This window comes from Rattus norvegicus, chromosome 2 (genome assembly GCF_036323735.1).
Source record: "Rattus norvegicus strain BN/NHsdMcwi chromosome 2, GRCr8, whole genome shotgun sequence".
Classification (NCBI taxonomy): Eukaryota; Metazoa; Chordata; class Mammalia; order Rodentia; family Muridae; genus Rattus; species Rattus norvegicus.
In genome coordinates this window covers 33,805,990-34,094,347 of record NC_086020.1, presented here as the reverse complement: position 1 = coordinate 34,094,347, position 288,358 = coordinate 33,805,990, and the positions used below count along the sequence as shown (strand labels likewise).

General features: G+C 41.7%; 1 long non-coding RNA gene across 3 annotated transcripts; it reads right to left on the bottom strand.

The window, feature by feature from the left end:
* Positions 1–144,087: 144,087 nt before the first annotated feature.
* Positions 144,088–261,724, bottom strand: LOC102555263 (uncharacterized). Of its 3 annotated transcripts, none has more exons than XR_010063720.1 (9): positions 261,658–261,724; positions 251,107–251,243; positions 250,820–250,948; positions 243,982–244,056; positions 175,030–175,135; positions 165,376–165,673; positions 164,625–164,781; positions 164,215–164,272; positions 144,088–145,650 (listed from the first exon to the last, which is right to left on the bottom strand). It is a non-coding gene; the product is annotated as an uncharacterized LOC102555263 (long non-coding RNA). The 3 variants fall into 3 exon arrangements; XR_010063719.1 differs by lacking the exon at positions 261,658–261,724 and adding an exon at positions 254,604–254,707; XR_351343.5 differs by lacking the exon at positions 261,658–261,724 and adding an exon at positions 254,608–254,703.
* Between the last annotated feature and the right edge of the window lie 26,634 nt (positions 261,725–288,358).

Genomic DNA, 288,358 nt, shown 5'->3' with positions numbered 1-288,358 from the left:
GCAACACACAAGGAAACAAGCTGGCCAGCCACGATGTAGCCAATCCCAATGACTCTACTACTAACAAACGCATTCACATAAATTAGAAATTGGTGGTTCTTGCCTGGTATTAAAAGGATTATAAAACCATTATTCAACTACAGAAGATGAGGAGAAAGGATTGTGGGAGCCAGAGGGATCAAGAATGCCACAAGAGAATGGCCCACAGAATCAACTCACTAGGGCTCATAGAGGCTCACAGAGACTGAAGTGACCGCCGAGGAGACTTATATGGGTGGGATTTAGGCACGCTGCTGCCTCTTACTCTTTGCCTGCTTTTGGGACCCTTTTCTTCCTATTGGGTTGCCTCACCTAGCCTTTATTTGAGTGGATGTGCCTAACATTATTGCAACATGATATGCCGTGTTTGGCTGATATGCTTGGAGGCCTGCCTTTTTCTGAAAGGGAGGAGGAAGAGTGAATCTGAGTAAAAGAGGAAGTGGGAGAGACTTAGAGGAGGATGCAGGGGAAACCTCAGTTGTATATAATATATGAGAGAAGAATGAATTTTTAAAAAGTATTCAACAATTAATATTAGTAATAATAAAATGGATGTTCTGTTCTTCAAAGGAGAAAGGAAGGAAGAAAAGAAAAGGGAAGAAAAGAAAAGATATTGGTGGTTCAATGTCTCCTTCAGGAATCAAAATCTAAAAAAGTAAGCTCCCCAAAGGAAAAGTTTTGTAACAGCAACAAGAAATTCAGGTTCCCTGGGTGGGTATGGAAATGTGTCTCTGTGAACCCAGCATTTGGGACATTGAAGCAGTAAGACCACAATTTTGAGACCAGTAAAAACAGATGAAAACTTATCAACATCTCAGGCATTAAAGAATCACAAATCAAAACAGACCAGGATTCTACCTCACCCCTGTCAGAATTATCAATGCCAAGAAACAACAACAAATGCTGACAAGGTTATGGGGAACATGGTGCTCAGTTGGGAAGAAAGCAAATCAGTGAAACCAGTATGGGAATCCCTAAACTTTTTGATCTCTCTCTACCATTCCTGTGTAGACACCCACAGAATCGAAGTCAGCAGGCAGTAGAGGTAGGTGCACAGTTCTATTTAACAGATGAATAGAACGAGAATGTAGAATGCAGCGTGCATACAAAATGTAGATTTACCCAAATCTAAGCAAAACAAAATTGTTGCCATGTTCAAGAAAATTGATGAAACCAGAAATCATCATGTTATGCAAGAGAAGTGTGACTTAAAAGAAACAACACCTTTTTAAACAAAAGACATGAAAAACATACCATTGTGAAAAGGAAGAGGGCCAGTGAGAGGAAGAAGGAAGGGACAAAAGAAGATAATATGGATAAATATGATAGATGTATGTGATATGCATCATTAATAGGTCATAATGAAACCCATTAATTGATATAAAGAATATATGCCAAAAAAAGGAAAGGTAATTTTTATAAGTTAGCATTCTATGTTTGTATCATTTCCACTTCTCCTCCTCTTCCTTCTCCTCTTCCTCCTCCTTCTCCCTCTTTTTCTGCTTGCCCCATTTCTTCCTTCCCCTTTCTATTCACCTCACCCTCCAAAACAAGGCTTGATAGTATGCCATGGAACATAACTAAGGAAAATATATGTTCAAAAGCTCGACTCAAATAAAGTCAGTGGAGTCATAGGGAGGCTCTAAGAGTTCAAAGCGTCGGGAGGGCCTGTATTTTCTGGAGTTTTGGTGCCAACAGCCTTAGGTATGCATATACGGGCAAGAGATGAGGGAATGTGAGATAGCCAGAGCAGAGGAGGTGGAAGCTGTCCTCTCGAAGCACCCCTATCACCAACTAGCTTCACAAAGAAAGGGACTGCTCGGTGCTTAACCAGCTTACAGATGATTCTCTTACATCCAGCTTTTAAGCTTGCTTAACCCATCAGGGCACCATTTGGAAGTATTAATCAACTGAAAGTACACACAGCAGTTGGCATGGTCATTCTACCATAAGTATACAGATATTACTGTATCTATTTAATCCCCAATACTAAAGAAAGACACACACAAGTACATGCACAAACACACACACACACACACACACACACACACATACACACACACACACACAAGCACACACACACACACACACACAGCGAGAGAGAAAATAGTCTGTGTACAACATGGCATGTTGTGTCTTATGTAAAAAGGATATCTACACATATATTTTTGTCTACTCACAGAATATTTCTAAAAATGTATACAATATTATGGAGAAACATCAAAGGAAGGATGGGGAGATACCGCTCAGAGGAAAAAGGCTTTCTTTAAAGGAAACTTAAAATGCTGATTCGATTTATTTTTAGAATGTACATATATGCATTCAAGAGAAAACAAAACCAAGAATGTTTGCCAGAACAAAATCTGTTAACTTGGTATGACTTTCAATAAACCACTGTGCACTCTAAAAGTTCAAGTGTCAGCCAACTGTTATGGGGATGTGTGGTAAGAAGGGGAGTCTGGCTTTGTCATTTAGAGTCCCACAGAAAGCCAGTCTGACAAAAGCATCCAGGGAGAAAGGTGTGTAGATGAATTATCCTTCAAAGGTGTCCTCAGGAAAGACCTGGTTGCTAGTGGTATTCCCCACCACCACCACCATAAGCAAGTCACATGACAAGTCATATGCTATTCTCTCTTGCCTCTTTCTTCATCCGTAGCTAACTGTGCCAGCTGGGTGGTCTTTAAGCCTCCTCTCCTGCAAGACATGCTGTGCCTGGCATGTCATGGTAGTAATCCTGAGCACTGGAGTTCTAATTCTAGCCCTGCCAACCTGCTACTCACTAGAACTGGGCAACAGACTCAGTCTTCTAAACTTAAATTTCCTTATTTGGAAAACACAGACCCCCCCCAGCCCATCTGTTTCATGGGGTCTGTGGAAAGCGAGCAGAATACTGGCCTAAGTCACCTTTTCAGTGGTAACCTGACCCCATATGGCCCCAACATTCCAAAGTTCAGTCCCACCTTCTCTGCCCACCATGGTTACTTTCTGTCCTATCACCTTCTTTGTTCCTTCACATCATGAATCACAGAGGTTAATAAACATGCATGGAAGTTGGTCTCTCTCACTTAGACTAGAAGTCTTATGACATGGAGGAGTCTGCACTTTTCATGCTCAATCATTGCATCTCTAGGCCCTAGCAGAGTAGTTAGCAGACAGCACTGCACTGGATGAATAAAGAAATGAAAGCGCTAGCTGCCGTGATCCTCACAATAACTCTAAGCCGTGGGTGAATGATGCTATTCTCATTGAACATCTACAAGAATGCTAATCAGAAGTACAGAGCGGTTCATTAATATGCCCAAGTTAGACAGACAGTAGCAGAGCCAAATTATTTTTATTCTCTTCCGATTTTTATTCTCTCAAACACTAGACTTTTCTAAAAATTCCCTTGACTAGAGTTACATACTTACAATTCCTGCCCAGCTCCTAATTGTGTGCCTCAAACAACAATCATGTTCAACCTTCCAGTCTACAGTGCCCAAATTGTTGCTAATGGGAAATCCTATAATGAACGGGAAATCTCACTAATCTGTGCCACAGCACATTTGTCCCCCGCAGTCCCCTCCTGCTGACCCTTTAAAGTCTTCGCTGGAGGCAGAAAACAGAAGACATTCTTGCTCCATGCAACATTTTGAAAGATCCCAGTTGAAACCCAGAATTATTTATAATTACCACATAGCAAAAGTGACCAATTGTCATTTAAATTTCACCAGTGTCATTAAAATAATAGTCAGGAGGAAAGTCATCATGCACAGGGAGAAGAAAACAGAAGCAAATGCAAAAGGAACATTAAACTCATCGAGGCCAATTAATGGCTCACTGTGTTGTCAAGTTCGAGGTTATGTAAAGTTTATGACTATTGCTTGCCTCGATGCTGTTATTATAATGAAGCTATTGAGCACATGTAAATTTCTTGACTGTATAGCCCACAAAAATACAATAAGTCATAAATAATTCCTTTTTTTTTTGTATGTACACTCTACCTCTGGCAAAGAGAAATATGTTTTAGACCATGAGCTTTGAAAAGGAGAAGACTTAAATACGACCTTGGCCAGGGTACCAGTGATAGGTGGCATTGCCTCAGAAGCACAAAACACAGAATAAGACAAGCAACCAGTACTAATAAACTAATCACTCATTTATTCTAAGAAAAACGACTTTGCCTGAGATTGAAAACATTTAGGTAGAAAAAGCTCCCACGTTTCTGGTTTGATATTTTATAATGAAATTGTAAGACAAAAATCCCTTGCTCTCAGGGGCTGGGGATTTAGCTCAGTGGTAGAGCGCTTGCCTAGGAAGTGCAAGGCCCTGGGTTCAGTCCCCAGCTCCGGAAAAAAAAGAACCAAAAAAAGTAAATAAAAAAATCCCTTGCTCTCATAACCCAAACAGCATATCCAGTCATTAAAAACAACTCCATTTTCCCAGTGAATAAGATATGTGGATTTGTCTTCATTCAAAGTCTGTATTTAATTTCTATCCAAAGTGGCCTATAAGAAAAATGAAGTGTAGCTCATGGATGCTGCTCCATGGGTAAATAGTTGCCAGCAAATTCACATCCACAAGTCTCACGGGCGAAAACTTCAGGATACACTGCATGTTGACTGGGTGGGTTTCTCAGGAATGGAGATGACTACTAGCTAAAGACAAAGGCAAAAAGCAGCCAGTGTCTCTAACACACCACAGCAGTGCTTTTCAAAGAATGCTGTGTGAACCATTTTATTATAAATACCTAGAAGTTTCTGAAGCCCTCATCTCTAAGACATCCCTTTGTGCTAGAATCTCACAGGTAGAATCTCACCAGCACTGCAGCACAGGAGCAAACATTAACTCTCTCCAGGCGGACACTTCCTCAAGTTTGAGAAGCAGTGAATTATGCACATATAGACACCAGCTTTGGCCTTGGAAGCTAGGCTTCTCACACACTCACAACATAGAGCAAGAAGAGAGAATTAATCCCATTTAGTCAAAATTATGCCATCCAGGTCTGGAATAATGGCTCAGTCAGTAAAGCACATGCCCTATAAGCCCAAGGTGAACCATTGGTCTAGTGACCTCAGTTCAAGTCCCAAAACTCTTGTGAGCAGATCAGACATGGTGGCAAATGCTTTTAACTCACTTGTAAGCATTGAGTAGGTAGATAGCACTCCTGAGGATGATGCTGGGGTTGGCCTCTGACCTCCATTTAAATGAACAATCTCCCTAAAATAGATTCTGTACCATCTAACCATTCCTACTTCCTTTCCTCCTCCTCCTCTTCTTCTTTTGATAAAAGAAAAGTGACTCTCAAATGCAAAAGAGCTCACTTCCTCATGCTCCAGGGAAGCCATTATCATTTCATGTAGAGGAAAACTAAAACAGGAAGAGAAGCAGATCAGAACCAACAGAAATGATGTGCTGAGCTCTAGGCATTGACCTATACAAGAGTTATTTTCTGTATCATTGTCAACTTGAGCAGCAGAGAGTTATCAAATGGTTTTCCATGGTGGGCAGCTAGATATCCTAGTCTCCAGGTTAAGGAGAGCTCTGAAGCTGACAACACATGATGAGACTAGAAACCTCACATACAGATGGTATCAAATGAGCAAACACTAGACCTTTGGAAGCATCATCAGAGAGAAAATTAACAGTAGGTCACTGCTCAGGAAGAATAAGAAGTGGCAGGGTGACATGAAACCACGGAAAGCATGTCCACATAAAAGAATAACCAACAGCATCAGCTAGAAGAGAAAATAATATAGATGCAAGCATAGACCTCCTGAAAAATCTAAATTCAAGAGAATCAAACAAAAAGATGTTTTGATATTAAAATTTTGTTTTGAGATTTATTTATTACAGAATGTATAGCTTTGGTGAAGCTCACCATCAGAATGTTGAACTGGCCTGCTTGGATTCCTGAACTCAAGACTTTCAGCCAGGTCTGGTCAAGACAGACATCAGATTACAACAATTGTTCCCCCATTTTCCTTACCCCCTCAAAGATATCTCAATGCCCACATACAGCTTGAAGAAGTTATTGAAGACTCATCGCCCAGGTTCCCTAAACTTTGGGAGGCTTAAAGTGGTTATTCTAAGGTTGTCTTTCTAGAGAATTCAGAAATGGTCATGATTTAACAAGGAGGAATTAGCTAGAATTGATTGTACAGCCATAATCTCATTTGGTAGAAATCCCTATATTTGTTACTAAGTTGAAGTTATCATTTTTTTACATTGGTACAGAATTTATTTGATATAAGTTTAGATTTTCTTTGATATGATTTTCTTATTGATTTAAAATTAAAATTAATAGTTACTCTCATATATGAGCATTGTACCTATACAACACATTTAAGCATACAAGGCTTATTATACCCAGTCCTTTACAGCTATTAAAAATCTAATCTGAGATGATTAAGGAACAAATAGCAAATTCATGGCTCATAATTTACTGTTAGGGTGTTTTCAAAGTATTCTCATCAGAAATAGCTGAGAGTAACAGACAACAGTCCAAATTACTTTACATAGATAGATGGTTTTCAAAAACATCAGAAATCCACAAAATATGACATTCAATGTTATTTATCTTTTGTTGAGACATATCTGCTCCTAACACTTCCCCTTTGGTGGATTCAAAGAAGAAATTGAACATCTTTACCTCAGGTGAGGTAATACACTGGCTAGGTAGCCACTGGGCAGAAATTGCCTGTTTCTTCTGGAGACAAATACTGTCTAGACACTTTGCAGAATAGTTGACTGATAATTTCTGCTGAGCCACAATGATCAACCCTTCAAAATTCTGCCTTTCAAACGTCTGTCAGACGATCCAAAGCCATAAGGCTGAAGACTTGCTCTCAGGCATTGCTAACAGGGGGACTGTGCAAGTGAAAATAGTCTCGACAACCTGCCTCAGTTCAGGAAGCTGTGTTAGGCTTCCTATATTTACAGACATATTTGGTCATTCTCAGATTTCTGACAGGGTTGAAACTAGATATAATCTTATAGTCTACCCATGCTGTTTAACTTTGAGGTGACATATTTAATTAGATAGTAATCAGATAGCATACAAGCTAGCTAGGGCATAACATAGATTTTAAGCCTTTTTTAAGCTGAAATACATTAGATAACTAAATGTTCTATTTAAATTATAAAATGTTGGACAGGCTGCTAGGTATATTTTATGCTTTTAAACTACAAAGTGATAATAGTTGTGCTCAGCTTACATTTGAGAGAAAAAAATTTTAATTAGACAGAAAGAGTAAAATATATGTTGATGTCATCATGCAGGTGAAGGCAGAAAGATAAAATGAGGCCTGTCATTGGACGAGAAGGAATAGAGGTAGGAATAGAGGTTTTAGAAGGAGAGGGAGAAGCGGGAGAGGAGCTGGGAGAAAATGGTGGCCGATGTTAAGATTCTTCTCTGCACATAGATACAGGTTATAATGAATATTTCTAAGGGATGGGTGTGTTCAGGATTTTGTGTTGTCTGGATGGGAAATGATATCTTATCAATTGGATCAGAGGTTATTGCGTGGTGTGTTCTTTCATGTGGCGACTTTATTGAGTTCAAAAGAAGGTGTGGTGTCGGGACGCACCAAGCCCGCCACAGAATTGGGATGTGTGTGCCTGGTGTGGTAACAACCCGCCAAGGGAACTGTGAGTGAAAGCAAAGCAGGGCGGCAAGGTGTCACACTGGAACGACTTGCAGGCCACCTCTGTTAGACAGTACCATGGGGGCAGCATGGAGTCGCTGAGATAAATTAGTGCTAGTTCCTATGGTCCGCTGGCGCTGGAACTAGCAAGGGAGCAACCTCCTGTGTACAAGCAGTAACCGATCATGCCATCTTATGTTTTTACCGCAACAACATCAACACGAACAGAATGTCTGGGGTTCCTGACAGAGAAAACAGGGAATAGAGATTGGGAAATAAACCGAAAAGCTAAGTCACAGCCAGACAATTTCAAATGAATACCAGCGCAATAACAATAATGAAAGAAAAATACAAATGTCCCTCCCCTCAAAAATAATAGTCAGCTATATTAACAACCAAAAGAATACAAAGTATAACAAGAAGACATTACTTTTATGTAGGCAATTGGCAGAGAGTTTTAAGTTATGTTGATAAAAAAAAAAGGAAGAAAGTCAGTGAACAGTGTTCTTAAACTGGGAAGAGGGGAGGTCAGGCTACCATCTTCATTTTAGAAAGCAAACTAACAGAATGCATAAAAATATTGAAATATATCATAGTAACTAATAATAACATCCATGAGAATAAGTGATATGGGGAAGCATGACATATTGATGAATGAGAAGGGTCTACAAAATGTCAAGCAATGACAAAAGTGTGCTTACAGACATTTATATACATATATATAAATACACAGTATTGTATACAAATGTTTAAAGGGGGTAGAATGATATGAAAGAAAGTATTGGTATGAATTATACCTGGGCCATGGAGTTAAAGAGAATAGTTTACTCCCTGGTGAGTTTGTCTTCAAATGTTTCTCATTGGAGAATTAATATTTATGTTCTAAGGAGAAAATAGTTCTCAAGTTGATTTCTCTTTTTTAAGAAAAAGGGAAAAAATAGAGATCCCTCCAGAGGACAATCTGGATACAAAGGGGCCTTGGTAATACACTCAGGCCTTTCAAAAGAATTCAAAAGAGGAAGAGAAGAGGACACAGCTGAAGAGAGATATAATGCTGGCCTTGCAAGGTCAGGAAGTTGAAGGCCAGTGCTGCTCGAGACTTACACTGACTAGAATGGAAACAGAAAGAACCATTTTACTTATGTTCTGCCAGACAAAGACAAGATTGATGTATGCACTATTTGGGGCAAGTGGGTTAGCACTAATATGGCAGGAATTCTTAGGCATGCAAGCCAGGAATACAATGGGAAAATAATAATGGACTCAAAATCATCTCTGGCTTCAACCCCAGTTATTTTGAAGGAGCTCTAATACAGTCACAAGTGTCACTTACCACACACCACAGGAAGTTCTTTTCTGAGCCTTTGGGAATCTCTGGGAGTAATAAGTCCCAAACTATCTAATTTTGTCGCTACCATGGTCATTCTGTTCTTTTCTATACCAACTCTCCTTGTAGAAGAGTCAAGTCAAAGTCATCATTGAAGGTAATGCCAAGGTTGTTGGTTACAATATTCCAAGGCCAGTGACGACCCTTGTTTATAGCTAGTGCTTTCCCTGCCCACTGTTTGCCACCTTGGCGTCCTGCAGACCTAATATGAAGCAGCCTGTCAGCACATACCCCCTTCTGTGACAGCCTCTGCTGGGAACTGTGCTCATCCAATTTCATTAGACATCGCACAGAGGGCAGTTTAATGATACTTGCTGAGCAACGCAAGTCTCTATTTTTTTTTTTGTTTGTTTTCAAATTACTGGTCAAATCTCCTTGGACCAAGTTCCTGGCCCCCTCCCTCATTCCCACTATCCTGTATGGGTTTCTGTTCCTGGAGGGTCTACAGACATTGGGATGTAGAGGCATTATTGAGCTGACCCACAGTACTCTGGGCATGCGGTCTCACAGCAAATTATAGGACGACTGCTGTTCAGAGTAAAGCTCAAAGCGGGGCTATAGTGGTACATACCTTTAATCCCAGCACCCAGGGGGCAGAAACAGAAGATTCTCTGTGAGTTCGAGGCCGGCCTTTTCTTCAAAGCAAGTTCCAGACAGCCAGGCCCAAAAAGACTGTTTCAAAAAGAAAAGAGAAGAAGGAAGGAAGGAGGGAGGGAGGGAAGGAGGGAGGGAGCAAGAAAGTGAGGGAGGGAAGGAGGGAAGGAAGGAATGAAGGAAGGGATAAAAATGAAAAGAAAAGAAAAAATAATGTAGAATATTGAGACTTTTGCTGCACTATTAAAAAGTATTGAAAAGCCTTAACTCTTTGATTCTGATTTTTTCCAGTTCCTTTTTTTTTTTTAAATCACTTTTGTTCAAAATAAAGCAGGGCTATGGAGACGGTTCTATGGTTAAGTGCAATGGCTGCTCTTCCAGAGGAACAGGGATTCAATTTCTGGCACCCACATAATGAATCACAGCCGTCTCTAACTCCAGTTCCAAGGAATCCAGTGCCATATTCTGGGCTCTGCAGGTATCAGATATGCCCAGACATGCAGGCAAATAACCCACACACATCAAACAAGGAAATAATAATTTTATGAGAGAGAGAGAGAGAGAGAGAGAGAGAGAGAGAGAGAGAAGAGGGAAGAGGGGGGAGAGGGGAGAAGGGGGAGGAGAGAGAGAGAGAGAGAGAGAGAGAGAGAGAGATCTCGTCTGGAAGTGGTGGCATAATTTTTACTGAGAAGATTTAACTTAAAACTCAATCTAAATGAAGAGGCCATGTTTATAGCTGTATAATCCAGTAACCACACATTCCATACTATGCTTATGGATATCTTCAGATGAAATAAATGGTCAGTTGATCACTGGGGAAACACAGAAAGCAAGTGAGGTACTAATCAAGGAAACAAAATCAAGCAAGAAAATGATGAACTTGGCTACCTCACAGGCAATAGTGCACATGTGCTTATGTAATTCAGTGGCCCCTCATAACAGGCTACAGCTGAGGAGCACAAGAAGGATGGCATTACTTAATTTTTCAATCTGAGCTCCCAATTCTGGTGGACAAACTTAACCACAGTCCTTCCTGAGATAGCCCCGTGTCTCTAGACTTCTCTATAGCAAGATGTGAGAGACGGGTGGCATAAGGCATGTGTAAAGTGGGAAATTCTAGCACCCTCATTTCCTCTGATAAATCTAATCCCTATTCTTGTGGTCATCTTAGGTTTCCAATTTAAAGGAGAAGGAAAATATCGTAATCACTGATAATCCTGAAGTAGCAGTTTTATTTCATGTTTTCAAGTAGCGTTCTAATAATACTGCTGTCTGGCATATCAAGGTTTTGGTACTTTAAAAGATGTTTGTGGGGTTTTTTTTTTGACAAAACTGATAAATGTCACCAGGACATCAGCATCTTCAATATATTCAATATGTAGCTAATAAAAATGAAAGAGGAGAGGCAATATAGTGACGTTCTTACAAGTGCCTATTCTGTAGGCTGACTTTACCCTTAAATTAGATCTTTCTCACTACCAAATGAGCCCAAGATAATGAGAATTAAGCTTTTTCAACCTGAGTTTTCTTCTATATAAAATGAAATGGAGCTGAAGAGATGGGTCAGTAAGAAGGTGTGTGTTGTACAGGCCTGAGGACCAGAGTTCAAATCCACTAAGCATATGTAAAACATCAGCCTGTAATCACAGTGGATCAATGGCAACACAGGAAGAGAAGGCAGGAAAACCCCATGAAGCTCATAGATGGGCCACGCCAGTCTGCAAAACACACACACAAAAGAGATTCTATCTAAGACAATGAGGAAAGCAAGGACCAGCACGGCAATCTATCTTTTTTACTCCATACGTGCATTGTAGCACAGGCATGTCCACACTCACAAACATGAACACAAACATTCACACACATGCACACCTTACATACAAAAAAAGAGATAATGACACTTTTAAGGTAGTGAAAGGAGTGGTTGGTGCTCAATGACTGCCTTCTGCTCTATTGCGTCTAATAACTCTATGCATCTATGTGGGGCTAGAAAAGGCCAGTGGGATGCAAGTAGAGGAAAGTGAACCAATTCCTATGTTATTGCTTAAAAACGTTTACTTCATGAAACAGAGAGAGAGAGAGAGAGAGAGAGAGAGAGAGAGAGACCCGTTGCAATGGCAGGTCACAGAGACCAGATGTTCTGGTTACAAGATGGGACCAGCCTTGACACCCATTAGAAGAAAGCAGTGCCTTGGAGACTTTCCCAGACCACGCTGGAATATGATGTGGTTGAGAAATAGACTTTTGTTGTGTTAAGCCACTGAGATCTTGAAGCTTATCTGAAGAAGCAGGGAATTGCTGTGACCCACAGGACACTGAGTTACTCACACAGTGTCTGTCGTGTAAAGATCACAGTATTTGTGATCTTTGTCACTGACATCACCGCCATCATCATTAGCAAGAACATCTTGGCTTCAAAAGATTTGAAATTGAGATTTCACTTGTCACTCACTAGCAATACCAAGACAAGTCATCACTTAGAACATCGTTTGATAAACAGGGAGAGCAACCCTTGTCTCTTGGTTGTACTAAGTAAGGATTATCAAAGAAAGATGGAAAAACTTTTGGAAACTGAGAAATGATTGATCGGCTGTTTCTCATTCCGCCCTGTCATTTGTTGTCAATACTTCTAGAGCGGTAGTTTTCAACCTTCCCAATGCTTCCACCCTTTAATACAGTTCCTTACGTTGTGGTGACCCCCAACCATAAAATTATTTCAACGCTGTAGAAGTTAGTTCTAGTTCTTCCTCCAAGCCGCATGCTCCCAGAAACAAGACTCAGACTCAAAATATATTTGCAAATACCTTGGCTATATAGCTAGGCTCTCTGACTAGGTCATAACTTAGAATAACCCATTTATTCTAATCGACATTCTGTCACATGACTGGGTTACGTGTGCTCAGGTACCATGTATCTCATCACATCTCCCCCCATCTTCTTGGGTGAATCTCTCATGCCCGGCACTATCCCAGAATCCTTTCTGCCTAGTGGCTGTTCCACCTCCTATTTCCTGATGAAGCTATAGGCCATGAAATTTATTATTGACAGGTGCCACATCCACAGAAAACAAGATATTTTCTCTACACATTGCTACTTCATAACTGTAATTTTGATAGATATAAATTATAATATATTTACATATGTGATCCCCAAAGGGATCATGACCACAGATTGGGAACCTCTGTTCTAGAGCATTTCCTCAAGAGCATGATCTTATTGATGGGATGATTAGCCACGTGACTTGCTTTAGTCAATAGTGTGTGAGGGAATAGATAGGGCACATTTAAATTTGAGCAGCATCTCGGAGAATGATGGCTTGTGAGTTAGCAGTATCTTTTTTCCTCCCTTTGACATGGAAAAGGCATATCCCAAACTGACATTTCTCTTTCCTCCTGGCCTTGCAGTTACAATGTTGGAGATTATCAGCTGGAGAGGTGGCTCAGCAGTTAAGAGCACTGGATGGTCTTCTAGAGGACCCAGGTTTAATTTCCTGCACCCACATACTAGCTCACAACTATCTATAACTCCAGTTCCAGGGGATCCAATGCCCTCTTCTGCCCTCTGACAGTACCAGGCTCATGCATGGTACACAGATATACATTGAGGCAAAACGCCTACACCCATAAAAATAAATGAAATAATTCGAGATGTTGGAGTTCAGAAAACAATACTCCAAAGTGAAGGCCTAAAGAATGGCCTCAGATTTGAAGGTTCCCTCTGACCTACAGTGATCTGTTCCCTGTTTGACTTTATTCCCTTGAGGCAGAGTATAGATGAGAGGATCTGTCTTCCCAGCAAATCATAGAAACTACAATCTCTTTTCCCTCAAATCCAGGCATGGAGCCTAAACATACTATTCCAGTTCCCCCTCACACACACAAACACACTTTTCTGTCTTAAGTATGACCATAAATAAATTATTTGGCCTATCTTGTCTGCAGCAAATCATAAGACCACCTGCCATAGTGAAAAGGTGCCATCCCTACCCCTAGGAGGAGGGGATGCCACAGTCTTCCTGGAGTCTTTTGTCAACAGTTGAGGTCCATATTGGCACCCTTGTTAAATTCTTGTTTAGACAGCTGTCTAGGTGATATTTCATGGGTGTAGCCTCCCTAACATTTCTAGGAGATGCAGTCTCACGGTATTCTACCTCTTCTTCTGAGATGTCCCCTGAGCCTTGATGTAACAGTCATGTTGTAGATGTATCAGTTGGGGCTTGCCACCACAGAACCATTTGTTCTCTGTATTTTATTCAGTTGTGGTTTTCTGGAAGTGTCTCCATTCAATCAGATGTCTACAGGATTATGCATGTGTCATCAAACCCGTGCAGAAAATGCAGAATTCATTCCCCGTGAGTTTCTCTTCCTCCCCAAACTTCAAAAGTAATAGAAAACTAACACCAAATAAATGTGTTGCATTTTCTATTGCTAAGATGGTTTTTGTTGCAGAAAGAGTCCATTCTGAACATTTACAATGGGAAGGAAAAGGATCACCAGCGTCTCACCACCACCAACCCCTTCTCCTAACAAACTCTGAAGTAGCCAAAGTGGAATTACAATCCACACAAATTATAAGTTTATTGCTCACTACCGATAGTGACTAAAATTTAGTAATTATCTGTCGCTACAATATAAAATTAATTTTCACTAAGTTGCATATTAACCAAGCTTAATAACAAATAGTGTTATACGAGTGCCACTAATGATGCTCCAGAGATTAATTTGTAGAGGTTTTCCTCCTCCATCTTTGACCAACTTTTCTTTTAATGGGTTCTTTGAGGGAGGAAATAGTTCAAGAGTACACATGAAAAGTCTTCAGATCAATAAATAAGGTTTGCATGAAGAACCAAGACTAGAAAAGAAAAGGTACATTTACCCGGAAGAAATTGAGTGCCTCGCACCATTGTAGACTATGGGAAATAACAAGTCTAATGAAAATAGCATCCAGGTTTATTATATACTAATAGAATGCAGGGCAAAAGCGTGAAATGTTTGTCAAAAATCTGGCCCGTAGACTAATTTTTATAGAAACATGACTCTCCAAATAGTCAGCTTCTATGTCTTCTTTATAACTTCAAGTGATTTCTACTTATTAAATTTTGGGCTAAAGAATAAATTCTAAATTAAAAAGACCCGAATTTGATTTAACTCCAAAAGAGTGATTAACTTACATGACACACATAATATCTTGTAGGGAGAACAGGAGGAAACTTTAGACAGACAGAAAAAGAGAAAATTAGGAGGTTACCACTGTAGGAACATTTAAGTATTTGGATTTAAATATTTGAAGGCTTGTCTTCCAGAATAAACCCTAGATTTATTCTGCATAATTTTAAGACGCAAAGTAAAGAGATTAGGAGTAGAAAAAATGAGATTTTAAATGAAGAAATTCCCCCTAAAATTGAATGCGCTCCATAGAACTTGGGGTTGAAGATTCATAAAGGGGTATAAATAAGAATTAGTCAGGATGCAAAGGTTTTTCTATATTGGAAGAAACAAAATTAATTTGCAGAGGACAAGACTGAATTCTACTAGCAAAATGCCCTGGATAGGCTATTAATATTCACAATCTACAGTAATATTGGAAAATGAAATTTATTTACCAAAGAGAAGCATGAAACTAGAATTCCTGGTATGATTATATTCCCACAATAGTATTCATCATTGTTTCACCATAGTCAGAGCAGCCAATGTTCAATTAGGTTTTAAAAGAGGCTGTTCTTGGAAGAGCTTGAAGGGGCTCGAGACCCCAAAAGTACAACAATGCCAAGCAACCAGAGCTTCCAGGGACTAAGCCACTACCTAAAGACTATACATGGACTGACCCTGGACTCTGACCCCATAGGTAGCAATGAATATCCTAGTAAGAGCACCAGTGGAAGGGGAAGCCCTGGGTCCTGCTAAGACTGAACCCCCAGTGAACTAGTCTATGGGGGGAGGGCGGCAATGGGGGGAGGGTTGGGAGGGGAACACCCATAAGGAAGGGGAGGGGGGAGGGGGATGTTTGCCCAGAAACCGGGAAAGGGAATAACACTTGAAATGTATATAAGAAATACTCAAGTTAATTAAAAAAAAAAAAAAAGAGGCTGTTCTATTACAAGTGGATTTACTTTTTTTTTGTCACCAAAAGAAAGTCACATCCTTGGGAAACTCTATTTTAGTCCTGACATTTCTGGCTTTTTTATTTCTCTAACAGAAGGGGTCAAATGACTACAGAAATATAGCTCTTCCCAACCAGTGAAGGAAAGGACAGTGGCCAACACAAATATTATAGCACAAGGCTGGACGGGTGGAGAAATAATAAAAAAAATCAGTCCCTCCTAAAGGTTCTCTGAAAATAAATGGTCATGCCAACCACAGCCACAGGTGTAACACCACAGCCCAAAGGAGAGCTTTTATCAGCAGATGCTGGCCTCAGGCACACACACGTGCAGCTTCCTATACATCTTTAGCATACATTTCCTGAAACTTAAGAACAAGACGGTCATTCATTGCCAAATGAAAAAGCAACACATGCTTTCAAGGGCAGTCTGGTAGGGTTCACATTTTTACAGAAATTCTCCTCTTTCACAAATACCACTGTGTATTCTCTCCTGAGCATCTCCTCCCTATCCATGAGGGCATGTTACCATGCCTTCTCTTGTGAGGGTCTCTTGTGCCTCACTACATGGTAGCCATGGTTCAAGATGGTAATGGTAATGTCAACCCAACTATACTACCAAAGAACATAAGACCCTTGCACTTTAGTAAGTATGTCTCTCTGTACTATCCTCTTGTTAGTCACTGCAAGTTACTGAATTATCATTTATCTCTGAACTTTTGTGCATTATATCCTTTTAATCTGAAAATTTCACTCTTTTGCAGCCACTTGTACCCAGTTAATTAGCTCTCAAACTTCAGCCAACTGGTAACCTTGTCAATGCTCCTAATGTCATGGCCCCCTGGTTCTTTATAGGCTGCCATTCATGTATACAAGCAGCTGCCTGTATTTCACTAACTAAAGGCAAGTTAGTCGGGAGCTGGGTTTTGGCTGAGTTATCAGCAAGTCAACATCCGGGAATAATTCTCAAACAGTGAGGGCCAGGCATTGCTGGATAATGTCCACATCCAGCTTGCCTGTCCCTTAGTTGGACAGTCCCAAGTTCAAGTTCTGTGGTACATGGGTCCTTAGAGGACCTCCAGAGGACTGAGTACTATTTGCCACAGCAAAAACCTACACATGAACTCACCTGCTATAGTTTCTCTCTCTCTCTCTCTCTCTCTCTCTCTCTCTCTCTCTCTCTCTCTCTCTCCCTCTCTCCCTCCTTTATACTCACAAAGCTTCCTGGAATCTGATCCTAAATAAACTTATTTTTTTCCAAAGTCATCATGGGGGGAAACTCAGATCCAAAGAGTTCTTTCATTGCTGTAAGGTCATGAGTCCCATTGTGCTCCCCAGCCTATCAGCACCATTTGCTTACCTACATCTCTCTTTAAACAGAAAATGTCTTGAAGTCTTACCTGCCTTTGTTTTCCCAGCACCAAGGCTTTTGTACAACCAACACGTATTGTTTAATGAAATGGTAAGTAAGGCTCACCTGGCCTCTTCAATTTTCATTACTATTGCTCCCCAAATCTCTAGAAAGTGATATGTAAATTAATAAATGAATAGCACTGTTTTCTGAGTCAGAAAACCTATATTCTAATGTCATCTATATTACTCCCAATATGTTCCCTGATAACTTCATGCTATACCTAGCTTGACTACTCTGTCTATAGCTCATCTATTTCAGTTCCCTTCTGTTTCGTATGCTCAGTGTCATAGAAGACGTGGAAGTATATTCAAAACTGACAGAAGCTCATTGATATACCCCCAATGATCATTAAAATATAAAATAGCAAAAGGTATTAAAAAAAGAAAAGCTTACACTAACTTAGAATAAGTGTATAAATAGTAAATAAGCCGACAGGGGGAGGAGGCAGAGACATAGAAAGGGTAACTAAAAAAATAAGAATGTATAGGGGTCTCATGAAGGGAGGAGGAGGCAAAAACCAAGAGGTTAGAATGGGGAGAAAAATAAAGACTTGCAAATAATACAAATGCTTAAATACAAATTTAGATAAAATTAAGAAGAACAATTTTTAGAATATGGCAAAACCCAAATATTCCTAAGTACTATAGAGATAAATAAAACACAGGAAGGATGAAGAGCAGTAGGAAGAGGAGGAAAGGGAGGAGGAAGAGGAGGAAAGGAAGGAGGAAGAGGAGGAAAGGAAGGAGGAAGAGGAGGAAAGGAAGGAGGAAGAGGAGGAAAGGAAGGAGGAAGAGGAGGAAAGGAAGGAGGAAGAGGAATGTTGGCAGCAACTAAGTCAGGAGAAAAGGTTCACGGACAATGAGAATAATATATAGACAAAACTTGAGGAACTGGGAAGGGAAATAAAACAAAAAAATATTTTTAATAATAATGCAATAATCTGTAATAAGATGTAGCAAGTGGTGGGGAAAGGGATCTCACAAGGCAGAACAAAGGTGGAGAGACAGACAGGATAAAGTGTTAGAGCAGTTTTCTAGGTCCTAAAATTTTAAAGGCTACCAGTTATGCTCTCTGGGGTCATGGTAGATGCCAACTGAACGTGTGGATCTTAACATTCCTGTGGTTTATGCTGTTGCTGAGTCTTGGACAAGTGTTTGAAGTCTGTCAGAGCTGTCTTTGTTTTAGAAATGTCCCTTTGCTGACCAGAGGCCTCTGCTGACCATACATAGCTTTGCAGGGTTCTCCTGCCCTTCCACCGCCCCCCGCCCCTGAGATACCCCAGATCCAAATACTCTGGATTTGGTTAAGAGGCCAGAGGTTCTTTCCAACTGTGTTGTGACTATGAGGAAACACCCAGGCTCAGAGATCTGTACAATGTATATGGCCTGCCTTTGTACTCTCAAGACTCCCTCAGTATTAATCACCTTGCTGAGGGATATAGCTATGGGTATCATGTACATCATGGGACTCTGAGTCCTACGGCAGATACGTGGTTCAACAGGTTGATCCACCCATTGTCCTCAGATATATCAAACCCTAGTGTTATTTATTCTGTTGTGATCTTCTCCTGGCCATGAAGAACAAGGCTCCCTTTCCTCATAGTGCAGCTTGCTGCTTAGATGAAGCCTCCTCAATTCGTTCTGTCAGCATCTGACCCATCTCTTCTCCGTGGGTGCCTCCTTAAACCTTACCTCCCCAAGGTAAGGCCTCAGCAGGCCAAGCTGAGGTTCTATGACCTGTGATTGTTTCCTATTCTCAGACTGCTGTCTACGTGGGTCATTTCTTTCTTTTCTCTTTTTTTCTTTTGTCAGTTTATTTTATCATAACATCAGGAGAATAAACCAAGGTGGAGCCACTGTTATTTTAACACAGTTCTCCAGTGTGAGGCTTAGAGCTCTTAGAGGAAATTGCTGGCATAGGAATGCCACAAGAAACATAAAATGATAGTGGAACATTTTCTTGTGCTATGATGTACGAGGTTAAGATAGGAATAATGATAATGAAAGCAATGACGGACAAGCCACAGGAACCAAATCTATTTTAAGAACAAAATCTACAACTATTCAAGTAGCAGAATTAACTGTAATAGTATGTAATGCTGAGTCAAGATAAAAAATGAATACTTACACATTTATATTTATATAAATATTTTATATCTAAATAAAATAGATAAGTCTTTCGCAGAAGATTTCTTTTCCTTATGAAGGAAATCATTTAATTGGGGCTTGTTTACAGTTTCAGAGGTTTGGTCCATTATCATCATGGTGGGGAGCATGGGAGCCTGCAGGCAGACACAGTGCTATGGGAACAAGTTCAGAGTTCTACATCTGGATTCAGACTGTAGGCAGGAAGTGACTGAGCTTGAAATGGGATTTTGAAAGCCCACCCAGACATACTTCCTATAACAAGGCCATAGTAGGTCATTTCTGAAAACAAATTATCTTTCAAGATGGTACCTGGAGAGCCAGATATATGGTTCAGTGGCTAAGAGCACTTGTTACTATTAGAGGACCCAAGTTACATTCCCAGTACCCAGGTTAAATAGCTTATATGCAACCATAACTCCAGTTCTGGGGAATCCAATACCTTCTCTATGGGCAACTTTGCACGCAAGGTATAGACACACAAACATGAACACACAAACACAAACACACTCATGTATGCTCACAAAAATAAAATAAAAAATAGAACTAAATCTTTTAATTAAAAAACACTATTTTTTTAATAGCCACTGTTCTCTATGTGCATAGGGTGATAAGACAGGATTCCCTCTATGGCTGAGTCACCATCTATAAGAGGGATCACTGTCTCAACAAAACCCACAACTGGATCTGAGCCTTTGGAGGTTTCTGAGTATGTCCTGAGGCACAACTGCCTGCTTCTCAGCTGGTTCATCTTTCTGAAGCACTTTCTCCTTTCCCTCACCTCACAAGGGAGTCACGTGGCTAGCACTGTGTTCGGCTTCTTTCCCTCTCTCCCTCTCTCTCTCCCTCTCTCTCTCTCTCTCTCTCTCTCTCTCTCTCTCTCTCTCTCTCTCTCTCTCTCTCACACACACACACACACACACACACACCTTCCCTGAGCAGTTCCCTTGTCTCCTGTCACTGGTTTTGTGGATGTCCAAAGCACCAAAGCACTTCCTGTCTTTGGAATAATATCTGGTTTTCTCTTTTTCTTTTTTCTTATTTTTCTTCTTCTGATTCTCTCCCTCACCAAGTTACACAGAGGTAGTGTCTAAGTTGTCATTCTACCCCACAGTCTCTAGATTATACATTACTTAGTGCTGACTGGGATATTCTACTATATTCTCTACCATATATCTACTATAAATACTTTTTCTCAGTTTGCCTTATCTATTCGTTTTTCTCTCTTTTGGGAGGTTTAAAAATAACATTGTATTTTTATCAAGACTCCAAGATTTCTTTTAATTTAGGGATTATATTTAAAACATACTAGGGGGCGGGAGAGGGCTCAGTCAGTAAAGTGCTTGCTATGCAAGTGTAAGGTCCTGATTTTAAATCCCCAGTACCCAGTAAAAAGTCAGGTATGAATGCCCATAATCCCCACTGCAGAAGCAGAGATAGATGATCCATGGGGCTTGCAGGCCAGACAGCCTAGTGAAACAAGCAAGTTTCTGCACACACACACACGCACATGCACACACATGAACACACATGCACAAACGAATACAGAATAAATCTTTAGAAATTAGAATAAGTAAGGTAGAGAACAATCGAGGAAGACACCCAACATCGCCTCTGGCTTCCACACACATGCACATGCACCCAGCACAGACACATGCACATAAGACCCTTTAGCCTTTTAAATATGTTTTTTTTAAATTAGGCCCCGCTAATCCCTTTCCTACTTCTGACAACTCCATTTGTCCTATCCCCTTCTTATGGTCATGATTTATTTTACTTTATTTCTATCATTGGGGAGAGTGAATGTTATGGTGCACATGTAGAGGTCAAAGAACAACTTGGTGGCATGTGTACACTCCTTCCACATTTACATGGATTCCAGGGATTGCACAACAATCACCTTCACCTGCTGAGCCATCCTGCTCATTTTCCCTTCTATGTTTGTGTTGAGTGTGTGTGTGTGTGTGTGTGTGTGTGTGTGTGTGTGCCCGCCCGCGCGCATGAGCGTGCATGCAAGTGCATGCATTCACTTGTGCACTTCTGTCTGTTCATGATTGCAATGGCCATGTCATATTAAGAATTAAAGAGAATGACAGCTTCTCATAGCATCCCTCTCCAGACTCTGGTTCTTAGAATCTTGCCACTCCATCTACCATGATTTTCCCTGGGCCATGAAGGGCTCGATATAACTGTTTCTTTTGTCTATTTTTTAAATGATCAATCTGAAGCTATGAATTTGGGAAAGAACTTCCTTCAAGTTCAGGAGGGTTGAGGGGAGGCCATGTCTAGTCACGTGAGGAACTGCAGACATTTCAGCAGTTGAGGCAAGGAAACTGCTCTGGGTCTATTTTTAATAATAGAACCAGTGGGCATACATGCTACTATAATTCTGGAACTCAAAGTGATTATTTGGGGTTTTAATTATTTTTTATATTGCAACAAGTTTAGATAAATAGAAGATTGCAGACAAAATTTCCTGTAGGCTTTTACCTAGCTTCCTGTAAGTGTAACATCTTACATAATCCAGGTACGGTTAACAAAACTAAGAATTAATAATGTGGCAGAAACATTAACTAAATTAAGAGCCCTATAAAGATTTTAATAGTAGTAACTGTTCTTTCCCTGTTCCAGAATCCAGTCCAGGATGCCAACATGTTGCTCTTTCTGTCTTCTTATTCTTTTCTAACTTCTGATAGCTCTTTCACAACCTTGTCTTGTATCACAACCTTGAGGGTTTTGAATACCCTTAATTCGTGTTTCCCTGTGGTTAATTTGATGTTGCAGATTGGGGAGAAGAATACAGTAGATGTAAATGCCTGTCACCACACTGAATGAAGAGGTGCGTGACATCACCATGTCTGATAATGTCCACAAGGGTAAGCTGCTATCTGCAAACTTGTTCTATCGCACTCATCTTTTTCCATGCCTGATGTGTTAAAAGTTAAATTCATCCCATACCCAAGAACAGAAAAGTTAAACTATACCTTCTTAGTGGAGGAAATATGATAAAGACACTACAATCACTAAGTATTTGTATGGACATCATCATGCTGTATGGACAACCTGTGCTTTTAAAGCTTGTGCCCCAACTTGACCATTCATATTGAATCTTACCATCAGTTGTTATTATTTCTGTTTTTTAATGGTGGTTATTCAATTTCCTTTATCCATCTATATTTTATTATTACAAATATTTTGTGTAGCGGAATTAATCCTGCATATATTAATTTATTACTAACAGCCTATATCCACAGGTATTAACTTTATTCTTTAATGTCATGCCCATAATATCTTTGGAAAATTCCATATTTCCTTCTGAAAGTTTCTAGGATAAATTGTGTATTTTCATGTTAAACTGAGCTATATAAAACAAGTTGGTATTTTTTTTTTTGCTTTGTTCTGCATTTGGGCATTCAATTGTTCTTTGATTGCTTACTGAAAAGACTATCTGTTCTTCAGTGATTGAAACTACGTCTCAAAAATAATTGGTTACATTCGTGTGGGTCTATTAGAGCTCCCAATCCTGTTCTGTTGCCTTAAACAGCCATTGTTTTACTAAGTTCACAATGTTTTCATGGCTATAACCTCATAGTTTGCCATGAATCATGTAAATCCTCTTAGTCTGCTCTTCTTTTCCAGAATTTTTATAAACATGTATATATATATTTAATTTAATATGTAATTTTTATATAATTACACCATTTCCCACTCTCCCTTTCCTCCCTCCGACCCTTTCCATGTATCCTGACTGCATTCTCTCAAATTCGGGGTCTCTTCTACTTTAACTGCTGCTAGATATGCATATGTGTATGTATAAATACATATGCATTTCTAAATATAAAAATACAACCTGATTTGTCCATATAATATTAACTGTATTTGTCTGCTAAAGGCTAATCATTTGATATAGAATACTCAGTTGATATGCCCTTGCTTGGGAAAGACTTTATTTCCTGTTCTCAATATTCCTTAATCATCTGTCAATGTTTGTCTAGCTGAAGCCTGGCAAGCTCTCTGCCTTCCACGATAGCGTGTCTATTGGTATTGTCCCTGTTCAGGTTTTGTTTAGGTAGCCATGTTGGTGAGACTTCCTTCTCTGACATTACTAGAAGACCTAATGTCAAAGCAAACATCTGTTTCCCTGGCTCTTATAATCTTTCCATTCCATTGTTACACAATGATTCCTAAGCCTTAGGAACAGGAGTTGTATTGTATCCATTGAGATGTATTCATTATGAATGGGCTTCATTACTCTACATTTTGATTAGTTGTGGTTTTCTGTAATGGTCTCCAGATTGACAAGAAAAGTTTCTTCGATGAGGGATGAAGACTATACTTATCTGTACATATAAGGTTAAATACTTACAATGGAGTCAAAAATTATTCTGGCTTAGTAAAATGGCAGGTTAAGGTTTTCCTATAAGATCTAGGATGTCACCATGATTTCCTCCTTGTTGAGGAGATCTTAAGTTCAACTAGAGAGCTATTGGTTACTGCCAAGGTATATGTGCCACTACTGCACCCATAGGGCTTTCATGCAATGATGGTCATTGTCCCTTACAACTTTTAGAACCAGTTTACAACATCAATTAGAAGTTTTGATTAGGGTTGTGTTAAATATATTCAATAATCTTCTAAGTCATGAACATGGCAGATCTCCCTGCTTATTGGGTCCTAGGAATTTTTTTCCTTTTACTTTTCTTTTCAGTTTTCAAAATATATATTGCATGCATTTTGCCAAATATATATATATGTGTGTGTGTGTGTGTGTATTCAAAAGCATCTTTTAATTCTTAAATTCCAAATTTTACTGTTGGCCTATAGAACACAATTGACTTTCAGTCATTGACCTTGCATCCCATGACATTTCTGAGAACACTAAGAGTTTTGAAATCTTTTTAGGTGATTCTCAGGGATTTCCTGAAAATCACATAATCTTCAAACAGAAGCACTTTTATTTCTTCTCTTATAAACTGAATGCTTTCATTTCTTGCCTTATTTCACTGGTTAGCACAAGTGATGTAATCATAAATAAAAGTAATGAGAAAAATCGGGCATTTTTCTGCTAATCTCATAGAAGGAAATCATAGTTTTACATGTGTTGTAACTTCATAATCATATGCTACTAAGACAAAATCATTTGGTTAGTTAAAGGAGAACCTACAAAGTCATCATTACAGTATGAAACATTAACACATTTTCTTTGTCTCTAGCAGATAAATTTGGAAAGACATTTTAGAGAATCTGAGTATCATAATCCAAATCATATTCATCTCTGTGTGCAGACATATTTCAAAGGTGTAACTATACAAATACAATGGCCAAATATATGTCATGGAGTCTGAAAGGCTCTCTCTACTGAACCCCAAACTTCCTCCTGATGATGTCCATAAACCCAGTACTTTGATTTCCTCAGGCTTCTCTTGTTTACTGAAATTCATACTCGGCTTCATAAGTTAAGGTCAAGTGCACTCTCAAAACAGTTTAAAGAGAAAGACTACTACATAGAAAAGAAAATAAATACCTTCTTCCTTTTGCACTCAGTTCTTTCATCAAGAAATTCCTGGATCCATCACCTATCAGTAAATACTTAACAAAAACGCACACGTATGTTCACCATAGGACATACCCACAAATGCTTATAGCATCACTGTTCATAAATGACCTTAGTTCAGGGTTTTTTTGCTGCCCAGGGATGGCACCACCCATAATAGGCTGGGTCCTCTCACATCAATCATTAATCTGGAAAATGTCCCATAAGTTTGCCCATAGGCCAACCTGGTGAGATCATTTTCTAAGTTCCTTCTTCCAAAATGACTCTAACTTCTGTCAAGTTGACCAAAAAAAAAAAAAAAATCAGGACATGGCCCAAAAGAAACTATAAAAAAAATCTAAATGTAGCTCCCATCACTAGTTATGGAAGACTCAGAGAAAAAGTTGAAGCAGGGACTTAAACATTTATCCAAGATAAATAATACTTTAATGAAATACTTTTAAAATAAAATTAATACTAAGAGTACATGAATAGGACTTTTATCAGTTTTCAAAAGTAATGGTAGAGTAGGCATTACTTTCTTCCTGGCCCAATGGCTCAGTATGGAACTGATAGGATAGCTTTATCGATGATCATATACCATGGAATGCTCTACATCATGAGAATGAATTACAACACACAATTACATGGACAAGTCACATAAAGCTAAGTTCAAGGGGCCAAACTCAAAGTGCTAGTAATTCTATTTACTTCAAGTTCCAAGACAGCCAATGCTAATATAGATTATCAGAATTTAAAATACCATCTCAAGCAGCATGAGATGGGTCTCAGAATCTCAGAATATTGCATTTCTTAATCTAGCTATCACATGGGTTTATAGATTCCATCCATCTGCTCTTCATTATTCATACACTTATACAGTGCAACATTTTTTAATTTTTTTAAAAAAAATGTTGTCTTACTCAAAAGCTAAGATTTACAGAAGAAACTTTTTGTGTAAATCACCTAGAGGACGAGGAGGAGCAGGAGGAGCAGGTGGAGGAGAAAGAGGAGGGGGAGGAAGAGGAGGAGGAGGAATGAGAGAAAGAGAGAAAGAGGAGGAAGAAGAGGAGAAAGAGGAGGAGGGAGAGAAGGAGGAAAGGGGAGGAGAGAAGGAAGAGGAGGATGGGGAGGAGGAAGAAGAGGAAAAGGAGGGGGATGAAGAGGAAGAGGAGGAGGAAGATGAGGAAGAGGAAGAGGAGGAGGAAGAAGAGGGAGAGGAAGAGGAGGAGGGAGAGGAGGAAGAGGAAGAAGAGGAGGGAGAGGAGGAGGGAGAGGAGGAGGAAGAAGAAAGAAAGAAATTCGATCAGAGCTTTGAGCTATATGGGATAATTTAGGACATTATTTTATTTCAGGGCTTCTGTTCTTGACTAATCCTAAGGCCAAACTAAGTCAAGTGAACTCTCTATTGGTAAACATAGCTAGCAACCAGCCAACACCATGTGTTGCACCCATTTACATTAGGCTGTCAGGAGCAAACCCTCCACTGGGCATGACTTGCCAAGTGTTGATTACAGCTGCTGCTTGCTCCAATATTTCTGGAAATAGGACAGTGCAGGCCAGATTCATCCAAATCCCAAAAATCCTTTTCTCTCGAAACCAGACCATGCCCTATCAAATATGACAAGGCTTCCAAGAAGTATGTAAGGCAAGCATCCAGAAAAAAAGAAGTCACTGACCAGCCATGCCAACATTTATACAGTTGTCTGTATGTCCAGCCCAATACCACTTAAAGCCCATAACCAGAGCCACACATCATTTGATGGGACAGGAACCAATGGGAGTGGGAAAGGCTATCTCAGAATGTAAATTGGGACCAAACTTGGCACACTGTGTCCTTGTTACTACATGGGAGCAGAATAATTCCTGGCTTCCAACAGACCTATGTTTACAGAGACCTTCAGTAGGAAGTACCTTTGGGTTTTAGTGGACCCTAAGAGGGGAAAAGCAATAGGAATAGAGAAGAGGCAGCATGTGTCTTTATTTTCCCCTTGGGTATCAGGGAACACTAACAATACTATCATCAGGCTTCTTAGGTAAATGACCAAGCACCCATTTTCCAAATTAGCAGGCTATCAGGCAACCTGCTGATGGTGCTACTTCCAACACACTTTCTTGAAGCAGGTAAAGGCTATAATTGATCCTTGGAGATGCTAAGTGGAACGAGCCAGTGAAGAGAGCAATACTGTAAAAGTCCATCTTCATGACTTATCTAGATTGGTCAAATATAGAGACAGATGGTGGTTACAAAGACTAAGTATTATGGTGGATGGAACGGAGAGTTTTTAATTAATGGGGTTTGGGAGAGAAATCCCAGAGATAGATGGCTGATGCTATATAACCAGTGTGAATATACTTAATGCCATTGAGCTTTATGCCTAAAAATGGTTAGAAGGTATGTATACTGTATTTTTTAAGTAGTTATGGGAAGTGGCATTCCCAACCGTTCATCATCTCCAGGGTGTAAAATTACCTTGTCCTCCAGCAATTTCACTGTGTTGTGACCTGGGTCTACCAGTTGGTTAACTTGAGTTTCTTCGAAATGAACATTTGGGTCAAATGGGCCTCTCTCTAGCCTTCCAACATAACTCTTCTTCCCCATACACCTATCTGAAGAGTGACTATTAGGCTTCCATTAAAACGTTGTGTAAACCAAAAGTGTAAAATAAATGTTAGGAAGAGCAATCCTGAACAATATGAAAGGGGGCTGGGTGGCCAATCCCAAATGGAGTATCAATGGACTTTCTTCACCCCACTCCCTTTCTTCAATCTTTCCCTTACCAAATGCCTCTTCCTCAGGTCTCCTGATAAGGGAAAACATATTTTAAGAGAAAAGTCTAAATCACACCCCCACAGAGGTACAAAGTGAAATTTCTAACTTGTCAGCTCTAGCAAGGATGTTAACCCACAGATTTTATCTACAGCATGACATGAGAGGAAATCTGCATGTGGATAAGGAGGTAACAGAGCAAGAGGTGAAACTCCAGAATGAGGCTTTGATAGTTTTGACCTCCTCATCTCTCACAGCTTCGGGCTTCCCTTCTGTCAAGATTCATCTTTCCTGGAGCCCATTTATAGTTGCCAGGAAACAAATAGAATGGCAGCTATTTGGCATTTGCAATATAGAATATAAATTCTCATCTAATCCCTATAACTGACCAATGAAGAATATTGCTCACACCTGGAAAGTATAGAAACATGTACAAAGAGAAAACAAGTGTAGTTTTCAATGTATTTATAAATTCATGATAATCTTGGCCCTGTTGGTTCTCATTTTTATTTTTAGGGTAATTTTGGTAGATTTTAGTTTTTTCACATTTTTCTCTCTACATTTCTAATTTTCCCTTTTGAATCCAAAATATCAGAATCCACAGATGCCCCAAAAAGAGTATAAAAGTTAGGAGCCTAGTATAGAGTCAGAAAACAGAGTGTTAGAAAGTACCACTTAGAGTTCAGTAGTGCATACGTGTAAATGTGTGTGCACATGTGTGTATGTTTGCAACTTCAAGTCTTACATTTGTGTGACAACAAATATTATCTATTAAGTACACATTATACAACAAAATTAATTATCTTTAGCATAAAAATTTTAAAGATGTCCAAAAATAATAAATCTGCACTAAGAACTGTGAGTGTATGCGGCTAGGTCTGAAACAAAATATTTTTGTGATCCTAACTGTATGTATCCTCCCAATATTTATGATTCAGTAAACACTCATTCAACAATAAATATATGTTAGGCATTGCAATGAGTTTGGAGATACAAAAGTTAATAGGATTCAGCCTTCATGCTTAAGCAGTGCACAGTCCTGGAAAGGTTATGGTCCAATAGACAAGTATATAGGTAACATGTTCAGTAACAGAGCAGAGATGGATGGACACAATACAATGAGGTCACAAGGAAGGGCGTGCCTCATACCAAGAGACATTCCAAGCAGAAAGGAAGAAAATGTTCAAGGACACCGAGGCCTGAGTAAACATTTCACTCCAGGGTACAGCCAGTGGTTCTCAGCGGCGAACTAGCGAAGGCATGGCTAGTAAAAAGCCAAGAGTCCTTGTCACTGTCTAAAGACTGCATTTCACCTTCTGGGCAATAGGAATTCAGTGAAGAATTTTTACAACTAGTAGCATGGCACTTGCCCAAAATGTCCTAATGACAATATAGATCAATGTTGTGTAGAAAGTGAATAGAACGATGTACAAACAAAAGACTTATCCAAGTTTCTGCAGTTGCTCAAATGAGAGATTGGTGTTTGTACAACAGACATTGGATGCTTTGTTGAAGATGCTGGCAGTGTTAGGAGCAGGAGGAACAAAAGAGGAAGGTACTTAAAATGATCTCAGCATCTTGGGCTTACATATTAGATAACTGCCCACAAGTTCCTCTTGAAAACAAAAGAGCACAGCCTGGTAACACGCAGGGATCTAGGTCAGGAAACCACAGGCAATCAACTCAGAGGCCCTGCAGTCTTCTCCCTCTACTGCCTCTCACCTCCCATTCACAAGTCCTCAGCACACAGAAAGTCTTTCTATACAATACACTGTAGTCTTCATCTGTCCTCAATGCACCAAGGCAGGCTGCGCCTGATGGCTGGATAGATATGTGCTTGTGTGGGACCTTTATTGGTTGCTCGAATGTAATTTCAAGCAGCTTGTGCTCACAGAGCCTCACTCCATTATTTTTAAAACACAATGAGAGCAGCTGAGCCTCTAAAGATTCTTGAAACCCATAAATGTCCCTAACTGAGCTGAAGGTCAAGTGCTGCCAAGAATCTACCTGGGTCATCTGAAACACCCATGGCTTGCCTGCTCTGACCCAAGTAACCCAGTCCACCAAGGCCATCATGGATACCCTCTTGTCTCAAGTGTCTTTGGGACTAATTGCCTGCAGGTCACAAACAAAGAGAGCCCATTAATTCTCCTTACTTTAGTAAATTCTTCATTTCCTAAGGTTTTCTTTTTATTATAGCCTTTGTCTCTAATTGTACAAGAACATTATTTTCTGACTGTACATCAAACCATTTTGATAACAAAAAGTTGCAGCAGATCTGAATGCCCAGCAATAGGACAATTAAATGCCATCTATATCATGGAGGAAGAGAAGACACCAAAAATTGTGTTTCATATATAGATCTGTAAATGGAAATATATTGACAATAGACTCTTAACAGAACATAGTCACATGAGGACAAAGGCCCTGCTTTATCCACCAGAACAACCCTAGCGTCAGAACAAGACCAGGCACACAGGAGGTGTTCACTAGACATCTGTTTATTGATTTCAGATAAAAAGCAGGAAACGCATATGACAAAGAATTATAGCACCATATTTCAAGAGGAAAAGCTAGTTCTAAAAAGGCATTAATCAATATTCTATCAGTGGTTTTCTCTGAGTGGGTGGCCATAGTATTTTTTTATATTTATGTTGATGCACTCTTACTCTATGTCTCTCCCTCGCCCTTTCTCTGTCTTTCTTTTTTATGTTCTTTTCCTTTTTCTGTGAAGAGCATAAAATGTTATAACAAGGACCAAAACACAGAGGAAATTATTTCAGATAAGATTACCCTATTGTAAGCTGACTGGCTGCTTTCCAGGGTCACCTGTAAATTTCTACCCTTGTGTGCTATGTTAACATGAAATGATCTGTCTCTGATCCGGCATGTACCTCAAAACACTATTTTGTGCCAGCATAGTACAGAGTCCCTCTGGCCCGACTCTGTATTGACCTCTGGCTTTGACCTTATGACTAGCCTGGGTTCCATCCCAGAGCTCATTACTGAGTTTTACAAAAAACATCCAATCCCCACTCCCAGAGAGGAAAGGGAGCTTTCACTAGTCTCCCCACAGAAACAAAGTGTCCAAGTTTGCAATTGGATCCCTTGCCTTACTTCACCAAGCATGACAGTGTGGATACTTTTCACCCAGTTTCTTCATGGGCAATTGAAAAGCACCAAAGACATCACCTGCAGGAGCCTTGCCCTGGTTAAGCTGTGCCTGCCCAGGAGGAGGGAAGTGGGGTATGCAGGAACAGAGAAACTTGGGAAATCAATTTGCATGAATTGCCTGAGACCAAAGTTGGGGCACATAATCCTTTCCTGGCTGAGTGGATTGGCTTAGCTCACTCAGGATTTTATAGACACAGAAGCCATTCTCTGATTGCAAGAACAGAATTGCCAAATGATCTTAACCCACAGCCCAGACAGGCAAGTGCCATCAGAAGAGTATGTGGGGACTGCGCTATTTTAAACAAGTGTTGCTGTGAGCATAGGATCCTTTTTCTGTCTAGACTCCTGGTAACACCTGTTGCTCACTCTCTGTGCCCCAGTCTATTTCTCCCTCAACAGCAGTGAAGCCTAAAGAAACCATGGCCACCTGACAGGGCCTGGAGATGTGGCCATGGGAACAGTGGATTCAGGCTTCGCCTACTCTGGTACAGCCTGAGGGGCCCCTGAAGGCTCCCATGCCAGGTGTCAAGGAGCCATGGGCAAGGCAGCATATTGAACTTGAAGTGTGGTAAGGAAAGGGAGACATTTACATGAGTATACCATGGCTTTGATTCTTCCAGTTTAAAGCAAATATGAAAGAAAATATGGAAGCAACCAAACCCTTCAGATATAACTGAGTCCCCTCTGCCACATCCACAGTGTATGGTTTCCTAGCCTTCTACTGAGTCCTTCAAGTAGACATGCATCTCGCTAGCTCCTAAACATCTCAATTTTATTTGGAAGGAGTGTTTCTGAGACAAAGCTAAATCCCTTGCCTTTTCACTGAGAAAGTTATAGAGAATAAATCTCACGTTTTTCTTCTACAGTTCAGCTCAACATATGTTTCTGTCCTCGGCAAACAAAAGATTCAAGTGGTAAACAAGCACCTTTCTTCATCTATTCACCCCTTAATCCCCACATCCCTGAATCTCTAACATTGACCTTTACCATGTCTGTGATTTTACCTTTCCAGAAGGTTATAAAATCTGACTGAGAAATGTCACTTTTTCAGGCTTATTTTTTTCTTTTAGAAATGTATGTTTAAGCTTCATAGACGAAGCCAAGGGGTAGCACTCGCCTGTACATGCCTGTAATACATATGTATTACATACATCACACATTCCTTTAATCCTATCTAAAACAGTGGTTGTCACCCTCCTGCTGCTGCAACCCTTTAACATAGTTCCTCATGCTGTTGTATTATGAATTGTAAATGTCTGATATGCAAGATATCTGATATGTGACCTCTGTGAACATGTCATTCAACCTGCAAAGGGGTTGTGAAAGGAAAGGCAGGAGGATTGGGAATTCAAGGCCAGTTTTGGTTACATAATAAGTTTGAGGCTAGCCCGGGTTACAAGCGACCCTGTCTTGAAAAAAAGAAAACAAAGACTCATGCTGACTTTCTGCCTTTGTAGCGCTTTTCTTTTTAATCCATGAATAGCACTCCACTGGATGGATTATCGGACTGCATGCTTAGCCATCTACCAAGTTAAGTCCATCATGGCCCTGGCCAGTTCAGGGTAATGTAAGTATAGGAAGTCAAAACTCACACAGGTTCTCCTATTTTCCAACTACTCAGGCAAATACCTAGAAGCATTCTTATTGGTTGTGTTGATGGGAATATGGATAAACTCGTATTTTTCGGTCTTCCAAAGTATCTGCTTCATTTCATGTCATTTGTCTTTTCAAAGTGATCATATCAAATGATATTTAAGAATTCATCTTCTTGTGCGTCCTTGGCAGCAATTGATGACATCACGGATTTTAGACGTTGTGTCTCCTAACAACATCTACTGTTTTAACTTAGATTTGCTAATGGCCAATGATGTCTGAACCTCTCGGGCTTGTTTGATGATCTGAATAACATTTCAGGAGATATTTCTTCAAAACTCTCTGTGCATTCTAACTGATTGCTTTCTTACTATGGAGTCTTAAAACTTTTGTACATTTTGGACATAAGTCTTTTATCTGACATTCACTCTTCAAGATGTTTTCACCAAATATGTATTCTTCCCACCTTTGGTTTCTCTTGTCCTCATAATAGCATATTTTATCGATAAGAAGTCTTTGCTTTTCAAAAGCTCAATTGATCCAGTTTTCTTTCATGGATCATATTTTTGGTTAGGTAGATAAAGGTTCATTGTCAAACGCAAGGACATCTGAAATACCTTGTATTTTTCTTTGAGAAATTTCAGAGTTTTGCACTTTGAAATTGAATGTATAATCCATTCTGAATTAATCTTGTGAAAGACCTAAGGCCTCTTTCTATGTTTTTGTTTTTACATAGAGGTATCCAAAGATCCCAGCAGCACTTATTTAAAGTCGATGCATTCCTCATTAAATTCCCTTTGCTTCTTTGTCAAGGATTGGTTGACTATATGACTATAGTTTTGTTCATCTGTTTCTGTACTTTAATTAGTACCACTGACCCTTGCATCTATTCATATCCTGTTATCCATTCCATATAAACTTCACCAGCAAGTTGCCAATAGCCACAAAACAGCTTTCTGAGATTTTAAATAATGTGCTTTTTGAGTCCACAGGTCAGCCTGAAGAAAACAGAAACATCACTGAGTATTCTAATCTACGAATCCAGAATAACTCTCCATTTGCTTAAGTATGGTGTTTTTTAATCAGCGTTTTGTAGCTTTCTGAATATGTGTTTCTGTCTTTATTTTAATAAATGCTAGAAACTAGAAACATTGCAACAGATTTAAAGAATGCCCTTGGTGGCGTATCCTTGGAGTGGACATCACCAAGTATAGATTCCTTGACTTTGAAGACAGATCAATAAAAACTTCCTATGCTGCAATGCTAAGTAAAACAAGGATGGATTACCCATCTTCCTAGTCAAGAACTGATCACCCACACCCTGTAGATACCACACACCAGAAGGTGTATCACATGTGTGATTGGAGTACCAGAAGAAGAAAACCAGAGCTGAATAAGTGATAATGGCCAAGGATTTTCTGATTAATATTTTCTGTGATTCTTCCTTAGATTCACCAATGTCTTCCTGGACATCTGTTTCTGTGCACTACTGTTCCCATCACAGTACTTAATTCGAAGAGCATTCTTTAAACCCTACAGTTGATAAACCCAGCATCTGCTCATACCTAGCAAAGTACCAATGCTTACTTCTCTCTTTAGGCTCTTTTATCCTTGCCTTTCGCAAGCCTTAAGATTTTATTTTCTTTTGTGTTGTTCTGTTTACAGGCATGCATATTGGGTAACAGGATGCTACAGTGAGGAACCCTCCTAACATAGACTGAGACTGGAGCTTAATGTTTTCCATAGCTGTAAGAGCCTCAGGCTTCAGATTCTTCCAGGGATCTTGCTCTTGTCTCCACTCTGGGCCTGGAGCTTCCTATGTATTTACTCAGAAAGGACCTGGATTTGCAACTGTTTCAGTTGTAACCACTAGGTTACTAGGTCCCTGAAAGTGTGGTGGTGAGTTGGGAAAGAAGCTAATTATTTAACTAAATCTGTTTTTGCTCTACCTGTATTAATGTTGCGGTTTCTATATACACCTCCATAGTGATGCAATTTCCCTGCCTCTTAAGTAAGAACACAAGGCTAAAAGAGACTAGGACAGATAGAGCTCTCTCTTTGATGAGGTAAGTTCTGGGCTATACTTTCCCTAGACAGTATGGCTTTGTTGGGAAGACTGCTCCAAGCACAAGTCACCTTTGAGGTTTAGCCCTTCTCTCTGCCTGTAAGAGGCCTTTGGAGGGTCTTAGATATTCACTTGAGAAAAGGATGTGATGAAATATAAAGGGATGTGAAGGTTCCACTCTAAGACTCTAGTGGACCAGACTTTCTCCTTCTCTGTCCAGCCCACACTTCACCTGCATGGACTCATCAGCGTTACCATCTAATTGCCGTGCTATCAGTGGTTTCTCTGCTAACAGCAGTCTCTCTGAGTAGCAGATCTCCAGGACAACTCTTTGGGTTTGTACATCCCTCCATGTTTCAGAGTAGTGATCCTCTCTGCAAGTTTCTTGAAGAAGTCTGAGAAAAATCCTTAATTGATTTTCAGGGGATTTTCAAATTATTTTTAGTTGTTTCTTGTTGCGTTGTTGTCTTTTTTTTTTTTTAATGGCAGCTTTTGGCTGTCTCTTTAAACTTTCTTTTTTTTTTTTTTTTTTTTTGGTTCTTTTTTTTCCGGAGCTGGGGACCGAACCCAGGGCCTTGCGCTTCCTAGGCAAGCGCTCTGCCACTGAGCCAAATCCCCAACCGTTGCGTTGTTGTCTTAACCCCTGCTGTCTCTGTATGGAGGAGGCTCACTATGGCATTCCCATACAACATGTAACGTACTATGATCACATTGACCCCGCTCTTGCCTGTTATTATCCCCGATACCACCCTTTATTTTTTTTCCTCACTTAAGAATGTGAATGATCAAAAGAAAACTAAACAAAAAGAAAACAAACAAACCAACTAAAAATGGGCCAAGAAACCAAACAGAGCACTCTCTGAAGACAAAACTACAAATGGCTACAAAATAGTTTTAGGCATTCAGCATCCTTTAGCCATCAGGGAAATGCAAATTAAAACAACTTTGTGACTTTGTTTTACCCTATTCAGAACAGCTAAGACTGAGGAAACAAAGGGCAGCAAAAGCCAGTAAAGGGGTAGGGGACCTTTACCCACTGTTGGTGGGAATACAACGTGATACAGTCATTATGTGTGCCAGTTCCTCAGAAAAACAGGACTCATCTGCCATGTGACTCAGCCACACCACTTCAAGCCATACACTCAAAGGACTCCATTCCCTACTATAGACACATGCTTGCCATGTTCATAGCTGTTCTATTCACAGTGGCTAGGACATGGAAGCCGCATGAATGTCCATGACTGCTGAGTGGATAATGAAAATGTCGTCCCTGTATACAATGGGTTCTACTTAGCTGTAAAGAAATTGTGAAAATCTCAGAGAAATAGAACAGAAAATAATCATTCTGAGTGGGATAATCTAAGCCCAGAAGAACGAATGTCGCAAGTTCTTACTCATAAATGGATCATGATATCAAATCTTTAGATCTGTGTTTCTAACTCGGGCACTGGAGGATGCAGGAGGCTAGAAGGGGCCATTGGCAAGCAGAGGAAGGAATAGGAGTAATGAAGTGTAGACGGCAACACATGCGATGTGAAAGGGAAAGGGAGAGTCATGCAGAAGGAGATTTAAGTGGGGAGAGGAATGGAAGTGTGGGCAGAGGAGGGTGTAGAGAGGATAACTAACACTAATGGGGCTGTATGGAAACATCGTATAAGCTTCCTAAATACATGTTTCCTTATGAAAGTGTTTAATTGGAATTATCTGACACAGGGGAAAATGCTCACCTCAACAGAAGCCATTGACTGCCAAATAAAAAACCAGTGCCAGATGCGGGTTCCTGCCCCTTGAGGTGTTCTTCAGGAGTATCCCAAAGGTCACTAAAACAATACAGGCTATTGTCATTGCTAGGGTTGGCCACAAGAACCTGATGTTAAGACCCTAATGCTGGAAACACCAGACTTCTGTGAAAGGCCACGGAGAAGTCAAATTGGTGCTGAACAGGAAGCTTCTAGTTAATGGCTGGCTAACTTTCATATGCTGTAAGGTGTGATGCAGGTCCATGAGGATGGGTATACATCATCAACAATCTTACCAGCTGTTAATCTTGTAAGCTAAAATAACAGTCAGCCTGCCGAGATATGTTCTGGATGCAAGAGTGGCACAGGGTTAGAGTGGTAACCAATGAGTCTCTAGTTGGATTTAAGGTTCATAACAGTAAATTTTCTCTAAATTTGAGTGTTTCTAACTCATAGATTAACACAGTTCTTACCCCACTCAGAGACATTTCTTTGGGCAGTGCATGCTGGTTAACTGTTCAGAGTGCAGAGAACGGGTGCCAGTGGCATGCTCATACACAAGTGGGACATCCATATCACACAAGACAGGCTATTACCACTGCTCCTGGTCACCCAAGGTTCAGAGCCCATCATGGTAGAGCAGGGCAGAATGATTATAAGAGCCAGAGGTGATGGGAGATTAGGCTACAACAGTATCTTCTAGACATCACCAGCCCGTTACACTCATAAAAATCACAGCGGCTGTGGCTTCCTGCTCAAGACCTACACAACATCAAGACAGTCAACATTCCAGCATGGAGGAGGAACAGGCTCTTGAGACCCAACCCCTAGATGAGAAGTTATTGACAGTTGATTGACAGCATCTGGGGTAGAGAGTCAGTTTTCTTTAACAGTATGGTCACTGGGACAGGGTGACCATTCTACAGCGGCTGGTCCCACAGCAGGGAGTATATCAGTAGTGCAGCTGTTGAGATGTTAGGGGGTAAAAAGGAAAATAAAAAATTGTGAGGGGTTGGGCTTGGAATGATCTGGGAAGAGTAAAAAGAAAGAGTGTGAGGCAAATAAGCTAAAAGTACACTGTGTGCATGTCTGAAACTCTAAACATGTCTGAAACTCTAAACAGACTAATAAAAATATAAATATAAAGGTATTCTTTTAAAAAATATGAGTGGTGATTTCTAATCTAAGAAGGCTTGAAGACTGAAAACCCAGGTCCAAAAGTCATTTCTAGTCAAGAAAAAAAAATTTAGGCAACACTGACAAAATATGATGATTTTTAAAACTAAGTGATTCAATCCATTTAGCAATTTCTCAGAAAATTGGGACTAGTTCTACTTCAAGATCCAGCTATTCCAACCCTGGGCATATCCAAAAGATGTGCCACTATACCTCAGGGAGACTTGCTCTACTATGTTCATAGCAACTTTATTTGTAATAGCAAGAAACTGGAGACAATCTAGATGGCCTGTAACTGAGGAATAGACAAAGAAAATGAGGTACTTCTACACAATGGAATATTACTCAGTTATTAAAAACAAAGACATCGACACACCCGCGGATCCCGGCCCGCAGCAGCTCTCTGCCCCCAGACCCTGTGAGAGAGAGACCCAACCGCCTGGTCAGGTGGGCACTCCTGAGGCTGCAGAGCGGAAAAGACCACCAACACTGCTCACCCCTGCCCACATCCCTGGCCCAAGAGGAAACTGTATAAGGCCTCTGGGCTCCCGTGGGGGAGGGCCCAGGAGCGGCAGGACCCTTGCCTGAGACACCGCCGGAACCTGAGGGAAACAGACCGGATAAACAGTTCTCTGCACCCAAATCCCGTGGGAGGGAGAGCTGAACCTTCAGAGAGGCAGACAAGCCTGGGAAACCAGAAGAGACTGCTCTCTGCACACACATCTCTGACACCAGAGGAAAAAGCCAAAGACCATCTGGAACCCTGGTGCACTGAAGCTCCCGGAAACGGCGGCACAGGTCTTCCTGGTTGCTGCCGCTGCAGAGAGCCCGTGGGCAGCACCCCACGAGCGAACTTGAGCCTCGGGACGACAGGTAAGGCCAACTTTTCTGCTGCAAGAAAGCTGCCTGGTGAACTCAAGACACAGGCCCACAGGAACAGCTGAAGACCTGTAGAGAGGAAAAACTACACGCCGGAAAGCAGAACACTCTGTCCCCATAACTGACTGAAAGAGAGGAAAACAGGTCTACAGCACTCCTGACACACAGGCTTATAGGACAGTCTAGCCACTGTCAGAAATAGCAGAACAAAGTAACACTAGAGATAATCTGATGGTGAGAGGCAAGTGCAGGAACCCAAGCAACAGAAACCAAGACTACATGGCACCATCGGAGCCCAATTCTCCCATCAAAACAAACATGGAATATCCAAACACACCAGAAAAGCAAGATCTAGTTTCAAAATCATTTTTGATCATGATGCTGGAGGACTTCAAGAAAGACGTGAAGAACTCCCCTAGAGAACAAGTAGAAGCCTACAGAGAGGAATCGCAAAAATGCCTGAAAGAATCGAAAAAATCCCTGAAAGAATTCCAGGAAAACATAAATAAACAAGTAGAAGCCCATAGAGAGGAGACACAAAAATCCCTGAAAGAATTCCAGGAAAACACAATCAAACAGTTGAAGGAATTAAAAATGGAAATAGAAGCAATCAAGAAAGAACACATGGAAACAACCCTGGATATAGAAAACCAAAAGAAGAGACAAGGAGCTGTAGATACAAGCTTCACCAACAGAATACAAGAGATGGAAGAGAGAATCTCAGGAGAAGATTCCATAGAAATCATTGACTCAACTGTCAAAAATAATGTAAAGCGGAAAAAGCTACTGGTCCAAAACATACAGGAAATCCAGGACTCAATGAGAAGATCAAACCTAAGGATAATAGGTATAGAAGAGAGTGAAGACTCCCAGCTCAAAGGACCACTAAATATCTTCAACAAAATCATAGAAGAAAACTTCCCTAACCTAAAAAAAGAGATACCCATAGACATACAAGAAGCCTACAGAACTCCAAATAGATTGGACCAGAAAAGAAACACCTCCCGTCACATAATTGTCAAAACACCAAACGCACAAAATAAAGAAAGAATATTAAAAGCAGTAAGGGAAAAAGGTCAAGTAACATATAAAGGGAGACCTATCAGAATCACACCAGTCTTCTCGCCAGAAACTATGAAGGCCAGAAGATCCTGGACTGATGTCATACAGACCCTAAGAGAACACAAATGCCAGCCCAGGTTACTGTATCCAGCAAAACTCTCAATTAACATTGATGGAGAAACCAAGATATTCCATGACAAAACCAAATTTACACAATATCTTTCTACAAATCCAGCACTACCAAGGATAATAAATGGTAAAGCCCAACATAAGGAGTCAAGCTATACCCTAGAAGAAGCAAGAAACTAATCATCTTGGCAACAAAACAAAGAGAATGAAAGCACACAAACATAACCTCACATCCAAATATGAATATAAATGGAAACAATAATCACTATTCCTTAATATCTCTCAATATCAATGGCCTCAACTCCCCAATAAAAAGACATAGATTAACAAACTGGATACGCAACGAGGACCCTGCATTCTGCTGCCTACAGGAAACACACCTCAGAGACAAAGACAGACACTACCTCAGAGTGAAAGGCTGGAAAACAACTTTCCAAGCAAATGGTCAGAAGAAGCAAGCTGGAGTAGCCATTCTAATATCAAATAAAATCAATTTCCAACTAAAAGTCATCAAAAAAGATAAGGAAGGACACTTCATATTCATCAAAGGAAAAATCCACCAAGATGAATTCTCAATCTTAAATATCTATGCCCCAAATACAAGGACACCTACATACGTAAAAGAAACCTTACTAAAGCTCAAAACACACATTGCACCTCACACAATAATAGTGGGAGATTTCAACACCCCACTCTCATCAATGGACAGATCATGGAAACGGAAATTAAACAGTGATGTCAACAGACTAAGAGAAGTCATGAGCCAAATGGACTTAACGGATATTTATAGAACATTCTATCCTAAAGCAAAAGGATATACCTTCTTCTCAGCTCCTCATGGTACTTTCTCCAAAATTGACCATATAATTGGTCAAAAAACGGGCCTCAACAGGTACAGAAAGATAGAAATAATCCCATGCGTGCTATCGGACCACCACGGCCTAAAACTGGTCTTCAATAACAATAAGGGAAGAATGCCCACATATACGTGGAAATTGAACAATGCTCTACTCAATGATAACCTGGTCAAGGAAGAAATAAAGAAAGAAATTAAAAACTTTTTAGAATTTAATGAAAATGAAGATACAACATACCCAAACTTATGGGACACAATGAAAGCTGTGCTAAGAGGAAAACTCATAGCGCTGAGTGCCTGCAGAAAGAAACAGGAAAGAGCATATGTCAGCAGCTTGACAGTACACCTAAAAGCTCTAGAACAAAAAGAAGCAAATACACCCAGGAGGAGTAGAAGGCAGGAAATAATCAAACTCAGAGCTGAAATCAACCAAGTAGAAACAAAAAGGACCATAGAAAGAATCAACAGAACCAAAAGTTGGTTCTTTGAGAAAATCAACAAGATAGATAAACCCTTAGCCAGACTAACGAGAGGACACAGAGAGTGCGTCCAAATTAACAAAATCAGAAATGAAAAGGGAGACATAACTACAGATTCAGAGGAAATTCAAAAAATCATCAGATCTTACTATAAAAACCTATATTCAACAAAACTTGAAAATCTTCAGGAAATGGACAATTTCCTAGACAGATACCAGGTATCGAAGTTAAATCAGGAACAGATAAACCAGTTAAACAACCCCATAACTCCTAAGGAAATAGAAGCAGTCATTAAAGGTCTCCCAACCAAAAAGAGCCCAGGTCCAGACGGGTTTAGTGCAGAATTCTATCAAACCTTCATAGAAGACCTCATACCAATATTATCCAAACTATTCCACAAAATTGAAACAGATGGAGCACTACCGAATTCCTTCTACAAAGCCACAATTACTCTTATACCTAAACCACACAAAGACCCAACAAAGAAAGAGAACTTCAGACCAATTTTCCTTATGAGTATCGACGCAAAAATACCCAATAAAATTCTGGAAAACAGAATTCAAGAGCACATCAAAACAATCATACACCATGATCAAGTAGGCTTCATCCCAGGCATGCAGGGATGGTTTAATATACGGAAAACCATCAACGTGATCCATTATATAAACAAACTGAAAGAACAAAACCACATGATCATTTCATTAGATGCTGAGAAAGCATTTGACAAAATTCAACACCCCTTCATGATAAAAGTCCTGGAAAGAATAGGAATTCAAGGCCCATACCTAAACATAGTAAAAGCCATATACAGCAAACCAGTTGCTAACATTAAACTAAATGGAGAGAAACTTGAAGCAATCCCACTAAAATCAGGGACTAGACAAGGCTGCCCACTCTCTCCCTACTTATTCAATATAGTTCTTGAAGTTCTAGCCAGAGCAATCATACAACAAAAGGAGATCAAGGGGATACAGATCAGAAAAGAAGAGGTCAAAATATCACTATTTGCAGATGACATGATAGTATATTTAAGTGATCCCAAAAGTTCCACCAGAGAACTACTAAAGCTGATAAACAACTTCAGCAAAGTGGCTGGGTATAAAATTAACTCAAATAAATCAGTTGCCTTCCTCTATACAAAAGAGAAACAAGCCGAGAGAGAAATTAGGGAAACGACACCCTTCATAATAGACCCAAATAATATAAAGTACCTCGGTGTGACTTTAACCAAGCAAGTAAAAGATCTGTACAATAAGAACTTCAAGACACTGAGGAAAGAAATTGAAGAAGACCTCAGAAGGTGGAAAGAACTCCCATGCTCATGGATTGGCAGGATTAATATAGTAAAAATGGCCATTTTACCAAAAGCAATCTACAGATTCAATGCAATCCCCATCAAAATACCAATCCATTTCTTCAAAGAGTTAGACAGAACAATTTGCAAATTCATCTGGAATAACAAAAAACCCAGGATAGCTAAAGCTATCCTCAACAATAAAAGGACTTCAGGGGGAATCACTATCCCTGAACTCAAGCAGTATTACAGAGCAATAGTGATAAAAACTGCATGGTATTGGTACAGAGACAGACAGATAGACCAATGGAATAGAATTGAAGACCCAGAAATGAACCCACACACCTATGGTCACTTGATTTTTGACAAAGGAGCCAAAACCATCCAATGGAAAAAAGATAGCATTTTCAGCAAATGGTGCTGGTTCAACTGGAGGGCAACATGTAGAAGAATGCAGATCGATCCATCCTTATCACCCTGTACAAAGCTTAAGTCCAAGTGGATCAAGGACCTCCACCTCAAACCAGACACACTCAAATTAATAGAAGAAAAACTAGGGAAACATCTGGAACACATGGGCACTGGAAAATATTTCCTGAACAAAACACCAATGGCTTATGCTCTAAGATCAAGAATCGACAAATGGGATCTCATAAAACTGCAAAGCTTCTGTAAGGCAAAGGACACGGTGGTTAGGACAAAACGGCAACCAACAGATTGGGAAAAGATCTTTACCAATCCTACAACAGATAGAGGCCTTATATCCAAAATATACAAAGAACTCAAGAAGTTAGACCGCAGGGAAACAAATAACCCTATGAAAAAATGGGGTTCAGAGCTAAACAAAAAATTCACAGCTGAGGAATGCCGAATGGCTGAGAAACACCTAAAGAAATGTTCAACATCTTTAGTCATAAGGGAAATGCAAATCAAAACAACCCTGAGATTTCACCTCACACCAGTGCGATTGGCTAAGATCAAAAACTCAGGGGACAGCAGATGCTGGCGAGGATGTGGAGAAAGAGGAACACTCCTCCATTGTTGGTGGAATTGCAGACTGGTACAACCATTCTGGAAATCAGTCTGGAGGTTCCTCAGAAAATTGGACATTGAACTGCCTGAGGATCCAGCTATACCTCTCTTGGGCATATACCCAAAAGATGCCTCAACATATAAAAGAGACACATGCTCCACTATGTTCATCGCAGCCTTATTTATAATAGCCAGAAAATGGAAAGAACCCAGATGCCCTTCAACAGAGGAATGGATACAGAAAATGTGGTACATCTACACAATGGAATATTACTCAGCTATCAAAAACAACGAGTTTATGAAATTCGTAGGCAAATGGTTGGAACTGGAAAATATCATCCTGAGTGAGCTAACCCAATCACAGAAAGACATACATGGTATGCACTCATTGATAAGTGGCTATTAGCCCAAATGCTTGAATTACCCTAGATCCCTAGAACAAAGGAAACTCAAGACGGTTGATCAAAATGTGAATGCTTCACTCCTTCTTTAAATGAGGAAAAAGAATACCCTTGGCAGGGAAGGGAGAGGCAAAGATTAAAACAGAGACTGAAGGAACACCCATTCAGAGCCTGCCCCACATGTGGCCCATACATATACAGTCACCCAATTAGACAAGATGGATGAAGCAAAGAAGTGCAGACCGACAGGAGCCGGATGTAGATCGCTCCTGAGAGACACAGCCAGAATACAGCAAATACAGAGGCGAATGCCAGCAGCAAACAACTGAACTGAGAATAGGTCCCCCGTTGAAGGAATCAGAGAAAGAACTGGAAGAGCTTGAAGGGGCTCGAGACCCCAAAAGTACAACAATGCCAAGCAACCAGAGCTTCCAGGGACTAAGCCACTACCTAAATACTATACATGGACTGACCCTGGACTCTGACCCCATAGGTAGCAATGAATATCCTAGTAAGAGCACCAGTGGAAGGGGAAGCCCTGGGTCCTGCTAAGACTGAACCCCCAGTGAACTAGACTATGGGGGGAGGGCGGAAATGGGGGGAGGGTTGGGAGGGGAACACCCATAAGGAAGGGGAGGGGGGAGGGGGATGTTTGCCCGGAAACCGGGAAAGGGAATAACACTTGAAATGTATATAAGAAATACTCAAGTTAATAAAAAAAAAATTAATCTCCAAAAAAAAAAAAACAAAGACATCATGAAATTTACAGACAAATGAATGGAACTTGAAAACATCATTCTGAGTGAGGTAACCCAGACCTATAAAAACATGCATGATTGAGAGCTAAACCTTCAGAGAGGCAGACAAGCCTGGGAAACCAGAAGTGACTGCTCCCTGCACACACATCTCGGACGCCAGAGGAAAAAGCCAAAGACCATCTGGAACCCTGGTGCACTGAAGTTCCCGGAAGGGGCGGCACAGGTCTTCCTGGTTGCTGCCGCTGCAGAGAACCCGTGGGCAGCACCCCACGAGCGAACCTGAGCATCGGGACCACAGGTAAGACCAAATTTTCTGCTGCAAGAAAGCTGCCTGGTGAACTCAAGACACAGGCCCACAGGAACAGCTGAAGACCTGTAGAGAGGAAAAACTACACGCCAGAAAGCAGAACACTCTGTCCCCATAACTGACTGAAAGAGAGGAAAACAGGTCTACAGCACTCCTGTCACACAGGCTTATAGGACAGTCTAGCCACTGTCAGAAATAGCAGAACAAAGTAACACTAGAGATAATCTGATGGCGAGAGGCAAGCGCAGGAACCCAAGCAACAGAAACCAAGACTACATGCCATCATCGGAGCCCAATTCTCCCACCAAAACAAACATGGAATATCCAAACACACCAGAAAAGCAAGATCTAGTTACAAAATCATATTTGATCATGATGCTGGAGGACTTCAAGAAAGACATGAACACACTTAGGGAAGCACAGGAAAACATTAATAAACAAGTAAAAGCCTACAGAGAGGAATCGCAAAAATCCCTGAAAGAATTCCAGGAAAACACAATCAAACAGTTGAAGGAATTAAAAATGGAAATAGAAGCAATCAAGAAAGAACACATGGAAACAACCCTGGATATAGAAAACCAAAAGAAGAGACAAGGAGCTGTAGATACAAGCCTCACCAACAGAATTCAAGAGATGGAAGAGAGAATCTCAGGAGCAGAAGATTCCATAGAAATCATTGACTCAACTGTCAAAGATAATGTAAAGCGGAAAAAGCTACTGGTCCAAAACATACAGGAAATCCAGGACTCAATGAGAAGATCAAACCTAAGGATAATAGGTATAGAAGAGAGTGAAGACTCCCAGCTCAAAGGACCACTAAATATCTTCAACCAAATCATAGAAGAAAACTTCCCTAACCTAAAAAAAGAGATACCCATAGACATACAAGAAGCCTACAGAACTCCAAATAGATTGGACCAGAAAAGAAACACCTCCCGTCACATAATTGTCAAAACACCAAACGCACAAAATAAAGAAAGAATATTAAAAGCAGTAAGGGAAAAAGGTCAAGTAACATATAAAGGGAGACCTATCAGAATCACACCAGACTTCTCGCCAGAAACTATGAAGGCCAGAAGATCCTGGACTGATGTCATACAGACCCTAAGAGAACACAAATGCCAGCCCAGGTTACTGTATCCAGCAAAACTCTCAATTAACATTGATGGAGAAACCAAGATATTCCATGACAAAACCAAATTTACACAATATCTTTCTACAAATCCAGCACTACAAAGGATAATAAATGGTAAAGCCCAACATAAGGAGGCAAGCTATACCCTAGAAGAAGCAAGAAACTAATCGTCTTGGCAACAAAACAAAGAGAATGAAAGCACACAAACATAACCTCACATCCAAATATGAATATAAAGGGAAGCAATAATCACTATTCCTTAATATCTCTCAATATCAATGGCCTCAACTCCCCAATAAAAAGACATAGATTAACAAACTGGATACGCAATGAGGACCCTGCATTCTGCTGCCTACAGGAAACACACCTCAGAGACAAAGACAGACACTACCTCAGAGTGAAAGGCTGGAAAACAACTTTCCAAGCAAATGGTCAGAAGAAGCAAGCTGGAGTAGCCATTCTAATATCAAATAAAATCAATTTCCAACTAAAAGTCATCAAAAAAGATAAGGAAGGACACTTCATATTCATCAAAGGAAAAATCCACCAAGATGAACTCTCAATCCTAAATATCTATGCCCCAAATACAAGGGCACCTACATACGTAAAAGAAACCTTACTAAAGCTCAAAACACACATTGCACCTCACACAATAATAGTGGGAGACTTCAACACCCCACTCTCATCAATGGACAGATCATGGAAACAGAAATTAAACAGTGATGTCGACAGACTAAGAGAAGTCATGAGCCAAATGGACTTAATGGATATTTATAGAACATTCTATCCTAAAGCAAAAGGATATACCTTCTTCTCAGCTCCTCATGGTACTTTCTCCAAAATTGACCATATAATTGGTCAAAAAACGGGCCTCAACAGGTACAGAAAGATAGAGATAATCCCATGCATGCTATCGGACCACCACGGCCTAAAACTGGTCTTCAATAACAATAAGGGAAGAATGCCCACATATACGTGGAAATTGAACAATGCTCTACTCAATGATAACCTGGTCAAGGAAGAAATAAAGAAAGAAATTAAAAACTTTTTAGAATTTAATGAAAATGAAGATACAACATACCCAAACTTATGGGACACAATGAAAGCTGTGCTAAGAGGAAAACTCATAGCGCTGAGTGCCTACAGAAAGAAACAGGAAAGAGCATATGTCAGCAGCTTGACAGCACACCTAAAAGCTCTAGAACAAAAAGAAGCAAATACACCCAGGAGGAGTAGAAGGCAGGAAATAATCAAACTCAGAGCTGAAATCAACCAAGTAGAAACAAAAAGGACCATAGAAAGAATCAACAGAACCAAAAGTTGGTTCTTTGAGAAAATCAACAAGATAGATAAACCCTTAGCCAGACTAACGAGAGGACACAGAGAGTGCGTCCAAATTAACAAAATTAGAAATGAAAAGGGAGACATAACTACAGATTCAGAGGAAATTCAAAAAATCATCAGATCTTACTATAAAAACCTATATTCAACAAAACTTAAAAATCTTCAGGAAATGGACAATTTCCTAGACAGATACCAGGTATCGAAGTTAAATCAGGAACAGATAAACCAGTTAAACAACCCCATAACTCCTAAGGAAATAGAAGCAGTCATTAAAGGTCTCCCAACCAAAAAGAGCCCAGGTCCAGACGGGTTTAGTGCAGAATTCTATCAAACCTTCATAGAAGACCTCATACCAATATTATCCAAACTATTCCACAAAATTGAAACAGATGGAGCACTACCGAATTCCTTCTACGAAGCCACAATTACTCTTATACCTAAACCACACAAAGACACAACAAAGAAAGAGAACTTCAGACCAATTTCCCTTATGAATATCGACGCAAAAATACTCAATAAAATTCTGGCAAACCGAATTCAAGAGCACATCAAAACAATCATCCACCATGATCAAGTAGGCTTCATCCCAGGCATGCAGGGATGGTTTAATATACGGAAAACCATCAACGTGATCCATCATATAAACAAACTGAAAGAACAAAACCACATGATCATTTCATTAGATGCTGAGAAAGCATTTGACAAAATTCAACACCCCTTCATGATAAAAGTCCTGGAAAGAATAGGAATTCAAGGCCCATACCTAAACATAGTAAAAGCCATATACAGCAAACCAGTTGCTAACATTAAACTAAATGGAGAGAAACTCGAAGCAATCCCACTAAAATCAGGGACTAGACAAGGCTGCCCACTCTCTCCCTACGTATTCAATACAGTTCTTGAAGTTCTAGCCAGAGCAATCATACAACAAAAGGAGATCAAGGGGATACAGATCGGAAAAGAAGAAGTCAAAATATCACTATTTGCAGATGACATGATAGTATATTTAAGTGATCCCAAAAGTTCCACCAGAGAACTACTAAAGCTGATAAACAACTTCAGCAAAGTGGCTGGGTATAAAATTAACTCAAATAAATCAGTTGCCTTCCTCTATACAAAAGAGAAACAAGCCGAGAAAGAAATTAGGGAAACGACACCCTTCATAACAGACCCAAATAATATAAAGTACCTCGGTGTGACTTTAACCAAGCAAGTAATAGATCTGTACAATAAGAACTTCAAGACACTGAGGAAAGAAATTGAAGAAGACCTCAGAAGATGGAAAGATCTCCCATGCTCATGGATTGGCAGGATTAATATAGTAAAAATGGCCATTTTACCAAAAGCAATCTACAGATTCAATGCAATCCCCATCAAAATACCAACCCAATTCTTCAAAGAGTTAGACAGAACAATTTGCAAATTCATCTGGAATAACAAAAAACCCAGGATAGCTAAAGCTATCCTCAACAATAAAAGGACTTCAGGGGGAATCACTATCCCTGAACTCAAGCAGTATTACAGAGCAATAGTGATAAAAACTGCATGGTATTGGTACAGAGACAGACAGATAGACCAATGGAATAGAATTGAAGACCCAGAAATGAACCCACACACCTATGGTCACTTGATTTTTGACAAAGGAGCCAAAACCATCCAATGGAAAAAAGATAGCATTTTCAGCAAATGGTGCTGGTTCAACTGGAGGGCAACATGTAGAAGAATGCAGATCGATCCATGCTTATCACCCTGTACAAAGCTTAAGTCCAAGTGGATCAAGGACCTCCACATCAAACCAGACACACTCAAACTAATAGAAGAAAAACTAGGGAAGCATCTGGAACACATGGGCACTGGAAAAAATTTCCTGAACAAAACACCAATGGCTTATGCTCTAAGATCAAGAATCGACAAATGGGATCTCATAAAACTGCAAAGCTTCTGTAAGGCAAAGGACACGGTGGTTAGGACAAAACGGCAACCAACAGATTGGGAAAAGATCTTTACCAATCCTACAACAGATAGAGGCCTTATATCCAAAATATACAAAGAACTCAAGAAGTTAGACCGCAGGGAAACAAATAACCCTATTAAAAAATGGGGTTCAGAGCTAAACAAAGAATTCACAGCTGAGGAATGCCGAATGGCTGAGAAACACCTAAAGAAATGTTCAACATCTTTAGTCATAAGGGAAATGCAAATCAAAACAACCCTGAGATTTCACCTCACACCAGTGAGAATGGCTAAGATCAAAAACTCAGGTGACAGCAGATGCTGGCGAGGATGTGGAGAAAGAGGAACACTCCTCCATTGTTGGTGGGATTGCAGACTGGTAAAACCATTCTGGAAATCAGTCTGGAGGTTCCTCAGAAAATTGGACATTGAACTGCCTGAGGATCCAGCTATACCTCTCTTGGGCATATACCCAAAAGATGCCTCAACATATAAAAGAGACACGTGCTCCACTATGTTCATCGCAGCCTTATTTATAATAGCCAGAAGCTGGAAAGAACCCAGATGCCCTTCAACAGAGGAATGGATACAGAAAATGTGGTACATCTACACAATGGAATATTACTCAGCTATCAAAAACAACGAGTCTATGAAATTCGTAGGCAAATGGTTGGAACTGGAAAATATCATCCTGAGTGAGCTAACCCAATCACAGAAAGACATACATGGTATGCACTCATTGATAAGTGGCTATTAGCCCAAATGCTTGAATTACCCTAGATCCCTAGAACAAACGAAACTCAAGACGGATGATCAAAATGTGAATGCTTCACTCCTTCTTTAAATGAGGAAAAAGAAAACCCTTGGCTGGGAAGGGAGAGGCAAAGATTAAAACAGAGACTGAAGGAACACCTATTCAGAGCCTGCCCCACAGGTGGCCCATACATATACAGCCACCCAATTGGACAAGATGGATGAAGCAAAGAAGTGCAGACCGACAGGAGCCGGATGTAGATCGCTCCTGAGAGACACAGCCAGAATACAGCAAATACAGAGGCGAATGCCAGCAGCAAACCACTGAGCTGAGAATAGGTCCCCCGTTGAAGGAATCAGAGAAAGAACTGGAAGAGCTTGAAGGGGCTCGAGACCCAAAAGTACAACAATGTCAAGCAACCAGAGCTTCCAGGGACTAAGCCACTACCTAAAGACTATATATGGACTGACCCTGGACTCTGACCCCATAGGTAGCAATGAATATCCTAGTAAGAGCACCAGTGCAAGGGGAAGCCCTGGGTCCTGCTAAGACTGAACCCCCAGTGAACTAGACTATGGGGGGAGGGCGGCAATGGGGGGAGGGTTGGGAGGGGAACACCCATAAGGAAGGGGAGGGGGGAGGGGGATTTTGCCCGGAAACCGGGAAAGGGAATAACACTTGAAATGTATATAAGAAATACTCAAGTTAATAAAAAAAAAAAATATCCAATAGAAAAAAAAAACATGCATGATATGTACTCATAAGGACATCAGCCAAAAAGTGAAGGATAGTCATGCTACAATCCACAGACCCAAAAGCCTGGGTAATAAGAGGGCTTAAGGGAGGATATGTGAATCTCACACAGAAGAGGACACTGAATAGTCATCAGAGATGGATGGAGGGAGGAAATTGGATGGGATAGAATGTAAGGAGGAGTATGGAGATGGTGGCCAAGTGTGGGAAGAGGAGGGTGAGAGAGGCCTGGGAGTGAGAATGGAAACTGTTGGGGAGTATCTCTGGGACTAGCTGGAGGCATGGGATGGGGGAGGTTACAGGGAATCTATGGGGGTGACCCTACCCACAAAACCTTCAACCCAAAATTTTCCCTACCTACAAGATGTGCAGGAATAAAAATGGAGCAGAGACTGAGGAAACAGCCAACCAATGACTGTTCCAACTTGAGATCCATCCCATGGGAGAGGCCAACACTATTTATTAATGATACTCTGCTATGCTTGCAGACAGGAATCTAGCTTGACTTGAGAGGCCTCATCTTGCAGCAGATGGAAACCGAGGCAGACCCACAGCCAAACATGAGGTGGAGCTCAGGAGTCTTATAGAAGAGAGGGGGATAGAATTGAACAAGCAGGAGGGGTTGAGGACACCACAAGAAGACACAAAGTCAACTAACCTAGGTCCATGGAGGCTCACAGAGACTGAACCACCAACCAAAGAGCATACAGGGACTGGACCTAGGACCCCCACACATTTGTAGCAGATGTGCAGCTTGGTCTTCATGTGGGTCCCCTAGCAATTGGAGCAGGGATCTCTCTGACTCTGTTGCCTGCCACTGGGTCCCCTTCACCTACCTGGACTACCAGGTTAGGCTTCAGTAGGAGAGGAGGTGCTTAGTCCTGCTATGGCTAGATGTCCCAGGGTGGGGTGGTACCAAGGGAGGTGTCGCCTTTATTGAGGAGGAAAGAATGGGGTAGTAGGAGTGGGATTTGCAAGGGCGGGACTATGAGAAGAGGAGGGAAGGGGGCTGTGATTGGGATATAATGTGAATTTTAAAATGAGAAAAATAAACTAAGTGATTCATAGGAGCTTTTTATAAGATCTGTACTCGGGGGGTATATTTGAAATTTTCTGTAACAAAAAAGTTTGTTTTGATTTTTTTATTATTAAGGATATGATCTGGGGAAATTTCAAATAATAAGTCAGAAAGAGAAAAATGTTCAACCCTATCTATTTTCTAATACAAATGGAGGGGGTGCACGCATCATTGGACATAAGGCTGAGTACCACTATTTCCTGCCCTGCGGGGAAGGACTTACACTTTAAAAATAAAATTTACTTAATTGCTTATGGTAAGAACAACAGTGGTACTCTTGGAACAGGTAACAACAACAAAAATAAAACCAGACTCTTGTCAGGTGGTTGGGATGGGGCTGAAGGGGTCATCTCAGAGGCACTTAGAAGAAAAAGAACCCAGGAGATCCATGGCAGAGGCTAATAACCTGAACATAGTCAGTCTGCACCCAGGGGCTGACTCCAAAGCTGCACTGTGTAATCCTGCTATTGCAGGTAATAAGAATGAGGTTGTTTCATAAGAAAGGGTGAGCTCTCCAGTCACCTCATAAGGGACAGCTGAATTTAGATTTGACATCAAATGCAATTTTCCTCATGCATTCACACCTGCTATAATACTCACCTTTACCATCCACCCATATCCCTTATCCATTCAAATTCTTCCCCATAGCAGTAACCTCTGGACTAAATTATACTTTGTTTTTTCATACCATAGAAAGGGATCCCTCACTGGACAGAGTTAAAAAAGCAGGAGCTGGGCAGAAAGGAAGAAGTTGGGATTTTGATATTCCATACCCAGATATGTCAGAATTTTAACATACAAACTTATAAAAGTTGAATGGCCCTGTATGCAATCCTTTTCCCATTGGGAAAATAAAAATTGTACTATTTACTACCTCTGGTATAGACCATGATTAAACAGGTTGAATAATTATGCACTCTTATTGATTCACCACATAACTAATGCTAATTAATGATGGTTGTTATAAAAATATAGATTAATATCAGCATTTAGAGCAACATCCAAACTTACCAAATTATGACGATCAATCTAAAACTTTAAAAATAATAGCAGTTAATCATTGTTATTATTGTGGCTAAATGATAATGATTTGTAATAGAGTATCACATGTTTTCTCCAACTCAGAGAAGCTCTAATCTATTACGGTGAGGATAATGGCACTAATAATGGAAGAATAATGACTGCTAATCATTTCCCATTATCAGTATTTAAACATCCAAATCAGTTAAAAGTGGGCCCAATGAAACCTAGAAAAGTCAGACAGCAAAATAAGCAACCAATAGCCAGTGTATCACGTGAGGCTCTGGGGTCAGTGGGTCCCTACACGATTCACAGGGAGTATCAAAAGTAGAAATGACTGGAGGTATTTTGTCTCCCTTTGTTTTCTCTTGGCTTTTTTTTTCAGGCATTAGACAAGTATGGTAGCTCAAATCTCAGTACTTGGGAGTCTGAGGTAAGAGGGTCACAAATTCACAACCAAAGCAAGATGCTAGCTCAAATCATTAAACCAAAGACAAACAAAGAGCTCAGTCCCCACCTCCAAAGAATCTGACTTCACTGACCTGTGGTGTGGCTGAGTTTTTACAAGTCCCCTGAGTGTGTCTAATATGTACCCCATATTGAGAACCCCTGATGCAGAAGCTTGACTTTTATGCTGGAAAATATGGATGTATTGGCTCCTAGGGGCAAAACTGAATTCAGACACCTATTTGCCGAGCCTCTGTCAATCAGAGCTGTGCAGCAGAGGAATGAGCTGTTAGTTTTAGTTGTCAGGGAATTTTCTTCATGGAAAAGAAGTACATTAAAATACCAAATTACAGTATTTACATATGTCGTGGTTTTTTCCCAACTGCGTTCCCATAGCAACTCAATCCATTTGCTTCCTACTTTCCTCTGAGTAATTTTCCATCATGAGCCATGCTTTATTGGTGAGGCAAATAGTTGGCCCCCTGAAATAACTGGTTTGCTATTTACTATTTCTTTGCCAGAGAATTCAACTCTAGCAGCCTCTGCCTCATGCCTGTCCTCTGTGAATTTCATCAGGGTAGTGTCTGCTTTGGGAAAATTATCTTTGATCATTTTTTTAATCTGACCAATGCCTGGGGTGTGTGTATGTGTGTGTGTGTGTGTGTGTGTTTATTTGTTTGCTTTTTGTTTTTTGTTTTTCCCTAATGAACTTGATAAGAAAAGCCAAATGAAGGTTTCCTATAGGGAACAATTGGACAGAACTTCAAATTTCAAACTATGGGCAGTTCACCTAAATCAATACCAGACGAGTAGCTAACAAATTCCTAGCATCTCACCAGGCGGGACCAGCAACATCCCTATTTAGAAAGAAATCACAGCTTTGGAGATGGGTAATGACAAGCAATCAGAAAGGAAGCAAGTCCTACTCTAACCATGAAGAGATCCCTGTGTCTCCAGAAGGAAGGCCAAAAGGAGACACAGGACACTGAGTTTTCTTTGTGAGTTCACCCAGATGACTTGGCCACATAGTACAGGTTGGTTTGAAAAACAGGACATTTCACTTGCGGATGGAACTATACTTTGCGAGGAGAATGTCAGAGAAGACTGCAGGAGGCACCAGGCTGGAAGCTTCAGGACAGCTCTCCTTGGTGCAGCCTGATGCCAAGATGGCTCTGAGCTCCCAGTGCTAGAGGAGAGATGAATGTCACTGGAGAGGATCTGTCTGCACTCATCTGCTGACTCAGAAGCCTCTTTCTGGGCCAGCAGTTTTTATGAAGAAGACTTATTTTTCTCCTCTCTTCCAGGTTCCAAATAAAAGCCAGCGCTGTAGAGCAAGCACTGGCCATGGGCTAGTGACCCAGAGGGCATCTCAAAAATGCAGCAACATAAGCCACACATAGCCAGAGCTTTGCTTCTCATCCCATGACCTAGATGCAACTTATATAACATCCGTTGAACTGCCTACACTGGAGGTCACCACAAAAGCCCTTGGGCACTATTCTAACCCTTCATTTACTCAAGAATAACACCCCATCAGTTAGGGGTCCAACAAGAAGCGTGATACTCTCAAGCCTGGTGACTGAGTGAGTTTAAGATATCCTTGACAAACATATAAGCATAGTTCAGTATATTTTTTTCAGAACTAGTAATGTCAGAAAACTGCTCCCAGTCTAGGCCTGAGAGGCAGAAATCAGAAACAAAGTTTTGGGGAGCTGATAAGAGCTAGACCTCTAGGTAAAGAAGATAGCAAACACACCAAGGAAAGAAAGGAAAGGAAATAAATACCCAGACACCACTGTCCTTTGTGCTTTCTATCTGTAGACAGTGTGCCCCACCATCAAATACAAACAGATATGCAGGGATGGGAGCCCACTGCTATATCCATTGATACAAAGTAAGATAGTCATCGAGGGGAGGAAGGGATGCCCTCAAACACTGGAGATAGATGAGTCAGGACCAACAGGAGGAAGGGATGCCCTCAAACACTGGAGATAGATGACTCAGGACCAACAGGAGGAAGGAATGCCCTCAAACACTGGAGATGACTCAGGACCAGTGATGTGTTTGCTCTCCCATTGCCAGAGCTACCCTACACTTCCTACTTTGCACTTTTTTCTTCAGTAGATTCAATTTTTCCTGTTTGCTTTAATAAGGCAGTCCATGGGCTGGTCATTTGAGATTCTCCTCCACAGCTATGGTGACTGTGTAAATATTGTCTAAAGTAAATATCAAATGTTTTCCTAAATAAACATTAAAGTTTACCACCTTGACCCATGCTAACCTGGAAAATATATGGTCACCATGGCTATGATACATACAGAGGCAAACTAGGGGTAACAGCATCAAAATATAGTCAAAAATAGCCTCTGTAAAGCCTTTATTTCACCCATGAACCTGTTCTCCAGGAAACTTGATTCTTGTGATTATGGTGGTTTAGAGTCAGTTCAGACAAATGGAGGCATCTGTCACTCCCTTTGCACTTTTGCTCTTTGTCCTCCCTATGCTAACCACCACCCTCTCCCATACCCAAACAACACAGCAAAGCTGATGACCCATGAGCCACTCCACTCCATTCTGCTCAGGTCACTGAACTCAAACAACAGTATTGTTTTCAAGTGGTAATTAACACTTCACTCAGACAGCTGATAGCACAATTGTTCAGAAAGCACAGCCCTCCCCCCAGTCATCTGTTCTCCAATACAGCTGAGGAGATGTCTCCAAAGCCAGAGCTACGGTGTTCTTCAAAGGCCCAAGTTAGCATAGTAAGCGCTTGAAGAGCCCTCCCTTGTCTCCTTAGGCTGTTGAGTAGGTTTTAGAAAGGCAAAATAAGACCAGTCCTGTTAGGAAGGAGTGAATTGAATTGAGCATCCTCTGTCCCCTGGATACAGAATGACTGGATATGGCTTGCTTAGCTATTTTAAGATGGCATATGTACTAATCAAAGATACTGTTGACAATGATGCAATGGGGAGGGGTTAGAAGATAGAGCTGAAGATAGGGAGATCTGTTGACAGGAATCTCACTCCGGAATCTCATTCAGGTCTATGTCAAGCAGTGGAAATGGGAGCAAGAAGAAAATGGGATTTCTACAGTCTTTCAACATGGTCAGTACTGTGGAGACATTAAGGAGAAGAAGGATGACTAAGATTCCTTCGTTTTTGGTGATTTAGCTTTGTGGTTGGTGTTACAAAGGCTACAGGGGCATAACTTTTCTCAGGAAACTTTAATCCTAATTGAGGAGACCAAAGTATTACTGAAGGGATCTCGTTTGTAGCCACATACAATGCACTTGTCCCAGTGACCTTAGAGTGTACATGCATGCCTGCATGCTCCTGTGTATGGTATGTGCATGTACATGTACGTGTGTGTGTGTGTGTGTGTGTGTGTGTGTACCTATTCTGAAATGTGAGATGTTGTTTTCAACAACCAGAAAATGCACATGAAATGTCTGCTTCTCTTCTTGCCTCCTGCATATCTTCATTTTTTAGTGGAATTTTTTTAAACATAGAATGTAATAAAACCCACTACTTACCATGGTAAGAGGGTGAAAACTAAACCAAAGAGAAAGGAATGCCTGTAAATTGGGGCTCATACATTAAAAATACAGATTTTCTTTTTGAGCTTAGTCATTTAGGAAACAAAAAGAGATCTCTAGAAGATAATAAAGAATTTTGAGAGCTGCAGTTGTAGCTCCATAATAAAATACCTGCCTACCATACTCTGTGTTCAATCTCCAGTATGATAGGTGGGAAGGAGGGAGGGAAACAGAGAGGGAGGACAAGAGGGAGAGAAGGAAGGAAAGAGGGAGGAGAGAGAAGAATAGGGAGGGGAGGAAAAAGAAAGAAGACACGGTGGGAATCCTGGAGAGATTAGGGATACAAGGGACATACCTAAACTTAATGAAGGTGGTTTAGAGCAAACTCATAGCCAGCACCATCCTAAGTGGACAGAAATTTAAAGCAATTCTACTAAAGTCAGGAACAAGATAAGGATGTTCTCTCTCTCCATACCTATCCAATATAGTGCCTAAATCTTTTCTATAGCAATGAGACAACTGAAGGATATTAATGGGGTACAAATAGGAATAGAAGAAGTCAAAGTATCTTTTTTTGCTAATGACATGATAGCATTCATCAGTGACCCTAAACATCCATCAGGAAATCCTTACTGCTCTTAAACATTTTCAGCACAGTAGAAGGATACAAAATAAACATAAAAAATCAGAGCCTTGCTATATACAAATGACAAATGGACTAAGAAATCAGGGATGCAACACCTTTTATAATGGCCTCAAAAATACCATAAAATATGAGGTAACTCTAAGCAAGCAGGTACAAAACTTTTATGATAAAATCTTTAAGATAGTGTGGAAGATATAAGAAGATGGAAAAATCCCCCATGCTTGTGGATAGGTAGGATTAACACAGTAAAAATGATCATTCTTCCAAAAGCAAACCACAGATGCAATGCAATACCCATCAAAATTCTAACACAATTCTTTGCAGAACTTGAAAAAATAATGTTCAGCCTTGTTATGGAAACAGAAAACTCAGAACAGGTAAAAACAACCCTGAATAGTAAAAGAACTTCTGGAGGTATCACCATTCCCAATCTCAAATTGTACTACAGAGTTATAGTAGTAAATACAACATGGTGTTGTCATAAGATCGGATATGTTGATCAATAGATGAACTGGAGAACCAGACATAAATCCATACATCAATGGACACAAGATTTTTTTAAGAAACAAGAAATACACCCTGAGAAAAAGACAATATCTTCAACAAATGGTATTGGTCAAACTGGATGCCTGCATGGAGAAGAATGGAAATAGATCCATACTTATCACTCTGTACCAAACTCAAGGACAAATGGATCAAATACCTCAACAAAAGGTCAAATACACTAGATCTGACAGAAGAGAAAGTGAGAAATAGTCCTGAACTCATAACCACAGGAAAAAAACTTCCTGGTTAGAACACCAATAGCACATGCTCTAAGATTAACAATTAATACATGGGATCTCATAAAACTGAAAAGCTTCTATGTGGCAAAGGACATCATCATTTGGACAAGGTGGCAGCCTACATAATGGAAAAGATTTCTACCAATTATGCATCCAACAGATGGCTAATATTCAGAATACAAAGAATTCAAAAAGAGTAATGTCTTCAAGAAAACAAGTAACCCAATATAAAAATGGAATACAGATATAAACAGAGAATTCAAAAGAGAAAATTCAAATGTCTGAGAAACACTTAAAGAAATGCTCAGATCTGCACCCAAATCTGAGGGCATCCTACAGCCCTCTAGGCCCAAAACCTACCCAGAGAGCTGGAACCCCAGAAGCATACTCACTCTTAAGCCCACAGGTGAGAACCCACTTTCACTCTACTGACTATCCAAAGAGGGACCTGTCAGTAGCGCACAGGGCACAGGAACCATAGAGCAGTCCAGGACAGGATCCTTCCAGTCTCCATGTGGGCCAAGAGCTAAGGCTGTCCAACAGCCCTCCAGACCCAAAGCCTGCCAGAAGAGAGCTGGCCTCCCAGGAGTGTTCTCACTCCTAAGATCACAGGCTCACAAGCCCATAGGAGTGACAAGCTCTAGTCAGAAACAGCAAGACCAACTAATATCAGAGATAACCAAATGGCCAGAGGCAAGTACAAGAACCTAAGCAACAGAAATGAAGACTATTGGCATCATCATAACCCAGTTCTCCCACCACAGCAAGTACAAGATATGCCAAAATACCGGAAAAGCAAGATTGGGATTTAAAGTCACATCTCATGATGTTTATTGAAAACTTTAAGATGAAAATAAATAACTACTTGAAAGAAATACAGGAGAACACAGGTAAAAAAAATAGAAGCCCTTAAAGACAAAACACAAAAATTGCTTAAAGAGTTATAGGAAACCATCCAGGATCTAAGAATTGAAATAGAAACAATAAAGAAATCATAAAGAGAGACAACCCTGGAGATAGAAAACCTAAGAAAGAGATCAGGAGTCATAAACAGAATACACAAGATTGAAGAGAGGATCTTAGTGATAGAAGATACTATAAAAAACATTGATACAATAGTCAAAGAAAATGAAAAAAGCAAAAAGCTAGTAAGCCAAAACATCCATGAAGTCCAGGACACAAGAAAAAGACCAAATCTAAGGACAATAGGAATAGAAGAGAGTGAAGATTCCCAACTTAAAGTGCCAGTAAATATCTTCAACAAAAATTATAGAAGAAAATTTCCCTAACCCAAAAAAAGAGATACCCATGAACAGAGAAGAAGCCTATAGAACTTCAAATAGATTGGACCAGAAATTCTTCAAGTCACATAATAGTTAAAATACCAAATGCAGAAAACAAAGAAAGAATATTAAAAGCAGTAAGGGGAAAGGGGAAAGTAAAATATAAAGGCAGACTTATCAGAATTACACCAGATCTTTCAACATAGACTAAGAAAGCTAGAAGATTCTAGGCATACAGACCCTAAGAGAACACAAATGCAAGCACAGGCTACTATATCCAGCAAAACTCTCCATTAACATAGAGGGAGAAACCAAGATATTCCATAACAAAGCCAAATTTACAAAATACCTTCCCACAAATCCAGCTCTACACAGGATAATAGATGGAAAACTCCAACACAAGGAGAAAAACTATACCCCAGAAAAAGCAAGAAAGTAATCTCCTTGCAACAAACCCAAAAGAAGATAGCCACATAAATATAATTCTATCTCTAACAACAAAAATAAAGGAAACAACAATCACTATTCCTTAATACCTCTTAACACGGACTCAATTCCCCAATAAAAAGACATAGACTAACAGACTGGATAAGTAAACAGGACCCAGCATTTTGCTGCATACAGGAAACACACCTCAGTGACAAAGACAGACACTTCCTCAGAGTAAAAGGCTGGAAAAAATTTTCCAAACAAATGGTCTCAAGAAATGAGCTGGAGTTGACTTTCAACCAAAAGTTACCCAAAAAGATAAGGAAGGAAACTTCATACTCACCAAAGAAAAAATTTACCAAGATAAACTCTCAATTCTGAACATCTATTCTCCAAATGCAAGGATACCCACATTCACAAAAGAAACTTTACTAAAGCTGAAGGAACACATTGTACCACACACAATAATAGTGGGAGACTTCAACATCCCACTCTCATCAATGGACAGATCAAAGAAACAGAAACTAAACAGAGACAGAATGAAACTAATGGAAGTTATGAAGCAAATGGATTTAACAGATATCTATAGAACATTTCATCATAAAACAAAAGAATATACCTTCTTGTCAGCAACTCATGATACCTTCCCCAAAATTGACTCCAAATTTGGTCACAAAACAGGCCTCAACAGATACAAGAAGATTGAAATAATCCCATGCATCTTATCAAATCACCATGAAGGCACAACATACACTAACTTATCAGATACAATGAAAGCAGTGCTAAGAGGAAAACGCATAGCTCTGAGTGTCTCTAAAAAGAAACTGGAAAGAGGATACACTAGCAACTTGACAGCATAACTGAAAGCTCTAGAAAAAAGAAGCAAATACACCCAAGAGGAATAAATGGCAGGAAATAATCAAACTCAGATCTGAAATCAACCAAGTTGAAACAAAAAACCTATACAAAGAATCAACAAAACCAGGAGGAGCTGGTTCTTTGAGAAAATCAACAAGATAGATAAACCCCTTAGCCAGACTAACCAGAAGGCGGAGAGACAGTATCCAAACTAACAAAATCAGAAATGAAAACAGAAAACAACAGAAAATGAGGAAATTCTAAAAAATTATCAGGTCCTACTACAAAAACATATACTCAATAAAACTGGAAAATCTGAATGAAATGAACAATTTTCTAGACAAACACCATGTGCAAAATTAAATCAGGATCAGATAAACCATCTAAACAGTCCTATAACCCCTGTAGAAATTGAAGCAATCACTAAAAGTCTCCCAACCAAAAAAAACCCAGGACGAGATGGGTTTAGTGCAGAATTCTATCAGACCATCAAAGAAGATCTAATACCAATACTCTTCAAACTATTGCACTAACAAAATAGAAACACTACCTAATTCATTCTTTGAAACCACAATTTCAGTTACATCTAAACCACACAAAGACCCTACAAAGAGAACTTTAGACCAATTTCCCTCATGAATATCCATGCCAAAATACTTCATAAAATTCTTGCAAACAGAATCCAAGAACACATCGAAATGATCATTCACCATGATCAAGTAGGCTTCATCCCAGAGATGCAGGGAAGGATCAATATACAGAAATCCAACAATGTAATCCACTATATAAACAAACTCTAAGAAAAAAACATGATCATCTCATTAGATATTGACAAATATCTTATTTGAAAAAATTCAACACCCTTTCATGATAAAAGTCTTAGAAAAATCAGGAATTCAAGGCCCATACCTAAACATAGTAAAAACAATATACAGCAAACCAGTAGCCAACATCAAACTAAATAGAGAGAAACTTGAAGCAATATCACTAAAATCAGAGACTAGACAAGGCTGCACACTCTATATATACGTATTCTATAGAGTACTTGAAGTCCTAGCCAGAGCAATTAGACAACAAAAAGAGGTCAAAGGGATACAAATTGGGAAGGAAGAAGTCAAAATGTCACTATTTGCAGATAATATGATAGTATACTTAAGTGACCCCAAAAATTCCACCAGAAACCTCCTAAACCTGATAAACAACGTCAGCAAAGTGGCTAGATATAATTAACTCAAATAAATCAGTAGCCTTCCTCTACTCAAAGGATAAAGAATCTGAGAAGGAAATTAGGAAAACCACACCCTTCACAATAGTCACAAATAATATAAAAATACCTCGGTGTGACTCTAACCAAGCCAAGTGAAAGGTCTGTATGACAAGAACTTCAAGTCCCTGAAGAAAGAAATTGAAGATGATCTCAGAAGCTAAAAAGATCTCCCATGCTCATAGACTGCCAGGATTAACATAGCAAAAACATCCATTTTGCCAAAAGCAGTCTACAGATTCAATGCAATCCCTATCAAAATTCCAACTCAATTCTTCATAGAGTTAGAAAGAGCAATTTACAAATTCATTTGAAATAACAAAAAACCCAGGACAGCAAAAGTTAGAAAAAGGACTGAAGGGTCTGAAGTGGTTTGAATCCCCATAGGAAGACAACAGTATCAGCCATCCAGACTCCCTAGAGCTCCCAGGGACAAAACCACCAACGAATGGAGAAACTCGTGGCTCCAACTGCATATGCAGCAGAGGATGGCATTGTCTGGCATCAATAGAGATGAAGCCCTTGGTCCTGTGAAGTCTTGTTTCCTTAGTATATGGGAGTTCCAGGGCAGTAGGGAGGACGTGGTTGGGTTGAAGTGAGAGCATCCTCATAGAAGCGGGGGGGGAGGGGGATAGAAGATGGGGAAAGGAAATAACATTTGAAAAATAAATACATAAAATATCCAATTTAAAAAAGAACTGTTCAACATCCTTAGTCATCAGGGAAATGCAAATCAAAACTACTTCAAATTTTCATCTTACACCAGTCAATGGCCAAGATCAATAAAACACATGGCGGCTCAGGCTGGCAAGAATGTGGAATTATGGGAGCACTTTTCCACTGCTGGAGGGCATGCAAACTTCTACAACTATAGAAATCAGTATCGCAGTTCCTCAGGAATTGAGGACTTGATCTACCTCAAGTTCTAGCTGTACCACTCTTAGGCATATACCCAAAAGATATTTTATCCAACCAAAGAGACACTTGCTCAACCATGTTCTTTGTTGCTCTATTCGTAATAGCCCCAAACTGGAAACAACCTCGATGTCCCTCTAACAAAGAACTGATAAAGAAAACGTGGCACATTTGCACAATGGGATAGTCCTCACCTGTTAAAAATGAAATCATAAAATTCTCAAAATGGGTAGAGCTGGGGGAAAAATATTGTATTCACTCACTTATATGTAGATGTCAGCTGTTAAATCACTCATGTATAAATGACAATCCATATAACCACAGGGATAAAGTAAGGGACTGAGGGCAGGAATGAATCTCTCTAGAAATGGGAATAGAACAGAGAGAGTTATAAATGTGTGACAGTAGCAGGGATGGAGCTGAAAGGGAAGCAAAGATAAGAGAGGGCAAGGAAGATTGTACAGAGAAAGAGAACTAAAGCTAAGAGCCATTTGAGGGGTCATATGGAAACCTAGTACAGTAGAAATTTCTTAAAATAGATACATTAAAGAAATCAGTCTAAATGAAATCACCAGATAATGGTGAGACAGAGCTTTAACCGGACATGTGTTATCACCAAATGAAGATTTCCCATACTAGACCTGGGTTGCATCCCATTGGAACCCCCAAACCAAACAACCCAGGCTATTGCCAATGCTCTTGGTTGCTTCCCACAAGCTGACAGTACTGCTGAAGACAGCACCCGTGCAACTCACTCAACATGGTGCCTGCCTAGAGCCTTCATCCCCGTGGACTAATGGTCATGGTACTAGAAGGTACTCTGCATGTTACCAGAGGAGAAACATAGATGTCCGCCCAGCTACAAATCCTTCGATCCACCATGGTGGCCTGTCTGTAAGTTGTACTGGTGCAAATAAAGGCATAAGACTTGTGGAAGCAACCAAACCATATCTGATCTAAGAGCCATTCCATGAGATGTAACCCATACCCAACACTGCTTCAGTAGCCAGGAACCTGAGACCACATAGGCCAGGGACCTACAGAGAAACCAAACACTAAACGAACACAGCAATAAAATGAGTCCTAATTACATTCTGCCATATTCCTAGACAAAGGCCTTGCTCAGCCATCGCCAGAGAAGCTTCCTCCTATAGCAGATGGGCTTAAAGAGACACAATAGCTGATTCATAATATAAGGACGGGTTTATTTTGTTTATTTGGGAACCTGGCTTCCATTGGTTCTTTCAATTGTTCCATTTTGCTCTGTAGAAATCAGTCTTCTGGCTAGATAATATCACACCTTGGGCAGCTCTGAACTATTATTACTGTTACTGATATATTTATTGTTGTTGTTGTTATAATGATTTTATATTACTATCACTATCATTATTGTCATTAATTATTATTATTATTATTATTATTGGCAGACATATGCCTCTGCATGTGTATAGAGGTCAGAAGACAGTTTTGTGGAATCGGTTTTCTCCTTCCACCTTTATGTGGGCTCTAGAAATCATATTCGTGTTATCAGGCTTTGTGTCAAGCGCAAAACTCACTGAGCCATCTTGCAAGCTTCGTCCTCTGGATTCTCAGTTTAACTTCAAATGATTTCAATTATATGTTGATAGAGCTCTACTGTCACTTCCCACAGACACCTAGGACAATCCCTGCAGGCCTGTACCACTCTAAGAAAGAAACTGATCACATCTTGATCCATTTGAAATGTGTCACCATTAAAAGTTGAATTTCAAAAATGAGGGAATTATTGATATTTTATGATCCAATCAACAGTAAGAACAAAAGTCGTTAAGGCCATATATAGACAGGATCTACCATCAAAACTATCATACATACTCTTCCCAAATGAACTCACTTACTCAGTAAAAATTGGAGACAATCCTACAAACATGCCAATATAGGTAAGTAACATACAAGGAGAAAAGACATCATTTTTCATCTAACTTCTGAGTAGGGTCAGAAATAGAAAATGAAGTAACAGTTATAGAGTCTTGAAGGTAACTTAAATGTCCAAATCCTAATACTACAGAAGTGGGTAGATAAACAAATACATATGGACTCAAAAAGAAAATGAAATCCTGTGCTCTTCCTGAAAAAGATGTGTAGGACCACTCCAGTATGCTAAGAATTCATAAATGTTTAAACTCAAAAAGAAAACTCACATGTAAATATGTCCCAGTAAAAACCTGTGATCGCTAATATGAAACCAAGTTCTGATCACTTATCTTTAAAACCTGTATAATCTATTTGCAAAAGACTCTGAAACAATATTGTGAGGGTCTGAATGGGAAGCAACCCCCACCCACAGGCTCATGGACTTACTCACCCTATTGGCAGTGCTGTTTGGGAAGGTTATGGAACCTTCAGGAGGTGCTAGCTTTCTGGAGGAAGTATGTCCCTGGGGCAGGGCTTTGAGAGTTTATAGCTTCCACCTACTTCCAGGTCACTCTGTCTGCTTCCTGTGTGGTTGAGACTTTATCTCTCAGCTTCCTGGCCCATGGCCTGTTGCCATGTCTCCCCCACCATTGTGGCCTCTTCCCCCGCCTGGAACCAAAAGTCAAAAGAAACATTTTCTCCCATGAGCCACATTTGGTCATGGCATTTACCACAGCAACAGAAAAGTAATTAACATATACAAATGTCCAAAATGGCTTTTAAAAAGTATTTTCCAATGTAGAAAATAATTTTAAGTCATACTCTTTTTTCTCATTTCTGTGGTAAAATATCCTGACGAGAGTGACTTAAAGGAGAAATGGTTTCTTTCAGCTTATAGTTCAAGGGGATACAGTCCATGAGGGCAGAGAAGTCTTCTTGGCTCCTTCCCTTGGTGATTCCAGAGTCTATCAAGTTGAAAACCAATATAACCCATCACATAAGCATAACGTTGATTTTTAAGAATTCACTGGAAAACTTGAAACAACGGAAAGCAACATGAAGAACCAGTGGATCGTTTGGTAAGAAGGTACTTTAAACAGGAAAATAATTTAAAAGGCAGTAGTTTTCTTATATACACTAAATGAGCAGAATAATGAAGGAAAACCATATATCATAAGAGTAGAAGACACAGATGCTTATGCTGAGATGCTGATGCTGAGATGCTGGTGATGATGATGATGGTGATGATGATGGTGGTGGTGGTGGTAGTGGTGGTGATGATGATGGTGATGACGATGGTGGTGGTGGTGGTGATGATGGTGGTGATGATGATGGTGATGATGATGGTGGTGGTGGTGGTGGTGGTAGTGTTGGTGATGATGATGGTGATGATGATGATGCTGAGATGATGATGGTGGTTTTGGTGGTGGTGGTGGTGGTGGTGGTGGTGGTGGTGGTGGTGGTGGTGGTGGTGGTGGTGGTGATGATGGTGGTGATGGTGATGATATGTTGATGCTATAGACCTGGGAGTCAAGCTCTGGCACAACTATTCAGAAAACAGCCCAGTTTTACTGAAGTAAAAAGGTAAGGATAGAGCTGGAGAGATGGCTCAGTGGTTAAGAACAGAGGTCCTGAGTTCAATTCCCAGCAACCACATGGTGGTCCACAACCATCTGTAATGGGATCTGATGCCCTCTTCTGGGGTGTCTGAAGAGAGCAACAGTGTACTCATATATAAAATAAATAAATAAATTTTTAAAAAAGATATGGATAAATGAAAATCTATATCTTTTCAAGATAATATTGCTACTTTTATAAATCTATCCTCAAAATTAATATGTAAAATTAGTACAGTTACATTTAAAATCCCATGAGATATTTTTAAGTTGATAACATCAGTGACCTAAAAGACAAGTGGGACAGAATCGAGAGTAGCAGTATGGAAATAGAAAGCAACACTTCACCATCATTAGTGGTGTGTATACAGCTCTAAGTTACATGGAAAGATGATCACAAAGTATTAATTTTAAAAATTGAAATACTATGTTTATAAGTTGTATAGCTTTATAACTTAATAATTTGGGTAGCTTAAATATATAAATAGAAAATTTTAAATTATATACTAAATATCAAAATTTCTCTAAAATATTGGAGATTTGATTTTTTTAGGTGTTGCTTATCTTATTTTTGTCTAGTTTTTCTACAAAAATCAGGTGTTATTTTGTGATTTAAACAAAAGCTTGGGTGTATTTCCTAACCATGGGCACCATGAACTTAACTCCCTTGTCTTTGTAAGTCTGAAGCCATCACACTTTGATCTAGCTCCCGGAATAACAATAGTCATGATTTGTTATCAATGCGTAACAACATACTTTTATTTATCTTGAAACTACACATTATATGCCTTCCTTGCTCTTATTTTTCTGAGTTGCTACTCACTTAATTGACAACCTGTGTGGTAAGTTTTTAGCACACCCCATTCTGCCTTTATCATCCCAGGTTGAAACACTGAGTTGTCAGCCAATCTTCATAAAGAAACACTTCTTTGCCCCATCTCTGCTTTTTACAGTGTCATTAAAATGACCACATAGCCAGAATAGAATGGCGTACTCCCAAATTATTTTCCCCTCACTTGTAGTGTATAAGAAGTATTCCCTCAAATGTACAATACCATTCTCAGTGTTAGTTATAGACATAATTACTGAGCCAACTATGTCTATACATTACTTCTATGATGTCCACTGGGAAAGCAGAGTCCCCCCCCCCCCGCCATGAGGTCAAGTTCGATGACAATATCTACAAAGCTACACATTTTACCTCCCAAAGAGACATAGATTTGTCTAGAATGTACAGATGGATCTGTATCCAAATCCACAAACAAGGCCTTTTTCCGAATCGATAAATGTTATTCTTATGTCATTTTTCTTGCTGTCAAAACGTCATAATAAAGGGAAGAAAGTCCCCAGCCCATATTACTCTCTGACAACACACACGCACTACTAAAATACACTCCTCACATGCACACACACACACACACACACACACACACACACACAGACACACACACATCTTCAGTGATCTGATAGGACATGCAGCCCTACCAGGAAGAAATGGGAAATCCGCTGTTTGTATCTAGGTAAAGGAGCCCGGAATGAGGAAGAAAGAAGACAGATATGTGGGAGGATGGATAACAGACTGAAAGGAAACTCACAAGCTGAACAGGTAGTGGGGACAGCTCCTGCCCAGAGATGCTGAGCTGTGTATCTGTGGCTGTCGTTCTGATGCTACACACCCAGGCCACTTATGTGTTCGTCTGGCACATGCCGCTTACTGTCACATAAGGAAAGAATACTGATATCTCACTCCTGCCTCCCTTTCTTCTTATCTCAAACTGCCATAGTCTCTTAAAACAGGTGCCCTCCTCGCCACTGCATCTTTCGCGCCAGTGCCAGAATAAGATGCTCCAGGAAGCTTTTAGTGTCACTTTTCTGTTTCTAAAATATGTACCGGCTTTGGAAATACAGGGTAGCTCCCATCCTAGGGAATGTGAGTGCCTTCCAGACTGCCTAACTTCATATGTAAGCTACGCATCACAGCCGAGCTCTCCCCACCTCCAAGACCATATTCTGACTTTGATGGACATCTCTCTAGTGCAGCCTTTGGCTTCCCACCTTCACCTGTCTAAGTAGCAACCGCCCTTTCCAGCCCTCCTCAGATGCCCAGCTAGGAACCAAATGCTTAAGCTCTCTTTCTTTTCTTGTCTTTTATATGACTTTGAATCGAAATCCCTTAGCACAGCAATAAAATACAAATATTTATAGAGTACTGCTAAATGTTAGGTAGAGTACCAAGTGCTTGTTTTAATTAGAGATTCTTTAGTTGTGGGAAACAGAAACTTTCTGGGATGCAATAAGAGGGATTTATTATTGCAACTCAAGGAGCCCAGGGAAAAACACATCAGGCTTTAAGGAAAAGTAATTAGAAAGCCTTCCTTTGCCCTCCCTTACTTCCCTCTTTGCCCTTCTTTAATCTCCCCTGCTCTTCAATCTCAGTTCTTTCACAAAACTTCTTCCTGATGATTGGATGGTAGATTGGATGGCGATGTAGATTTCCCCAACCCCACACCCACCAGCCACTAACAAAACCACAAGACTCAACTTCTATTCCATAGTGTCAAGTAAATGTTGCTTAGATGTGCTGATTATCTCATTTTAATAATCATTGACCAAGATGAAAAGTAGATCGATCATTCATTGATAACATATCAGTAGACCCTATTTAAGCAAGGCTAAAACTCTGTTGATCATGGGAAAGTAATACCAATTCTATTAGGTCATCAAAAAATCAAAAAAGACAATGGAATATTACTCAGCTATCAAAAACAATGACTTTATGAAATTCATAGGCAAATGGATGGAACTAGAAAATATCATCCTGAGTGAGGTAACCCAAATACAGAAATACACACATGGTATGCACTCATTGATAAGTGGATATTAGCCCAAATGCTCGAATTACCCTAGATGCACAGAGCACAGGAAACTCAAGAAGGATGACCAAAATGCAAAAGCTTCACTCCTTCTTTAAAAGGGGAGCAAGAATACCCTTAGGAGGGGATAGGGAGGCAAAGTTTAGAACAGAGGCAGAAGGAACACCCATTCAGAGCCTGCCCCACATGTGGCCCATACATATACAGCCACCAAACTAGATAAAATGGATGAAGCAAAGAAGTGCAGGCCGACAGGAACCAGATGTAGATCTCTCCTGAGAGACACAGCCAGAATAAAGCAAATTCATAGGCGAATGCCAGCATTAAACCACTGAACTGAGAACGGGACCCCCGTTGAAGGAATCAGAAAAAGGACTAGAAGAGCTTGAAGGAACTTGAGACCCCATATGAACAACAATGCCAAGCAACCAGAGCTTCCAGGGACTATGCCACTACCCAAAGACTATACATGGACTGACCCTGGGCTCTGACCTCATAGGTAGCAATGAATAGCCTAGTAAGAGCACCAGTGAAAGGGGAAGCCCTTGGTCCTGCCAAGACTGAACCCCCAGTGAACGGGATTGTTGGGGGGAGGGTGGTAATGGGGGGAGGATGGGGAAGGGAACACCAATAGAGAAAGGAAGGGGGTTAGGGGGATGTTGGCCCAGAAACCGGGAAAGGGAATAACAATTGAAATGTAAATAAGAAATACCCAAGTTACTAAAGATGAAAAAAAGTTAAAAAAAATCAAAAAAGAACAAAGTCTTTCACTTGATTATTGTTAGGGCTATTTCAATTATAAGATATATATTTATGTATTAGAGGTAATAAAATATAAATACAATATAATTCTTGATAAGGTATCATATAAAGAAAATAAATTATGAACTTACCTATGTACAACACCTAAGATCTAAAAGAAAAAAAATCAGTTATTTAAATAGCTTTCCAATGCACCAGTAAAAAAAATACCCAGAAATAATTTGAGATTTCCAAAACTTCTTAATTTTTGCCCTTAAACTTCTTAATTTTAATCTCATGAGAGGAAAAGAACATATAGTTAATTATTTTTAAGTTTGAAGAAACACTCAAAAGTTTTTTGTGTTTATACATATATATTTATAGACTATGTGATTTCAGATAATAATGTGTTTCATTGCCTTACTCTCTTCCACAGTACTGAAACATTGGCCTGATGAATTCCTGAGTCCATCCCTGAACCAGTTGTTGTGACTACAGATAATAAACACAATGTTTAGTCTATTTGTGGCTAGCTCTGTGGCCAGGGGGAAAGAATCTGTTTCTATATAGCATGGATGCTATCAATGGGTATGATAAGACAAGATGGCAAAATCCAGGGGAGCATTAATGTCCCTGGAAATAAGAAGTGGTGGGCCTGAGATTCAAACCCAGATCTACAATATCCCAAAGACTGGCCACTAACCACTTCAAGTCTCGCTCCAACTGGATCAACATATTGTGTTTTATCTCTTAATGATTATGTCATGATTTCCTTGAACACTAGGAGCCTACTATATTTATCTGTATTCTTCTAGCTCTTAGAAATACTACCTGGCATCTTTGACATATTTTGTATTATTAGGTCTCCATTTATAGACTGCATATTTGGAAATATTCTTACACCAACATGTCTGTGACCATGTCTGAGACCAGCGATGTAGGTCTTGTGCTCACAAGAGAACAGATGGAGATCTTCAAGTAAGATGCAGAAAGAGAGAGAGAGAGAGAGCACTAGGAATACCATGAGTCTTTTGAAACTTCAAAGCCTTCCCCCAACATTATACCTCCTCCAACAAGGCCACACCTCATAATCCTTCCCCAACAGTTCTACCAACTGGGGACCAAGCTTTAGAATATATGAGGCTAAGGGGAGCCAGTCTCATTCAAACCACTAATATACATAGGTTTTCCTCTAGGGCTTATGGCCTTTCCATCTAGACTCTTGGCTAGGTTTACAGTTCAAGGCATGAGTTCGCTCCTACTGAGTGGTGTTAAGTTCAATCAGACAGCTGTGATTACCCCCAAGATGTTAGTGACAGTGTTGCCCCACGAGAGAAATCTTGCCTGGCTGGTCATTACTGTAGTTTGCAGCTACTTATAGTTTATTGATAACTGTGTTTGCATGGCAACTTACATAGCATCGCTACGAGAGCTAGTTCTCAGGCAGGAAGCTTCCAGGTCAGTACCAGTTTGATTTCCCCCTGTGATAAAACTATATTGTACCTTCAGCAATGAGATCCTGCTGCCTCAAACTCTGCCAGGCCAATGAAGGCAATGACAATACCCTGAAACACTAGAAATTTTATGCTCAAGGGAAAGTTGTTTGGTGATCAGTAAGCCTAAGAATGGGGAGCAATACCTGGTACAGACTTCTTAACTGAGGAAATGATGCCCACTGAAATTTATTATTTCTATCATAACTTTCTGATAAATTCTGTGGACAGAAAGCTAGAGTGCAGTTGGACCAAAGGAGACCTCTTCTTTAAAATGATACAGATAGTTTTAACTGTCTTAAAAAGAAAAATGTACCCATGGGATCGTTATAAATTGTAAAGTAAATTATCACTGCCCAAGTGCATGTTTTTGTCTCTCTTTGCAGGTTCCCAGGGATATATGAAGATACTCTTCAAAAAGTGTTCTGTATCTTAATTTGTTTTCTTCTTGGGTCATGTTGCTTCCAGAACCACGTTTTTTTCCTAGAATGTGTCTCTTAATGTTCTTTTGTGATTCTTAAAATGTTCAAAACAGAAAAACATTTCTGTATGAAAGACAATCTTCTCATTCCTCACTCACTGCTCACTTGGTCTTATTTTGGAATGTGTCCTGTCTCCTCCAGGCACTTGATACACATACTTAAGTGTTTTTGTGTTCATTTTAGTATTCCAGCCTTTTGTTCTCCTTTCTTTGCTACAGACACACACACACACACACACACACACACACACACACACACACACATTTTTTAAATGGTTCATTATTGTATTGCTGCCTGGCTTGATTAGATGTCAAGATGAACACAGCCTGTTAATTTAGAATTGTATTCTGTGTTTGGTAAGGCTGCTTCTAATTTGGCAGAAGGGTCTCTGTGCACTGTAATTACTTTATTTTAAAACATGGCTTTTTTTTCTTGCCCTATGTCCATTTCTCCGTATTGGTCAATGTGATACCCAGTAAATCATTGTACTCAGATCCAAATTATGCCTTACTCCACAATTAGCCTGTTATTTTGTTCCTCTCTGTTATCCTCACAAACCCAGTTATGTACCCACGGACCTTTTCATTCAAGACTGTAACACTAGTGTTTATCCAGGTAATTTTAAAGAGAACTTTATCCTGAATTTATTCAAAAAAACAGAAAACAAAGGGTCTAGAGAAATTGAAAATAGTCATTGTTTTAGTCTTGGAACCTAATACTCTTCACCGGCTACATACAGATATATACAGAGCCAGGCTCTCTGGTCCCTTGTGGTACAGCATTGCTTTGCCTGGTTTGACTTGCTCATGCCATAGGCTCAAATAGGCACAGAGAACCCTGATAGGAAACCTGACTCAAGGTTTCTGATCTCACTCTAAGCCTTCCTCTTCTACTTTCATTCAGCAAACATGAACTCTAAATGTAATCTTTTAGGAGTGGCAAAAATAAATAAATAAATAAATAAATAAATAAGCCCCTCATTTTCTTCTTCCATAGTCTAATTGATACACACACATATGTATATGTGTGTGTGTGTGTGTGTGTATAAAACACTGGACCGTTAATATACATACATATTTTAAATAACATGACTAGTCATGTTAACATATCAGGACATATTTAATTCATAAAATAAATGGTGCAGAGAACAAAGAAAATGTGTTTGGGAGGAATTATTTAATCTCTAAGTGAGAGAGTTCCTATTTGAACATCCTCTTGTCAGCGTGGAGATGAGTGTGTTTGGTACCAGCCTTAGGTTCTATCCGCAAAGAGAGTGGATGAGTCCTGGAATGTCATGAGGGACGGATGTTATGACCTTGCCCACCATGGTTCTCTCTAGGCCACACCCAAATGTGATGCTCAAATGACTAGAGTCCTGGTGAAATAAGACGTGTGCCTCAGTTTTAAGGACAGAAGTGACATAGCTGAAGTGTGAACACAATACAATATATCATTCTCCATTTCATCAATCAGACTAATAGCAAACTTGGGATGAAAATTCCCAAAAAAATCCTCCCTTATGTATTATAAAAGCACATGAAGGTTACTGGGAGAAGCGAAACTTGACATTGAAGAGAAGTTGTGTCCTGACTAAAGAACTCCTGTGATGTGTGCCTGACAGAAACCTGATTGGAAAAATGTGTCTTCCCGTCTACGTGGGCACCAGACATTAGTAACGATTGGATTAAATTGTTGCATACGACCTGTCTCCTACTCACATCATCCCTCCCATGATTCACTGGCCCAAGCCTGGAAACCCCAGGTATAGAACTAAATCTCAGAGAAAACCATGAACAGGTCTCTTCCAAGCAAAGCTCAAACTTCCTGTTGGTTACAGCAGATGCCAGGAAGGCCAAGCCTTGAGCAGTTCATGAGACAGTTTCCCACAGGGGAAAATCCTACCCCATAATTAGAGGCTAAACCTGTAAGCCTAGCCAGACATTTTGTAACTGGGAACATGTGAAGCCAGCTAATTTTTTCTGTTTCATTTCCTCCTACTTTAGAGAGGGTACTGTCACTTGAAAGCTTGTGTCAGAAGCAGTCTTGAAAGGAGTCAGTTTCTAGAACAAAGTAGTCAGGGGCCTCAGATCAGGAACAAGATGGAAAGTCAGTCCCTCTGAGAAAGCATAAAAATTACAAACAGAATCAGAAAGAAAAAGAAGAACCTTACGATTAAGGCAATATGGAATAAAATATAGTCAAATCACTGTCCTCTAGGTATAAAGGAAAATGGGTGCACTTGTAGCTTCTAAATTTAGGGGTGAGAAATTAATGGAACCAAAGGTAAACACTAGCCAGAGAAGTCAGACCCCATCCACCCCACTGAGAACATCACCTGTGCAATAAGTTCAGGACCCGCTCACATGGATAAGAAATGGAAACCCTAGGAATTGAAACTCAGATGAGGAGAGAACAGTCTAACAGAAAAGCATCTCACTTGGTCCTGGTGAGACTGAAAATTGGTACATTTCCAGAAAGCAAGATGACAATCTACTGATGAAAATCCTTCAAAATATACATTACCTTTGGTGTTCTGTCTGCCTGTTGGGGGACATCGAAACCAAGAAAGTAAGAAAAGTGGTGAGTTTGTGCGTGTCACAACATTTATCTATAAAGATGAAAATAGTCATCTGGATAAATAGAGAAGATCCTTGATAGAGAGATATAAGGGGTTATTTCACCTCCTACCTTTAAGACCTGTCTTAAATGTAAGAGCATGCTCACATTGTGTTGATTAAAAAGAATACAAGTCAAGTTATTCTGAAGGAAATCAGATACTAATGACAAATGTTATTGTTAGGTAGTACAATGAGTTTATGCTACCAAATTCATTAAAGAGAATCAGAACTACTTTTATAATCATTGAAATGTTACTTTGTAAAGAAAGTTTAAATTTAAAACATCACACACACACACACACACACACACACACACACACACATACAAGAGAAGGGGGGGCTCGACTGTTAAAGGCACCTGTTGCTTTTGCAGAAAGCCTGGGATTTGGTTCCCAGCAACTCAGAACCTGTAACTCCAATTCCAGGCCCTCTGACACCTGCCCTTCTGGCCTCCCCTGGTATGGCACATGCATGGTACTCTTCTAGAGCATGCTTTCTATTGGCTGCCCTCAGACCAACAATCTACAGTAGCCTAAAGATAACGAAGGCTATTCCAAATACAGCTGCTGTGAGCATAATGGAGCATGCGTCCTTGGGATGGTGGAGCATCTTTTGGGTATATGCCCAGGAGTGGTATAGCTGGATCTTCAGGTAGAACTAGTTCCAGTTTTCTGAGGAAACTCCATATTGATTTCCAGAGTGGTTGTACCAGTTTGCAATCCCACCAACAATGGAGGAGTGTTCCACATCCTTGCCAACATCTGCTGTCACCTGAGTTTTTGATCTTGGCCATTCAAGATTACTATGGAGAATTCTCTGGTTAGCTCTGTGCGCCATTTTTAATTGGGCTATTTAGGAGTTTTTGTTGTTTGTTTGGATTCTAACTTCTTGAGTTCTTTATATATTTTGGATATTAGCCCTCTATAACTTGGACTCTAAGGAGCTCCCAGAGACTGAGCCACCAACCAAAGAGCCTACACAGGCTGGTCCGAGGCTCCCAGCACATATGTAGCAGAGGGCTGCCTTGTCTGGCCTTAGTAGGAAAGGATAGCCTAATCCTGTACAGACTTGATTCCACATAGTAGGGAGATTCCAGGAATACCCACCCTATCAGAGGCGAAAGGGGGGGCAACATTTAGAATGTAAATAAATAAAATAATTAATAAAAAGCATTAAAACGACAATAATAATAAAGGATAACGAAGGCTTATTCCTGATAGCCTTAGCATAACTTTCTTAGAACTACACAGTATGCCAACACTGCCCTTCTATTTATCCCTAGACCTTTGATTTGGGGTTACAGTATCATGGTGTCTACCAACACCCCTCCCTTTTCTTTACAAGCATCCCCACCCCCACTAATAAATACCTTGCATATCAACTCTCATTTGGCATCTTTTTTTCTGAAAACAGATCTATTCCTGTCATCAAACAATTCAACCATTGTGTGACAGCAATTTTTCCTGGTGAAATACATGTCTAGTCACCCCAGATAAAGATCCCACCACAGACCTATGTATGGATACTACTGGAGTCTAACTTGGTAAACCAATGAGTTTCACTGGGGTCACCTAGGGGAGTCTGAGTGAAGGGTTACTTTACAGGAACAGAAATAACTCACTGAAAGCTGCACTAGTGAGGTGCACACCAGCATGGGCAGGGCAGTAATTCTTAAAAGCTGGGAGCCTACTGCACAGCCTGCACACAGCTCAATGGGTTAGAGAATGTCCTTTCAAAGGATTCATTGGTCTAAACCCCTTCCAGGCAGTTCAGAAGATGACTTCTGCTTCTTGCACGAAGCTGGCCTGGTCTCAGAATCCATTTTGCAGCTTGATTTGTCTGTGGATGACCCTCAGCAATCTTTATTGCTTATCTGGGAAGGAAGGCCTTAGTGAATCTTGTCAGTTTCAGGGACTTCTGTAAGCCATTTGAGTTGTTTGCCTTCTGTCTTAAGGAGCTTATGTTCTGATAAGGCTGTCAGGAATAAGCCTTCATTAGTGTTGAGGCTGCTCCAGGTGCTTGGCCTGGAATGTTTGAATTTCAGAGGAAACTGCTATGTAACTTTAATTTCTCGATGCGTTATTTTTAATGATAGTTCTTAAGTGCTTTAACCTCCCTTGTAGCCCATAATCCACCATAGGTAGGGGAAAAGAAAGGATACAGGGGTCACAGGAGTGGGAGTGGACCTGTCTAGAAAGGTTCTTTGGAGCAACTCCCATCTGTGTTGTCTGGAAATTGACAGTTCAGTTCACAGGTTAGCAGGCGGCAGCAGCTTGATCCACTCACAAACACTCCACAGATACACCAGCAGTCCAGTTCGGTAGAGTCCAGTTAGCAACAGCGGTGACATGCCCGAGTAGAGATAGCCAGACCTCAGCCTTGCCTCACATCAGCAGGAGGGACTCAGAGGGACGCCAGGACTCGGTTGCGCCTCTCTCAGGGAAGACTCAAGGCTACACAGCTAGCTGAACCAACAAGCTGAGCTCTGTCTATGTCGCTCTGTGAAGTCCTATTTATACCCTCCAAACACCACGTGTCCCCCACGTGCTTTGCCTCAGCACGTGCATCCAATCCACCTGAGTCCTCAGAGTCCTGACAAATGGAGATCAACTACGCAATGTAAGGCAGACTGACACATGCGTGTTGTTAGCAAAGAATCTTTCATCAAGTGTTTGTTTAGCAGAATATTCTCTCTCCTTTGTCTGCTTCAGTGTAAACTTCCTTCATGAGCAGGAAAACACTCCTTCACGTGGTTGATCCAGCAAAATACCATCCAATGCAACTGACTCTCCAAAGAACCCTTAAGTTTCCACTTCACGGCTACATAACAGAACCCAGAAAGATCAGGGTGAATGCATAGTTAGCTGACTCCTTGACCCTGAGAGATGTTTTAAGGGATAGTCTAGTGCCAGGCTACCCTCCTGACCTAACACCATTGTGACATAGCAAAATGCTGCTCTGTCTTTAGGTTTCTTTATGTCATTCTTTAAGGATGAGCGTTCTGCCTACACATATGTATGTATACCACATGAATTCTTATGCCCGCAGAAATCGAAATAGGGCGTCAGATTCCCTAGAATTGCAGTTACAGATGTTTGTAACCCGGTGTGTGGGTCTCAGGAATCAAAGCTGGGTCCTCCACTAAAACAACAAGTACTCTTACTTGCTGAGCCATCGCTCTTGCACACAAAGATGTGCTTTTTAAGCCAGTAAGTGCGTAGAGATCGGCAAAGCCGCACCAGGGAACTAATCAGAGGATATTTAGCAGTACGCTTATTCGCTTATTTGCAGTAACGGAGAAAAGTAAACTATTTTCACCCTCATCAACTTCAGAATGCCTAATAAACTAAAGCTTTCTTATCGACTTGTCTTGTACCACTAGATGAATACATTCAAGAGTTTCATAAATCACATCAATTATTATGCAAAGCAATCACTTACAATTCACAATAACCTCTCTCCCTAAATCACAACTGTTTATGGACAACCTGGTAATTTCCTATGGTGTTCTTTCTAAACTACCATACAGGGGCTGGTGCCTGGATTAGCCGCATAATTCTTAAACAACTATCTTCACACCATTAAATCTAAACTCTGTATCGGTATCGCAGCGTGACTAGGAATGCTATAAATATTATAGCATTATATTATATTATTATTATAATATTATAAAGCTCTCTTGAGGTATGCCTGCTCCCACAAATGAGAAAACAAGATGAGCCGACTCCCCCACACCCTTGGAAGCAGAAGCAGGAAGATTATAATTTCAAGGCCAGTTTTAACTACACAGGGAGACCCTGCCTCAAAAAAAAAAAGAAGTAACAAAGCAAATCAAAATTAAAACAGAAATAATGGCTCCACGGTGAGCTACACATTAGCCCAGGTTTGCTAGAAGACAGACTGCTAGTGTAAAACTGTATTTCAACGTTTAATTGAAATGAGCAGTCTCAGGACAGCGAGAATGAGGGAGAGGTAAGAGTGTGAAGAATATGATAGCAATGCAAGGGAAAGCATTGAGGAGCTATCCGCAGACGTTGTGGAAACACACCTGTGTTTGTCCTTACAAGACATCTGGGCAAGCCACGTGGGACACCTGCACCTTGGAAGAGCCCACTGGGAGAAGAGGGGGAAGAGAATTTACCTGCCAGGTCTTTGTGATCTCCTTTGCCTCTGAATGGTTGATGCCCTACAGTTGTGTTGGTTTGGGGAAGTAGATCCCATGCTGTTTCCCCCACATCGGAGCCTAGACATACCAGAAGGAGCAAAGGGTGGGACTGTTGTAGTTCCCACATAGTGTAACCACGCTAAAGCACAGGTATCTCCCTGAAGGAGCTGGGGGAGCTGGCCCTGTAAAGAAGTGCAGGCTGACAGATCCCTAGAACAAAGGAAACTCAAGACGGATGATCAAAATGTGAATGCTTCACTCCTTCTTTAAATGAGGAAAAAGAATACCCTTGCCAGGGAAGGGAGAGGCAAAGATTAAAACAGAGACTGAAGGAACACCCATTCAGAGCCTGCCCCACAGGTGGCCCATACATATACAGCCACCCAATTAGACAAGATGGATGAAGCAAAGAAGTGCAGACCGACAGGAGCCGGATGTAGATCGCTCCTGAGAGACACAGCCAGAATACAGCAAATACAGAGGCGAATGCCAGCAGCAAACCACTGAACTGAGAATAGGTCCCCCGTTGAAGGAATCAGAGAAAGAACTGGAAGAGCTTGAAGGTGCTCGAGACCCCAAAAGTACAACAATGTCAAGCAACCAGAGCTTCCAGGGACTAAGCCACTACCTAAAGACTATACATGGACTGACCCTGGACTCTGTCCCCATAGGTAGCAATGAATATCCTAGTAAGAGCACCAGTGGAAGGGGAAGCCCTGGGTCCTGCTAAGACTGAACCCCCAGTGAACTAGACTATGCGGGGAGGGTGGCAATGGGGGGAGGTTTGGGAGGGGAACACCCACAAGGAAGGGGAGGGGGGAGGGTGATGTCTGTCCGGAAACCGGGAAAGGGAATAACACTTGAAATGTATATAAGAAATACTCAAGTTAATAAAAAAAAATAAAATAAAATAAAAAAAAAGATGCCTACTCTCTGACAGAGAGAGAGTGCCTGAAAAAAAAAAAAAAAAAAAAAGTGCAGACTGACAGGAACCAGATGTAGATCACTCCTGAGAGACACAGCCAGAATACAGCAAATACATAGGCGAATGCCAGCAGCAAACCACTGAACTGAGAATGGGACCCCCGTTGAAGGAACCAGAGAAAGGACTGGAAGAGCTTGAAGGGGCTCAAGACCCCATATGTACAACAATGCCAACCAACCAGAGCTTCCAGGGACTAAGCCACTACCCAAAGACTATATATGGACTGACCCTGGGCTCCAACCTCATAGGTAGCAATGAATAGCCTAGTAAGAGCATCAGTGGAAGGGGAAGCCCTTGGTCCTGCTAAGACTGAACCCCCAGTGAATGTGATTGTTGGAGGCAGGGTGGTAATGGGGGGAGGATGGGGAGGGGAACCCCCATATAGAAGGGGAGGGGGAGGGTTTAGGGGGATGTTGGCCTGGAAACCAGGAAAGGGAATAACAATTGAAATGTAAATAAGAAATTTAATAAAGATGGAGAAAAAAAAGAGTTGAGGGAAAGGATGACCAAGGGTTCTCCATCAACCATGTGGCCAGGACACAGAGGCAGATGGAGTTGGGCAGTCTACAGAAGCACATCTCTAAAAGCGTCTGCACCTTACTTCCCTCAGTGTTCTTAACGTGACAATAGGTAATGAGGAGTTCACCCAGCCCCTACTGTCTCCCACACACAGCAGCTACCTCTTTCCTTCCATCCTCCTCCTTAATTCTGGGCTCCTCCATCTGTTTTGTATTTGGTCCCAAACTTTTCTGTACACAGAGCTATTTTTTTCTTGCTAATTTTTGTAACCTGTTCTGGAAAATATACCCAATGCCTGTGGGCTTCTGACCACTCTGCTTCTCATAACTGCAATTGCAGCATAGTTAAGCCAATAATGCCAAAAGTGTGGGGGTGGGGAAATGCAAAAGAGAGAGAAAGAGAGGTGGGGGTCTGGGGTATGTGTGTTTGGTGTGTGTCCCAAAGTATGTGTATAGGGCGGAGGGTGGGGGTGAGCGTGTGTGTATGTGTGGTGTGTGTGTGAATGTGAGTGTGTGTGTGTGTGTGTATGTGTGTGTGTGTGTGGTATGTGTTACAGAGAATGTGTATGTGGGGTGTATGTGAAATATGTATGTGGCATGTGTGTGTGTGTGTGAATATGAGTGTATAATATATGTGGTATATGTGGTTGTATGTGTGTATAAGTATGAGTGAGGGTGAGTGTATGTATGGTATGTGGTATGATGTGTGTGTGAATGTGTGCATGTATGAGGTATGTGCATGGTCTGTGTGTGTCTGTGTGTGCAGTCTCATATAGAGGTTGGTAAGATGAGGTTTAAAGCACACTTCACTTACTTGTGCCGTGTTTGAGCATCTCTTAGAAACAGAGAGATAAAGACCTCAGCCTGACTTCTAAGCCTTTCGTTTCAAAATGGAAAATATTTCTAAAATGGCTATACTAAACCTTTATCTGCAGGGGACTAATCTCATGAGAAGCATGAAAAAGTTTTAAATAGGCCACTAATAAATAAAAACATTTTCCCCAGGATGAATTGGTCGGACTTCTTTTGAGTTTCTTGGATTCCCATTTATATTCAAACTCATCCAAAAAAAATTGTCCCAAAGCAACCACACAATCACTTCTGCAACTTTTCTCTTCCTCCCCCGTGATGAGTTTTCTTCATATCTTTGGCTGACTTGCTACTGTTAGGACAACCAAAGTTTGAACCCACGTTAAAAGTAGCAATGGTACTAATGCCAAGTTCTCCCTGTTTTCACGCAGAGCAAGAAAGAGCTGTTTACAGATTGATCCCCTCATCGAGAATCATGTCACCCAATCTCTCTGCTCTACAACTTGCCACAAGATTGATGGTAAATATAATATATATGAAAATGAAGGAGGAAAATATATGCAAGGTTCCAACGACGGTTTGGGGGCAGGAGACGAGGCTGAGCAGTTCATCATTTGGGTGAAATTTCTCATTTTCAGGACATTGACTCGAAAATCACTGCCGTCACTGTTTAATGCCCCTGTGCTGGGAATCTAGGCTTTTTTTAAAAAAAATGATTTGAAGCCAGAAAAGGCAAAGCTGACTTATCTAGACCCATGCTACAGTGTGACAAAAAAATAAACTTGCAAGAAATAAGAAATGTGGAGGGGGGATGGGCATAGGGAGCTGACTTACATACGCTGAGCTTTATACTCTGTCCAACGGAATAGCAAGTAGTTGCTAAGAAAAGAGAGAATATGGTCTAACAATCAACTCATGAAGCCAAAGGTTGGAAGCCCCGGAAAGGACCTAGAAAAAAAAAGTCTAAGCACTTTGATTGCAAGGGGCTTTAATAAAATTGTAAAAGAAAGCATACTCCAATTTCCCTTCATGTCGAGTGGCACTAAACAGGCCATCTATATTTGGGGTACCTGGCTAGGAAGAAGTTGAGCTGAGGATAGATATCACTTGCTGTCTGTAGGAAAGTAGCAAATGTGCCCTCTGCCATTCTGGGTCTTTCTCAGTGTTGCTAGCAGCCAGTGGAACAATGGCTTCTGGAGCACTCCCAGGGCTCCTCAGTAGCAGAGAGAGCCACGACAAGGCCTCTTGCTTTGCATGACCTTGAACTTGGTGCACGGCACCAGTGGAAACCAAAGAACAGGCTCGGAGGTAGAAAGCCAGTGACTAATCTGTAAAGAAGTCTACTAGTCAAGAGATCGACTAAAACAAGGGATTTCATACGGTGATGCTCCAACAAAGCGAAAGTTTTCTCCCAAGTAGAAGTTTTCCAAACTTTGAAAATTCTTAAAATATTGTAACACAAAGCAAGCATGTCGTTAAAATAATTTTTCTGATAAAAATAATAAATATCATAGAGCAACAATTGTCTATTTTCTGTAGGAAGGAAATGATACATTTTCTACTCTATAGGGTTGTGCTTATACATTATGGTTTCTGTTATGTTATTATGGGATTTCTGTGTGAGTGAATATGTGTGTCCCTGCTTTCGTATGTTTCTTGTGACCTTTCTTTGGCTTTTGATTGGCTGGTTGATTGGTTGGTTGATCGTATTCTGGGTTTTTGTTGTTGTTGATATTACCTGCTTGTTTTCTAGTGAGAGAAAGAGAGAGAGAGAGAGAGAGAGAGAGAGAGAGAGAGAGAGAGGAGGGGAGAGGGAGAAGGAGAGGGAGAGGGGGGATTTGGGTGGGTGCGAAGGTAAAGAAGATCTGAGAAGGAAAACCAATATCAGAAAATACTGTACGGAAAAGATCTGTTTTCAGTTTTTAAGAGTGATAATGATAACATTATTGTTATATGAAAAGTCAGAACTGGCAGGATGGCTCATTGGATAAAGGTGCTTGCTGAGCAAGCCTGATGATCTGAGTTTATCAGGAGGAAGGAGAGGGCTATGTGCATACCTTTACATGCACTCAAACACACACGTACACACATGCACACACAGCACAACAAAAATAAATAATTTTGAAGAGACGGTCGTGAAGCCTGGTTTCGCAAGTCTGCAATCCGAGCTCTTTGGGAAGCTGGGTCCTCTGTCTGAGCTGCATTTATCATCCACACTGACCCACGTGGGAGCCACTCTGTCTCCAAGACCACCAGTTCCAAAGACTGCCGCTATCAAACACACCTTTCTTTCTTCTTTCCCCTTCTTTTATTTTTCTTCTGTGGCTGCTGCTGCTGCTGCTGTTGTTGTAATTATTGTTGTTATTAAGACATAGTCTCATGTTTCATTGTATATCCAAGGATAACCTAAAATATACATTTCAACCCTCCTGTTTTAGCTTCTATAGTTTGGTATGGTAGGCATGCATCACAATGCCCAGCCCAATGTCTTTTACACACACACACACACACACACACACACACACACACACACACGCACACACACACACACACACACCTGCCTCTTAACCATCCCCACTGCTATCACCATCCCTAACGTTCACTTCAAAGTCCCCTTATTCTGTCTATGAATCTTGATTCTCTTCTGCCAAACTTCATGCCAGTCCCGCCCCCAAGACAGTTTAGTACAAATATTTTAACTATGGCATACTATTGGTAAAAGAGGCATTTCAATATAAAACCAATCACTTGCCTTTTGGTCCCTATCCAACTGTTTCCTGTTTTATTGTTTTCTTTGTTGCAATATAAACAACATTGTAGCAAGCCTTCCCTCATCTATTTCCTTCTGCTTTGGAGCTGCTAGGTTTCTAGTATTTGGGCTAGCAGTTTAAAGGGTGGCGGTTTAATTTTACGTGAGCTTTTTAAGTTGATTTTTTTGAGTTTAAACATAAGTACTAGATTTGCATCATGTATACCCTTTCCCCTCCTTCTCTCAGACACTCTACCAGCAACATGTCTGATACAGGGTTAATGTGCAGAATACACAAAGAACCCATTAAAAAATGGGTTATGGCCTGAACTGAGAGTTCTCAAGAGAAGAAATGAAAATAGCTGGAAAACATCTCAAAAAACAATGTCCAGCATCCTTAGCAATTGGATAATTGCAAATTAAAAGTATCATGAGATTTCATCTTACCCAAGTCAGATGAAGACAACTGACAAGTGCTGGTGAGGACGGGGAGAGAGGGGATCTTCATTCACTGCTGCTGGGATTGTAAGCTAGTGCAGCCCCTGTGGAGATCAGTGTGGAAGAGTCTCTCAAGGAGCTAAAAGTAGGGCCACCATATGATCCGGCTGCAGCACGCCTGGACACATGCCCAGAGCCACGATGTCTCAGCCGTGTTCACTGCTGCTTGACTCACAGTAGCTAGGACATAGGAACAAGGGAGATGCCCTTCATCTGATGAATGGTCGTGAAACTGTGGTGCACACATTATGGAATGCTATTCATCTCTTCTTTAAAAAATGAAATCAAGAACTTCGGAGAAAGATGGATGAAACCGGAAAGTATTCTGAGGGAGGTAACCCAGACCCAGAAAGACAAATGACAAATGCCACATGTTCATGCTTATTTGTGGCTCCCAGGTCTGAATCTTTAGACTTGAATATATGACCTGAGGTGATCACAGACGCCAGGAAAGTAGGAGGGAAACATGGAATGGAAAGGACCATTTGTCTAATTTTTATAAATAATGCCAAGAGACTTTCAAAAAGACTGACACTGGGGGTACAGTTCAGTGGCAAAGCATTTGCCTAGCATATGCAATGCCTTGCCTTCAAACCACAAACATACATACACACACACACACACACACACACAAAACATAACACACACATATATACACACCACACACACATACACACACCACACACCACAACATACACAACACTCACACACACACACACACAAAACACACACATACCACACACATAAACAATACACACACACACACCACATCACACACATAGAACACACATGCACCCCAATTCATATTTCTACCAATAAAGTGAGCTGGGAAACCTTTCCTCATGCCTGCTCTACTGGAATAGATGTTATTACACTTTTTAGTAACTTCAAGTTAACACCTATGACACCTCGCTTTACCTTATGTTACCTTAGTTTTCATTTTTCTAACTTCTTAGATTTTTGTTCTGCCGTATGTTAGCTATTCCTGACCACGTGTTGGGGGAGGCCATTTCATTCTCTTTGAGTCTCATTCCTGCTTGTGTATTCTAAATAGTCACCCCTCGTCACACTGTGAAAATTCCTACACACCCTAACTTATGTGCTTGTCATAATTATATTAGCTATAATTTATAGTGCTTTCAGGCTTTCTTGAACTGGTTATAGTGCTGGTCTCTCCCAATCTTTGGTTACTTATGCAGGTTTTCTTCTATAATATTTATTACCTCGCTGCTGACTTTTAAGTCTTCAAGCCACTCATCTTTAATATTGTCATACTTTTCATGAAATATTTCAACTTTTGCAGAAGGCTATTTACACCAGCTTATTAAGCACTTCACTCATTTCCTACTGCACTGAAGTACCATTTCCATTTTACAATAATTGTTCATATATGCTGACGTAGCTCCTAGATTCTATGTTCAACTGATTTGTTTTTTTCTGGGTCAATACCATGTTGTGATCTTTTTAAATAGTGGCTTTATCGAGAATATTTGTATCTAATAAGAAGAGTACCTGATATTCTTTCTCAATGCCTCTTTATCTTTGTACCATCTCAAAAAGACATTTACTTTTGTGTGAATTTTACATGATTTTTATCCCAAGTAAGAATAGTTGGGATCTATTGGCACTATAATGAACTTATAAAATAATTTTGGGCAGTTTCGAGTGTTGGTACAGCTCTCTGGCTAGAATTGTGGCACATGCGTCTGGTTGGATTATCACTTACTCCTCATAAGCGTAACCTTCCTTGATTCCGTGTACAACTACTTCACGGTGTTTTAAATGATGTAGAACTGTGTATCTCATGGTTACATGGAACAAAGCACTGCTCTCCGCTTCTAGCTCTAGTTCAATTTTCAGTATAGAATGAAAAAACTTCTCACTTTAAATTGTTATTGATCCAGCCATCTTAAAAAAAAAACACCTAACTAACTCTAATGAATTTGTATTTGTGTCTCCGTGGGTTTCTGGCTGTGCTACTCTATCATCAGCCAAAACAGGTAGTGTCATTCATCACAATTTTCTAGTACTATGTCGCAGACACTTCGTAAATGCTATAAGAATAAGTGAACAGCAGGACTGATGAATCAATGAATGAGGTGGGTCAGCGATAGTTCACAGGAAGCAACAGGGCTTTGTTACAAACTGAAAGAGAATGCCCCTCTCTTCAGGCTCACGTATGTGACACTTGGTCTGCAGTGGGTGGTGCAGTTTGAGGAGGTTATAGAACCTTCAAAGGTGCAGCCTTGCTGAAGAAGTCCTTTCCTGGGGGTGGGACTAGGGGTTTATGTGCTTACATCACTTCCTGCTTGCTCTCTCTGCTTCCTGTATGCTGCTAATATGTGATCTGCCAGCTTTGCACATCCACCTGCTTGTAGTCCCTATCATTAATAGACTCTAGTCCTCTGGAGCTGTGAACTAAAATAAACCCTTTCTTCCTTAAGAAGCTTTTGGCTGAAGTGTTTAATCACTACAGCCAAAACATGCCTAGTACGGCCCTTCCTACCATGGCATCCATCACTCCAAGCAGCTCCTTGGTTTGTTAGCAGGAGCACTTCAATGAAGGGTTCAGAAGCTCAGACCAAAAGAAAAAAGTCTAACAATGAAAAAAAGTCTAGCAATGAAAGTGGAGAAGGGAAAGTAGGTGGCAGTGGGGACAGTACAGGTGGCAGTGGGGACAGCACAGGTGGCTGTGGGGACAGTACATGTGACAGTGGGGACAGTATAGGTAGCAGTGGGGACAGTATGGGTGGCAGTGGGAACAGTATGGGTGGCAGTGGGAACAGTACATGTGGCAGTGGGGACTTGGCGGTGGGGACAGTTTAGGTGGCAGTGGGGACTGTACAGGTGGTGACGGAGTTCCTTTCAGTCTCGGCTCATACTTTACCTCGTATTTGGTAAGACCTAACAAATCCTGCAACACTGAACTGAGTTCATGTGCCCTTTGATCTAACCCCTCCAAGATAATCATTCTTAAGACTGGCCTGTGATCTCAACCACAGCCTTTCCCCTGTGGCAGCCGTAAGACGCGGAGGCGTAATTCATCTGTGACGGAATCGGCCATTGTCTCTGCTCCGTACACAAAAGTCTGGCTCAGTGAGGTGTCACTCTGAGTCATTAAGTAATAAATAAACCCAAAATGCTATAACTGGAATCATAAGAACACCGCTTAATCCTAGAGGAGGTTTCTCAAAAAAAAAAAGAAAAGAAAAGAAAAAGGAAAAGGGGGGGGGGGAGTACCTCCCTGTTCTTTCGCAAAGTAAAAATATACGTGCACACATTTATGGATGTGCATTAAAGAGGCAACCGCTTTGAGAAACACCTTTGTTTTCAATACCAGTATGGTCACCAGGTTAGAGGGCATGAAAGTGCTCTCCATAAATCGCCAGTAGGAACACCCTGTACTAGAACAGCAAGGAAGAAAGGGCTTGTCCAGGCTGTAGAAATCAATCCAAACTCTGGCACAGACTACAAAAGGTGGTTACCCAAAGGCTGACCAAACTGTTCTTCCAGGGAAAACAAAATGTTTCCATGAGCATCTGAAGGGAAATCCCTGGAGGGGCAGACAGAGTATCAGCTCGGTAATTGGCTTGCTAATCCGAAGCTCGAAGCTCGGCATCCAAGCCAAAAGCTCGGAGCCAAGGGAGGAGGAGCCGCTTCCTCGCACAGCCCCGGCTGCCAGGGTGGCCCGGTGCTTTGAAACATCTCTTCACATTTTCAGCTGATGAAAGGTTTATAAAGAAAATGTATCACACTAAGTAAATCCAGTTCTTCAAACACACGTACGCACTGGGCGATGTGGCGAAAGCCTTTAATTTGCTTCGAGGAGCAGCTGGTGCCCTGATGGGCCCATGGCCTTTGGTCGGGAGGCTAGTCGGAAGCTTCCTTGCCTTTTCTCACTAAGGATCTGTATCCCTACCATCCACTCTGAGTTTGTTAGAACTTCCCGGAGCTGAGACATGGTTTGATTCTTTCATGGCAATGAGAGGATCTGAAGGCACTAAGAGACTGTCTTTGCAAGGACTTTCCTGTGATTCTAATTCCTAACCAAAGGCAACGCTAGGCATAACCCAAGTGCTACCCACATTGCCACCCAGCCTGGCACTTAATAGAGACATCAGTAAGGCTTGTCCCTACAGCCTAAGGCAGGGCCCTCAAAAAGGACCAAAAAGGTAGATCTAGCAGACAGAAGGAAGCTCATCATCCTCTGTGGCAGAATTACAACCTCAAATTGATGGAAAAAATTATATGCAGGCTTTATATCCTCGGATCAATCAAACTTGGGTCAAAATTAATCAGAAAATAAAATAGACATGGAAATGTGTGCCTATCCCAGCTCTTAGGAGACTGAGGCTGACAGATCATGAGTTCAAGGCCAGTCCGAGCTGTGTTTTAAGACAAGCAAAACTGCTTAAATGCAGCTTAAATGCAGAATGCATCTGTACTGAGCTTGTATTTGTAAATCCCCAAATAATGCAGCATAACAGCTTATGATGTATATTATGTGTTATAAATAACTGGTGGGTGAGTTGAAATTTATTGGGGGGTACATATGTTATATGCAAATACCAGACCATTTGATGTCAGTAATTTGAACATCTGCACACTTTGGTATTCATGGCAGGAGAAGAAGGATTCCTGGAGCCATTCCCTACAGAGAGTGAGAGACCAGTGGATAGCATCCCCTTACGTCATCCGTGTAACATCTCTGTAACGGCACTAGCTCATGTTCACCTCCCACAATCTTAGCTTATACAAATTGTCCATGAACCAATTAGTCACAGTGTACTATTGCACTCTCAGAAATGTCCAAATTTGGGAATTACACTATAATGTCAACTGACTTATCTAGGACACTAAAGACAAGCATGCGCCAACAAAGATGGGAAAGCAAGACTCCAAGTGTTTTAGTTAGGATTTCCACTGCCGTGAAGAAACACCATGACCAAGATAACTATTTGTTAAATTTACTTATATTTTATTTTTTTATTTTTATTCACTTTACATCCTACTCACTGCCCCACTCCCAGTTACCCCTCCCACATTCCTTCCCCTACGCCCCCCTTCTCCTCTGGGCAGGTCCCCCCTCCTGATACTCCCCATTCTGGCACATCAAGTCTCTATGAGGCTAGGCACATCCTCTCCCACTGCGGCCAGACAAGGCAGCCCAGCGAGAAGAACATATCCCACTGACGGGCAAGTTTTTAGTATAGCCCTCACTCCATTTGCCCAGGATCCACATGAAGACCAAGCTGCACATCTGCTACATATATACAGGGAGGCCTAGGTCCAGTCTGTATATGATCTTTGGTTAGTGGTTCAGTCGCTGCGAACCCTAAGGGTACAGGTTAGTTGACTCTGTTGGTCTTCCTATGGAGTTCCTATCCTCTTAGGGATCACAATCCTTCCTCCTCTTATTCTATAAGAGTCCCCAAGCTCCAACCACTGTTAGCTGTGGGTACCTACATTTTTCTGAGTTATGTGCTGGGTGGAGCCTCTCAAAAGATAGCCATGCTAGACTCTTGTCTACAAACATAATAGATTATCATTAATGGTGTCAGGGATTGATACTTGCCCATGGACGGGTCTCAAGTTAGGCTGGTTTTTGGTTGGCCTTTCCCTCAAACTGTGCTCTATCCCCTGTCCCTGAATTTCTTGTAGACAGGATAAAATTTGGGTTGAAATTGTTATGGTGGGTTGGTGTCCCTCTCACTCCATTGGGGATCCTGCTTGGCTATAGGAGGGTGCCTCTTCAGGTACCGTATCCCCAATTCTATGAGTCACAGTTAAGGACATCCCATTGACTCTTGGGCACCTTACTCATCCCATGTCTGTCTCTTCCTGTAAATGCCCCCTACCTCCCCACCCCTGTCAGCTGCAGAGAACATTCATTCTCATGGCCATCTGGCCATCCCTGCTGTCCTTCTCCACACCTGGTCCTGAACTCTCCCCATTCCCATCCTCATCCCCTCTCCCACCCAGTTCCCTCCCTCCACCTGCCTCTTAAGACTATTTTATTTCCCTTTCTAGGTGAGATTCAAGCATCTTTGCTTGGGCCTTCCTTCCTGTTTAGTCTCTTTGGGTCTGTGGAGTGTAGCATGGGTACCTTGTATTTTATGGCTAATATCCACTTATCAGTGATATTCTTGTTCTTTTGAGACTAAGCAGGATGATATTCTCAAGATCCATCCATTTCCCTGCAAAATTCATCGTGTTTTTGTTTTTAATAGCTGATTTGTATTCCATCGTGTAGATGTCCCATTTTCTTTATCCATTCTTCAGTTGAGGGACATCTACATTGTTTCCAGTTTCTGGCTATAACAAATAAAGATGCTATGAACATGGCAGAGCAAGTGTCTTTGTGGGCTCGTGGAGCATCTTTTGGGTATGCCCAGGGATGGTACAGCTGGGTCTTGAGGTAGAACTATTCTCAGTTTTCTGAGAAAATCAAGGGTCCCTAGGCATGTGAGTTAATTTCTAGGTCTTCATTTCAATTCCATTGATCAACATGTCTGTTTCTGTACCAAAACCATGCAGTTTTTATCACTATTACTCTGAAGTACAGCTTGAGGCCAGGGATTCCTCCTGAAGTTCTTTTATTGTTCAGGATTGTTTTGGCTAGCCTGAATTTGTTTTTCCCTATGAAGTTGAGAATTGCTATTTCAAGGTCTATAAAAAATTGCGTTGGAATTGTGATGGGGATTGCCTTGAATCTGTAGATCCCTTTTGGTAAGATGGCCATTTTTACTATGTTAATCCTGCCTGTCCATGAGCATGGGAGATCTTTCCGTGTTCTTCTCATTTTTTTTCTTTTTTAAAAAGATTTATTTATTTTATGGGAGTACACTGTAGCTGTTTTCAGACACACCAGAAGAGGGCATCTGATCCCATTACAGATGCTTGTGAGCCACATGTGGTTACTGGGAATTGAACTCAGGACCTCTGGAAGAATAGTCAGAGCTCTTAACTGCTGAGCCACCTCTCTAGCCCCTCCATCTTCTGATATCTCCTACAATTTCTTTCTTCAGGGACTTGAAATTCTTGTCACACAGAATTTCACTTGCTTAGTTAGAGTTATACCAAGATATTTTATATTATTCGTGGCTACTGTAAGGGGTGTTGTTTCCATAATTTCTTTCTCAGCCAGTTTATCATTTGTATAAAGGAGGGCTACTGATTTCTTGAGCTAATTTTGTATCCAGCCACATTGCTGAAGCTGTTTATCAGCTGTTCTCTGGTAGAATTTTTGGGGTCGCTTATATATACTATCATACCATCTGCAAGGAGCAATAATTTAACTTCTTCCTTTCCAATTTGTATCGTGTTGGTCTTCTTTATAGCTGTCTTATTGCTCTGGTTAGAACTTAAGTGTTATATTGAATATACAGGGAGAAGGCATCCTTGTCTAATCCCTAATCTTAGTGGAAATGCTTTAAGTTTCTCACAGTTTAGCTTAATGTTGACTATTGGCTTGCTATATATTGCTTTGATTATGTTTGGGTATGTATCTTGTATCCCTGATCTCTCTGATACTTTTACCATGAAGGGGTGTTGGATTTGTCAAAGGCTTTTCAGTATCTAAAGAGATGATGTGATTTTTTTCTTTGAGTTTGTTTATATGGTGGATTACATTGGTGGATTTTCATATATGAAGCCATCCCTAAGTCCATGGGATGAAATTTACTTTGATCATAATGGATGATGTTTTTGATGTGTTCCTGGATTCTGTTTGTATTTGATTGAGTATTTTTGCATCAATATTCATAAGAGAAATTGGTCCAAAGTTCTCTTTCTTTAGTGAGTCTTTTGTGATTTAGGTAAAGAGTGACTGTGGCTTCATAGAATGAGTTTGGCAGCATTCCTTCTGTTCCTATTTTATGGAATAGTTTGAGGGGCATTGGTATTAGCTCTTCTTCAAAAGTCTGATGGAATTCTACACTAAAACCACCTGGCCTTGGGCTTTTTTTGGTTGGTAGACATTTAATGACTGCTTCCATTTCTTTAGGGGTTATAGGGTTCTTTAAATAGTTTACCTGACCTTGATTTAACTTTGGTAAGTAGTAACTGTCTAGCAAATCATCCATTTCCAATTTTCTGGAGTACAGGCTTTTGAAGTAAGATCTAAGTTTCTTTGGATTTTCTCAATGTCTATTGTTACATCCTTCTTCTCTTTTCTGATTTTGTTGATTTGGATACTGTCTCTCTGCCTCTTAGCTAATTTGGTTAAAGGTTTGTCTATCTTGTTGATTTTCGCAAAGAAACAACTCTTAATTTCATTGATTTAGTTTGTTTCTAACTAATTGATTTCAACCCTGATTATTTCCTTCCTTCTATTCCTCTTTGGTGCACTTGCTTCTTTTTTCTAGAGCTTTAAAGTATACTTATAAATTGCTGATATGTGAACTTTCTAATTTCTTTATGGAGGCACTTAATGCTATGACCTTTCCTCTTAGGGTTGCTTTCATTGTGTCCCATAAATTTCAATATGTTGTGCCTTCATTTTCATTGAATTCTAGGAAAATCTTTAATTTCTTTATTTCTCCCCTGACCCAGAGATCATTGAGCAGAGAACTGTTCAATGTCCATGAGTTTGTAGGCTTTCTGGTGTTTCTGCTGTTGTTAAAATCCAGCTTTAATCCATGGTGGTCTGATTATTTCAATTTTCTTATTTCTGCTGAGGCTTGTTATTTGACTAACTGTATGGTCAATTTTGGAGAAGGATCCATGAGGTGTTGAAAAGAAGGTATATTCTTTTGTTTTGGGGTGAAACATCTATAGATGTCTATCAGATCCATTGATTCATAATGTCTATTAGTTTTGTTATTTCTGTTTAGTTTTTGTCTGGATGACTTGTCAGTTAATGAGAGTGAGGTGTTGAAGTCTTCCACTATTGATGGGTGGGGTTAGATTGCAATTTAAGCTTTATCGGTATTTCTTTTACAAAATTGGATGCCCTTGTGCTTGGGGCATAGATAGTCAGAATTGAGATATCATCTTGGTAGATTTTTCCTTTGGTGAATATGAAGTGCTCTTCCCTGTCTCGTTTTATTAATTTCAGTTGAAAATCTATTTTATGTGTTGGGGATTTAGCTCAGTGGTAGAGCGCTTGCCTAGCAAGTGCAAGGCCCTGGGTTCGGTCCCCAGCTCTGGGAAAAAAAAAAGAAAAGAAAAGAAAATCTATTTCCTTAGATATTAGAGTGGCTAGTGCAGCTTGCTTCTTGAGTTCATTTGCTTGGAAAACTTTTTTCTAGTCTTTTATGCTAAGGTAATGTCTATATTCATTGCTGAGTTGCTCGGGTGTGTTTCTAATAAGTAGAAGAATGATCTATCCTGTTTTTGCATCCATTCTGTTAGTGTGTTTCTTTTTATTGGGGAATTGAGTCTTGAGTCCATTGATGTTGACAGATATTGATGACCAATGATTGTTATTCCTTGTTGTTTTTGATGTTGGTGGAGAGAGAGAGAGAGAGAGAGAGAGAGAGAGAGAGAGAGAGAGAGAGAGCGAGCTTGGTTTTGCTGGTATGGAATTAGTTATTTCCTGTGTTTTCTTGGATGTAGTTATCCTCCTGACCAAGTTAACTCATATAAAGGAAAACATTTAATGGGAGCTGGCTTACAGTTTCAGAGGTTTAATCCATTATCATAGCGGGAAGCATGGCACTGTGCAGGCAGACTTGAGAAGAAGCTCAGAGTTCTACATCTTGATCTGCAGGCAGCAGGAAGGAACTGTGTGCCACACTGGGAGGAGCTTAAGCATAAGAGACCACAAAGCTCACCCTCACAGTGACATATCATTCCAACAAGTCACACTTACTCTAACAAGGCCATCTCTCCTAAAAGTGTCACTCCTTATGGGCCAAAAATTCAAACACATTCATCTATGGGGACCAACAAAGCACCACAGTAAGTCAAAGGACTTTAACCAAAATGTTCAGGATTTAGAAATTTAACTCTGTCTCCTTTGGTCGGATACCAAGTTCATCTTTTGGTAAAAGGTGCAGCACCCTTGTATACTGTGTTGGACAAAAATAACTATAATCTATAGAGGTTCCCATTAAAAGTAAAATTTATTATGTGGCTGTACTGGTTCACATTCCAAACAGAATCAAAAGACCCATGTGAAACAGGATGATTCCAAGAGGGCTTATTTATAAAAACTATAGCACAAACATCTGATTCTTAGTACCATTCAAGGTGCTACACACTAGGACAATCAAAAGAGAAGAAAAGAATTCTGTATAAACAGCGTCTTGAGAGTAAAGAGTCCTCAAGACAGATGTAAAGCCTCCTTTCTCTATGAACCAAAGTCTCAAATAATCACAATCCATACATATTCCATCCTGAATCTCAAGAAGCAACCAGATCAAATCTGATAGCTTGAATAAAGAAGTCTCTATAGGGCCTGCACCCCGAGCTGACCCTGTGACACAGCTCTCTGTACCCAGATCCCACCGGGAGAAAGCCAGTCCTCAGGAGTGCTGAAACACCTGAGATCACAGGTAAGACCACCACCTGCTCCAAGGGACCTGCCCAGAGCCCTTAGGACACAGGGACCTAGGAGCAGTCTGGGATGAGATCCTTCCAGTTTCTACCTGCACCCGGAACTGACCCTGGGGCACAGTACTCTGTACCCAGATCCCAATGGGAGAGAGCTAGATTCTCAGAATTGTAGACGATCCTGAGAGCACAGGTGAGACTACCACTTCTGCTCATATTCCTGGCCCAAGAGGAACCGGCCTGGAGCCATCTGGAAGCAGGAACCGAGGAACAGCTGGGAAAGGATCCTTCCGGTTTCAGCCTGCACCCAAAACTGACTCTGTGTGACAGTTCTCAGTACCAAGATCCTGCTGGGAGACAGGCATCCAGAGGAGTCCTGACACACAAGCTTACAGGAGGGTCAAGCCACTGTCAGAGACAGCTAAAGCAGATAACACCAGAGACAACCAGATGGCAAGAGGCAAGGTTGAGAAAATCAACAAGATAGATAAACACTTAGCCAGATTAACCAGAGGGCACAGAGAAAGGGTGCAAATTAACAAATCAGAAATGAAAAGGGAGACATAACAACAGAAGCTGAGGAAATTCAAAAAAACATCAGACCCTACTACAAAAGCCCATACTCAACAAAACTGGAAAATCTAAATGAAACTGATGATTTTCTAGGAAGATACTAGGTACCAAAGTTAAATCAGGAACAGATAAACCATCTAAAGAACCCCATAACTCCTAAAGAAATAGAAGTAGTCATTAAAAGTTTCCCGATTAAAAAAGCAGCAGAGAACCACATGGATTTAGTGCAGAACTCTATCAGACTTTCATAGAAGACCAACACTGTCCAAACTATTCCACAAAATAGAAACAGAATGAACACTACTCATTCCCTTCTATGAAGACACAATTATATTTATACCTAATTGTCTCCATGATCTGTCCATTGATGAGAGTGGGGTGTTGAAGTCTCCTGCTATTATTGTGTGAGGTGCAATGTATCGTTGCATATCCAGTTTGTTAATCTATGTCTTTTTATTGGGGAGTTGAGGCCATTGATGTTGAGAGATATTAAGGAATAGTGATTATTGCTTCCTGTTATATTCATATTTGGATGTGAGGTTATGTTTGTGTGCCTTTCTTCTCTTTGTTTTGTTGCCAAGACGATTAGTTTCTTGCTTCTTCTAGGGTGTAGCTTGCCTCCTTATGTTGGGCTTTACCATTTATTATCCTTGGTAGTGCTGGATTTGTAGAAAGATATTGTGTAAATTTGGTTTTGTCATGGAATATCTTGGTTTCTCCATCTGTGTTAATTGAGAGTTTTGCAGGATACAGTAACCTGGGCTGGCATTTGTGTTCTCTTAGGGTCTGTATGACATCTGTCCAGGATCTTCTGGCCTTCATAGTTTCTGGTGAAAAGTCTGGGGTAATTCTGATAGGTCTGCCTTTATATGTTACTTGACCTTTTTCCCTTACTGCTTTTAATATTCTTTCTTTATTTTGTGCATTTGGTGTTTTGACAATTATGTGATGGGAGGTGTTTCTTTTCTGGTCCAATCTGTTTGGCGTTCTGTAGGCTTCTTGTATGCCTATAGGTATCTCTTTCTTTAGGTTAGGGAAGTTTTCTTCTATGATTTTGTTGAAGATATTTACTGGTCCTTTGAGCTGGGAGTCTTCACTCTCTTCTATACCTATTATCCTTAGGTTTGATCTTCTCATTGAGTCCTAGATTTCCTGTATGTTTTGGACCAGTAGCTTTTTCCGCTTTACATTATCTTTGACACTTGAGTCAATGATTTCTATGGAATCTTCTGCTCCTGAGATTCTCTCTTCCATCTCTTGTATTCTGTTGGTGAAGTGCGTATCTACAGCTCCTTGTCTCTTCTTTTGGTTTTATATATCCAGGGTTGTTTCCATGTGTTCTTTCTTTATTGCTTCTATTTCCATTTTTAATTCCTTCAACTGTTTGATTGTGTTTTCCTGGAATTCTTTCAGGGATTTTTGTGACTCCTCTCTATGGGCTTTTACTTGTTTATTTATGATTTTCTGGAATTCTTTCAGGGATTTTTGTGGCTCCTCTCTATGGGCTTCTACTTGTTTATTTATGATTTCCTGTAATTCTTTCAGGGATTTTTGCGATTCCTCTCTGTAGGCTTCTACTTGTTCTCTAAGGGAGTTCTTCACGTCTTTCTTGAAGTCCTCCAGCATCCTGGTTAAATATGATTTTGAAACTAGATCTTGCTTTTCTGGTGTGTTTGGATATTCCATGTTTGCTTTGGTGGGAGAATTGGGCTCCGATGATGCCATGTAGTCTTGGTTTCTGTTGCTTGGGTTCCTGTGCTTGCCTCTCGTCATCAGATTATCTCTAGTGTTACTTTGTTCTCGTATTTCTGACAGTGGCTAGACTGTCCTATAAGCCTCTGTGTCAGGAGTGCTGTAGACCTGTTTTCCTGTTTTCTTTCAGCCAGTTATGGGGACAGAGTGTTCTGCTTTTGGGCGTGTAGTTTTTCCTATCTACAGGCCTTCAGCTGTTCCTGTGGGCCTATGTCTTGAGTTCACCAGGCAGGTCACGTGCAGCAGAAAAGTAGGTCTTACCTCTGGTCCCGAGGCTCAAGTTTGCTCATGGGGTGCTGCCTACGAGCTCTGCGTGGCGGCAAAAACCAGGAAGATCTGCGCCGCCGTTTCCGGGAGCCTCTGTGCACCAGGATTCCAGATGGCGTTTGGTGTTTTCCTCTGGCATCAGAGATGTGTGCAGAGTGCAGTCTCTTCTTGTTTCCCAGGCGTGTCTGCCTCTCTGAAGGTTTAGCTCTCCCTCCCACGGGATTTGGGTGCAGAGAACTGTTTATCCGGTAGATCCCTTCAGGTTCTGGCGGTGTCTCAGACGCAGCGGTCCAGCTGCTCTTGGGCCCTCCTCTACGGGAACCCAGAGGTCTTATACAGTTTCCTCTTGGGCCACGGATGTGGGCAGGGGTGGGCAGTGTTGGTGATCTCTTCCGCTCTGCAGCCTCAGGAGTGCCCACCTGACCAGGTGGTGAGGTCTCTCTCCCATGGGGTCTGGGAGCAGAGAGTTGCTGCGGGCCGGGATCCGCGGGTTTGGGACTCCCGGTAAACACAGGAAGTGCCCGGTCCTAGACGAATTTTGCTTCTGTGTTTCCTGAGTTCACCAGGCAGGTCTCTTGCAGCAGAAAAGTTCGTCTTACCTGTGGTCCCGAGGCTCAAGTTCGCTCGTGGGGTGCTGCCTACGAGCTCTGCGCGGCGGCAGCAACCAGGAAGATCTGCGCCCATAGTAGGAGATTTCAACACCTCACTATCATCAATGGACAGATCATGGAAACAGAAATTAAACAGAGATGTCGACAGACTAAGAGAAGTCATGAAACAAATGCACTTAACAGATATTTATAGAACGTTCTATCCTAAAGCAAACAGATATACCTTCTTCTCAGCTCCTCATGGTACTTTCTCCAAAATTGACCATATAATTGGTCAAAAAACGGGCCTCAACAGGTACAGAAAGATAGAAATAATCCCATGCGTCCTATCAGACCACCACAGCCTAAAGCTGGTCTTCAATAACACTAAGGGAAGAACGCCCACATATACATGGAAGCTGAACAGTGCTCTACTCAACAATACCATGGTCAAGGAAGAAATAAAGAAAGAAACTAAAGACTTTTTAGAATTTAATGAAAATGAAGGTACAACATACCCAAACTTATGGGACACAATGAAAGCTGTGCTAAGAGGAAAACACATAGCGCTGAGTGCCTGCAGAAAGAAACAGGAAAGAGCATATGTCAGCAGCTTGACAGCACACCTAAAAGCTCTAGAACAAAAAGAAGCAAATACACCCAGGAGGAGTAGAAGGCAGGAAATAATCAAACTCAGAGCTGAAATCAACCAAGTAGGAACAAAAAGGACCATAGAAAGAATTAACGGAACCAAAAGTTGGTTCTTTGAGAAAATCAACAAGAAAGATAAACCTTTAGCCAGACTAACGAGAGGACACAGACAGTGTGTCCAAATTAACAAAATCAGAAATGAAAAGGGAGACATAACTACAGAATCAGAGGAAATTCAAAAAATCATCAGATCTAACTACAAAAGCCTATATTCAAGAAAACTTGAAAATCTGCAGGAAATGGACAATTTCCTAGACAGATACCAGTACCGAAGTTAAATCAGGAACAGATAAACCAGTTAAACAACCCCATAACTCCTCAGGAAATAGAAGCAGTCATTAAAGGTCTCCCAACCAAAAAGAGCCCAGGTCCAGACGGGTTTAGTGCAGAATTCTATCAAACCTTCATAGAAGACGTCATACCAATATTATCCAAACTATTCCACAAAATTGAAACAGATGGAGCCCTACCGAATTCCTTCTATGAAGCCACAATTACTCTTATACCTAAACCACACAAAGACCCAACAAAGAAAGAGAACTTCAGACCAATTTCCCTTATGAATATTGACGAAAAATACTCAATAGAATTCTGGCAAACCGAATCCAAGAGCACATCAAAACAATCGTCCACCATGATCAAGGAGGCTTCATCCCAGGCATGCAGGGATGGTTTAATATACAGAAAACCATCAATGTGATCCACTATATAAACAAACTGAAAGAACAAATCCACATGATCATTTCATTAGATGCTGAGAAAGCATTTGACAAAATTCAACACCCCTTCATGATAAAAGTCCTGGAAAGAATAGGAATTCAAGGCCCATACCTAAACATAGTAAAAGCCATATACAGCAAACCAGTTGCTAACATTAAACTAAATGGAGAGAAACTTGAAGCAATCCCACTAAAATCAGGGACTAGACAAGGCTGCCCACTCTCTCCCTACTTATTCAATATAGTTCTTAAAGTTCTAGCCAGAGCAATCAGACAACAAAAGGAGGTCAAGGGGATACAGATCGGAAAAGAAGAGGTCAAAATATCACTATTTGCAGATGATATGATAGTATATTTAAGTGATCCCAAAAGTTCCACCAGAGAACTACTAAAGCTGATAAACAACTTCAGCAAAGTGCCTGGGTATAAAATTAACTCAAATAAATCAGTAGCCTTCCTCTACACATTAGAGAAACAAGCCGAGAAAGAAATTAGGGAAATGACACCCTTCATAATAGACCCAAATAATATAAATACCTTGGTGTGACTTTAACCAAGCAAGTAAAAGATCTGTATGATAAGAACTTCAAGCCTCTGAAGAAAGAAATTGAAGAAGACCTCAGAAGATGGAAAGATCTCCCATGCTCATGGATTGGCAAGATTAATACAGTAAAAATGGCCATTTTACCAAAAGCGATCTACAGATTCAATGCAATCCCCATCAAAATACCAATCCAATTCTTCAAAGAGTTAGACAGAACAATTTGCAAATTCATCTGGAATAACAAAAAACCCAGGATAGCTAAAACTATCCTCAACAATAAAAGGACTTCAGGGGGAATCACTATCCCTGAACTCAAGCAGTATTACAGAGTAATAGTGATAAAAACTGCATGGTATTGGTACAGAGACAGACAGATAGACCAATAGAATAGAATTGAAGACCCAGAAATGAACCCACACACCTATGGTCACTTGATTTTTGACAAAGGAGCCAAAACCATCCAATGGAAAAAAGATAGCATTTTCAGCAAATGGTGCTGGTTCAACTGGAAGTCAACATGTAGAAGAATGCAGATCAATCCATGCTTATCACCCTGTACAAAGCTTAAGTCCAAGTGGATCAAGGACCTCCACATCAAACCAGACACACTCAAACTAATAGAAGAAAAACTAGGGAAGCATCTGGAACACATGGGCACTGGAAAAAATTTCCTGAACAAAACAGCAATGGCTTATGCTCTAAGAACAAGAATCGACAAATGGGATCTCATAAAACTTCAAAGCTTCTGTAAGGCAAAGGACACTGTGGTTAGGACAAAATGGCAACCAACAGATTGGGAAAAGATCTTTACCAATCCTACAACAGATAGAGGGCTTATATCCAAAATATACAAAGAACTCAAGAAGTTAGACCTCAGGGAGACAAATAACCCTATTAAAAATGGGGTTCATAGCTAAACAAAGAATTTACAGCTGAGGAATGCCGAATGGCTGAGAAACACCTAAAGAAATGTTCATCATCTTTAGTTATAAGGGAAATGCAAATTCAAACAACCCTGAGATTTCACCTCACACCAGTGAGAATGGCTAAGATCAAAAACTCAGGTGAGAGCAGCTGCTGGCGAGGATGTGGAGAAAGAGGAACACTCCTCCGTTGTTGGTGGGATTGCAGACTGGTACAACCATTCTGGAAATCAGTCCGGAGGTTCCTCAGAAAATTGGACATTGAACTACCTGAGGACCCAGCTATACCTCTCTTGGGCATATACCCCAAAGATGCCCCAACATATAAAAAAGACACGTGCTCCACTATGTTCATCGCAGCCTTATTTATAATAGCCAGAAGCTGGAAAGAACTCAGATGCCCTTCAACAGAGGAATGGATACAGAAAATGTGGTACATCTACACAATGGAATATTACTCAGCTATCAAAAACAATGACTTTATGAAATTTATAGGCAAATGGTTGGAACTGGAAAATATCATCCTGAGTGAGGTAACCCAATCACAGAAAAACACACATGGTATGCACTCATTGATAAGTGGCTATTAGCCCAAATGCTTGAATTACCCTAGATGCATAGAACACATGAAACTCAAGACGGATGATCAAAATGTGAATGCTTCACTCCTTCTTTAAAAGGAGAACAAGAATACCCTTGGGAGGGAATAGGGAGGCAAAGATTAAAACAGAGACAGAAGGAACGCCCATTCAGAGCCTGCCCCACATGTGGCCCATACATATACAGCCACCCAATTAGACAAGATGGGTGAAGCAAAGAAGTGCAGACCGACAGGAGCCGGATGTAGATCGCTCCTGAGAGACACAGCCAGAATACAGCAAACACAGAGGCGAATGCCAGCAGCAAACCACTGAACTGAGAAGAGGACCCCCATTGAAGGAATCAGAGAAAGAACTGGAAGAACTTGAAGGGGCTCGAGACCCCATATGAACAACAATGCCAAGCAACCAGAGCTTCCAGGGACTAAGCCACTACCTAAAGACTATACATGGACTGACCCTGGACTCTGACCCCATAGGTAGCAATGAATAGCCTAGTAAGATCACCAGTTGAAGGGGAACCCCTTGGTCCTGCTAAGACTGAACCCCCAGTGAACATGATTGTTAGGGGGAGGGCGGCAATGGGAGGAGGATGGGGAGGGGAACACCCATAAAGAAGGGGATGGAGAGGGGTTAGGGGGATGTTGGCCCAGAAACAGGGAAAGGGAATAACATTCGAAATGTAAATAAGAAATACTCAAGTTAATAAAAAAAAAAATACCATCCTGAGTGAGGTAACCCAATGACAGAAAAACACACATGGTATGCATTCACTGACAAGTGGATATTAGCCCAAAAGCTTAGATTACTTAAGCTACAATCCACAGACCACATGAAGTTCTGGAAGAATGATGACCAAAGTGCCGATAATTCAGCCTTCTTAGAGGGGGTAACAAAAATATTCATAGGAGAAAATATGGAGACAAAGTTTGGAGCAGAGACTGAAGGAAAGGCCATCCAGAGCCTGCCCCACCTGGGGATCCAGTCCATATACATACAGCCACCAAACCCAGATAATGTTGATGCCAAGAAGTGCATGCTGACAGGAGCCTGATATAGCTGTCTCTTGAGAGGCTCTGCCAGAGCATGACAAATGCAGAGGTGGACACTCGCATTCAACCATTGAACTGAGAACAGGGTCCCCACTGGAGGAGTTAGAGAATGGATTTAAGGAGATGAAGGGGTTTGCTACCCCATAAAAACAACAATGCCAACCAACCAGAGCTCCCACCGACTAAACTACCATCCAAAGAGTCCACATGGACAAACCCATGGCTCCAGCTGCATATGTAGCAGAAGATAGCCTTGTCAGACACCAATGGGAGGAGAAGCCCTGATCCTGCCAAGGCTTGACCCCCCAGTGTAGGGAAATGTCAGGGTGGGAAGGTGGGAAGGGGTGAGTGGATGGGTAGGGGAACATTCTCATAGAAGAAGGGGGAGGGGGATGTGATAGGTGGGTTATGGACAGGAAACCAGGAAATGGGATAACGTTTGAAATGTAAATAAATAAAAAAGATCCAAGATAAAATAGTCTCCATAGGTTCATTACAAGTGGTACTCGTAGGAGGTATGGCCTTGCTGGAATTGATATGGTTCTTTTGGAGGAAGCGTGTCACTGTGGTTGGGCTTTGAGGTCTCTGAAGCCCACGCTGAGCCCGCTGGTTCACTGTTTCTTCCTCATGCCTGTAGATCCAAATGTAGAACTCTCAGCTCACTCAGCAGCACCATGTCTGCCTGCATGCTGCCTGTAAGGATTTTAATATGCTTGGCCCAGAAAGTGGCTCTATTGGAGGTGTGGTCTTGTTGGAGTAGGTGTGGCCTTGTTGGAGTAGGTATGATGTCACTATGGGCATGGACTTTAAGACTCTCATCCTAGCTGCCTGGAAGCCAGTCTTCTCCTAGCAGCCTTCAGAGAAATGCCGTAGAACTCTCAGCTCCTCCTGCACCATGCCTGCCTGGACACTGCCATGCTCCCACTTTGATGTTAATGAACTGAACATCTGAACTTGTGAGCCAGCCCCAGTTTAATATTGTCCTTATAAAGAGCTGCCTTGGTCATGGTGTCTGTTCACAGTGGTAAAACCCTAACCTAGACACTGCCACACTTTCAGGCATGATGAGAGTTGCATGGACATGGTGTTTTATCACAATAAAACTCTAAGACACCATGCAAGCATCTACCACACACATGTATGAACTCACTGTTCTGTCTTTCAACTACACCAAACTCTATGAAGGCAGAGAACACATCTCTTCCCTCTAGTAATACCATGGTAACACCAGTGGTTTTGAACCATCTAATTTTCCAATACAGTAATGAAACCATGAAAATTCACAGGTAAGACAATCCCCAAGGGTATTCCTTGGGTTATAATACTGCCCACCACACTCCCACACATCTCCTTACTCAAGTAAACATAGCAAAATGAAGATTAGTGTAGCAAGATTATTTTACAGATAATCTGGAATCCTCTCTGGTATTTTAATGTACATTGTAAGACAACTTTATATTCTGTCACTATTAGCTTGTGCCTGGCAACATGTCACACAACTATTCCTCATATGAGCACAAGGACATAATATGCTGGTGAGGAAGAAGGACTCCAGAGTAAGTAGGTGGTGTTAAAGAAATGTCCAGTCTCTAGCACTGCAAACATAGGTATACAGCTGCAGAAGCAGCTTAAGCCCTAGTGTGCCCTTTCTGATTTCAGAAACACTCCACTTATGTAGTCCAAGAAAAATGCAGTCACATGCCTTACCCACGAGCTAGAGAAACCCTTAATTTTAATATATTAGTATTATATTTTAATATATTAGTAAGGTGAGATAATTGATCCTCCCCATGACAATAAAAAAAATTTATATATTAACCAAGAGCCCAGAACTAAATCAAAGACATTCAAGAAGAAACCACAAAAACAAAATCATTTTCTTACTTGAAATTAACTGATTCTTTTTTTTTTAACCAATCACAAGTGTTTTCTATCACCTTGTACCAGGTAATGGCACTGTTCTAGGTAATGGGAATATATGATAAACATGGTCTAGGTGAGGGCATTATACTATGTAAGTCATAGAAAACCCTCTAGTCGAGGTTTTGCACAGAGAGGCAAAGCAGAAGTAGGGGCCAGGGAGGATGGTGTCCTGGATAGATGAGGAACCAAAGCAGTCATGACTGGTAAGTTCCATGTAAGAAGGCCACTATGAATAAACCAGAGGGCGGCAAGGAGAAGGTGGCTGGAGGTGAGATCAGAGGTAAGAATGAGAAGCCAGGTCATGTAGGATTCTGGATCCGTCACCGAATGAAATGAGAAACCATTGAAGGGGTTCTGTCAGAGGGGAACCATAATTCTGTAATCGTCACACTGGCTGGTACGCAGGGAAGAGAGTGGTATGAGGAAGAGCAACACTATTTCAACAACTCAGGAGACAGGCCAGAAGTTTAGGTTAGCCTGATGGGTGTGACGCTTAAAGACTGGTCAGATGTCTGGACATATTTTGACAGATGTGGGAACGGATTAGATATGAGCTGTCAGCAAAATGGAGGAGTGATATGTGAGACCTGAGGATCAACACTGAGTTAACTAAAAGGCTGATGCTTACATGGAGAGAAGTTTGGAGTGTACAGTGAACATGCTGGGCAGAGATGCCTATGCAAACCTTGCACACATGGGAACCTCAGAAGAGGAACTGGGAGGAATCTATACAAGGAAGATATTTCAAGACTTGGGGCAAAAAAAAAAAAAAAAAGATGGACCAACCAAAGAGAGGCGCAGGCCACTCGATCAAATGCCACCATGGTATTGTCCTTTCCAGGCATTCTATTTATACCTTAAAGTGGACTTTCTCATTAGAAACCCCCAAGAATTCTGATTTTTTTTTCATCATCCGGACAGTTTGCTGCTGGTGTGTCAGTAAGCTTTGCATTACTATCTATTTCTCTTGGGGTCTGTTCACTGTCCTTAAGCAAGCAGCATCAGGGAGGAGGGTCAAAGAAGCCAAGCCAGCAGAAAGAGCCATTAAGGAGCCAAACGCAGGGATGCTGGGAATATAGGAAGACGAAGAGTGCGGCCACTGGTGAATGTTCACTAGAAAAGAGAGATGACGCCTTGTGGGCCTTTCCCGGGCATCACTTTTATATCCATTCCCAAACAGAATGGGCTATGATAGAAGCAGAAGGTAGCCCAGTCATAATTAGGCAAACACTGAGGAAAAGCACGACTCTGTTTTGATGGCAGAGTCTAATCATGTTTTAGATGCTGAAAAGGATGGTGGCTGCCTATAAATAGGAGGCAGGGCTGAGAGTTCACAGACATCAGAAGGTTGACCCATTTTATGACCAAGGACACTGATGTGAGGCAGGAGCTAGGGCTGGTGTTCGGACGCCCCTCACAGGTTCTTTAACTCCTTGGAGCCCTGGCTCTTCTCCACTGTGAAACGGAAGTGATGTCAGTAGCCACCTTGATAGCGAAATTTTTTCAGAGAGAACTTAGGAAGAATTATTTCCCAAGTAAAAATAGCACTGCTACATTGAGTTTTAGACATGGAGTTAAAAATAGGTAAACTCCCATTGTGATGAACTCAAGGAAGTTGCCAATTATTTTAATGAAGTAAAATGGTACTAAAATTAACACATAGCTAGAAACCACAGTTTAAAATGAGAGATCTGAGGAAGAAAGCAAGCTAACGTGCAGCTTGTGCTTAAGAAGTCTATAAGCAGGAAAAAATAAAGGTCATGCACACAAAAACACATACCCCATCCCCTCCTCTCAGTAGAGTACAACTTGTGCTACTCTTGGTCATTGTTTCTGGGTTTTGTTATTTGTTGCTTGTTTGTTTTGGGTTTTTGGAGGGTTAAATATGAGATGACATTTACTTATATGATAGTTCTTCTAGTTGAATAAGAGTTGCTGAAAGATGTGGAACCTCAACTCTAGACAAAGAACCACAAGTAACTGGGGAGTTCTGAGAGGGGACAAATGGCCTCCCCAGGGAAAAGTCTCCACCAATTGCTCACCAGCTGGTCAGCCCTGAAACATACAGACAGTTAAGATTATAAAGACTGAGCATATTGTATTTCTATATCTATATAAATATATACTACATATTATATAGTCACTATGGTCACTATATGTGATAATTTTGAAATATAAGAAAGTTAGGTCTATATCCCAGCTATACAAACTTCTAGCTGTGTCACTTTGAGCCTGTTACTTTGACATTTGTTATTTGTCTTGGTTTTCTGTGTTTTGTTTACTTGTTTGCTGTCTCTTCTATAAAGCTCAGGGTTCTGAGGACTGAACATGGTGGTAATCAGACAGCACTGGGCATATACTTCAAGGGGATGGTTATTGTTAACCTCACCCTCTTATGCACTAAATTAACCAAGATGCAGTGTTCACTTTAATTGTCTAGAATCCTTTCTCATAGTGGTATTTATCATTACTGACTTCCAGTGGTAAAGACAAGTATCCTAGCTAGCTTCATCCGTCCACCAGACACAACTCAGAGTCATCCAAGGGCGTCTCAACTGGGGCACTGATCAGATCAGATTGGCCTGCAGCCCTGACTGTGAGGAATTATTTGATTGTAGATTGATGGCATTGTGGCCAGCAATGCCCAGCCCACTGTTGGAGGGATCATCCTGGGTCAGGTAGCCTTTCGCTGTAGAAGAAAGCTATCTGAGAATGAAAAAGTAAGGAAAGCAAAATACGTTCCTTCATGGTTTCTGCTTGAGTTCCTACCCTGGCTCCCCTCAGGGTTGAACTATGACCTGAAAGCACAAACTGACATAATTCTTTTCTTCCCTAAGCTGTTTTTGGTCATGATGTTTAGTTTTTAGCCTCAAACAGCTCAGATAATAGATGCTTATCTAGTGAGTGCTTTGAATACTACTGCACAAGAAAACTTTTATAACAATCTTTTAATGGTAACTTGAGCCAAAACATAGCTGGGGGCTGGGCCTCTTTGTCAGGTCACTGGAAGACTTCACTGAAACACAGAGGTGGAATAGACAAGGTTAAAGTTGTACAGATGCACCTCTGGTTATACAATGTCTTCTGTTCTTTTAGACACCGGTCTTGCACTTCTTGTGAGATGCAATTTATTCCTGCAGAACTTATTGAGACCCTTCCTTCAATGTTATTCTAAGTAAAAGAAATGCTATGAAGAAACATGCAGACAAGGCGTTTGCCCTCATGAAGCTTACTGTCTGGTTGAGCAGGTAATGGATGGATGTGAGCCGGGAAGACAGCTCAGTCAGTAACAAGCTTTGCACCACACACGGACAAAATCAGGCATAGCACCCTGTGCCTGTGAGCCCAGCCCAGCACTAGGAGGCAGAGATGGAGAATCCCTGAGGCTTGTTGGCCAGTCAGTCGAGGCAGATAAGCAAGCTCCAAATTAAACAAAAGACCCCGACTCAAAAGAGTAAGGTGGATGGATACTAATTGAGGATACTAATGCTTGACCTCTGACCTCTACAGGCATGCACACACACAAACACACACTACACCATACACCAAAAAAGGGTGGGGGAGAATATAGAGAAATGAATAAAATATTAATGGGTTTTTTAAAAGGATTGAACAAGATTTTTTTAGCGAGATTTTGTAACAGAGCAAGATTTTGGTAGTATCATTTTATCTCACTATTGTCTTTTCATACTTAGTGTGGAAATATTTTTTTTTTGCAGGACAGAGTGAGGTGAGGAGATGCAACATATCATGTATAAGTAGAGGTGACACAATGGAGCATCCAGCCTCTCCAGGTCTCTCTCAGATTCCCTGAGTGATGACATGAAATCAACGCCTTCAGAGGCCCTGCAGCTCCCTCCCCAAAATCTCACTAGGAAGCTCTAGGAAGTATTGACGCTGTAATAATAAAGAAAAAGAGAGGATGCATGAGAGCTTGTCTCAAAAAGAATTGGAAAAGTTAGCTTAATGACAGAAGTTACACTAATTTGTTCTCAGTGTCCTGAGGGAGAAACAGGCCCTTCTGGATGGGTCCTTTTAGAGGTGGCAGCAGGAAAGGATTGCTGGCTAAGGGGAAATCCATGTGGGGATTTAAAAAAAAATCACATGCTCTGATATATGTAGCCAAGATGTGAGATTTTTTTCTCAGCATTTAGAAAAAAATCATTATATTGGAGGATCCATTCACAATTTTGTTATAATTTATGTGTGATTGGGATTTACAGATTTAGCAAATAAAAGCACGGGATATCCAGTTAAATTTGAATTTCAGATTAGCATCAAATAAAATTTTACTGTATGTCCCAGGCAATATTTGTTCTCTATAATTTGTTTCCTTAGCAGGACCTGATGCTAGGAAAGAAATTACCTCCTACCCCCCATCGTCTATTTGGCAAAGAGCACATTTCTGTTTGACATTTTTACCCCTTGTTCCTGAAGAAGGCTTTCATTATTGATCACTTTTATTGATCTGGTCCAGTAGTTTTCAAATACACACACACACACACACACACACACACACAGAGAGAGAGAGAGAGAGAGAGAGAGAGAGAGAGAGAGAGATTTTAAAAGAACAAATTTTGACATTGAATCCTAATATTATATCGATTTTTTTCTCAGAAAATAGCAAAATCTGGTTGAATGAAGAAGATAACAGCCAGCTGGAGGAGAAGGGGAGTCTGTGTTTCTGGCCAGTGAATTCCTACTGTCCTTGTCTCAGAACAAAGGACATCTGTATGTATCAATTTGTATGACAAATTGAAATATTAATATATTTATACAATATAGCAAAGCCTCGCCTAAGTCCAGATTGTCCACATAATTCTCTCATCATGCCAGCCTTTCATCTCACTACAAACACTTCCATTCATCTCCCAGGGAAGAAATGCTGGAGCTGGGCATGGTAGTGCACACCTTTAATCCCGGCACTTGGAGGCAGAGATAGGAAGATGTTTATGTTTGAGGATAGCCTGATCTACAAAGCAAGTTACAGTCTAAACAAGGCTAGAGAGAGAGAGAGACTCTGCCTCAAAAATCAAACAAAACCGATGTCATTCTATTATAATTTAAAACATTAAATTTCAAAAAGACCTATTAATTCAATTTTTTTAGCAAAATGAAAGGTTTCATCAAAATTCCAAAACTGTTTTTCAAGGGATATAATTTTTAGTATTAAAATTTACATGGAAATAAAAAGATTTCAGAAACCAAAGCAATCCTGAGCAAAAAACTACTCCTGGAGATATCACTATTTGTGATTTTGAGATACACTGCAGAGCCCTGGTAATAGAGAAATGTGAGATGGTCTAGAATAGAGAACTCAGATATAAGCCCTTATAACTATTCCTTCTTTTTTACAACAATGCCAAAAGTACACATTGGACAAAGACAATATCCTCAACTAGCAGAGCTGGAGAAAACATTACCTTCACATAGAAGAAGAACAAGAGCTGTATCTCTTACCTGAACAAAAACCAAATCCACAGAAATCAAAGATCTTAATGTAAGATCTGAAACTCTGAAACTGCTTGAAAAAAACAAATAGAGGAAACACTACAATGTATAGGCATACATAAGAACTTTCTGAATAGGACCTGGTTAGTACAGAAATGAGGCCAACAGTTGACAAATAGAACCTTGTGTGATTTAGAAGCTACGGTACCACAAAGTAAACTGTTAATTGGGTAAAGAAACAGCCTGTAGAATTATAGAAAACCTTTGCCATCTGAGAGAGGATTAATACCCATAATACACACAAAAAATAAAAAAAAACTAAACAAGAAAACAACCCAGTCCAAAAAAAAAGTGAGCTAAGGAATTGAACAGAATTCTTAAAAAAAGAAATACCTGGCCAATTTTTAAGTGTTCAACTTCTTTATCTCTCAGAGAAATGCTTACTAAGGCTACCTTGAGATTCCAGCTCACTCCAATCACAATGCTTTCAGCTAAAAACCAAATGACAACAAATGGTGGTCAGGGTGTGGAGAGAACAGATGTGGGGTATAGACTGGTACAGCCACTGCGGGCATTAGTTTCTTTAAAACTAAGACTTGGATAATCATATGACCAGCTAGACTGCCCCTGGCCATGTACCCAAAGGGCTAAGTATCCTACTACAGAAATATCTGCTCACTTGTCTTTATTGTGACTCTTCACAATAGTAAAACCACAGCATCAGTCAAGATGTCCATCAACTGATAAAAGGGTAATGAAATGTGGTATAAATATATAATGGGATTGTATTCTACACCAAAAAAAAATGAAGTTACAAAACTTGCAGGAAAATGTGTGGAACTGGAAGATATTATATTAAGTTAGGTAACCTGGGCTCAGAAAGATAAAACACCATACATTTTCTCTCATAGGTAAATTCCAGCTTCAAATTTTACTATATGTATTTATGTGTGAATGGGTGTCTGCAGAGTCTATGAAAGTACAAATGGGTTCATCAGAGAAGGAAAGAAGGCTTTGAGATGCAGAATTGAATGCATGAGATATGAAAGGGCAAGTCTGATACATATAAAGGGCTGGGGAGGTGGTTCTGTGGGTAAAGTATTTGCCATGGAAACACGAGAACGGGAAAAGTACCTGGGTTTGAATTTCTAGCACCCATGTAAAAGTCAGGCATGATAATGCATGCCTGTAAATTACAGCACTCGTATCAGGTATGGAGACAAATGGATCCTGAGAGCTTACTGGTCAACCAGTCTAGCTAGTGGCAAGCTCTGAGTTCAGTGAAAAGCCTTGTCTCAGAACAAATAAGAGCGACAAAGGAAGATACCTGAAATCGATTTTTGACCTCCACATGTGTACTGATAGGCTAATGTACCCATGCCACGTGCACACACACAGACACAGACATACACACAGACACACACACACACACACACACACACACACACACACACACACACGGTTTTGAAAATAGGTACGCTGTGTGAGTGGACAAAGCTCCTCTCAGAAACAATCTCATTAAGTGAAAACCCCAGTAGCAGGCATGGGCTCTCTACCTGCATTTGTTGCTCAGGGAGGCCCCTAGCACTCCCAAATCAAATACTAGCAATTGGTGCTACTGTTGGTTGCCTCCCAGAACAAAATGATCCTATTGCTAAAGACATCAGACACTCTGGCTGCAGGTTTACAGAAATCAAGCTGGAACTGGGTTAGTGGCCTCCTCCCTGCAGGATAGCCTCACAGCGCTTAAAAGGTGCCATTAGGATGTAGAGGGAAAAGAGTCCTCAATGCTCTTATCCAGCTGGGGACAACACTACTGACAAGCTAGGCAAGGTGTTCCTATTGGTGCGATATTAATAAGTATGTTACAATGGTAACTAACGGAAGGCTGATTGAATTTGAGGTCAACGCTATAGGAGGCGATCTTCATCTGGTCCTGTAAGTTGTCAACCATCTACAGCTGAGGATATCATGCACCCTCGGGGGAGGAGATATCGATAGTAGTTTGCTAAGTAGATATGTGTACATCAAATCACCTTCTAAATATCGATGTGTATGTCCATAGATTATTGTTGCTCTAAGCTTTGATCAGAGAAACTTCTTTCTGCTTGGCAGTGGCCAATGTAGAGCCTCCTAACTGGTCAGTGTGATAGGAATACATGACAGCCAAGTGCTCAGCTATAAACTGGACGCCTCTAGTTCCACTCCAGGGCTCCAGGATCCTCACAGACAGAGAAGAAAGACTGTAAGAGGCAGAGGAAGGAGCAGAGAGCAAGACATGATGTAGAACTGTGACAGCTGAATGTGACATAGCAGTTACACTCGAACTGGGGTCATCTGCACAGTATTGAGCATCTCCAACATCCTGTCATAAAGTAGGATTTATATACAGCTAACAGAGGCTGAGAAAGGGGAAACAGCTTTCCTCAATAGTGCAGCCACTGGTAAGGTTCCTATGCTGCTGTGAACAATCCCTCACACAAGCTCCTGTAAGTAACCCCAAGTTAACTATCTGGGTCATGTAAAAATAAAAAACCATCATTTAGATTTTCATTTTTCTTTTGTTGTTTGGGTTTTTTTTTTTTTGTTTTAGAAAGGAAAAGGAGAAAAACATGAGGCTGGGTGAATAGAGAGATGGGTAGGGGTTGGTAAAAATTGAAAGAGGAAAAATATAATCAAAATATAGTGTGAAAATTTTTAAATAAATGCACACACACAAAGGAATGAAAGGATGAAGACAAGTGGGAAGAGGAAGACATCCGCAGGAGTGGGAGGAGAGGGAGTATCTGGAAGTGAATATGATCAAAGTCTATTATATACCTAAAAAGCGTAATGAAACCCATTTCCCATAATTAACACACACTAATAAAATCACATGAAAAAGACAAAGTGAGAAGAGTTACTACCTGGAGGGAAGAGAGAACGGGGTGAGGGGGAAATTAATATTATCAAAGTATAACACACACACACATGTATGTATGTATGTATGTATGTATGTATGTATGTACGAAAATGTCCCAATAAAGCCCATCATCTTGTATAATCCACATGTGTTAGAAATAGTTTATGACACAGAACATAAATATGTTCCAAGTCCATATTAAACACTGCTTTTAAAAATATATCTTTTCACCATAACCAATCTGTCACTACAGCATGCTATTTTTTTAGTTTATCTGTGACTCTGTGACATCCAATAAGCAGCTAAAGGCGGAGAATAAGCCACCCCTAACAGCTCCTCTAAGTCAGAACACTAACCCAGGAGTGGAGATAGAGGCCTTGGTTAAATTCTCCAGTTACTCTCCAGATATTCAGTATCACACAGACCTCCTTCCCACTCCAATGCTTCCTCTCTGGGCTTCAGAGACACTCTCACTGCAGAGGACAAGAGCAACTTGCTATGACAACCCGTAAGTGGCGGTGAGCATCTCCTGCAGCCATCTTTGCCTTTGGGATGTGTGGAATGTCCCTGAACATACTTTACAGGTTACTTCAAATCCTTGTCCTTGTCCTTGTCCCTCATCACAGGATTTCTTTTTTTTATTTGCATTTTTTTATTAGTGATGTTGCCATGTGTGTCCTGGGGATCAAATCAAGAACCCTGGGCAAAGGCTCTACCACTGAGCCCTACACAGGATTTCTTTAACATGCTCCCCCACAGCTCCCGCCTAGACACAATCATTTACCTTCATTGTATTCAAACTCTCTCCACTAAAGACTTTTGACTTCATAAATGCTGCCACAGACTCATTCCCAGAGTATAGAGGACAATCTCTACCAAATTAAAGAAAAAAAGTAACTCTGAGACCAATGTCGAGACAGGCTAGCTTTCGCCTGTAAGAGTGTGCCTGTTAAGTGTGCTCTCGCTAAGTTAGTTCTAGGGCTAGAGAGCTAGGTTGGTTGGTAAGATGCTTGTCTTCAAAAAAACCCAAATGGTCACAACAATGTGAAGGGGAAAGACTAATGCTGGGGATATTTTAAAAATTAGTCTCAGATTGTAACTACAGAGTGATAGTAACAAAAATTACATGGTACTGGCACAAGAACAGTCCACAGGCTAAGGGAATAGAATAGAGGACCAACAGTAAACCTCACAGCTACAGTTACCTGATTTTCAACAAAGGTGGCAAATACACAAGTTGGAGAAAAGCCAGTCTTCTTGACAAGGGGTCTAGGAACCTGGATAAGCACATGCAGAAGAATGAAGCTCGACACATAACTTTCACCCTGCACAAACAGCAATTAAAAGTAGATCCAGACCTTACTGTAAGAAACCCCTACACCACTAGATTAAAATAGTTCAAGAAAGGGATGTAGGCAAGGACATTCTGTGAAGGATTCTGAGAGCCTAGGGATTACGACTGATGAATGGGACTGCCTGAAGTTAAAAACGTGCTACTGGCCAGGAAAACAATCAGACAACAGACTGGAGGGCAATCTTTGCCAACTATATCCAACAAGGGATTAATATCAATAACCAATAAAGAACTCTAAGCATTAAATACCAAAGAATCTAAATAGTAAGTCAGCTTTAAACTGTCTCAAAGGAATAAATACCAGTACTCAGTGGCTTTTTTTTAATGTTCAACAATACCTAGTGGGAAAATGGAAATTGAATCATCTTTACAATTCTGTCTCCTCCCAGTTGACATAGCTATCAACCAGAAGATAAACAAATACAGACGAGAATATGAGAAAAGCCTTTACACACTGCTATAAGGGTGGGAACTTGTGCAGTCAGTATGGAAACTAGTTAGGAAGTTCCTAAAAAGAAAAAGAATTCTACCTACCACCAGCCAGCTATCCCACCCCTGGGTGTGTACTCAAAAGAAATCTAAGTCAGCCTACCTAGAGATACGTAGAAAAAAATCACAAATTAGGCACCATGGCATGTGCCTATAATCCCAAGACACTGGAGTGTAAGACATAGGGACATTGTGAATTCGGGCACAGCCTTCAGTATACTGTGAGTACCAGCTCAGCCAGAATGACATAGCAAGACCCTGTCTCAGTGAAGTAAAAGAGAAGAAAAAAAAACAAAACATAAAACCAGTCTATATGTCCATCCACTGATAAATGGATGAGGAAAATTCCAGACACACATCGAACTTCATTCTGCAGTAACAAACAATGAGATCATGGCATTGGTAGAAAATGGATGAAACTGGATATCATTGAATTATGCAATTACTAAACAATATAGACCAGACTCAGAAAAACACATATCACATTTGCTCTGATATATGAAATATAGATTTATAAATAATGAAAAGCCATAGAACAAGAAAGTCGGAAAGGGCCTATGAGAAGAGAGAAAGATCTGAAGGGGAAGAGGTGGTAACAAGGGGGATGGAGAGCATGATACAAAAACAGGACGGGAGACCAGCACGAGGCAGAAAGTGGGTGGAGAAGAGCAATGGCAGGAGCAAAACGGAATATTGATAGGTATCAAATGCATATATGTTATAATAAGCCCATTTCTTTGTATATACTGGTCAAAAATTAACTAAAATTAAGTTTACCCTGGTAAATAATATCTTTGTAATAGAATAAGTAATGGAATGTTCGTAACCCTTGATTCAATTCTCAGCTCAAATAAATAAATAAATAAATGTACTAGTCTATTAAAACTAGTGAGTTATTGAGGTCACAGGAGTTGAGATCAATACGTGGAAATCAATTGCATTTGTATATAGTGGAAACAAAAAAATCACAAGTTTTAAAAAAAACCTATTATTTGTAGTGGCATTCGAAAAGTGAAATATTAAGAGATAATCCGGACCAAAAATGTATAGGACCTAAATGAAAGGAAATAAAACATTGCCAAGACCAGTTTCTGAAAACTGAATTGGAAGACCAATAACACTAGGATGCTAATGCCCTCCAAATTGATCTACAGAGTCAATGTAATGCAAGCCAAATCCTAGTAATTAGTAAACGGATTCCAAAATGTGTAAAAACATTAGGAACAGAATAACCAAGGCAATTTGACAAAAAAAAATTGAATGGAATGCTAACAAACCCTAACCTAAGAATTATAATGCCTCAACAATCAGGTCCTATGGTATGACTATCAAGACAGACAAGTAGATCAATGGGGCACAGTAAAGAAAGCAGGAATGAACTCATAAACATTTGGATTGTTTTTTCAAATGTGTGAAAGCAAGCTTGTGGAAGAAAAGACAGCCTTTTCAATAAATGATGTAGAAACTAATCAATAACCGAAAGCCAGGAGGAAGAGGTGGAAGGAAAAACAGACCCCTAATTCATATGTCTTACTTGGTGCAAAAGTTGAGGTTCTGTCAAGCTTAAAACTACATGAAACTCAACTCAAACTATTAGGTTTTCAAGAAAAATAAACATGATAAAATTTCCAAGATCTTGGAATATATATCAAGATTTCTCAAGATTACACCAAAAGTGTAATCCATAAAAAATTAATAAATTAAGTGTTATCAAAGTCTAAAACATCAACTCTGAAAGGCTTAAAAGCAAGAACATATATTGGAAAATACATTTTAACATCTGTTAATGGGCTTGTGTATAAAGTACATAAAGACCTGTTAAAGTCATTTATGGTAGCTCAGTTATCAATGGACTAAGAGTGTACATAGATACCTCACCAAAGATGGATTGGAATCAAATAATCACATGTTCAACCTCGCCAACCGTCAGAGAAATAAAGTCATGGTACTCCTGTGCTCCTGTGTACATATAGTGAAAAAGTCTGTGCAGATCAAGTGTTTGTGAGAAATTCACACTTGTGCCAACACTTGTGCTCTTCAAATGGGAATGTAAAGCATAACAATAATTTGGGAAAGCAGGTTGGCAACTTCTTAGCTAGCTAAATATACATCTACTGCATAATCTGTCTCTTCGCTTGCAGAGTACTTACCCAGCAGAACCGTGAATTTACACACGGCTTTCTTATGATGGCCAAGACACTGAACGAACTCAAACGTCTATCAAATAAGTATTCTGTGGGATATCCATTCCGCACGATAATACTCAACAGTGAGAAGGGCTAAACTATGGATACACGTACCAAAAAATGGGGATTTCAAAATAAATATTCAAAAGGGCCAGAATCTCCCTTGTAGAAGAAATAGGGTCAATGTGTGGACCGTCGTTCCAGGTGATACATTTATAAAACAACTCCCACACTTAACACTCAGGGAACAATGAGGAGGGAGTGGAGAGATCGTAAGAACAAGATCGGGGCATCTGCTATGAGATTGTGTTTTCTAGTAATGTCACAAGCTACACCCATAGTCTCACCCACGTGACTGCCTGAACATGAGCTGAACAAGGAAAACATCATGAACATGCAAAAATGGACAAAAGAACATCCATGAGGCCTCAACACTACACAAAGGACTACAGGTAACTAAAGATGCTGATTGTCAAAAATAGTCTTCCCCAGGGAAGAGCATGCCAACTAGCTATCCAATACCAAACAGTATCCCTGAGAACATAAGCATACAAGTGACATTTTACAGACCGACTAGGATATATTTAGGAATATGTGTGCATACATATATATGCATGGAAAAACAATTAATGAAAAAAGAAGACATGATTCTTGAGAGCAAAGGAGTATTGGGAGGGCTTTGAGAGAGGAAAAGAGAAATTACATAATTCTAATCTCAAAAATTAAAAGGAAAACACTATATGTTATATGATTTATTTTATATAAAACTCTAGAGCATACTAATCTGTGAGTACAGAAAGCATAGCATAGCATAGCAGTGTTGGTCTAAGGACAGGGGCTTTCTCCCATCTTTTTACTTTCCCCGAGCCACTCCCTGTCTTTATTGTTATGATTTCATGGGTTTACATTTACCAAAACTGTACATGTTAAATATGTTCACTGTCTTAGACCTGAACAAAACTGTTCAAATGAAACTGAAAGCTCCAACAGAAATACATAGGAATGAGAATTAATCACATCTGGTGGAACCTCTACACGGTGTCATACGTAAACAACTGTTTGACAGCGAAGAATTAAATGACAACGACTTCAATCTTTAGGCTGTTGAAAAGCATCCGACAGAACCCAGCTTAAAACCTACAGTAAACACCCTTGAATTCGCCATTGTTTTTACCTCCATGGGTGCTAGGAGTCATCTCAAATACCTCTTCCTTCTCCTCTGAAACTCTCCAAGCCCCTTTCTTCCTCATCATTGTCCCAGAGGCTGCCCAAAATCCTGTATGCCCCATTTCATCCCATCCCTCACCTGGGACCTAAGTTTCTTCTCAACTCCAAACCCCACCTCATCCAGCTCAGTATTTTTCATTCATTATCTTAAGCAGGGTAACTTACACCCCGGAAACCAAGAAGTAAAGAAAATCTCTCTAGGAAGCAGAATCGGTAGGCTTGGAGAAGATCATCCAAGCAGTAATAATTGTTTAATTCATGCAGTGGGGTGGTGGTGAAGTTTTTTGTTTGTTTGTTTTTGTTTTTGTTTTTGTTTTACTTTTTTAGTGTGTATTATTTAGTGGGAGTGGGGAACACAGTGCACATGCGAAGGTCAGAAAACAACCAGCCAGAACTGGTTCTCTTCTTCCACTAGATAGGTCCCAGGGATCGAATTGGTCTTGGCAGAAAGCACCTTCGCCTGCTGAGCTACCAGCCTGAAAACAAATATCTTATTTTCCAAATAGAAGTTGTCTCCTTAACTCAGCTCCCTCCTCCTTCATTCTCCCTGGTGAACGGTCTTGGGTCCTCCATTCATCCTTTAATTGGCATCTCTATTCCTAACATAGCCATCTTCCTGCTTCACACTCTGCTCAGCCTTTCAGCATCCCTCGGCCTTCTTGCAGCCCGCCTCTCCCAAGCCACTAGAAAAGGCCAGTTTCATCCCTTGAGACCATTCTCTCTTGCACATGGTGTTTCAACCTGTAGGTGAAATTTGTTTAAGACCTCTATTCAATGCGCATGCGTTTGTCTGTAGGTACTTAAGACGACTGTTCTCTCTGCCTGCAAAACTGCTCTGCAGAGACTGGAAATTTCTGAAGATGCCAGGGTCCTCGTGATGAACAAACCAGAAATTTTCATGTTTCTACCGTCCCACCCCTCACCCCAACCTATCCCATGCCAACCACCCTGGGCCTGTTTCACATCCCACCAGCACCAAATCATTGGAAGTCACCAGCCTTGCTTTCTCGGCACACTGCCACTCTCTCCCATGCCCAGCTGGGTACTACCTCTGCCTGCAGGAGAGCACAGTGCATCTTTCTATGAAGTTCCAGAAAACAATTATTTCAGCCTTCATGTGTCTCCACTCCAACTGCTGAATTCCACCGCTATGGTTCAAATGGCGAATAAATAGGTACAGCCGTGTTCTGATAACTCTTCCTCTCCAGAAACAGGTCACAAGCTGGCATCAGCATTTGCCAAACCTGGTCTAAAGCATCCTTGCTCTTTAGCCTCCAGGGTCGGGCTCCTCTTCTTTCCTGAAAGACTCAGCCATTTCTCTGCTAGTCGGTGTTCTCTCCCATCTCTGAACACAGGCACCATTTCTTTGCATTCCCTTTCTATAGTCATTGATAGCAAAGCTTCTTCCAAAAGTCCCATGCCTCCTCCAATATGGAGGAAGCTACGTGATCCTAATGTTGGCCTTCTTCTACTGCCTTTATTCCTCCCAAGAAACATGAAGCAGCTTGGAGCAGGCTAGCCCATTCCCACTCATTACATCAAATTGCCTACAGAGAATACATGAGTTCCTACTCACTCACGCTAACTGGGCCACACTGCCAGTCCTGCGGAAAGTCTGCCTGCCCACTGCTAGCTGTGCCTGTGTGGGGAGTCTAGCTCTGGCCACAGTCCTCCTTTTCAGCTTATTCAGAAAAGACTGTAATGTGTTCATCTTTATCTGACTCTTTCCTTGTCTCCTGGTTGGTTCAGGATCCCAGAAGGAAACAAGGAAGCTACGTATTAGCGTCATCGAACCCTGAAGTTACCCCAGCAGCCACAGCTTCACGATGTTGCTCAGCTATTTTGTGTATCTTATTTTGTCTCTGTTCAGTGACTCTGTGTGGACCTCAGACATCTGGAGAGCTCTTCCGGTTGTGAGCAGATCCTGAAATGCATGTCTTTCTTCTAAAAGACACACATACAGAAATGGCACACTTTACATCAGGCCCTACCTCTACGTTCAGCCTACTGTTACTTACTAATTACCAACTGCATGGGCTAGCAGTAATTTCTAAGCTGAAAAATGTCGATGGAGTTTACTGGAGCTTTAAATCGTTCAAAGTAAACCCTGGCAGTCTCACTTTTGGAAATCTTGCAAAACTTTTGCTGAGCAGGATCCTGATGCAGTCAGTCTCAGCAAAGACAGACAGAATAGGGTGTGGGTGAGTTCAAACTGGTCACTTTTTACTACTCAATTCATTGGAAAAGGACTCCACGATAGCAGAGAATTGAACATTCAGCCAATTGTGGTGGCATATGTCACCAGGCCAGGCCAGCTTGTGCTACTGAGTAAAACCATGTCTCAAAACCGCTTAGGGATCTTTGTGGAAGAGAGGGACAAAGGGCTGCAAGAACTATGGGCAATAGACAATGTCAAAGAAATGGTGTTCTCCAGACACAGACAAGGCAGATGCACACAGGGTCTCACAGAGACTCTGACGGCATACAGGAGGCTTGTGCAGGCTCAAGTCAGACAAAATCCAAACTGGAGGAGAAGGAGAAGGTACAAAGTCCCCCCTCCTGTCTATTGCAATTGGGAGAGGGAAAATCAGTTTTCTTCAGTGGAGTGACACTAGGTACATCAACCAGAGTACATCAATCAAATCCGGATCAAATTGGATTTCTGTGTGTATGTGTGTGTGTGTGTGTGTGTGTGTGTGTGTGTGTGTGTGTGTGTGTGTGTGTGTGTGTGTTTGGGCTTGGGCTTCTTTTTTTAAGAGAAATAACATGAAGTTGGATGATAGGGAGGTAGGGAGGATGTGAGAGGAGGAAGTGAGAACGTAATTAAGATATATTGTGTGAAATTCTCAAAGAATAAATAAAGACCTGAAAAAGAAAAAAAAATAGTTGAATGATCAAACACATTCAAAATGACCCAGAAGTTTTGGTTTCGCAGGAAAACCAAGAGAAAAGTATGAAAGCCCATCAACTGCCACGGACAAGGGTGCTCAGTCAGCTTCGCTTGAGATCGAACCTAAGCCTCACCAGGGAGAACAGCACGGACGAGGCTTGAAGCAGAATGTTAACAAAAGGAGCCACTTACAAACAATAAGAGATTCTCAGGTTCCCCTGGGTTATCATGTGTGCCCCACAGAAAGGATAACAGATTGTATGGTCCCATTTGTGTGAATATTCACTTAGTTGAATTTGCGTGACCTGTATTAGTTGTAGACAGAACTGAATTGTAGACCTGGAGGTCAAAAGAGCGAGCATGGTTGGATAAAGGGAATCATAGGAAAATCTCTCTAAGAATGTGGGAAACACTGGGAATAGTCCTATCTCAAGACCCAGCTATACTACCCCCTGGGCATACACAAATGATGCGCCACGAGCCCATAGAGACACTTGTTCTGCTATGTTCATAGCAGCTTTATTTGTTATAGCCAGAAACTGGAAACAATCTAGATGTCCCTCAACTGAAGAATGGATAAAGAAAATGGGACACATCTACACAATGCAATACAAATCAGCTATTAAAAACAAAAACACGCCGGGCACTTCCTGTGTTTACCGGAAGTCCCACACCCGCGGATCCCGGACCGCAGCAGCTCTCTGCTCCCAAACCCCGTGGGAGAGAGACCTCACCGCCTGATCAAGTGGGCACTCCTGAGGCTGCAGAGCGGAGGAGACCACCAACACTGCCCACCCCTGCCCACATCCCTGGCCCAAGAGGCAACTGTATAAGGCCTCTGGGTTCCCATAGGGGAGGGCCCGGGAGCGGCAGGACCCCTGCGTCTGAGACACTGCCGGAACCTGAAGGAAACAGACCGGATAAACAGTTCTCTGCACCCAAATCCCGTGGGAGGGAGAGCTGAACCTTCAGACAGGCAGACACGCCTGGGAAACCAGAAGAGACTGCACTCTGTGCACATCCAGGCGCCAGAGGAAAACACCAAACGCCATCTGAAACCCTGGTGCACGGAGGCTCCCGGAAGGAGCGGCACAGATTTTCCCGGTTGCTGCCACAGCGGAGAGGACTTAGGCAGTACCCCACGAGCAAACTTGAGCCTTGGAACCACAGGTAGGACCAACTTTTCCCCTGCAAGAAACCTGCCTGGTGAACTCAAGACACAGGCCCACAGGAACAGCTGAAGACCTGTAGAGAGGAAAAACTACACGCCCGAAAGCAGAACACTCTGTCCCCATAACTGGCTGAAAGAAAACAGGAAAACAGGTCTACAGCACTCCTGACACACAGGTTATAGGACAGTCTAGCCACTGTCAGAAATAGCAGAACAAAGTAACACTAGAGATAATCTGATGGCGAGAGGCAAGCGCAGGAACCCAAGCAACAGAAACCAAGACTACATGGCATCATCGGAGCCCAATTCTCCCACGAAAGCAAACACGGAATATCCAAACACACCAGAAAAGCAAGACCTAGTTTCAAAATCATATTTGATCATGATGCTGGAGGACTTCAAGAAAGACATAAAGAACTCCCTTAGAGAACAAGTAGAAGCCTACAGAGAGGAATCGCAAAAATCCCTGAAAGAATTCCAGGAAAACACAATCAAACAGTTGAAGGAATTAAAAATGGAAATAGAAGCAATCAAGAAAGAACACATGGAAACAACCCTGGATATAGAAAATCAAAAGAAAAGACAAGGAGCTGTAGATACAAGCTTCACCAACAGAATTCAAGAGATGGAAGATAGAATCTCAGGAGCAGAAGATTCCATAGAAATCATTGACTCAACTGTCAAAGATAATGTAAAGCAGAAAAAGCTACTGGTCCAAAACATACAGGAAATCCAGGACTCAATGAGAAGATCAAACCTAAGGATAATAGGTATAGAAGAGAGTGAAGACTCCCAGCTCAAAGGACCAGTAAATATCTTCAACAAAATCATAGAAGAAAACTTCCCTAACCTAAAAAAAGAGATACCCATAGGCATACAAGAAGCCTACAGAACTCCAAATAGATTGGACCAGAAAAGAAACACCTCCCGTCACATAATTGTCAAAACACCAAACGCACAAAATAAAGAAAGAATATTAAAAGCAGTAAGGGAAAAAGGTCAAGTAACATATAAAGGCAGACCTATCAGAATCACACCAGACTTTTCGCCAGAAACTATGAAGGCCAGAAGATCCTGGACAGATGTCATACAGACCCTAAGAGAACACAAATGCCAGCCCAGGTTACTGTATCCTGCAAAACTCTCAATTAACATAGATGGAGAAACCAAGATATTCCATGACAAAACCAAATTTACACAATATCTTTCTACAAGTCCAGCACTACAAAGGATAATAAAGGGTAAAGCCCAACATAAGGAGGCAAGCTATACCCTAGAAGCAAGAAACTAATCATCTTGGCAACAAAACAAAGAGAATGAAAGCACACAAACATAACCTCACTTCCAAATATGAATATAACGGGAAGCAATAATCACTATTGCTTAATATCTCTCAATATCAATGGCCTCAACTCCCCAATAAAAAGACATAGATTAACAAACTGGAAACGCAACGAGGACCCTGCATTCTGCTGCCTACAGGAAACACACCTCAGAGACAAAGACAGACATTACCTCAGAGTGAAAGGCTGGAAAACAATTTTCCAAGCAAATGGTCAGAAGAAGCAAGCTGGAGTAGCCATTCTAATATCAAATAAAATCAATTTTCAACTAAAAGTCATCAAAAAAGATAAGGAAGGACACTTCATATTCATCAAAGGAAAAATCCACCAAGATGAACTCTCAATCCTAAATATCTATGCCCCAAATAAAAGGGCACCTACATATGTAAAAGAAACCTTAATAAAGCTCAAAACACACATTGCACCTCACACAATAATAGTGGGAGATTTCAACACCCCACTCTCATCAATGGACAGAAATTAAACAGAGATGTAGACAGACTAAGAGAAGTCATGAGCCAAATGGACTTAACGGATATTTATAGAACATTCTATCCTAAAGCAAAAGGATATACCTTCTTCTCAGCTCCTTATGGTACTTTCTCCAAAATTGACCATATAATTGGTCAAAAAACGGGCCTCAACAGGTACAGAAAGATAGAAATAATCCCATGCGTGCTATCGGACCACCACGGCCTAAAACTGGTCTTCAATAAAAATAAGGGAAGAATGCCCACATATACATGGAAATTGAACAATGCTCTACTCAATGATAACCTGGTCAAGGAAGAAATAAAGAAAGAAATTAAAAACTTTTTAGAATTTAATGAAAATGAAGGTACAACATACCCAAACTTATGGGACACAATGAAAGCTGTGCTAAGAGGAAAACTCATAGCGCTGAGTGCCTGCAGAAAGAAACAGGAAAGAGCATATGTCAGCAGCTTGACAGCACACCTAAAAGCTCTAGAACAAAAAGAAGCAAATACACCCAGGAGGAGTAGAAGGCAAGAAATAATCAAACTCAGAGCTGAAATCAACCAAGTAGAAACAAAAAGGACCATAGAAAGAATCAACAGAACCAAAAGTTGGTTCTTTGAGAAAATCAACAAGATAGATAAACCCTTAGCCAGACTAACGAGAGGACACAGAGAGTGCGTCCAAATTAACAAAATCAGAAATGAAAAGGGAGACATAACTACAGATTCAGAGGAAATTCAAAAAATCATCAGATCTTACTATAAAAACCTATATTCAACAAAACTTGAAAATCTTCAGGAAATGGACAATTTCCTAGACAGATACCAGGTATCGAAGTTAAATCAGGAACAGATAAACCAGTTAAACAACCCCATAACTCCTAAGGAAATAGAAGCAGTCATTAAAGGTCTCCCAACCAAAAAGAGCCCAGGTCCAGACGGGTTTAGTGCAGAATTCTATCAAACCTTCATAGAAGACCTTATACCAATATTATCCAAACTATTCCACAAAATTGAAACAGATGGAGCCCTACCGAATTCCTTCTATGAAGCCACAATTACTCTTATACCTAAACCACACAAAGACCCAACAAAGAAAGAGAACTTCAGACCAATTTCCCTTATGAATATCGACGCAAAAATACTCAATAAAATTCTGGCAAACCGAATTCAAGAGCACATCAAAACAATCATCCACCATGATCAAGTAGGCTTCATCCCAGGCATGCAGGGATGGTTTAATATAAGGAAAACCATCAACGTGATCCATCATATAAACAAACTGAAAGAACAGAACCACATGATCATTTCATTAGATGCTGAGAAAGCATTTGACAAAATTCAACACCCCTTCATGATAAAAGTCCTGGAAAGAATAGGTATTCAAGGCCCATACCTAAACATAGTAAAAGCCATATACAGCAAACCAGTTGCTAACATTAAACTAAATGGAGAGAAACTTGAAGCAATCCCACTAAAATCAGGGACTAGACAAGGCTGCCCACTCTCTCCCTACTTATTCAATATAGTTCTTGAAGTTCTAGCCAGAGCAATCAGACAACAAAAGGAGATCAAGGGGATACAGATCGGAAAAGAAGAGGTCAAAATATCACTATTTGCAGACGACATGATAGTATATTTAAGTGATCCCAAAAGTTCCACCAGAGAACTACTAAAGCTGATAAACAACTTCAGCAAAGTGGCTGGGTATAAAATTAACTCAAATAAATCAGTTGCCTTCCTCTATACAAAAGAGAAACAAGCCGAGAAAGAAATTAGGGAAACGACACCCTTCATAATAGACCCAAATAATATAAAGTACCTCGGTGTGACTTTAACCAAGCAAGTAAAAGATCTGTACAATAAGAACTTCAAGACACTGAGGAAAGAAATTGAAGAAGACCTCAGAAGATGGAAAGATCTCCCATGCTCATGGATTGGCAGGATTAATATAGTAAAAATGGCCATTTTACCAAAAGCAATCTACAGATTCAATGCAATCCCCATCAAAATACCAATCCAATTCTTCAAAGAGTTAGACAGAACAATTTGCAAATTCATCTGGAATAACAAAAAACCCAGGATAGCTAAAGCTATCCTCAACAATAAGAGGACTTCAGGGGGAATCACTATCCCTGAACTCAAGCAGTATTACAGAGCAATCGTGATAAAAACTGCATGGTATTGGTACAGAGACAGACAGATAGACCAATGGAATAGAATTGAAGACCCAGAAATGAACCCACACACCTATGGTCACTTGATTTTTGACAAAGGAGCCAAAACCATCCAATGGAAAAAAGATAGCATTTTCAGCAAATGGTGCTGGTTCAACTGGAGGGCAACATGTAGAAGAATGCAGATCGATCCATGCTTATCACCCTGTACAAAGCTTAAGTCCAAGTGGATCAAGGACCTCCACATCAAACCAGACACACTCAAACTAATAGAAGAAAAACTAGGGAAGCATCTGGAACACATGGGCACTGGAAAAAATTTCCTGAACAAAACACCAATGGCTTATGCTCTAAGATCAAGAATCGACAAATGGGATCTCATAAAACTGCAAAGCTTCTGTAAGGCAAAGGACACTGTGGTTAGGACAAAACGACAACCAACAGATTGGGAAAAGATCTTTACCAATCCTATAACAGATAGAGGCCTTATATCCAAAATATACAAAGAACTCAAGAAGTTAGACCGCAGGGAAACAAATAACCCTATTAAAAAATGGGGTTCAGAGCTGAACAAAGAATTCACAGCTGAGGAATGCCGAATGGCTGAGAAACACCTAAAGAAATGTTCAACATCTTTAGTCATAAGGGAAATGCAAATCAAAACAACCCTGAGATTTCACCTCACACCAGTGAGAATGGCTAAGATCAAAAACTCAGGTGACAGCAGATGCTGGCGAGGATGTGGAGAAAGAGGAACACTCCTCCATTGTTGGTGGGATTGCAGACTGGTAAAACCATTCTGGAAATCAGTCTGGAGGTTCCTCAGAAAATTGGACATTGAACTGCCTGAGGATCCAGCCATACCTCTCTTGGGCATATACCCAAAAGATGCCTCAACATATAAAAGAGACACGTGCTCCACTATGTTCATCGCAGCCTTATTTATAATAGCCAGAAACTGGAAAGAAACCAGATGCCCTTCAACAGAGGAATGGATACAGAAAATGTGGTACATCTACACAATGGAATATTACTCAGCTATCAAAAACGAGTTTATGAAATTCGTAGGCAAATGGTTTAACTGGAAAATATCATCCTGAGTGAGCTAACCCACTCACAGAAAGACATTCATGGTATGCACTCATTGATAAGTGGCTATTAGCCTAAATGCTTGAATTACCCTAGATCCCTAGAACAAAGGAAACTCAAGACGGATGATCAAAATGTGAATGCTTCACTCCTTCTTTAAATGAGGAAAAAGAATACCCTTGGCAGGGAAGGGAGAGGCAAAGATTAAAACAGAGACTGAAGGAACACCCATTCAGAGCCTGCCCCACATGTGGCCCATACATATACAGCCACCCAATTAGACAAGATGGATGAAGCAAAGAAGTGCAGACCGACAGGAGCCGGATGTAGATCGCTCCTGAGAGACACAGCCAGAATACAGCAAATACAGAGGCGAATGCCAGCAGCAAACCACTGAACTGAGAATAGGTCCCCCGTTGAAGGAATCAGAGAAAGAACTGGAAGAGCTTGAAGGTGCTCGAGACCCCAAAAGTACAACAATGTCAAGCAACCAGAGCTTCCAGGGACTAAGCCACTACCTAAAGACTATACATGGACTGACCCTGGACTCTGTCCCCATAGGTAGCAATGAATATCCTAGTAAGAGCACCAGTGGAAGGGGAAGCCCTGGGTGCTGCTAAGACTGAACCCCCAGTGAACTAGACTATGCGGGGAGGGTGGCAATGGGGGGAGGTTTGGGAGGGGAACACCCACAAGGAAGGGGAGGGGGGAGGGTGATGTCTGTCCGGAAACCGGGAAAGGGAATAACACTTGAAATGTATATAAGAAATACTCAAGATAATAAATAAATAAATAAATAAATAAATAAATAAATAAATAAAAAAGAAAAAAAACAAAAAAAAACAAAAACACGATGAATTTTGCAGGGAAATGGATAGATCTTGAGAATATCATCCTGCTTCATCTCAAAAGAACAAGAATATCACTGATAAGTGGATATTAGCCATAAAATACAAGGTACCCATGCTACACTCCACAGACCCAAAGAAGCTAAACAGGAAGGAAGGCCCAAGCAAGGATGCTTGACTCTCACTTAGAAGGGGAAATAAATAGTCTTAAGAGGCAGGTGGAGGGAGGGAACTGGGTGGGAGAAGGGATTGGGAGGGAAGTGGGGGGATTCGGGATCAAGTGTGGGGAGGAACAGCAGGGATGGCCAGATGGCCATGAGAATGAATAGAGATCTGCAACTGACAGGGGAGGTAGGGGGCAAGAGATAAAGACCTAGGTAAGGAAGGAAACCAAGAATCAATGGGGGTGACCTTAGCTGTGACTCACAGCACTGGGGATATAGAACCTGAAGAGACCAGGCAGGGACTGCAATGGAGCAATGGGGATACCAACCCACCCACAAAATTTTCAACCTAAATTTTATCCTGTCTACAAGAAATGCAGGGACAGGGGATAAAGCAGAGACTGAAGGAAAGGCCGACCAATAACCAGCCCAACTTGAGACCCGTCCCATGGGCAAGCATCAATCCCTAACATCCCTAACAGAGTATTAATGATACTCTGTCATGCTTGCAGACAGGAGCCTAGTATGGCTGTCCTCTTAGAGACTCCACCCAGCAGCTGACTCAGACAGATGCAGACACCCACAAGCAAGCAGTGGATGGAATTTGGGAACTCTTTTGGAAGAATAGGAGAAAGGATTGTGGGCTCCTAAGGAGATAGGAACTCCACAGGAAGACCAACAGAATCAACTAACCTGGACCCTTAGGGCTCTCAGCGACTGAACCACCAACCAAAGATCATATACAGACTGGACCTAAGCCTCCCTGCACATATGTAGCAGATGTGCAGCTTGTTCTTCATGTGGGTCCTGAACAGCTGGAGTGGAGGCTATCCCAAAGCTGTTGCCTGTCTGTGATATATGTTCTTCTAACTGGGCTGCCTTGTCTGGCCTCAGTGGGATAGGGTATGTCTAGCCTTGCAGAGACTTGATATACCAGGGTGGGGAAATACCCAGGGGGACCCCACCCACTCAGAGAAGAAAGAGAGTGGGGAGGGTGCATGATTGTGAGAGGAGTAGGGACAGTGAATGGGATATAAAGTGAATAATAATAAAATTTAAATAATAATAAATGAGGAAAAAAGAGTATGAGAAATGGTCTCCATCTTGATCTGGATGACAATTCACCGTGTGTATATTGCTGTGTGTATGTATTCAAATCTAGTGAGTTGTACATTAAGATAAATAAACTTAACCTCTGTGTGTGTGTGTGTGTGTGTGTGTGTGTGTGTGTGTGTGTGTGTGTGTGTGTGTATTGAAAAGAAAAATTTCTGAGCATCTCCCATTAATCTGGGCCCTGGAGATCGCTGATGGTCCTCCCTCCAGAGGAATGCAATCCTAAGGCTAACTCAGTATCTTTGCTCAGTGTGCCCGGACTCATCTCTCTTTTGCACACTACTTAAATTGCATACTATTAACTGTTGTTAGGGGCAACCGTGGTAGTTCACGTTTCTTTGGCAAACATGTTTTGTGGCTTCTTTTCAATGCAAGGTCATCACGATGCCTCGTTAAGGAAAAAAATCCCAGAATCTTTTCCTCCCTCCAGCAGAAGAGCTATAAGGCGCTTTCATCCTGCAGATTTCAAAATTGATTCTCTGTGCTGCCCTCGTTCCCAATATCCCACGGAGATGTGCACTAAAATCCAGAGCAATGAACACACCTATGAAAAATGATGCTTTCAAAACTGCCTCGTGGTGCAGTAAATTTGAAAGTACTCTTAATAATAAAGAGAATCAACATTGACTTTAATAGTCTTCAAACCCATGGAGTAATTTCATTAGCCACCCAGCACAGATGCGAGCAGGGATGATGTCATTCTCTTTCCCCTTGCTCTGAAACCTGAGTCAGGCGCCAGAGATGGAAACCGGCTTTGCAGACTCTAATAGGATTAAAGCTTCTGGCCACTGCTGATCAATAGATGGGAGCTGGAGGAATCCAACCCTCTGCCTCTCCAGCCCTTCCCTGGGCACAGCCTCACGAAAGCGGAAGGGGGCTCAGGTGGTTGCTTTCTGCAGATGAGGAAGGTCAAGATGGCATATCCTAAGACCTTGAGTTGTTTGCCGTTTCCTCTAGGACTCTACTCTGGAAGAGAAGGCTTATCATTCATACCCGGCCTTCCACGGTGGGAACTTTAGTTGGCTCGCACAGCCTCCATAATACAATCAACAATTTTGACCGCGGACTCTAGAATCAGGCACGGCCTGATTGGAACCTATCTCTTCCACTGGCCCCTGAAACAGCCTCAGACAGGTGATCCTAGCTCTGTGAGAGTCAGTTTGTTCACTTCTAAAAGAAGGACAAAGTCGCTTACCTTACAGAGGTACAGTGAGCACAAAGGAAGTGCACGTGGGAGAAGGCAAGTCCTGGTCTCCATGGGACTCTCTGCTCAGCCGTGGTAGCTGTTGCTTAGAAGAACTGATGGGCTGGAGAGATGGCTCAGCGGTTAAGAGCACTGACTGCTCTTCCAGAGGTCCTGAGTTCAAATCCCAGCAACCACATGGGGGCTCACAACCGTCTGTAATGGGGTCTGATGCCCTCTTCTGGTGTGTCTGAAGACAGCTAAGTGTACTCACATACAATAAACAAACAAATAAAATATTAAAAAAAGAAGAAGAAGAACTGATAACCTCTGATCAGTGGCTACCACTTTCTAAAACCCTGAAAATTCTAAAATTCCCCCGAACCTTTAGAGAGGAATTGGTTTTGGTTTGTGTTGTTTCGTGGTGTTGTTGTTGTTGTTGTCGTCGTCGTTGTCGTCGTCATTGTCGTCGTCGTGGTGTGGTTTGGGGGTTTTGTGTTGCTGCTGCTTGAATGTCTTTGGTTTCTTGTTCATTTTGCCTTTGTCGTCTCAACATCGCTCAGCCTTTCCAGCCTTTCGATCTTAGCACACACAGGGAGTCAGGGCCTAGACGGACTTATAACAACCTCCAAGCTTCTCTAATGAGAATTTCAATAACATGGCAAAACACAATGACCTCATCATCCCAATGTAGCAGCAGTAAAAAAAAAAAAAAAAAAATCAATGCTCCTTAAAAAGCTTGACAGTCAATCAAGGTCTAACCAGATATCTGCGAAAGTCAAACAGGTCCTTATTAAAATAAATAAATAAATAAATCTCGAGCCCTGTTTCACCTAGGGATCTCATTAGAGCTTCGCAGCAGCATCCCGATGAAAGCCGGGAGTTTTCATGTGAGTTGGCCGAGGGTTTTTTTTGTTTGTTTGTTCTTATTTTTGTTTTGTTTTTCAAACATGGTATCCCAGTGAGATTGGGGGCTATTTGTCTCCCCAGCAGCTGTCTCTAAAACACTTTTATTGGCTGTGTGTCCTCATCTGCGTTACCAGGGAAAATAGTCATCCACACATCAGTGTTATTCTACCCTCCCAGGGTGACACAGACCGTCTCCCAGCGAAAGCGCATGCTGCTTTAGTCCAGAGTAAGCTATTGAAAGGGCTATAAACACGTTTTATTTTTATTGCTTATACATAGTACTGCAGGGGTTGCAGAGAGCCTAATTTTAAGATAATGCATTTCTACTCTCTGATCCTTTTCCTAAAGCCTCATAACTCAAATGTTAATGTGAGGCCATTTTCCCTCTCTGAGCTCAGGTCATTTTAAGGAATAGCAACTGCCAGGGATCAGCCATTCTTCATGGCATTGGAGAGATATGATAATGGGGAAAGCATCGGCCTGCCCTTCCCCAGTGGCCTGTGCCTACCTGAAACCGTAGATGCCCTCAACTCCTAAACCAGTTTCTGCAAAGAAAAAAGAGCAACGGAGTAAAATATGCCCTGTGCTCCCTCAGCTTGAGCACTGAAGACAAACCAATAGTGAATTATACACTCAAGAACAACCGGCCTACACTGGAAACTCAAGCTCGGAGACCCCAGCCGTAGTCCTCAGCGGATTCACTTAGAGACTCTGAGAATATCAGCACAGGATCCTGCCCTGCCCCTGCTGCATGTTCAAGCACACACAATGGGAAAGAGTTAATGCGGTACAAACTACCTGCAGGTCCTCAGGAGCGTCCTTCAGCCTCCCTATTTCTAAGAACTAACACCTACCTCCTGAGCTTGTGAGGGTTAGAGGTGGCCATATATATAGTGGAAGTGTCTAGGAAGGTATGTGTATTGTGTTAATTTTTTTATTTAAAATTTTAAATACCTAGAACGTTACATCCTCATTGAATTAAGACAATAAAGAAAACTGAACCCCTAGAGAGATAGCCTACTCAGTTGGTAAAGTATGTGCTGTGTAAACTTGAGGACCCGAGTTTGGATCTGTATCACCTATGTAAACAAAGGGTATAAGGTATGCATCGATAGTCCCAGCATTGGAAAAGAAGAGACAGAGGGTCCCTGAGCCTCACCTGCCACTCAGCACATTACTGAGCTCTAGGATCAGTAAGAGACTCTTCCTCAAAAACATAAGGTGGAAAGGAGTTTTAAAATATCCAATATCAACCTCTGCCCTTTGCACAAGCATGTGTGTATACCCACACTCACACCACATACATATCACACCACACACACACATGCGCAAACACCACACATACCACACTTCACACCACACACACATGCAAACACCACACATACCACACTTCACACCACACACACATGCACAAACACCACACATGCCACACTTCACAAAACACACATGCACAAACACCACACATGCCACACTTCACAAAACACACATGCACAAACACCACACATGCCACACTTCACAACACACACACATGTAAACACCACATATACCACACTTCACAAAACACACATGCACAAACACCACACATGCCACACTTCACACCACACACACATGCAAACACCACACATACCACACTTCACACCACACACACATGCAAACACCACACATACCACACTTCACACCACACACACATGCACAAACACCACACATGCCACACTTCACAAAACACACATGCACAAACACCACACATGCCACACTTCACAACACACACACATGCAAACACCACACATGCCACACTTCACAACACACACACATGCAAACACCACACATACCACACTTCACACAACACACACATGCAAACACCATACATACCACACTTCACAAAACACACATGCACAAACACCACACATGCCACACTTCACAACACACACACATGCAAACACCACACATACCACACTTCACACAACACACACATGCAAACACCACACATACCACACTTCACACAACACACACATGCAAATACCATACATACCACACTTCACAAAACACACATGCACAAACACCACACATGCCACACTTCACAACACACACACATGCAAACACCACACATACCACACTTCACACAACACACACATGCAAACACCACACATACCACACTTCACACAACACACACATGCAAACACCACACATACCACACTTCACAAAACACACATGCACAAACACCACACACACACACACACACACACACACACACACACACACAATTTTTTTAATGGAAAAGGAAAGTCCAGGGGCCCAAAAAGAAAACCCTAGGCTTAGAAGGCTTAGCTACCAACATCAAATGATGATTGGGCCAAAAACTCAAACCTGGCCAGTGATCTGCAGACAAAAAGCAAAAGGATAAGATACACTATCCCCAACCAGTCAACGGGTTAAGTTCCCTTTCTAAATAATAAGAATTTTCAGGCTAATTTTTTAAATAAACTAAGTTATGTGTCATTTTCAATAGATACACTATTTACACCAGATAATATTTTAAAAATTGAAAATACAGCTACCCAAATTTAGATCAGGTCTGAATGTTTCTGTGGCCCCCAAAAGTTCATAGAATGGAATCCTAACACCCTCCCTGGTGGTGTTGCTCTGTAGAGATGACTTTGGGAGATGATTACATAATGAAGGTGGAGACTCATGGATGAGATTAGTGCCCGTACAAAAGATGTCTGAGGGATTTCATTTGTCCCCTCTGCCATGTGACAGCACAACAAAAAGACAGTGCTCTGGGCACCCACACAGGCCTCACCAGACATTAAATCTGCCAATTTAATGTGGATATTAGATTCATCAGCCTCCAGACTATTAGAAATAAAATTCTGTTGTTTATAAGCCACTTGAGTTTCCTAAACACAAAAAGCAGTAAGTGTGTGAGGTAAAATGTGTGTTAATTTTTTTCTATTTAGACATGTCATAATGTACACATATTGCAAAATATCACACTGTACAAAATACAGGTTTTCTGTTATAACAATGTTAAAATTGAATAGAAGCCATGCAGATCACAGCTCAGTCAACTCTCCATATGTATGAGTCTCTCATCCATGAGTTCTACCAGGGCTGGAAAATATTCAAATACAAAACTATCTATACTATCTACATACAGGCTTTTTCTTTCTTGACATTATTTTCTAAACAATATCATATCTAACAACTATTTATAAAACACTAACTTCATATTGTGTATTACAAGTGATCTAGGGGTAGTTTAAAGTATGTGGAAGAATTATATGCAAATATCGTGCCACAATCTACAAGGAGCTTGAGCTTCTGCGTGTCCTTTTGACGTTGGGACTATTAGAACCAATAGTTAATGAACACTGACAGCCAACCAAATGGACGACACTAAGCAAACGCAAACAAGAAGACATCAACGCGGCAACTTTAGCGTCAGCATAGACAGAGTCGAGGCGAAAAGTGCTACGCGCAATAAAGCAAGCTCTACGTTAATAAACACGCTGGGGCCATGACGCGTGTTAAAGCAAGCTCTACGTTAATAAACACGCTGGGGCCATGACGCGTGATAAAGCAAGCTCTACGTTAATAAACACGCTGGGGCCATGACGCGTGATAAAGCAAGCTCTACGTTAATAAACACGCTGGGGCCATGCAAAGCAACTGTGGGCCGCGACTCGAACAGACTGCCAGGTGCGCGGAGTAGTGGAATATTCGCCACGGTCCGGGCAAGCTCTGCATCACCTCACGTCTTCCTCCCAAGAGGATGGAATTTTGTACTTGGTGGAGCACCCAGGGTCCACGGGCGGTGAGGGAAGAACTAAAATCCACACCAGGCATTCTGGGGCCCTATCCTAGGTTTTTTTTACTATACTTTCTCCAAAAAGTAAAAGTAGTATTAGAAACGAAAAGGAAGGTTTGGGGTTGGGGATTTAGCTCAGTGGTAGAGCGCTTGCCAAGGAAGCGCAAGGCCCTGGGTTCGGTCCCCAGCTCCGGAAAAAAAAAAAAAAAAAAAAAAAAAAAAAAAGAAAAGGAAGGTTTGACAAAACCTTCTTGATTGCTTTCTTATCTTTCCTTCCATTGTGGGGATAGCAGAAAAGTTAGCAACCAACTCTAATAACACATTTGTCAAGTGCAAAATATATGTATATATGTAACATATAAATAATACATATTAATAGCGTCCTTTCAGGGCAAATCAGGATCTAGCTAAACAGCAGAGTTTTTTCAAATGTTCATAGAATATTTATTTTAAATTTATAAAAGAATTATTTAATAGGCCACAAAATAGCTCAGCAAATTAATACAGATATGATTATTATAAATCTGTTTGGATTAGAATAAAATTAAATACAAAACCTAATCTAGTAAATAATTCTATATCCTGGGCTGCAGAGGCGGCTCAGCAAGTAAAGGTGCTCCCCACATAATCCTCGTGATCGGAGTTCAAGTCCCAAAGCCCATGAAAACGTAGCAAAAGAGAAACAACACCCACAAGCTTTCCTCTGATCTCCACACCCATAATGTGCACTTGTGCACGTACGCACACACGCACACACACACACGCACACACACACGCACACACTCACACACACACGCGCGCGCACACACATGCACACACACGCACACTCACACCTGCACACTCACACACATGCACACACATGCATGCACACACACACTCACACACACACGCACATGCACACACACATGCACACACACAAATAAATAAATAATTAAAAATTATTAGATACTGGTAAAGTGAATATCAAGATCAGGTCAGGTTTTTGAAGATAATAAATTGGATAATATAAAGCAAGTATTTCTTTTGATAGCTGTAAGACATCTAAAAATCTGTCCAAAGAAAATAATTAAGCACCTAGGCAAAAATCACTGTTCATGATATCTCATTGCAGAATTATTTAAAATGTTTTTAAATTAAGTGATCGATTATTCACGCCATTGCCATAGAACTAAATGATCCTAAGCATTTAAAGCTGACTGGGTAACTGTGTTTGAGCACAGAAACACATGTGAGAGACACACTGACAAAAATTTCTCTGTGTGGACAGAGAGAAACATGCCTTTATCTGAAAAGTACTAATAGAAAAGACATAATACCTGCATTTATAAATGCATAAATCTTTTTCTAGAAATAAGCAATTCTATCTTTAAGACACAATTAAAGGAACTTCGTGTTTTCAACCTGGAAAATACATATAATTAGCACATATTTTATAAATGTTATTTTTTTGGTGTGGTAATTTCATTATAGGTTTATTTTTTATTGCATTTTCTTTTACTTACATTTCAAATGTTATCCCCTTTCCAGGATTCCTGTCATAAGCCCCCTATCCTATCCCCCATCCCACTTCCCCCTTCTTCTATTAGGGTGCTCCCCCTCCCCAACCGCCACCCCTTCCCCATCTCCTAGCCCTGACATTCCACCACACTGGGGCATCAAGCCTATGTAGGACCAATGGCTTCTCCTCCCATTGGTGCCCAACAAGGCCATCCTCTGCTACATATGCAGCTGGAGCCATAGGTCTGTTCATGTGCACTCTCTGGATGGTGATTTAGTCCCTGGGAGCTCTGGTCGGTTGGTATTGTTGTTCTTATGGAGTTGCAAGCCCCTTCAGCTCCTTCAATCCTTTCTCTAATTCCTCCATTGGGAACCCCGTTCTCAGTTCAATGGCTGGCTGGGAGCATTCGCCTCTGTATTTGTCATGCTCTGACAGAGCTTCTCATGAGACAGCTATATCAGACTCGTGTCAGCATGCACTTCTTCACATCAGCAATATTGCCTGGGTTTAATGGCTATATGTATATGGGCTAGATACCCAGGTGGGGCAGGCTCTGAATGGCCATTTCTTCAGTCTCTGCTCCAAACTTTGTCTCCATATCCCCTCCTATGAATATTTTTGTTCCCTTCTTTAAGAAGGACTGAAGCATCTGCACTTTGGTCATCCTTCTTGAGCTTCATGTGGTCTGTGAATTTTATCTTGGATAATCCAAGCTTTGGAACTAACATCCACTTATCAGTGAGTACATACCTTGTGTGTATTTTTCTGATTGGGTTACCTCTAAACTCAAGATGATATTTTCTAGTTTCATCCATTTGCCTATGAAGTTCGTGAAGTTATTGTTTTTGATAGCTGTAGATATATACATTTTCTGTATCCATTCCTCTGTTGAAGGGCATCTGGGTTGTTTCCAGCTTCTGGCTATTATAAATAAGGCTGCTATGAACATAGTGGAGCACGTGTCCTTGTTATATGTTGGAGCATCTTTTGGGTATATGCCCAGGAGTGGTATAGCTGGGTACTCAGGTAGCACTGTGTCCAGTATTCTGAGGAAACTCCAGACTTATTTCCAGAGTTGTTGTACCTGTTTGCAATCCCACCAACAGTGGAGGAGTGTTTCTCTTTCTCCACATCCTCGCCAGCATCTGTTGTCACCTAAGTTTTTGATCTTAGCCATTCTGACTGGTGTGAATCTCAGGGTAATTTTGATTTGCATTTCCCTGATGACTAACGATGTTAAACATTTCTTTAGGTGCTTCTCAGCAATTCAATATTCCCCAGTTGAGAATACTTGGTTTGATGTGTAGCCCATTTTTAAGAGGGTTATTTGATTCTCTGGAGTCTAACTTCTTGAGTTCTTTGTACATATTGGATATTAGCCTTCTATCAGATGTAGGATTGGTAAAGATCTTTTCCCAATCTGTTGGTTGCCATTTTGTCCAAATGACAATGTCCTTTGCCTTACAGAAGCTTTGCAATTTTATGAAGTCCCATTTGTCAAGTCTTGATCTTAGAGCATAAGCCATTGGTGTCTGTTCAGGTGTTTTGTTGATTCTTTGTATAGTGCTTTTTGTTTCTACTTGGTTCATTTCAGCCCAGGGTTCGATTGTTTCCTGCCATCTATTCCTCTTGGGTGTATTTGCTTCTTTCTGTTCTAGAGCTTTTACGTGTGCTGTCAAGCTGCTAGTGTATGCTCTCTCCAGTTTCTTTTTGGAGGCACTCAAAGCTATGAGTTTTTCTCTTAGCATTGCTTTCATTGTGTCCCATAAATTTGGGTATGTTGTGCCTTCATTTTCATTAAATTCTAAAAAGTCTTTAATTTCTTTCTTTATTTCTTTCTTGACCAAGTTATCATTGAGTATAGTGTTGTCCAACTTCCATATGTATGTGGGCTTTCTGTCGTTTTTGCTGTAATTAAAGACCAGCCTTAGTCTGTGGTGATCTGATAGGATGCATGGGATTATTTCAATCTTCTTGTATCTGTTGAGGCCTGTTTTGTGATCGATTATATGGTCAGTTTTGGAGAAGGTACCATGAGGTGCTGAGAAGAAGGTATTTTCTTTTGTTTTAGGATGAAAACAACATATGTTAAATCCAGTTGGTCCATAACTTCTGTTAGTTTCCTTGTGTTTCTGTTTAGTTTGTTTCCATGATCTGTCCATTGATAAGAGTGAGGTGTTGAAGCCTCCCACTGTTATTGTGTGAGGAGTAGTGTGTGCTTTGAGCTTTAGTAAGATTTCTTTTATGAATGTAGGTGCCCTTGCATTTGGAGCATAGATATTCAGGATTGAGAGTTCAGCATGGTGAATTTTTCCTTTGAGAAATATGAAGTGCCTTTCCTATCCTTTTTGATAACTTTTGGTTGAAAGTCAATTTTATTGGATATTAGAATGGCTCCTCCAGCTTGTTTCTTCAGACCATTTGCTTGGAAAGTTGTTTTCCAGTCTTTTACTGTGAGGTAGTGTCGTCTTTTTCACTGAGGTGTGTTTCCTGTAGGCAGCAAAATGCTGGGTCTTCATTATGTATCCAGTCTGTTAGTCTATGTCTTTTTATTGGGGAATTAAGTCCATTGATGTTAAGAGATATTAAGGAATAGTGATTGTTGCTTCCTACTTTTGTTGTTAGAGGTGGAATTATGTTTATGTGGCTATCTTTTTTTTTTGATTAGTTGCTAAAAGGTTACTTTCTTGCTTTATTTAGGGTACAGCTTCCCTCCTTGTGTTGGAGGTTTCCATCCATTGTCTTTTGTAGGACTGGATTTTTGCAAAGATTTTGTGGAAATTTGGTTTTGTCATGGAATATCTTGGTTTCTCCATCTTTGTTAATTGAGAGTTTTGCTGGCTATAGTAACCTGGGCTGGTATAACATCTGCCCAGGATCTTCTGGCTTTCATAATCTCTGGTGAGAAGTCTGATACAATTCTGATAGGTCTGCCTTTATATCTTAATTAACCTTTTTCCCTTGCTGCTTTTAATATTCTTTCTTTGTTTTGTGCATTTGGTGTTTTGACTATTATGTGATGGGAAGAATTTCTCTTCTGGTCCAATCTATTTGGAGTTCTGTAGGCTTCTTGTATCTTCATGGGCATCTCATTTTTTAGGTTAAGGAAGTTTCCGTCTATAATTTTGTTGAAGATATTTACTGGACTTTTAAGTTGGAAATCTTAGCTGTCTTCTATACCTATTATCCTTAGGTTTGACCTTCTCATTGTGTCCTAGATTTCCTATTTCCTGGATGTTTTGGCTTAGAAGCTTTTTGTGTTTTACATTTTCTTTGATGGTTGTGTCAATATTTTCTATGGTATCTTCAGCCCCTGAGATTCTCTCCTCCTCCTCCTCTTTCTCCTCCTCCTCCTCCTCCTCCTCCTCCTCTTCCTCCTCCCCTTCTCCTCCTCCTCTTCCTTCTCCTCCTCTTCCTCCTCCTCCTCCTCTTCCTTCTCCTCCTCTTCCTTCTCCTCCTCCTCTTCCTCCTCCTCCTCCTCCTCATCCTCTTCCTCCTCCTCCTCCTCCTCCTCCTCCTCCTCCTCCTCCTCTTCTTCTTCTTCTTCTTCTTCTTCTTCTTCTTCTTCTTCTTCTTCTTCTTCTTCTTCTTTTAATAAAGGACAACATTTAATTGGGGCTGGCTTACAGAGATTCTCTCTTCTATCTCTTGTGTTGGGGATGCTTGTGTCTATGACTCCTGATCTCTTTCTTTAGGTTTTCTTTCTCCAGGCTTGTCTCCCTTTATGATTTCTTTATTGTTTCTATTTCCATTTTTAGATCCCGAATGGTTTTGTTCAATTCCTTCACCTGTTTGGTTGGGTTTTCCTGTAATTCTTTAAGGGATTTTTTTTAATTTCCTCTTCAAGGGCTTCTATTTCTTTACCTGTGTTGTCCTGTATTTCTTTAAGGGAGTTATTTATGCCCTTCTTAAAGTCCCGTATCATCATCATGAGATGTGATTTTAAAGCCAAATCTTGCTTTTCCAGTGTGTTTGGATATCCAGTATTTGCTTTGGTGGGAGAACTGGGCTCTGATGATGCCAAGTAGTCTTGGTTTCTGTTGCTTAGATTCCTGCGCTTGCCTCTTGCCATCTGGTTGTCTCGTTAGCTGGTCTTGCTGTCTCTGACAGTGGCTTGACCCTCCTGTAAGCCTGTGTGTCAGCACTCCTGGAGACTGACTTTCTCCCAGTGGGATCTGAGAACAGAGTGCTGCGTCACAGGGTCAGCTCCGGGAACAGGCAGAAACTGGAAAGATCCTGTCCCAGACCGTTCCTGGGTTCCTGTGCCCTGGGGGCTCCAGACAGGTCCCTTGGAGCAGAAGTGGTCATCTTACCTCTGCTCTCAGGTGTGTCAGAGCCCCTGGAGACTGGCTTTCAGGTCTGGGCACAGGCAGAGATGGGAAGGATCCTGTCCCTTACTGTTCCTAGGTTCCTATGATCGGAGGGCTCTAGGAAGCTTCTTCCTGGGCCAGGAATCTGGGCAGAAGTGGTGGTCTCCCCTGAGCTTTCAGTATTGTCTGCACTTCTGAAAGTTCAGCTGTCTGCCCCACGGGATTTAGGTACAGAGAGCTATGGGACTGGGTCAGCTCCAGGCACAGGCAGAAACTGGAAGAAATGTTATATTTTTAATATAATGTTATATTTCTAATCAGAAATATACAACAATACTCCAAAGGCAAATTGTGGAGAGAAGGCAGAGTCTCTATTCTCTCTAATGAAGACCAAGTTCATGTTCCACCTCCAGGTGCTCCCCTGGGGACACTCCAGCAAAGCACTGAGTGAAAGGGTAATGGCCTCATGGGAATCTTCCTAAAGTCAAAGACAGTTCCCCCTTTAAGGTCAGCCTTAGTGCTATGACAGTAACAGCTTCATATGTGGAAACAAAAATATATTCCCTGCCCCTCCCTGAAAGAAGGCCTAGTTTCCAAGACATCACCCTGTCTTCCCATTGGCTTACAAACTCGGCCTCTTATTCCCCATCTCAGAAGACTTCTGACGTGAACCTCCCTCTAAGTCCAGATTCAGAGCCAGGGTAGCAAGAATGTTCCCTGAGTCTACAAAATCAATGTCTCTGCGATCTACTTCCCACGTCCTGACTGAGAATGCAACCATGATTAGGGGGTCCAAGTCATCCAGCACTTTTGCCCCAAAGACAGTGCTTTAAAGCAGGTAATGAGCATGAGCTATTCAAGCCAGAGACTAAAGGGGCTTCCCAACATGACTTCAGGTGGCACAGAGCTAAGTCTGAGTGCTTCACACACTGAAGGTGACTGGCACAAGTCTAAAATTCTGGCCTAGTGAGAGAAGATGGACTCTGGGTAATTCCATGCAATAGCTTGACTGCTAAGTGGAGGGGTACTTAATAATCCATAACTTCTCTGAGTAAGAGAACATGCTCAGCTGTCCCATCATTAAAACCCACAGCAGTGTTAATGTGGTTCCTCTGTAGGGCTCATCAACTGGACAGAGAGTCAAGTCAGGGTGGATTCATTTTTCATCGCTTCCATTTACTCTTTATTTTGTTCCCCTTCCATTGTTCATAGACCGAAGTGGCAAGTATGGCTGACAAGATACACCATTTCCCAATCTTTTCCTGAGCGTTTCAGGGGAAAGTAGAAATAATTTGCCTCTGATCAGTCTACCAGGACTAGAAGAGAAGGGCGTAAACACAAACAATTAACTAGAGGTTGAGAACAGTAAGGGCCTGGGAGAAGAACAAGGTTGTAAACGTTAAGGGGCTGTTATTGTTCATCTCATACTGTTCAGAACTGGCCTCAAAGTGATCTCAAGCTAGAAAAATCTGAAGCATGACCATCTGAAGGCTTTAAAACTTCCCAGTTTGCCTTAGCGGGCTACAGGTGGCCTAAGGAAAACTTTCTGTGTGTTGGTTTCAGCTCATGACACCACTGGCTAAGAAAAAAAAAATGTACTGCTGTATGGGTGAACGCCTGCATGAAAAAACAGATGCACTGACAAATAGATGGAGAGAGGAAGCAGGTAGAAAGACAAGCAAATTGGTAGGAGGTAGGTAAGCAGTCAAGCAAGAAAGTTGTGACCTTCCTGTTCCTCCTTCCTCCTCCTGTATAAACCCAGGCATCAACCAAGGAGAGCCCAGAGAACACAACTGTTGCTTCTTTGTACCATAAGTTTTTCTCCTGTCTTCTTTTCATACAGTTTTATGATTGTATTTATTTACCTATTTATTTATTTGGGGAGAAGGGTTCACCTAGAGGTCAGAGGGCATTGTGCAGGAGTTGGTTTTCTCCTTCCACCATGCCAGTCCCAGGGATCACACTCAGTTCACCAGGATAGACAGCAGGTGCCTTCCCTTCCTGAACTACCACTCAGAGCATCCTTCCCTTGTCCTCTTGGCCAGGACTCACTGTATCCTTCCCTATATCCTGCTCCACCATTTCTTCCATGCATCCTTGATCTCGTCCTCCCATACACTAATAAGCAGAGTATAGTTGCCCAACCTTCTTTCCCTCAAACTAGACTCCATTTACTCTCTCACCCATTTCTGGACAGTGCCTCCATCATTCATGTCTTGCTCAGCACTCACCCACTACCACTACAAGTTTTCCTTACTGTGTGAATAGTTTGAGTGAAAAATGGCCCCCATAGGCCCATGAGGAGTGGCACTATTAAGTGGTGTGGCCTTGTTGGAGTAGATGTGGCCTAGTTGGAGGAAGTATGTCACTATGGGGGCAGGATTTGAGATTTCAGAATCTCAAGCCAGGCCCAGTGTCACTCTCTCTTCCTGTTGTCTACTGATCCACCTACCTCGTGGTAGCTACCTGTGTGCCAGCCACCATGCTTCCCACCGTGATAAGAATGGACTAAACCTCTGAACTCAGGCCCAGTTAAATGTGGTCACAGTGTCTCTTCACACCGATGGAGCCTAAACTAAGCCATACTGTAACGTCTGGCCTCTGCTAACATGCCTAGAAACTTTATCTTCTATGATAGCTTCTTTCATTTTTACTTCTCCAATGAACTTTCCTAACTCCTTGATTTTTAATGTATTCAATAAATATTTTATCCAATAAATATTTATTGAGAATTTATTTTTTTGGAACTAGAGATACAGGGAACATAAAATGAGTCAAGAGCCTAATGAGATAGATAGCAATAGAGCCAAGTCCATTAGCCAGTGGAACAGGATAAATGTGATCCTTCATTCATTCACAAGAAGTAAAGGGCTGGAGAGTGAGTTTAGTCAGTATAGTTACCATGCAAAAATGAACATCTCAGTCTGATGAACCCAACCATGTAAAGTATCAGGTGTGGTGATGTGTGTTTGTAATCCCAGAACCTGGGAGAAGAATCCCTGGGGCTCACTGGCCAGCTATCCTAGACTAATCAGCAGACTCTTGGTGTGTGTGTGTGTGTGTGTGTGTGTGTGTGTGTGTGTGTGTGTGTGTACAGTTCTGGAGGTACCTGTGACCTCTACATACATTCATCCATATAATCATACACTCAAATTCTCTCTCTCTCTCTCTCTCTCTCTCTCTCTCTCTCTCTCTCTCTCACACACACACACACACACACACACACACACACACACACACGCACACAAATAAATAAATTCTACAGATGTTAAATATATACTAAAGAGCTGGCTGAAGAGATGGGTCAGTGGATAAAATGTTTGCTGCACAAGGATAGACCTGAGTTTTGGTCCCAAGCACCTATATAAAAGCAGAGGTTGGTAGCATGCATCTGTAACCCCAGTACAGTGGAGGGTAAAAAATGATAAATCCAGGAGTGTAAGGCAGCCAGTTTAGCCAAAGGAACAAGTCCTGCTTTAGTTAGAGACTTTAGGGATAGAAAAAGCAATAGAGCTTAATGGGCCATCCTGGTGGGAGTATAGAAGACTAGAACACCAATAGAAATGCAGACATTCTATCCTGTCTCATAAAGTTTCAGAAAGGAATGACAACTTTATTAGGATTTGAACTAGAAACATATTCATATTATATTCTGGCAAAAACAAAATCTGGCTACATTGTGTCTGTGTCCTGAGAATTTGTCACTATATGCCGCAGCAAATTTGCTTGGTGGAGTAAATGTCAGAACAGCACTGCATGGGAGCTGAGTCGTTGTTACATCTCACTGTTCACATCCAGGTTCACAGGGAGAGAGGCAAGATGGTAAACACGTCACTTGAGGGGGGACGTGAACAAAGCACTAACAAGGTGGGGAATGGGTCGGGAGATCTGATGAGTATTATCATTCCTCTGTCAGCTATTTCATAGTCCTCTCTTCATGCCTTCCCTGTCATGATGTACTATATAGATTTCCAACCATTAATCCAAATAAATCTCTTTGAAAAAATGTCTTGAGAGTACATTCCACCTCCTTCAGAATGGCTGTCATCAAGAAAACAAATGACAACGGATGCTGGTGAGGATGTGGAGGAAGAGCAACACAGATAGGCAGGGTAAGTACAAACTTGGGAAGCATCTATATAACTCACTGTGGGGTTCTACAAAACACTAATAGAGAACTCCTAAGTGGCCCAGCTATACACTCCTAGCCATAACCCAGAGGGTCTATAGAAATAGCCCAGGAAGAGACATTCACATCTACACTTATTGAAGCACAGTTCACGATAGCTATAAAATGGAAGCAGCCTAGATACCCATCAACACATGAATGGATATGGAAAATTTGATTTGTGAACATAATGGAATTTTCTGCAATGAAGAACAATGAACTCATGACATTTGCAGGAAAATGGATGCAACTGGAGATCATTATGTTAAGCAAAATAAGCCAGCCTCAGAATGACAAATTCTGCCTGCTTCCTTTTATATACAGAATCCAGACTGAAATGAGTGTCTATGTGTACGATGTGTGCACATGCACATGTGTAGATCATGAAAATAGACATGATCAAAAGGGACAAAGAGATATTAAGAGAGTCAGGGGAAAGGAAAGACAAGGTGATAGAATACATATACATTAAAATAGATGTGGGCGTGGGGATTTTAGCTCAGTAATAGAGAGCACTTACCTAGCCCATAGACCTGAGGTGGGTCCTCATCTCTGAAAGAAAAAGAAAGTAGAAAGGGTAAGTAATTCACAGAAAGAAAGAGACCCAGCAAGAATAGGGCAGAGGGATGGATGGGAAGTGGTGATGAAAGAATATATATATATATATGTATATATGTATATATGTATATATGTATATATGTATATATGTGTGTGTGTATGTGTGTGTATATATGTGTATATATATATGTGTGTGTATATATTTCATATATATCATTCATATATATCACATATATATCATTCATATGTATGAATGAGAATATTATGATTAAACCCATCATTTTGTATGTCAACTTTAAAAATTAATTTTTTCATGGGCATAGTGGCACATGCCTTTAATCTCAGTAACTGGGAGGCAGAGTCAGACATATCTCTATGAGTACAAGGCCAGCCTGGTCTACATAGTAAGTTCTGGGCTAGCCAGGACTACATGGTAAAACTCTTAACCTTATTTTTATTGGATATTTTAAGAATTTACATTTCAAATCCCCTTTCCCAGTTCCCCCCTCTCCCATGCCCCTCCCCCTTTTCTATGAGGATGCTCTCCCTCCCTCCCACTCACCCACTCCCACCTCAACACCCTGGCATTCCCCTACTCTGCAGAAATGAGCCTTAATAGGACCAAGGGTTTCTCCTCCTATTGATGCCAGATAATGCCATCCTCTGCTACACATGTGGTTGAAGCCATAGGTCCCTCCATATGTACTCTTAGGTTGGTGGTTTAGTCCCCGGGAGCTCTGGGGACTCTGTTTGGTTGATATTGTTGTTAAAAAGAACATCTTACTATTTAAAATTGATTTCTTTAATTACTAGACGGGCTTGCCGCTCCTGTCACATTTACTTGTGGCTTTTGTTTGTGCTATGTGACTAGTGTTTTGTCTTTATTTGAATCCATATCCTATATTTTTCCTGGTTTAAAAATGTTTTAAGTATTATCGTTATCATTTAGATGTGTGTGTGTGTGTGTGTGTGTGTGTGTGTGTGTGTGTGTGTGTGTGTGTGTGGAGAGAAACAGAGACAGAGAAAGTCAGAGAAACAGAGAGAGAACAATGTTGCCTATATTTTTATCTTTTTAAGTGGATCTTTAACAAGACAACAAGTGTAGAGAAAGTCAAAACACAGGAGGAAGAGAATGGGGGAGCTCTGGGGAAGGAAACAGCATTGTCTCCAATGAAATGATGCAGGGGACTTACTAAGAAAGAGACATGAGGGAGCTGAGGAGATAAGCTACGTTGGGACCTTTGGACCAGCATTTCAGATGGAAGGCGAGGGGCTTGACAAAAATGCTTGTTCATAATATTCCGGAGACTGGCGCCTGTAACAGGTGAGAACGGAGAAGGAAGACAGAAGGCTAGACCCTACACCCTGCAGGCCATCCACAGGCTGAGTTTTATTCTCAATGAGATGAGAAAGAAACAGGATGTGAGTTCTATGCTAGAAGAATCTCTTCCCGGTATATCACAACGACAGTGGACAAGGGCAGAGAGGGCAGTCAGTAGGAGCAAAATCAGCACAGGAGGAGGGCAGCTGGTGGTTCCCTGGGGCACAGAGAGTGGTAGAAGAGATGTGGTGCTCAGAGTCGGGATACTTCTTCAAGGAAGGAATGATAGATTTAGGAAAAAATGTAAATAGATCTCTAGAAGTGACAGTACCAAGACAGTCCAGAAACACGTTCCACAGGAGAACAGGCTTCTGAGGCCAAGAAAGCCCAGTTAGTTCCATCAGCATGAGTCATTTAGACCTGAGCTGACTTGAGTCCCTGTCCCCAGCACTCACACCTTCTGCCTTGATGATCCAAAAGAATACCCTCCTTCTGAGAATCAGAGAGATGGGCAACACAATGACGAAAAGAGTTGGAAGCCAACTACATTTCTGTTTGACCATTGCCAATGGCTGGCCTATGCCATACCCAATTCAAGGTGGGGAGAGCAATTGCTTTTAATCAAATATAATATATATTTTATAATCTACCAGCCTAGATGTGCTACCAGATGACCTCTTGTTACCTAAAAGTCAGAAATAAATGTTACCATTTGCCCTATATTTTATTCTTTCATTCAGATGTAGGAAAAGAATATATCCATTAAATACCCATAGCTAGACTGGACATATACCTGTAATTCCAACTGGTCAGAAGGCTGAGGCAGGAGGATTGGAAGTTCAAGGTCAAGTGTTGTAAAGTTCCAGACCAAACTGAGAAGCTGGTAAGTCAGTCTCTCTCTCTCTCTCTCTCTCTCTCTCTCTCTCTCTCTCTCTCTCTCTCAAAATAAAAGATTAAAAGAAAAATCTGAGGTTTGCCTAGCATGTGTAAGGCCCTGGTTTCTCTTCCCAGCAAGTAAAATAAAAATGAGATAAATAGGAGGAGGATCATAAAAAGATATTAAAAGAAAAAGGTAAAATTAAGCCATTTTATTGTAGTAAAACCATACATGTTCAATGAAACACTTGTCTTGGGATGTCAAGGCAACAGTCAACAAATGTTCTTTAAGGGAAGGCAGATAAACAAAGCTAGTTCATGTCTGATTGGCAATGTATACTGCCAGCCCTAAGCAGAACTTGCAGGGACCCTTGTTTTAAGGTCAAAAAAATAATTAAAGAAAAGGCATGCAGTCCACTGAGAAAGTGTGTCCACTAAGCATAGTAGCCCAGAACCACAGTTCTCTGTCCACAGGGCATGGTAGCCCAGAAACACAGTACTCTGGAGACTGGGCATGGTAGCCCAGAAACACAGTACTCTGGAGACTGGCAGAGGACATTCATATATCCAGACCCTAACTCAAAACAGAGAAAAGAGAAAGTCTATCTATTCCATACAAAACTGCTAGAAACTGGTAGAAAACTAAAGGGTTTTTGTTGTTGTTTTGTTGTTGTTGTTTTGTTGTTGCTTTTGTTGTTACTCAGTAAAAAGCCCTCAGTCTTGGGAAGAAGAAACCCTGGACTAGATTTACGGCTTGAGTAGAAACTCCAGGAATAAAGATAATCCCTCACTTGACAGTCTTCCCTTGGCTGTTTTTCCAGGCTTCTTACACCAAGTCTTGCTGTGTGATTTATTTGCGCCATAATGCTCTCGTACAATTGCTGTTTTGATTATTATCTCCTACTTACAGCTGAGCTGGCACTTTCGTCCTGGGGCCGCGTCTCCAGCAGCTTATAAATTTTATGAACAAATTACTTTTTATTTATCAACCTCTTCTTCTGCCCAGCAGTGAATTTTTTTAAAGGGTTGACAGAGACTACACAAACACTACTTTTCAAATCAGAAATCCTAATGAAGAAAGTTACGGTCCTTACAGGTGAAATTAAGCCATGCTGGTTCTTTCCTTTAAATTATTACATTATTTTGAAGTTTAAATATATACAATAAAGGAAAATAATGCAAAGCAAAATAAGCATGCTAGTGTTTCAAAATGAAAGCAATTCCCTGAAGGGGGTCATTGGTCAGAATCTTCGTTAGTTCTGGTGCATAGCTTCTTTATGGAATGTTTCCGGAATGAGTATGATTCCCTAGCCCCATCGAGTTATACAAAAAGAAGTTGATAAGTTCATCATGATTCCGAGAGTGACATGTGACTTACACAGGAGAGAAGGGCTGTCAAGCTCTGGATTGACCACATCTTCTCTCGGCATCACTGTACGAAGATGATGAACTCACCATGAGAAAGCAGAGATGACGAGCATTACAAAAGGCTGTGGAAGGGCAGGACCAGCGTCCGCAGGCCACCTCGTACATAACTGGAAATTTACATCTTTACCCCATTTAATCTCCGAAGACCAAACGAGCATTACTGTCCTCACCTTGCACAAGGAAACACCAGAGCTCAGGGAAGCCAACCCCTTTGCCCAAGTTGACAAACAGCATTTTAATTTTGGATAATGTTCTTAAGCAGCCTTATTTTTTCCTATCAAAGACTGTTGCAATGCTTTTAAGAGGCATAAAAATAGACAATCTCAAGGAGGTATAATAAATACTGAAAAAGGCTGGAAGTCAGGAATGTAGGGCGTGGATAGCTATATGATGGTTTGGAAGGTAAAAGGAAAGGTCAGAGACTTGCAGCCAGGAAACTCTGGCCCTCCTCCATTCTAGCTGTATTCCACTCATCTTTTCCACTACTTTCTAATGTCCAGTTCAACTCAAGGAGGCTGCCATTCATTTTTAAAAGTAAACAGAAACATAGTTTCCCTAGATATGTATAGTCAGTGTTAACCGAACCTCCTAGTAACCAGAGAGCAAGCCAAAATTAACCCAGAACTCTAATCTCCCAATTATCTAACACTTAAGAAAATTCAAAAATGGATGTCAGAGTCTGGGTAAAAAAAAAATCACCTTGTCTTTAACAGACTAGGGTAAAATATAATATTCTTCAGGGCCAATAAAAATAGCAATAATCAATAAACTCCATAGACTTAAAGCAAGTAGCTCTGGGTTCTAAACTAAGAAAACATTCTTAAGGGAATAAAAATGCAAATTTCAGTTATAATAATATTGAAGAATTTTACCGTAAACAAACACCTGAGATGTCAATTCGGACTCAGAGTCGTGTATGAGAAACTAATTCCATTCTGCTTCTAGAAGTTACGCAAGATGGCTCCACTTCCTTTTTCCTTTGTGCATGGAGAGCACATGAGGTGTTTATGGGATAGCATACTTTCCATGTTTTGTGCGTGTGTGTGTGTGTGTGTGTGTGTGTGTGTGAGATAAATAAATATAACTTTTATTATTAATATGGTGGTTTGAATAGGAATGGCCCTCATAGACTCGTGTGTTTAAATGCTTGGCCCATAAGGAGTGACACTACTAGGAGGTGTGGCCTTGTGGGAGGAAGTGTGTCACTGTGGAAGTGGGCTTTGAGGTCTCATATGTCTTAAAGGTAGGCCTAGAGTGACAGCATCTCCTTCTGCTGCCTGCAGAATCAAGATGTAGAACTCTCAGGTCCTTCTCTAGCACTCTGTCTGCCTGAATGCTGCCATGCTTCTCATGATGATGACGATGATGATGATGATGAACTAGACTTCTGAAAGTGTAAGCCAGTCCCATTTCAATGTTTGCTTTTATAAGAGTTGCCATAGTCACAGTGTCTCTCCACAGCAATAGAAACTCTAAGACAGATGCTTATATTTTAATGCAGCAAGGGGAAAGTGATTTTTAAATAAAACTGTAACACCTTGGGTTAAAGAGGTAGCTCCATGGAAGATAGCTCGCCTAGCTCGTGGGTCCCTGATTCAACTTCCATAAGCACAAAATCAAAATGAAACAAGTACCTAGTTTTTCTCGGTCCTCAGTGGGTACAAGAGTGATGGTTCATTCCAAGTCCAGGCTTGTGACTAGTATTTGAGCTTCCTCTCTGCAACATTACCCTCAAGAGTGGGGTCTCCATCCTTCTCTACGTGTATACAAACCCCTCCATTCTTAATTAATACAAGTCCCACTTCTGTGGCTTACAACCGGGAAGTCTGACAAAATTAAACTCAGCTCCAAATCTGCCTGCCCAAACCACTAGTGTTCTTCAAAGGATGGCCTATGACATTAACAGGAAGTCATTATTTTATATGCTCTAACTACTAAGCTATACCGTGTATACTTTAGAAAATTTTCACTTACACAAAGTTGAGGGGGGATATGGTTCTGTTACATTGAGTTATTTCAAACAATAATGCTGTGGTCCGAATGTCTGTGTGCTCCACTCCTGATTAAAAAATTCATCTATTAAAATGTAGTCTCTGGGGTTGGGGATTTAGCTCAGTGGTAGAGCGCTTGCCTAACAAGCGCAAGGCTCTGGGTTCGGTCCCCAGCTCCGAAAAAAAAAAGAAAAAAGAAAAAAATTAAAATGTAGTCACTGGTGTGATGCATGTTAAGAGTGGGAACGTTGGCTAATGATTATGTGATATTTGTATAGAGTCTTCACAAATAACACCAATGATTGTATAGAAAAGACCCAGAGAGCTGCCTTGCCCCTTCCCCTGTATGAGGACCCAGTAGAAAGTGTTCTCTTGCTTCCTGGTTGCTGCCACCTCGGAGAGCTCGTAGGCAGCACCCCACAAGCAAACTTGAGCCTCGGGACCACAGGTAAGACCAACTTTTCTGCTGCAAGAGACCTGCCTGGTGAACTCAGGACACACAGAGGCAAAATTCCTCTAGGACCAGGCACTTCCGGTGTTTACGGGGAGTCCCACACCCGCGGATCCCGGCCCGCAGTAGCTCTCTGCTCCCAAACCCCGTGGGAGAGAGACCTCACCGCCTGGTCAGGTTGGCACTCCTGAGGCTGCAGAGCAGAAGAGACCACAACACTGCCCACCCCTGCCCACATCCCTGGCCCAAGAGGAAACTGTATAAGGCCTCTGGGTTCCCGTGGGGGAGGGACCAGGAGCAGCAGGACCCCTGCGTCTGAGACACCGCCGGAACCTGAAGGAAACAGACCGGATAAACAGTTCTCTGCACCCAAATCCCGTGGGAGGGAGAGCTAAACCTTCAGAGAGGCAGACACGCCTGGGAAACCAGAAGAGACTGCACTCTGCACACATCTCTGACACCAGAGGAAAACGCCAAACGCCATCTGGAATCCTGGTGCACGGAGGCTCCCGGAAACGGCGGCGCGGATATTCCTGGTTGCTGCCGCCGCGCAGAACTCCTAGGCAGCATCCGACGAGCGAACTTGAGCCTCAGGACCACAGGTAAGACCAACTTTTCTGCTGCAAGTGACCTGCCTGGTACTCCAGACACAGGCCCACAGGAACAGCTGAAGACCTGAAGATAGGAAAAACTACACGCCCGAAAGCAGAACACTCTGTCCCCATAACTGGCTGAAAGAAAACAGGAAAACAGGTCTACAGCACTCCTGACACAGAGGCTTATAGGACAGTCTAGCCACTGTCAGAAATAGCAGAACAAAGTAACACTAGAGATAATCTGATGGCGAGAGGCAAGCGCAGGAACCCAAGCAAAAGGAACCAAGACTACATGGCCTCATTGGAGCCCAATTCTCCCACCAAAGCAAACACGGAATATCCAAACACACCAGAAAAGCAACATCTAGATTTAAAATCACATTTGATCGGGATGCTAGAGGACTTCAAGAAAGACATGAAGAACTCCCTTAGAGAAATGCAGGAAAACAAAAATAAACAAGTAGAAGCATATAGAGGGGAATCACAAAAATCCCTGAAAGAATTCCAGGAAAACACAATCAAACAATTGAAGGAATTAAAAATGGAAATAGAAGCAATCAAGAAAGAACACAGGGAAACAACCCTGGATATAGAAAACCAAAGGAAGAGACAAGGAGCCACACATACAAGCATCACCAACAGAATGCAAGAGATAGAAGACAGAATCTCAGGAGCAGAAGATTCAATACAAATAATTGACACAACTGTCAAAGGAAATGGAAAATGGAAAAAGCTGCTGGTCCAAAACATACAGGAAATCCAGGACTAAATGAGAAGATCAAACCTAAGGGTAATAGGTAGAGGAGAGAGTGAAGACTCCCAGCTCAAAGGACCAGTAAATATCTTCAACAAAATCATAGAAGAAAACGTCCCTAACCTAAAGAAAGAGATTCCCATAAACATACAAGAAACCTACAGAACTCGAAATAGATTGGACCAGAAAAGAAAATCCTGACACAATAGTCAAAAAACCAAATACACAAAATAAAGAAAGAATATTAAAAGCAGTAAGGGAAAAAGGTCAAGTACCATGTAAAGGCAGACCTATCAGAATCACACCAGACTTCTCGCCAGAGACTATGAAAGCCAGAAGATCCTGGACAGATGTCATACAGACCCTAAGACAACACAAATGCCAGCCAAGGTTACTGTCCTGCAAAACTCTCAATTAACACAGATGGAGAAACCAAGATAGTCCATGACAAAACCAAATTTACACAATATCTTTCTACAAATCCAGCCCTACAAAGGATAATAAATGGTAAAGCCCAACATAAGGAGGCAAGCTACACCCTAGAAAAACCAAGAAACTAATCCACTTGGCAACAAAACAAAGAGAAGAAAAGCACACAAACATAACCTCACATCGAAATATGAATGTAACAGGAAGCAATAATCACTATTCCTTAATATCTCTTAACATCAATGGTCTCAACTACCCAATAAAAAGATATAGATTAACAAACTGGATACGCAACGAGGACCCTGCATTCTGCTGCCTACAGGAAACACACCTCAGAGACAAAGACAGACACTACCTCAGAGTGAAAGGCTGGAAAACAACTTTCCAAGCAAATGGTCAGAAGAAGCAAGCTGGAGTAGCCATTCTAATATCGAATAAAATCGACTTTCAACTAAAAGTCATCAAAAAATAAGGAAGGACACTTCATATTCATCAAAGGAAAAATCCACCAAGATGAACTCTCAATCCTAAATATCTATGCCCCAAATACAAGGGCACCTACATATGTAAAAGAAACCTTACTAAAGCTCAAAACACACATTGCACCTCACACAATAATAGTGGGAGATTTCAACACCCCACTCTCATCAATGGACAGATCATGGAAACAGAAATTAAACAGAGATGTAGACAGACTAAGAGAAGTCATGAGCCAAATGGACTAAACGGATATTTATAGAACATTCTATCCTAAAGCAAAAGGATATACCTTCTTCTCAGCTCCTCATGGTACTTTCTCCAAAACTGACCATATAATTGGTCAAAAAACGGGCCTCAACAGGTACAGAAAGATAGAAATAATCCCATGCGTACTATGGGACCACCACGGCCTAAAACTGGTCTTCAATAACAATCAAGGAAGAATGCCCACATATGCTTGGAAATTGAACAATGCTCTACTCAATGATAACCTGGTCAAGGAAGAAATAAAGAAAGAAATTAAAGACTTTTTAGAATTTAATGAAAATGAAGGTACAACATACCCAAACTTATGGGACACAATGAAAGCTGTGCTAAGAGGAAAACTCATAGCACTGAGTGCCTGCAGAAAGAAACAGGAAAGAGCATATGTCAGCAGCTTGAAAGCACACCTAAAAGCTCTAGAACAAAAAGAAGCAAATACACCCAGGAGGAGTAGAAAGCAGGAAATAATCAAACTCAGAGCTGAAATCAACCAAGTAGAAACAAAAAGGACCATAGAAAGAATCAACAGAACCAAAAGTTGGTTCTTTGAGAAAATCAACAAGATAGATAAACCCTTAGCCAGACTAACGAGAGGACACAGAGAGTGCGTCCAAATTAACAAAATCAGAAATGAAAAGGGAGACATAACTACAGATTCAGAGGAAATTCAAAAAATCATCACATCTTACTATAAAAGCCTATATTCAACAAAACTTGAAAATCTGCAGGAAATGGACAATTTCCTAGACAGATACCAGGTACCGAAGTTAAATCAGGAACAGATAAACCAGTTAAACAACCCCATAACTCCTAAGGAAATAGAAGCAGTCATTAAAGGTCTCCCAACCAAAAAGAGCCCAGGTCCAGACGGGTTTAGTGCAGAATTCTATCAAACCTTCATAGAAGACCTCATACCAATATTATCCAAACTATTCCACAAAATTGAAATAGATGGAGCACTACCGAATACCTTCTACGAAGCCACAATTACTCTTATACCTAAACCACACAAAGACCCAAAGAAAAAGAACTTCAGACCAATTTCCCTTATGAATATCGACGCAAAAATACTCAATAAAATTCTGGCAAACCGAATCCAAGAGCACATCAAAACAATCATCCACCACGATCAAGTAGGCTTCATCCCAGGCATGCAGGGATGGTTTAATATACGGAAAACCATCAACGTGATCCATTATATAAACAAACTGAAAGAACAAAACCACATGATCATTTCATTAGATGCTGAGAAATCATTTGACAAAATTCAACACCCCTTCATGATAAAAGTCCTGGAAAGAATAGGAATTCAAGGCCGATACCTAAACATAGTAAAAGCTATATACAGCAAACCAGTTGCTAACATTAAACTAAATGGACAGAAACTTGAAGCAATCCCACTAAAATCAGGGACTAGACAAGGCTGCCCACTCTCTCCCTACTTATTCAATATAGTTCTTGAAGTTCTAGCCAGAGCAATCAGACAACAAAAGGAGGTCAAGGGGATACAGATCGGAAAAGAAGAAGTCAAAATATCACTATTTGCAGATGATATGATAGTATATTTAAGTGATCCCAAAAGTTCCACCAGAGAACTACTAAAGCTGATAAACAACTTCAGCAAAGTGGTTGGGTATAAAATTAGCTCAAATAAATCAGTAGCCTTCCTCTACACAAAAGAGAAACAAGCCGAGAAAGAAATTAGGGAAACGACACCCTTCATAATAGACCCAAATAATATAAAGTACCTCGGTGTGACTTTAACCAAGCAAGTAAAAGATCTGTACAATAAGAACTTCAAGACACTGAAGAAAGAAATTGAAGAAGACCTCAGAAGATGGAAAGATCTCCCATGCTCATGGATTGGCAGGATTAATATAGTAAAAATGGCCATTTTACCAAAAGCGATCTACAGATTCAATGCAATCCCCATCAAAATACCAATCCAATTCTTCAAAGAGTTAGACAGAAAAATTTGCAAATTCATCTGGAATAACAAAAAACCCAGGATAGCTAAAACTATCCTCAACAATAAAAGGACTTCAGGGGGAATCACTATCCCTGAACTCAAGCAGCATTACAGAGCAATAGTGATAAAAACTGCATGGTATTGGTACAGAGACAGACAGATAGACCAATGGAACAGAATTGAAGACCCAGAAATGAACCCACACACCTATGGGCACTTGATTTTTGACAAAGGAGCCAAAACCATCCAATGGAAAAAAGATAGCATTTTCAGCAAATGGTGCTGGTTCAACTGGAGGTCAACATGTAGAAGAATGCAGATCGATCCATGCTTATCACCCTGTACAAAGCTTAAGTCCAAGTGGATCAAGGATCTCCACATCAAACCAGACACACTCAAACTAATAGAAGAAAAACTAGGGAAGCATCTGGAACACATGGGCACTGGAAAAAATTTCCTGAACAAAACACCAATGGCTTATGCTCTAAGATCAAGAATCGACAAATGGGATCTCATAAAACTGCAAAGCTTCTGTAAGGCAAAGGACACTGTGGTTAGGACAAAACGGCAACCAACAGATTGGGAAAAGATCTTTACCAATCCTACAACAGATAGAGGCCTTATATCCAAAATATACAAAGAACTCAAGAAGTTAGACCGCAGGGAGACAAATAACCCTATTAAAAAACGGGGTTCAGAGCTAAACAAAGAATTCACAGCTGAGGAATGCCGAATGGCTGAGAAACACCTAAAGAAATGTTCAACATCTTTAGTCATAAGGGAAATGCAAATCAAAACAACCCTGAGATTTCACCTCACACCAGTGAGAATGGCTAAGATCAAAAACTCAGGTGACAGCAGATGCTGGCGAGGATGCGGAGAAAGAGGAACACTCCTCCATTGTTGGTGGGATTGCAGACTGTTACAACCATTCTGGAAATCAGTCTGGAGGTTCCTCGGAAAATTGGACATTGAACTGCCTGAGGATCCAGCTATACCTCTCTTGGGCATATACCCAAAAGATGCCCCAACATATAAAAAAGACACGTGCTCCACTATGTTCATCGCAGCCTTATTTATAATAGCCAGAAGCTGGAAAGAACTCAGATGCCCTTCAACAGAGGAATGGATACAGAAAATGTGGTACATCTACACAATGGAATATTACTCAGCTATCAAAAACAATGACTTTATGAAATTCGTAGGCAAATGGTTGGAACTGGAAAATATCATCCTGAGTGAGCTAACCCAATCACAGAAAAACACACATGGTATGCACTCATTGATAAGTGTCTATTAGCCCAAATGCTTGAATTACCCTAGATGCCTAGAACAAATGAAACTCAAGACGAATGATCAAAATGTGAATGCTTCACTCCTTCTTTAAAAGGGGAACAAGAATAGCCTTGGCAGGGAATAGAGAGGCAAAGATTAAAACAGACACAGAAGGAACACCCATTCAGAGCCTGCCCCACATGTGGCCCATACATATACAGCCACCCAATTAGACAAGATGGATTAAGCAAAGAAGTGCAGACCGACAGGAGCCGGGTGTAGATCGCTCCTGAGAGACACAGCCAGAATACAGCAAATACAGAGGCAAATGCCAGCAGCAAACCACTGAACTGAGAATAGGACCCCCGTTGAAGGAATCAGAGAAAGAACTGGAAGAGCTTGAAGGGGCTCGAGACCCCAAAAGTACAACAATGCCAAGCAACCAGAGCTTCCAGGGACTAAGCCACTACCTAAAGACTATACATGGACTGACCCTGGTCTCTGACCTCATAGGTAGCAATGAATATCCTAGTAAGAGCACCAGTGGAAGGGGAAGCCCTGGGTCCTGCCAAGACTGAACCCCCAGTGAACTAGACTGTGGGGGGGGAGGGCGGCAATGGGGGGAGGGTTGGGAGGGGAACACCCATAAGGAAGGGGAGGGGGGAGGGGGATGTTTGCCCGGAAACCAGGAAAGGGAATAACACTCGAAATGTATATAAGAAACACTCAAGTTAATAAAAAAAAAAAAAGAAGAAGAAGAAGAAGAAGAAAGAAAAAAGAAAGTGTTGTCTTTGAGAAATAGAACCTTCTCTGAACTTCCCCTTCATCTAGCCTTCTTGGCCTCTAGAAGCACAAGATATCAGTCTCTGTTTTTTTCTGAGCTGCCCATGTATGCTAGCACATGTTATGGTGGACCGAGCAGGCAAAGACAGTCACGCAAGCACTTCGTGCTCAGATGCTGCATTCCCCTGTGGTATCACTGTTACATGATACATCACATAAAGGGTATATTCCATGTTAAAGACATGCTCAGAAGTGCAGGTTTTGCAGTTTTGTGTGCATCTGTGTCTGAACTTGGGGGCAGGAAGGTGCAAGAAAAGTCAGGAAACAGTTCTGGGCTCCACCACCACTGATGGGAGGTCTCATGGAAGATCTCCAACATTTCCAGACTCAGAGTTCTAGCAAGGCTGCGTTGTGACTTGTAATCACTAATGGCTAATTTGAGGGCCAAAGTGTGACAGGACTGAGGCAAAACAATAATAATAATAATAATAATAGTAATAATAATAATAATAATAAATTGATAATAATAATGTTATCATTCACTAATCACTTGGTTTTTAATAGAAGAAAAAGTTTATCAGTGGTTAGTTTTGTAAACTAACTGGGCTACATACCTTAATTTGGTTATTCAAACCAACTGTCATTCAAGGATAAGAACTATGTCTTAGCATTTCTTTTGATATGAAGATTCACCATGACCAAGGCAACTCTTTTAAGGAAAACATTTAATTGAGGTTAGCTTACAGGTTCTAAAGTTCAGCCCATTATCATCATGATGGGAAGCGTGGCAGTATCCAGGCATGTGTGGCACTGGAAAAGTTGAGAGTTCTAGCTCTTGTTCCAAAGACAAACAGAAGACTGGCTTCCAGGCAGCGAGGAGGAAGGTTTCTCAAAGCCAGCCCATACAGTGACACAGTTCCTCCAAGAACTGCCACTCCCTGGACCAAGAATATTCAAACCACCACAAACTTTTTATAAAATTACCTGGAGGATACATTAAGACACATGTAACACTTTGTTGTTCTTGCTGTTGTTTCTTGTTTTGTTTTGGGCTTCTCTTCTTTTGCCCCAATGAATTCTGCTAAAGAACTAGAAACAAGAAAAAATCTTGTTTGTCCCTGCAAGAGAAGAGTTCAGAACATAATCTATAGCAATGTTAGAAAATTGCTAAAGAAAAGCACATGACTTGATGAGGCAGAGCTCCCTCTGAAGCTTGAACAAACGGAGGAAGGACAGCAAGGAGATTTGGTAAACTTCCTTGAGGCAGAGGCAGACAGGTCAACATCGATGGCTGATATTGCTGAACTCACTAATCAAATTGATCGCACAGCTCAATGTCATCAAAAAAAAAAAAAAACCCTTAATGTGTTTGATAGAACCGACCAGATAATTAATTAAATGGATGGTGATACCAGACAACACAGTCCAAGTCAATGTATGTAGAAGCTGCCTGCCTGTCACTTCAAAGGAGGAAGATCCAAAAAGTAGAAGGAAAATTAAATGATTTCAGACTGAGGAAACAGCACAGAGGAGGAAGGAGCTGAAGAGAGGAGGGGCAGTCGCTCCTCAGGGCTGTTACTTGTATCAGACAAATGGAGGCACTGATTAGCCCCTGGCTGTGCTGCTAATAAGGTCGAATTCCTTGGATTACCTGTGATTGCAGCAATTTTCAGAACATTTGAATGTACAAGAGACATGTGAATGATGAGGGTGAGGGAGTGAGGAAGGAAAGGAGCTTGTGAGGTACTTTTTAATGAAAAATGAAGGCGGGAACCAGCTATGGAATGTCACTGAATAAAAAACAAGGTAACAGAGGAGCACCCCACAGCCCAAAAAAGGAACCACACATCCAGGCAATGTAAATAAGGCTCCTAATGAAAAGCCGTCCCCATCCCTTCCCAACCATGTTTCAGAACAAACACTTACAAATAGCTAACTCAATTCTCCTTTTAAAAATGAAACATGTCACATAACTATTTCATGGTGACAATGTCTAATTAAATGGTGTTGGGAGGCTGTGGTGGGCTGGCCCTGTCTTCTGTGCTGTGCCCTTAGATCTGAGTTCCACTAATGTGGGCCCACACAAAGCTCCCAGCAAATCGTCAATGGACGTACGTGTGCTGAGCACCTATTACATGGTAGGCATGCACAGATGCTGGGATCATAACAAGTCAAACAACTGGAGCCAGGCAAACAAATCTACTACACATGCTAGAGGGCAGTTGGCTGTACATGGCAGAGGACAGAGCAGGGCAGGAAGAAGAGGATTGTAGACAATCTACGCTAGAGTAGTCTACAAGAACATAGGTCAGTAGCTAAGGGTGGGAAGATGACCCTGGGTCCTAAACTTCTATCATTTTTATTGTTTTTAATGTTTTAATTAATACATGATTTCTAGAAATAATAATGGCTTCATTATGACATCCTCATATATGTGTATAATGTTAATCTTGCAGGGCTGGAATGCTGTAATTCTCCCCCAGGTCCTGATGACTGGAGTCCAGCTGTGTCTTTATGAATTTGACCATGCTGAGGACTTCACAGATGATGAATAGGATAAATGCATCAGGTCCTAGGCTTCTTCTAAATGTTGGGAATGCTCAAGTAGATGATAGCATTACTACTGGGGAGGGGGGGCTCTCAAGATACAAAGTAAAAGACCATCAGTTCCAGGAGGAAACAGAAGTCGAGAACCCTTTACTATTGTAATGGGGGACACCCCAGTAAGCTCCCAACTCTCAGGCTCTCTTTCAGCAAATGCGCAGGGTGGGTTACAGGGATTGGAAGCCTTCTGCCTGACACAGGTGAGTTCCTGGCTCCCTCCCGATGACTAACATCCAGCTGGGGCAGCACAGGATAAAGGTTCCCACAAATTCTCACATGGAATGCATCCTCCAGGGTTTTCTAAAGCAGGTTCCGTGTAGTGAACTGCAAAATAATGCAGCACTAGAAAGACACTGGCGTTTAAGCCCTGGCTCTCTCCCAAGATGCTCCGCATCTCTCCCTTCTCAAAGTCTGGTTCTCTCTTCCTCCTTGGTATAAGTCTGTCAGAACCTTGTTCTTCAAACTCGAGAAAGCACCAGAAATTTGTCTTCATGGGAGGAGGGAAAAAGAAGACTCTGGGTGTCCCTAAGAAAGGATCCCCTGTTTTAGGTTTATAACTGTCCTTCAGCACCACAGCGGGGGGACAGGTCTCCTTATAGGCTAGAAAATCCCGCTGTGGCCCCTCCCCCAAAGCAGTAAAGATGTGCAAGCCACCTAGCAGTGCCTCTGCAGAGCTGACTCTACGACCTGCCTGAGCCCCACACAGTAGCATTCTCATGTATGTGGAAGCATGGCCAGACCTCCCCTGGACTCTTGAGAAATGTCAGCTGACATTAAGGGCTGAGAGCCACAGATTGACAACAAGCTTCTTACTGGAGAAAAGCAGACATGAGGATTGGAATTGGTTTCCGGAAAGTATCCCCCTTCTGTTTTTGCTTATTTTTGTAATTTTAGTTAACTCTGTTTCATGATGACAGGTCTTGATTATTAACTTGAAAAGATAATGACCTAGGACAGCAATTCTCAACCTGCCGGTCAAGCAACACTCTCACGGGGGTCACCCAAGACCATCTGAAAACACACTTAAAATTCATTAAAACAGCAAAATTATAGTTATAAAGTAGCAACAAAAATAATTTTATGGTCAGAGGTTATAAGGAACTGTATTAAAGGGCCGAGTCATTAGGAAGGTTGAGAACCACTGTTCTAGTAGATGTGTCTCTGAATACATCTGTGAGGATATTTCCAAAAAGGGTTAACAGAAAGGGGAAGACCTGCCCCTTCCAGTGGACACCCATATATGAAAGAAGACCAAGAGAAAGCAGTATGCAGTGGCCTGCCTTCACTGCTTTCTGCATAAGCATCCCTGTTGCCTCTGTCTCCTGCTAAAGTTAGATGCCAGCTTCTGCGACATTCAATATGGCCTCAGTGCAGCAACTGTCCAGGGAGGGCAGGCCTTCAGCACCAAACTGATCTGCATCTACCAGGTTTGCAGCCTCTTTAGCATGCACAGAGCCACTGTCACACTCTCTAGCCCCTATCCATCTGATCAAATCCCCCTTATGTTATATATTTATAACTAATACATAACAATGCACATGCATGGACACTCTCGGTCTGTTCCTCTAGAGAAGCCTGGCTAATAAATTACATTTCCTAAGTTATATCTATTCAGTAGAAATAGAGACTGCAGCTAAGAGACACAGAAAGGAAAGGGAGATCCGATCATTTAGAGTTAATCACTGCATCTTTACTTTTGGCCTTCTAGATTTTTATTTGTATTACTATACAAGCTACTGTAATAAAAATAAGCTCGGGTTGTATCCCATCATCATTATTATGACAACTTGTATATACACATATATATCCATACTTATAATTTTATAACATCCTCTTTAACGGTTATATTTTAATCCGCCAAAGGGGATATACTACAAGTTACCACCAAGTCCCTATTGTTTGCAGCACTGTTTTAAATATTATTGTTCTAACAGGCTAGTGTCAGACCTGGCATGATTCAAGCATCAAAGTGACATCATCAGGAATCAACCTATCCCCAAACTTTGAGTTTCCAGTGGACTCATTTTATCATTACCTGTGGTCCGTGTGACACCATAGACACCAACAGCTCCTGTCCTAGAGCATCATGATTAAACTAGTTTCAAGATAGGCATCCACTTAACTGGCTAAAGACACAGGTCTTGCCTCACTGATTTCTGTCTGTGGTCAGAAAATACAGTAATATGATTAGCCAAACCTCAAAGACAGACCATCTTTGCTTCCTGGAGATAGGATCAGCCCCATCTAAACTACATGAACATAGAATTGTGGAGGAGGCAGGAGGATAGATGCAATGAAGCTAAACAATGAATAGGCATTGCGACCAGCTCCCTCAGAATTCCTCCCTTTCTTTCTATGATTAAGCTAGATCCCCTCTATGAGTCTCTGAGATCTGAAAGCCAAATTGAGCCACTGTCACTGAAACTGAGCATCAGTGGAGGAGGGGCAGGGAGGAGAAGGAAGAAGGAGGAGGACGAGGAGGAAGAGGAAGAAAAACAACAACAACAACAAAAAAAACAAGAAAAAGAAGAACAACAACAAAAACAAGAAAAAGAAGAACAAGAAGAAGAACAACAACAACAAGAAAAAGAAGAACAACAACAAGAAGAAGAGGAGGAGGAGGAAGAGAAAGAAGAGGAAGAACAAGAAGAATAAGAACAAGAACAAGAATAACAAGAACAAGAAGAAGAACAACAACAACAACGAGAAGAAGAAGAAGAAGAAGAAGAAGAAGAAGAAGAAGAAGAAGAAGAAGAAGAAGAAAAGAAGAAGAAGAAGAAGAACAAGAAGAAGAAGAAGAAGAAGAAGAAGAACAAGAACAAGAACAAGAACAAGAACAAGAACAAGAACAAGAACAAGAAGAACAAGAAGAAGAAGAAGAACAAGAAGAACAAGAAGAAGAAAGAAGAACAAGAAGAAGAAGAACAAGAACAAGAAGAAGAAGAACAAGAACAAGAAGAAGAAGAACAAGAACAAGAAGAAGAAGAACAAGAAGAACAAGAACAAGAAGAACAAGAACAAGAAGAACAAGAACAAGAAGAACAAGAAGAACAAGAACAAGAAGAACAAGAAGAAGGAGGAGGACGAGGACAAGGAGGAAGATGAGGAGGAGGAAGAGGAGGAGGAGGAGGAGGAGAAGAAGAAGAAGAAGACATACATACATACATACATACATACATACATAAATACATGCATACATACACATACGCACACACTGTTTTCTAAAATATGAATAAACACGGAATTCAAGAACTGGAGAGAGAGTTCAGTGGTTAAGAGTACTTGCTGTTTTTCCACAGGACCCAAACTCAGTCCTTATTAGACAGCTCCCACCCACCTGTATGTCTAGCTCCAGGAAAATCGACATCCTCTTCTGACTTCCACAGCTGCTGTGCCTATGTGCACAAACCCAAGTTCAGACACATATATATTAAACATAATTTTCAAATAAAATATAACTACAAATAAATCAAAATAAAAGTAAAAGGGGTTGGGGATTTAGCTCAGTGGTAGAGCGCTAGCCTAGCAAGCGCAAGGCCCTGGGTTCGGTCCCCAGCTCCAAAAAAAAAACAAAAACAAAAACAAAATAAAAGTAAAACACAAATTAATTAATCAGACATGAAATCTCTCCAGCTCCCAATCTGTCTCTCTCCCTTTCCGTCCCTTCCATAGTAAGTACTGCAGTTGACTCTCCCCAGGTCACAAGAGCTGACTGTTAAATAATGACATATTCTTCAAGAAACTTACCAAATCACTGGTAGATTGAAGTCAGCCATAGTGGGAATATCTACAGTGCAGAAATTGGCGAAAGTTTCCAGTGTATCACTAGTTCTTTCTAAGGCTCATCCTACATGTATCTGATGTTTTATATTCCACAAATCCTGATATGCCATTCCCATCAATCCTGTGTGATATGAAGCAAAAAGAGCTAAATTATACTACAACCAAAAAGTACTTAAAGCTCAAAACAATATTGGTTGGTGCCAGCAAAATGGCTCAGTATGTAAAGGCATTTACCTCACCTACTGGCACCAACATGATGGAGAGAAAGAACTGACTTGTACCTGATATCAATGACACACACTGTGCTGTACACACACACACACACACACACACACACACACACACACAATTTTTTAAAGTACCCATATGCATATATGAGGAACAGTGTCTCGGGCTAAGATTTGAATATGTCCTCCAAATTTCATGGGTTGGAAATTTACTCCCCCAAGTTATATGTTGATGTTATTTAAGAGCTGTGACCTTTGGAGGTCTCTAGATTAATTCATTTATAGTTAATGGACTATATTATAATGACTGCCTTTGTTGTCCTTTCTGGTGTCCTTACTGTCCCACGTTTGTGGCATCCCCCTCTAGGATACAAAGCAGCAGGAAGAACCTCTCCAGATTCTGAGGAAACGCCATGGCTCTGTTTTTGGACTTCCCAGTCTCCAAAAACATGGGTTAGATAAACTCCTGGGGTTTGTAAATCACTTACTGTAGTGGATTGCATATGATCCGTTCCTCCATAGATTCCAGTACTCGAACACATAGTTTCCTGATGGTAGCGCTGATTGAAAAAGTTGTGGACTCCTTAGGAGGTAGAGCCTTTCTGAAGAGAGCGAGTCACTGAAGGTGGACCTGGAGACTTTCTGGCCGAGCCCCACTTCCTGGTCACACTCAGCTGCATCATTTGGGTTGCAGTGACTAGCCAGCCTTCTGCTCCCATTAACCACACCATCCCTGCATGCCGTCATCATGCCTTTTTCTCCATGATGAACGTCATCCCTCTGGAACTGTAAACCAAAATGAGCCCTTTCTTCCTTCGATTAAAATTTTTTTATCACAGCAACAAAAAAGTAAGGCACTCAGTATAGGTGATCACCAGAAATGAGCTAAGACAGTGGGGAGAGGCCAGAGGCATTTCTAGATTGAGAAAAATCTTTCTTTAATGGCCAGGAAAGGCCTTTGATGATCTGATGAGCCAGGCCTCCAAAGCTGCCAGAGCCAGGCTTGCCTGTACCATCGGCTTTGATTTAGTGGGGACGTCTGCAGTCAGCCTCTGCTTCCTGTTGTTTCTTATGCATCTTTTGATCTTACTTCAGGCAGTTTTTATTCCCAAGCTGCACATGTGGGATGTGACTCTGGTGGAACTGTATCAGGCTAGATTGCCTTTGGACTTCCTTCATTTGGGGCTTAGATTGTTCTCAACATGAATCTCTCCCCTTCTCAAATCTGTGTTCAGTAGTATGAGACTTCGACGTACTTCCACATGCTCAATGTTCCCCTTTAAATATGTTCATGGAGAATCTTATCAGAACCCTGTGGAAACTATAAGGCAAAGGTCTGGCATAGCTCAGTTGGTAGACTGCTTGCTACCATGCATGAGCCTTTGGGTTCAAACCCCAGCTTCCCATAAAATAGGGCATGGTGGCCCACTTGTGAAATCTCAGTACTTAGAAGGCTGAAGCAAGAAAATCAGAAGTTCAAAATAACATACTAAGCTGGAGGGAACTACCTTGTAGCGCCTGAGACCTTGTCTCAAAACAAAACAAACAAGCAAAAAGCCATAAAAGGTAGATATTATTAAGGGCATTTGACAGTTTGGGCAATGAACAGCCAGGCATTTACTAAGGCTCCCATAAGTGCTTAATGGCAAAGCAAGGACTGGAACTCAGCACTCTGGATGCCTCATTCATTATTCATTGATTCATTCACTCAATGATATTTAATGATGTGCTTTAATGGCTGTTGGTCCTTAGCTAGTAGGATATCACTTGGCTTTATTACAATAGTCTGATTCCTAACTGCACACACACACACACACACACACACACACACACACACACACGTACATATATATACATATTATAATATATCTCATCACTCATATCTCATAAATTTATTCAACTATTAGGTGTCAGGGGAAGTAACAAACTCAGTCCCTGGTCCTGTGTGGTGAAAGGAACGATAACTTCCTCTCACAGAGCTTGTGAAAATTCTACATTCTAAAAAAGCTCCTCTTCAGTCCACAGGCAAACTGAAGCAACAGCAAGCTGGAACCCCATGGCAGTACCACAGTCCCCCTAAGTCCTGAACCTATGTGAATATCCAAGGTGTGTTTAGAGCAGCTTGGCTACCAACAATAGACAGCAATTCTGATGTCAAGAGAAAGGGACTTGTTTGGGGCGTGTGGGATAACAGAGAATCAAAGCAAGCTGGGGACCAGACCTTGAAGCAGGGCAGGTCCAGAATACAGAGAACAGGCACTGTCTTACCACACATCTAGGCTCTCAACATTTTCAGTGGTTATTTCACAGAACCTGTGACCAAGTCCCAGAGTACCAGTTCACGTATGCTCCCACAGGGGAAAAAGGGGCTGAGCTCTAGGGCAAAATTGGGATGTTGTCATCCAGGAGGGAATAGAGCACCACTCCTGGCAAGAGCCATTGACATTTTTATGCTCTCTAGAACCCACAGATGATAGACAGCAAACAATATCTTTCCCAAACAGTATCTTTAATGGGGCTCACAGAGGTAGGCAACACAATTGGTATCTTCTCAATCTTACATGATAGAAGGTTTCAGAAAAGCTAAGCATCTTTGCCAAATTCTCTTTCCTTTTCTCTTTTCTTAAAAGACTTCCATTCAAAACATCCACCAGGTTACAAAAACACACAAGTATTTACAGAGTCCTTATGTCTTGTCCAGATCACTGCAATGAACACCTGCTGATTTCCTGGGTGACATTCTTTTCTCCCAGTTGCCTTTTCTCCACACCCCAACCACAGTGATCCTGGTTATTTATACATCAGAGAGACCTGAGAGGTCATTCAGTGGTTAAGCCTGCTCTCTGCTCTTGCAGAGGACATAAGAACCATTCCCGGCATCCATATCAAGCAGCCCATAACCTCGTATAATTCCAGCTCCAGGGGATCTGATAACCTCTGTGGGCACATACTCTGTAGGATGTCATACAGGTGAAGGCAGGTACAAGATAGAACGAGGCCTGTCATTGGACAAAAAGAAAAGATGGGCAGGAGAAAAGTTTTAGAGGAAAGAGACTGGATCGAGGCAGAAGAAGCTGCCAGGAGAACACTTAGGCTAATGTTAAGATTCCACTCTGTACTTTTACAGGTTGTTATGAATATTCTTAAGGGATGGATGTATACAGGGTTTTGTGGGTCTAGATGAGCAAATTATACCTTATCAATTGGATCAGAAGTTATTGTGCTGTGTGTTCTTGCATATGGCGATTTAAGTTTAAGAGAGTTTGTGGTGGTAGAGACACTGGGCCACCACAGAATTGAGATGCATATTTCTGGCATGGTGGCAACCTGCCTTGGGAACTAGATAGGCAGAGAGATTTTTGTCAGGCTCAGAGGGAAGCTTTCAGCAGTGTGATAGGGGATGGAGCAGAGCGGGTGAGAGGCTTTGCTGACTGAGATGAGGATGTCTACCAGATATCTTGGGGCACTGCAGTGCCAGATCTAGTGGGGGATAAAAGACAGCATTTTATTTTTTTATTATTTTACAGCAAAAATACTCATGCATAGAACCACATATGCACATAATTTAAAATAAAGCAGATGGTAAAGATACGTATCGAAGCACGCCAGTCTGAAGCTCTAAGCCTTCCTAAATCAATGCCTCTGTGACCTGACCCTTAGATCCCTCTTCTGCCTCATCTGCTGTCATTTGAACTAATCGATTGCTATGGCATTTACCAATATTCATACTATTGGTAAATATTGTTCATAGACCAATTTCTCCTTTAAAATGTAGTGTCTGGACACCAACACCTCTGTTTCATTCATTTCTGTATTTCAGAACTTGTATAGTGCCAGATGCATACTAGGCCTTCAATCCACACCCATCTAGGGAATGGACAAATGAGCCCTTGTTACCTGCTTAGCAATATGTCTAGTGGTTAAAAACTATTTCAAAACATTTAAAAAGCCACACAACTCCAGATTGTGTGGTGCTGACCACAGTGATGATGATCAGTAGAGTTGCCACTATTAAGCAATTGGGTTTAGATAAGAGAGAGAGAAAAACATAGGCTACCTAGATGATAATAGAGGGATGAAATTTGTACTGGGATTCAAAGGGTGGGTCATTTTTGAGAAAGAGGAGGAAAAAAGACTTCTCATGTTGTTATACATATAAATCATTGGAACCACATCCCCCGGCTTTTGTCTTTCAACATACTCTCCCAGCACTTTAACTTGTGTATGTTGAGTTTGACGTTCCTGTGTAACATGTCTACCTCATGTTGGGAAATTTGAACTTGGAGCTTGGGCTTGAGAGCTGGAATTGGAAATCTCCCATAGAACGTTGATAATTGCCATGAACACTATCCAAGAGGTTCTAGCTTCCTTAGTCCTCAGCCTAATACCCTCCAGAACTGGTGCGTCCAGATAGATGATGGTTTTCACAGTGAGGACCCACACATTCCATCTCAAGCTCAACCAAGCAGCTGCATTGCATGAGTAGGCACTGCCAAGACTGTTCCTTGAGGCTCCCAGTGAGCCAAGCACCAGAAGCTGGAGAGCAGCTGACCTCACATCTCATGCAGTTCTGGTTTATTCTTCTGGTCCAGAATAGTTATTAACCATGCCCCATTCACTCTCCAAATCACCCCAGTTCAAATGACAAATTAATCAGTCTGTAATTCCCCCAAATGACAAACTGCCCAAATGGCCAATTTCCTTAATGACCCATTCCTCAAATGACAATTTATGTAATGTCCTTATGTCCTTTAACTTTCTAGGTTAGTCAGTTTTTATTTTACTTTCATAATACCACTTTTAAAATGTTTAAATAGTGGCTGGGGAGATAGGTCAGTCATTAAAGTCTTGTCATGCAAGTACAAGGACCAGAGTTCAGTCTGAAGAACCCACACAAAGAAAAACTAGAAGTGGTGGTCTATGGACATGTGCTTGTAACTCCAGTTCTGGGAGATTCCTGGAGTTCACTGACCAGACAGCAGAGCCTACATTATAATCTCTTGGCCCATAGGAACTGCTGTCTCAAAAGGCAAGGTGTACAGTTCTTGAGGAAAAACATCCAAAGTTGACTTCTGGTCTCCACCCCTACCTACCACCCACCCACAGATGTATACACACATGTACACGCACACACACACACACACACACACACACACACACACACACAAATAAACTTTTTTTAAGTCAGAGCCTAGAGAGGTGGTTCCACAGTTTAGAGCACTTGCTTCTCTTCCAAAGATCATCAGTCCAATTCCTAGCACCCACGTGGTAGCTCACAACTGTCTGTAACTCCAGTTCCAAGAACATGCAGGCAGGCAAAACACCAATGCACATGAAATAAAAATAAATAATTTTTTAAAAGTCTCCTAGCTCTCTAATGCTTGAGTTAGATACTTAAGCCTCAATCAACCCACAGCCCTGCCATGATCCTGCCCCTGCCACCTGAGGACTGAACCCCATGAGCCTTCCACAGACTTCTAAGTATATAAAACAAGGACACAATTCAACAAAAAGTTTACTGCAGAAGTTGCACCCAGGGCTAGCTGAACCAGAACTGTTTCTGATAACCCACTCACACATCAACACTGAGTAGCCCACAAATTGAACCCAAATACCATCTGGCTGCTCCAAAAGATGTCAAATTGGGTAAGAGTAAATAGATATCTAAAACCCACTCAACAAAAGTGGGGCAGATATTCACACAAAGAAACACTACCATTGGCCTAGCTGCAGATTATAGGTCCCATCATATAAACAAGCATGAATAACCAGGGCACTATGTCTCATCCAGAAATTAGTACTTCTTTAGTAATGTTCCCTAAGAAAAGCATCTTAGATGATATACAAGACAATTAATTCAAAATAGCAATTACAAAGGAACACAAAGAAGAAATGAATTAAATGCTGGAAGGAATATCAAAAAGCATGAACCACTGAATTAAATAAAGAAAAATCAAGATGAAAATCAGGATTTAATTAAAAAAATTACAAGAGTAAATGGTGGACTCAATGAGAATTGTCCCTGTAGACTCATATATTTGATTACTTGATCCCCAGTTGGTGGAACTGTTTGGGAAGGATTAGGAGGTGTGGCCTTGTTGGAGGAGGTGTGTCATTCGGGAGGTTTTTGAGGTTTCAAAAGTCCACATCATTTCCAGTTAGCTTGCTCTCTGTCTGTCTGTATACCTGCCTATGCTTGTGAGCCTGATAGAATTTCTGAAGAAAACTCAAACTGAAATAAAATTGAAATGAAAATTTCAATGATCAAATAAAAAGATAAATGGAGGGCTTCTCCATTATAAAACAAAAAAATCAGAGCTTAACAAAGACAAATTGAATCAATCAAAGAAAATGATAGAAAACATTGAATCATTTTTTTATAAAAATGAACAGAACATGCAGGCGACACTATAAAAAAATCTAAAAATATTAAGTATAGAAAAAGTGGGTGGGACTCAGGTCAAAATATAGAAAATATATTCAATGGAATCATAATTTTTTTCAAATCTAAGGAAAGAGATGTCTATCAATATACAAGAGTCATGTGGAACACCAAATGGACAAGACTAGAAAAAAAAACTTCCCATATTATATAATAGTCAAAACACTAGATGTACAGAATGAAAAAAAAGGACATTGAAAGCTACAGGGAAAAAAAGTCCAAGTCATATAAAGGCATGTCTATTAGAATAACAGCTCATTTTTCATTGGCAATGTTAAAAGCCAAGAAAGGCTTGGACAGATGTTCTATATGTTCTGAAAGACTACAGGTACAATTCAAGGACACTATGCCCAGCAAAACTATCAATCATAATCAAAATAGAAGGGAAAAGATTCTATGACAAAGGCAACACAGAACCCAACACATTAGTATTAAGTGACTCCTGGGGAGTAGAGATTGGTACATCCCTAAGCTTGAGGCCAGCTTCATCTGCATAGCAAGTTCCAAGTCGATCAAGGCTGTATTGTAAGACCCTGTCATTTTTTTTAAAGTGATTTCAGTAGCCCAGATAAGCAGACCAAAGAATGGACAGAAAAATAATGGTTCTAAAGGCATCATAAATCAAATGCTCCTGATAGGTATCTATAGAACATTCCCTTCAAACACAGAAGAGCACACATTCCTATCATCAGCCAATGAAACCATCACTAAAATAGACTGCACATTGGAACATATATCATCCCTCAGAAAACACAAGAAAACTGAAATAACACTATGTGTCTATGACAACAATGGAATAAAACTGGATATCAACAGTGATTCAAACCACAGAAACTGCACGCAGTCATAGAGACTGAACTACACTACTGGATGGTGAATGGATCACTGGAGAAACAAAAAGATTAGTAAGACTGACAAACCCAACTCTACTACTCTAGCTCCATGCTTTTTCCTACTGCCCCGTTCCCTACCATGATGGTCATATGCTCTAACCTCTGGAACCATGAGCCTCCAGATTAAATGTTTTCTTTTACAAGTAGCCTTGGTCACAGTGTTTCTTCATAGCAATAGAAAAGTAAATAAAAGAGTAACCAACAATTCATGATTGGATTTTAGGTCTTTCCACCAAATGGAGGTCATACCTGACACCATTAACAGGGCCAAGAACCCATGACTGGACAAGCCAAGGAGAACCTACTATTATCCTCCTGCTAAGTGAATACAAACTACATCACCTCCTAAGTACTTATCTTTATACACATTGATCAGTGCTTCATTCAGCCCTCATCAGAGAAGCTATTTTCTGTAATGGACAGCAGCTAATACAACCATCCACATCTAGTTGATGTGAATATAATAACAGCCTGCAGAGCCCTCATGTTTGTGGGATATCTACATCAGATCATTCTCTCCCATGGTTGAGGTATCAAGATCATAAGAAAGATTCTAAGTGCCAGAGATAGTAGATGACTATGAGGAAGAGGTGCTTTAGGGACGTGATAGAGAAGCCACATACATAGTTCAAAGCAGCTAGGACTGAATGCACAAGACCTGTGTAAGATCAAGCCATACAGAATGCCAGCATGGTTAGGAAGGAGTGCACACAGTTACATCCCTAGCTGAGTTGTAAGGGCAGTTGGTGGCTTCTAGGAAAAGGAGGTGTCCCTTTTCTTTAGGGATGTAGCCCCTGAGAGAATACTTGTACTCCAGTAGAGAGCTCACACACTTAGGCACACACTGGCAGCACTGAGTAGACTCAGTGGGTTTCTAAAGGAAACACATGAAATTGAGATGGAATAGTGGGGAGAGGAATTAGAAGGGAGTAAATGGGGGATGGGTTTGATCGAAATGCAATATGTGCATGTATGAAATTCTCAAACAACCAATTATTAAAAATAAATAAATAACAACATTTTTAAAAGAGAAACTTAAACTTTCAGGTTTTTTTCTCTGCTGATGCCTCAATTTTTTTTCCTTCCTCTGTATCTAATCCTATCCCTCATCTTCCAGCAATAACAGTGGGGAGCAGGGCAGAGAAAAACTAAACGTGTTCTCATGAATATATTCTCCTCATGAATATATTGTTTTATGAATATATCCTTTATAAATGGTCTTCTCACATATATCCCTAAATGTAAAGAGTTCATATGAATGCATTTTTCCTTATGAATGATAATAACAATAAAAATATATTTCTAACTATTCTCCCCATTTGAATATATACCTCCATGGATATATTTTTATCACAGTTCCCAGGATTCTCTCTGCCTCTCAGTTTCTCCTGTGTCCTGTCCCCCAGGCTATGAAGCCTAACTAGAAAACAAGCTGTCAAGAAGCCCTCAAAATACTATTAAGAAATCAAAATGAAAACCAAAACTAAATAGTACAGATGACATAAATTAGGTCTAGTGAATTAATCCTTCAGTGAACTGAGTCCCAAGATGAATCTGCTGTTGGGGAATTGGCATCCAACCCCTTGACATTTAGTGAATGACTGTCCCAACCTATTGCTTCCCTAACTAGCTCTTTTAAAATGGGACTTCCTTTACCCTACTCATGACCCCAACACTCCCTCCCAAAACTCTCTAACCAATGGACTTATTTCTTCCACAGTTTCCTCAAAACCAAAATTACTTCTGTTTGCTCATTACTGTCCATTATTCCCACATAGTTTATACGTGTGAGCACTGGGTCTCACTGAGTTCTGTGCACAGGCTGGTTCAGCCCTACTGAAATCCCAGAGGATGAGCAGACACTCAATAAACACTTGTTGAATAAGTAGTCAAAATGGATGAATGGATGGATGAATGAATGAATGACCCCCTTCAGTTCAAAAAGAAGAAAAGCTGCACAGTAATCCCTACCTCAATTCAGACTAACACCATTTCAAACTACATGACCTTTCCACTGAACGAACCAAAGGTTAGCAAAAGAAAACGTAATTGGGTGTAAAAGGAGGAGAGTTTCAAGAAATTAGCAACTGTAAACCAGTTTTTAATTAGACTGAACCTGTTTGAGCAGCTCAAATCAGAATGCACTGAAGAAAACTTTACCCCAGATGCTACGGCAGTGCCCGTTTATACAGTGCTACTTGAGACAGATGGCGTTGAGTCAGGATTTTACAGAGACTTTAATGGCTCTTCTGTAAGCCTTTAGGCTATCATTTGCATACGAAGCAGATATTGCTTGACTGCTGGTGGTGACTGCCTATTACCCACTTGGACATGACCTCATCTTAGTATCTCCATTTTCCATTCTTACCACGTGCAATCATAACCTTCAGGGAAATTCTGCGCACAGAACATAATATAAGAGTGATACCAGATCATGCCAAGCACTGTGCTAATTATGATTTGACTGACAGGCCTCCTTGTTCAAAATTCATCTCTAATCAGTCTAACACTTCTGAGTGAGTGTGATGTGGCTTCCCTTCCACCCATTTAGTATCTCCAGTCAATAGCAGTTGCATAAGAGCAATTATCTGAGGGGAAGCCATTTTTAAAGACATATAATTTTATTGTGGCTCTGCACTGGTTGTGAACGAGGTTTGTAGGCTCATCCCATTCCTAGAGATACTTATAATTATTACAGGAGAGACAAGAGACATTTCATGATAAAAGAAAACCTCTTCCTCATTTGGAAACAAATCATCCAATTCTGACAAACATGTGAGCATTTTATTCACACACCGACAACTTACCTGGAGCCAAGAGAGCAGGAGTGAGTTCCTCAACTATCTGCCATTTCCAATCATTGAGACCCAGCCAACAGCACACTTCCTCAGGAAAGGGCAGGGAACAGAGGAGCTGTAAAGTGATATGTTCGTTATCTATCCTGAGGGCACAAGATCAACAGGCAGAGCAGGAATTATGGAGAGTCCTGCTTTCTTCCTCTCCTCTCCAGAGCTTCAGAAATTCCCCAACACAAAGTTCCAGGAATCAAGTGCCACCATTTTTGCAGCTTCCAAATATGTAGTGGCCCAAGCCAAGTCCTTAAGCATTAGCCTGTTCTTTCCTTTGATTCTAGAAGTCTTAGGTAATTGGCTGAGGAAGAGGAACAGGTGAAATTACAAACATTTAAGTCAAATTCTCCTTGCCATAGTACTGCTGTTCAGATGATGTCTGAGAATGTTGATACTTAGGTGTGGGTCTGGTTTTTGTTTGTTTTTGAAGCAGGGTTTCCATAAATATTCCATGTTGGCTTTGAACTTACCATATACACCCGGCTGGCCTCAAACTCAAATTAATCCTCCTGCCCCAGCCTCCTGAGTGTTGGGATTACAAACAAGAGCCAGTGTACTCAGTGAAATGCTGTTTTGACAGTATAATTCAAAACCCATTAAAAACCAGAGCTGGAGAGATGGCTCAGTGGTTAAGAGAACTTGTTGCTCTTCCAGAGGACCCAGGTTCAATTCCCAGCACCCACATGGCAGCTCACATCTGGAACTCCAATTTGGGAGAATTCGATGCCTTCTTCTGTTCTTTGAAAGCACTAGGTACATATATGGTACAGAAATACATATAACCCCTGGTTTTGGCTACATTGGTGCTGTAGTTTGGATGTGAAGTTTTCCAAGGGCCCATGTGTTAAAGGCTGAGTGTCTGAATCACAGTGCTATTGGGGGTTGGTGGAACTTCAAGGAGTGGAGCCTAGTTAGAGGAAATTGGGTCACTGGGAGCATGCACTTGAAGTCAAAACACACACACACACACACACACACACACACACACACAAAATAAAATTAAAGAAAATTTTAAAACATTAAAAATTGGTTAGGGGGTTGGGGATTTAGCTCAGTGGTAGAGCGCTTGCCTAGGAAGCACAAGGCCCTAGGTTCGGTCCCCAGCTCCGAAAAAAAGAACCAAAAAAAAAAAAAAGAAGAAGAAGATAAAAATTGGTTAGGTATGTTTTAAATCATAAAATAGAATATGTCTATGTGACTACCTATGATAATGTCTGCTTCAATTGTGCAAGTATGTATATAAATATATGATTTATATATATATACATATATATATATATATCATTAGCTAACACTCATACAATGCTTAATATCTGCCAAGGACTGCAAAGTGCTTTCACATGCATAAACTTACTCGGCCTCCATGATCATTTCAAAGGTAGAACTACTTTTAAACCAGTTTGATAGGTGAAAGAACTGAAACACAAATGCTTACACAGTATACCCAAGACTATTCAGCCAGCAAATAGGGGCGACAGAATTCACATATAGGTAATCCAAGCTACACTCTGCACTTAACGACTGAAGTAGCCTGATTATTCCTAAATATAATTCTTACACTGAGTTTTCTATTTATGAAAAGTTTAGTGAATGTAATTTAATAGGACTACGTATAACATATACCCCACGTTAGTTCTAATTTCAAATAGTAGTCATTCTACCAGACCATATGAGATAATGTTTGACTCAGAAAATGTGGTCCCTATGTCAAATATTCAAGTGTCAGTAACACCACTATCCTTGCCTCCAACCATAAACCAGAGATCGCCTGCCTTGATCATCTGTTCCTGAAACAGCGTCACTTCTTACATGGAATAAACTCAAGCCCACTCTGCCAAGATTAATAAAAAATATTTGCTTATATTTTGGAAAAATTATTGCACCATTAGCAATGAAATCTAAAGCTCTTCAGAAACTCCTTAGTCTTGGAGGGGGTGGGGTAGCTATAGAATTACATCATAAAATAACCATTGCAGAGTTTATTTTCCTTATCCTGGATTACAAAGAGCTGTGCTAACTACAAGGAGATCGCATAATTGAGTGAAAACATCCCTAAACTTTTAGTCATGATATCTGACCTTCACCCTGCCAGAGTTATGTAACCTGGGCAGATCATTTATTAACAACAGCTTACATTAGCTGAGGTTTTATGAATCCACATTCATGGCTCTTAGTTCCACCAACTGCTCTCTGAGGAAGGTACAGGGGACTATCAGAGAGACAGATATCACATGAGTCTACTCTTTGCTTGCCTATCTTCCTTCCCATCCATAGATTTCCCTCTCTCCCAAAAGGAGAAACAATCACATGGGGCAGAAGACAGAGCGCAGAATACTCAACTACAGGCAAAAGGTGAGAACTGTAAAACTTGGCTCTCTCGGGCCGGGCCCCTGAGACTCCTCCTCTGTTCTGCGTGGTCTCATCCCACTGTGCAATCTCCACACACTTGGATCCCCTGTACTAGCTCTGAGCTCCAGCCCCCAGTTTCTCAGGGACACATTGCTCCTAACAGATGAATCCGCCTCCTTCTTCAGAAGGTGAAGTTAGAGACACGGCTAGCTCAATATATATTAAATAATTTATCTATATAATGTAGGTGTATATGTTACATAATATATTTTATAATATATCTATATTATATACGTATATTTGAGAGAGAGAGAGAGAGAGAGAGAGAGAGAGAGAGAGAGAGAGAGGAGAGAGAGAGAGAGAGAGATCCCTCAGTTGATTTCCTATCACCCACTGGTCAGGCCCTAACCAGTGACTGAACCTGCAGAAATATAGAAGCACAACGTGCTCACGGATTAAACCAGTTCAACAATGTCAATCAAATCTGCCCTCCAGCTCCTTACAAGATGAAGCCTGTTGCATGCAACTGGAACCACGGCTTGGTTTGGCTTTTTCACCTTGCCTTGCCTACTTGCTCCCTCCACTGCTATGCAGGTTTTCCCCATGGGCCTTTCCTTAATAAATCACTGTTAGCTGTCTCTTATCCTCCACATCTACCTCTAGAAACCCGACCTAAACTCTCACATCCACCACACCCTCTATTGCAGGCCCAAACTGATTTAAAAAGACTGACCTCACCAAATTTTCTCTCTAATATGTTTAGCACATTCTTCATATGCAAGTAGGTTAGGGCGGAGTCAACGCTATACCTATGGTGGCCATCTTCTATCCAAAGATGAAAAGATAGATGCCTCATGTAAGTCCTCTGGCCTCAGGTAGGCTTGTCTTTCACCAGGGATCTTCTCTGTGCTGGTCAGTACTCATTGGTCAGCCATTGATACAGCAGGGCTTTAATATTGATTTAGTTGCCATTCTCAAACAGAAAACTAACAGGAAAGGTGGTAAACTGATACAGGCCTTTCTAGTTATGAGACCCTCTGACTATCAGACACAACAGAGATCTCACAACTCTGCTTCAGGCTTTCAGACAGTCAGAGCCTTCTTCCCTTGCCACTTAAAAGCCAGAAGAGATCTTGGAGCTTTGCCTCCCAATACTTAGATATAGGTATTTGTGTTAGCCTTAGGTTACTATAACATATATCTGGGAGAAATCAATTAATAAAGAGAAAAGGTTTATCTTAGATCACAGTTTGGAAATCTCAATAACCATTTGACCTGTCACTTTGGGGCCTAGATAAAGCAGTACGCCATAGTGGGGCATAGACAAAACCCACACCTCAGTATCAGAGAGGTGAAGAGAGGGAGGGGAAATGGCTGTGTCCAACATCTCCTTCAAGTGCATGCTCCTAGTGACCCGATTTCCTCTAACTAGGCTCTATCCCTTGAAGTTTCACCAACCCCCAATAGCACCGTGATATCAAGTCTTTAACACATGGGCCCTTTGGGAAACTTCACATCCAAACTACAGCAGCAATGTAGCCCAAACCAGGCATTTTCCCAAGGTCACACCACTGACAGTAAATCTTTCCACTAAGTCTCTCTGTTGCCTTGGAGTGGGGGTGTGTTGAGCACAGAGCCAGCCTACAGGCAGAGAAGAGGTGAGGACTAGAGTTCAGCACTGTCATTTCAAATCAAGCCTCTGAGCGTCTCTGGTTCTCTCCAGACTTATTGGTGGCAATTGATTGGTTTGAATGTCTTGACCTCTCGCTCACTGTGGTAAACAGTATAAAGTGTAAACTGACTTTCACCATGGGTCCAGAGGAGACCTAATCAATACAGTGCATTACACTTAACACCCAGACCTAGCATGGTGTCTGCCACACCTGAAGCAACTGGAGCACCACTTTAGTGGTGTCACTGCCCCAAAAGCTCACATTACACACTCAGCTATGACTGCAAAGACTCATTTTATTTATCATATTGCCAAAAACAATGAAATATATTAATGAATGTTACTTCTATATGTCTAAATCAACATTTATTGAATTCATGCATAAAGAAAAATTTAGCCAGCAGTAAAATTTAACTACGAGAGTTATACATAGTCTTACATTTAAGAAATTGATGACAGGCTTTCTGCTCCTCCCCATTCCAGAGACAGCTACATCTTCCTGTGCATTGCCAATCTTGTCCCTGAGACACGATGGTGAAGGTGCCTAGTTACCAGGATTTCCTTCATGTCTAGTGAAGAGGATACTGTGCCATCAATGATCCCTTCATTGACCTCAACTACATGGTCTATGTGTTCCAGTATGACTCCACCCATGGCAAGTTCAATAGCACAGTCAAGGCTGAGAACAGGAAGCTGTCATCAATAGGAAGGCCATCACCATCTTCCAGGAACAAGATCCTGCCAACATCAAATGGAATGATACTGGTGCCAAGTATGCTGTGGAGTACACTGATGTCTTCACCACCATGGAGAAAGTTGAGACTCACTTAACTTTTTGGTGGGGTCAAGGGACTTATCATCTCTGTCCCTTCTGATGATGCCCCCACGTTTGTGATGGTGTGAACCATGAGAGATATGACAACTCACTCAAGATGGTCAGCAATACATCCTGCACCACCAACTGCTTAGCCCCAGCCAAGGTCCTTCATGACAACTTTGGCATTGTGGAAGGGCTCATGACCACAGTCCATGCCATCACTGCCACACAGAAGACTATGGAGAGCCCTTCTGGGAAGCTATGACGTGATGCCTGTGAAGCCACCCAGAACATCAATGCTACCTATATTTACTGGTGCTGGCAAGGCTCTGGGCAAGATCATCTCCAAGCTGAACTGGAAGCTCAGTAGTTTGACCTGTGTTCCTATCACCAATGTACCCATTGTGGAGCTGACATGCTGCCTAGACAAAGCTTCCAGGTATGATGACATCAAAAAGAGCCACTTAAGGGGATCCTGGGCTACACTGAGGACCCAGCTACTCCTTCAACTTTAACGGTGACTCCCATCTTCTACCTTTGATGCTGGGGCTGGCATTGCTCTCAATGACAACTTTGTAAAGCTCATAACGATGAATATGGCTACAGCAACAGGGTGGTGGACCTCATGGCCTACATGGCCTCCAAGGAGTAAGAATCCCTGGACCACTCACCCTAGCAAGGACACTGAGAGCAAGAGAGAAGCCCTCAGCCCTCTGACACTGAGCAGTTCCACCGTAGTTTTCATCCTAGAATTACAGGAGGGGCGTAGGGGGCCCTACTTTCTTGAATACCATCAATAAAGTTCACAGCATCCAGAAAAATAAAGAGGAAAAGAAAGAAAAGGAATTGATTGCATAGGAATATTTTAAGGACTCATCTCAGATTCACTTTCATTTCACTTTTAAAGACCTCGCCAGCTTTCCCCCACTAGCAGCAGAATCATGGTAGTTTGAATGAGAAATGCCCACAATGGGCTCCTGTGTTTGAACACGTGATTCCCCACTGTCTGGGAAGTTCATGGAACCTTTAAGAGGTAGCTCACTGAAGGCAGGCTTCCCCATGCTTTCCTGCCTGTTGCCACGCCTCCCCTGCCATGATGGACTCCATCCTCTGGGACTGGAGGAAAAATAAGTCTCCTCTTCCCTAAACTGTTCTCTTGGTCAGGGGATTCTATCACGGCAATAGAAGAGTAACTGCTAAGACGGTATGATTGAGCAAAGGAAAAATTTAATTGGGAAAAAAATCACCCTTTTTTGTTGTTGTTTTTTAAAACAAAAAAATCTGTTTTATTTATCCACAAACTGAGAATCCAGTAGTTCCCTGAGAATGTTGTCGTGGAAGCTGTGCACTAAAGCCATCGCCACACAAACAAACTGCACAGAGTTAAGGGGATTGATTCAAAGAATCAATCAAATCACGTGGTCTTGCAACGGACAGCCGAACCCCAACTGTATGGGCATCAACGCATGGAACCAGGTTTAGAGATAAGTCCCCAAAACACTAAAGACCCCAAAGTATTTAGACTGGAATTCTAGAACTCAGCCATAGCGACTCATCCGGGGGCGACTAGTAAAATTTCTAAAAAGGGATTTATCCAGCACATACATAAGTAGGATGGGTTATTACTTTTAAATGGCTTCAGATTTTAGGAGTATTTTGTGTAATGTACATCAAAGGGGATCTAAGTTTCTAATAATGGGTAGTGAAAGATTTGGGGAGGTGGACCGTTTGATCCCCTCCTCTTTTTAAATGTCAGACAATATGATGCATGGGAAACTAGGAAGGGTAAAAATACTCCAAACTCCAAGGAAAGGATAAACAGAAAGTAACCCAGCCAGTCAAGGCCAAGAACAATTGATTCAGTTAATTTCCATAGGTCATGACCGGCTCAGGGCAACCTTCCCACTACACACTGAGGATAAACAAATGACTAAAGCTCACCCCTTTTCTGATTTGAAATACAACACCATGAAGCAGACGTTTAGGAGAAACAAAGAATAAAAAGTGTAACTAAGGGACCCTTGGGAAGGTAAATGGGCATGGCAGGAGCCTAGGAAAGATGATTTGTCTGTTTGACTTGAACAAAAGATTCTCATCTGCACCTGCTGAGAAAGCCACCACTCTCCATCATGGCTGCCCTGAATCACTAACTGTTATCCATTCCCAGTAATAGCAGAGAGAGTAAGAGCAGGGCAAAACCCTAAGCTCAGACTACCACAGGTCTACCACCGGTATTGCATTAATTACTTCTGATTGCTATAACCAAAATACCTGGCATGACCAAGATCAGGAAGAAGATGGCTCACTGTTTCAGAGGGTTCAGCCCACAGCCCTTGGCTCATTTCATTCTGGACCTATAGTGAGGCAAAATCAAGTGTGTGGGGGAGGCTGTTCAACTCATGGCAGAGTGAGATATGGCATGAGGCCAGGGCAACCCAAGGACACACCTGCTATGGTATATTTCCTCTAGATATGCCGGTAAGTTTAATTTCTTTAAATCTTATTTTTAATGATGGTTCTTAAATGCTTTAACCTTCCTTATAACACACCACCCACCAGAGGTAGGGGAAAAGAAAGGATATGGGGAAGTGGGCCTATTTAGAAAGGTTCTTTAGAGCAACGCTCATCTGTGTTGTCTGGAAATCGGCCGTTCAGTTCACAGATCAGCAGCAGCAGCAGCAGCAGCAGCTCGATCCACTCATGGATACATCAGCAGCCCAGTTCAGTAGAGTCTGGTTAGCAACAACAGTGATACGACCTAGCAGAGGCAGACAGCCCTCAGCCCCAGCTTGAGTCAGCAGGAGGGACCAATAGGAACATCAGGAGATGTTCTTAGCTGTTGCTCTCTCAGGGAAGTGAAGATCAGCAAAGTCTCAAGGCCCACAAGTGCTGCATAGCTAGATGTACCAGCAAGCCAAGCTCTGTCCCTGTCACTCCATAGAGTCCTATTTATACCCTCCAAACATCACGTGTCCTCCACATGCCTTTCCTCAGCATGGCTCTTGGGTCAATATGTACATCCAATCAGCCCGAGTCCTTGGAAGTGGAAACAAACTGCAGCACAGCACCAGAAGTTTTGGGTGCATTTCTCTCTATGGAGTCCTGACAAATGCAGCTCAACCACACAAGGTAAGGCAGACCAATACATATGTGTAGTTGGTAAAGAATCTTTCATCACATGTCCTTTCACGTGCTTTCTTTAACAGAGCACCCTCTCTTCTGTGTCTGCTGCGGTGAAACGTTCCTTCACGTGACTGCCTTAGCCTTTCACACCCCTGCCCACTTTAACAAAATGTTCCTACATGTGTTTACACCATCCAACCAATTTAAGTTTCCACTTCAGAGGCCCTCTCCATTATCTTTAATTACTTCTCAATTAGACTATCACTTTATGAGTGAGTCCTTCAAGAAACTAATCCAGAGCTGCCAAGATGTCTCTGCAGGTCATAGCACTTGCTGCCAAGCCTGAGTTCCATCTCCAGAACCTACATGGTGGAAGGAAAGAACTGATTCCAAAAGTTGTCTACACACACACACACACACACACACACACACACACACACACAAATGTTTAAAAAAAAAACAAGAAATTAGTTCACCGATTAGGTTAAAGTTCTCAAGATCTCATGTCCCAAAAGCTCATCAGATGGCAACCATGCATACTACACATGTACCTAAAGAGGATCATTTCATATTCAATCATAACAATATCCCCATTTGACAGATGGATAAATTGAGGCTAAAATGTTAAATACCCTGAGCTCACTCCCAAGCTAACAAATAAAAGAACTAACATTCAAGCCAATGCCCAGGTAACAACAAAGTCTAAGGCCTTCTCTCCCCCACCCTGGGTCCTCATGTAGTTTATGGCTAAGCATTATACAATGCTTTTGTCCTATTCCATCTCCTAGAGAGCAATGAAGAGAGTGTGTCATTGTCTCTAATCCATGGTCCAAGGATAGACTGAGAAGGTTGGTTATAAATCACCAAACAGGACATAATTACCTCTAGGTCCAAGGACTCTACAACATCCCCAGATGCAGCTTTCTAGATGCTCCATAGTGGGGATACCTTTGGGACACTGACCTGATCTGGAGCTTCCAAAGAGCTGAGGAAGGGCCTCTGGGCTTGTCAGGATAAGAATATATTCTATAGGACCCCCGTTGAAGGAATCAGAGAAAGAACTGGAAGAACTTGAAGGGGCTCGAGACCCCATATGTACAACAATGCCAAGCAACCAGAGCTTCCAGGGACTAAGCCACTACCTAAAGACTATACATGGACTGACCCTGGACTCTGACCTCATAGGTAGCAATGAATATCCTAGTAAGAGCACCAGTGGAAGGGGAAGCCCTGGATCCTGCTAAGACTGAACCCCCAGTGAACTAGATTGTTGGGGAGAGGGCGCAATGGGGGGAGGATGGGGAGGGAAACACCCATAAAGAAGGGGAGGGGGGAGGGGGATGTTTGCCCGGAAACCGGGAAAGGGAATAACACTCGAAATGTATATAAGAAATACTCAAGTTAATAAAAAAAAAAAAGAATACTATTCTAAGGTACTCCATGATATATAAAATAGTATGGTTTTTTTTTCTTCAGATTGTGTCCTGTTCTAGCAGACTCCATTTTACAAGAGACTCCATTTTGTGAAAGAAGGATTACTGAGGCCTGTAAATGGACCCACAAACCATCATGTGTCACAGAGCACTCATCTAGCACAGACTGACAAGTTTACATTCCTGGGAGTTGAAAGAGAGTCACCCTATTAATTTATTGGGATAACCTGAACCTATAGGTGCCTATGGCTGGGTTGAAATCATATCAAGGAACCCAGGCCCAAGAACTTGTCAGATACAACCAACTGAGAAAAAGGAACAACTTCTCATTGGGACCCATAAAGTACTGAACACTTACACTAAAACGGCATAGCCCTACACCAACCTGCCATCTCACACTTATTGTGTAAGTCAAGGACTAACAGGACTCCCTGGTTGTCCCTTGAGCCTCAGCTCAGTTTGATTCCCACTGTTGACATGGCCTCCTTGGCTGCTCACCTACCCACATCTTCACCCATGTGGACCTGGACCACACCCTGCTGTTTCCTGAACCTGATTTGGCTTTTCACCTCACAGCTAATCTGCAGCTTCATGGTCATCCACTGACTCAAGCATCCCCAGTTGCGACTTCCTTCCAGCACTGGTCATATCACTGAAGACTCTCAATGCACTTCTGAAACCAACTGCTGCATCTCTAACTTAGAACCGTTTTACAAACCACTTACACATACTGCTGTGTGCACCATGAGAGTCCATATTGGTGATTAATGTTGGAATAAAGGAGCCTGTCTCAGTCGGATTACCGAATTAGGCTGGATTATGGGACAAATTGTTAGCATTGAAACCACTGAGCCTCATGAATGCACTGTTATTCAATACACTCTGACACTGTAAAGAGACACAGATGTGTCTGTCTGTTTCAGGAACTCACAACAGGACTTACAAGCCACTTTTTCATTAGCCGGACCTATTGAGGTGCACCATGAATGCCAGTGTTTGACCTAATGTTTGGGAAATTAGCCCTTCAGTTCCCCTTTCTGAAAATACATACATAGTCCATGCAGCTGAGGAAAAACTGAGGGAAACGCTCGTTTACTCTTGTGCCCCTATCATGCAGGGCCTCAGACATCATGGCACTTGAGCAGGAAGGCAGTCAATGAAGCTAACTAACCAAGAGGTAAAATCATGCCAGCTATAACTAGCACCACTGAGATAGATGGTAAAGGTTGGAGGAAGGGGGAAGAACGGAATGGGGAGAGATCCACCTAAAAAGAGTAGCTAAGAAGGCTTCTCTGAAACCGGGACACGGTTGTCAGCACAAACCAACATCTGTTTTTAAATCGAAGATTGGTTATCAGGCAAAAATCACATCTGATCCTCCTGCCTTCCTGGAGAATTATTTTCCCCAAGTAATCTTTACAGAGTAAAGAATCTGTAGACACGGTCGTCTCTACAGGCCTGGCTAACTGATTCAACAGACAAGCCCTGTCATGTCCTGATTCCCTTCAAAGGCTGTTCTCTCTGTGATAGCAGCAGCATAGCTATCCCTGCAGAACTGTGCCTTCTCAGCAACTGCCCCTGAGAAAGGAGAGAGAAACCAGGGAGGTGTTTGAAATCCTAAAGCAGAGTAAATAAAAGTGAGTTTACAGAAATCTGAGGTAGAATGGTTGGTGGCTTAGAAATTGCTTCCATGCCCGGCCTGCAGCAGCTCTCTGCTCCCAGACCCCGTGGGAGAGAGACCTCACTGCCTGGTCAGGTGGGCACTCCCGAGGCTGCAGAGCGGAAGAGACCACCAACACTGCCCACCCCTGCCCACATCCCTGGCCCAAGAGGAAACTGTATAAGGTCTCTGGGCTCCCGTGGGGGAGGGCCCAGGAGCGGCAGGACCCCTGCCTGAGACACTGCCGGAACCTGAAGGAAACAGACCGGATAAACAGTTCTCTGCACCCAAATCCCATGGGAGGGAGAGTTAACGTTCAGAGAGGCAGACAAGCCTGGGAAACCAGAAGAGACTGCTCTCGGCACATACATCTCCGACGCCAGAGGAAAACACCAAAGGCCATCTGGAACCCTGATGCACTGAAGCTCCCGGAAAGGACGGCGCTGATCTTCCTGGTTGCTGCCGCCACAGAGAGCCCGAGGGCAGCACCCCGCAAGCGAACTTGAGCCTCAGGATCACAGGTAAGACCAACTTTTCTGCTGCAAGTGACCTGCCTGGTGAACTCAAGACACAGGCCCACAAGAACAGCTGAAGACCTGTAGAGAGGAAAAACTACACGCCCGAAAGCAGAACACTCTGTCCCCACAACTGACTGAAAGAGAGGAAAACAAGTTTACAGCACTCCTGACACACAGGCTTATAGGACAGTCTAGCCACTGTCAGAAATAGCAGAACAAAGTAACACTAGAGATAATCTGATGGCGAGAGGCAAGCGCAGGAACCCAAGCAACAGAAACCAAGACTACATGGCATCATCGGAGCCCAATTCTCCCACCGAAACAAACATGGAATATCCAAACACACCAGAAAAGCAAGATTTAGTTTCAAAATCATATTTGATCATGATGCTGGAGGACTTCAAGAAAGATGTGAAGAACTCCCTTAGAGAAACACAGGAAAACATTAATAAACAAGTAGAAGCCTACAAAAAGGAATTGCAAAAATCCCTGAAAGAATCCCAGGAAAACATAAATAAACAAGTAGAAGCCCATAGAGAGGAGACACAAAAATACCTGAAAGAATTCCAGGAAAACACAATCAAACAGTTGAAGGAATTAAAAATGGAAATAAAAGCAATCAAGAAAGAACACATGGAAACAACCCTGGATATAGAAAACCAAAAGAAGAGACAAGGAGCTGTAGATACAAGCTTCACCAACAGAATACAAGAGATGGAAGAGAGAATCTCAGGAGCAGAAGATTCCATAGAAATCATTGACTCAACTGTCAAAGATAATGTAAAGAAGAAAAAGATACTGGTCCAAAACATACAGGAAATCAAGGACTCAATGAGAAGATCAAACCTAAGGATAATAGGTATAGAAGAGAGTGAAGACTCCCAGCTCAAAGGACCAATAAATATCTTCAACAAAATCATAGAAGAAAACTTCCCTAACCTAAAAAAAGAGATACCCATAGGCATACAAGAAGCCTACAGAACTCCAAATAGATTGGGCCAGAAAAGAAACACCTCCTGTCACATAATTGTCAAAACACCAAATGCACAAAATAAAGAAAGAATATTAAAAGCAGTAAGGGAAAAAGGTCAAGTAACATATAAAGGCAGACCTATCAGAATCACACCAGACTTCTCGCCAGAAATTATGAAGGCCAGAAGATCCTGGACTGATGTCATACAGACCCTAAGAGAACACAAATGCCAGCCCAGGTTACTGTATCCTGCAAAACTCTCAATTAACATAGATGGAGAAACCAAGATATTCCATGACAAAGCCAAATTTACACAATATCTTTCTACAAATCCAGCACTACAAAGGATAATAAATGGTAAAGCCCAATATAAGGAGGCAAGCTATAACCTAGAAGAAGCAAGAAACTAATCGTCTTGGCAACAAAACAAAGAGAATGAAAGCACACAAACATAACCTCACATCCAAATATGAATATAACAGGAAGCAATAATCACTATTCCTTAATATCTCTCAACATCAATGGCCTCAATTCCCCAATAAAAAGAAATAGATTAACAAATTGGATACGCAACGAGGACCCTGCATTCTGCTGCCTACAGGAAACACACCTCAGAGACAAAGACAGACACTACCTCAGAGTGAAACGCTGGAAAACAACTTTCCAAGCAAATGGTCAGAAGAAGCAAGCTGGAGTAGCCATTCTAATATCAAATAATATCAATTTTCAACCAAAAGTCATCAAAAAAGATAAGGAAGGACACTTCATATTCATCAAAGGAAAAATGCACCAAGACGAACTCTCAATCCTAAATATCTATGCCCCAAATACAAGGGCACCTACATACGTAAAAGAAACCTTACTAAAGCTCAAAACACACATTGCACCTCACACAATAATAGTGGGAGATTTCAACACCCCACTCTCATCAATGGACAGAAATTAAACAGAGATGTAGACAGACTAAGAGAAGTCATGAGCCAAATGGACTTAACGGATATTTATAGAACATTCTATCCTAAAGCAAAAGGATATACCTTCTTCTCAGCTCCTTATGGTACTTTCTCCAAAATTGACCATATAATTGGTCAAAAAACGGGCCTCAACAGGTACAGAAAGATAGAAATAATCCCATGCGTGCTATCAGACCACCACGGCCTAAAACTGGTCTTCAATAACAATAAGGGAAGAATGCCCACATATACATGGAAATTGAACAATGCTCTACTCAATGATAACCTGGTCAAGGAAGAAATAAAGAAAGAAATTAAAAACTTTTTAGAATTTAATGAAAATGAAGGTACAACATACTCAAACTTATGGGACACAATGAAAGCTGTGCTAAGAGGAAAACTCATAGCGCTGAGTGCCTGCAGAAAGAAACAGGAAAGAGCATATGTCAGCAGCTTGACAGCACACCTAAAAGCTCTAGAACAAAAAGAAGCAAATACACCCAGGAGGAGTAGAAGGCAGGAAACAATCAAACTCAGAGCTGAAATCAACCAAGTAGAAACAAAAAGGACCATAGAAAGAATCAACAGAACCAAAAGTTGGTTCTTTGAGAAAATCAACAAGATAGATAAACCCTTAGCCAGACTAACGAGAGGACACAGAGAGTGTGTCCAAATTAACAAAATCAGAAATGAAAAGGGAGACATAACTACAAATTCAGAGGAAATTCAAAAAATCATCAGATCTTACTATAAAAGCCTATATTCAACAAAACTTGAAAATCTTCAGGAAATGGACAATTTCCTAGACAGATACCAGGTACCGAAGTTAAATCAGGAACAGATAAACCAGTTAAACAACCCCATAACTCCTAAGGAAATAGAAGCAGTCATTAAAGGTCTCCCAACCAAAAAGAGCCCAGGTCCAGATGGGTTTAGTGCAGAATTCTATCAAACCTTCATAGAAGACCTCATACCAATATTATCCAAACTATTCCACAAAATTGAAACAGATGGAGCACTACCGAATACCTTCTACGAAGCAACAATTACTCTTATACCTAAACCACACAAAGACCCAACAAAGAAAGAGAACTTCAGACCAATTTTCCTTATGAATATCGACGCAAAAATACCCAATAAAATTCTGGCAAACAGAATTCAAGAGCACATCAAAACAATCATGCACCATGATCAAGTAGGCTTCATCCCAGGCATGCAGGGATGGTTTAATATACGGAAAACCATCAATGTGATCCATTATATAAACAAACTGAAAGAACAAAACCACATGATCATTTCATTAGATGCTGAGAAAGCATTTGACAAAATTCAACACCCCTTCATGATAAAAGTCCTGGAAAGAATAGGAATTCAAGGCCCATACCTAAACATAGTAAAAGCCATATACAGCAAACCAGTTGCTAACATTAAACTAAATGGAGAGAAACTTGAAGCAATCCCACTAAAATCAGGGACTAGACAAGGCTGCCCACTCTCTCCCTACTTATTCAATATAGTTCTTAAAGTTCTAGCCAGAGCAATCAGACAACAAAAGGAGATCAAGGGGATACAGATCGGAAAAGAAGAGGTCAAAATATCACTATTTGCAGATGACATGATAGTATATTTAAGTGATCCCAAAAGTTCCACCAGAGAACTACTAAAGCTGATAAACAACTTCAGCAAAGTGGCTGGGTATAAAATTAACTCAAATAAATCAGTTGCCTTCCTCTATACAAAAGAGAAACAAGCCGAGAAAGAAATTAGGGAAACGACACCCTTCATAATAGACCCAAATAATATAAAGTACCTCGGTGTGACTTTAACCAAGCAAGTAAAGATCTGTACAATAAGAACTTCAAGACACTGAGGAAAGAAATTGAAGAAGACCTCATAAGATGGAAAGATCTCCCATGCTCATGGATTGGCAGGATTAATATAGTAAAAATGGCCATTTTACCAAAAGCAATCTACAGATTCAATGCAATCCCCATCAAACTGCCAATCCAATTCTTCAAAGAGTTAGACAGAACAATTTGCAAATTCATCTGGAATAACAAAAAACCCAGGATAGCTAAAGCTATCCTCAACAATAAAAGGACTTCAGGGGGAATCACTATCCCTGAACTCAAGCAATATTACAGAGCAATAGTGATAAAAACTGCATGGTATTGGTACAGAGACAGACAGATAGACCAATGGAATAGAATTGAAGACCCAGAAATGAACCCACACACCTATGGTCACTTGATTTTTGACAAAGGAGCCAAAACCATCCAATGGAAAAAAGATAGCATTTTCAGCAAATGGTGCTGGTTCAACTGGAGGTCAACATGTAGAAGAATGCAGATCAATCCATGCTTATCACCCTGTACAAAGCTTAAGTCCAAGTGGATCAAGGACCTCCACATCAAACCAGACACACTCAAACTAATAGAAGAAAAACTAGGGAAGCATCTGGAACACATGGGCACTGGAAAAAATTTCCTGAACAAAACACCAATGGCTTATGCTCTAAGATCAAGAATCGACAAATGGGATCTCATAAAACTGCAAAGCTTCTGTAAGGCAAAGGACACCGTGGTTAGGACAAATCGGCAACCAACAGATTGGGAAAAGATCTTTACCAATCCTACAACAGATAGAGGCCTGATATCCAAAATATACAAAGAACTCAAGAAGTTAGACCACAGGGAAACAAATAACCCTATTAAAAAATGGGGTTCAGAGCTAAACAAAGAATTCACAGCTGAGGAATGCCGAATGGCTGAGAAACACCTAAAGAAATGTTCAGCATCTTTAGTCATAAGGGAAATGCAAATCAAAACAACCCTGAGATTTCACCTCACACCAGTGAGAATGGCTAAGATCAAAAGCTCAGGTGACAGCAGATGCTGGCGAGGATGCGGAGAAAGAGGAACACTCCTCCATTGTTGGTGGGATTGCAAACTGGTACAACCATTCTGGAAATCAGTCTGGAGGTTCCTCAGAAAATTGGACATTGAACTACCTGAGGACCCAGCTATACCTCTCTTGGGCATATACCCAAAAGATGCCCCAACATATAAAAAAGACACGTGCTCCACTATGTTCATAGCAGCCTTATTTATAATAGCCAGAAGCTGGAAAGAACCCAGATGCCCTTCAACAGAGGAATGGATACAGAAAATGTGGTACATCTACACAATGGAATATTACTCAGCTATCAAAAACAACGAGTTTATGAAATTCGTAGGCAAATGGTTGGAACTGGAAAATATCATCCTGATTGAGCTAACCCAATCACAGAAAGACATACATGGTATGCACTCACTGATAAATGGCTATTAGCCCAAATGCTTGAATTACCCTAGATCCCTAGAACAAACGAAACTCAAGACGGATGATCAAAATGTGAGTGCTTCACTCCTTCTTTAAATGAGGAAAAAGAATACCCTTGGCAGGGAAGGGAGAGGCAAAGATTAAAACAGACACAGAAGGAACACCCATTCAGAGCCTGCCCCACATGTGGCCCATACATATACAGCCACCCAATTAGACAAGATGGATGAAGCAAAGAAGTGCAGACCGACAGGAGCCGGATGTAGATCGCTCCTGAGAGACACAGCCAGAATACAGCAAATACAGAGGCGAATGCCAGCAGCAAACCACTGAACTGAGAATAGGACCCCCGTTGAAGGAATCAGAGAAAGAACTGGAAGAGCTTGAAGGGGCTCGAGACCCCATATGTACAACAATGCCAAGCAACCAGAGCTTCCAGGGACTAAGCCACTACCTAAAGACTATACATGGACTGACCCTGGACTCTGACCTCATAGGTAGCAATGCATATCCTAGTAAGAGCACCAGTGGAAGGGGAAGCCCTGGGTCCTGCTAAGACTGAACCCCCAGTGAACTAGACTATCGGGGGAGGGGGACAATGGGGGGAGGGTTGGGAGGGGAACACCCATAAGGAAGGGGAGGGGGGGGATGTGTGCCCGGGAACTGGGAAAGGGAATAACACTCGAAATGTATATAAGAAATACTCAAGTTAATAAAAAAAAAAAAAGAAATTGCTTCCTTGAAGTGCTGTGAATGAGATGCATCAAATAACAGAATAATTCTGTTTTGAAGGGAGAAAGATGGGAAGAACATCGGAAGTCACAAAGGGGAAACAGGGCAGCCCTGAGCGCAGAGGAAAAAGCAGCAATTCACCGGTGGGCGCAAGGGAACTAAACACCTCTGCCAAAGGGAAGCTGGATAGTCTTGGTGAAAAGGCAAGCAAGCAGTCATACCACAAGAGAGACCCACGGTCCTTCTAATCCTGACAGAGGTTTCAGTGAGGCATGGACTCCTCCAGTGTGGTAAGTCAACAATAGAGAGAAGGTTCACTTTGTCACACCCCATGTGAGGGCTGTGCCCGAGTGCCATTTTGAGAGGGAATCCATTGTTTAAGACTGACCCACCCTGTTACCAGGGACAGAGAGGAAGTGGTGATAAGGAAGAACCCCAGGTCAAAGGTCCTGACCTGTCAGAGCCCCTGTGGTGAGAAAAAGCCATGCATGGGTAGAGGTGCATGTGTGCACACACAGATCTCAGATGTACAAACAAGGAAGTAGAGTCTGTAGGCGGTTGTGTTAGGCTATTGTCTTATTGTTGTCATGGCTATGGTGAAACACCTTGACCAAAACAACTTGGGAAGAAAGGCGTTTATTTGACTCACATTTCCACATTGTAGTCCATCATTGAAGAAAATCAGGGCAGGAACTCAAACAGGACAGAAGAACCTAGAGGCAGGAGCTGACACAGAGGCCATAGAGGGATGTGGTTCAAAGGGTCCTGATCCAGCCTTCTTACTCTGCCTAAGAGTGAGAACTCTACCTAAGATAGTGGCCCAGCCTAGCCAGTGAGAGGACAGATTCCACTGAGCTACACATTGGGTCAGAAGTGAATATTTAACCCCACATCCGATCAGCAAGAAACTCATGGAGATCTGGCTAGAGAGCATAAAAGAGGCCTGCTGGCAGACAAATCCATGGAAACAGAGAGTAGATTAGTGTTTGCTATCAAGGAGGTGTTGGAAAAAAACAAGGAGTACTGCTAGTCGGCATGAGGTTTCCTTTAGGGTGCTGAGAATGTTCTAAAGCTGATTGTGGTGATGGCTTCACAAGGCTGTGAGTACATTAAAACGACTTAATTGTTATGCTTTAACTGGGAGAATTGGGTGGTATGCAAATTGCATCTCAGTAAAACAGGCTTGTTTGTTTGTTTGTTTGTTTGTTTGTTTGTTTTAAATGCTTGCTCTCTCATTCTCTGGGAGAAGAACAAGAGGGAAGGATCCTGTAAACTTGGATCCGCCCACAGCTCCCTTCACCTTGTGAGGAAGCTACCTAAGAATGAGGACAAGCAGGCTAGAGCTTCGAGGTGCCAGGACCTGAGACTGAACCTGTGTCCCTCGGCTATCTGATCCAAGGCCACTCCCATCCTCCAATGTTTAAATTTCATAACCCTCTCCCCTCCCTTGCTTCTCCTCCCCCATAGCCTTCTTTGTTTAAACTAGTTTAAACTAAGTTTCTAACTCAGAGTTCTACTAGAAAGCATTCCTGAAGCCTGTTCAAATTTGTTCTGCCACCAGCTGTGAGCAAGGGTGCCCACCTACCTCCCTGAACCCTCTAAGCCACCAACTTTTTACTTTATTCATTAATTTGTTCAGAGATAGGTCCAAAAACTGCAGTTTACTACAGACACCAAAACACTCACACTACTGCTGATGCCAAGAAGCACTTGCTGACAGGAGCCTGGTATGACTGCTCTCTGAGAGGTTCTACCAGCACCTGACCAATACAGATGCAGATAATCATAGTCAACCATCTGACCTTGGGACACCAATGGAAGACATAGGGGAAGGACTGAAGGAGCTGAAGGGGACTGCAACCCCACACGAAGAACATTATCAACTAACTGGACCACCTGGAGCTCCCAGGGACTAAACCATCAACCAAAGAGTATGCACTTGTAGCAGAGGATGGCTTTATCTGACATCAACTGGGGAGAGGGAGGCTTGATGCACCAGTGTAGGGGAATGCTAGAAGGGTGAGTGCATGGAGGAGCACCCTCAAAGAGGCAAAGGAGACAGGGGAGAGGGAATGGGAAGGGGGGCTGTGGAGGAGGGTAGTAATTGAAATGTAAACAAATAAAATGATTAATTAAAAAATATTCAAAAGATTAACAGAGAATATAGAGTGACAGCTGAAAATAATTGCAGATTTTAGATTTCTGTGGAGGGTAGACATTAGTATTAACTCACCTTGGCCCTTCTTTAAACCATCTCTCTTTATAGGAACTGTTTATAGAATGATGTTAATAAGCCTTTTGTCTATGAATATTTTCTCAGCTTATCACTTGCCTCTTCGTGATGATTCAGATACAGAAATACTTTATGTATAAGACTCACCAAGTATTTCTTTGTAGCTCTCCATCTTAAGCAGAGGCAAATTCTCACTTCTATTTACACAAATGCCTGTAGCTTCGTTCTGTGAATAGGGCCTCCATCACTTGATATTTTAGACTACAATAAGGGCTTATATTTTTATAAATATAAAATAGTTCAATCATTTTCCCAGTACTCATCATCTATTTCTTTTCTGATCTTCCTTATGATGGCTTTATCAGATATTAAGTGTGTTAACATACAGCACCTCCTTGACTGGATGCATTGAACTAAGTACCAGTCCTGAGCAATCACTGCTGAGTTACCCTCTGGATCTCTGATCATCCTTAATCTCATCATCAACTTGCTGGGATTTAGGAAACTAAATCACCTAGGAAACTACCCTCTGGGTGTGTCTGTGACAATGTTTCCAGGAGAGCTCAACCCAATAGGGAAAGGCCACCCTGAATGAAGATAACATCCTTCCATAGGCGGGTGTCCCAGACTGAGTAACAAGGACAAAGTGAGTAGAGACCCAGTCACCATAAGGATCTTAGACATCCCAGCTGCTCACTCCTGTGCATGGAGCGGCCGGCTGCCAAGGTTTCACCCCATGACAAATTATGTACCTTAATATAAATCCTTCCTCCCTCGACTTGTTTCTTGTCAGGCATCTGGGCACAGCAACAAGAAAAATATCTAAAGCAACTCCACAGTACAGTACATAGTCGTTTCTTGCAGTAAGATCTACGGAAGATGAGAAACGTGACCGTTCAACTACTTTCAAGTGCGTGGCTCAGCAGCACTGAGTCTAATTACATCACTGTCCGGGCATCACCGCAGCCGGCTCCAGTCTTCAGCCTCCCAACTGCAACTGGATCCAGAGAACAACAGCTCTCCCTCCCCCCAGAGCTTCTAAACACCACCCTTCCTTCTGTACTCTTCCTGTGAGAGGAATCTGTGATACTTCACTCCTGTTGTGTTGTGTTGTGTTGTGCTGTATAGTGTAGTGTTGTTCTGTTGGGTTTTTTTTTCTCATGATTCATTCTCTTGGCAGGGTGGGACCTAGGACTTCCTGTATGCTAAACATACACTCTGTTACTGAACTATATCCCCAGCCTTTTATTTATTGGTTATTTTATTTATTTACATTTCAAATGTTATCCCTCTTCCCAGTTTCCCCTTTGAAACCCCTCTATCCCATCCCCCTCCCCTCGCTTCTACGAAAGTGCTCCCCTGCCCACTCACCCACTCCCAACTCAACGCCCTAACATTCCCCTACACTGGGGCATTTAGCCTTCACAGGACCAAGGGCCTCCCCTCCCATTGATGCCAGATAAAACCATCCTCTGCTACATATGTGGCTGGAGCCATAGATCCTCCATGTGTATTCCATAGTTGGTGGTTTAGTCCCTGGGAGCTCTGGAGGGTCTGGCTAGTTGATATTGTTGTTCTTCTGTGGGACTGCAGTCCCCTTCAGCTCCTTCAGTCCTTCCCCTAACTCCTCCACTGGGGTCCCTGGGCTCAGTCTGATGGCTGTGAGCATGCCCATCTGTATTAGGCACTGACAGAACCTTTCGGGGGACAGCAATACTAGGCTCCTGTCAGCAAGCACTTGTTGGCATCAGCAATAGTATCTGGGTTTGGTGTCTGCATATGGCATGGATCCCCAGGGCAGTCTCTGGATGGCCTTTCCTTCCGTCTCTGCTCCACTCTTTGTCCCAGCATCCACCCACCACAAAAATATTAACCAGAACTGCTCCTATTCCCAGCCTTTTAAAATTTTTTTTCACTTTTTTTCTAGTCTCCTCACCCTGCTCTCAGTTGCCACTCATTCATATATTATGACCATAGTTTCCTCCTTTCCCTCCTACCTTCCCTGTCCTTCTCCCCCCCCCCACTCCCACCGCCCCCAGATCCATTCCTCCTCCTTTTCCTCTGGAAAAGGGCCTGCCTTTCAGGGATATCAACCAAACATGGTGTATCAAGTTGCCATAAAATAAGCACCTCCCCTCATGGTAAGGCTGCGCGAGGCAACCCAGTTGGAGGAAAGGGTCCTAAAAGCAGGGAAAAATGTCAGAGTTAGCCCTCTACTCCTATTGTTAGGAATCCCACAGTAACACCACACTACACAACCATAATTCATGAAAAGGATTTGGTCAGACCCAAGCATGCTCCCTAACTGTCGGGGAGCCCATATGAGGCCTGGTTAGTTGATTCTGTTTCCTTGTGGCACTCTCCCACTCTTCCACGGGATTCCCCGAGCGAGCTCTGCCTGGGCTTTGGCTGTGGGTCTCTGCATCTGTTCCCATCAGCTGCCCCAGCCATTTTTAAAATTTTATTCTTAAACAGTATTGATAATCTGCCCAGACTGGCTTCACACTCACTCACGAGGCCAGACGGACCCTAAAACTTATGAGTCTCCTGTTTCGGCTTCTGGACTCTCCGGATTGACAGCTGTGCTCACCACTTCCAGCTTTAAAGCTGAATATTCATTGTGCGCTCATACTGTTTATTCATCTACGGTGCGTACTGAGTCTCTGTGCCCAGTGACGGAAGCGCTGGATTGAAGAATAATTCTGCGCTTATTTTTTTTAAAGGGAGGAAGAAAGTATCCGCTACGATGAGAGTACAATGTTTGATTTATATTGTAAGTTGAGGATGAAGAATGTAAGGCGTGGACAAACCCCGTTTCTAAGGGGCTGCCCTGTCATTTTCAATAGAGCTGTATACCACATGACATCCTCACCAAACAGAACCTAAGATTTCAGCTCCTCTACATTCCTACCCACACTTGTTTTCTGGGTCTTTCATGTAGTGTCTATGCTAATGACTGTCGATGGTGTCAAGCACTGCAGTGCATGATGGTACAAGTGTTCAGCCACTGTGACTCTTGATCAAAGATTAGGGGAGGCAGTCTTCATTTTTATCCCAAAACTATTTTGTTAAGCTCATAAAATAGCTTGGGCAAGCAATGGGCTTCTATTAACTTATTTTGAAAATAACTAACAAAATTAATGTCTTACAGATATGTGCTACAAAACATGGGGGTTTTCTCATTTTCCTTAGCAGGGCTTTGTGAACTTCTCATATTGGGCAGGAACTAAGACGCCAAGACGATTCCCAGGTATTTCACAGTTTTGTATGATTGCGCATGGAATAATCAGTCTCATTTCAGAAAACAGGTTTGGAAGAAGTTCTATAATCAACAATAACACTCATTTGGAAACACCTATTTAAAGATCTGGGATAAAGGTCAATGGTGCCTGGCTTCTACGTGGAAATCTACAGCACTGGAGAAAAAAAAAAAGAACACTGGCTGAAACTTCATATTGGATTGCCTCCGTCAAAAACTCAGAGCACTTAAATTGCTCCCACGGAGGCAAGTGAAAAGTGGGGGTGATTTAATGTTTAATCAATGTTTGTTATAGCTGTCATTAATTTTGGGACAAAATTCATGATGCATACGTTTTCTAATTTCCGACATATGCCTTACAGTGGCCTTCCCTCGTGGACTTCTATCAATTTTATTACTTTATTAATTTACCATCTAAGTTACTGCTGAAGTGCAACCTGTATCTTTCCTGTATAATATATAGTTCTGTGATTTATTTATTATCAACACTTCACTTTTAAAAATCTTAAACTTTTGCATAATTCCCAAAAGGAAAGATGAACTGCTTCATAACAGTGTAAGATATTCAGCTTAGTGTGGAGTTTTAACTAATTGCATATAAGGCTAGTATTGACTAAAAATAAATAAATAAATAAATAAATAAATAAATAAATAAATAAATCTTCCCTTGTCAAGTGAAATAAATGTCAGCTTTGTTCTAGGTGCTGAGTGGGGAGTAGATATATAATATTGTACTCCAAAAGATATATAGTATATGGCTGAAAATGCCTAGAATTGGGAAATGTATAACTATGTCCATGATGTCTTCCACAATTGCCCTAAGAATGTGAAGAAACCAAAAACAAAGGGGGGGAGGAGGTACTAGCATCAGGGTCCTCCATGATACTTTTTTCTCTGAACAAAAAAAGAGTTCACAAAGGGTCTACAAAGCCCCGGGTGCAGTCACTTGTGTTCTGAGCACTCTGGAGGTGGGGGCTAGAGGATCAGGCATTCAAAACCAGACTCACCTACATGAATGGGTTTGAGGCCAGCTTGGGCTACATGATACCAAAAGCAATAACAAAAGTTGGAGAGATGGCCCACTGAGTAAGAGCACAAGGTGAAGACCTGAGTTTCAGTCTAGCACTCATGTATAAAGCTGGTTATATCACACATACCTGAAACCTTGGGGTCGTGGGGTCAGAGGGAGGGAGACGAGAGGGTCTCTGGGACAGGCTGGGCTCCTGCCTAGATTAAAAATGATGAGCTCCACGTTCCTTGAGAGACGATAACTCCAGGGAATAAAGCAGGGAGAGAGAGAGGTAGATATCAAATGTGTTCCTCTAGCCACATACAAGCATGCCCACAATGGCATGCAGGCACACACACATCAATCAATAAGAAGATAAAGGGAAGGAGTGGGTAGGAATGGAGGGAAGAGATGGGTGTACAGCATTTGGGGCCCTGATGAGAGTGTACACCCTGTTTGCCTTCACACACACTCCCACCACTGTCACATGAGAGGTTATGAAAAAAAAAAACCTTGGATTATAGCTTCTCTGTTTTTTAAGATGTATACTATAGCCAAAAAAGAATACCAAAGTCTATGTTTTAATCGTTGTAAACAAGAAAGGAAACAAAGCCCATCCATGTACATAGTAGACTTTAGTCAGGTCACTCTAAACCTCTGGGTCACTCCACTACTATAACATCCTGCGTTCCCCCACCAGGATCTCTTGCCACCCCCTCATTTATGCATACAAGCAGGTTAGAAACAAGAACAGACACACCTTGAAAGTGATTTAAATACTAACATGGCTAATGGCAGTAAGTCTCTATCTGTTGGGATTACAAGAGCAATTTCTAACTCAAGACACTTGAGTGGAATAAACCAGAGAGGGAAATATCCAAAAAGTGCATACACATCTTTTTAATCTCCAAGTCTAGGTCACAGAAAAAGCTTGTGTTTGCTAAATTACATTTCCGTGTTCTGCTCTCATAGCCTAAATCCAATCAAAGAGTGGTATCATAAGATGATTGGGGCACTATCTAACTTAATTTATCTAAAAGCATAAATCAAATAGTAAACGGGACTCTTAGCTTGAGAAAGGAGTGCAAGGGAGAAGCAGCTTTTACAAATTAATGTTACTCAAATCCCGCTGGAAAAGAGCTGGTCTCCCAGGAGTGCTGACATACCTGAGAGCACAGAGGAGAAGACCAATTCTGCTCTGACGAACCAGCCCAAAACCCTCATAACACAGGAACCAAGGAGCAGTCTAGGGCATGACCCTTCCAGTCTCCATCTTCGCCCAGAGCTAAGACTGTCCCCTCAGCCCTCTGAACTCCCAAGGAGTGCTTTCACTTCTAAGATCACAAGCTCACAGGACCACAGGAGGGAAAAGATCCAGTCAGAGACAGCAAGACCAACTAACACAAGAAATAACCAGATGGAGAGGGCAAATGCAAGACCCTAAGCAAGAGAAACCAAGGTTAATTGGCATCATAAGAACCCAGTTCTCCCACCACAACAAGTCCTAGATATCCCAATACACCAGAAAAGCAACATTTGGATTTAAAGTCGCATCTCATGATGATGATAGAGGACTTTAAGAAGGACATAAATAACTCCCTTAAAGAAATACAGGAGAACACAGGTAAACAAGTAGAAGCCCTTAAAGAAGAAACACAAGAATCCCTTAAAGAACTACAGGAAAACAAAACCAAACAGGTAAAGGAATTGAACAAAACCATCCAGGATCTATAAATGAAAATATAAACAATAAAGAAATCACAAAGAGAGACAACCCTGGAGATAGAACACCTAGGAGTCATAGATGCAAGCATCACCAAAAAAATACAAGAGATAGAAGAGAGGATCTCAGGGGCTGAAAAATACCATATAAAACATTAACACAACAGTCAAATAAAATACAAAATGCAAAAATATTCCTAACCCAAAACATCCAAGAAGTTCAAGACAGAATGAAAAGACCAAACCTAAGGATAATAGGTATAGAAGAGAGCAAAGATTCCCAACTTAAAGGGCCAGTAAATACCTTCAACAAAATCATAGAAGAAAACTTCCCTAACCTAAAGAAAAAGATGCCCATGAACATACAAGAAGCCTACAGAACTCCAAATAGATTGGACCAGAAAAGAAATTCTTCCTGTCACATAATAGTAAAAATTCCAAATACACAAAACAAAGAAAGAATATTAAAAGCAGTAAGGGAAAAGGGTCAAGTGACATATAAAGGCAGACCTATCAGAATCACACCAGACTTCTCAACAGAGGCTATGAAAGCCAGAAGATCCTGGGCAGATGTCATACAGACCCTAAGAGAACACAAATGCCAACCAAGGCTACTATAGCCAGTAAAACTCTCAATTACCATGAATGGAAAAACCAAGATAATACATAACAAAACTAAATTTACACAAAATCTTTGCACAATCCAGCCCTGCAAAGAATAATAGATGGAAAACTCCAACATAAGGAGGGAAACTCCACCTTAGAAAAAGCAAGAAAACCCACATATATGTGGAAGCTAAACAGCCCTCTACTCAATGATAGCTTGGTGAAGGAAGAAATAAAGAAATTGAAGACTTTTTGGAATTTAATGAAAATGAAGGTACAACATATCCAAACTTATGAGACACAATGAAAGCAGTGCTAAGAGGAAAACTCATAGCTCTGAGTACCTCCAAAAAGAGACAGGGGACAGCATACATTAGCAACTTGACAGCAGACCTGAAAGTTCTAGAACAAAAAGAAGCAAATACACCCAAGAGGAGTAGACAGCAGAAAATAATCAAACTCAGGGCTGAAATCAATCAAGTACAGAAAAAAAGAACTATACAAAGAATAAACAAAACCAGGAGATGGTTCTTTGAGAAAATCAACAAGATAGAGAAATCCTTATCCAGACTAATCAGAGGGCACAGAGAGAATATTCAAATTAACAGAACCAGAAATGAAAAGAGAGACATAACAACAGAAACTGAGGAAATTCAAAAATTGATCAGATCCTTCTACAAAAGCCAATACTCAACAAAAAAAGAAAATCTGGATGAAATGGACAATTTCTAGACAGATAGCAGGTACCAAAGTTTAACCAGAAACAGATAAACCATCTAAAGAATCCCATAACTCCTAAAGAAATAGAAGTAGTCATTAAAAGCCTCCCAACAAAAAAAAAAAAAAAAAAGTAAGAAAGCCCAGAGCCAGATGGGTTTAGTGCAGAATTCTATCAGACCTTCTTGGAAGACCTCAGACCAATACTATCCAAACTATTCCACAAAATTGAAACAGATGGAGCACTATCGAATTCCTTCTATGAAGCCACAATTACTCTTATACCCAAACCACACAAAGACCCAACAAAGAAAGAGAACTTCAGACCAATTTCCCTCAAGAATATTCATGCAAAAATACTCAATAAAATTCTCACAAACCAAATCCAAGAACACATCAAAATGATCATCCATCATGATCAAGTAAGCTTCCTCCCAGGGATGCTGGGATGGTACAATATACAGAAATCCATTAGAATGGAGCAGCGGGACCCCAGTGGTCCAGACACCGCCCAGACCTGAAGGGACCAAGCAACAGTTCTCTGCACCCAAATCTCCTGGGAGGGAGAGCTAAACCTTCAGAGGGGCAGACACGCCTGGGAAACCAGAAGAGACTACACTCTGCCCACACTTCTGACTCCAGAGGAAAACACCTAACGCCATCTGGGACCCCGGTACATGGGGGCTCCGGGAAAAGGCGGTGCAGGCCCTCCTGGTTGCCGCCCTCACGATGAGCTCAAAAGCAGTGCCCCAATGAGCAACTTGAGCCACAGAACCACAGGTAAGACCAACTTTTCTGTTCCAAGTGACCTCCCTGGTGGACTCAGGACACAGTCCCACAGGAACAGCTGAAGACCAGTAAGCAGGAAAGACTACACACCCAAAAGCAGAACACTCTCCCACAACTGGCTGAAAGAAAACAGGAAAACGGGTCTACAGCACTCCTGACACACAGGCCTATAGGAAGGTCTAGCCACTGTCAGAAATAGCAGAACAAGGTAACACCAGAAACAACTGATGGCGAGACGCAAGCCCAGAAACCCAAGCAACAGAAACCAAGACTACATGGCATCATCGGAGCCCAATTCTCCCACCAAAGCAAACAATGAATATCCAAACACACCAGAAAAGCAAGATCTAGATTTAACATCACATTTGATCAGGATGCTAGAGGACTTCAAGAAAGACATGAAGAACTCCCTTAGAAAAATGCAGGAAAACGAAAATAAACAAGTAGAAGCCTATAGAGAGAAATCACAATAATCCCTGAAAGAATTCCAGGAAAACACAATCAAACAATTGAAGGAATTAAAAATGGAAATAGAAGCAATCAAGAAAGAACACATGGAAACAACCCTGGATATAGAAAACCAAAGGTAGAGACAAGGAGCCACAGATACAAGAATCACCAACAGAATGCAAGGGATAGAAGACAGAATCTCAGGAGCAGAAGATTCAATAGAAATAATCGACACAACTGTCAAAGAAAATGGAAAATGGAAAAAGCTGCTGGTCCAAAACATACAGGAAAAATCCAGGACTCAATGAGAAGATCAAACGTAAGGGTAATAGGTAGAGGAGAGAGTGAAGACTCCCAGCTCAAAGGACCAGTAAATAATTTCAACAAAATCATAGAACAAAACGTCCCTAACCTAAAGAAAGACATGCCCATAAACATACAAGAAACCTACAGAACTCGAAATAGATTGGACCAGAAAAGAAAATCCTGACACAATAGTCAAAACACCAAATACACAAAATAAAGAAAGAATATTAAAAGCAGTAAGGGAAAAAGGTCAAGAAACATATAAAGGCAGACCTATCAGAATCACACCAGACTTCTCACTAGAGACTATGAAAGCCAGACGATCCTGGACAGATGTCATACAGACCCTAAGAGAACACAAATGCCAGCCAAGGTTACTGTCCTGCAAAACTCTCAATTAACACAGATGGAGAAACCAAGATATTCCATAAAAAAACCAAATTTACACAATATCTTTCTTTTTTTTTTACCTGTATTCTCCTGTATTTCTTTTTTTTTTTTATTGAATTGGTCAGACATTAGGTAATACACATTGCATGTACATGTATTTTTTTCTTTTTTTTTAATTTATTTAATATGTAATAATAATTCTTTGCATTTTTTTATTAACTTGAGTATTTCTTATATACATTTCAAGTGTTATTCCCTTTCCCGGTATCCGGGCAAACATCCCCCTCCCCCCTCCCCTTCCTTATGGGTGTTCCCCTCCCAACCATCTCCCCATTGCCGCCCTCCCCCCAACAGTCTAGTTCACTGGGGGTTCAGTCTTAGCAGGACCCAGGGCTTCCCCTTCCACTGGTGCTCTTACTAGGATATTCATTGCTACCTATGAGGTCAGAGTCCAGGGTCAGTCCATGCATAGTCTTTAGGTAGTGGCTTAGTCCCTGGAAGCTCTGGTTGCTTGGCATTGTTGTACATATGGGGTCTCGAGCCCCTTCAAGCTCTTCCAGTTCTTTCTCTGATTCCTTCAACGGGGGTCCTATTCTCAGTTTAGTGGTTTGCTGCTGGCATTCGCCTCTGTATTTGCTGTATTCTGGCTGTGTCTCTCAGGAGAGATCTACATCCGGCTCCTGTTGGTCTGCAATCTTTGCTTCATCAATCTTGTCTAATTGGGTGGCTGTATATGTATGGGCCACATGTGGGGCACGCTCTAAATGGGAGTTCCTTCAGTCTTTGTTTTAATCTTTGCCTCTATCTTCCCTGACAAGGGTATTCTTGTTCCCCTTTTAGAGAAGGAGTGAAGCATTCACATTTTGAACATCCGTCTTGAGTTTCATTTGTTCTAGGCATCTAGGGTAATTCAAGCATTTGGGCTAATAGCCACTTATCAGTGAGTGCATACCAAGTATGTCTTTCTGCATTTGGGTTAGCTCACTCAGGATGATATTTTCCAGTTCCAACCATTTAACTACGAATTTCATAAAGCTGTTGTTTTTGATAGCTGAGTAATATTCCATTGTGTAGATGTACCACATTTTCTGTATCCATTCCTCTGTTGAAGGGCATCTGGGTTCTTTCCAGCTTCTGGCTATTATAAATAAGGCTGCTATGAACATAGAGGAGCACGTGTCTTTTTTATATGTTGGGGCATCTTTTGGGTATATGCCCAAGAGAGGTATAGCTGGATCCTCAGGCAGTTCAATGTCCAATTTTCTGAGGAACCTCCAGACTGATTTCCAGAATGGTTGTACCAGTCTGCAATCCCATCAACAATTGAGGAGTGTTCCTCTTTCTCCACATCCTTGCCAGCATTTGCTGTCACCTGAGTTTTTGATCTTAGCCATTCTCACTGGTGTGAGAATGAAATCTCAGGGTTGTTTTGATTTGCATTTCCCTTATGACTAAAGATGTTGAACATTTCTTTAGGTGTTTCTCAGCCATTCGGCATTCCTCAGCTGTGAATTCTTTGTTTAGCTCTGAACCCCATTTTTAATAGGGTTATTTGTCTCCCTGCGGTCTAACTTGTTGAGTTCTTTGTATATTTTGGATATAAGGCCTCTATCTGTTGTAGGATTGGTAAAGATCTTTTCCCAATCTGTTGGTTGCCGATTTGTCCTAACCACGGTGTCCTTTGCCTTACAAAAGCTTTGCAGTTTTATGAGATCCCATTTGTCGATTCTTGATCTTAGAGCATAAGCCATTGGTGTTTTGTTCAGGAAATTTTTTCCAGTGCCCATGTGTTCCAGATGCTTCCCTAGTTTTTCTTCTATTAGTTTGAGTGTATCAGGTTTGATGTGGAGGTCCTTCATCCACTTGGACTTAAGCTTTGTACAGGGTGATAAGCATGGATCAATCTGCATTCTTCTACATGTTGACCTCCAGTTTAACTAGCACCATTTGCTGAAAATGCTATCTTTTTTCCATTGGATGGTTTTGGCTCCTTTGTCAAAAATCAAGTGAACATAGGTGTGTGGGTTCATTTCTGGGTCTTCAATTCTATTCCATTGGTCTATCTGTCTGTCTCTGTACCAATACCATGCAGTTTTTATCACTATTGCTCTGTAATACTGCTTGAGTTCAGGGATAGTGATTCCCCCTGAAGTCCTTTTATTGTTGAGGATAGTTTTAGCTATCCTGGGTTTTTTGTTATTCCAGATGAATTTGCAAATTGCTCTGTCTAACTCTTTGAAGAATTGGATTGGTATTTTGATGGGGATTGCATTGAATCTGTAGATCGGTTTTGGTAAAATGGCCATTTTTACTATATTAATCCTGCCAATCCATGAGCATGGGAGATCTTTCCATCTTCTGAGGTCTTCTTCAATTTCTTTCTTCAGTGTCATGAAGTTCTTATCATACAGATCTTTTACTTGCTTGGTTAAAGTCACACCGAGGTACTTTATATTATTTGGGTCTATTATGAAGGGTGTCGTTTCCCTAATTTCTTTCTCGGCTTGTTTCTCTTTTGTGTAGAGGAAGGCTACTGATTTATCTGAGTTAATTTTATACCCAGCCACTTTGCTGAAGTTGTTTATCAGCTTTAGTAGTTCTCTGGTGGAACTTTTGGGATCACTTAAATAAACTATCATATCATCTGCAAATAGTGAAATTTTGACTTCTTCTTTTCTGATCTGTATCCCCTTGACCTCCTTTTGTTGTCTGATTGCTCTGGCTAGAACTTCAAGAACTATATTGAATAAGTAGGGAGAGAGTGGGCAGCCTTGTCTAGTCCCTGATTTTAGTGGGATTGCTTCAAGTTTCTCTCCATTTAGTTTAATGTTAATGACTGGTTTGCTGTATATGGCTTTTACTATGTTTAGGTATGGGCCTTGAATTCCTATTCTTTCCAGGACTTTTATCATGAAGGGGTGTTGAATTTTGTCAAATGCTTTCTCAGCATCTAATGAAATGATCATGTGGTTTTGTTCTTTCAGTTTGTTTATATAATGGATCACATTGATGGTTTTCCATATATTAAACCATCCCTGCATGCCTGGGATGAAGCCTACTTGATCATGGTGGATGATTGTTTTGATGTGCTCTTGGATTCGGTTTGCCAGAATTTTGTTGAGTATTTTTGCGTCGATATTCATAAGGGAAATTGGTCTGAAGTTCTCTTTCTTTGTTGGGTCTTTGTGTGGTTTAGGTATAAGAGTAATTGTGGCTTCATAGAAGGAATTCAGTAGTGCTCCATCTGTTTCAATTTTATGGAATAGTTTGGATAATATTGGTATGAAGTCTTCTATGAAGGTTTGATAGAATTCTGCACTAAACCCGTCTGGACCTGGGCTCTTTTTGGTTGGGAGACCTTTAATGACTGCTTCTATTTCCTTAGGAGTTATGGGGTTGTTTAACTGGTTTATCTGTTCCTGATTTAACTTCGGTACCTGATATTTGTCTAGGAAATTGTCCATTTCCTGTAGATTTTCAAGTTTTGTTGAATAGAGGCTTTTATAGTAAGATGTGATGATTTTTTGAATTTCCTCTGAATCTGTAGTTATGTCTCCCTTTTCATTTCTGATTTTGTTACTTTGGACACACTCTCTGGGTCCTCTCGTTAGTCTGGCTAAGGGTTTATCTATCTTGTTGATTTTCTCAAGGAACCAACTTTCGGTTCTGTTGATTCTTTCTATGGTCCTTTTTGTTTCTACCTGGTTGATTTCAGCTCTGAGCTTGACTATTTCCTGCCTTCTACTCCTCCTGGGTGTATTTGCTTCTTTTTGTTCTAGAGCTTTTAGGTGTGCTGTCAAGCTGCTGACATATGCTCTTTCCTGTTTCTTTCTGCAGGCACTCAGCGCTATGAGTTTTCCTCTTAGCACAGCTTTCATTGTGTCCCATAAGTTTGGGTATGTTGTATCTTCATTTTCATTAAATTCTAAAAAGTTTTTAATTTCTTTCTTTATTTCTTCCTTGACCAGGTTATCATTGAGTAGAGCATTGTTCAATTTCCACGTATATGTGGGCATTCTTCCCTTATTGTTATTGAAGACCAGTTTTAGGCCGTGGTGGTCCGATAGCACGCATGGGATTATTTCTATCTTTCTGTACCTGTTGAGGCCCGTTTTTTCACCAACTATATGGTCAATTTTGGAGAAAGTACCATGAGGAGCTGAGAAGAAGGTATATCCTTTTGCTTTAGGATAGAATGTTCTATAAATATCTGTTAAGTCCATTTGGCTCATGACTTCTCTTAGTCTGTCTACGTCTCTGTGTAATTTCTGTTTCCATGATCTGTCCATTGATGAGAGTGGTGTGTTGAAATCTCCCACTATTATTGTGTGAGGTGCAATGTGTGTTTTGAGCTTTAGTAAGGTTTCTTTTACGTACGTAGGTGCCCTTGTATTTGGGGCATAGATATTTAGGATTGAGAGTTCATCTTGGTTGATTTTTCCTTTGATGAATATGAAGTGTCCTTCCTTATCTTTTTTGATGACTTTTAATTGAAAATTGATTTTATTTGATATTAGAATGGCTACTCCAGCTTGCGTCTTTTGACCATTTGCTTGGAAAGTTGTTTTCCAGCCTTTCACTCTGAGGTAGTGTCTGTCTTTGTCTCTGAGGTGTGTTTCCTGTAGGCAGAAGAATGCAGGGTCCTCGTTGCGTATCCAGTTTGTTAATCTATGTCTTTTTATTGGGGAGTTGAGACCATTGATGTTGAGAGATATTAAGGAATAGTGATTATTGCTTCCTGTTATATTCATATTTGGATGTGAGGTTATGTTTGTGTGCTTTTCTTCTCTTTGTTTTGTTGCCAAGACGATTAGTTTCTTGCTTCTTCTAGGGTATAGCTTGCCTCCTTATGTTGGGCTTTACCCTTTATTATCCTTTGTAGTGCTGGATTTGTAGAAAGATATTGTGTAAATTTGGTTTTGTCATGGAATATCTTGGTTTCTCCATCTATGTTAATTGAGAGTTTTGCAGGATACAGTAACTTGGGCTGGCACTTGTGTTCTCTTAGGGTCTGTATGACATCTGTCCAGGATCTATTGGCCTTCATAGTTTCTGGCGAAAAGTCTGGTGTGATTCTGATAGGTCTGCCTTTATATGTTACTTGACCTTTTTCCCTTACTGCTTTTAATATTCTTTCTTTTTGTGCGTTTGGTGTTTTGACTATTATGTGATGGGAGGTGTTTCTTTTCTGGTCCAATCTATTTGGAGTTCTTTAGGCTTCTTGTATGCCTATGGGTTTTTTCTTTCTTTAGGTTAGGGAAGTTTTCTTCTATGATTTTGTTGAAGATATTTACTGGTCCTTTGAGCTGTGAGTCTTCACTCTCTTCTATACCTATTATCCTTAGGTTTGATCTTCTCATTGAGTCCTGGATTTCCTGTATGTTTTGGACCAGTAGCTTTTTCCGCTTTACATTATCTTTGACAGTTGAGTCAATGATTTCTATGGAATCTTCTGCTCCCGAGATTCTCACTTCCATCTCTTGTATTCTGTTGGTGAGGCTTCTATCTACAGCTCCTTGTCTCTTCTTTTGATTTTCTATATCCAGGGTTGTTTCCATGTGTTCTTTCTTGATTGTTTCTATTTCCATTTTTAATTCCTTCAACTGTTTGATTGTGTTTTCCTGGAATTCTTTCAGGCATTTTTACGATTCTTCTCTGTAGGCTTCTACTTGTTCTCTAAGGGAGTTCTTCACGTCTTTCTTGAAGTCCTCCAGCATCATGATCAAATATGATTTTGAAACTAGATCTTGCTTTTCTGGTGTGTTTGGATATTCCATGTTTATTTTGGTGGGAGAATTGGGCTCCGATGATGGCATGTAGTCTTGGTTTCTGTTGCTTGGGTTCCTGCGCTTGCCTCCTGCCATCAGATTATCCCTAGTGTTACTTTGTTCTGCTATTTCTGACAGTAGCTAGACTATCCTATAAGCCTGTGTGTCAGGAGTGCTGTAGACCTGTTTTCCTGTTTTCTTTCAGCCAGTTATGGGGACAGAGTGTTCTGCTTTCGGGCTTGTAGTTTTTCCTCTCTACAGGTCTTTAGCTGTTCCTGTGGGCCTGTGTCTTGAGTTCACCAGGCAGGTCACTTGCAGGGGAAAAGTTGGACCTACCTGAGGTTCCAAGGCTCAAGTGTGCTCGTGGGGTACTGCCTAAGTCCTCTCCGCGGCAGCAGCAACCGAGGAGATCTGCGCCGCTCTTTCCGGGAGCCTCCGTGCACCAGGGTTCCAGATGGCGTTTGGTGTTTTCCTCTGGCGTCTGGATGTGCGCAGAGTGCAGTCTCTTCTGGTTTCCCAGGCGTGTCTGCCTCTCTGTAGGTTTAGCTCTCCCTCCCACGGGATTTGGGTGCAGAGAACTGTTTATCCGGTCTGTTTGTTCAGGTTCCGGCGGTGTCTCAGGCGCAGGGGTCCTGCCGCTCCTGGGCCCTACCCTACGGGAACCCAGAGGCCTTATACAGTTTCCTCTTGGGCCAGGGATGTGGGCAGGGGTGGGCAGTGTTGGTGGTCTCCTCCGCTCTGCAGCCTCAGGAGTGCCCACCTGACCAGGCGGTGAGGTCTCTTTCCCACGGGGTTTGGGAGTAGAGAGCTGCTCCAATATCTTTCTACAAATCCAGCACTACAAAGGATAATAAATGGTAAAGCCCAACATAAGGAGGCAAGCTACACCCTAGAAAAACCAAGAAACTAATCGGCTTGGCAACAAAACAAAGAGAAGAAAAGCACACAAACATAACCTCACATCCAAATATGAATATAACAGGAAGCAATAATCACTATTCCTTAATATCTCTCAACATCAATGGCCTCAACTCCCCAATAAAAAGACATAGATTAACAAACTGGATACGCAACGAGGACCCTGCATTCTGCTGCCTACAGGAAACACACCTCAGAGACAAAGACAGACACTACCTCAGAGTGAAACGCTGGAAAACAACTTTCCAAGCAAATGGTCAGAAGAAGCAAGCTGGAGTAGCCATTCTAATATCAAATAAAATCGATTTTCAACTAAAAGTCATCAAAAAAATAAGGAAGGACACTTCATATTCATCAAAGGAAAAATCCACCAAGATGAACTCTCAATCCTAAATATATATGCTCCAAATACAAGGACACCTACATACATAAAAGAAACCTTACTAAAGCTCAAAGCACACATTGCACCTCACACAATAATAGTAGGAGATTTCAACACCCCACTGTCATCCATGAACAGATCATGGAAACAGAAATTAAACAGAGACGTAGACAGACTAAGAGAAGTCATGAACCAAATGCACTTAACAGATATTTATAGAATATTCTATCCTAAAGCCAAAGGATATAACTTCGTCTCACCACCACCAAAATTGACCATATAATAGGTCATAAAACAGGCCTCAACAGATACAGAAAGATAGAAATAATCCCATGCATCCTATCAGACCACCACGGGCTAAAGCTGGACTTCAATAACAATAAGGGAAGAATGCCCACATATACATGGAAATTGAACAATGCTTTACTCAATGATAACCTGGTCAAGGAAGAAATGAAGAAAGAAGTTAAAGACTTCTTAGAATTTAATGAAAATGAAGGTACAACATACCCAAACTTATGGGACACAATGAAAGCTGTGCTAAGAGGAAAACTCATAGCTCTGAGTGCCTGCAGAAAGAAACAGGAGAGAACATATGTCACCAGCTTGACAGCACACCTAAAAGCTCTAGAACAAAAAGAAGCAAATACACCCAGAAGGAGTAGAAGGCAGGAAATAATAAAACTCAGAGCTGAAATCAACCAAGTAGAAACAAAAAGGACCATAGAAAGAATCAACAGAACCAAAAGTTGGTTCTTTGAGAAAATCAACAAGATAGATAAACCCTTAGCCAGACTAACAAGAGGACACAGAGAGTGTGTCCAAATTAACAAAATCAGAAATGAAAAGAGAGACATAACTACAGAATCAGAGGAAATTCAAAAATCATCAGATCCTACTACAAAAGCCTATATTCAACAAAACTTGAAAATCTGCAGGAAATGGACAATTTCCTAGACAGATACCAGGTACCAAAGTTCAATCAGGAACAGATAAACCATTTAAACAACCCCATGACTCCTAAGGAAATAGAAGCAGTCCTTAAAGGTCTCCCAACCAAAAAGAGTCCAAGTCCAGATGGGTTTAGTGCAGAATTCCATCGAACCTTCTTAGAAGACCTCAGACCAATACTATCCAAACTATTCCATAAAATTGAAACAGATGGATCACTACCGAATACCTTCTATGAAGCCACAATTACTCTTATACCTAAACCACACAAAGACCCAACAAAGAAAGAGAACTTCAGACCAATTTCCCTTATGAATATCGACGCAAAAATACTCAACAAAATTCTGGCAAACCGAATCCAAGAGCACATCAAAAGAGTCATCCACCATGATCAAGTAGGCTTCATCCCAGGCATGCAGGGATGGTTTAATATACGGAAAACCATCAATGTGATCCATTATATAAACAAACTGAAAGAACAAAACCACATGATCATTTCATTAGATGCTGAGAAAGCATTTGACAAAATTCAACACCCCTTCATGATAAAAGTCCTGGAAAGATCAGGAATTCAAGGCCCATACCTAAACATAGTAAAAGCCATATACAACAAACCAGTCATTAACATTAAACTAAATGAAAAGAAACTTGAAAAAATCCCACTAAAATCAGGGACTAGACAAGGCTGCCCACTCTCTCCCTACTTATTCAATATAGTTCTTGAAGTTCTAGCCAGAGCAATCAGACAACAAAAGGAGATCAAGGGGATACAGATTGGAAAAGAAGTCAAAATATCACTATTTGCAGATGATATGAGAGTATATTTAAGTGATCCCAAAAGTTCTACCAGAGAACTACTAAACCTGATAAACACCTTCAGCAAAGTGGCTGGGTATAAAATTAACTCAAATAAATCAGAAGCCTTCCTCTACACAAAAGAGAAACAAGCTGAGAAAGAAATTAGGGAAACAACACCCTTCATAAGAGTCCCAAATAATATAAAATATCTCGGTGTGATTTTAACCAAGCAAATAAAAGATCTGTATGATAAGAACTTCAAGCCTCTGAAGAAAGAAATTGAAGAAGACCTCCGAAGATGGAAAGATCTCCCATGCTCATGGATTGGCAGGATTAATATAGTAAAAATGGCCATTTTACCAAAACTGATCTACAGATTCAATGCAATCCCCATCAAAATACCAATCCAGTTCTTCAAAGAGTTAGACAGAACAATTTGCAAATTCATCTGGAATAACAAAAAACCCAGGATAGCTAAAACTATCCTCAACAATAAAAGGACTTCAGGGGGAATCACTATCCCTGAACTCAAGCAGTATTACAGAGCAATAGTGATAAAAACTGCATGGTATTGGTACAGAGACAGACAGATAGACCAATGGAATAGAATTGAAGACCCAGAAATGAACCCACACACCTATGGTCACTTGATTTTTGACAAAGGAGCCAAAACCATCCAATGGAAAAAAGATAGCATTTTCAGCAAATGGTGCTAGTTAAACTGGAGGTCAGTATATAGAAGAATGCAGATTGACCCATGCTTATCACCCTGTATAAAGCTTAAGTTCAAGTGGATCAAGAACATCCACATCAAACCAGATACACTCAAACTAATAGAAGAAAAAGTGGGGAAGCATCTTGAACCCATGGGCACTGGAGAAAATTTCCTGAACAAAACACCAATGGCTTATGCTCTAAGATCAAGAATCGACAAATGGGATCTCATAAAACTGCAAAGCTTCTGTAAGGCAAAGGACACTGTTGTTAGGACAAAATGACAACCAACAGATTGGGAAAAGATCTTTACCAATCCTACAACAGATAGAGGCCTTATATCCAAAATATACAAAGAACTCAACAAGTTAGATCACAGGGAGACAAATAAACCTATTAAAAATGGGGTTCAGAGTTAAACAAAGAATTCACAGCTGTGGAATGCCAAATGGCTGAGAAACACCTAAAGAAATGTTCAACATCTTTAGTCATAAGGAAAATGCAAATCAAAACAACCCTGAGATTTCATTCTCACACCAGTGAGAATGGCTAAGATCAAAAACTCAGGTGACAGCAAATGCTGGCAAGGATGTGGAGAAAGAGGAACACTCCTCAATTGTTGATGGGATTGCAGACTGGTACAACCATTCTGGAAATCAGTCTGGAGGTTCCTCAGAAAATTGGACATTGAACTACCTGAGGACCCAGCTATACCTCTCTTGGGCATATACCCAAAAGATGCCCCAACATATAACAAAGACACGTGCTCCTCTATGTTCATAGCAGCCTTATTTATAATAGCCAGAAGCTGGAAAGAACCCAGATGCCCTTCAACAGAGGAATGGATACAGAAAATGTGGTACATCTACACAATGGAATATTACTCAGCTATCAAAAACAATGACCTTATGAAATTCATAGGCAAATGGTTGGAACTAGAAAATATCATCCTGAGTGAGGTAACCCAATCACAGAAAAACACACATGGTATGCACTCATTGATAACTGGCTATTAGCCCAAATGCTCGAATTACCCTAGATGCCCAGAACACATGAAACTCAAGAAGGATGACCAAAATGCAGATGCTTCACTCCTTCTTTAAAAGGGGAACAAGAATACCCTTGGCAGGGAATAAGGAGGCAAAGTTTAGAACAGAGGCAGAAGGAACACCCATTCAGAGCCTGTCCCACATGTGCCCCATACATATACAGCCACCAAACTAGATAAGATGGATGAAGCAAAGAAGTGCAGGCCGACAGGAACTGGATGTAGATCTCTCCTGAGAGACACACCCATTATACAGCAAATACATGGGCGAATGCCATCATTAAACCAATGAACTGAGAACGGGACCCCCATTGAAGGAATCAGAGAAAGGACCGGAAGAGCTTGAAGGGGCTCGAGACCCCATATGAACAACAATGCCAAGCAACCAGAGCTTCCAGGGACTAAGCCACTACCTAAAGACTATACATGGACTGACCCTGGACTCTGACCTCATAGGTAGCAATGAATATCCTAGTAAGAGCACCAGTGGAAGGGGAAGCCCTATGGTCCTGCCAAGACTGAACACCCAGTGAATGTGATTCTTGGGGGGAGGGTGGCAATGGGGGGAGGATGGGGAAGGGAACACCCATAGAGAAGGGGAGGGGGGTAAGGGGGGATGTTTGCCTGGAAACCAGGAAAGGTAATAACAATTGAAATGTAAATAAGAAATAACCAATTTAATAAAGATGGAGAAAAAAATAGTGCATCAAAATTATTTCCCTTAGCAACTAGCAGAGATCACTAAAGAAAAACACAACCAATCAAATGGAGAAGATTGTGTTTCTATATTTAGGAGGGGTGGGTGGGTGTGTGTGTGTGTGTGTGTGTGTGTGTGTGTGTGTGTGTACACGTGCACGCGCGCGAGCTCTTGCGTGCACGTGGGCGTGCATATGAACAATTAAAGACGAATCTTGCTCCAGGAGGAGCAAGGATGTGAACATGGGAGCAGTTAGAGGGAGGAAAGGGAGAGAGGAAAATGATGTAATTATATTTTAATTTCAATGTTTTCAATCATTAAAAATAGTACTAAAATGATGAAATAACAATATACCCAATCAAAAATTGCAGTAACTTCTGTGGTAACGTAGGACCAGACTCCTTTGAGGACTGACTTGCATTTATTACTTCGTGTAACACCTGCTTCATAAGCAAATCCTAAACAGCCCAGAGTTTTGGTGATTTTGCCCAAAGCCATGCAGTGATTAAGTTACTACATCGGAAACCTGGTACTGAGCATGATATGACGGCATAAGCCTGGAGTTCTAGCTGGTGAGAGGTTCATGGGGCTGGAGAATCATTCAAGCTCAAGAGTTCAAAGACGACATGGACATCACAAAGAGATCTTGTCTTAAAGCAAAAAGGAAACAAAACCACCTGGGCTGCTTTCTGTGCCTCTTCAACACACAGCACAGGCGTGGACCGATTGAATCCAGCCACGCTAACCCACGTCCACGTACACAGGTTACATTCTCTCCTGACTCTCCTTGTTTTTCCTTAGAGAAGCAAGGTAGACAGTGACATTTACTTTAAAACCAAGAAGCTGGGGAAATAGGTAAAGAAAGTGAACCAGATCTGATGGAATATCAATGAATCTGACCCAAAAGTGGAAGAGTTGTTTACAGAGTTCCAGAAACCACTCTGGAACCAACACCAGTTAATATACAATACACATATATCAACCAGTCACCTCCTTCCTTCCTTGTGGCTGGACCGCTGTTGCAGTGTGGGTTTGGTTTGGTTTGGTTTGGTTTGGTTTGGTTTGGTTTGGTTTGGTTTGGTTAATTTGGGGTTGTCTTTTGATGTACTCCATTCTAACACCAAATTACAATTAGAAAAACCCAGAACATAGTGGTCCCCCCCAGGAAATGATCCTACCTAAGCTGGTGAATTCCCAGCTCCACACACCCAGTGTTCTCTAGACCTGTTTCACTCCACCCTCTGCTTTCTTTTCAGGGAAGTAGTCTTTTATAACTAGAATTTTAAAATGATTAGCTTCTACATCCAATGACCATAACACAGAGTACCATAGAACATGCTTCTTCAAGGCTCTTCCTGAGTATTCCTACAGCCCCTCTATATACAATAGTCTGTTTAACAAGGGACTGAGTGCGCTCTAACCCCTTCACCCTTATGGTGCACCTGGTGCAGAGTGGAACACACATCCCACCCATTATCTACAGAGATTCCAGTCTGGCAGTCATGCAAACAGGAAAAAAATCTTTACCAAAAGCCCATGGCAAAATACACTCAGATACTATTTTTATTTCTGCATATTAATGTTTATCTAAATTGCTTTTGCTAAATTGACTTATTTCCCTGCATAATGAAATAAAGCTGGTTATTGATACATACATATAGGACCTCGCTGTGTTTAGATACTTTAAAGAGAGTTAAGACTGTGCACTAATCCTAATATCGAAGCCACACATTGGAATCCCATACAAATGCCTGAATCTGTTAAGGACACGTTTTCAGTTATTAAGAAGCAAAGGTCTGTGCTCTTTATAGGAGTTAGAGAGGGCAGAAAATAACATCAACATTCTTAACTGCTATAATTAGTACCAATAAAATTTTAAATCAAATTAAAATCAGAGTGATGATAATAAGAGTAATGAAATTTATGGAGCACCATGTGGCTCTATATGTCGTCAGAGAAACCCTGGAGTCTTTGTTTAAAATTGCAGTCCCACAAATGAGAATACCAATCTCGGCAGCTTCTCCATCCCTCATGGCAGTCTCCTGTCTTCAACACAGCTGTCTGGTTCTGCATACCCACTACCTTTCTGTAGACCCACCAACCACATGGCTCTGGTGGCTCCCCATCCTGAATAGCCTGACATGACACCGAGAACAAGGGTCCAAAGAGTTTTGAAACTGGAAAGCCAGGTCCCTGTAATTTAGGGTGAATATGGAGGCTGCATATACTTATTTTTTTAAGGCTTATATTGAAAAATTACCCTGTCCAGTTATTGCATGCATTTCTTAGAATCTTAAAACGTAAAATCAATAGTGGGCATTAATCTGCTCATAGCTACAAGTAGCCTGGAGAATCTGATGGAGGATTCTCATGAAATGCATGCAGAAACACTTGTAGCTCCAAGAGGTAGCCATCGAGACCCTACAGGAGGGTCTATGAAGTGCTTTATGGCTATTTTTCCCTTAATATTTGGGATTAAAATTAACTGGCTTAATTTTTAAGCCCCAAGTTAAAGTGCTAAATTGACATGGGATATTACTTATTAATAATTTTATATATAAGTATATAATATTATATACTTAATATATAACAATATAATATATAATTAGCCTATATCAAGACAGACAGAACAGAAAGAAACTAGTGCTGTGGAATTATCTATGAGCTGACAGTTAAGAATTTACTTCCTGATGAAGCTGGATGGACTATACTCAGGACTTTCCTGACATGGCTACAATTATGTGGTCTTAAACAAAGTAGGGCAAGAGAAAGCGAGACACATGGATAAGTAGCACATACTCGAGAAAGCCCTTTCATCTAGAAATAGGAACACAAAAAATAGTGTCTTCTGAAGGCCTGGAGATACCGTTGGTTCTTAAAAAATAAACATAATCCTTATCTAATTCGAATTTTAAAGCATAAAGACTCTACATTTTTAATGGTGCCTGAGTGTTATGGAGTCAGCACAGACCCATTTCACAAGTTTGGGATGGCTTAACTAGATCATCTCTCAGCTGAGAGGCCCTGGAAAGCCACAAATAGAATCTCCCTTCATTGTGAGTCTTGGCTTTACATCCACCTCTCAGCATTCCACATCAGCTCCCTTCCCGTCATCCTTACATGGGGATGAGCCACTGAGGAAAAGGTCATGGTAGTAGAATTACAAGATGTAACTGTGGCTTTTAACCTGGGCCACATCCTACACATTTAACTGTGAATGCAGAAGTACACAAGAACGGTCACCAAGTTATAGTAACCAACATCACATCCCAGTATGAAACACGGTGCCTGACTGAATCCCAGCACTCCAGAGGCAGAGGCAGACAGGTCTCTGTAAGTTTGAGGCCAGCCTGATGTACATGATGAGTTCCAGGCTACCTAGAACGAAATAGAAAGACCCTTTCAGAGGGATAGAGAAACAATAGTAAGGTGGGGGGAGGGAGGGAGGGAGGGAGAGAGAGAGAGAGAGAGAGAGAGAGAGAGAGAGAGAGAGAGAGAGTCTCTTATACACTATTGGTGGTCGTAAAATAGGGTACACAGTATGCAAAATGGTACAGACACGATCCTTTAAAACCTAGAACTGGAGTTACCATCCAATCCAACAACCCTACTATTGCACATATGTCCCCAGGAAACATGATGAGACTGTTAAAGGGAAATATAGACTCATGTTTGCTCGAGCAATTTTCAGACTAGCCAAGATAGGGAATCAGTTGAGGACTCATCAGTCAACAAATAGACGAAATGCTGTGTCCAAATGGTGGAACAGTAGTCAGCCACTGAAGGTGAAATCCTTTTGTATGTTACATGAGTGGAACTGGATAACATGATTCTAGGTAAAATAAGTCAGTCACAAGAAAAATTAAATATAAAGTGTTCTCGCTTTCACGTGGAGGTTAAAAAGTCAATCTCAAGGATGCAGAGAATCAAACAGTGGTTACCAAGGCCTGGGAAAAGTAGGAAGGAGGAAAGAAAAGAGGGGACAGTTAGTGGATGCAAGGAGAGAAGTCACCTTTTGCCTTTCATTTCTTCTTTATAATGAGGAAAAGTTTTACTATTCTACAGTATACTAGAGTAACTATGTTTGATAGTAAGTAACTAGATTTCCAACATCGATAGTAGAGAGAATTTTAACTGCAAGCTTTGCCACTGTTCACATAAGTCCCCTGAAATAACTCTGAGAATTATATATTAATATGAATATATGTATATACTATATATATGTATGTGTGTGTAGATAGATAGATAGATAGATAGATAGATAGATAGATAGATAGATAGATAGATAGATAGATAGATAGATAGCTTAGGCCTGTTCTCAACTAGCCCATATTTTAATTACCCATTTGTATTATTCCAAGTCATGCCATTTGGCTGGTTATCTGGTCCTCAGTTTCATACGACCATCTTCTTCTGTGTCTGGTCAATCTCTCGTCTGCTATTTTCCCAGAATTCCTCTCTCTGTACCAGAAATTCCAGTCTCCTATTTCCAGCTAATAGGCCAACAGCACTTTCTAATTGACAAGTGATGTATGCATACAGAACAAGAGATTTTCTTTACAGAGAATTGTGAATGTTCCCAACACAAAGACATGAAGAATGTCTGAGGCATTTCCTACATCAATTAAAATTGGTCACTATATACTATGTACCTTACAGGCTATGTACTTGGTGTTTGTACCAAAGACCTCTCAGTATTCCTCTGTGCTAATGTCAGGTCTCCCTTTCGACCACCAAAATGAGTTGTACAAATATATCTCTGTGGAATGTCAAGCCATTTGCAAAGAACTGCTACCTGAATAGCCAAGAAATTGGATATTAGCAGGGGACTAGAGAAAAGGAACATGAAGAAAGTGCTTGGTGGGAAAGCAGCAGGTGTGACCAGCAGGTGTGTTGGAAGCACTGTCCCACTCAGTTAGATTTAGGAGTGTTAAGGGTTAAATATAAAGTGGAACCACTATGAAAGAAAAGGACTTATGGTATGTTAGGTCCCTGCCCAGGGCCAATGACATTCAGGTAGACATCATACTAAATTGTATACCCAATTATCAAACTAAATTCGCTTTTCTTCATTTTAATTTTAGGAATAACTGTTAAAGTTTTATATACTTTATATAAAGTTTTAAAATAAACACCCAAAGAACTTAGAATGTCTCAATAGAGGCTATCGGTACCTCATCTGTGTCTCGGAAACTCCTGGGACACACTGGAGAGTTCTGTTTCATTTTGGTGCCTGGGTATCAGTACTGTGAAGGTTAAGATCTCAATGCTAAAACCTTTTTGATAACAAAATATATTTAAATCTATTTTCTCTTAATGTTCAAAAACGGTTCCCCCATTTCTGCTGCTCAGCATCATGTAAGATTTCTGTGTCTCCAAGCAGTCGGTGCAAAAGACTGTGACGCTTGCCCAGTTGGTCTGGAGGAGTTGGTGCGGAGAACAGAGCTGTACTATGTGGTCCTTTCTTCTTCTCCATCCCTGCTCACATCTGCCCATAGTCTCAGGAAAAGGATAGGATGGCTAAGACACCTACATCTTCATTGTTTCTCCGTTTTCACTGTTCGCAAACACCATCTTCCTTTAATTACTCCTACCTACAGAGATATGAAGGAAAGAGAAGCCAAAAGGTCTACGCTGTATTCCAGTAGATCACAAAAGCAGACACAGGACTGTGTTATTGACTCTGTGGTGGTGATGTGTTATAAAATGCAAAATGCAGAAAGAGGTTGGCGACTTGTTAATAAATATGTTAATTAGGTGGAGCAAATGTCTTTTTGGCATGCAGGGGGAATCGCGGATTGTAAACCCCGTGCACAGCACATTTCGGAGGGCAGGATGCAGTTAATAAAACTACCTTGATGTTTTATATCGCCGCTCTTTAGCAGAAACAGCTAATAACCAATTTACATTAATGGTGCGGGTGCAGATGTAAATTAGTCCCCTTTTTTGGTTTATATTACCACAACGCGATCCTAATGTTGACGTGTTGCACTTGGCAATTTCATTAAGGAAAAGATCTGAGAGCCCAATACAGACCTAGGGCCTGCTTCAAGGAATTTTAATATGAAACCAAAATTACACTGCACATCCTTGTTTACCACAGGGGAATTTCCAGAAAGCCCTGCTATCATATATTTTCCCTATCCATGGCAAAGCCCACAACCCCAAGCTCCTGTGGGTGTCCAATGTGTCTTGCTCGCCAACAAAAATGTCTCACAACTCCATGGCTGCAACAATATGGTCTTGTACAACTGTAGTCTGGACTTCTGGTCAACTCTCTTTGCTTACCCACCAGTGGCAGCCCTCGCTTGTCAACAGACAAAGAGATCCTTGTGTCAGATGGACTTCCAGAGGTCCAGGTGACTGGAGGACAGAACAGAGAGGGACCTGCAAAGCCTTCTGTGACTAGGTCCCCGCTAGCCACAAGGAACGAGTGCAAATGTTAGCAGAGTCCAGCAACAGGCCCTTGTGCTGTGGGAGCCAGTAGAAGTTTTCCATTTCTGCCCTCTGTCATCTGAGACCTCTTCCCCCATCACTAGGTCTTTCTTTAGTCATGCTGTGCAAGCAGCGACTGTATGCACCGAAAGTTAATTTCGCTACATACTTCACTGTGTCGCCAGAGGTGCAATAAATCACAAACCAATTTCCAATTTTGTTATGCCCTACTTGATAAGGCCGTGAAGCATTCTTTCCCTCCGATATACATGTTTTTAAACATGAGGATTAGAAACAGGAACACGTCTCTGGATGCACTCTGAAATTTTAACCTTCTCTTTTAGGAGACGCTGACCCCCGCAGGTCCTGTTAGAATGAAACATCAACTTGTGCTCTCTTGAGTTTGACTCCTGGATGCGGTAGCTGCCTTCAGGCCCTGACGCTGCAGAAGGCCTTAAAAGAAGCTCTTTTTTTTTTTTTTTTTTTTTTTTTTTTGCAACTTCAGCAAATAAATTCTTTCAGATGAAGTACAAGTTGCTGGGACTGTGTTGCTCTAAATTAGGCTAAGTAGTTTAAAGCCACAGAGTAAAATGTTTGTATCTTTAAAACTTCTACCCACCCTATTCCTGGAGGTGGATAAAGAGACTTGAGCATTCCTTTTGTGATTTGCACTTCTTTTTTAATTGGCAGTAAAAGTGGAGCATCTTAATAATATAAACTATGATATTCTGCTATTATATGCATTTTTATTTAATTTTATGTTTTTGCTTATTCACTTTATATCCCACTCACTGTCCCCATCCCAGGTATCTCCTCCCACTGTCCTCCCCCCGTACCCCACCCCTTCTCCTCTGAGTGGGTGGGGGCTCCCCTGGGTATTCCCCTCCCTGGAACTTCAACTCTCTGTGAAGCTAGGCACTTCCTCTCCCACTGATGTCAGACAAGGCAGCCCAGCTAGAAGAACATATCCCACATATAGGCAACAGCTTTTGGGAGAGCCCCTGCTCCAGTTTTTTGGGACTCACATGAAGACGCAGCTGCGCATCTGCTACATATGTGTCGGGAGGCGTAAGTCCAGCCTGTGTATGTTCTTTGCTTGTTGGTTCAGGCTTGAAAGCCCCAAGAGTCCAGATTAATTGATTCTGTTGGTCTTCCTGTGGAGTTCCTATCCTGTTCAGGGCCTGGTGTGTGTGTGTGTGTGTGTGTACGTGTGTGTGTGTGTGTGTGTGTATTAAGTTATATGCTATATACATAATATATATTATGGATTAACTAGATCAAACTACTTGTAGTATGTATCATTCACAGTCTTTCCCAAAAACACTTTAAATCTACTCTTATGTGCTTGGGAAGGTGGCTTAGTAAGTAGTGTCTACTGCATAATCATAAGGATCTAAATTTAATGCCCAGCACTCTGAAAAGAAAATTAAGCCAAGCATAGCAGCACCCTGCTATCCCAGCTCTGAGAAGGTAAAGACGGGACCATCGCTGTGGCTTGATACCTAGAGAGTCTATCACCATCAGTAAGCCTCAAGGTCAGTGAGAGACTGCCCCAAAATTGTGAGGTGACCATGCTAGTAAGATGACACAGCAACTAATGTGTTTGCTGCCAAACCTGGGGATCTGAGTTCGAGCCATGGGACCCACATACACTTGGCATGAACCCACATGAGTTCACACTAAATAAATAAATAAATATATTAAAAGGAACAAAGGTGGAGAGCAATTGAGAAAGACACCCAGCATTGACCTCTAGCCTATGCATATGCAAACACATACAAACACAAATGTTCATGTGCATCTGCATACATGTACACATGCATGTACAGGAATACACTCACAAATATGCCTATTAACTATTTCAAATATATGGTATCTGCTATCAGCTATAATCACTGTGCTAAACCATAGATCGTGGAATTTATTCTGCTGTCTACCTGAAATTGTGATTCCATTGACCACATTCACCTCCTGACCAGTCTTCCTAAGTCCAGCCTCTGACAAACATCACTTTACTCCTATGTGTAGGATATTTCTACATTTCACTTAGCATACTGTCCTCCACATTGTGTGCTATTGCCAAGACAGAACTCTTCAAAACTGAGTGATATTCTGTTCTTTCCATGCTACCATGCTACATTGTATTCGTCCATTCATCCACTGTCTTCATTCTTGTGGGTGTTTCTATAATAAGCATGGAAATGCAGATAGCTTGACAAACTGATCACATCTGGGTAATAAGTCAGGAGTGGGGTGACTACAACAAACAGCTGCAGGTCTATTTAATTTTAGAAAGCACGCTGTCCATAAAGGCTGTATTAACTTGTACTCCTCCCACCATATTGTGCAATGATTCCCTTGTTCTCACATAGTTGTTAGTACTTGCTATTGCTATTTATCAACTTTATAGCAGCCACCCAAACATGTGGGAGAAAGGATTTCATTGTGGCCTTAACTGGAACTTCCTTGATGCCTAATCACATAAAAAATTATTTCATATACCTGCTCACCGTTTGTTTGTGTCTTCCTTTGAGAATTCTTAATTTAAATAATTAATTTAAATAAGTCCAATGTTAGCCTGTTACAATGTCACAGTTGTGGACTGACCAAATCCTAATGAGTTTGCTCACTTTCTGCATAGTAAGTTAGGGTTCATAAGTTAGATAGTAACAGACAGTCCTTCATAGTCACCGATTCTGCTGTTACTTTATCTAAGCTCAAAATATAATGATTGAACCCATTTGTAGAGATTTTTTTCCACATTTAAATAAGTTATCGTATACCACCAACTGACAACCAGAATAACACTGATTCTTTTAAGCAGAAATCACTGATGGATACTAAAATTAGTGGGTAAAAAGTTGGATGAGAAATAAGATTACCCTCATCTCAAAATGAACCAACAAGATACTAGAAAGCTACCTGTTAAGAAACTCATGGGTTGCTCATGGATTGGCAGGATTAATATAGTAAAAATGGCCATTTTACCAAAAGCAATCTACAGATTCAATGCAATCCCCATCAATACCAATCCAATTCTTCAAAGAGTTAGACAGAACAATTTGCAAATTCATCTGGAATAACAAAAAACCCAGGATAGCTAAAACTATCCTCAACAATAAAAGGACTTCAGTGGGAATCACTATCCCTGAACTCAAGCAGTATTACAGAGCAATAGTGGTAAAAACTGCATGGTATTGGTACAGAGACAGACAGATAGACCACTGGAATAAAATTGAAGACCCAGAAATAAACCCACACACCTATGTTCACTTGATTTTTGACAAAGGAGCCAAAACCATCCAATGGAAAAAAGATAGCATTTTCAGCAAATGGTGCTGGTTCAACTGGAGGTCAACATGTAGAAGAATGCAGATCAATCCATGCTTATCACCCTATACGAAGCTTAAGTCCAAGTGGATCAAGGACCTCCACATCAAACCAGATACACTCAAACTCATAGAAGAAAAAGTGGGGAAGCATCTTGAACCCATGGGCACTGGAAAAAATTTCCTGAACAAAACACCAATGGCTTATGCTCTAAGATCAAGAATCGACAAATGGGATCTCATAAAACTGCAAAGCTTCTGTAAGGCAAAGGACACTGTGGTTAGGACAAAACGGCAACCAACAGATTGGGAAAAGATCTTTACCAGTCCTACAACAGATAGAGGGCTTATGTCCAGAATATACAAAGAACTCAACAAGTTAGGTCACAGGGAGACAAATAACGCTATTAAAAAATGGGGTTCAGAGCTAAACAAAGAATTCACAGCTGAGGAATGCCGAATGGCTGAGAAACACCTAAAGAAATGTTCAACATCTTTAGTCATAAGAGAAATGCAAATCAAAACAACCCTGAGTTTTCACCTCACACAGAATGGCTAAGATCAAAAGCTCAGGTGACAGCAAATGCTGGCGAGGATGTAGAGAAAGAGGAACACTCCTCCATTGTTGGTGGGATTGCAGACTGGTACAACCATTCTGGAAATCAGTCTGGAGGTTCCTCAGAAAATTGGACATTGAACTACCTGAGGACCCAGCTATACCTCTCTTGGGCATATACCCAAAAGATGCCCCAACATATAAAAAAGACACGTGCTCCACTATGTTCATAGCAGCCTTATTTATAATAGCCAGAAGCTGGAAAGAACCCAGATGCCCTTCAACAGAGGAATGGATACAGAAAATGTGGTACATCTACACAATGGAATATTACTCAGCTATCAAAAACAATGACCTTATGAAATTCATAGGCAAATGGATGGAACTAGAAAATATCATCCTGAGTGAGGTAACCCAATCACAGAAAAACACACATGGTATGCACTCATTGATAAGTGGCTATTAGCCCAAATGCTTGAATTACCCTAGATGCATAGAACACATGAAACTCAAGACGGATGATCAAAATGTGAATGCTTCGCTCCTTCTTTAAAAGGAGAACAAGAATACCCTTGGCAGGGAATAGAGAGGCAAAGATTAAAACAGAGACAGAAGGAACACCCATCAGAGCCTGCCCCACATGTGGCCCATACATATACAGCCACCCAATTAGACAAGATGGATGAAGCAAAGAAGTGCAGGCCAACAGGAGCCGGATGTAGATCTCTCCTGAGAGACACAGCCAGAATACAGCAAATACAGAGGCGAATGCCAGCAGCAAACCACTGAACTGAGAACAGGACCCCCATTGAAGGAATCAGAGAAAGAACTGGAAGAGCTTGAAGGGGCTCGAGACCCCTTATGAACAACAATGCCAAGCAACCAGAGCTTCCAGGGACTAAGCCACTACCTAAAGACTATACATGGACTGACCCTGGACTCTGACCTCATAGGTAGCAATGAATATTCTAGTAAGAGCACCAGTGGAAGGGGAAGCCCTGGGTCCTGCTAAGACTGAACCCCCAGTGAACGTGATTGTTGGGGGGAGGGTGGCAATGGGGGGAGGATTGGGAGGGGAACCCCCATAAAGAAGGGGAGGGGGAGGGGTTAAGGGGATGTTGGCCTGGAAACCGGGAAAGGGAATAACACTCTAAATGTAAATAAGAAATACTCAAGTTAATAAAAAAACAAAAAAACAAACTCATGGGTGCCGACATTGTGGCACAGGCCTTTAATCCCAGCACTTGGGAAGTAGGAGTAGGCAGATCTCTGTGAGTTCTAGGCCATCCCACCTTAAAGATGAGTTCCAGAGCAGCCAGAGCTATAGTGTAAGACCCTGGGGGAGGGGGGGGAGACAGGGAGACAGAGACAGAGACAGAGAGAGACAAAGAGAGACAGACAGAGACAAAAACAGAGAGACAGAGAGACAGAGAGACAAAGAGAGACAGAGAGACAAAGAGAGACAGAGACAGAGAGAGACAACAGACAGAGAGAGACAACAGAGAGACACAGAGAGACAGAAACAGAGAGACAGGAGACAGAGACAGACAGACAGAGACAGAGACTGATTGGGTGCTTAGTCTAAGACCAGAATCAGAAGTATTAACTAGGGGCCATATATAGTATGAACCTCAAAGAAATTGAATAAATGTTTAGAGAAAGAGAAGAGAGAGAAACGCGCATATCAGGGCCGGGAGGGGGACGGGGAAGAAACACCTCCTCACCTGTTTCCCAGGGTCCTGGCTAAGGAACGCATAGCAGGCAGATTAGACAGGAAAAACATATAAATTTACTTAGTATAACCTTTGTAAGGAAATGAAGTCCTGAAGAGATGGCAAACCTACGCAGAACCGGTGTGACAGATTTGACGAAGAAGCAGTCACTTTCAGAGAAACGACTAGAAAATGGGTCAGATCCAACAGCTATGAACTGGTGTGGGCTTAGCAAGGCCAGCTGGGTACTGTGTCCACGTGTTTAGAAATAGGAAGACTCCTCTCCTCATGCTATGTGGGAGGGAATCATGCAATGACCTGCTTTAGGGGAAGATCAAAAGCTCTGACCTAGGATTGTGACACTCCTCAGAGGAGAAGGCAGGCCAAGTTAAGAGTGACATTCGTGTCTTGCCTGTTGCTCAAATGCAAAGATGCTGTGTTTTGGAGGAACGCGTCCTGAACCCCACTGCCAGGAAAGACGGAAGGAACCCAGAGACCGGGGTCTTCGCTGTTATCACATACACAAAACATAACTGAAACTGCATATGATGTATTCTCATCTGGCTCAAGTTTCACATGCAAGGAACTAGGATGCCTAGGAATAAAAAGAAGACAGGAAATAAAAGTAGAAAGGACATCGGGTTTGGAGTGGAGGTACTGGCTTCAAATCTAGGTCACCTCTTCCCAGAAATGGATCTTGACCTCTAAATCAGTTCAATTCCAAAATCTGACTGTTTATAGCACTCGAAGGTAAGTAATTTTCTTATTTAAAAATAAATCATAGAAGGACAGAATTACACTAAAGACTAATTTGTCACTATCTACAAAGATTTATAATGTATATGTTCCACAACGAAATATCATTTCGAGGTATAAACTCAGAGAAGCAGACATTTTTATCGGGAGTGACAACCTGTCAAGATTGCTTGCTACAACATTGCTTGTGTCTCCAAAACTAAAACAAGGCTACACAGAAGTTTCCGTGGTTAAAAGCCCTTACTGCTCTTGCAGAGAACTCGAATTTAGTTCCCAGCACCCAGGTGTTATGACTCATAACTTCCTGTAACATCAGCTCCATGGTATCTGACATGCTCTTCTGGCTTCCACAGACAGACAGACAGATACTCTCTCTCTCTCTCTCTCTCTCTCTCTCTCTCTCTCTCTCTCTCTCAACCTCTCTCTCTCTCTCTTTCTCTTTCACATACACACACCATACCCTCACATAGACATACACAATAATAAAAAATCTAAAACAATCTAATTATTCATGAAAAAGTGAAGCAGCACACACACACTGAGCTACAGTCATATAGTGGAGAATCATACGCAATATTTATAAAATGAAGAAAGTATAGCTGTAAATGTTTTCATGGATGTTTCTTACAATGGGGAGGGGAAAGCATCCCATGAAAGACATATGTGGACAATGCCAGGCCATCAACACACTGTTTAAAAGTTCAACTATAATGTGAATGCTTCACTCCTTCTTTAAATGAGGAAAAAGAATACCCTTGGCAGGGAAGAGAGAGGCAAAGATTAAAACAGAGACTGAAGGAACACCCATTCAGAGCCTGCCCCACATGTGGCCCATACATATACAGCCACCCAATTAGACAAGATGGATGAAGCAAAGAAGTGCAGACCGACAGGAGTCGGATGTAGATCGCTCCTGAGAGACACAGCCAGAATACAGCAAATACAGAGGCGAATGCCAGCAGCAAACCACTGAACTGAGAATAGGTCCCCCGTTGAAGGAATCAGAGAAAGAACTGGAAGAGCTTGAGGGGGCTCGAGACCCCAGAAGTACAGCAATGTCGGGCAGCCAGAGCTTCCAGGGACTAAGCCACTACCTAAAGACTATACATGGACTGACCCTGGACTCTGACCTCATAGGTAGCAATGAATATCCTGGTGGGAGCACCAGTGGAGGGGGAAGCCCTGGGTCCTGCTAGAATTGAACCCCCAGTGAACTAGACTATGGGGGAGGGCGGCAATGGGGGGAGGGTTGGGAGGGGAACACCCATAAGGAAGGGGGGGAAGGGGGATGTTTGCCCGGAAACCGGGAAAGGGAATAACACTTGAAATGTATATAAGAAATACTCAAGTTAATAAAAAAAAAAAAGTTCAACTATACATCGATCTAGGAAACAAAGGCACCACAAACTCATGTGTGCACACGGGAACCGAATTCAGAGAATAGTTACTCGATGGATGGCTGCGATGACTTTATTTATTAAACGAGACTGTGAGGTTCATTTTCATTTGCAGCATTATTCTTCATACCTTTCCTACCTTAACCATTACCTAATCTCTTAATTTTCAAAAGAAACTACCAATGAACATATGAGAATATGTGCAGAAGACCTTTCTAAGGAATGAACTATAAACCATGAACAAGCTTGCCCTTGAGAAATGAACTGGGGGGCCTGGAGTAGGAGAAAGACTCACTTCTCACTTATGATTGTGTGCCATGTGAAAACACTATTTCAAAATAATAAAATAATAATAATAATAATAATGCTATTACCAATACAGAAAACACAAGTTGCTTGATACTCTTACCGCATGACTGTTGTGATAATGGCGGTCCCGCCCAGTGCCATGTGTATTTAAGCAATTAATGAGCTCAACTTCCCCTCTCAGGAAATGAGATGTTAGCTCTGTAGTGTACAGATGTCATAAACGCAAAGCACATCAGTATTGCCTTTCATTCTCTGTAATATTTTTGCCTCCATAAAATCCCGTGGACATGATCTTACGAGCTGTCGGAGGAGTGGAAGAAATAGCCTCAGTGCGTTATTTCGTGATAGTCGCACTATAAAAAATTTGGGCTGTGAAATGAAGCCTGCTACCATTTCAAATTCAGTTCAGTTCAATCCAACAACTATTTATGGAAATCTTACCTGTTGGAGACTAAGGTAGAAATATGAGTAAGACCCAAGTTCCTGACCTCGAGAACAGAAGCTCATATTTTCATGAGGTCCAGTTGGCCTTGTTTCATCCCCAGAACTAATCATCTGAATTTATGGGGTTGAGAGCAAATAGTAATTATCATTGCTTATCTTTCTCTCTTCCTTCAACCTGTCCGTGAATAGCACTGTCTTCCAGTGTTAGCGCTATTGTTTCTAAGGTCTGAGAAAGTGCCCACACTGGTGAGCATTTCCCAAACACGAAGCAGATGTGCACCATGATTAGTATTACAATCAAATAAATCTTGCAACCAAGTTGATCTGGCACACATTTGATGATATGCATAATCACTATCACACAGCCTGGTAATTAAAGATAATTGGTAAATAATTCATGTAAATTACTGTAATTGATATAGCTCTGCAGTTAAGCCAAGCATTTCTAGGGTCAGTTGAGTGGAATAAGAAGAAGTTAGTTGGCCCAACTGAACACTCCCTGGATCTACTAACATGGAGGATCTCAAGTCTTTTCCTACCCTGTGGGACCTCCCATTGCTTTGTGACTCTAGAAAGCCCCAAGCTGACAGCTGAGCCTGCTCCCAGGGGTCCCCAGCACCGATGCTCCATGGTTTACAGATATGCTTAGTTGTCTCTGTTATAGAGGACAGAGTGTCAGGGAGATTAGCTCAGACCCCAGGTTTTGGACTAGAAGCTTGGAAAGAGCACAAAGGAAGAAGCCTGACTACTCCCTCCAGCAGTGAAGGTTCCAGAAACCATTTTTCTAAGAGCTGTTCAGTCCTTTTAACATTCCTTTCTGAGAGCCAGACCTACCCTGGGGGGAAAAAAAACATCAAGAGACATGATTCAAAAAAGCCTGCTGCCTAAAGTTTCTCCCCTGAAATTCTCCTCATTAGTGGGGCTCACAGACTAGTGCCCTGGGAATGCCAAGCAAGGCCCCAGGCATTTGCCCACAGGGTACTTCTGTCTACTTGGCTTAGCCTCCCCTGTTAGCAATGGGCAGAGCAGCAGTGGAGATTGGGTAGGTTTCCCACTTATGAATCATGGGTGAGAAATCATTCTGGAGAAAAGAAATGCAGCCAAAGCGGGACCCAAGATAGGGTACAATACCCACTGGGTGACCTTGAGCAGAGAAGCAAAGAGCTCAGTTGGAGATAAGGAACTAAAACATACAAGGAACATTCCCTGCTTAAAAGGAATAGACCTGAGTATGGAAGCAATAATAATAAGTTTCTGTCTTCACCCTACAGCCAGTTTATCTCCCTTCTCAGCTAGCTATGCAACCAAAGTCAGTGTGCATTCCTTGCTAACATGAGAAAGAGACTCAACAGGCTTGTGTGCCAGCAGACAGGGATGGCACAAACCTTTTTCAGAACTATACTAGTATTTGTATTATTATCCCAGGTTCAATAAAGCTCACCATATGGATAAAACATCCACATCTATGCACTGAGTTCTAAAAACATAATTCAGATGCCCAGACACCCCAGCTTGTGGCATTGATGATGCCTCAGAAGGTCTTAAAATGCTGGAAAAGAAATGGAGACTGAGGGAAAGAATTCGGATGAGTTAAACTGGAGACAACAGGAACAAATGTCCCTCTGTTGGTGTCAAAATATACATTCTATAGTCCTCTAGCCTCCAAGTATGAAAACTAACAGATTTGCATAGAGCTCCCAGATTTCCTAAGGAGCAATCTCCAGAACGCAGTCTCAGGGCGGAGGGAGTTTGGCAACAAATTAATTTGGGGACTTCTGTTTTACATAAATGTACATACATTTTCATATTCGGGGACTTTGCAAGAGCCAGAAACACAAGGATAGAATGTACCATGTTTCCCAATCCCAGGTCAAAAGACTCTGTGAGAAGTGTGGTTTTCTGGTCTTCTCAACTTCCTCTTCCCCACTGAAGAAAAACGCTGACTTACCTTCCTTGCCTCAGAGGAGAAGCAAGACCAGTCGGTTTTAATTTCCAGATCAGAGCTACAGAAGAGAGAGTTTGGGGTCCATAACAGCAGAGACATTATCCCCTATTTCTAACAGCTCCCAGAGACAAGTCTTTAACTGGGGCTCCCAACTTCACCAGAGCTCCTGTGTCCCACAGTACAGGAGCAGCAGGGAGCCCACCCACAGGGTGTGTAGGTTGGGCTGTTGAGCATCTCCACAGCAGGAACTGTAGGCAGCATCTCCTACTGCCTCTGTGTTCATGAGCCCACAGAGTCTTGACCCAACCCTTCTGGGTAAGAAGACTGGAGGAGACCCAATTATGTCCAAATGGAAATTTCCCATTGACCTGGAAGGTCGGTAGAATACAGAAAATCAGGAAATGAAAGATTTCCCCGCACTAAATGTGTACACTGAAATGCATATGTGTTGCTTAGAATCCATGGCATCAGTCCTTTTTGTTCATTGTCTAAGAATACTAGTTTTTCACAGGATTCACACACGGAAACACTGGGGTAGATTATCCCAGCTTATTAGAGACACCCTCTGATCAACATCTCCATTCAAGAACTATTGCCTCTACTAAAAAGCTGAAATTCCTATGTTGATAAAGAAAAGAATACCCAGAATCCCCTCTCTTAGTGCTCAGAGCATCCAGAAAACTGTGAGCCCTATGGGAAAATGCATTTGAAGGATCAGGGTTATTCAAAACGTACTCTGAAAATGTCATTTGAAAGCCTAATAAACAGCTAAATAATTCAACAAAACTTCCAGTGAATACCAAAAGATGCACACGAGAAAGGAAGAAAGGGTACAAACTGGTGAGGAAAGGTGTACACACTGGAAGAAAGGAAAGATATATTCTTGGAGATGTCATGTAGGTACAAAATTGCTCTAGAATGCCACTGAACTTGCTTCTCTCAGCCCAAGAAGCACCATTGAGGAAGCAAAGCCCATTCAACACATGGTCCAGACTGTTGGCTTTGGCAGCTCCTTCATGAGTGATCATGGGAGGAGTAAATGTTGACGACCCCGGCTGCAGAGTATCTATCTATCTTCCTATCTGTTCACTGAAGTGTAGTCAAAATATTGAGTCAAGCCGAGTCTCTATCAACCAATTAATAACAGAAGAAAATGCGCTCTAGTTACTCCACATGATGCTAGTCAGTCTTTCTAGTTCAGTCGCTTGAACCAGCATGGATGAACCTCAAGGACACTGTGCAAAATGAAACAAGTCGAGCACAGAAAGACAAATGCCGCACGATCTCACTTATGTACAGAGTGTTAAAAAAAAAAAAAAAGTTGAACCTAGAGCAAAAAATAGAATGGCGGTTGCCAGAAGCTGAAAAAGGTGTGAGGAATTGGGGGAAATAGGGAGACATTGCTCAAAGAAAGTCAAATTTCAGTTAGGAAGAGTTTGATATCTCTCACAGCATGGCAACTATAGTTAATAATAGTCTATTGCACATTTCAAAGCTGCTAAGAGTAGATTTAAAATATTCTCACCCACCTAAAACAAGTATTTGAAGTGATGGATATGTTAATTAGCTTGATTTAGTCATTCCATGTTGATATACACATATCAAAACAGCACATTGTGTTCTATAGATATATATACACAATGATAATGTATCAAATTACGCACAGTTTAATGTGATGAACTGCATAAAGCATTTAGCAGAATGTGATGTCTTTATCTAATCAACAGCAAAAATATGTGGTGGTGGCAGTGGTAATAACAGAAGCAATAATGAAAGGTTATGTGACCAAAAGTAAAAGTAGAGATATGATTGATGAGAGAAAGATAATAGAAATTATTACTATTATTATTATTATTAAGTAGATGAATGAATAGTAGATAGATAGATAGATAGATAGATAGATAGATAGATAGATAGATAGATAGATAGAAGATAGACAGACAGAAAATGATAATGGGTAGATGAATAGATAGGTAGGTAGATAGGTAGAGAGAGAGGGAGGATAGATAGATAGATAGATAGATAGATAGATAGATAGATAGATAGAGATAGAGAGATAGACAATGATAATAATAGATAGATGAATGGATGGATAGATAAGTAGATAGATAGACAGGCAGCTAAGCCTTATTTACTTTTTTAGTTCTGTGAAGATACAATGTCCAACACAACTTAAAGAAGAATGAGTTTATTAAGACTTACACTTTCAGAGGGTGAATCCATGAATCAAGGTGGGGAAACATGGCAGCAGGTCAGCAGGCATGGCACTGGAACAGTAACTTATTTGTACATGGGAGGCAGAAGAAGAGCTTTTGAAATGATGAGTGACATACCTCCTCCAACAAAGCCACGCCTCCTAATTCTTCCCAAACAGTTCCACTAACTGGGGACCATGCATTCAAATATATGGTCCTGTGGGAGCTAATGCCATTCAAACCACAATGGATAGACAGACATTCAGACAGGAAAAGAAAAGATCAAAAGGTAAAAGAGGAAAACTCTTGTTGCCAACCCCCTAAGCGAGATGTGTTGAAGTTGGGGAATTGTTGGACCCATAGGAAAAGAGAAAAGAAAGCTCTGGGCTGGTCCCAAGTACAGAAGTAAGAGTGTCTAATTAAATCGTTCCTTGCCAAGAAGCATTGTGGGGTGTTATACTAGCATTACTAACTGCTTCAGATAGTAATCACTCAGTGCTCAGAAATACATCTTTTTCTTGGGAACATAGAAAGTTCAGATAAAGGAAAGATTTAAATAGGATGAATGTATTCATTTTTGAACGACATCACAAACCTACGTGCATTCTAACTGTGCCAGCATTCCTGGCCCAGTGGCTACACGGGTCACAAATTCTGGTATCAATTTATTGTTCTGGAATCTCCCAAAGGTATAGCAATGTCTGACCCTTTTCCAGATTTTCCAGAGTCTCTGGGACCTTCACGGCCAGCAGAGTGTGAGCTAGACAGTCTGGTGTGCACAACTCATTAGCCAGTGTTGGTTCAAACTTTGAGAGTTTGACTATACGTTATTTTAGGCAGATTTTAAGATAGCACGATCTAATGGAAAATATTCTTGTGATGATTAACTCGATCCTGTGTGCACAATAAAGCATACCTAAGTCTCTTTGGGGCTCAAAGTAAGCTAAATACAGACCTTTTGTGACTACACTGAAACTGTCTGAAAAGTGCACATGATGCCTTCCATTAAAGAGGTTCTATAGATTGAGAAAAAAAAACAAGTTTACGATAATAGTCTGGAGGAAGGTCTAGTACAGGAAAGACCTCAGCCACACAGATGGTGCAAAGGTCACCAGGCTAGAAAGCACGCCCACTCCAGCCTTCTGTGCCAAAAACAAATTTTGTATTCCTTCCCTAACATTCCAGGTTCCCCTACCACATGTCTACAGCAAAAAGACCTCCATGCCCCTACCCAGATTCACCCAAAACCTGACTTCAGATCCTCAAGTGAGCATGTCCCTCAGTTTTTAAGCATCCTTAACCACCCACCCCCAACTTTTCTTGTTATGATAAGCCACAAGTACCTGCTCATTTCCATCCAGGGCAGGCCATCGGGAAGCCATGGCTCTCTCAGAACTCTCCTGCTCACCCGAGGTTGATGAAACAGGGCTGATATTTTTAGCTTCTAAACCCCTTTATCAAGTCTCTGGTTATCCAAGTCATCTGTTGGGGAAAGCATACAGCCACTTCCTCGATTGTACGGCTTCCCTTGAAACTCACGTCTGAGACCCACCAATTTGCTCCAGTGAGCACCTCTATCAAGGGTGAAAGCCTCACAGTCATTGTTTTAGACATAACTGTCTAGAAGGCAGTTGGACTGGTGCTCTTTTTTTCTTGTGGGAGCTTGAGAGACAAGATTAAGGCTGAATTCATCTTAGCCATTACTTCATCTTTTGAGTGATGGCTACGAGGTTGATAATCTACCACATGAGAAGGCAGGCAGTAGCGGTCACTTAACGTGAGACTGTGATAGAGCATTGTGGTCAGAGGACAGAGGGAGATATGTTAACCCCTCTGTTCCAGCATCTATCCACTGAAAGACCTTGGAAAGTTCCAGAACCTCTCTATACTACAGTTATCCTAACTGTAAAATGAGGAGTGGGGATCCATCTAGTTTCACCACTGCAAGTGGCCACCGTTGGTTATTGACAGACATGATTACCCTGATCTAACATATAATATGTGCATGTATTGGAACAATACAGCGTACTCCATAAAAATGTACACTTTTTTTACATATCAGATTAAACCTTTTTAAATAACTCAAGAGTTATTTTTAACTCCAAGAGTTGCTACAGGATTAATGACGTGTTAAATAAAACAATCGGGAGAGTATCTGGTGTGCAATGGCACTCGTGCCTCAGCAGTAATACTATTAGCATTAGTATTTTATAACTACAACATTAATAACATCATTAGAACGTACAGCAAGCTGTGTGGATGGTTGTGAAAATTGCTGTGACTTATTTTGATTTGTTTTGCTGGTACTGGGGATTGAACCAATGGCCTTACGCATACCGGGAACTGCTCTGCCACTGAGCTATAACCCAACCCAATTTTAAGTTTTTATTGGGAGACAGGGCCTTGCTAAATTTCCCAAGCTGCTCTTGAATTTACTCTGTAGCTCAACAAAGCTACAGGGAACTGCCATGCTGCAGAGGAAGGGGATTACAGCTGTGCCTGGGCCCGGTTCCCCCCTATCTGTCCTCACCTGGTCTTCACTACATGGGTTGCTGTACCTCTGAGCTGATTCTGCTTGAGGAAGGTTTGTAGTGGAACCCTGTGCCTGGGCACACCCCTTGGTACAACCAGAAACCGCATGTATGAAGAGCAAATGCTAATAGTGCGTGCCCAGTGGTTAGAACCTGGCATCTCAGTCAGCTTTCTGCCCTCTTCGCTGGCCACAGGACCTGTTTTCTGAAGACTCAGTTCCCCTTTTAGCACGGCTACCTGCGTTTACTATTAAAGTCGGTCAGCTGTTATGCGATGTCTGTGCTTTACAACAGGGTTTCCTGAGGAGGCTTCATGCAGAAAACTCTATAAAGTTCATAGACTAAGCCCACTCCTGAGAACACACTCCAAAATAAATAGAGAAAATATATACATTATGATTATAATAAATTTCTATATTACCTCATATCTTATATGCCTCATATTATTATAAAATGTTTTAAAATACTTATAAGTAGCATTTGTATAACATGTCATATACATAATATATAAAATGAAAATATAAGTATTGTAGTCCCTGTGCAACCGGAAGTAGGGAGATGATTAAATTAATGATGATTTGTTAACGCAAAAGACCGTTTTGACGCAACTTAAACAACTGTCTGAAATCCCAGCACTCAGGAGGACCACAAATTCCATACCAGTCTAGACTACATAGTAAGATCCTGTCTCAAATCTTTTTTAAATTTTTAATTAAATCAATAGTAACATAATCAGGAGTATGTACTAATACAGAGTTACGTGAAAAAATGCTGAGCATAAATTTTTAGGCTTTTTTTTCACCCAATATATTTTAATTATATTCTTTCCCCTTCCCCCCAAGTTCCAAGCTCCTCATCATCTACCTACCCACAAAACTTCATTCTCAATATAATTTTTTAACTTATCCTGTTGTTGCCCTGTGTCATGGAGATCCTGAAGCTTCTAATCAACAGGACTTGGCGTTTCACACATCCCAACCGTTCACAGATGATACAGATTTTGGGGTGGACCTACTCAGAGCCCCAGATCTGGACCTGGGTGGTCGCTAAGCTGGTCAGCATGCGGGCTCTCCCTTATCCACACCACCAGGATGATCTCTTCAGCACTGCTCCAGCTCAGTCATCCACTGCCACCATCGCAGGAGGCAGGAGACAGAGTCAGCTTTCCTGCTCTCATGACCCCAGGGGCAGCTCTCCCTGGTGGAGAGAGGAGAGGAGGTGGACATCACCCCCACAACTATGCTACCTCATATCTGATGAGTGGCCAGGCCAGCTCTCCCACACTCTAACTCTCAGCTCATCGGCATCCCCTCCACCAGGGCCAGCTCAACTGTGCTGCCCACATGAGGTGCAAGTCCCGTTCTGAGTGCCGCAGCTAGCCAGTGAGGGACCGGTCCAGCTCTCCCAATTTCGTGACCTTGCGGGCAGCTTTTTCAGCTACTGAAGGTGGTGAGAGGTGAGGAAGGGGAAAATTCACCTCTGTAGCAGGGTCAGCTCTCCCACAATCACACTTTTGGGGCTGACTCACCCACATCTTCATCACCGGAACCAGCTCCACTGTGCTGCCTGGGCAAGGCACAGGGCCTGCTCTCCAGAGCGCGATCTCCAGTTGAGCAATGGGGCCAGCCCTCCAGAGCTGGGGACCCAGTGACGGAAGTGGCCAGTTTCACAGAGACCTTGGACATTCAGGAGGTCCCTGGCATCGGCCCTGATTAGACATCCTCATATTCCCTAGTAGTAATATGAACCAGGGACATGGACACCAACCCCTGTCGCTACACAGCCAAGGACTCAGGCGTGGTCCTCCTAAGCATTTCAGGCTAGGACGTCACCATGGCCTCCGGGGTGGGGGGAGCGCTGACCACTCACAACAGGCTGTTCCTCTCTACCCTTGAGTCTCCAGTTCCATCTCTCTTCACAATGTCCAAGCTGCCCCACTCACTTCTCTTTCTCTCCCACCTGACCACTGCATGCTCGCACATTGTGGGGGCTCCCGCTGCAGGCTGGCCATGCAGCTGGTGGCCCCTGGATGACATCCTCCATCCATGTTGCCTGGTATGGTGATAAAAGGATATCTATAACCTACCTAAGCTATGCGCTGGAAGGCAGGTCTGCGGGTAGCGTGGCAGTCCGAGGGTCTCTGTCCCTGTGCTGTACTACCTGGATTTGAATTCATTGAGCTGACTTGATTTTTATGAGTTCTAGGCATAAAGCAGCTTTAGCCACCAAGCCAGGCATCAATCTAGGATGAACAAAGGACTGCCCCTTACTGATATAAGAAGCATAGGGTCTCTCTGACCATTGCCAGCAGGCGGAGAGAAGGATCAATGCAAATTTTCGTCTACTTCATTACTACACTGTTTGTGGGAAAAATGAGAGAGACCAAGACATCATTAAGAGGCAGGTAATTAAACACATTATGATACACACAGCCTAGAAATTACACCATACCATTCAAAAGAATGGGAAGACTGGTGTACGCGGCCAGAAGAAAGTCTTCAAGACATACTGATGAGTGAAAACAAAAGGGCCCAGGTCACTATGCCAAAGAAGACCACCTCAAATCCAATTCTGAAAGTATGCATATGAGCATGCATGTGGATATAAGAAAATAGAATTAAAGGTCTGGATGGTTACATGCTAGTTGGTAACTGATTGATTACATGTAGGGAAGAGAAAAGGCAGGCTGAGACTGCTAAAGACTGCCTCTGAGGCACTATCTTGTATTACTAAAACATATTAAGGTATTTTTGATTTTATATTTTGTTAAGTCTTATTTTAATTGTGTGTGTATACGTGTGTGCACACACATATGGACACACATATGCTCATACACACACACACACACACACACACACACACACACACACACACACACACACTGGTCTGTGTGTGGTTAGGTGTATATGCTTGCAGGTTTTCACAAGACCAAGGTTATTAAATTCCCTGGAGCTGAAGTACCAGGAGATTGTAAACCACCTGAGATGGGTTCTGGGAATCAAACTCAGGCCCTCTGGAAGAGTGGTGTGTGTTCTTAACCAATGAGCCACCTCTCCAGCCTGCTTTTACATTTTTAATAGTTTTAGAACTTTATTATCTCATCTCACTTTTTTAATGCAGGCACGTAGATGCAAAAAAAAAAGTGATTTATATTTTGAATAAGCCATCAACAAATTTTTCTGTATCCTGATTTATTTCTTTTATACCTATTAGATGAGAAGAAAATCAAAATATAAGAGATGCTAATGGCTGCTAATTGCTAATTGTCTACTGTAATGGAGGCCATTAGCATCCAATTCAGACTCCGTTTCTCCGTTTCCATCTAGTGCTTCTGTCTCCACTGATTGTGTCCACGGATAGAGCACACCTTCTCCTCTCTCGAGGGAGCTGCCCCCACTGTCTCCACCCCACCATAGGAGCAGACCTCGGCCATTAATTGACTCAGTTAAAGTAGAACCAACCTGTAATGTACACTCTCGGAGCTCCTAGAAGGATCAGCCAAAGCTGATAACACAGACTACGTCACTGCTTAGCTTTTCCCTTGCTGAATTATGGTTTTCCAGAGAAATGGAGCCAACTAAAGAACCAATACAGAGGGAGAAAAGGAAGAACAGAAAAGAAAGGAATGTGGTAGCAGGGATGGGAAGAAGAAGGAAAGGAGAGAAGGGAGGAGAGAGAGACAATAAGAAATTATCTCACATAAGAATCTAAGATGCCCCATATTTATTATTGGAGAGCTGCAGACCTAATAGTGAAACAGGTATGATTCCTGTTGAACTCTAAGGACCCTAAGAACCAGTGATGTCTATTCTTAGAAGTGTGAGGACACTGATAATAAAAGGAGTCAGGAGAGTGAAAGTGAATCTTCTCTTAGCCTTTCTGGTATATTCAAGTATTCTGTGGGTTGGATGAAGCCTATCTCATTGGGGAGGGCAGCCAGTTTTTACCAATCTACTCACATAAAAACTAGTCTCATCCAGTCTCACCTTTACGAGCACATCCAAAATAACACCTGACTTCAGGGTAGCCACCTCACATATTCTGTTTTCTTTCCCTCATGTATTTTCTGAGATGTACCCCGTAACAAATTGTTTGACCTATAATATGGATCACATTTCTAGGGAAAATGACATAAATCACTTACTGGATGTCAAGAATATTAAACACCAACATCTAACGTTTTCCATCAGATAAAGCAGAATGACATAGTGAGAACCAATCTTTCACAGTTAATAGAGTGTGCGATGAGCATACCTTAAAAGGCACATGTGTGTGTGCATGTGTGTGTGCATACACGTGTGCATATGTGCACATACACATACAAAATATCCTGGGTAAACTCAGCCTAGTTACAGAACCTCTCTCAAGCTCACTTTCCTCATCCCTGAAATGAGGGTGATTGTGGTACTTACTATTAATTTAATCTAAGGATTAAAATGGCCTCTCCATGTGTGATTTGGAAGGCATAACACCAACTATGTTCATATGTCAGCATCTGGAACAGAGTAAAAGCTCATGAAGATTGTCCAATGTCATTCATGTGTCAGGGTGAATCTGTCCCTCTTGAAATAGAGTCAGCTTGGAAACAGCCACATGCTCTCATTGGTTCCTGGTGGATTATTTTGGTCCCTGTCTCTTGTCATTTAGGTTGTCTTACCTTTGGTCACATAAAACACCTAAAACCTTTCACAAAATACTAGCGAATGCCACAGAGTTTACCAAAGGTTAGACCAGGATGAAAGGCAAAGGGAGTAGACTAGGGAGATATGGAAAATGAGAAAGGGCTCAAGACAGAATAGAGCTGACAAGATTCTTATAATTATTTCTTTTATTCTTTCAGCTATCATATAATTATATTGTTCTCTCCCTTCCTTTCTTCCCTTCCAACTCTCCCATGTGCCTCTCCCTTCTCACTTTCAAATTCATGGGTTCCTTGTTTATCAATTGTTGTTAAAAACAGACATAGATACATATTCATAAGTACATAAATCCAACCTACTCAGTCCATACAATATTACTTATATTATGTTTTCAGGAATGACTATTTGATAATGGATAACCAACTTCTCTTTGCAATGGACAGAGGCCATCACAGAAAATCACAACCAGTAAAAATTTGGAGCCGTGGAGCGCCATCCTAACGGTACAAGTCCCACACACGCAGCCCAGGGAATGCTGTGAATACAGATGTGTTCCTGTGAAGGCCACAGGAACAGGGGGTTTGCTGTGAGAGTACGTCTCCTGGGAATGGCAAAACCATACCTATGGAGTCTCCGTGACTCCATGACCATCCATCTAAACAGGAGTTAAACAAGGACAACAACAGACACACTGATGTGGATAGAGGAAACCCATGAGGCTTCAGCCTGCATGAGGAACTACAGGATGCTGACAGCAAGAGAAACAGCCTTCCCCAGAGGAGAGCACTGTCAATTTTACTAACCTGGGGACCACCACAATTTTTAAACGGCCTACCACTGTATTAGCAGCCTTTCTAATTATTGTGACAAAATGCTTGACGAAGCATTGCGAGATGCAAAGCATTTATATGGGCCCCTACATAACTGTAAGGGGTGCAGGCCGCTGTGGTGGAAACGCATGGCAGGGAAAGCGTGAATCAGCCAGTCATGCTACATGTGCTTTATGTGCGTTCAGAAGGCAGAGGGGGTGCATGCTTGCTCTCAGCCTGCTCTCTCCCTTTTCTAGATCCCTTCATTTCAGGAGGACAATCCATGAGCTAGTGTGGCCAGCCCACATTCAGGGGAAGCCTTTCCTCCTTTGCCCAATCTTTCTGGAACACCCTCATAGACATATCCCCGAGGTAGGGGGTGTCTCCCAGGTGATTCTCAGGCCAGTCAGGTAGATAATAAAACCTCACTGCTCCCTATTCTGCCCGGGTCCCCCTGCCTCTCTTCACTCTAGTCTTCTTCCCCAAGACCACTTACCTCCAATTTCTCTTCCTAGATTTTTCTCAGCCATATCCAGGGTATTAACCAGGAAGGGGGCATTCCCTCTCAAGCCACTCCCCCTCCTTAACAAGGAGCTTCTACTAAAGCAATGCAAATTGGGGTGGGGGGTGCCTACAACATAAACATATCCTCACTTGGAGTGAGGATACATTTTTGCTTCATTTGCATGAGAAGATACGGTGGAAGTCAGATTGCTTTGCCCAAGTCAGAGAGAGTGGAGGTAGAATTTGAACCCAGGTTTGCTCCATTTCACAGCCAGCACTTTCAGATGCTGTACTCCCCCAAAACATCCCAGAAAGGCCGTTTGGCAACACGTAAGTGAACGGCAACAGTCTGAACCATAATCTCAGCCGCTCGTCCCTCGGAGGATTGCCAATGCTTTCAAGGGATGTGGGCAAAATGGCATGAATTATTCAGCACAAATCACCAGGCCCATTACAGAAACAATGCCATAAACAGGAGCCATCGACTTCTCTAAACGGGGACTTTCATGCTCCTGTGAAAGACCATATTCTTTTGATTTCATTTCTTCACACAAGTTCTTTCTACACACAAGTCCTTAGGTTCTCTCCTACTTAGAATTGTAGAATGTAATGGCTCTGTGCATAATGGGATATGTGTTCAGTGCGTATTCAATGACCAACTAAATGAACGGCAGTGTTTTGTTTCAGTTGTGTGCGGCAGATGGTGGGGAGTGGGAGGTGTAGAGGCCACAGAATGGGGAGATAGCGTTTGCTGAAGAGGTCTTAATCACAATTGCATTTGAGCCCAAAGAAGGTGAATTTGGTCTTCGTTACTAAATGACTGTCCCACAGTTCCAAGCCCAGGCCCAGTTTACCACTCTTCTGTGAAGGCTAATTTATTCAAAAGGACTACGTGTTTGATTTTGCCAATTTTGTTTTGTTTTCAAAGAAATCCCTTATTCATTGAATTGTTTCAGACCCTAGCAAAAAAAAAGGAAAGAATTTTCAAAGGATAGTCAGTCAAGCTTCTGTGACCAACTTCAAGGAAGAAACACTCCGACCTGGATAAAAGTTCAGGAACCGGTGAGGTGGCTCCGTACCACACAAGCCTGACGACTGCATTTGAGCTCTGGAACCTATGGCAAGAGGACAGGATTGACTCCCTAGGGTTATCATCTAACCTCTATATAGCCAGTATGATCAGCAAACACCTGCATGCACATACACACATTGTATACATAATAATAATAATAAACAACTATATTTGATATTATTATTATTAATTAATTAATTAATTAAAATTGATGAAAAAAGGATCAGGTGCTGGAGAGATGGCTCAGAAGCTAAAAAGCACATTCTGCTCTTGCAGAGGACCCAAGTTTAGTTCTCAGCACCCACATCAAGTGGCTCACGACCACCAGTAACTCCAGTTCCACAGAGGTCCAGAGCCTCTGACTTCCATGGGCACCTGAACGTGTGTGTGCGCATCCACACAGAGACATACATGTAAATAATTAAAAATGAAATAAATATTTTCTTAAAAAGAAATCAGTTTGCCCAACAGTCTTTACCACACATCGCTACTGTTCTCTGTGTAATCAGCACGACAATTAATAGGCGTGGTATTCATTATCCAAATAATCACAATTTCAGAAACATCTACAAAATGTTTATTATTGGCAAAATTTCAAGTCTTGAGAGACACGCCTCCAAAGTAAAAATCTGTAAGAGGTGCCCCTTACCAAAAAGAAGCAGAAGAGGAGGAAGAGGAAAAAAGAAAAGAAGAGGAAGAGGGAAAGAAAAGACAAGGAGGAGAAAGGAGAAGAGGGGGAGAAGGAGGAGGAAGAAGAGGAAAAGGATAGGAGCATTCTACCAGATTGTCAAAGATGGCGATCTTGGTAGCTCAGCCCTAAAGAAGACATTTACGGTACCTCCTCTGAGGCTCAGGGAACGTTGCAGAAGAGGACAATGAGTACGTAAGAGCCAGGCAATACGGTAAAGGGCTATGAAATACCATCCTCTAAATTCGATGCAACCACTGTTGCTAAGTCACAACAACTGAGGTCACCTACATGGGGCCTGGACAAGACTGGCCCGATCAATAATCGATCACGAAAAGAGAGGAGCTCATGGGGCCCTACCCCTCGCTGCTGAACAATTAGCTACTGATGGGATGTGGGAGAGATGAGTCACTGTCTTCAACTGTGGACCCACTGTTGGGCTCAACAGGCTCCAACAGATACCTCCAAACCCACGGTCGCACAGTTGGCCCTGGATAAACTCAGTGGGTCAGAACACAAAATGAACAGACAATTAACATAAGAAAGACATGCGTAGCGAAGAGAGGATGGGATGTGGTTAGAAGGCAGATGAGAGAGGGTAGGTGGGAGTGGTCACTGGGTATCATGTACATGCATGAAATTGCCTAAATACAAATGCAAGTAACACAATAATAACTATTGTTAAAGAGAAGACTCCCTTAAGAGCCCCTAAAGTGTTTCCACACAGTGATTAATTCCCTCCTTCTTTAATTTTCTGAAACTCGTGAGACTATTAGGCATATTAACTTTATTGAACACATTTTATAAGAGCCCACTATGGTTTAACTGTGTGTTACAATGTCATTTCCCAGTGAAACACTGTCGGGAAGCAGAGCCTCGTAAGAGGTGGGGGCCATGATTGCTCTGTCTTCACTGGGTCAATGCCATTATTATAGGAATGACTTGGTTACCACAGGGGGGATGTCATAAGTTTGCTTCCATGCTCCCTTGTGCTCTCTTTCCTTCCCCTCCCTTTCTGCTTTCCAACATGGAAAGAAACAGCGTAACATCAGTACCATATGCTCACCTTGATAGTGAACTTCTCAGCCTCCAGACCTACGAAATTTCTCTTTAGAAATTCTGCACTGTGTGGAATTCTAGCATAATAACACCAAGTGTTGAGGCATTTGTGAGGACTCTACTCTCGTGATCCAATCATGTCCAATGCCCCCACATCTTATTATGACTATGACATTCGGGGTTCCTGTCACCGTGAGAATTTGGGAAAGTACAAACATTCAGACCACGGCGAGTTCCCAGTGCTGATATTCCATATCAGTCAAGCTCTAAGAGAAGAAAATTGCAAGCTCTAATACAGAGGGTGAGTGTTTGGTTCAAAGGCCTAGCTCTCAGAAGTCGTAACTAGCTAGCGGCAGGCATCTTCTCTCCTAAGTTGAACCACGTGGGTCCTGCACAGGTAAGGGGACAGAAGCTGCCTCCTAAGACCTTCTCCAGGAAAGGGACAGCTACTTCCTTAATTCACCCAAAGGGATTCTCCAAGCTCCTTTAGAACCATAGATGAATTTAAAATGTTCCTTGTGTGCCCTTCTATTTGGTTAAAAAAAATTTGGAAAATACATACATGCATACATACATACATACAAACATACATAGATCCATACATAAGAGACAATCTAGAGTTCCATCTTCTTTTCTCTCCTTTAAAGTACAACAAGACTGATGTCATAAAGGAATATATAAATGTGAGACAAAGCAATACAAGATTTAAAAGACACTTGTCAGAGAATGGGTCACACAACAGAACACAGAGACCTAAATTCAAAAAGAAATAAATACAGCCCTCATTTCAAAGGTCCTCCCGGTGTTTGTTGGACCTCCTGAATACCCAGAATCCATATTTCTCCTCTCTGCCGCCAGTCTTTCATAATTCATTAAGCCCTGGTTTAAGTCCTGGTGACCTTCGGTAGAGGCACAGACTGTCCAGGAATGAGCGCAGGATGGCCGGGGATGTAAGGAAGGCAGGATAGCCACTAGTGATCTCACTCTTCTTACTGCTCTGTTTGGACTCAAAGAAACAGGAGACAAATGGTGTTTTCCCCCAATATGAGGAGGGGCCGTGCCATCCAGAACCAACCTAGTGAGGAGGGACACCTGAGGCCCATGGGAATGCATACAGATGGGAGGGTCGTGATGCAGCGAGCAGCTGAGAATGTTCAAGAGAGTAAAGAAGAGACACCTCTTGGCATTCTATCCCGAACAATAGGCTCACTAGTTCTGAAGAATAAATGCCACAGTAAGTGGCTGAAAAGTAAAAATGTAAAAAAAAAAAAAACAGAAACAGAAACAAAAAACAAAAGTAAACACGTGTCTTTAATCCCAGAACTCAGGTTATTAAGGCAGAAAGGACTGCGTCTTCCATGCTAGCCTGCGTCATGTGATAAAACCCTATGCTACAGAATGAGGAATGATGGTGACAAGTGACCAGAATGGTTTCTAATAGGGTAGAACAGATGTATGGGATGCAGAGGGATACAGGTACTGTATCAAACAAGGGTCTTAGCTAATGTTGGGATACCCTTTATCAGGCTATGAGCGAGGGCTTGGAGGCAAACAATGTATGCAGAAGGAAACACAGAAAAACAAAGAGGCAGCAAAGTGAGGCTGGAAGGGAAGGAAGGCAGCTCAGGCTGTACTAGTGAGCACAGGCTGAACTAATGAGTGCAGGCTATACAGGCAGTGCAGGCTGTACTAGTGAGCACAGGCTGTACTAGTAAGCACAGGCTATATAGGCAGTGCAGGCTGTACTAGTGAGCACAGGCTGTACTAGTGAGCACAGGCTATACAGGCAGTGCAGGCTGTACTAGTGAGCACAGGCTGTACTAGTGAGCACAGGCTGTACTAGTGAGCACAGGCTGTACTAGTGAGCACAGGCTTTACAGGCAGTGCAGGCTATACTAGTGAGCACAGGCTATACTAGTGAGCACAGGCTATACAGGCAGTGCAGGCTGTACTAGTGAGCACAGGCTGAACTAATGAGTGCAGGCTGTACTAGTGAGCATAGGCTATACTAGTGAGCATAGGCTATACAGGCAGTGCAGGCTGTACTAGTGAGCACAGGCTGTACTAGTGAGCACAGGCTGTACTAGTGAGCACAGGCTGTACTAGTGAGCACAGGCTTTACAGGCAGTGCAGGCTATACTAGTGAGCACAGGCTATACTAGTGAGCACAGGCTATACAGGCAGTGCAGGCTGTACTAGTGAGCACAGGCTGAACTAATGAGTGCAGGCTGTACTAGTGAGCACAGGCTATACTAGTGAGCATAGGCTATACAGGCAGTGCAGATTGTACTAGTGAGCACAGGCTGTACTAGTGAGCACTTTACCCATTTACACGGTTCTGAGAGCACCCTCACACTTGAGGATCAAAGCAGTCGGGTATGTATCTTTCCCATAATGGCTGGGCCTCCTGCTAAGGCATTATTCCCAGAGAGGATCTGCTACTAGCCAAAGAAGTCTCAGATAAAGAGTGGCAGGTGGCTGCAGGATCCAGGATAGTGAATCTCAGTGGGAGTAGAGGCAGGAGGATAGTGAATCTCAGTGGGAATAGAGGCAGGAGGATAGTGAATCTCAGTGGGAGTAGAGGCAGGAGGATAGTGAATCTCAGTGGGAGTAGAGGCAGGAGGATAGTGAATCTCAGTGGGAGTAGAGGCAGGAGGATAGTGAATCTCAGTGGGAGTAGAGGCAGGAGGATAGTGAATCTCAGTGGGAGTAGAGGCAGGAGGATAGTGAATCTCAGTGGGAGTAGAGGCAGGAGGATAGTGAATCTCAGTGGGAGTAGAGGCAGGAGGATAGTGAATCTCAGTGGGAGTAGAGGCAGGAGGATAGTGAATCTCGGTGGGAGTAGAGGCAGGAGGATAGTGAATCTCGGTGGGAGTAGAGGCAGGAGGATAGTGAATCTCAGTGGGAGTAGAGGCAGGAGGATAGTGAATCTCAGTGGGAGTAGAGGCAGGAGGATAGTGAATCTCAGTGGGAGTAGAGGCAGGAGGATAGTGAATCTCAGTGGGAGTAGAGGCAGGAGGATAGTGAATCTCAGTGGGAGTAGAGGCAGGAGGATAGTGAATCTCAGTGGGAGTAGAGGCAGGAGGATAGTGAATCTCAGTGGGAGTAGAGGCAGGAGGATAGTGAATCTCAGTGGGAGTAGAGGCAGGAGGATAGTGAATCTCAGTGGGAGTAGAGGCAGGAGGATAGTGAATCTCAGTGGGAGTAGAGGCAGGAGGATAGTGAATCTCAGTGGGAGTAGAGGCAGGAGGATAGTGAATCTCAGTGGGAGTAGAGGCAGGAGGATAGTGAATCTCAGTGGGAGTAGAGGCAGGAGGATAGTGAATCTCAGTGGGAGTAGAGGCAGGAGGATAGTGAATCTCAGTGGGAGTAGAGGCAGGAGGATAGTGAATCTCAGTGGGAGTAGAGGCAGGAGGATAGTGAATCTCGGTGGGAGTAGAGGCAGGAGGATAGTGAATCTCGGTGGGAGTAGAGGCAGGAGGATAGTGAATCTCAGTGGGAGTAGAGGCAGGAGGATAGTGAATCTCGGTGGGAGTAGAGGCAGGAGGATAGTGAATCTCAGTGGGAGTAGAGGCAGGAGGATAGTGAATCTCAGTGGGAGTAGAGGCAGGAGGATAGTGAATCTCAGTGGGAGTAGAGGCAGGATAGTGAATCTCAGTGGGAGTAGAGGCAGGAGGATAGTGAATCTCAGTGGGAGTAGAGGCAGGAGGATAGTGAATCTCAGTGGGAGTAGAGGCAGGATAGTGAATCTCAGTGGGAGTAGAGGCAGGAGGATAGTGAATCTCGGTGGGAGTAGAGGCAGGAGGATAGTGAATCTCAGTGGGAGTAGAGGCAGGAGGATAGTGAATCTCAGTGGGAGTAGAGGCAGGAGGATAGTGAATCTCAGTGGGAGTAGAGGCAGGAGGATAGTGAATCTCAGTGGGAGTAGAGGCAGGAGGATAGTGAATCTCAGTGGGAGTAGAGGCAGGAGGATAGTGAATCTCAGTGGGAGTAGAGGCAGGAGGATAGTGAATCTCAGTGGGAGTAGAGGCAGGAGGATAGTGAATCTCAGTGGGAGTAGAGGCAGGAGGATAGTGAATCTCAGTGGGAGTAGAGGCAGGAGGATAGTGAATCTCAGTGGGAGTAGAGGCAGGAGGATAGTGAATCTCAGTGGGAGTAGAGGCAGGAGGATAGTGAATCTCGGTGGGAGTAGAGGCAGGAGGATAGTGAATCTCAGTGGGAGTAGAGGCAGGAGGATAGTGAATCTCAGTGGGAGTAGAGGCAGGAGGATAGTGAATCTCAGTGGGAGTAGAGGCAGGAGGATAGTGAATCTCAGTGGGAGTAGAGGCAGGAGGATAGTGAATCTCGGTGGGAGTAGAGGCAGGAGGATAGTGAATCTCAGTGGGAGTAGAGGCAGGAGGATAGTGAATCTCAGTGGGAGTAGAGGCAGGAGGATAGTGAATCTCGGTGGGAGTAGAGGCAGGAGGATAGTGAATCTCAGTGGGAGTAGAGGCAGGAGGATAGTGAATCTCAGTGGGAGTAGAGGCAGGAGGATAGTGAATCTCAGTGGGAGTAGAGGCAGGAGGATAGTGAATCTCAGTGGGAGTAGAGGCAGGAGGATAGTGAATCTCAGTGGGAGTAGAGGCAGGATAGTGATACTTCTTGCAACAGCTTCACTGACCGAGATCAGGACTCCAGGTTCTGCCTAAGTGCAATAGGCTACACTGAAATGTTCCAGGCATTTACAGCTTAGCATAAGCCGGCCATCCTTGCCGCTAGGTGGAGAATGGTGGGCAGCAGGCTAGCAACCCAGCACGGAGGTGTCACTCACCCAAAGTCCTGTGTAGGTTAAGGCTAAGCAGGTCCTGCATTTTCTCAGAGGCACCCAGCTTTTAGCCGCCTGCCCCCAGGATTTCCCTCCTAGCTCTCCTGTAGGTAATTAATCTCATCCATGACATTTTCAACCTGGCTCCCAGCAAGACATGTTACCCAGGCTTTTCCTTCACTAAATGATCTCATAACTGGGCAGTTGCATGCAGGTGAGGGGCCATCCTGTCGCATCACGATATTCTGCACTCACCGGCAAATGGAAGACACGGGGAAAGAATGTTGCCTTGAAAAGCAACATTAAGCCAGTCGGTCCGTCCACATCTTGGCCTTCTGCTTACTTCCCATGTGACCCGTGACATACTGTGAAAGGCTGCCAAGGCTGTAAAATGGAGATGAAATTCCTTTCACCAACAGTTTAGGATAATAACTGAGATATTAAAAAAAAAAAGTACTTGGCACATAGCACATGACCAACAAATCAGCAAATTCTGAGACTGTTGATATTTATGTATGAGACACATTCAAGCATGTTCTTACCACAGAGTATCACTGACAAAAGAAAGAAGTCACCATGAAGTAAAGCTGAAACACCCACACAGGCACACCCCCACTTTGTTTATTCCGATGGTCTGCCTGGTCTGAAGAAATCCAAGCCAAGGTTGTCTCCCATTATCCTGGAGAAAAAAAAAAAAAAACAGGAGAGCTGGCTGAGTCTGCTGGTCCCTGAACATCTAAGAAATCATTTGCCTTATTGTCTGGGCAGCCAGACTGCAGGACAGAGAATGCCAAGCAAAACGCGAGGGATACTGAGAAATGCCTGGTGTGCCAATGCCAAAATCAAAGAGGAACATTTGAGTCTTATTTTAAAGCCATTGTATAGAAAAAATGGTGACTCTCCAGGAAATGCAGTACTGTGGTAAGCAAACATTAGCATGATATCACGGAAGACACCCCACTTCCGTCCTCTGATAGACATGAACAGTGTGTATGATAGCAGTTCAACGCTAATGTCTTGCCAGTCACGAGCGCCTCCGCAAAAACACAAATTAGAAGGTATTTATGACGTGTTTGTGTTTTACTTACACCATGGTGACGACAATTTAAAATGGACCGAAGATGGTGGACGGAGAGAGGGTTCGGTGGGTAAGAGTACTCAGTGCTCTTCCAGAGGACCCAAGTTCAATTCCCAGCACCCACACAGAGCTCACAATCGTCTGTAACTTCAGCTTCAGACATTCCAATGCCCATTTCCGGCCTCCACCAGCACCACACATGCATGTGGTGCAGACATACATGCAGCTAAATTGACCTGCACTCGCAAAAAATAATGGTGATAATAGTAACTTAAAAACTTAATGTGACAAATCCACAATACCAAGTTAAACGAAACTAAAATGCTGGCCCGTATGTGTCTGTTCTTCTTAACAGATTTATACTGAAAAGATAATCCATCTATGATACCCCTGGTCCTTGCTTGATTACCAGCCCTCATGACTACTACCAGGGGAAGCTTTTTGCCTACTTGCCTTTACATCTTGCTGGCAAGTTCATCTACCATGTTTGCCAGTTACTGCTGGGACTGCTGCTGCTGTGATTATTGCCTTCCTTAACTGACATCTTTGACCTTCTAACATGGACTAGAAATGAGTGGTAATCCAGGAATCCCCAGGTCTTCGGGGCCAGAATGCGTCTGCTGAGACATCCAGCTATGTGGACATCAGCTAGCAATTCTGAATCTCACCAGTGTGAAGACCACCCTTGTTGGGTATATCAAGTAAGTCAATTGTATAAGCCAATCTAATAAATCCCCTTTTGATGTGTATTTATCAGTTCTGATCCCCTAGAGAGACCTAGCACTGAGAGTGGGAGTGGAGAATAGGAAACTGTAATGGTTCTCATGGAGATCTCCAGAGTCAATGAAGTGACGTGACATAAAGAAGGAATAAGACGTGGTGTAAAATTCCTACTTCTATTTGAAAAATAAGGGGGAAAGTTGGTCTCTACATTCTAAAATATTCAAACTTTCTTCTACATATCCAGCTTCCATAGGATTTTTCCATTCCATTTCAATATCATCAACGCTGTTAACATCCTTATGAATGGCTAATAAACTTAGCACTCCCATAGTTAATGTCGGCGCTCAATGTCTCCCTCCCTGCTTTCCTCACAGACACTTTCCTTTCTGCCTCTACCACCCCAACATTGTCATTCTCATTCATGGTTGGCCATTTCTTCTATTAGCGCTATGATGTCCTTTTGCCCAGGGAAAAAGGAATGACTTCAAAGACCAGAGCAATGCCAACTTAAGCAAATTGTCTCTTCTCAGCAGATCCACAGACAGGACAGATCAGAGGATGCACCAATACATGCCTGGGCCTGGGCTGTCAATGCCGGAGCAGCCCTGCCACCCTGATGGCTATGCCTCGTCTCGCCATAGGTGTTTAGTTCTTGTCATTATGAAATTTTGTTCTGAAGAGTGACTAGAAAACCTGAGTGAGGGGCCAGAGAAACGCCTCAGATAACACAGTTTGCACCCGGCCAGAAACCTGAGTTCAATCTCTGGGACCCAGAGATTGGTGAAAATAGAGAACCGACTCCCTCAAACTGCCCTCTGACCCACACATGCTCCAGCATGTGCATACATGCATAAAATACAATTTAAAGTAAAATCGAATGGATCAGAGTCACCTAAATTTTTTATTATTAATATTTAAGTTGCTGTATAAAACTACCTTGGTGGCATTTTCTTTGTGTTATGGAGATATCACTTCTCAGAAAACATCAACTTTTTTTTAGAATAGGGTCTTTCAGCAGCCTGGACTTCACAAAGTAGCCTAGACTGGCTGGCCAGTGAGTCCCAGAGACCTGCCTGCATCTGCATCCCCGGGGGCTGAGTTTACAGCCACATCCTCCCAAGGCTAGCTCTCGTTACTTTTTACATTATTTACTTGTTACTTTATTACTTTAGATTCTGGGGATGACGCTTGGATCTTTGTGCTTACAAACCGCACTGTCTGCACTGCGGTATCTTCATGGGTACTCTGCTGATGTTTGTCTCCCTCGCTGACCTCCTCACCGACCTCTCCCAACCCCCCCACTGTGGTTTTTGAGGAGTTGGAGTTTTTGTTTGTTGTTGATGAGTGTGTGTCTCTGTGTGTGTTGTGTGTCTGTGCTACGCTGTGCCGTGTGTACGGTTCTACACCTGTCCATATGAGAGTGAGTGACCTGTTGATGCTTCTTTCTCATCACAACCTGGTATGAATGCTGCCATCTTCGTTTTAAAAAGAAGCAATCTGAAGTAACACTGAAATTAAAGAACTTCCCAAAACCACTAATAGGCCAGAACTCAGGGTCAGGTTTGAGGAACTCCTGGTGTGGCGGGTCCCCTCTGCAATGCTGCAAATGCCCTCTGCAGGAGGCAGTCGGGAGAGTCAGAGTGTAAGCTGTGAATGGCCAGGATGGAGATGGATACTCCTGCAGAATCTGCTGAGGGGCGATGAAACTCTCTTCACCTGCACATCTGGCTAAGGGGGCTAAGACGGACCAGCTCTCTTCACTGCGCCTCAGCTTTGCAGATTGCAAAACCAAAAGACTGGCATAGCTACCACCTACCACCCCCAGCTTGTTCCTAAGAAGTAGATAAGAAGTCCCAGCTATTATGTAAGATGCAGCTTTCTCTCCAACCTCTTGCTTGCCTGCCTGGTGTGAAAGTCTGCAAACCTCCTGAGAGGCAAGCTCACCTTTTCCCTGGAACCCACCACCAGGATCTCCCTGTTCTCTAATCTCCCACTCTCTGCCCAGCTACCTATCGAGCCCCATCACTGACAGACTGGGGGCTCCAAGCTCCAAAACTGTTCCTAGCACGATGTGTGTATTTTAGAACCTCCGTTTGTTCCTGCGGAGTGACTATCTGACAGCTCAGTTGGACACATTTTTAGGTGTTCTGATTCCGCCCTCAGCCTGTACCTCACAGGCCCCAAAGGCATATGCTGAAATCTTTGCCTGCTGTGCAGTTGGCAGGAGTCATGTCATACCTACTTCTCGAGCTTAGGAGGGCTTCTGTCAAGAGCTCCGTCTTCTCGGAATTAAGAATCTTCTGAAAGCTTCTCCTGGTCCAGCCAATGACAAAACCTTCCAGACAATACACAGATGTCCTGGAGTCAAAGTGAGCTAATAAAAGCTGATTCCTTTTTATTTCCTTTGCTTGGCTTTGCTTGTGGAAGGGACAGCCAGCCTCCCTTTCCCCCTGTCTCTTCTCACGGCTGTTTGTTTATTATTGGACCAGAGCAAGGCCCCCAGAGCTGTGCCCTTGGTCTGAAGTTCTGACTGTAATGGGAACAGTCACCAGGGCATGAAGTGTCACTGTGGTTCTCTAATGATCAAGGACAGCATGCCTGGGAGAGAATGTGCAGCCAGGGTCTCAGGCTGTCACCACGTGCCTTATTCTGCCTCTGTTCTCTGCCCTGCCAATGGCTAATTGATTCTTGAAAATGCTCAGAGGTAGTTTGAGTAGAAAAGACACTTTATATCTGCTTACAACAATCCTCAGAGCCAAAAAAAAAATCTATCCCATGCCCAGATTCCTCAGTTTGACTCTTTCTTCCATTCAATTCCCTATTAGCTAAAAACATCAGTATCCAAGGAAGTGAGTAGAAGAAAATTCCTCTGATAACCTGTCCATGCCAGATGAAGAGCCAGGCACATAACAACAGGCATCAACAGTGAAAATGAGGAATGAGAAGAGGGCAGGAAGGCAGGAAGGCAGGCAGGCAGGCAGGCAGGCAGGCAGGCAGGAAGGCAAGAAGGCAAGCAGGCAGGCAGGAAGGAAGGCAGGCAGGCAGGAAGGCAGGAAGGCAGGAAGGCAGACAGGCAGGAAGGCAGGCAGGCAGGAAGGCAGGCAGGAAGGCAGGCAGGAAGGCAGGAAGGCAGGAAGGCAGACAGGAAGGCAGGAAGGTAGGAAGGCAGGAAGGCAGGAAGGCAGGAAGGCAGGAAGGCAGGCAGGCAGGAAGGCAGGAAGGCAGGCAGGCAGGCAGGAAGGCAGGAAGGCAGGAAGGCAGGAAGGCAGGCAGGCAGGAAGGCAGGAAGGCAGGAAGGCAGGAAGGTAGGAAGGCAGGAAGGCAGGCAGGAAGGCAGGAAGTCAGGAAGGTAGGCAGGCAGGAAGGAAGGAAGGAAGGCAGGAAGGAAGGAAGGCAGGAAGGCAGGCAAGAAGGCAGGAAGGCAGGAAGGCAGGAAGGCAGGAAGGCAGGAAGGCAGGAAGGCAGGAAGGCAGGAAGGCAGGAAGGAAGGAAGCCCTGTAGCCTTGTAGCCACTGACTTAAGAGAATCACCACAACCAAAAGCTAACAACTTTTGAGTGTTCATGGATGATGGTAGCCATGAGAAGCCAGAATCCTACCATGCGGCCTCCTGGAATCTTCATTTAACACTAGTTTAACACATAAACTCTAGTATACTGGCTCGGACCCTCCTGCAATCAGACTACAGTTTTTACACAAGGACTCAGAAATGCGGTCAGACCTCTATAAACCCATTTCCCAAGGAGGACGGAAGAACTGCTAGGGACTTCTTGCTGCCTGAACGGGACTTGACTCTGACCTTTCCATTCCTCTTCTGCCGACGATGCACTTTGCATTTTCAGAACCTGTTTGTGGGGGTTGCTGAAAGAGTTGAGGGAATATTGATAACAGAACAGAGCTTTTATCAAAAGCTGCTTCTTGTAAGTGAATTTGGCACAAGCTTACACTTCTTCCCCTGTGGCTGATTGATCTCAGAATACCTTGGATAAAAGCTGATAAAGTCATTCTTGGGCCTTTTCCCCTGTGGATATTAAACTTTTTGGACAGTTAGATGAAGACTAAACTCATTAATTCACTTGGTGCTTACTTAGAACCTGAAGTATACTACACTCACAAAGATGCCTATCAAGAGCTTCCTTGAAGTTTGATACACGCCTTGCAAGCTGGCTTCAAACTCGTAAGCCTCCCGCCTTAGACCCCAGCAACATTACAGGCACACATTACCTCATTCAGCGTCTTTATTAGATCATAATTGCATTTATCATCTCTGTCGAAAGTCCGCTCGGTTTAAATTCAGACTGTCTTACTCATCCGTTTTAATGCTCATCCTGCATAATCAACCATCCCGTTAGTTTGGAAGACTATGCCATGGTGTGGTACAGGGAGACAGAGATGAGACTCTTTCTCTCACCCTCCTTTGGAGCTCTCAGTTTCATAAAATGGGGACAGCGGAGAGAGTTCTAGAACACAGAGCTATGTTCAACCCAATGACTCCATTCGATCGCTTTAGCCATTCTCATTCCATTGGCTCAGGATGGTACAACCCAGAGCATGATACGCAAGCACTATGTTTCTACCTACTACTGACCTCAGTCAGTGCCCAAGGTGGCCAGGCAAGCCCTACTCAGAAACCAGTCAAATAGCAGGGCTGAAAATTTCAGTTTAAAATGTAGGCTGTCATGGTTATTGTTCTTTGAAAGGGAAAGGTGTCTCCTGGCCATTGAAACAGGACTCAAGTCTACCCTTCATTGCTCTATGCATTAACTAGTATAATTAATCATTTTTTTAAATCGCATTTGTAAGGTCCTCACTGACTCAGAAAACACTTTATCGCTCACAGAAGAAGTTCCTCGTTTACCTAAAGGAACGTTCAAGGAGATGCAACCTCTGCTCTTGGGGGCTGGCATGTAAGAAAGATGAGTTGCGATAGGTAGAATCACAGTAGAGAAATGGAAAGACAGACTGTTATACAGGTCAAGAATTCGAAGCTTAAAATGATTTTCTGGGGATACTACTCGATCGTTGAGTTTCCAGATACCCGGGATGTCTAAGATTACGTATACAGACAGGAACATCCTAAGGTGGGTTGGGTGGTAGTAGTAAGAAAGACTGAGCGTGGCAGCCAGTTAGCCCATTCTTTGTCAGATCACGGTTTGCATGCATGGGCTCCTGGTGGTGGGGATGGCAATGATAAGAAGACTTGACTAGTTCTTGATTAATGAGGATCGGTGCCCATCACAGTCACCATACCAGTTCCAAGCCTGATATTCCAGTGGCTCACCATAGAGCCAATATATGCCCAGCCACAGAAGCAACAAGTGACAACAGTCCATGACCACTCAAAGATGCACTGAAGGCCAAGAAACCAAGGAGGAAGGCCATGGCTCACACCGGCCTTAGATTAGTTAGTCTCTAAGTATATTGAGAGGAGAAGCAACAGAGACTTTGAGGAGGGTGAGATGCCAGGAAGGGGAGGAGCAAAGCCAGAATGAATCACAAGCAGATGGCACAAGTCTCTGGCTTATGAAGCACTGCAAAGAAGAGCAGGAAGTCATTTCTGGGAGAAGGATAGTTATCAGAAAGAAAAAATAAAACAGTTGCAATAAAACCTAACAAAAGCCAAAAAAAGAAAAGAAAATGTTGGGCAGTTTGCTAGATAAATAGTCTGTGAGGCTAATCCACCTCACTGAACTGTTGTAAAAATCAACAAAGAAAGAAAGAAAGAAAGAAAGAAAGGAAGAAGGAAAGAAAAAAAGAAAGTCAAAGACACTGCAAATGTAGAAAAACTACCAAATAATAAAAACATTAATAATAAGGGACGACCTAGGAATGAAACCAATTCAGTCAAGACCAAAGATGTTGGGCAACCAGCATAAGAAATAAAGAAAGTAGATAGGTCTGCTTGGAGGGGGTCCAGGCAAACAAGGACTGAAATACTTTTTGCTCTTAATTTTTTACAAGAAGACAAGTTTACAGGGTATAGGACTATAAATAAATATTGGCCAACAGGCTCTTGCATTTCCCTGGAGGCAGCTCCCTTTGAAATGACTTCCTGGACCAAGGAATAAGGGAGTTGAAGGCTCCTCCCTAGAGCTCATAGTCCAGGACAGGAGGCCCCCCCCCCCATCTTTAGTGATTTGGGGTTGGGAAAAAACCTTGGAAGGAAGCCAAAGCCATAGTTCATTTCTTTCTTTCATCTCCTGCCTTTGCCAAATGCTGACAGTTACAAACAAGTGTTTTCTTCACACTCTGCTCATTTGGGTTGCTTGTGTGTATGTGACTTGAGAAACGCTTTCTAAATCCCCAAGGTGACAGGATTTCCACGTAATGATAATGATTATTTAATGTCATCATCACAATGGGCTGCCTGGGCAAATGAAATGCTTGCTGGGCTTAAAGCATTCACTCAAGTGAAGTAAATTAACGCTTTCCAGGGTACCAGATTCCCGTCGGGGCCCTAAAGAAGGTAATTCATTACCCAGGCATTCTCCACCAGCAACAGTGCTGTCTACCAGCAAATTCTTCAGCTGCTTAAACTGTCAGGATTCTTGGCCAGCATGAGGAAGTCCAAGAGAGATAAGACTATGCTGAGAAGGCCCAGACTCGGTGGATATTTTTAGTCATCTGAAGAGAGTCCAGGAATGATAAGCACCATCATCATAACCCCTGTGGGAGCAGCCCACCTTCTCCAGGGCTTTCGTCCCGGAAGTCATCTCCCTTGGTCCTCTAATTCCTGAGGTGCACAAAGCAGGTGTTGTCACAGTCAGTATCTAACTATGGTGGCATTGATGGCTGAGATGACTTACATGGAGATAAACCTTAAAGGCAAGGGAGAAAGTACCATGGGAAGGCTGGGAATGGTCCCCAAACCAGTACCTTCAAAAGCACTGAGCTGAGGGGCCGTGGGAGTAACTCAGTGGTAGAGCATATGGTTATGGTTAGAATGTACAATAGGCTTGTGCTCATTTCTTAGCAGAGGGTATAGCGGGACGCTGAAGATCTGGGTCCAGAGTTCATGCAAGCTGGCTATAGACTTTGGCACACGGAGGCAAAAATGTGAAGAGGTTTGAGTGTCTCTTGAGTAGCCTCATTTTAAAATAGTATCTACTATTAGTCATTTTAAAAAACAACAAATATCTCTAAGGCCAACAGCAAGAAAAATAGAGAGTCAGTAAAGTGTTTGCCACAAAAGCATGGATCCGGCTCCCCAGAATCCAAATGGAAAAGCCAGGCCCACTGGAAAAGGCCAGCCTAGTCACACTGTCAACTGACATGCCAATGTGGAAGGTTCCAAAGGTCCCACACCTAGATGAACAGCCACAAATGGCCAATGGCTGCTGGAAGGAGAATCAGTTTCTTCCAGGGACAAGCGCCTGCATGGGTTGGCCCATTCCAAATGGTCAGTCCTGAACACATGTACATACAAGCAGAACTAAAAGAGCAAGAGTGTAGAGGGAGGGAGGGAGGGAGGGAGGGAGGGAGGGAGGGAGGGAGGGAGGGAGGTAGTAAGTAGGTAGGTAGGTAGATAGAGAGATAGAGAGATAGAGAAGAGATCATGAATTTGGAGGTAGGCATAAAAGGAGTTGGAAGAGAGGGAGGGGCAGAAATAATGTAGATACAGGCCTCAGACCTGAAATTCTAAAAGAGAGAGATAGGATAGGGAGTGGAAAATAGAAAGTGCTTATAATCCCAGTACTAGGAATACATAAATGGAAGGATTTCAAGGATCAGTGGCTAGTAACTCTAGCCTAATCAGCAAGTCCCAGACTTGCTGTGAGAGAACTTGTCTCAACAAATGAGGCAGATGGCACCAATTTCAGAAGTTGACTATTGACCTCCATACACCTGCACATATATGTGCGTGGGCACTTGCACAAACATGAACATACATACATGCACATGTGATGTGTGCACACATACAGGCACATACACAGAGATACCTCAAAAACTAAGTAAATAGTAAAATTAAGGTTTAAAAGTGAGCTGGAGAGGGGTTGGGGATTTAGCTCAGTGGTAGAGCGCTTGCCTAGGAAGCACAAGGCCCTGGGTTCGATCCCCAGCTCTGAAAAAAAAAAAAAAAAAAAGAACCAAAAAAAAAAGTGAGCTGGAGAGATGGTTCTACAGTTAGGAGTATTGACTGCTCTTCTAGAGGGCCCAGGTTATATATAGTCCCAGCACCACACAGCAGCTCACAACTATCTGTAGCTATAGTCCCAAGGGATATGATGTTCTCTCAGGCCTCCGCAGGCACAAGGTACATGTGTGATCCATCAGACATGAAAGCAAAGCACTTATACATATAAGATAAATAAATCATTTAAAAAAATTTTTTAATCTAAAAGGCAAGATTGAAACTAACCTGGATAAAGGCTTTACTATTTATCTGGTACTTTCCTATAAAAAATTAACTAACTGAATTGCCACGATTAATCTGTCATTTATCATCAAACCGTTTCCTTTTATAACTGAGAAAACAGATGCAGAGACAAGTTATACTCTTGTCCAAAATCTCATACCTTCTGCGTGGTAGGGCTGAGAATCAGGGGTGAGGCGAGAGAGGGTATCAGAAGCCTGGGCGCTCTGACGGGAACAACATGCCACAGACTGAGGGCAAAATGTGTGTAAGGAGCCCAGGGCTCTCTGCGTCCTCCCATCCCAGAGCCTCACTGGATCTTTAAGAGTCTCAGAGCCAGAGTCCTAACTCCTGGTGAAGGAGCTCCTGCAAACACGTGAAGCAACAAGCAAGAGAGGGCCTGTCAGCTAACCACTTTTCACAGAGCAAACCAATTCCCAAAAGAAAAGGATCACCATCAAGTCAGGGAGAACGGCTTTTTCCTGCAGATGCAGGGGGCAAGTGCAGCATCCGAAAATGCAAACATCTGGGAGGATCATGGCAACTGGAGAGAAGTTTGAAGAAGGAGCAGGTTCGTGCTGAGGAGAGCAGCGTATGGAAAGAGAAGAGTCACCACAAACGGATTAGGTGGGGAGGCTGGAAGTAAAGGAAGAAACACTTCTTTCCTCGAGCACTTTGTACAATGCACTTCTCTGGATTTCTATACAGCTGACCATGGTGATTTTATAAGGCTAAGGAGAGGTGGGGAGGGAGGGAGGGCGGGAGGGAGGGGGGAGACAAGATCAGGAAGGTAAGACAGAATAGCATTTGAGCTTGAAATGAGCGCCTCTTTTACATTAAAAAAAATACTATTAAAAACTTTGCTCATCTTCGTGAATCCTACCTATGCCACAGCAAGGATCTCAACTCTAAGAGGCACACAGAAAACAATTCCACTAACCTTTTTCTTCTCCACAATTTGTAGAGTATGTTTGTTCATCTGGTGAAAGGAAAGTAGACCTTTCTGCTTCACATGAAAACAAATACTCCCCCTGGAGGGAGAATTATTAAGAACTGGTGACATGCTATGACCACGCCCCTTCATAGCATAGGAGGGTAGCCTCAGTAAAAGGCATGAAGACCTCAACTGAACAGCAGTTCTCAACCTTCCTGCTGCAACCAACCCCTTAGGACAGTTCCTCATGTCGTGATGACCCCCAACTGAAACTTATTTTCATTGCTACTTCATAGCTATAATTTTATGACTGTTATGAATTATAATATAAATATTTGATATGCAGAATATCTGATACATGACCCCTGTAAAAGAGCCATTCAACGCCCCCAAAGGGGGTGTAACCATAAAAGGGTCACAACCCACAGGTTGAGAACCAGTGCTCTAAAAGATTTATCCAACACAACCCTGAATTCTCATCTTGACCAAGAATGAGTGTGAGCTGCTGCAACGTCATCTGTAGAATTGTTTGCAAATACACCCTGAAAAGTTCATCTTACAAACCTAGAAACGATGCAGAACAGAAGAGTTAGCCAGAGCACTGTAAACTGTCCAATAGGACCGAACACCAACCCTAACTCCACTGTTCCGGAGTTATTCCAGAGTTAACAGTGGGCCTCACTGACAGGCCCGGGGGAAGTTTCTAGAAGTGCTCACAGGATGCCTTAAAAGGTGTTTGAGAGTTCATGGATGAAGATCCATGATATAGATGAGCCTAGGGAACATTATATTAAGAGAAACAAGCCAGACACAAAAAGAAAGATACTATGTAATCTTGTGCATACTGAAGGAAGGAAGGAAGGAAGGAAGGAAGGAAGGAAGGGAGGGAGGGAGGGAGGGAGGAAGGAGGGAGGGAAGAAGGGAGGGGGAGAGAGAGAGGGAGGAGGGGAGAAGACAACAAAGAGAAAGCGTCAAGTACATAGAAGCAGAGAGGAGAATGATGATTGGGAGAGGTATCAGAAATGGGAAAGCATAAGACAAAGACAGCAAGTTGTACTTTGTAATATGAACAAGCATGGGGAGCAGAGGAGTCTGTAGTTATGATACTGTATCCTGGAAATGTGCTAACACAGTGTCAGGGTGGATACTTCTGCTGCAAGACAATAACTATGTGACTGATAGGCTCCTTTGCTTGACTTTGCCATACACACACACACACACACACACACACACACATATATATATCTTTAAATATAATATCCTATAGTATTTCATATATCAATATACTATCAAGAGCTACTAAATGATGTCTTCAAATATCTCTCTAATCCTCTTATTCAGAACTATGACCCTGAAAGGCCATATTTAAAGTCCACCTATAGATACAGTGTTCATACAGACACAGAATTGTAGCACTTGTCCTTGAGAACAATCCCAACACATCCTCACCCCTTCCCCCTCCCCACTGTGTCCCCTCCTTGGGCCGCAGTGCTAGCTCAGCCTCCACAGCTGCGTGCTGAGGGCCACGGCCACAGAGACTGCCCATCCTTCATTCACAGCCACAAGGTGCCAAATGAGGACAGGGCATAACTGACCAGCTGGACCCCAGCTTAGCCCTATCTGTGCTTTGCCCCATCAACCAGTCTGTCTGACAACATTCGAAGGCTATTGCAAGTGGGCATTAGTTTACATTCAAAGGGAAGGGCCACATGACTGCCAAGAGCCTGTTGCAGAGCCGGGAGCCCCATCAGGTTCTAACCAGCCTGCAGCAAACCCCAAGGCTGGAAAAGGGTTCCAGACTTCCACCTAGGACCTCCCACTTAACAGAGAAAAGGAAGGAATGATGCTCTGTCGTGGGAAAACAAACCTCGTGTGCCCTGCTGTTAAAGTAGAAAGCGGGCCACATGCACTAATCTCTCTGATAGGTTAGCCAGGAAAATGCCACTACAAACATCCAGTGGGATTGGTTTAAAGATTTCCAGTCAGCACAATGTATTAAAATGAAACGAAGTCACAGCCTGCTTGCCAGTGAGACTTATCTTTCGGCTGTCGTGGGTTTCCCGTGATTTCTGATAAGGCTGATGCAACATTTGTCTCAGGTGACTCAGTCATCATTGGAAAAGAACAAGGAGATACACTGGGTTAATGCTACCTGCATGCCCCAAAGCAAGGCTTAACTCTACGCGTTCGTTTTATTTCTTCTCACAACCAGTGGTCGTGCACACTGCAGGCAGGGGCTTGGAGAGGAGCTTCCAAACCTCCAATGCCAAAACAAGCCATCTACCTCCATTTCAATGCACAAGACGCTTTTCGGGATACAACCTTATTCTAAACCAAGGGCAACCTAAGGGTCTCAGCGCTGGGAACTGGAACTCTCCAGGCAGAGATGGCAGCCAGCAGAACCCCTCCCTCAACAGCACTCTCTCCTGCGCCGCCCGCCCGGTACCCTTGTCAGCCCAAGACCCCACAGAGCCCCACACCCCAGATCTTCCCTCCTAGGCAGCTGTGACCTACTCCCTCAGGGCAAGGCGCTGTATTTTCCGAGGTAACACCTAGCTAATCTCACATAATCTAATCTGAAAGAGTCAGTGCATATTATGGGATTAATGGGCTATTACTCCTAGAAAATACAATTTGCATCACAGAGACCCAAAGCCTTCACCAAAGGCAGGCCAGGAAGGGAGTCAATTTTGCGAGGGGTGGGAAGCTCGGGAACAAATTTTAAAACTAAAAGCAGCTGTGCCTACTCCTACAGCTGGGAAAGTTTCGGGTTTCATGGTTTTAAAAGCTACCAATCATGCCTCTATGCAATCTTTGTTCTGATGTTTTTCCTCCTCCGCACTGTGGTGCACGGGGGCCAACGTCTCTTAACCTCAGGAACAAGGGCTGATCAGGGAAATGCTATATTTCATTTCAGGAATTTTTTTTCTTTTTGTTTAACAAAGTACTACCACCTTGCACTTATTCAAAGTACCTATGCCTTATTTAATTATTTGTATCTCAGTCGACTCTTAGTAAATGTAACTACTTTCAAGATGTCTAAAAATGTTTTAAAGAATAGCTGTTCGTTACAGTAGGTTTTTTGGTTTGGTTTGGTTTTCAGGGGAGGGTTGTTGTTCTGTTTTGTTTTCCAGTTTTGCTGTTGTTTTAGTTTCGGTTTTTGGTTCTTTCTAGACAGGGTCTCATATAGCCCCGGCTAGCTTCAGCTTCAGTACGTTGCTAAGGATGGCCTTGAACTTCCGGTCTTCCTCTACTTCCTGAGTGCTGGGATTAGAGGCGTGCAACACCAATGCCATGTGTAGGCGGTGCTCGGCAAGAAAAGCGCGTGATAGACGAGCACTCTAGCGAATGAGCAGCTTGCTGTAGCTATTCTACGTGTCAGTGTAGTATACTACGTAGACATGCATATATACGCTAAGCCAATCGTGCAATTGCATGCTCGCAATCCTATGAACTAGAAAATCCCCATTTCTCAGATAAGAACATGGAGGTGCTGGGAAGTGACCGGAACTCAGCCAGGATCACATAGTTGGAAGCCCTTAGACGAACGGGGATGGAGCTCCACTTCCGGAGCCTTGCCTCTGAAATAACTACTTTTCTCCAGCCAACTGGAAAAGAAGAATCCATATTTCTGTTTCCTTGGGCTTTTCAACCTTACAATAACTAAACCTATATTTTTAAAAGTCCCCATACGAGAAAAATCATTAGCCCCAGGAAGCTTGTTAAACACTGCAGGACCCACCCCAACCATAAAGGATAAGGAACTCTGGGGTGGGCTCTGCCCTCGAGCTCAGCAAGCTCCGCAGATGATTCTGGCGAAAGGCAAGCTTCACTGAAGTCAGCTATGAATGTGGGTTCTGGACATTTCGAGGGTGGGTCAGCTGCAACCTCGTTCTTAACATGGGTTCCACGAGTCCTTTCTTTCCAGTTAGAAACTTGCATGTCATTTTATTGCAGCCCTAGAGAGAGTTGAACTAATGAGTGTTATTGGTGAATGCTCGGCAGGTGTGTGACACTAGGAATAGAAATGAGGTCATCTATGCATAAATAAATAAATAAATAAATAAATAAATAAATAAATAAATAAATAAATATTCCTCAAACACAAATCTCGGAAGGTTGCCTGTAGAGTTTGAGAATGGTGTGAGGAGCTTTAGAAGAAGAGAAAGGATTGTCTAACTTGGTATTCCCAATCAGCCTATGCCCTGCCCCTGTAAGATTATGCTGTTAAGGGATGGAGAGATGGCTCAGTGGTTAAGAGCTCTGATCGCTCTTCCAGAGGTCCTGAGTTCAATTCCCAGCAACCACATGGTGGCTCACAACCATCTGTAATGGGATCTGATGCCCTCTTCTGGTGTGTCTGAAGACAACTGCAGTGCACTCAAAATAAATAAGTCTTTAAATAAAATAAAATAAAATAAAATAAAATAAAAAATTAGAAATCTAAAAAAAAAATATTATGCTGTTAAAAGTCCCCCCTGCCTAGCATCTGAACAGGGACCTCACCTTTCCTCTTCCTTCTGTGCTCCTCCTTTCTTAATCCAAACTAAGACAGGAAAGGCAGCTTTGGCCTACAGAACACTAGCCACCACCCTACCTTTCCACAATGTTCACAGGATGGCACCAGGCGGGCTTCAGGTGTACTATGCACCTGAGCCGATGATTCTGAGGCCTGAAGAGGCCATTTTCAAGAGAGCAGATTGATTTTTATTTTGTTTTGCTTTGTTTTCTTTTGTTTTGCTTGACTTGTGTTTCTTTTATTAGATATTTTTATTTTCATTTCAAATGTTATCCCCTTTCCCGGTTCCCCTCCAGAAACCTGCTATCTCTCCCTGCTTCTAAGAGGGTGCTCTCCCACCCACCCACCTACTCCCTCTCACCTCCCTGCCCTGATATTCCCCTACACTGGGGCATCGAGCCTTGACAGGACCAAGGGCCTCTCCTCCCACTGATGCCCAACAAGGCCATCCCTGTGCTACATACGTGGCTGGAGCCATGGGTCCATCCCTGTGTTCTCTTGGGATGGTGGTTTAGTCCCTGGAAGCTCTGGTTGGTTGGTATTGTTCTTCTTCTTCTGGGGTTGAAGAAAGCATATTCTTCCTTGTTTGCCTGTGCCTCCTACGTGGTGGAGAGCTTCACACAGTATTAGCCAGGATATGCTCTAAAGAGTGGAAAACTGAAATTCGTGAACATCCTTCTATCTCAAGAACATTGGGATGAGAAACAGAGGAGAAACTTCCTTGCTGGGGACAGGTCAGTGACCTTGGCCTTCTTAGACCAAGGACAAATGGTTGGAGCCTGCAGGGAGGGAGATGCTGTAAGACAGTGGTTTTCAACCTTCTTGACACTGTATCCACATCTCAGTTCCTCATGTCCTGGTGACTCCCCCCTCCCCACGACTATAAAATTATCTTTGTTGCTACTTCACAGTTGTAATTTTGCTACTGTTCTGAATTGTAATGCAAATATCTCTGGAGATAGACGGCAAGCAAAGGGTTTGCAACCCACAAGTTGAGAACCGCCACTCTAGAGGGAAACAGCCTGCGTTCCGGTCACATAGTCAGCAGCTCAGGAACTGAGAAGTTTGGGAGGAGCAGTATGAAGGATGGGCCTAGACACTTGCCCGGTGGCTTTGAGCAATCTGCACTCCTCAGAGTCTTGGTTTACAGAGCAGGGAGGGGAAGAAGAACACCACTAAAAGTGAAGAGAAGTAGCAATGGCTGTCCCTGAGGTGCTGTTAAGCTCTTCCTCTCTGAAGTGACCGTAAGAGTTTTCACAGGTACCCTCTTACATCAACAGGAGTCCACCAACAGGCTAGAATTCGCTATTAACGTGTTTTATAAGCATAAACCTGGGGAAATACCCTGACGTGACCTGAGATATGCTTTTGACTTCTAATGCTACAACACAGGAGAAGTCAGGAACAAAAACCTGGCCAGGATCTCCTTCCCCTAGGAGAATGCCTGTCTTCCTCCCCACAGCTACACATACATCAGCACAACCAGAAGACAGACTCACACAGTAATGCACTAATCTCTAGATCTTCAGTGGAATGGCACACCAATTACCTACAAAGAGAAACACTACAGTCCAGGCCTGGGTTTTAAGTTGAAATTTTCTTGCCGGAGACATTGTTTTTTCCAAAAGAAGAGCGCCCTCTACTGGTGAGTTGCCACTACTGGGAAAGGGTTCCATTCTTAGTTGTGCCTACAAGCTCTCCTTAATGGCTGTTTTTTAGTACCACACCACCATGGTAGAAGCAGATAACAGTTTGATTCCATAGGGGTTGATAATACAAAGAACAAAGTCTACAAGACACCAGCAGGCTATAGTGTACTACTGGGAACAAGGAAGGAATCAAGAGAGGACTCAAGAAACTCCCTCCATCCTGTGGACCATGTTAGAGAAATGTTTCAGAGGGATGGTTTTACCCAGTATTTGAGACTTAAAAACATCGCACAGTTTAGGAGAGATTTCAAACAGCCTAAATAAATATTCATCAAGAGAAAAGGAGCACCTGAGTTATTTACATCCAAACAGTGGAATATTATACAGCTTTTTTTTCTTTTTTCTTTTTTTTCAGAGCTGGGGACCGAACCCAGGGCCTTGCACTCACTAGGCAAGCGCTCTACCACTGAGCTAAATCCCCAACCCCTATACAACTTTTTAAAATGAAATATTTCTTTGTTATTATGAAATAATCTATGTCTCTTTAAGTTCAAAAAAGTTTTATTTTTTGAGGAAACTATGTGTCATATGTATATATACATAGACATAATACATATATATGAGCTATCATTCTTACAAAAGTAGGTTTATTTGTATTTGCTCCTACCTGCATGATGTAAAGTATTTCCAGATATTTACACATGGGACCAATGGCACCGTGTGCTGCAATCATGCAGAATGCCTTGCACTCACTAGCTCACATATTAGTGCATATATCTAGTCTTCCCAAAGCCGCCATGTAAGGCAGAAACTGTTCTCATCACCCACAGTCGAGAGACGAGGAAACTAAGAGACAAAAAATGTTAAATTACTCACCCAATCTCTACCAATGTGACCCTAAGCTTACACTTACCCATGTTTCAGGAGGCCGTTCCAAGGTTTGTGCAACACAAGGACTGGACCAGAGAGAAATCTAAAATCCCACCTTGTTAAGTTTGGGAAAACCCTAACTAGTTGTTTTAAACATACATTCCCTTTGATTAGATAAACATGTCCTTTGAGTGCATGCGTGTGCATGCATGCTCGCACACGCGCGCGCACACACACACACACACACAGAGAGAGAGAGAGAGAGAGAGAGAGAGAGAGAGAGGGAGAGAGAGAGATCTGATCCAGTCATATACACTCAAACTAAGGATTACTGTGTCTTTCTCAGACCTATTCTCAGTACTTTCCAGATTAAAATATTGTGCCCCATATTTCTAACCCAAGAAACCTGCTTGTGCCTCCTAACTTCTTTTGTATCTCCCAATATTAATTTTTCACTTAGGGCCACTGGCACTGAAGATTTTTCTTTTCCATGGAACCTCAGGAAGAAAAGATGGTTCTTCTGCTCTGCCTTTATCTCCAGTTTGTCTGTTTGCAGAGTGAGTGAATGATTTCATGAAATTTGATTTTTGACAAAGTATATAACCTTTCATCTACCCAGGGAGCTACATACTCTCTTAGGACGAGAACATATCCCTCACCAGCCCTTGAAGAAACAGAGCCCCGGTGAGACCAACATTTTGTTCTGCCAGTAAACCATTTAGTGTGCCTGGAGCAGCGGCCTGCAAATATTCTGAGAGAAGAATCAGAAATGCCATTTTACACGTAACCTTTTAATTCCCTCCTGAATGTGCTCCCACAGGCGTTAGAAAGGGCCCTCCCTGTCCCTGTCACCATTGCCTCAAACCTTCTCACTGTTATAATGTTTCAAATACTGGAAGTGAAAGACATTTTCCTTCTATGCAGAGCACTGTTTTATTATATCAAGCCTATAAATGGGTATCGAAGCACAGGCTCCCCTCTGAAGTTATTCCACATGTAAAAATTAATTACGGGGCCAACGAGATAACCCAACAAGCCTGATCCCAAGAACACACATTTGAAAAGCCAAGATTCTATAGTGTATATCTGTAATTCCAGCACTCCTGTGGTGAGATAGGAGGCAGAGATGGAACTGCCCGAGATCTCAGAGACCTGGGGTACCAAGTGTGGCAGAAACAGTGTCTACTGGGTATATTTTGTCTTTAAAGAAAAGAAAGGGGTAATGACACTTTTTTCTCTTTCCTGAAGATGGGGTAAAAAACACAGAGGACATTCTTCCTTTTCTGGAAAATTAAGCAGCAAGGGGGAAGAGGAGAAATAGTGACCAGTAAATGAGAAACAATGTTTTCAATTATACAATAAAATGATCACACGGCCTCTGTGCAGTTCTCATAACAAAGACTTTAGAGAAATCAATGCCCTGTGAACTAAAAGTGGGTATTTTAGTGGAATTTATATGTTATAACTTTACAAATTCCTTGTTTCTTCTAAAAACCCAAGCCTGGAACTGGAGAGACAGCTCAGCTGGTAAATTGGCTGATGTATACAAAGAGGGCCCGGGTTAACCCCTAGTGCTCGTGTGAGAAAGCCAGACGTGTACCTATGATCACAGTGTTGGGGAGACAGAGACAGGAGAATCCTTTCTTGTTGGGCCACCTAGCTAACCAAATTGGCAAATACTAGGTTTAGAGAAAGACTTTGTCTTAAAAAATAATATCAAGAGCAATTGAGGAAGACACCTGGTGCTGACCTCTGACTTCTACATGTACCCACATCCATACATGTGCACGCACACGCACAAAGCTCGTCTCTCTCCTATTCGAGGAATTATTATGCTATTATTGCCTGTGAATAATTGAAGGGAAAAGAAATCCATCTACTACTTCAGTCGCCTAAATAATTTTGCTTTGGGATCAGAGTTATGGAATGGAAGCTAGACCTAAAACCATAAGCTCAAGCCAGGCCGTGGTGGTGCCAACTTTTAATCCTGGCACTTGGGAGGCAGAGGCAGATGGATCTCTGTGAATCTTGAGCCAGTCTGGTCTACAGAGCTAGTTCCAGGAGAGCCAGGGCTACTAAGAGAAACCCTGTCTCAGGGGAGACAAAAGCTTGGAGTCCTTTGCTTTGCTATCTCCGTTGATGTTTAGGGAGGAGGCATGACCACGTAACCCCTTTTTGAAGCCCCAGGGATGGCAAGGCAGGCCCACCTCACAGGGGCTGCTGAATAAAGTGGAGCTCCGGAGCCGGTGGGACACCTGCCAGACCATGCTACACTGAGCAACAGGACACAGGCAGTGCAGGCCACCACCACAGGCCCCGCTCCAGTGCACTTCAACCTGGAGCCCCTGCTGCCCAGAGCCCCAGGCAGACACTCCCATGTCCCCTCTCTTAACTGTCTTCCAGAACACTCTCTCTAGACAAAGAGCTCTGGAGAAGGGTCACTCCTGAAAACAGTCCCTTAGGTTCTTTCTACACATAGGCATTCAGGGCCCACTCTGAACCCAGGGCCTGACATTTCTGCACTTCACTTCAAATTGCATAATTTTTTTTAATTTTTTTATTAGATATATTTCTTTACTTACATTTAAAATGTTATTCCCCTTCCCCATCCCTTCCCCTCCCTCTCCCCCATACGGTTATTCCCCCATACATCCACCTTACTGCCCCCCCATATCTCCCTGCACTGGGGGTCCAACTTTGGCAGGACCAAGGGCTTCCCCTTACACTGGTGCCCCAACAAGGCTATTCTCTGCTACATAAGCAGTTGGAGCCCTGGGTCAGTCCACGTATAGTCTTTCAGTAGTGGTTTAGTCCCTGGAAGCTCTGGTTGGTTGGCATTATTTTTCTTTTTTTCTTTTTTTTTTAAATTTAGAGAATACTTTATTAGTTTTTGTAATCAAACCCACGTAGATAAGACCTTACATATTTAATACAGTGTGTTACCCCTGTACAAATGGAAAAAACTTAAGTTCAACATTTCTAGACCAATATGGCTGTTAATTTCTGTACAGTGCCAACTCAACACAGTAAACGGGGATACTTTTTTCCAAAGTTGACAGCACAGCTAAAGTTTCCAAAAATTCAAATTATATATCTGTATATATATATATATTTATATTTATATAAAAAGACCAATAATAGCAGTGTGTTATGCATCAACAGCAGCAACAGCTTTTCCAGGTTCTGCAGTCATCTGAACAAAACTGTAGAGACATCCAGCACACTCCATTAAAAAAAAAAAAAGTAAAAAAACAAAACCCGAGAAAACAGCACAGTTCTGTTACTCTTGTGGTACCTGGCACCATTTTTTTTAATTAGCTTCTCAATCATCATCTGGAAAGAAAACATTCTGAGCAACATCATTAAAAACAGCTCTGATAAAGCACGGTCACTACTACGTATCATAAAGCAGGTACAAGCTATTTGACATCCACAGAGGTATGATACAGTACTGTCCTACATCTATAATACTAGAGGATACAATTTAAAAGGCATTATTTGAGACTTGATTCTACTTTTCCAGCAGAGGGCCCAAAGGATGGTGTGACACAGCTTTGTAAAGAAACATACTCTAGACAGGATTTCCTTTCACTAGTGGCACAGTTCTAAGGATTCATTCTCTCCATGAATGTCAGCTAAAACCGTTATTAAAAAAATGAAATATCCCTAAAACAAAACCGTATAACCACCGGATTCACATGAAGATGACCTAGTGGAGACAAGCTGGACCTCACCTTACCAACAAGCTATCAAATCTGTTATGTTTAAACAGTGAGACCTCCAAGGAAGGAGATGCCAAGTAGTGCTTCAAAGCTTCAGACCACAATCAAACACAGCATCCTTTTCAACAGAAGCAGAAGCTCATCTGAATATGCTCAAGGATGCTGACATCAACATTTAATCATCTCCTCACTCATCCAGGAAGAAGGGGAGATCAGTTACTACTGCACTTTATTGTGTTCAACCAAATCACCATGTTACAAAAATAGCAAGCTGCCATAATAAAAAAATAAGGCTCCTCTATCCAGCACCAGATAGCATCATTTTACTTTCAAGCCTAGAAATTGCACACTTGTATATAAACCAATCGAAGATGAGGATTGAGAGTTCATCTTGGTGGATTTTTCCTTTGATGAATATGAAGTGTCCTTCCTTATCTTTTTTGATGACTTTTAATTGAAAATTGATTTTATTTGATATTAGAATGGCTACTCCAGCTTGCTTCTTCTGACCATTTGCTTGGAAAGTTGTTTTCCAGCCTTTCACTCTGAGGTAGTGTCTGTCTTTGTCTCTGAGGTGTGTTTCCTGTAGGCAGCAGAATGCAGGGTCCTCATTGCGTATCCAGTTTGTTAATCTATGTCTTTTTATTGGGGAGTTGAGGCCATTGATGTTGAGAGATATTAAGGAATAGTGATTATTGCTTCCTGTTATATTCATATTTGGATGTGAGGTTATGTTTGTGTGCTTTTCTTCTCTTTGTTTTGTTGCCAAGACAATTAGTTTCTTGCTTCTTCAAGGGTATAGCTTGCCTCCTTATGTTGGGCTTTACCCTTTATTATCCTTTGTAGTGCTGGATTTGTAGAAAGATATTGTGTAAATTTGGTTTTGTCATGGAATATCTTGGTTTCTCCATCAATGTTAATTGAGAGTTTTGCAGGATACAGTAACCTGGGCTGGCATTTGTGTTCTCTTAGGGTCTGTATGACATCTGTCCAGGATCTTCTGGCCTTCATAGTTTCTGGCGAAAAGTCTGGTGTGATTCTGATAGGTCTGCCTTTATATGTTACTTGACCTTTTTCCCTTACTGCTTTTAATATTCTTTCTTTATTTTGTGTGTTTGGTGTTTTGACAATTATGTGACGGGAGGTGTTTCTTTTCTGGTCCAATCTATTTGGAGTTCTGTAGGCTTCTTGTATGCCTATGGGTATCTCTTTTTTTAGGTTAGGGAAGTTTTCTTCTATGACTTTGTTGAAGATATTTACTGGTCCTTTGAGCTGGGAGTCTTCACTCTCTTCTATACCTATTATCCTTAGGTTTGATCTTCTCATTGAGTCCTGGATTTCCTGTATGTTTTGGACCAGTAGCTTTTTCTGCTTTACATTATCATTGACAGTTGAGTCAATGATTTCTATGGAATCTTCTGCTCCCGAGATTCTCTCTTCCATCTCTTGTATTCTGTTGGTGAAGCTTGTATCTACAGCTCCTTGTCTTTTCTTTTGATTTTCTATGTCCAGGGTTGTTTCCATGTGTTCTTTCTTGATTGCTTCTATTTCCATTTTTAATTCCTTCAACTGTTTGATTGTGTTTTCCTGGAATTCTTTCAGGGATTTTTGTGTCTCCTCTCTATGGGTTTCTACTTGTTTATTTATGTTTTCCTGGAATACTTTCAGGCATTTTTGCAATTCCTCTCTGTAGGCTTCTACTTGTTCTCTAAGGGAGTTCTCCACATCTTTCTTGAAGTCCTCCAGCATCATGATCAAATACGATTTTGAAACTAGATCTTGCTTTTCTGGTGTGTTTGGATATTCCATGTTTATTTTGGTGGGAGAATTGGGCTCCGATGATGCCATGTAGTCTTGGTTTCTGTTGCTTGGGTTCCTGCGCTTGCCTCTCGCCATCAGATTATCTCTAGTGTTACTTTGTTCTGCTATTTCTGACAGTGGCTAGACTGTCCTATAAGCCTATGTGTCAGGAGTGCTGTAGACCTGTTTTCCTGTTTTCTTTCAGCCAGTTATGGGGACAGAGTGTTCTGCTTTCGGGCGTGTAGTTTTTCCTCTCTACAGGTCTTCAGCTGTTCCTGTGGGCCTGTGTCTTGAGTTCACCAGGCAGGTTTCTTGCAGGGGAAAAGTTGGTCCTACCTGTGGTTCCAAGGCTCAAGTTTGCTCGTGGGGTGTTGCTTATGAGCTCTCCGTGGGGGCAGCAACCGGGAAGATCTGTGCCGCTCTTTCCGGGAGCCTCCGTGCACCAGGGTTCCAGATGGCGTTTGGTGTTTTCCTCTGGCGTCTGGACATGCACAGAGTGCAGTCTCTTCTGGTTTCCCAGGCATGTCCGCCTCTCTGAAGGTTCAGCTCTCCCTCCCACGGGATTTGGGTGCAGAGAACTGTTTATCCGGTCTGTTTCCTTCAGGTTCCGGCGGTGTCTCAGGCACAGGGGTCCTGCCGCTCCTGGGCCCTCCCCTACGGGAACCCAGAGGCCTTATACAGTTGCCTCTTGGGCCAGGGATGTGGGCAGGGGTGTTGGTGGTCTCCTCTGCTCTGCAGCCTCAGGAGTGCCCACCTGACCAGGCGGTGAGGTCTCTCTCCCACCAAAATTGCATAATTTTTACAACTGCTTGCCTCCTTTCCCATCCCCTTTCTACATAGCTCAGTCATGTACATCTCTTCTGTGGGAAGGGACCAACATCCCATGTTTCACCACACGTTCAATGGTCTCACCTCTATAACCAAGGCAAAGGCAACAGTTTCAACTACCTGGAACCCTTTAGGCATCCAGAATCCTTAGGGAAAGGCCCAGCTTTCTAGATAGCCAAATACTCCTCTTGCTGGCGTTGAAACCTCTATGATACTCACAGTTATAATGGAAATTCATCTCCACTAGCGTCCGCACCCTCTGCTTTCCTAACCAGATTGTGCCGGACTGAACTTCTTGATGACTCATCCAGAGGAAGGCTTTCATGATTTATTTTCTTCCCTAGCTGACTGGCTGTCTCAATTTTTCAAGTATTTGCCTCCTTACTTCAACCCTGTTCCCCCGGAAGATAAGGAAAGACCACCAGAGTACATGCTGACAAATTAGAGAGTTCATCCAGAGTTAATGCAATGTGGAGATAAAGACGATTCCACACAGAAGAAAGGGCATACGGTGGTGGAAACAGATGCGGAGACACACAGCCAAGCATTAAGTGGAGCTCGGGGAAGCCTGCAGCAGACAGGGAGGAAGGACTGAAGGAGTCAGAGGCATCAAGGACATCACAACAAAAGCTTCAGGATCAGCTAACCTGGGCCCGTGAGGTCTCACAGAGACCGAACCACCAAGCAGAAAGCAGGCATGGGACAGACTTAGGCCCTCTGCACATATGTAACAGTTATGAAGGTTGTTCTTCATGTGGGACCCCTAACAACAGGAGCAGAGGCTGTCTCTGACTCCATTGCCTGCCTTTAGATCCCTTTCCCCTAATCGGGCTGTCTCATCAGCCTCAATAAGAAAGGATGCACCTAGTCCTACTGCAACTTAATATGCCAAGGCAGGTTGATATCACAGGAGGTCTTCCCTTTTCTGAGGAGAAAGGGAAGAGAGGTGTGGAGGGAAGGGGGAGGGACTAGGCAGAGAGAGAGGGGAAGCTGTGATTAAGATATAAAGGTAATTAATTAGTTCATTAATAAATAAAAAAGAAAGGCATAATGTATTACGAAGGCACTCAGGGCTAGGATGTGACTCAATGGTAGAGAGGATGCCCATGAACGGTGCTGGCTTCCATCCAAAATACTTGGAAAGAAAAGATTAATGTACCACTCAATTACTTTGGCCCTTTTGTGTAGTATTTTTCTAGCTTTTATATTTTGTTTGTTTGTTTGTTTGTTTGTTTAGAGAAGAAAGAGTTTGTGTTGGCTTACACAAACTAAACATTGTTGTCTAAATATTGTTTTACAGAGGAGAGTCCATTTGGGTGGTAGGGTGAGAAGACAGGGCAACTGGAGAAAATGGTGGCAGGGCACAGGAACAGCAAACTGGGAATGGGCAAGGCTATAAACTCTCAGAGCCCTCCCTGCCCCACCCCACCCCATGGTTGCTATATATCCTCCAGTAAGGTTCCGCCTCTTAAAAGCTCAGCAGCCTCATCAAGCAATGCCACCACATATTCAAATGCCTGAGCCTGTGAGGAAATGTTCTTTGTTTCAGTGATCAGTGAAACGGAAAGAACTGTTGCTATGAAATATAGTTCCAGGTTTCCAGGGATCCACAGAAGCCTTCCTTTAGAAGAACTAAACCATTTTCCTTGATGTCTTCAGAGCTATGTGTTCACCCATCTCACAAGAACTCCTCATACTTACATTACACTCTGTAAGGTTGGCAGCGTCTGCTCAAGTCTTGTGCTATGCCTGGTGTCCTTCCCCCGCCCCATCCCACCCCAGGGCTTGGTCCCCACTGCCCGCCTCTGTCCATCAATAATCAAACAGCCTCTAGAAGTCTGGTGTGAGAATTCTCACCAACCAACAAAATTGTGGATGGTACGTCCTTAGAAATATTGTCCAAAACAGCAGAGTACTAGGCTGAATCAAAACGCTAAAAATAAATGATGAATAAAATGAAATATAATGTGGGCCCATAGTCTCTGAACCAGGAATATCCCCCCCTCTTATTAACAACTGAAGAAAATGTTTGTTGGAGATGAAAAACTAGAGCACACTCACTACTATAGATGGACATTATTTATGGACAGGGAGGTACGTTTTAGAGCCAGAACATATAGAAAATATATGACAGAGCTACGAGTGCTTCCTTTCATTTATGTGCATAGTCTTTAATGTTTTTATAAGTGATTATGAATAGCATGCGAAGTCAACCAAAACAATGTGGGATAATTTCCTCCGATCGAAATGAACAATCCCACTGTTTCATTGGTCACTACAAACCTTGCTAAGGCTTGAAGATCTTTTCTTAAAAAAAACAAGTGCATTAGATCCAAGAGTTGGCCATGCCAATGATGTGCATGAGGAAGATGCTATGGTTTTAGAACTACTAGGAGAAGAGACAGTGCAGGGGAGATATGTTCGCAGAGACAATGTACCATAGAAACTAGCAGAGAGACTCCCGTACAGTATCAGGCAGCAATGAGAAGACAGGAAGACACGAACGAGGAGGACAAGTTGGCAGTTTATGTCACAAGCGTTGCTCTGCCTCCCTCCCCACTCAACTCCATCTGCCAGAAAGTACCTCAGGCAGTCAGATACTTGAGACTCACTCTCCAGGGAAATCAACGAAGGAGACTACCGACCTGAGGACATGAAGCTCTGTACAGGCTGAACTCACAGATAATGGCTGAAAGTGTATACACAGGAAGTGGTTCCACGGCAAATCTTTCTCAACTCCTTCAAGCATCTACAAGGGAGTCTGGAGGTAAAAGACGTTGCTCTTGAAGTTCCACTGAAAAGAAGCCTCTTGCTTTGTTTCCTTCCTTCTTTCCTTCCTCTCTTTCTTTAGTTCATCTTGTGAAGGTGTTTTTATTTTAAGGAAGGAAAGGAGGAAGGAAAGAAGGAAGGGAGGGAGGGAGGGAAGGGAAGAGAAAAATGGATGGAGGGAAAAAGGGAGGGAGGGAGGGAGAAAAGAAAAGAAAAGGAAAGAAAAATAATTCTCCCTTCCCCAATAGCCATCAGCTTCTGATATCTCCTCAGGGGGCAACGATGCCTCAGGAGCCCCTGCCCCTCCACACTTGAAATTGTATTGGCTCGGTCTTAGGCAGGTCTTAAGTGCATAACCATAGCTAGTGTGAGTCCATGTGTGCCATCATCTTCTTATGATGTGGGGATCCTCCATCAAGTAAGCCTGCTGACACAGTGATCCAAAGGCAGAGCCCATCCCTAAACCAGACCTCCCCAAGTCTGCCCGGCTTCTACCTAGCTTTTCAGGCCCTGGTGGGCACAGCCCCAGAGCAACCGTCCACCATGGATACCAGCACACCATTACGTCTGAAGGGCAATCTCAGGTGAGCAAACAGAACAGAAGCGAACAGAAGGCAGATGCAACGAGGGGTGCGATTTGAAAAAGGAAGATCTAGAAGACAGCTCAAACCCTGCTCTTGTTGTTAAAGCCCCACAAGCTATTGTAAAAGCCTGACCCAGGCTTTCATGATTTAAAAAAAAAAATCTCAATTTTAAAACTAAGACAATGTCTTAACCTGACAGTCATGAGCTCTATTATAGGGTACAGAACACTCTCAAGAAAACTTAAGTATCAAGGTAATCAAGAAAAGTCCAACTGTATCTTGGTCGGTATCTCCTGACCATCAGAAAATCGATTTGTAGTTAAGTGTCCTTGACGCTTCTGATAGATTCTCCTCACTACATCAAAAACTAAGGTACGAGGACATTTTCATACACATGTGTACTAGCAAAGGGTCTGGGTCCCTTTGTCAGCTTCATTACTTGTTTTGATATTCCTTCCCTTTGTGCGCTTTTCTAGAGGATCATGGGAAGAATTCGCCTACAGGGGAGACCCAGCCCACCATGGTTTGGAAGGGTAAAAGGGCCACCTTACTCTGTGAACATGCCACTACTCAATAAATACACGTAAAAAAGATTTTTTTTGACACCTCCAACAAAAGCCTACCACTCTCTTTGAAATATTTATTTTATTTATTAAATATTTATTATTTATTATAATATTAATATTATTATATATTATATATTATTATTTATTATATATTATTAAATATTAAATATTTATTATTTCTTATAATATTAATATTATTATATTATATATTAAGATTATTGTAATATTAATATATATTATTTATTATATATTATTTATTAAATATTTATTATTTGAAAGCTTTATTTTACTTTATTAACTAAACTTTTGCTTAAACTTCCTGTGTGTCTCAACTGAGTTCTTTCCTTCAAGAAGATAAGGATCGAGGGTCTCCCCCCTCCTCAGCAATAGCACAAAGGTCCATCTTAAAATACATCTTAGATAGTACAGCGTTATTGTTCAGTTCTCTCCTCTCTAAGGAGAGTGGAGTCGGACAAAGGCACCTTTAAGCCTCCCCTGGGATTATGCACCTCAAGGCAACAAGGCGAACACTGGATAAAGCTAGAGCCTCCCCGCTTCTCAGCCACAGTCATTCTCCATTCACCTCGCGCAGCTCATGACCAGAGGTAACTCCAGTGTCAAGAGAGAATGCTTGAATCCCACAGACCGGGAAATAAATTAGATATCAGAGGTGGCTGGAGGGAGGGAACTCGTAGGGAGAGGGATGAGGAGGAGAACGGGGTGGAGGGGTGAGGATCAGGTATGGAGGACACACAGAGCTGGAGAGGTAAGGAAGACTAAGAGAAAGACCGGAAATGGGGGCGGGGTATCTCTGGGGACAAACCAGAAGGAAAAGAAAGGTACTTCCGGTGTCAGGAGGACTGTTTGTCTCTGACCGCTTTTTTTTTTTTTTCATGATTTCAAGAAGAAATCATCCCAGATACCAAAAAGAAATAAATTTTGAATTTTTTTCTCATTCCTGGATCATTTGGTGAAATATATCTATTTTCAAATAAGGCAATAGTTCCCCCTCCTGCTGATTCAGAGCTTTCTTGTGCTTAAACGTTAATGCTTGAAATCACCCAGGTAATTTTAAATTTTCTTTTCTCCGGGATTTTGAAACATGGAATTCCTGTGTTCAACAGTAAGAGCTGACAAACTGTGGGACAGAGTAAGCCTGTCTCAGTAAAGTTTAACCAGCACGCAGCCAAGCTCGCCTGTGTATGGATTGCCTGTGGTTGGGCCTCTGTTCTGAGCAGTTGGGTTGAAGACTTAAGACCGACCTGCTGACCCAGAAGGCAAAACTCAATTTGTCAACCCTTGCTGTAAAGAAAGTAAAAAATGCTTCTGAAATATGCTTTAGTTATTCCATCTGCATTTCCAATTTCCTTATCTAAGGTTTTGCATAGTCTTCGCTATTTGGCAAAAAGACCACGTCTTCATATTTTATTGAGCAAGTTTTCCTAGAGGCATTTGGTGGATTGTGCAAATACATTTCCAAGTAGTTGTTTGAATTAGCACCAGCTGATAGAAACATAACATAAAAAATTTAAACATGTAGCTTCAAATTCTCCTGCCTCACATCAATAAAAGCAAAATAAGCACGGAAAAAGTAATCAAGTGCATTTCTGGACCTCGTTCTCAGTATGCTCCAGCCGCCCAGGGTCACCGGCCACCCAGGGTTACCGGCCCTCTGGTAAGGATGTGGGGAAGGAGGAACCCACATCCAGCAGGGTTGTAGACGGGTGCTGTCACCGAGGAAGTCAGTGTGCAGGGTGCTTCTCCAAAACAGAGTACAAACAGAGTGACTATTATTCTTGGGTAGACACAATGAACACCTGCATGTCAGACACAGAGAGAGAAGTGGGGAGGGAGGGAGAGGGAGAGAGGGAGGGAGGGGGAGAGAGAGAGAGGAGAGCGCACGTAGTTAACAAAAGATGCAAACACTAAACTTCTGTACAATTCACAATAGCTAAGAAATGAAGCCAGCCTGAATGGCTCTCTACAGATGGATAAAGAGTGTGTGACCCATACATAAAATGGGATTTTTTTTTCAGCCTTATAAAAGAGTAAAATTTGTAGGAAAATAGTTAGAAAAGGAGATCACTGTGTTAAGCAAAATAAGTCAGACTCAGACAAATTTTTTATCTTCTGTGTGGAGTCTAGATTTCTCTCTGTCTCTCCCTCTATATTTCTCTGTCTCTGTCTCTGTCTGTCTCTATCTGTCTGTCTCTGTCTCTCTGTCTGTCTCTGTCTCTGTCTCTGTCTGTCTCTCTCTGTCTGTCTCTCTCTGTCTCTCTTTCTCTCTCATGTGTGTGTGTGTGTGTGTGTGTGTGTGTGTGTGTGTGTGTGTGTGTGTGTGTAGTAGAAACAGATGAAGAGATTTTAGGGACAGGGAGAGAACAGAATAATGCAGTGCATGTGACATAGAAGCAGAAGAGAGCATTATTTGTGAGAGGACAAGTAACTAGCTTAATGAAGCAACTCGAAATTTTTTTAAAAAAATAAAAAACCAAATCTAAACACAGACACTTGGCCCAACTCATCAAAAGAGAGAGGGGACTCAACAGAAACAGAAATGAACAAGAAACATTACCCAAAAAAAGCAAAACAAAGAAATTTAGAATAGTATAAGAGAATTTTTTAGTGTTTTTAAGGCAGGGTCTCTTTATATATAACCCTGGCTGTCCTGGAACTTGCTATGTAGCTTATGCTGGCCTCGAACTCACAGAGGTCTGCCTTCCTCTGCCTCCCAAGTGTTAGGAATAAAGGTATACACCACCAAAGCTGGCTATAAGAGAATATTTTTAAAACCTATACTCCATGAAGCTGGAAAAATCTAAAACTAAAAAAAAAGTCAACAATCTAAGAAGGCTCATAACAAAAAGAAGGTTGAAATAATAAAAAGCTGTCTAGCTTTAAAAACAAAAAAAAACAAAAAACCGGCCAGGACCAGATGGATTCACAGCAGAACTCTACCAGGCATTCAAAAAAGATCAACATCCAATCCTTCTTAAACTATTTTTAAAAACAGAAACAGAAGTACTTCCATGAAGTTTCAAACTAATCCAATGAAGCCAATGGCATTCTAATAAATACCAAAACCAGGTAAAAATACAGGAGAGAGAGAGAGAGAGAGAGAGAGAGAGAGAGAGAGAGAGAGAGAGAGAGAGAGCGCTCACTTCAGGCCATTATTCCTAATGTACGAGGATTCAAAATGTTCAATAAAATATTTTTGAGCCCGGCCCGCAGCAGCTCTCTGCTCCCAGACCCCGTGAGAGAGAGACCCAACCGCCTGGTCAGGTGGGCACTCCTGAGGCTGCAGAGCGGAAGAGACCACCAACACTGCTCACCCCTGCCCACATCCCTGGCCCCAGAGGAAACTGTATAAGGCCTCTGGGCTCCCGTGGGGGAGGGCCCAGGAGCGGCAGGACCCCTGCCTGAGACACCACTGGAACCTGAGGGAAACAGACCGGATAAACAGTTCTCTGCACCCAAATCCCGTGGGAGGGAGAGCTAAACCTTCAGAGAGGCAGACAAGCCTGAGAAACCAGAAGAGACTGCTCTCTGCACACACATCTCGGATGCCAGAGGAAAAAGCCAAAGACCATCTGGAACGCTGGTGCACTGAAGCTCCCGGAAGGGGCGGCACAGGTCTTCCTGGTTGCTGCCGCTGCAGAGAGCCTGTGGGCAGCACCCCACGAGCGAACTTGAGCCTCGGGACCACAGGTAAGACCAACTTTTCTGCTGCAAGAAAGCTGCCTGGTGAACTCAAGACACAGGCCCACAGGAACAGCTGAAGACCTGTAGAGAGGAAAAACTACACGCCCGAAAGCAGAACACTCTGTCCCCATAACTGACTGAAAGAGAGGAAAACAGGTCTAGAGCACTCCTGACACACAGGCTTATAGGACAGTCTAGCCACTGTCAGAAATAGCAGAACAAAGTAACACTAGAGATAATCTGATGGCGAGAGGCAAGCGCAGGAACCCAAGCAACAGAAACCAAGACTACATGGCACCATCGGAGCCCAATTCTCCCATCAAACCAAACATGGAATATCCAAACACACCAGAAAAGCAAGATCTAGTTTCAAAATCATTTTTGATCATGATGCTGGAGGACTTCAAGAAAGACGTGAAGAACTCCCTTAGAGAACAAGTAGAAGCCTACAGAGAGGAATCGCAAAAATGCCTGAAAGAATTCCAGGAAAACATAAATAAACAAGTAGAAGCCCATAGAGAGGAGACACAAAAATCCCTGAAAGAATTCCAGGAAAACATAAATAAACAAGTAGAAGCCCATAGAGAGGAGACACAAAAATCCCTGAAAGAATTCCAGGAAAACACAATCAAACAGTTGAAGGAATTAAAAATGGAAATAGAAGCAATCAAGAAAGAACACATGGAAACAACCCTGGATATAGAAAACCAAAAGAAGAGACAAGGAGCTGTAGATACAAGCTTCACCAACAGAATACAAGAGATGGAAGAGAGAATCTCAGGAGCAGAAGATTCCATAGAAATCATTGACTCAACTGTCAAAGATAATGTAAAGCAGAAAAAGCTACTGGTCCAAAACATACAGGAAATCCAGGACTCAATGAGAAGATCAAACCTAAGGATAATAGGTATAGAAGAGAGTGAAGACTCCCAGCTCAAAGGACCAGTAAATATCTTCAACAAAATCATAGAAGAAAACTTCCCTAACCTAAAAAAAGAGATACCCATAGACATACAAGAAGCCTACAGAACTCCAAATAGATTGGACCAGAAAAGAAACACCTCCCGTCACATAATTGTCAAAACACCAAACACACAAAATAAAGAAAGAATATTAAAAGCAGTAAGGGAAAAAGGTCAAGTAACATATAAAGGCATATCTATCAGAATCACACCAGACTTCTCGCCAGAAACTATGAAGGCCAGAAGATCCTGGACTGATGTCATACAGACCCTAAGAGAACACAAATGCCAGCCCAGGTTACTGTATCCAGCAAAACTCACAATTAACATTGATGGAGAAACCAAGATATTCCATGACAAAACCAAATTTACACAATATCTTTCTACAAATCCAGCACTACAAAGGATAATAAATGGTAAAGCCCAACATAAGGAGGCAAGCTGTACCCTAGAAGAAGCAAGAAACTAATCGTCTTGGCAACAAAACAAAGAGAAGAAAAGCACACAAACACAACCTCACATCCAAATATGAATATAACAGGAAGAAATAATCACTATTCCTTAATATCTCTCAATATCAATGGCCTCAACTCCCCAATAAAAAGACATAGATTAACAAACTGGATACACAACAAGGACCCTGCATTCTGCTGCCTACAGGAAACACACCTCAGAGACAAAGACAGACACTACCTCAGAGTGAAAGGCTGGAAAACAACTTTCCAAGCAAATGGTCAGAAGAAGCAAGCTGGAGTAGCCATTCTAGTATCAAATAAAATCAATTTCCAACTAAAAGTCATCAAAAAAGATAAGGAAGGACTCTTCATATTCATCAAAGGAAAAATCCACCAAGATGAACTCTCAATCCTAAATATCTATGCCCCAAATACAAGGGCACCTACATACGTAAAAGAAACCTTACTAAAGCTCAAAACACACATTGCACCTCACACAATAATAGTGGGAGATTTCAACACCCCACTCTCATCAATGGACAGATCATGGAAACAGAAATTAAACAGTGATGTCGACAGACTAAGAGAAGTCATGAGCCAAATGGACTTAACGGATATTTATAGAACATTCTATCCTAAAGCAAAAGGATATATCTTCTTCTCAGCTCCTCATGGTACTTTCTCCAAAATTGACCATATAATTGGTCAAAAAACGGGCCTCAACAGGTACAGAAAGATAGAAATAATCCCATGCGTGCTATCAGAACACCACGGCCTAAAACTGGTCTTCAATAACAATAAGGGAAGAATGCCCACATATACGTGGAAATTGAACAATGCTCTACTCAATGATAACCTAGTCAAGGAAGAAATAAAGAAAGAAATTAAAAACTTTTTAGAATTTAATGAAAATGAAGGTACAACATACCCAAACTTATGGGACACAATGAAAGCTGTGCTAAGAGGAAAACTCATAGCGCTGAGTGCCTGCAGAAAGAAACAGGAAAGAGCATATGTCAGCAGCTTGACAGCACACCTAAAAGCTCTAGAACAAAAAGAAGCAAATACACCCAGGAGGAGTAGAAGGCAGGAAATAATCAAACTCAGAGCTGAAATCAACCAAGTAGAAACAAAAAGGACCATAGAAAGAATCAACAGAACCAAAAGTTGGTTCTTTGAGAAAATCAACAAGATAGATAAACCCTTAGCCAGACTAACGAGTGTGCGTCCAAATTAACAAAATCAGAAATGAAAAGGGAGACATAACTACAGATTCAGAGGAAATTCAAAAAATCATCAGATCTTACTATAAAAACCTATATTCAACAAAACTTGAAAATCTTCAGGAAATGGACAATTTCCTAGACAGATACCAGGTATCGAAGTTAAATCAGGAACAGATAAACCAGTTAAACAACCCCATAACTCCTAAGGAAATAGAAGCAGTCATTAAAGGTCTCCCAACCAAAAAGAGCCCAGGTCCAGACGGGTTTAGTGCAGAATTCTATCAAACCTTCATAGAAGACCTTATACCAATATTATCCAAAATATTCCACAAAATTGAAACAGATGGAGCACTACCGAATTCCTTCTACGAAGCCACAATTACTCTTATACCTAAACCACACAAAGACACAACAAAGAAAGAGAACTTCAGACCAATTTCCCTTATGAATATCGACGCAAAAATACTCAATAAAATTCTGGCAAACAGAATTCAAGAGCACATCAAAACAATCATCCACCATGATCAAGTAGGCTTCATCCCAGGCATGCAGGGATGGTTTAATATACGGAAAACCATCAACGTGATCCATTATATAAACAAACTGAAAGAACAGAACCACATGATCATTTCATTAGATGCTGAGAAAGCATTTGACAAAATTCAACACCCCTTCATGATAAAAGTCCTGGAAAGAATAGGAATTCAAGGCCCATACCTAAACATAGTAAAAGCCATATACAGCAAACCAGTTGCTAACATTAAACTAAATGGAGAGAAACTTGAAGCAATCCCACTAAAATCAGGGACTAGACAAGGCTGCCCACTCTCTCCCTACTTATTCAATATAGTTCTTGAAGTTCTAGCCAGAGCAATCAGACAACAAAAGGAGATCAAGGGGATACAGATCGGAAAAGAAGAGGTCAAAATATCACTATTTGCAGATGACATGATAGTATATTTAAGTGATCCCAAAAGTTCCACCAGAGAACTACTAAAGCTGATAAACAACTTCAGCAAAGTGGCTGGGTATAAAATTAACTCAAATAAATCAGTTGCCTTCCTCTATACAAAAGAGAAACAAGCCGAGAAAGACATTAGGGAAACGATACCCTTCATAATAGACCCAAATAATATAAAGTACCTCGGTGTGACTTTAACCAAGCAAGTAAAAGATCTGTACAATAAGAACTTCAAGACACTGAGGAAAGAAATTGAAGAAGACCTCAGAAGATGGAAAGATCTCCCATGCTCATGGATTGGCAGGATTAATATAGTAAAAATGGCCATTTTACCAAAAGCAATCTACAGATTCAATGCAATCCCCATCAAAATACCAATCCAATTCTTCAAAGAGTTAGACAGAACAATTTGCAAATTCATCTGGAATAACAAAAAACCCAGGATAGCTAAAGCTATCCTCAACAATAAAAGGACGTCAGGGGGAATCACTATCCCTGAACTCAAGCAGTATTACAGAGCAATAGTGATAAAAACTGCATGGTATTGGTACAGAGACAGACAGATAGACCAATGGAATAGAATTGAAGACCCAGAAATGAACCCACACACCTATGGTCACTTGATTTTTGACAAAGGAGCCAAAACCATCCAATGGAAAAAAGATAGCATTTTCAGCAAATGGTGCTGGTTCAACTGGAGGGCAACATGTAGAAGAATGCAGATCGATCCATGCTTATCACCCTGTACAAAGCTTAAGTCCAAGTGGATCAAGGACCTCCACATCAAACCAGACACACTCAAACTAATAGAAGAAAAACTAGGGAAGCATCTGGAACACATGGGCACTGGAAAAAATTTCCTGAACAAAACACCAATGGCTTATGCTCTAATATCAAGAATCGACAAATGGGATCTCATAAAACTGCAAAGCTTCTGTAAGGCAAAGGACACTGTGGTTAGGACAAAACGGCAACCAACAGATTGGGAAAAGATCTTTACCAATCCTACAACAGATAGAGGCCTTATATCCAAAATATACAAAGAACTCAAGAAGTTAGACCGCAGGGAAACAAATAACCCTATTAAAAAATGGGGTTCAGAGCTGAACAAAGAATTCACAGCTGAGGAATGCCGAATGGCTGAGAAACACCTAAAGAAATGTTCAACATCTTTAGTCATAAGGGAAATGCAAATCAAAACAACCCTGAGATTTCACCTCACACCAGTGAGAATGGCTAAGATCAAAAACTCAGGTGACAGCAGATGCTGGCGAGGATGTGGAGAAAGAGGAACACTCCTCCATTGTTGGTGGGATTGCAGACTGGTACAACCATTCTGGAAATCAGTCTGGAGGTTCCTCAGAAATTGGACATTGAACTGCCTGAGGATCCAGCTATACCTCTCTTGGGCATATACCCAAAAGATGCCTCAACATATAAAAGAGACACGTGCTCCACTATGTTCATTGCAGCCTTATTTATAATAGCCAGAAACTGGAAAGAACCCAGATGCCCTTCAACAGAGGAATGGATACAGAAAATGTGGTACATCTACACAATGGAATATTACTCAGCTATCAAAAACAACGAGTTTATGAAATTCGTAGGCAAATGGTTGGAACTGGAAAATATCATCCTGAGTGAGCTAACCCAATCACAGAAAGACATACATGGTATGCACTCATTGATAAGTGGCTATTAGCCCAAATGCTTGAATTACCCTAGATCCCTAGAACAAACGAAACTCAAGACGGATGATCAAAATGTGAATGCTTCACTCCTTCTTTAAATGAGGAAAAAGAATACCCTTGGCAGGGAAGGGAGAGGCAAAGATTAAAACAGAGACTGAAGGAACACCCATTCACAGCCTGCCCCACATGTGGCCCATACATATACAGCCACCCAATTAGACAAGATGGATGAAGCAAAGAAGTGCAGACCGACAGGAGCCGGATGTAGATCGCTCCTGAGAGACAGCCAGAATACAGCAAATACAGAGGCGAATGCCAGCAGCAAACCACTGAACTGAGAATAGGTCCCCCGTTGAAGGAATCAGAGAAAGAACTGGAAGAGCTTGAAGGGGCTCGAGACCCC